Genomic DNA, 288,358 nt, shown 5'->3' with positions numbered 1-288,358 from the left:
GAGCCTGGTGGGCTACCGTCTATGGGGTCTCACAGAGTCAGAGACAACTGAAGTGACTTAGCAGCAGCAGCAGCCACTTTCTTATATAGCCGGGAGCCTGGGGCTGTAGTGATGGGCCGAGGCAGCCACTCAAGGAAGCCACCCAGGGTCCAGGCTTCCTGTGGCTTCCTGTTCTGCCAGCCTGCACCTGTGGCTTTGTTCACATGGTAACCAGATCCACCCGCCTACCGGCAGAGTCCAAGTCCCAAGCAGGAAGAAAGGCAAGGTTCAATGACAGAAGGCAAATTCTGGCTGACAGTTTTCCTTTTAATCTGGAATTCCCTTTCCTGGAACCCTACCTTTTAGATTTCTGCTTACATTTTATTGGCCAGAACTGGGCCACTTGGGTTTACCCCAGGAAGCAAGAGTTCTGGGAGAGGTAATTGTTCTAACATTTACATTGCTGCCTCAAGTAACATTGAGATTCTAATGGTAATGACGAATCCATATATGAATGAATTCTATTTAGCAGTGTCCGACAGACAGGGAAAAAGGAAATATGGGGTTTTCTCCTTCAACTAGATGAGACAAATCATACAAAGGATTTTAGCACAATGCTTAGCTCAGAGTGTGCGTTCAAAAATAAAGTTTGCTTCTGTTGCTACTCCTGTTACTAACATTAATAAAATGTACTACTTCATCAAAAAATAAAATAAAAGTAAGTTTCTCAAGCAGCAAGCCCTTTCAGGACCAGGACCATGTTTTAAATAATTCTGCTATTACCTACAGTAACCTGTTTGCAGCTGGCATGTCGACTGCACCTCTGAGGGGATGGTGAGGAAGCTCTTGCGGGCCTGACACAATCAGACCTCTACGCTACCTGCACATTTGGTTGAAACAGCCACAGGTTTAATCCTGTCTGCGCGTGACTGATGGGGTGGCGTGAATCCTCCGGCGCTTCTGGGGGCGTCACACCATCGCTGGGCTAGGGAGGCTTGCTGAGCAAACAAGGGCTATGTTACTCCTCCGGGTAAATGCCTGGGCTACAGAGGGTTAGGGCAGCCAAAGCTGATTTCCTCGGAGGTGGGGTTTATCCAGCGTCTTGGCAAGGCGGAGGGTAGAAATGTGCTTCTAAATGCTGCAGTGTTTTTCAGGAAGGATGTGTCACTTCTGGCTGTGAGAATAAGTTCTTTCCAACTGTATTTGTCTAGGGCTTTCAGACTAGGAGATAGAAAGGACTCCTGAACAGGAAGACTGTTGTTAGTCTCCCCAGTATGGAAGCAAACACACTTACGGGAGGTGATGAGTGACGGGCACTTTCTTGCTAACAGATGGCCTCCAGTGCGGTCGCGTCGTGTGCTTTTACCTGATGGTGTGCTCAGAGGGGGACACGCACACGTGCACACACACAAGCGCACACACACACTCACGCACACACACAGCACACGCGCACACACGCACCCACGCACACGTGCGCACACACCCACGCATGCGCGCGCACACGCACCCACGCACACGTGCACACACACACCCAGGCACGCGCGCACACACGCGCGCACACTCACGCACACACACACACAAAATGGGCCTGATTCTTCAGGTTGTCTAATTTATTTTTATGTTAAGATTTGGCTGCTGGACTTGGTTAAACCATCTGTCACCTTTACGACTGGTAAGTGGTGGGCTGAAGTCTCGAAAGTATGTCAAGAGTAGGGGGCTAACAGGACTGTGATCCTTCATTCTTACCACATTCCTATACAAATACCCAGCTTCTCCTCAACCCCCAGATTCACAAATCACAGAACATGAAGGTCGTTCAATTCAATCCCCTTGCTTTCCAGTTAACAGAAGTGTGATCCAGAGAAGGAAAGCGTCTTGCTCTCAGTTTCAACGCAGCGGGTGACAAGGCCGCGAGCAGATCCCCCGGTCCCCTGCCTTCAAATCCGTCTACTTCCTGATATGCCCCCGCTGTCTCCCCGTGTGCATCTGCTCCTTGGCAGCCCGAGTGAACAGAGTGCTTATGGCAGCTTAATTAGCCATAAATACTCTCTTAATAAACCCACCCTGTTATGGGTTGTTTCTGTTAGAAGGAATTATTATTGCCACAACATAAATTTCCTGAAAAAGATATGGTCGGGTCACACAATGTAGCCTATTATGAGAACCAGGGTAATAAAACAGGGGATTATTTATGTGTCTCTCTGGGTTCCTGAGGCTTATCTCAAAGAAAAAGAGCCGAGATGTTGAGACAAGTGGAGAAGTACATGCGGGTGGCTGTGAACAGTATGGGCAATTTGCTCGGCACCATTTCTGCAAAGGCACTTTTAAGATTAAGACCTGCCATGGCTAGTGACGAGCACGATTTCTCAGGGAGGCGGGCAGCCATTCTTGTCCTCGCTGAGGACAAAGGAACTGGGATTAAACCACAACAGAAGTCATGCTCACTTCATAACAAAGCAGGATCACGAGTCTGTGAAGGGTTTGGGGTCCAAAGGTGTTTGGGGTCAGTGATGAGTTGTGTGACCTGCCCTCTGTGCTTAGTTGAATCATGAGCCCCTGTGGACTCAGAGTGCTAGGGAATGCCACATGAACCTCCACCCTGAGATGATTCCCCCAAGGGCATCTACCCTGGCAGATGTGATGATCCACATCTCCCCCTCCCCACACCAGACACCCAACTGACGAGAGAGGCTGAGGAGCATGAAGGCAGCTTCCCAGCCCCAGCTTGGTCCCTCTGGCTCCTGTCGTACCAGCCAGGTCACTTGCTGAAGCTAAGCATCCTGGGCCTGACCTCCAGCCGGCCTGCTGCTGCCCACATGCTTCTTCCTAGACCAGGAGTTGCTTTCAGGTCCAGGACTCTCCAAATGCTTTTATGATACCCGCTGCCAGTCAGTGAAAAGTGGAAATGAAAGTCTCAGTCGTGTCTGACTTTTTGCAACCCCATGGACTATACAATCCATGGAATTCTCCAGGCAAGAATACTGGAGTGGGTAGCCGTTCCCTTCTCCAGGGGATCTTCCCAACCCAGAGATTGAACCCAGCTCTCCCACATTGCAGGCAGATTCTTCACTAGCTGAGCCACCAGGGAAGCCTGGCAGGGGTGGGTACAAGTAGCTGGTCTCTCATCTGGCACTATAGTGACTTGGAAAAAAAGAGAAAAATACTCTTTTCCTAAAGGAAGTACCACCAGAGTGCTATGTTTACCATAATTCAACCAGAATCTTTTAAATAAACCAGGCTTAAATTTATTTCAGTTCACATCTTGACAAAGCGAATTTCTGATCATACATGGAGTTGGGAAGTGGGCAGAACAGTGCAGGGGGAAGCACAGCCCTTCGTCCCATGCCTAGCTTCCTGTACCCAGTAACACCCACACCCCACCCTGCTCCTCAGCAGCGCCGGTACAGGCAGGACATGGATGTGTAAGGCTGTGCTGGCTCCTGCCATGAGGTGACACTCATGTTTATTTGCCTTTTAATTTACATCTTAAGTTTGTGATTCCCTACAATGGCAGGGAAAATAGATAATTTGCTTTCACTACGAATGGAGCCAGTCAAGGTCTCTCCTAGTACAACGAGAGAGCAGCCACTCCCTTCCCACACCCTTCCACAGCGGCACTGGGGCATGGGAGGAGCAACCGGGGGAACACCACCCTCTAAACATCACATCTGTTGGTTAGCACTTCAGCTGACTAATATTCTCGTTGGGTGAAGCTCGATTTCAGTTGCCAGCTAGACTTCAACAAGCTGGATACACATTTTCAAAGACCTAGAACAACCTAAACAGCGGCCACTGACACTGCATTACCCAGAGTTAGCCTCTGATGTGCTGTGGGGTTGTCTGCTGTCTGAGGATCAACGGTAGGCCACCAGTGTTTATGTTTTCTTCTGGCACTTTGTTCAGAAGTCCCATATGTGGAAGACAGTAGGATGTTTCAGTCTGAAGGGATCCCTGGAAGAAATATTCACCACTTGACAGGAACGGGTCATGACCCCGCTTTGTATTGATTATGCAAACCCTGGGCCATTGAACCAAGAGACATTACTTTGCTGCTGATGATTTAAGTTGGATCTAAGAGTCTGAAGCAAACAGTGCAAGAAAACCTGGTGAAATCAGCGTTTCAAAGTAACTTTGGAATCAGCTCCTGTCTTCAAGCAACAGCCTTATTTCTTTCCTTGAGAAGGAAAATGTTTCTCCTTAAACCCCATGCCCGCCTGGAGGTGCTAAGAAGGCATGGCCCAACTCCCTGGCCCTCGGGTTTCGCACCCGTCCTGTGTCCAGTCCAGGGCACTGCCTACAAAGAGGCACCGCTCCCACCTTTGTGCCAAGAGGCACAGCATCCCTGAGCTGCAGGATATCTACACCTCTGCTGAGTCCACCGAGTCCTTCCCAGATACCGAGATCCCTCCCAAAAAAGATCTGGACTGGAAGAGCCTTTAGAAACACTGGGCCTTGTGGGAGGTGGGCAAGGACTCCATGGTGACCATGGTCCCCTGACAGGTGAGCCAGGAACACAGCAGCTGTACTTTGCTTTCTGTGGTTTTACCCTCCCCAATTCTGTATTCACATCTTCCATCCATCAGTCGCCTGCTCTGAATCCTTCACTGGCTCCCAGTGATGGGTGTGAGCTCCAGACTGGGCAGTGAGCACTCCCTGCAGTTCATTCCCATGGGTTTTGCGCTCCCCATCCATCCATTTGCCCTGTCACATGGGATGCTACTCTTCTCCACATTTTCAGAGCATAGTCCTGCCTCTGGATCTTTGCCCAATTCATCCCTCTGCCTGGAATGTACTTTCCTTTCTTCTCCTACCTGATGAACTCCTAATCATCCTTCTAGACCCAGACAGCCTTCCCCAACTGCCGTTTCATTCTACTGTTCCATCTTATTGGTTCCAGAATTGACTGCTCTTTCCTTTACGTTCCCACGGCACTGTGCACCACGCCTCTCTTAGGTCACTCATTGCAGTGCCTTGGGAACCATCGCCTCCACTGAACTAAGGACATCTACTCCATTTTCGTGCCCCAGCTTCTAGGAAAGTCCCTGGCACTTTCTAAGAGCTCAGTTAATTATATGGATTGTGTGCTTCAATTAGCATTGCCAGATTCCCCCAAACATTTCCAGGGGAATACAAAACACAAGGCTTGGCTAAACACTCAGACTGAAGGAAGACAGCATCGTGGGCCGCTGTTGAACAAGTGGGGAAACACATCAGGAAGAGCATTCAATAAGTGAGCGGCCAACATCTTGAGGCCTGGAGGGGCAGGCAGAGGGCTGTCGGCTCCTAATGGCAGTCTGCTTTTGGTCTGCTCTGGAAATAAAACGTAAGGAAGATTTCTGCAATGGTGGAGCAGGCTGACCAATTGCAGGGCAATCTTATTCAGACACCTGAAAGCTCCGTGGTGTGGTTTGCCTCACAGAAAGACCAGTCCTTGGCAACCTGCCCCACTTGGGCCCACACACATCTTGTACAGAACAAAATGCACTGGACAAGCCCCACGTCGGCCCTGACAGCAATTTTTGTACATTGTAATGCAAAATACCAGCTTTGGTTGAAGTCCCTAATAATGCTTCTGATTGTGCAGCATCGTTGAAGGGAGGTGTGGAGAGCACTTTGTAAGTGGAATATCATCACACTTCCTTTACTGCCTCCCCTTGAGAGATTTCTGCAGGGAGGGAAGCCACTGCCCAGGAGCCCCGCACTACAGGGAGGTGTGGAGCACTGATGCAGAGAAGTACCACAACCCTCCAACTGTTTCAGCAGCCATGGGACACCCCCCTACACCTCCCTATCTGAGACAGAATTAGGCTTGGTCACAACAGAGAGTGATGGAGAAGGAAACCAGTAACAGGTGGAAAAAGTGGAAGATGAGCTGACAAAACCAGAAATGCAAAACAAATATACCCACTAGTTAAAGAGAATTGGGAGCATAAGGAAGCTGTTTTCAAAAGAGTGGCATTCTGGAGACCTGAGAGTGAGGATTCTGTATTTTATATATGAACATATCAATGATCCGGAGAAGGCAATGGCAACCCGCTCCAGTGTTCTTGCCTGGAGAACCCCAGAGACGGGGGAGCCTGGTGGGCTGCCGTCTCTGGGGTCGCACAGAGTCGGACACGACTGAAGCGACTTAGCAGCAGCAGCATATCAATGACCAGTGCTAAAATTCACTGTGACCTGTTGAAAGCTGATTTGGGAAATCACCACAGATGGAAATAAAAAATAACAAAATCAGGCTGTTACTTAATGATACCTCTCACTGCTGACAAGCCAGAACTGAAGGTCATATGTAAGCCTTTCACTCTCTGAGTCCCATCACCTTACCTTTGGAAATGACTTCACTTTGAAACTTTAGCTCTGACAGCCCTTACACACACACATGCACACACCATGCACTATTACCCTGCTCAACAGCAGAGTTATCTTCTATCATCCTTACTAAATCCATCTGAATCCCTCAGCTCATTCCTGGAAGACATCCAGATGACATTTATAGCCCTCCCAGCTGGTGAAAGAGCACAGTAAACCTTTCTTGACTGCCAGCGCTGGGACAGGTCACATTGTTGGTTCTTTCCCCTTAACTCACACACATAACAATAGGCAACTCCCTTGCCCCTTTCTTTGAAGTCTCCAAATAAAAACACTCCTTCTCGCTGATAAAAACCAAACTTTGCCTCAATATCACATCTCTCAAACTACTCTCATCCTTTTTCTATTCAAAGGAAAATTTGCATACATAGATTGTCAGATTGACCAGCCATTTCCTCAAACCCCTGCACTCCCTAACCCCCAGCTCCCTTCCTCCACCGCCACTTCCCTGGTCACTAGGCATCAAGGATCTGGGGGTTTCAAGTCAGTGGTTTTTCCAGCCTTTGTCTTATGAGACTCTGTTGCATCCTTCATCGAGCTTGCCCATCTCCTAGGACGTGGGAGGACTCTCGACTCTCGCTTTTCTTCTGACCACTGTGGCTGCGGTAGCTCAGTCTCTTCCTAATACTGTAGAAGTTGACATATTTAGACTTATTTTATCATTCTTGTTTTATGTTTCATTTACTGTATTTTTCTGTATTTATTTCTCCTTTCCTGCATTTCTGTTATACTTATCCAGATAAGTTATACTTATACAGTATACTTATACTTATCCAGTGTAACATTTCTGTTATACTTAACCCTATTCCTTTATTCTCTAACAGCTTAGAATTACATGTTCTATTTCAATTATTTTTATTAGCTACCGTTACATTTTAGTGTGCATACTAGACTTTACAAAGTATACAATTAGATTTTTAACTTCCTCCCAGACAGTACAAGAACTTTAGAATGATTTTGGCCAGCATATCTTCTCTTCCAATCTGCCAACTCATTGTATTGACTAGTGTCTTACTTCCCCTTTTTTTAAATCCCCAATTTTAGTCATTTTAAAAATTGTTGACAGGTGTACTTTTTTGTTCCTGAATGTTATTTTACTGAGAGTCCTCCTTTCTGATTTAAAACTTCCTTCTGGCTGAATTTTATTTTTTAAGTCTTTCCTTAAATCTTGTAGAGTCCATCAGATTTTCTACGTGGACCATCATGGCATCTGTGAATAAAGACAGTTTTAATTCTTCCTTTCCAATCTGGATAACTGTTATTTCCTTTTGTGCCTAATTGCCCTGGCAAGAACTTCCAGTAAAATATTGAACAGAAGTGGTAAAGGCAGACATCTTATTTTGTTTTGGATCATAAAAGAAAAGCATTCAGTTTTCAGCATTATGTACGAATGTTAACTGTAAGATATTTCCCCTCCATGCCCTTCATCAGATCATGAAAGTTCCTCTCTATTTCTAGTTTTCTGAGAGTTTTTATCAGGAATATATGTTGGATTTTTTTTTTCTTAAATGTATTGACATGATCACTTTTTTCTATCTCACTTTGTTGATATGATGAATTGCGTTGATTGGTTTTCAAATGTTAAGTTAACCTTGCATTCCTAGAGTAAACACATTTTGTCATGATCCATTTTATATATATATTGGATTAAACATGCTAACATTCTGTTAGAACTTCTGCCTCTCTGTTCATAAGGGAAATAAACCCTCACATATTTAGTCAAATGATTTTTGACAAAGATGCCACAATCATCCCATAGAGGAAAAGACGGTCTTTTCAACAAATAGCCCTGAGAAAACGAAGTATCCACACGCAAAAATAATAATAAAGTTGGACCCTTACTTAACACCATACACAAAAGTTAACTCAAAATAGACCATGATCTACACGTAACACCTACTGCTGTAAAGCTCTTAGAAGAACACCAAAGACAAAAGCTTCAAAATATTGGATTTGGCAATTATTTTTTGGATATAACACTAAAAGTACAGGCAACAAAAATTAGACTTCATAAAAATATTTGTGCATTAAAAAACACTTGAGTAAAAAGGCTACCCACAGAATGGGAGAAAACACTTGCAAATCATATATCTGACAAGGGATTAATATAGAGAATACATAAGGAACTCTTACAACTCAACAATAACAGTAACGAAAGCAATCTGATTTAAAAATGAGAAAAAGACTTCTTTAGACATTCTCCAAAGAAGATATACAACAGATGGCCAACAAGAAAATGAAAAGATGCTCAACTTTGCTAATCATCAGAGAAATGCAAATCTAACAACAAGATACCAGCGCACACCGTTAGGCTGACCCCTGCCAAAATATAGAGAACAGAAAGCGTCGCACTTGTTGCGCTGTGTATATGAAACAGATAACTAATAAGGATCTATTGCATAGCACAGGGGACTTTACTCAACACTCTGCAGTGACCTATATAGGAAAAGGACTTTACTCAACACTCTGCAGTGACCTATATAGGAAAAGAATCTAGAAGGAGTGGGAACGTATGTAACCGTTTCACTTTGCTGTACAGCAGAAACTCACACAACATTGTAAGTCAACCATACTCTCATGACTTTATTAATTGTTTTTAAAAAGAAAATGAGTGTTGGGGAGAATGAGCAGAAATTGGAACGCTGTGGTCTGTTGGTAGGAATATAAAATTTTATAGCCACTGTGGAAAATAGTATGGTGGTTCTTTTAAAAAAAGAATTAACATATGATCCAGAAATTCTACCACTTAGTATATACCCAGAAGAATTGAAGGCAGGGTCTTGAAGAAATGTTTGAACACTCATGTTCCTAAAAGCATTATTCACAATAACTAAAATATGGAAGCAACTCAAGAGTCTATTGATGGATAAATGGATAAACAAAATGTGAGATAGATTTAAGACATAAATAGCTGTCTATCCACAAATCTATATATGTAGATATATATGGCCTTGATATATATCAATATATATTGAATAATGGAATATTTTCAGATTCAGCCTTAAAAAGAAAAAAAATTCTGATACCTGCTATAATTTGAATGACCTTGAAAACATTATGCCAAGTGAAATAGCCAATTACAAAATGACAAATGCTGCATTATTCCACTCATCTTAGGCATGTATGAGGGAAAACAGAATGGAGGTTGCTATGTCTAGAGACAGGGAGAAATGGGAAGTTAGTGTTTAATGGGTACAGAGTTTCAGTTCCGGATGATGAAAAGGTTCTGGAGCTGGGTGGGCTGACGGTCGTACAGCACTGGCTGTACTCAGCGCCACTGAATTATACACTTAAAGATGGTGAGTGTAATGAACTTTGGGTTATGAGCATTTTACCACCATAAAGGTGAACTGGAAAAAAAGTAAGTGTCCTCTCCTTCAGATACGCTTGCCTGGGTCAGCTTGGGCTCTTGACTGCTCTGTGTGTACAGGAACTCGTAAGCGGCCCAGGCACCCACTGCACTCAGGAGTGCACGCAGAGTTTGTTCTCTTTCCTTTGCTGAGAGTAAATCTTGAGTGTGTTCTCACTACTGCCCCACCAAACAATGGTAGCTTAGTCGTGAATGTGTTCATTAACCTCGCTGTGGCAACCATTTCACGATGTGTGTGTGTGTGCGTGTGTGTGTGTATACATACATATATACATAAAACTTCATCTAGTTGTCCAGCTTAAAAAAAATCACATTCATAATCTAAATATATAAATTTTTCGGTCATAATTCAAAAGGCTGGAAAAATTATAAATTACATTAAATTTAATCAAATATTATTAAAAAGTATCCATGTCTACCCCTCAGTGCCCTAGTTATACCCAGAGGGAAATGGCAACCATACTGATTCTAAGAAACCAGAGCCCTCAACGGAAGAGGGGATGATCAAGACCACATCATCAGTTCTCCTCAGTCCCAAAGGAAGGAACTGATTAACCAGATCACAGTAGACGGTGAATCAGTTTTGCCCTGGAAATAGCTAAAATTGCTAAGCATGTAATCATTTATTCAACAAATATTTATTGAGTGACCATTGTGTTAGGCATTCTAACCATGAGTGCAGCGGCCTTGACTAAAACTTTACTCATGATAGCTGTCATACCCCATGACATTCTAGGGAAAACAATGTGTTAAGGGGACTTCTCCTGTGTCCAGGACCATTGAGTTACGCGGGCCCACTTTCTGGAAGACACTGGATCTTTTTAGACATGTAAGACAAGTGAGCCCAGCAAGAGAAAGCTAGGAGACCAAGGCATCCCCTGACATCTCAATCCCCAGGATGGCCCCAGCTTCAGAACCTTGATCTGTTCCAGGGAACTCAGCTCCTTCTCATCCCAAGGGGAGGCTAACCTTGAGAACAGTGCTGTGAAGTTGTTTCTGAGAAACTAGGAGCGTGAGAGTAAGATGTCCAAAGAAGCAAGAGGTCATCAATGACATTCTACCAGTTAATCACCAGGCAGAGTTGTTGCGGTTGTTTACTCGTTGTGTCCAACTCTTTGAAACCCCGTGACCTAGAGCATGCCAGGCTTCCTTGTCCTTCACTATCTCCTGGAGTTTGCTCAAACTCACATCCATTGAGTTGGTTTTTAAATACTTATTACGCAACAAGCATGGTTCTAGATGCTGAAAAGGTAGCAACACGGGTGACATTCTCTGCCCTCCTGGAACTCATCTTTAGTGGAAATACAGACAAGAAGCAGATGAGCGAGCACGCTGCATGATAGGGAGCGATAAAGGCTAGAAAGGGCACACGGGACAGGAAATGCTGGGCCAGCTGGGATGGCAGAGCAAGGTTAAGTCGGAGTCGGGAAAAGTCCTGAGAACTGCCATCTGGGCAAGCTGGGATGGCAGAGCAAGGTTAAGTCGGAGTCAGGAAGAGTCCTGAGAACTGCCATCTGAGCAGACGCCAGGAACCGGGAGCTCCCGTGGCCCCAGCAGTCGTCCAGACAGGGGTGCTGTGGGTGTGCCAGGAGCTGGAGCCACAGGTGGGTGGGCATCCCTAAGGCAAAAGTACAGACTGAGAGGAGAAGAGGACTGAGCATGAAACTCAGAAGCGCAGTGTTTCGGGCTAAAGGACACCAGGAGTTCACAGCAGGAAGAGATCAGGAGAGAAAACAGGCAATTGTGTCAATGCTTCTAGGATAATAAGATCAGGGATTAACAGGAGCTCTGCTTGACTGCATGGCTGGTTACTGGACTCCACGGATTCAATCCTCCTGGCACTAGACACCAGAAGGAAGGAATGTTATCGTGTGTAACTTTTTAAGTAAATTGAAGTGGGGAGCCTACTAGATTTGCTAAGAGAGCATGGGTGACCCCAAGAGGTGCAGGGGCTTCAGAGGAACGGCAGGCAGGGGGAGAGATGCCATTTTGGTGAGGCGAGTGTGGCTGTGGTGAAAATCCTGGCTTCCAGGCTCCCTGGCTAGAAGCTTCCCAAGGGCTTCTTATTACACTGAAAAGACCGAGGAAAGCCTTGGCATACCTTCTGCTCAGCTCTGTCTCCTGCCCGTTCTGCTCAAGCCCCTCTGACCTACATGACGGGTCCCACCTGCTCCTTACGCTCAGCACACACAGGGCCTCCTGCTCCTCTCTGCCAGCCCTTCGCATGTCTCCTCGGAGGCCTTCTCCAATCACTCCTAAAATGTACCCCTCCACCCATCACTTTCTATCATGTAAGGCTGCTTTATCTTCATCATACCACTCTGTTCCCTGAAAGTATTTAACATATGTGCTGCCATGTTTATTATCTACTCCCTCACTAAGAGAAAAGCGCCAGGATGTTGGAGCCATGTGAATCTTAGGGCTCACCGTAGCTCAGGCACCTAGGAGCTACCATGCATGTCTTAGGGGCACTTTTATTGTATTACTATCATGAAGTTGGAACTGCTAGATTTTGAAAATTGAACCACAGACTTCATCTGGAGCTTCCTGGTGGCCACGGTAAAACAGAAAAATAAAGTGACTGATATTAGCCATGAAGTAAAAACATAAAAACCCTTTAGAGCAAGGTGTGATTGTCAGAGAACTTGCTTTGTCCAAATTATCATTGTGACCTCATTGAGCAACACAAAAGAAAATATTTTAACACTATTTTTGCAGTGAATAAATAAATCCTATATAATTATTTCTTCTTTAATTCTTTCAAGTAAACCAAAATAAAAGGCCAAAGAACAGCCACGGCACAGGAATTATTTTTAATTCAGCCTGTTGCTGTTGTAGCTGTTCAGTCGCCCAGTCACGTCCAGCTCTTTGCGACCCCATGGGCTGCAGCGCGCCGGGCCTCTCTGTCCACTGGAGCAGGGAATAGCAGACCACCCAGTGCACTTGCCATGAGAAACTCATGAATATATAAAAGGACAAAAAGATTCGACACCAGCAGATGCGCTCCCGGGTCTGGAGGCGTCCGATGTGCCCCTGGGGAGGAGTGGAGAAGGACTACTAATAGCTCCAGGAAGAAAGAAGGGGCCCGGCCAAAGCAGAAACGATGCTCAGTCGTGGGCGTGTCTAGTGATAAAGGTGAAATCTGATGCTGCAAAGAGCAGTGTTGCGTAGGAACTTGGAATGTTAGGTCCATGAATCAAGGTAAATGGACGTGGTCAAAGAGGAGATGGTAAGAATAAACATCAACATCTTAGGAATCATTGAACTAAAATGGACTGGAATGGGTGAATTTAATTCAGATGACCATCATATCTACGATTGTGGGCAAGAATCCCGTAAAAGAAATGGAGTAGCCCTCATAATCAGCAGAAGAGTGTGAAATGCAGTACTTGGGTGCAGCCTCAAAAAGGACAGAATTCAGCCTCACATCCAACAAAAAAAATTCTTGCACTGACCTTATTGACAGTGTGGATCATCCTCACCTTTTTTATTTTAAAGGCACACATTTAACTAGTGCTTCAAAAGTGTTTACATTTCATCTATCCTCAGTAACTCTGAAATATGTGCTGCATACCCATTTTACAGATGCAGAAACTGAGGTTCATAGCCTACATTCACAGAGCTGATAGGCGATAGACATAAGGCTTGAACTGAGGTCTGTTTGTCTGGTATAAGCATTGGCAAACACTATGCTGGAAGAACTGATTTTCTTGCTGACTGTTTTTATAAATAAAGTTTTGTTGGGACCCAACGCACTTATTTAGATGTGTCATCCTTGGCTGCTCTCACACGGTAGTGGCAGCTCAAGTAGTTCCATATGGTCTGCAAAATCAAAAATGTTACAGCCTTTTATAAACAAGTTTACCTCCCCCCGCTCTAGACTTTGTGTTCATCCCTTTCATCAGTCTACTGCCTTAACAAATATGTCTCAGTTTATCTGTTGCTATGAAGGAAAGAAGAGGCTTTGTATAAAAATAGAAGAAAATGTAAATTGGGAGCTCTATGTGCAAAATTATTTTGTTACTAAAACATCAAAGAAGAATGTTTTGTAAACACATTTTCTAGTGGAGAAGTTTTCATCTTTTTTCTCTTTTCTTTCTGACCACTTAATTGAAAAGACACGCATGAAAAGGATATTTAAAACCTACAGGGAGGTCATGGCAGTGCAGTATATGAAACAAATTGCACAGACAGCTCTGATTTCATACTCCGTGGCTTCAAAGCAAGCAGAATTAAGTGAACCCATTGATATTTATCAGGAGAACACCAATCTTCAGTGGGTAACTTAAATGTAACTCTATATTTAATTGGTCAGGTTAACACAAGTCCAGCAAATTAACTGGTATTTAAGAGGTCTTCCCATTTAATATAATTTTCACTTTCTCTATGAATTTCTGGAGCGATTATAATAAATAAGTCACAGTACATGCATTGAAGTGACGCCCCAGAACCCTACACACAGTTTCACTTAGAAAGGGGTCCCTCATATTTACTTTCAGAATGATCTTGACAGCAAAGCAATGATGATGATGACGATGATGGTCAAGAGTCATGCAGCTGGGTCTGTCCCCATTTGTGCCTCTAAGAGGACAGGAAGCAGAGGAGCCCATCGGGGGTGGCCCGTCTGCAGAACAGATGCTCCCCATGCAGTCACACTCAGCAAGGATGTGTACAGAAAGTGTGAGGTTATTGATTAGAATCTGGGTTCAGGGACACGGCTTCTCCAGGGCTCCCTGTAAGGGCTAAATGTGCTGCTGCCACCAGATCAGGAAGGGACTTCGGGGGGAGGGGGAGTAGGCAGGGTCGTCCCACTGCATACAGTCACTGTGGATGAAAAGGGATCAGCTCCGACGTCTGGCTGCCTGGCGGTGGACAGCACAGGCTGTGCTGTTAGACACCCCTGGGAGCTCAGATCCAGGCTACAGCTTTCTAAGCACGTCATCTAAACTCTGAACCTCAGTATTTCAATCTATAAAATGGAGTTAGTAGTTTCTTCCTCTGAGAGTTATTCAGTGCTACATGCAAAGTATCCAGAGTAAAGGAAGAAATTAATAATTGTGCATTATTTTTGTTATTATCTCAAATTGCCTATTTCATGACATTGATGGTCTTTCTCTAATTAACAATATGTTATATTAAAATATGTGCTATTCATTCATGTAATAAACATTCCTTAGGCAACTATTATGTGCCAAATTGGAACTAGTTCTGGATTATAGAAAAATTTATAAGACTTAAGTCCTATCTTCAGAGAACTGACAACATAGAAAAGAAAATAGATGTATGTAATTACTGAAAATAATGAGAATTATTATTAATAATTATAGCTATAATTATTAGTAATAAATAGAAACAATTAATAATCTGGGGCCTCAAAATGTGCCAGTGGTATGTGAGCTGTAGACTGTTCTCTGGTATACAGAGTACACCCTTATATTTTTAAACCTCATGATAACCACCAAGTTAACCACCGTTTTTATAAATGAGGACACTGAGATCTGACGGGTCAGATAACTTGTCCAGGGCCACCCAGCAAGCACAGGCAGAGGTGGAGCCTGGATTGAGTTTTGTCATGAGACTGAGTAGAGCAGAGGCATCGGGAAACTCTTCTGCTACCAGTTTAGGAAGAAAATTACAGATTGGGGTTCTGTGATGGTCCTCGGATCGATGCAGCTTTATCAAGGCTTCCCCCAACCACAGCTCCGTCACCATCCTCCAGAATGGGAACAGGAAGAGCTTCAACCTGGCCATAGTCCAGTGATATGAACACACAACGAAGTTAATCTTTTGATGCGCGAGCCTCAGTCGATGAGCACCAACTCAGATGGTGAGTCCCCAGGGAGGTGAACCTCAGCCTGGAGGCCCAGGGAGGTCAGTCCAGGGGGTGAACATGCCATTGTTTTAGCTGGGCCCCCTCAGTCTGGAGGATTCCTCTGGGCTGAAAGAGTGAACTCCTTTTCCTCACTTAAGGAAGATGCAGCTCAGCCTCCCAAGAGTCACTTTGAGATGTCCCACTGATTAAAGATGTTCCATGTCATTATCTAGGGAAAGGAGTGGATTTCGTTTCTTAAAGAGGACTATCCCATATTCACATGGACTTCAGAGAATCATGGCTCCAGAGGTGTCTTAGCAATGGTCTGAGGTATCTCCCTAACACAGGCCTTCTTTCCTCTGCTCAGACACTCAATACTTCCTTTGCAAAGCAGGTACCCGCTTTTGGACACCTTGAGGCATTAAAATACCTTTGCATTTTAAGCTCAAGTCTTCCTTCCTTCCTGACTTCTGCCTTCCAGGTCTGTCTGAGCAGTCACTTCCAATCCTTCATGAGAGTCTTCAGAGATGGAGGCTATGTCTTAGTGAAATCTTTTCCAGGATCAATAATCCAATCTCCTTTACAAATTCTTCTCATGAGAAGGTGTCTTGTTATTTAGTCGCTCAGTCATACCTGACTCTTTGTAACCCCGGGGACTGCAGCATGCCAGGCTTCCCTGTCCTTCAGTATTCCCCAGAATCTGCTCAAAGTCATGTCCATTCAGTTGGTGATGCCATCCACCCATCTCATCCTCTGTCATCCCCTTCTCCTCCTGCCTTCTATCTTTTCCAGCATCAGGGTCTTTTCTAATAAGTTGGCTTTTCACATCAGGTGGCCAAAGTATTGGAGCTTCAGCTTCAGCATCAGTCCTTCCAGTGAATACTCAGGGTTGATCTCCTTGAAGTTCAAGGGACTCTCAAGAGTCTTCTCCAGCACCACAGTTTGAAGGCATCAATTCTTCATTGCTCAGGTGTCAGTCCCTGGCCTGTTCATGAGTCTTCAGGGGCCTTGGAGCTGAGCCAGACCAGAGTCAGCCGGTGCTGCCTGGACTGTTTCTTTCTTGCCACAGGACAGTCCTGGTTCCCCATGACTCACTTTGTGCTTAACTAAAGTCACAGAGTGTCTCCTGAAGATGTTGCATCTGCCCAGCTAGAGTTCTTCCATATTATGCTTATGAGATGAATTTCTGGAATCTAATTTTAGAACCTTCTGTTTACTTTTAGGAAGCTTCACAGAGCTTGTCTTTGCTCACTTTACAATTTTTCAAATTTATTCCAAATCATGATTCTGCTTTTCATTGTATATGCTTTCATATGTTACATTTTTAGAATATTAGATAAATGTCTTCCATGGTGTCATTCAATCCATTGATCAAATGCTAGAGAGAGGATAAATTCAATGACAGAGCAATGTGGCCATCGACTAGAGCCAATCTCAACTTGACAAAGAGCCCATATTTAACATTTTTAGATGTAATTGTTTCTGAAACAACAAAATTTAACTGGAAATCCAGTAGACCAGAAGTGATTTCAGAGAGCCAGACCTGCAGCACTTGCCTTCAGGTGAGGACAGCGTCTCCTGTCCCCAGAACTGAAACCTCTGGGTTCTCATCTTTGTTTTTTGGATCCACTGTCCTAGACCAGTCCTTACTCTGTTGATCCAGGGTCTAACTTAGATTCTCAGCCCACCTTTTAGGCCCAGAGTTCTGCAACCCTGAGCAGACTCTCCAGGCACAGCTTCCTAAAGCAGGTATTTTCACTGTTCTCGCTGTTGTTAATCTTGCTCTAAGGGGTACACAATTTCTCTCCAGTTCACCCAGCAGACTCTTGGGGAAAATCAGTGTATGTGTGTGAGAGTGTGTGTGTGTGTGAGTGTGTGTGTGTGTGTGTGTGTGTGTGTAAAGTGGTGAAGCCAAAAGGCCTGAATTCCCCCACTAAGCAGGCCTCCTCCCATCCTTCTTTTCATAGCTAATTTAGTTAAGTGTTTAAACAATGTAAATCTGGCAGCTCTCCTCCTTTCAAGCCGCAAGATTGAGGACAGCTGCCGCCTAGCTACCAGCCCTCTAGTCCACCCTCCACCAGCTTTCCTGAAACAGCAAGTCCCGCTTCCGTCCCTGCTTCCCTGGAATAACCCTGGGGGGAGGATACTCCACTTCCTACGCCCAGACTGCTCTATTTATTACCACCTTAGGAGTCCATATTTGGAGAAAAAAATATCACCACCATGTGGAATGAAATCATACACTTGCAAGTAACTGATGTAAGCATTTGAATTCAAAGGAGGTCTCAAGGAGATTGTGTATGTGTACAAATAGGCGTGCACTCCTCAGGTGGAGTCTGTGCCCTGACAGGCAGGGTGATTCAGGACAGGGCAAGTGGGGCTCCGGCAACCTCAGGGGCCCTGAGGAGCTTTTCTTCTTCACCTGGATGAGGACGTCCGGGGAGTTCATCTCCTTGAAAACACGAAGTCACTACTGAGTCGGTGGTTAGAATGCAGCCCACAGTACGTTGGAAGAACTACTTCCAAGCTTTTCCTTAACCATCTACTTACTACAAATCTTTTCACCTTGCACCAGCGGACTTAGTCTTTAGGCAAGGTCACTCCTGTCCGAAAACACAGGCGGTCTCCTCATCTCACGCCCTCGATGCCTGCAGGGCTTCAGTGCTCTTCCCTCCGAGGTGTGCACAGTGGCCGTAACTTCTGCAACAATGCGTTCCACAAGTCACAGGGAACCCTGATAGCGGTTTCAACAAACTAAGAGTATTCAGCATTTAAGGTCCCTTGAGTGAGTTTGTGTGGTGAAGAATCACTTTATAAATCACTTTATAATCACTCCATAAAAGATCACATGTGCTCCTGCAGTGGTTCTTAAAATGAGGCATGCCTTCCCGAGTTACACAGTTTATATCTCCACAGCACCATAGGTGCCATAATAAAAACTGCACTTTCTAAAACACAGCCCTTCTAGAGTGAGTCATTCCGGTTCCACAACAGCAGTCCTCTGAAGTGTGTAAATCGGAACTCCAAGGCAGGAGTGAAAACGAGCAAAAGTCACTGACCTCATGTTGGAAACAGAAAATATTTGCTTCATAGACACTAGATTTTAATTCCATCATTGACCAGAGGGTCAACAGTTGCCATGTAGATGAAGAAGCAGAGCTTGCAAGTCATTCACAATGGATCAAAGTCTAGTTTCTCTTCTTTTCCTTTCTAATGCTTGGCAATGGACTCTCCTGGGCTTCCCTGGTGGCTCAGTGGTAAAGATTCTGCCTGTCAATGTAGGAGACTCAAGTTCAATTCCTGATCTGGGAAGATTCCCTGCAGAAGGAAATGGCAACCCACTCCAGGATTCTTACCTGAGAAATCCCATGGACAGAAGAGCCTGGTAGGCTACAGCCCACAAGTTCACAAAAGAGCCAGACATGACTTAGAGACTAAAAAATCACAACAGCGGACTCTCCTTACCTCCTGTCTATGGCACATGAAGGGAGACATACTCATCGCAGGCTCTCAGTCAATGTTTTATAACGACAATAACCATCATCACAGGGATCGCTCCACAGCACTGAGTGTCTGCAACACACCCAAAACCTGGGTCCACGGATGGAACTGTAACTGCGGGAATCTGCTAAGATACTCTTTGTGATGGGATTGTAGAAATATTCTAAGGATACTTTGAAAAGATGTACCTTCTCCATTTTGGGGACACAAATAAGTTACAATGTTTGAGCCCTCTACATCCTTACTCGCTGTTGTCCACTAGATTTGTCCCGATACGAGTATGTCAACATCACCTACCACAGCAGCACGTCTCTTCTTCTTGTTTATTGCTGAAGACTTTTGTTTACCACCTTTAATGCTTTTACAGTCACCATAGAAGAGTACAACCTGTTACATCTCTATGGGATTTCTTTCTTTTAGTGAATAAATTAACACCACTTATCATATTGGCCATGTCAGCCGTGGGTTCCACCTTGTCTCCTATTCATATCCCATTCTTGCCCTGCTTTTGTTTGGATTCATCTACTATATTGTTGCTCATTGCCTTATTTTTATTATTTTTGGATTGACTGGGTACACTAATACAACATTTAATTTTAATGTAATGTAAAAGTCTACAATTCAAAATGAGAGTTTATCCTGATCATTGTATTAACAAGATCTATGTGCTTGGTTTTATTTCTTCTGTTTTGTCTTATGTTCTGTTTAAAATTTTTATTGGAGTGTAGTTGCTTTACTATGTGGTGTCAGTTTCTGCTAGACAGCAAAGGGAGTCAGCTGTACCTTGTTATATTGACTACAGTTATCTTTAACTTTTCTCCTGTGATTGTGGAAGCCCTATGTAATATTTTCATCCTATTCGTAGTGACATTTAATAAAAACACATTGAAATCTATTTTCTGTAATTTCCATTATCAAAAGTAGAACAATGCCAACTGGTTATTTCCTGGGAAATACGAAGAATTTGCTTTTACTTCTTTAACATGTCAACCCACATTTTAACTGACGATACCATTTGAATCACAATCCTTTTATCCTCATAATTCTGTAGACAATTCTGTCTTCATGTTGCAAAGGAGAAGTGGGAGGCAAGCTTTATCTGCATGGATATTCACTCAATCTGTTTTAATTCTTGAAATTAAAATAAATTATCAAGATAAATGTAAGCATCAAAAACTTTTCATTAGTTTTGACTGATTTTCAGGAAATGCAAGTCTCTCAGAAAAACTGCCCCCAAATAGTTCTTTAATAATGGCTCCACTTTTATCGGTTCTTTTCCTGAAATTCCTAATGCTTGCATGTTGAACATACCTCTTGTCCATGCTTTTTATACATTCTCTCATTCTATCTCTTTATCTTTTTTCTCTGAGTTTTGTGATATAAAAGTTGACATCTGTTCCATCAAACCTGTTTGTGGCAGGATCCATTTTGCTGTTCACTTCTTACAGTTCAATCTGAAATGAACATTTTAAAAGAAAATCTCCATGCTGGCTTTCATAACCTTTTGTTTTTCTCTTTATGGTTCTCTGCTCAAATTTCATAGAAGAAATGTCCTTTTGAAATTTTTTAGACACACAAATCAGGAATGTTCTCAAAATTTCCCCTGTCTCTTGTAGAATCCATATTTCATAGAAAAATATTTTCTCTGATTCCTCAGAGTGATCCCTTCTGTTGAACTCTGCTATCTTTTCAGTTGCCTGGCAATTTTTCTCTGTGTGCTCATCATTACAAAGAGAGCACAATATTTGTCCAGGACCAGGAACTGAGATCACAGTCTGAATTGTTTCGACCGACCCAAGGGAAGGGAAAGGAAGAAAAGATAGGTTTAGATTGACTCACGTTTTACTTTGACAGTTCAGCAGCCTGGGGAGCAGGGGAACCTAGGCGCGAGCCAGTGGAGACGGCTCTGCAGGAGCTCTGCATCTCTGCTCAGTGTCTGTCCTAAGTTTGGAAGGCATCGGGAGTTTTCTGGGACCTCTCCTTGTTCTTTGCTGAGCACTGACAAGGGTCACTCCTGTGCTTGGTGTGGGCTCACTGTCCACAACAGGCGTTATCTAGGGTCTGGAGCCACCATGGGTGTGTGAACGGAATGCATGATTTTCCATCTGCTGAAGCCCTTATTGTCCCGGCGTCTCTCCCCCCCAGCACAGTGCCAGGCAAAACCACCAGAGTGTCGAAGGGAGTCTTCCGGCCTTTCCTCCCAGTGCTTCCTGGGTAAATTTCTCCTTACATGTGAGGAACTGCACATCCTTATAGGCCTCATCTAAAAGAAACTCTGGCACATTTGGGATATGAAGCTGTCATGCTCCCCTACTTGCTATAGCTGATTCATTTTTTCCTGTTTTGCTAACAACTGAACATGTTAGCATGAAAGTTGCTGAAGATATTTTCTCATATTTCACAGTATACATGTTTTGCAGAATTTTCCTCCTGGAACTAAAAGAGTCCAATTTTCTTTCCTTTGAAACAAATGGCATGTAAAATGCCGTATAAACCCCATTTTAATTTGGAAGCTGCTCCATGGAATATATTGTCCAAATTAACAATGAGTCCCATTGTCAAATGTATTCTCAATACAAAAAGCAGTCGTAGATTATCAAAATTCGCAAGCTGGTCAGTGTTCTTTCTATACGTTTCTGGCGGGATGTTTTGCAGATAACATTTTGTGTAGGAAGCAATCATGGCTTCATTCCATGATAGGCAAGTTGCCAGGAAATACTAAATCAAGTGGCAATAGAGGCCCTAAAGAAAGTTGTTCCTGATTTATGATGATAGTTCCAACAATACTGCTGAACTTTTTACACATGGAAATGACCACTGAGTTATGTTTTACATTATATCAGACGACAGCCAGGCTGCCAGATCCAGCGATGCAGCTGGAATGCAGAAAAGCCCCAGTAGGTTACCTTCCTAATCCAGGGGAAATGATTTCTTATTCGCAACATGTAAGTACTTGTTTTCCTCCAGCATATCACACACCCTGAATCTGTGGTGGTATTTAAAAAGGTGGGAAGCAACCTAAGTTGGGTTTGAGGCAGGGAACGGTGGAGACAAAGATGGTAGATATGGAGAGGCCGACAACAAGGAGACTAGGGAAGACTGATCAATAGCGGGAGGTCGCCAATCGCCAAGAACTCGTCTGCAATATTTTTGAGAATTGTTAACAATTTCAGTAAAAAAAAGTTCAGCAGACTTATCTTCCAGCTGCTGGAGTTTTTGGAACCCTCAACAGAATGAATGTGTGTGTGTGTGTGTGTGTTCTTGTCCTGGAGCTTTAAGAAAATCCTAGACCAGCATTATCTAATAGAAATGCAACACAAGCCAGTTCAGTTCAATTCAGTTCAGTCACTCAGTCGTGTCCTACTCTTTGAGACCCCATGGACAGCAGCACGGCAGGCTTCCCCATCTATCACCAACTCCCAGAGTTTGCCCAAACTCATGTGCATCGAGTCTGTGATGCCATCCAAACAATTTATCCTCTGTCGTCCCCTTCTTCTCCTGCCTTCAATCTTTCCCAGCGTCAGGGTCTTTCCAATGAGTCAGTTCTTCGCATCAGGTGGCCAAAGGTTTGGAGCCTCAGCTTCAGCATCAGTCCTTCCAGTGAATATTCAGGACTGATTTCCTTTAGGATTGACTAATTTGATCTCCTCACCGTCCAAGGGACTCTCAAGAGTCTTCTCCAACACCACAGATCAAAGGCAGCAATTCTTCAGCGCTCAGCTTTCTTTATGGTCCAACTCTCACATCCACACATAACTACTGGAAAAACCATAATTTTGACTAGATGACTTTTGTCGGCAAAGTAATGTCTCTGCTTTTTAATATGCTGTCTAGGTTTGTTATAGCTTTTTTTCCAAGGAGCAAGCATCTTTTAATTTCATGGCTGCAGTCACTATGTACCTTGATTTTGGAGCCCAAGAAAATAAAGTCTGTCACTGTTTCCATTGTTAATACAAACATACCTAAAACTTACTAATGAGATAGGTTACTATGAGATAGTAGGTCTTCTCATAGTAGAAGGTAGATAGTAGGTCTTCTCAGAGACCTTCTCCTAGTAGGTCTCTGAAGTCTGATGTGTATTTTACACTCACAGCACATCTCCTTTCGGACCATCCACACTTCTCAATCCCAATAGCCACATGTGCTAGTTTGTGGGATAGTGTTGGACAATGAAGAACAATCAATCACCCTCTCAATTCTGATTCATTCAGCTCTGCTCAAGTTTTTTTTTTTTGTTTCCCTAAACCTGCAGCTCGCCCTCCTCTGGAAACCCCAGAACACAACTATCAAAATCACACCCACCACCAGCTCCTTGAAGAATAATGCATGAAGCATCGCAGTTTTGGTTATTCCATGAGCCTTCCTTATTCAACAAGTCAAGCAAAACTTCATGATTAAAAACCCAAGAACCTGGGAAATAGACGTGTAAAAGCACATCAGCATTGCATTTGGACTTCTAGGAGAAGCTATTCTTTTTCCCTTGGTCTTTGTTGCCCCTTTCTAAACTTTGGCTAGCATTTCTCGGTGAGTGTTCTTTCTTCCTCTCTGATCTCCTTCTCCAGATTGAGTAAGATGTGGGAGAGGGAGCCGCTGGAGGGCATTTCTCTGTCTGTCCCGGGGAAGATGCTTGCGGAGGAGAGATGGGGAAGGTGGAGCCAGCCCCCACTTCACTGTCAGTTCTGCAGCCGGGAGTCTGAAGCTGGACCAGTCATCTACACAAAACAAAAGTCAGGGATGGAAGGACCCCCTGCAATGGTTCTCAAAGATATGCAGAGGGGTGGACACATGAATGAAGTTGTCCAGATATCAAATAAGATTGGTGGGAACTGGAGAAAATTAGCCCCACCCAGGGCATTTCAATTCACTTTGTAACCCTGTTCAGATAAAAAAAAAAAAAAACTGGACAGAGCCCCAGAGTCGTTAGATTATGGTTCCTAATAAAGGGCCATGTCCTAGAGAGTCACATTACAGCTTGTCAGTGGGCATGTGGAGATCAGCTGCTGTGCCTCCAGGCTCTCCCTTCTAGGGATCGGCTGTCTATCAGCTGCCTGGATTGAAGTTTGGGGAGCCTGGCTCACCTTCATCTTCATACATGTTGACAACCAACCTCCTGACCTTGCAGATCCTCAGTCCTCATGTCCAATGGCCCTGAATTCCATTCAGAACTGGATCCTCAAGAGGGGTGAAATATAGCATGGAATTGGGACTCGTGGGTCTGTTATCTCTGAATCCACGTCAGTCACTGACTGTCTCCACGAGGTTGTAAGCACACCACAGTCTGAGCATTTGCAGGCTTAAACCCACCAGATCTGCCCAGAAGCCCAGGTGGAAGTACTGATGCCCTATCCAGTCCTGACCAGACTTCTTCTTGAGGTTAGACTCTGCCCTCTACTTCCAGAAATGTGTCAGACAGATTGGGTGGAACGAAAACATCGTGACCTTCCTATTCCACCTGCATTTACTGGAAACCTCTGCTATTGTCCAACTACTGGAAGAGATTCCCTCTGGAAATAACACTGGCTTGGATCTTGCCTGCCTCTGCCATTCCTAGTCCCAGCTTCCTCTTCCTCCTGGCTGTGGCCTCAACACTGCCCTGCCAAGTCACACAGGTAATGACCATTTTTTCCATATCTTTCTTCATCTTTGGAGGAAATAAGCTACGGTGAGGGGAGGAAGGGCTTTTGATTCTGAGACATCTGGTCTTGAATCTTGGCCCCAAGACTTAATAATTCTGTGATCTCAGGCAACTTACTTAACATCTTTGAGCCTCAATTATTTTCACTATTAAAATGTGATCAACTCCATCTCTTAAGCTTGTGAGGAAGATCAGAAAAGATAGAGCTCCTATGATACCACCTAACAGACATTTGGTTCACCCCGACTAGTGTTACCACTGAACAAGCACTTTGCGACTAGTCGCTTCTTCCTTCCTCCCTGTTCTCAATCACCATTCGGTGACTTTTGACTCCCTGGTAGCATCCACAGCCTGCATCCCAGGGACTGCTGTTTTCTACTGGTCGCCCATAGCCCAGGAGCTTCCCTGGTGGCTTCGTTGTAAAGAATCTGCCTGCAATGCAGGTGCCACAGGAGACTCAGGTTCGATCCCGGGTCATGAAGACTCCTTGAACGAGGGTGCAGCAGCCCACTCCAGTATTCTTGCTTAGAGAATTCCATGGACAGAGGAGCTTGGCGGGTTATAGTCACAAAGAGTGGGACACAACTGAAGTGACTTAGCAAGCACGCAAGCTCCCATAGACCATAGAGCAACACCCTAGTCATTCCCAACTCTCTTGGCATAGTCTCTGTGGCCAGAACCCATTTGGTTCTTCGTAAGTCCCTCCCTGTCTTCTTCTAAGAAGCTATATACCAAGCTGTGGATGTCTGGATTAAGAAGGGGTGTTAGCCTGAATCAGCAGGCTAACACTAGGAAGAGATGAGGAAATAGTCCAGTTCTTGGAGAATTCCAACACGGCACAAACCACATGAGGTGAAAACAGCTTCTCTAAATATAGATTGACTAGATATGTCACCAGATAGATGACACATTAGATCTGATACAGTGCCTGACGGAGAAGGCAATGTCACCCCATTCCAGTAATCTTGCCTGGAAAATCCCATGGACAGAGAAGCCTGCTAGGCTGCAGTCCATGGGGTCGCTAAGAGTCAGACATGACTGAGTGACTACACTTTGACTTTTCACTTTCATGAGTTGGAGAAGGAAATGGCAACCCACTCCAGTGTTCTTGCCTGGAGAATCCCAGGGACGGGGGAGCTTGGTGGGTTGCCGTCTATGGGGTCACACAGAGTCGGACAGGACTGAGGTGACTTAGCAGCAGCAGAGTGCCTGAAGAACTATGAAAGGAGGTTCATGACATTGTACAGGAGACAGGGATCAAGACCATCCCCAGGAAAAAGAAATGCAAAAAAACAAAATGGCTGTCTGAAGAGGCCTTACAAATAGCTGTGAAAAGAAGAGAAGTGAAAAGCAAAGGAGAAAAGGAAAGATATACCCATCTGAAGGCAGAGTTCCAAAGAATAGCAAGGAGAGATAACAAAGCCTTCCTCCGTGATCAGTGCAAAGAAATAGAGGAAACAACAGCATGGGAAAGACTAGAGATCCCTTCAAGAAAATTAGAGATACCAAGGGAACATTTCATGCAAAGATGGGCTCGATAAAGGACAGAAATGGTATGGACCTAACAGAAGCAGAAGATATTAAGAAGAGGTGGCAAGAATACACAGAGGAACTGTACAAAAAAGATCCTCATGATCAAGATAATCATGAAGATATGATCACTCACCTAGAGCCAGACATCCTGGAATGTGAAGTCAAGTGGGCCTTAGGAAGCATCAGTATGAACAAAGCTAGTGGAGGTTATGGAGTTCCAGTTGAGCTATTTCAAATCCTGAAAGCTGATGCTGTTAAAGTGCTGCACTCAACATGCCAGAAAATTTGGAAAACTCAGCAGTGGCCACAGGACTGGAAAAGGTCAGTTTTCATTCCAATCCCAAAGAAAGGCTATGCCCAAAAATGCTCAAAGTACCACACAATTGCACTCATCTCACATGCTAATAAAGTAATGGTCAAAATTCTCCAAGCCAGGCTTCAACAGTACGTGAATTGTGAACTTCCAAATGTTCGAGCTGGATTTAGAAAAGGCAGAAGAACCAGAGATCAAATTGCCAACATCCGCAGGATCATTGAAAAAGCAAGAGAGTTGCATAAAAACATCTATTTCTGCTTTATTGACTATGCCAAACCCTTTGACTGTGTGGATCACCACAAACTGTGGAAAATTTTTAAAGAGATGGGAATACTAGACCACCTGACTTGTCTCTTGAGAAATCTGTATGCAGGTCAGGAAATACAGTTAGAACTGAACATGGAACAACAGACTGGGTCCAAATAGGGAAAGGAGTACGTCAAGGCTGTATATTGTCACCCTGCTTATTTAACTTATATGCAGAGTACATCATGAGAAATGCTGGACTGGAAGAAACATAAGCTGGAATCAAGATTGCCAGGAGAAATATCAATAACCTCAGATATGCAGATGACACCACCCTTATGGCAGAAAGTGAAGAGGAACTAAAGAGCCTCTTGATGAAGGTGAAAGAGGAGAGTGAAAAAGTTGGCTTAAAGCTCAACATTCAGAAAACGAAGATCATGGCATCCGGTCCCATCACTTCATGGCAAATAGATGGGGAAACAGTGGAAACAGTGTCAGACTTTATTTTTCTGGGCTCCAAAATCACTGCAGATGGTGACTGCAACCATGAAATTAAAAGACACTTACTCCTTGAAAGAAAATCTATGACCAACCTACACAGCATATTAAAAAGCAGAGACATTATTTTACCAACAAAGGTTTGTCTAGTCAAGGCTATGGTTTTTACTGTGGTCATGTATGGATGTGAGAGTTGGACTGTGAAGGCTGAGTGCTAAAGAATTGATGCTTTTGAACTGTGATGTTGGAGAAGACTCTTGAGAGTCCCTTGGACTGCAAGGAGATCCAACCAGTCCATTCTGAAGGAGATCAGCCCTGAGTATTCATTGGAAGGACTGATGCTGAAGCTGAAACTCCAGTACTTCGGCCACCTCATGCGAAGAGTTGACTCATTGGAAAAGACCCTGATGCTGGGAGGGATTGGGGGCAGGAGGAGAAGGGGATGACAGAGGATGAGATGGCTGGATGGCATCACCAACTCAATGGACATGAGTTTGAGTAAACTCTGGGAGATGGTGATGGACAGGGAGCCCTGGCGTGCTGCAACTCATGGGGTCGCAAAGAGTTGGACACGACTGAGCAACTGAACTGAACTATGTAACAGTTCCCTGTTATGATCTTCTCAGGGTTGCATCTAATGGGTACAGTGTTTATTTAAAGTCAACCGTATCCGAACTGTCTAATAAGAGCAACCACTGAATCTTGCTCTTGTCTCTACCTAGAGTCTACTCTACAGCTCAGCCCTTTTAGGCTGCAGATTACTGTGTCAGAGTAAGTGTTGCTAGCTCCTATAACTAACCCTATATCTCAGGCAACTAATACACAAAGGTTTATTTCTCACAATGCTTGATGTGGGTCAGGCAGCCCACTCCATCTTGAGCTTTGCAGCCCAGGACAGTGGAGGTCCCAGGAGGAGGGGCGGAGGAGGCACCTGACCTGCTCATCCGAGAAGTGACCTTGTCATTTCTGCTCACAGTTCATTGTCGAAACATTTGACTCACTGGAGGGCAGCCTGGGAAAAGCACGTGGAACACTGGTGCCCCGGGCTCTGCGGTAGTGTCTGTGTGTGTTCACGTGTACGTACGGGGTTTGTGGACTGCTGGCGCAAGCAGCCGTGCACATGTGCATGCTGGTGCCATCTCCATTTCCAGCGTGGCCTCGCCTGCTCCTCTACGTCCTGTATTCCTCTGAGGGACTTGGGAGGGACCAACCTCTTGCAGTGTTTACAGAAAATAGATGCTTTATTGATTGAATTTAGTACAACTCACTCAGCTCTGATGAGTGTCTCTTCCAGTAATAATAAAAGTAGAAAAAAGTGTCATTTATCAACTCTCCGCCATGTTGTAGGTTCTATGCTAATGAACACTGCATATTAATGATATCATTTAATATTCACAAATGACCTGTGCAGTAGGTGCTGTTTTATCAGCACTTACAGATGAAGATGCAGGTTACAGATCATAGAACACCCCACGGCCAAAAACAAAGAAAGGGAGGTCCTGGGACTCTGCCAGCCCATCTGACTCAGAGCCTTTGGGATCGGCCTTTACATCACACGTGTCTCTGAGGAAATGCCAGCATGACAGAGTGAAGACAGAAGCTATCTGCAGGCTTACAAGTAAAATGATCCCTGGGGGTGTTCTTGTTTAGGTTGTAATCCCCCAAAATTCAGAAAAGTATTGGGAACATTCACAAACATTTGAAGTTCTCCTTTCACAGGTCATATTTTTTTTCTTACAATGCAATAATAATATTTCCCCTCCAACAAATAATTCCAATGAGACAGCAGCAAAAATCCTTAGCACAATAGAGCTTTGGAAACTAAGACTAGAGCGTGACACAAAGAAAACTGGTTTTCTTAAGATACTCACAGTGGTGTAGGGTTTATTTAAGCTGCATTTGTTATATCAGCTTTAGAAGTGTTGTCAAGTTTTTAAAAAGGTAATAAGAGTCCACTAAATTTGTTCCTAACTTTCTACAAATTTATCTTTCTTCATTATTTTAATGTACCATGATTTTCTCCAAAAGCCTGAAAGTTAATTTTGGGGATACAAATATTCTACACTAAAGTTGCAGACAGTTAAGTGCTCATGAACACTTATACTACTTTCCAAACAGAATTTTTTTAATTCAGGTCAGGCTGGATATCAGCATCCTAAATCCACCAAGCTCGGATGTTGAAAGAATATTTGACTTTTGTGGCCCCTGGTCTCTCTCTGGATATTCAGCTTCATGTACCTGTATATCTGTGTCCTTTCCTGTTCTGACATTACCCTATATTCTTCTTCAGTATCTGATTTTATCTAGTTTCTAATATTTCTTTTTAATAAATAACTCTGATCCTAGGACTGCTAAATTTTCACCCAGGGGCCAGGGGAAAATAAATATCAGCACTGACAACAAAAGTTGCTTTGAAAGTGCATCTCACAGTCACACTGGTTCAATTCCACAGTGAAGCTGTATGTCTAGTTATTTCCTTCACTGCACACAGGTGGAAGGCTTGTCATCCCAGCACCCTCTTGCCCCTAGAAAGTTGAACTGCAGGGGAGCAGCTCAGCCCCCTGCTCATCTTCAAGCTGGACGCAGCCCTGCAATAGAGCAAAAGAGGCCAGACGGTACTCATTCGGACAGCTAACTCCCTAAGGTTTGCTCACAGAGCCTGTTTCTGTGCCATGTCATCAACCTGTCATGAGGCTCAGCCATCATTCCCAGAGATCCATGCACCTGGCCATCTGCTCCCAGGTCAAATTGCTTATTTTAGGGCACACCTTCTACTCAAAGAGAAATGAAACAGGAAATTCTGACTGATCCCAAGCCAGGTTCCCAGGCTGAAATAGCGTGCTGGTGCTGAAAGCGTCTGGAATGTGCCTTCCTTCTCAAAAGCCTCCTCTTGCAGCCCTTAGAATGCCCAGCCATGCATACAGTATATAGAATTCACAGAGCACTTGGCCAGTTTTTTATTAAACATGAGTTTAATACAATTTGTGCGTGCAAGTCACTTCAGTCGTGTCTAACTCTTTGCAATCCCATGGACTGTAGCCCACCAGGCTCCCCTGTCCATGGGATTCTCCAGGCAGAATACTGGAATTGGTTGCCATACCCTTCTCCTGGGGATCCTCCCAACCCAGGGATTGAACCCACATCTCCTGCATTGGCAGATGGGTTCTTTACCACTAACGCCACCTGGGAAGCCCTTGGTATGACTTGATTACCAGTTAATTGTATCCCTCTATGAAAGAGATCAGAGAAGGCAATGGCACCCCACTCCAGTACTCTTGCCTGGAAAATCCCATGGACAGAGGAGTCTGGTAGGCTGCAGTCCATGGGGTCGCTAGGAGTCGGACACAACTGAGCGACTTCACTTTCATTTTCACTTTCATGCATTGGAGAAGGAAATGGCAACCCACTCCAGTGTTCTTGCCTGGAGAATCCCAGAGATGGGGGAGCCTGGTGGGCTGCCGTCTCTGGGGTCACACAGAGTCGGACACGACTGACGTGACATAGCAGCAGCAGTAGCATGAAAGAGATATAATTTTTAAAAATCAGACTTGGGATATACTCCATTTCACCCTTCAGTTATCAATCCCAGGTTGCCAGCTGGCACTTGGAAAAATCTTGAGGACAGATTTGCATAAACAAGAGCAGTCCCTTGTTTGCTTAATTCCCAAGATACTTCTGAATATAGCTGTCTTGAGCCCTATTGGTGGAAGTTCTAGTTCATCCCTCTCTCATCTCACAATCCTCAGCTATGAAAAGAAGGAAGACAAAAAGGCAATGTGACATCTAAACAGGATAATATCAAACACTTAACATTTGAACTATGTTTTACAGGTTTTTACCAACCTAGACAGCATATTAAAAAGCAGAGACATTACTTTGTCAACAAAGGTCCGTCTAGTCAAGGCTGTGGTTTTTCCAGTGGTCATGTATGGATGTGAGAGTTGGACTGTGAAGAAAGCTGAGCACCGAAGAATTGATGCTTTTGAATTGTGGTATTGGAGAAGACTCTTGAGAGTCCCTTGGACTGCAAGGAGATCCAACCAGTCCATCCTAAAGGAGATCAGTCCTGGGTGTTCATTGGTAGGACTGATTTTGAAGTTGCAACTCCAATACTTTGGCCACCTTATGCGAAGAGCTGACTCATCTGAAAAGACCCTGATGCTGGGAACATTAAGGGCAGGAGGAGAAGGGGATGACAGAGGATGAGATGGCTGGATGGCATCACCGACTCGATGGACATGGGTTTGGGTGCAGGGAGGCTTGGTGTGCTGCAGTTCATGGGGTTGCAAAGAGTTGGACACGACTGAGAGACTGAACTGAACTGAACTTACAGTTTAAAGTCTTTTGTGTGTATTCTCTCACATGACCCTTATTATTAAACTGTGAGGAATATAGGGTAAATATTAACTGTCTCATTTTTTTTCCAGGGGGAAATAAATGAATGGGCACTTGAGAAGCCTATTGCTGTAAATCACAGCTTGATTGACTTTTAGAGACATGAAGTGCAGAGTTCTGTGATCTGAAAGCATAAATGTACTCTATATACAATCATAGGAGGGTCAAAAGAAGGAAGATACACCCCACAAGATTTTGCCCCCTCCCCTGGCAAAGCTGTAGAATACAGTGGTCTGGGTCGTGCTGGGACATTTCCTTTCAGATGAAGGGCACACTGTTGCACCTTCTACCTCCCACCACGAAGACAGGACATGATGCTTACTAGGTCTTATGGATTTTGGACACAAAATAGATCACACTTAGAAATACTGATCTGACCCACTTATCAGATGACTCAGTAGCCTGCCAATTCTGAGCAGAGTTCAGAGTAAGAAAAGGCTAGTCACAGTCCAGCTGTATGCTAACTGACTGGCCCCTTAGGCAATCTAGCGCAAAGGGACTCTGTGGGATCTCTGGAAAGCCCGAGTAGCAGAGCTGGGTCACAGATCCCTAGGGGCCTGGAGGAGGGCCATGCCTTCTGTGGCAGAAAGCTACTCACATATAAAAAGCAGCTCCCAGCATGTCAGTGGACTCTGGTAAAAACGAACTGCCAGCCCAGGGAGAGCATGTTGCCATGCAGCTGGGGAATAAGGCTACGCTGCATCTCCCACTTCCAGCTGCCACTTCTGTCATCTGCCGGCCTCGTGATCACTCCATCACCTGCAATCCTATCACTACTCTGGTGACTTTACCATTCAGTCCTTACACCTTCAGTTCTCAGTCCTCTAATCAGCTCATTTCCAGTGACCTTCACCTCCATTCCGCGCTATCAACTTGCTTCCGTTGCCTCCCTGGAACGCTGTCATCACTGACCACTGCTGTATGTAAAAGCCCAAAATTTAGAAATCCCTCTCTCTTCCTCAACCCCCATCCTTCACTGTCTCTCATCCACTTGTTCTCATGGCGCCAACGTTGTAACGTCATGAAGACATTGTGGCCCAGGAATTTTCTGTGTTCCCATTACCTAGCAGCTTTCTCCTGTCTTCCTTTTTGCTTTTTTAATCCAGTTAAAATTCCACAGAACACTATTTTTATCATGCTTGCCAATTTCTACCACTCCCTTGCCCTTCCATCTCACTTGAAAAATCCCCCTCAGAATTAATGCATCCGTCCAACTCTTTTGTACTTATATTCCAGGTGCTAATCACTGTTAGAGAAAAACCACAAAGCTAAACGATTTGGTGCCATGATAATAGCTGCCAACATTTATTGAGAACTTAATCTTTGCCAGGCAGTATTCAAAACACATTACATAGATTATCTCATCCTGCTTCCTACATCAGGCTGGAAAGTTGCCCAGAAATTCTGTTCTCAAACCTCTGAAATTCACTCTCATCAGAACACTTTCTCTCCTGCTGCTCAGAGAAATCAGAAGTCATCAATTAAGAGCATGGTACACATCATGCTTCACATTTCAGTAGCATTCAGTAGAAATGAGTCCTCCCTTCTAATCCAGGCACTCCCTTTACCCGTCACACCACACTCGGCCAGGGTTTTTTCCTATCTCTGTGTCCCCTGTTTGCTTATTTCCCAGATTCCTTTTTCTCACAGAAACTTTCTTCTTTATCTCTATCTCCGTCACCATCTACCAACTCCTGCAGGAAGAGCAGTGTAGCTGCACTCACAACTCTCCGTGTCCCTCGCTACCCCAACAACTCCCATCACTAAGTCCATAGTTCCTCTTCCTTAAATGTCTCTGGGAGTCGTCAGCTTCTCTTTACATCTATTGCTGAGCAGTGTAGCTGCACTCACAACTCTCCGTGTCCCTCGCTACCCCAACAACTCCCATCACTAAGTCCATAGTTCCTCTTCCTTAAATGTCTCTGGGAGTCGTCAGCTTCTCTTTACATCTATTGCTGAGCAGTGTAGCTGCACTCACAACTCTCCGTGTCCCTCGCTACCCCCAACAACTCCCATCACTAAGTCCATAGTTCCTCTTCCTTAAATGTCTCTGGGAGTCGTCAGCTTCTCTTTACATCTATTGCTGAGCAGTGTAGCTGCACTCACAACTCTCCGTGTCCCTCGCTACCCCAACAACTCCCATCACTAAGTCCATAGTTCCTCTTCCTTAAATGTCTCTGGGAGTCGTCAGCTTCTCTTTACATCTATTGCTGAGCAGTGTAGCTGCACTCACAACTCTCCGTGTCCCTCGCTACCCCCAACAACTCCCATCACTAAGTCCATAGTTCCTCTTCCTTAAATGTCTCTGGGAGTCGTCAGCTTCTCTTTACATCTATTGCTGAGCAGTGTAGCTGCACTCACAACTCTCCGTGTCCCTCGCTACCCCAACAACTCCCATCACTAAGTCCATAGTTCCTCTTCCTTAAATGTCTCTGGGAGTCGTCAGCTTCTCTTTACATCTATTGCTGAGCAGTGTAGCTGCACTCACAACTCTCCGTGTCCCTCGCTACCCCAACAACTCCCATCACTAAGTCCATAGTTCCTCTTCCTTAAATGTCTCTGGGAGTCGTCAGCTTCTCTTTACATCTATTGCTGAGCAGTGTAGCTGCACTCACAACTCTCCGTGTCCCTCACTACCCCAACAACTCCCATCACTAAGTCCATAGTTCCTCTTCCTTAAATGTCTCTGGGAGTCGTCAGCTTCTCTTTACATCTATTGCTGAGCAGTGTAGCTGCACTCACAACTCTCCGTGTCCCTCGCTACCCCAACAACTCCCATCACTAAGTCCATAGTTCCTCTTCCTTAAATGTCTCTGGGAGTCGTCAGCTTCTCTTTACATCTATTGCTGTAAAGAGATCACCACCTCCCACCTGCAAAGTTGCCCTCAACCATGCAAATATGCTCATAGACCACTCCACTTGTCTTCAGCTATGCCTGTACCAAGTGCAGTTGACTTCTTCAGACTCATGCCCACAAGCCTTTTCTCACACCTGTCAGCCCATGTTGACATACGCTTTTAGGGCTGACTGCCCACCCCTGAGCTCCCTGGGAGCAGGCACTGTCTGGCTCCTATCTTGGGCTTCCCCAGCTCCTGCCCTGCCATGAGGTTGTTCTCTATAAAGTGTCATTGACTGAATGGGTGACCATTAAATAAATCAAATAATTAATCCATCAATTAACAAATAGATCAGTATTATCTATTTTAAACTCCCCATGACTGACTCAATTTCCATATTTTATTTACTTCCCATCATAACACAAAATACAAACTTGAAATTATAATAATTACTAAGTTTACTAAATGAGGGTATGCATCTCAGTTCCAGATAAAAATTCTAAAGCCTTTAGGCATGTTTTTGAACACACCGAATAATATTTTATTACTTCAATGGATCAAAAGAATCTATGAGCATATTTGCTGGACGTCAGAAAGATGGATACTCACACACCTCCATCTTCATTTTATTTCTATAATTGGGATTTTGTCACCTACAAAGAGGGTGAAGGTGGAGCCTGAGTACCCTGAAACAGTGAGTGTAGATGTCTGGATTCTGAGGATGGTTGGCTGAGCTGTGCCATGAATAAGATATGGGGATGTGTCTAATAAGCCTGGCCAATAACTGTGGGGAGCTGTGGCAATCTTCAGATTCTTGAGTTCAGAGGCCAAGAGTAAGAGTGAAGAGATGTGGCATAAATGAGAGGCCTTTGGAAGGGAGGTCAGATGCCTCAGAAACAAGGTGGACCTCAGGCCTAGGGTTCTGTGTTACAATAACTGTGCTCCGACCCCTTCTGGCTCTTTTTCCTCCATCCAAGCCTTCATAGTCTTAAAAGGGGGAATGTGAGTGGCTTGAATCAGACTCCTCTCCTTGCATCAAGCGGCCATAGCCTGGAAAAGAGTGGATGATCACCACTCATAACTTGCAGAAATTTCGAGCTAACTAACACCTACCTTCTATATTCTGCACACCCCAGGAGAAGATTTTTTTGAATTCTAATTAAAACTTGCTTAACCCATTCAGGCCTAATTCCAGTGCTGCAAATTTTACATGAAGTACACGCAAATAATTTAGGGGTCTTAATGTATTCAGTCTTCAAAAATATAGGCTCATGGCCCAGATCAAACAGTAGCAAGTAGATATTAAAATCTGAGGTTCAATCAATGAGAGGCAGTTAAGGAAAACAAGACAAAGGCAAAGACTTTGCTCTGACAGGAGCTGATGAAAGGAAGGGGCTTGCTGTCTGCCATCCAGTGGAGAGGGGCAGAGTGGGCGACTGGGAGTCTGAGCGTCCCCTCACATGTGCGTATCTACAGCAATAAAGAATCCAGGCATTAGCAAGTGACACCAGATCAGCTTGCACCATTTAGCTCTGACATGCCTGAGTGTGAACTCTCCGCAGTATGTTGGTGCAGAGAGAGAAAGAGTGATAGGGACCCGGTGACCTCCCCAAGTCACACACCTGCCCATCCCTGACGGCTGCTAGGAGCCGTGGGCCTCTCAGCAGAGCACGGACTTAATGCATCTTAGGAGACCTACTCCCACACAGAAGTGGAGGAAATGTTTGGAAAAGGAAAGCTTTGTGCCGAGGCCTTGCACAGATGTGTCGCATCAGCGGCATGCTGCCCGGGGACTTCCCTCCCCAGTCTGCACTCAGAAAGGCAGACACTGTCTGGGGCCTGGAGTCACCCATTCCCGGAATTTGGTCACAACCACAGACATCTAATTTGTAATATCTGCCCCTGTTCTGTGGTCGTGCAACAGAGCCCAAATTCACATGGTACATTTTTTTTTTTTTTTTTTTTGCAATAAAAGCTTGTGATGTCTTAGAGAAAGTACAATGTTTTCCCAAAATACATTGCCCTGTAACTGCTGCCTTGGCTACCTCTGAGAGTCTCAGCCCAGGATTTGTAGAGTGCTGAGTAATGATCAAGGTGGCTTTAATCCCTTGACCTAACTTTGCATTTTTCAGGTCAAATAAGCACTCAGTGATCCATACATTCAGCACTGGGAGGCTGCTGTCCACTGGGGTCTCAGAGTCAGACACAACTTAGCAACTGAACGACCATTCAGAAGGCAAACATTTAGTGAGCGTTTCTCAGTGGTCCTTGGGTGAGGTAGAATCATAACTACAGGATCCTTCCTAACTTAGCATGACTTAACACCCTAATACAGGATCTAACACATTATTTTAACTTGAGAGAAATGGAAATCTAACATAAAAAGTTAGGATACCTAAAGTAAATATTAAAAAAAAATTATAAGACATGTATTCAGACACAAATAGGATCTTTCGTGCAATAAAAGAAAATATAAATACAATGCAAAGCCTTAATATGTCCCAATAAAAAGAAATAGGATGAAAAACAGCAAGATTTTTCCAATAAAGAATCACAGATTCACTTAGAAAGTAAAAATTGGTACCCTAAGAAGAAAACAATCCGTTAACTGCAATCTTCTCCTCAGCACTTCTCCATAATAGAACACAATGAAACTATAAAGATTTGAAAGAAAAGTGTGTCTCAGGTGCCCTATTACTTCCAAAATTGTCATGTGGCAGTCATGTAAGTTTCTGAAAATTATTCTTTAAAGCATAATTTAGCAAAAATATATTAGTCAAAATTATTTAATTGAGAATATAACAAATGACTTGTGAACATTTAACCTACTTAAAATAAAATACGATAGAACATATATTTTAACTAATTTAGCTGAGTCCAAGGACACAACTCAGAACTATTTGTAAGAGAGCTCCCCTGGTGGCCCAGACAGTAAAAAATTAATCTGCAATGCAGAGATCTGGGTTCAAACCCTGGGTCAAGAAGATGCCCTGGAGAAGGGAATGGCAACAAGCTCCAGTATTCTTGCCTGGAGAATCCCATGGACAGAGGAGCCTGGAGGGCTACAGTCCATGGGGTCACAAAGAGTCAGACACGACTGAGTGACTAACACACACATTTGTAGAAAGACAAAAATACTGAACATTTAACAAGATAAAATTTAGAATATCTGGTATCCAATAGAAAGCATTATCAGACATGCAAAGAAGCAAGAAAATGTAGTTCACGATGGGGAGAAAAATCAGTGAACTGAAAGTGATCAAGAAATGAAATAGATAAGAGATTTAGTACAGTGGGACATTTTAATAACGTTATAACTAATTTCCACATGCCAAAGGAAGTAGAAGATTGAATATATTAAGTAGCAATCTGGAAGAGATAAAACTGACCAAAAAAATTTAACTTCTATAAATGAAAACTACAATGTGTAAAATAAAAAATACACCAGATGAAATTAATGGCAGGTTACACAATCTTGCAAAAGACTGCAAAGACTGGTGAACCTGAACACACAGAAGCATCTGTAGCATAGTTCCATGCGTTTTGGCATCTAGTATTACTGCTAAAAGTCTACAAGTTTATCATCTTAGCAATGTAAAAAAATTTTTGAATGAGGCTTGAAACTTCTAATTCTGAGAATATAAAGAAATACTATGTTGCAAAAACAAAAACAAAAAAAACACAAAAGATTAACATGCAAAACAGTATTGTTAACTAAAGTACAGATTTTGTTCAAATTTCACAAAATTATGTGTCCATTAGTTGTTTGCATACTTGATTCAAGATTCCATAGTGCATTTAATTGCATTGAGCAGCTTCAGCTGCATGCAACAAATCCTGGTAAATTCTCTTTTCATTTTTATTCTGTTACAAATATTTTTCTACTTTCTTGTTATGGCTCCTTATATACATCCATCATTTAAAAGTGGACACTTAATTTCCAAATACATGGGTTTTTTAAAGTATCTTTGGTATTAATTTCTCATTTAAATCCCTTCTTCTCTGCAATTTTCCTCTTTTTTTTCAGTCTTCTAACCTTATTAAAGCTTTCAATGGCTAGGCCGAAGATCTTTCTTGGTAACTGTCACATTGCACTTGAAAATATGTGAGTTATTTTCAAATACCTTTTGATATTGATCTCTAACATAATTCCATAGTGATAAGAGAACAGACTTTATGATTTTAATAGCGTTAGACCATCAGATTTTTGCACCTGGTCTTACGTTCCTGGGTATGTTCCAGTTTCTCTTAGCTTATAGTCTTAGGGAATTCAAATAGAATTTGCATTCTACTGTTGTCTGAAAATTGTATAAATCTTAAGTATGTTCAGTTGGTTCATAGTCTAATACACCCTTCTACTTCTCTGTATATTCATTCCATTAATTTTGAGAGTTTGACATTGAAACTCCAACTAAAAAGTTTAATTTATCTAATTAAAAAATAATTATAATATAGAGTGTAACTATAAAAAATACCTGAAAAAAAAATCTACAGAAACAATTGAAAGAGAAACACAGAAACAAATAAGAAATTTCAAGAATTAAGAACACATTAGTGAACTGTGGCAATACTTCAAGAAGCCAAGTATATGTACAAGTTGAGCTCCTGAAGAAGTCAGTAGGGGACTGAAAAAAGACTTGAAGAAATAACTGTCAGAAATGGTCTAAATGTGAGAAAAACTATAAACCCACAGATTCAAGAAACTCTATCAACTGTAAAGAAAAGATACATGAAGAAAAACTGCACTAAAGTCTATCATTAGCAAATTTTTAAGAAACAATATGAAGAGAAAGTTCTAAAAGAAACCAGAGATAAAAAAGACATATTAATGCAAAGAAATATAAGGATGATAGCATACTTCTCACCCAAAAATTACAGGCTAGAAGACAGTAGAGCAACATCTTTAAAGTATTGCAAGGAAAAAAAAATACTTTAAGGTTAAAATTTTTTAGCCAGTAAAAATATTTTTCAAAATTTGTTCCAAATAATGACTTATCCTGACATACAAGATCCAAAAGAATTCATCACTAGCAGGACTTAAGTACAAGAATGTGAAGTCTTACAAGAGAAAGGAAATAATATCAGCTAGAAATCTTGATCTACACAAAATAATAAAGGAATAAATCATTCAGTATAATCATCATGTTAATAGACACGAAGAAAATCACATATTCATTTCAATAGATGGAGAAAAATATATCAGGAAAAAAAATCTGTCATTGCTTTCCATTAAAAATTCTCAGAAAGAGAAAATACTTCTGTTTCCTGCCAAAATAAAATAGACCCTTTCATCCCGAGTCCTCCCTCTTCCAACTAAAAACTCTGAGCACAGCACAACAAACAGGCATTGGAAGGGACTGGAAAACAAGATGGTAGTGAGTTCTCTGGGGTCTTATTGCTTCCCATATATTCTGAACAGGGTCCTGCAGAAACCTCCAACTGTGAACAGGCACACAAAATTTCCAAGAAAAGCCTATTCCCTTAGCCAGACGACTGGGTAAAGGATGGTCTTTCAACAACAACAAGAACAAAATCTTTCTTGTATTTTCTGCCCTACTCTAGCAAACACCAGCAGAAAATCACCCACGAATTCCTCCACCATGCTTTCATTGGGCCAAGCAGGGGCCTTTCACCTCACCCTCCCCACAGACTCACAGCCTACCCAAGCAGCTGGTGGTGCGCTGAGTCCCTGAGCCAATGGCATCACGCGGGCTGGGTAAGGAGCGAATTTCCCAGAATTCACTCCGCAGAAGCAGGCGTCACTCTGATTCCCTGCTAAGATACGCTAGTGGACCTGAGTGGAGAGCCATCAGCCATCAGAAGCAAGCGGTGTCCCCACCTCACTTCCTGGGCTGAACTCAGTCTGTACTCCCACCAGCATCAAGGAGTCAGTGCACGTCAGGACTGGTCAGCACGCCCCTGCTTCCTCCCTCAGGTGTCCTCAGAGCCCAGTGGGGAGCAAAATGTCCAGACACACCCAGAATCAAGGAGAGTGGAGGAGGCCAGAAGAAGCAAGGCTGGAGGATACCCTGTTTCTCCCCACGAGCCCTTCACCAGCGTCAGTAGGGCCAATGGGAAGCTAAGACTCCACCCCGACTTAGTTGACACTGTGCTTCTGTTCCTCTCCTCCCCATAAGGGTCAGCACAGCCCAGGGGGCTGAGTCTCCACTCCCACACGGTATGAATGAGATGAAACCAGTTGGCTGGCTAAGGGGCCAGTTGGCAATTTTCTTCCCCAGCTCTTCTCCCTGATGACAGCAGGTTCCAGCAGAGAGCTTCTACTCCCAACCTCTGGCAACAAAGCAGCAGTCAGCCCTCCACTCCTTGCCCCAGGTATCAGGACACCCAGCAAGGAACTGAGCTTATACTTTCACTCAGAGGCAACAGGCTGGTGAGAGTTGGTGTCCCAACTGCACCAGGACCAAAGGGAAGCTGAACACCTACCCTAGTCACTTGTAGAGAGGCAGTGGGAGCCAGTGCTCCATGTGGGCTGAGGTGGGGTCAATGGAGCTCAGTGGGAAGTGTAATAAACTCACCTACCCAGGCCTCAGACTACACCTCAACAGGGCACTACCTGATAAGACTAGACAGAATCCAGAGTCTCATAATATAATATATGAAGTATCCAGAATGAAGTTGAAAATCAACTTATCCCAAAGGCAAGAAAAATCACAACTTAAACAAGAAAAGAAAACCTGCAATGTCACTCAGATAAATTCATATTAAAATTACCTGACTAGGATATTTAAGCAATTTTACAATAAACAGCAATAACAATTCTTTTCCCAAAAAATGAAAAATAGAAAATCTCAGCAGAGAAACAGAACTTACTAAAATAAAAAACCAAATGGAAATGATAGACCAAAGCATGCAATGCATTTGTCTTCTCAGGCTGCATAACAACATACCACAGAATGGGTAGCTTAAACAACAGAAACTTATTTTCTCAGAGTTTTGGAGGTTAGAAGTCAAGGTCAAGTGCTGGAACATTCAGTTTCTGGTGAAGGCTTTCTTCCTGGCTGTAGACAGCCAACTGTCTCACACGTGTGTTCACATGGCCTCTCCTCTGTGCAGGCTCAGAAAGAGACCGAGAGAGGATAATCTGGTATGCCTTACTCCTTTTGAAAGGACACCAGTTCTGTCAGATTAGACTCTACCCTTATGATCTCATTTAACTGCAATAACCTCTATGTATAACCTCTATATATACAGTCCCATTCAATTCAGTCTATGAATTTGGGGAATACATAATCCCTTCCTTAGCATGCAATAAGTGAAATTTTAAAATTGACTGGCTGCATCAATAGTACTGTTTAGAGAAAAAAAAGGCAAGTTACAGACTGGGAGAAAATATTTGCAAACTATACACCTGAGCAAGGACTATTATCTAGACTATATAAAGAATTCTAAAAACTCAATAGTGAAAGTCAATCACACTATTTAGAAAATAGGCAAAAAATACGAACAGATGTTTCACCGAAGAGGATTATCCCATGACCCAATGATTACACTCTCGGCCATTTATTTTAAAGAAATTTATGCAATTTATGTTCACATAGAAAAAAATCTGTGCATAAAGGTTTATAGCACCTTTATTTGTAACAGCCAAAAACTGATGTCCTTTACCGGATGGGTGGTTAGGTTCTAGCACACCCAGGTTACTGTTGTGAAGTCGCTCAGTCGTGTCTGACCATTTGTGACCCCATGGACTGCAGCACGCCAGATTCTCTGGCCTTCACCATCTCCCAGAACTCACTCGAACTCAAGTCTATTGTGTCAGTGATGCCATCCAACCATCTCATCCTCTGTCATCCTCTTCCCCTTCTGTCTTCAATCCTTCCCAGCATCAGGGGCTTTTCCAATGAGTCAGCTCTTTGCATCAGAAGGCCAAGGTTTTGGAGCTTCAGCTTCAGCATCAGCCCTTCCAATGAATGTTCGGGACTGATTTCCATTAAGATTGACTGGTTTGATCTCCTTGCAGCCAAGGGACTCTCAAGAGTCTTCAACACCACAGTTCAAAAGCATCAATTCTTCGGCGCTCAGCCTTTTTATGGTACAACTCTCACGTCCATATATGACTACTGGAAAAGCCATAGCTTTGACTAGACAGACCTTTGCTGGCAAAGTAATGTCTCTGCTTTTTAATATGCTATCTAGGTTTGTCATAGCTTTTCTTCCAAGGAGCAAACATCTTTTAATTTCATGGCTTCAGTCACCATCTGCAGTGATTTTGGAGCCCCAAAAAGTAAAGTCTGTCACTGTTTCCATTGTTTCCCCATCTATTTGCCATGAAGTGATGGGACTGGATGCTATGATCTTAGTTTATTGAATGTTGAGCTTGAAGCCAACTTTTCACTCTCCTCTTTCACTTTCATCAAGAGGCTCTTTAGTTCTTCTTCACTTTCTGCCGTAAGGGTGATGTTATCTGCATATCTGAGGTTACCGATATTTCTCTCGGTGATCTTGATTCCAGCTTGTGCTTCATCCAGCCCAGCATTTCACATGATGTACTCTGCATATAAGTTAAATAAGCAGAGTGACAATATATAGTTTTGATATACTCCTTTCCCAATTTGGAACCAGTCTGTTGTTCCACATCTGGTTCTAACTGTTGCTTCCTGACCTGACAGATTTCTCAGGAGACAGATAAAGTGGTCTGGTATTCCCATCTCTTTCAGAATTTTCCAGTTTGTTGTGAACCACACAAAGGTTTTAGCATAGAAAATGAAGCAGAAATAGATGTTTTTCTGGAATTCCCTTGATTTTTTGTATGATCCAACAGATGTTGGCAATTTGACTTCTGGTTCCTCTGCCTTTTCTAAAACCAGCTTGAACATCTGGAAGTTGTTCACATACTATTGAAGCCTGGCTTGGAGAATTTTGAGCATTACTTTACTAGCATGTGAGATGAGTGCAATTGTGCAGTAGTTTGAGCATTCTTTGGTATTGCCTTTCTTTGGGATTGGAATGAAAACTGATCTTTTCCAGTCCTGTTGCCACTGCTGAGATTTCCCCAATTTGCTGGCATATTGAGTGCAACATTTTCACAGCATCATCTTTTAGGATTTGAAATAGCTTAGTGGAATTCCATCACCTCCACTAGCTTTGTTTGTAGTGATTCTTCCTAAGGCCCACTTGACTTTGCACTCCAAGATGTCTGGCTCTAGGTGAGTTATCACACCATCTTGGTTATCTGGGACATTAAGATCTTTTTTGCATAGTTCTTCTGTGTATTCTTGCCACCTCTTCTTAGTATCTTCTGCTTCTGTTAGGTCCATACCATTTCTGTCCTTTAGTGTGCCCATCTTTACTTGAAATGTTCCTTTGGTGTCTCTAATTTTCTTGAAGAGATCTCTAGTCTTTCCCATTCTATTGTTTTCCTCTATGTCTTTGCATTGTTCATTGAGGAAGGCTTTCTTATCTCTCCTTGCTATTCTTAGGAACTCTGCATTCAGATATGTGTGTCTTTACTTTTCTCCTTTGCCTTTTGCTTCTCTTTTCTCAGGTATTTGTAAGGCCTCCTCAGACAGCCATTTTGCCTTTCTGCATTTCTTTTTCTTGGGAATGGTCTTGATCACTACCTCCTGTACAATGTCACGAACCTCCTTTCATAGTTCTTCAGGCACCTTGTCTATCAAATCTAATCCCTTGAATCTGCAGAACGTGGTCAAACAGGAGATGACAAGAGTGAGCACTGAGACTACATCCATACCATGGAATCAAACTCACCAAAGAAGAGAAATGAACTACTGATATAGGCAGGAATTGGATGGGTCTCCAGGTCATTATGCTTAGTGAAAAGGTCAATCTCAAAGGGTTACACAACTGTAAGATTTATATCACATTTTTGAAATGACAAAATCACAGAGATAAAGGGCAGATTAGTAGTTTTCGGGCCTTGGGAGGAGGAAAGGAAGGGAGGTGGCGTGGAAATAAAAGACCAGCCTGAGGGAGCTTAGTGATGGAATTATTTACATCTTACCAGAGGTGACGTCACACAGCTACACACGTGCTGAAGCTGTGTACAAGCACACACACACAAGCACACACACACGAGCAGAACCACGGAACTTGTGACATCTGAACAGGTCAATGGTTCCATCAGTGTCATTTTCTGGTTGTGAAATTGTGCTATAATTATGCAATATTTTATCAGTTGGGAAACTGGGAGAAGACTCCATTATTTATTAAATCTGCACACAAATTATCTAAAAAATAATATTTAGGAAAAAAATAATTCAGCAAACTAGTAATTGAAGAGACTTCCTCAATCTGATAAAGATCTTCTACAAAAATCTCAGCTAATCACATACCTTATGATAAGAACTGAATATTTTTCCCCAGAGCTCAGGAACAAGGCAATGCCTCCTCTCACTATTCTCTTTTTCTTCCTTTTTGACAAATAAAAGTTGTGTACCTTTAAGGTGTATCTGTAAGGTTTTTATGTATGTATATATTGTGAAATGATTAGTACAAACTAGTTAGCATGTCCAACACCTCTCATGGTTACCTTTTTTTTAAAATTCTACACTGAAATCAAAGTTCTCTAAGAGGCAAAAAAAAAAAAAAAAACCTAAGGCATCCAGATTGGAAGAAAAGACGTAAAGTCATACCTATGTGCTGGTGGCATTTATAAAATCCTACAGCATCTATAAAGAAACTACTAGAACTAATACATGAAAATACCATGGTTGCAGGATGTGAGACTAATAACAAAAATCAAATATTTCTATATAGCAACAATTAAAATTCCAAAATAAAGTATTTTAATTAGTATTACAAGAACAGCATGAAATATGAACTACATAAGGGAATTGTCTTATCAAAATGTGTAAGACCTATATGCTAAAATCTACAAAATGATCTTGAGAGTATTTTTAAAGATCTAAATAAACAGAGAGAAATATTGTGTGCCTGGCTCTGAGGGCTCCATATTATTAAGACAATTTTTCCCAAATTTATCTACAGATCCAATGCAATCCTAATCAAAATCCAAGGAGAATTTTTTTGTAGCAATTAACACTCAATTCTAAAGTTCATGTAGAAATGCAAAGGCCCAAACAACTTGCAGAAATGACAATAAGATTGCATTTACCTGATTTCAGGTGTGATATTACCTGATTTCAGGACCTATCGAGATATAGTAATCAAGGTAGTGTGTTATCGACATAAAGACAAATTGATCAATGGATCAAAATCTAGGGCCCAAAAATAGCCCCATGCATTTATGAACAGGTTCAACAAAGGTGCAAAGAAATTTAGCAGACAATGGATAATCTTTGCAACAAATGATGTTGAAGTGATCGTCCATATTTTAAAACGACCTTAAACCCATACCTTGTATCATATACAAAACATATCTTAAATGAATCATAGACATAAATATAAACATTAAACTATGGTATTTCTGGGCTTCCCTGATAGCTCAGCTGGTAAAGAATCTGCCCACAATGCAGGAAACCTGGGTTTGATCCCTGGATTGGGAATATCGCCTGGAGGAGGGCAGGCACCCCACTCCAGTATTCTTGCCTGACAAATCCCCGTGGACAGAGGAGCCTGGTGCGCTGCAGTCCATGGGGTCGCAAAGAATCAGACACGACTGAGTGACTAAGCACAGCACACTGTAGAGAAACAGGAGAAAAACCTCAGTGACTGTTTGGCAAAGGCTGCTTGATATGACAGCAAAAAGTGGTCCATAAAAAATATTGATCAACTGGATTTTATCAAAACTAAGAACTTCTGTCCTTCCAAAAGCACCATTAAGAGAATTAAAAGACAAATCACTGGAGAAAATGTTTGCATATTAAAAAAGTACTTGTACCTAAAATACACAAAGAACCCTCAAAACTCATTAATAACAACCAAACCAATTAAAATGAGCAAAATATTTCAACAGATATCTTACCAAAGAAGACACATGGATGGCAAACAAGCATATGAAAAATACTCAACATCATTAGACATTCGTGAAATGTGAAGCAAAATCACAAGGAGGCCACTGAACATCTGTTAGAATCTCTGAAATTAAAAGATGCCAAGTGTTCCCAGACACTGTTGTCCGTACTGCAAAATGGTACAACCACTCTGCGGAATACTCTGGGGCGTTCTTAAAAAGGTAAACACATCTACTACACGATGTGCCCATCCTACTTCTAGGTATTTAGTCAAGAAAATGAAAGCATGTGTCTATACAAAGACTTGTCCAGAAACGCTCCTAGAGGCTTCATTTGTAATAACCTAATACTGAGAAAGACCCAAATGTCCATCAACAAGAGAATGAGTACATAAATTGTGTTACATCTATATAATGGAATATACCCAGAAATAAGTAGAAGTTAACTACTGACATACATGGAAATGTAAACAAATCTCAAAAATAATTATGCTGTGAAAGAAGCCAGAAAGCATGCATACTAAATGGCTCATTTATATAAAATCTGGAAATTGCAAACTAATCTAGACTGAAGGAAAGAGATCAGTAGCTATAGGAGGAATGGGATCAGAGAAGGGTAAGAAGGAGGGATTACTAAGCTTTTCAAGGAAACTTTTCTGGGTGACAGATATGCTCATTGTCTTGATTGTCGGGATGGTTTCACAGACATATCATACTGTATGTTTAAATATGTGTGGTTTATTAAATAAATCCTATTTCCTTAATAAGGAAAAATAAACAAATAGAACTAAATATAAATAACTTAGGTAACTATAACCCCAAAGCAGAATAGGGAATTTATCATTCTTAAAAAGAATACCCCAAATGTAAAAATATTAATAATTTACAATAGTACAACAGCCAAACTTCCAGAATATGGAATTAAACAATTGGGGAGTGAGAAGCAGTGAGTAAAAAATTAACTTATTTTCTCATCTTGAGTGGTGAGTAATAAAATATGTAGTAATTTATTTCTATTATTGATAGAGTGAACAAAATGTTTAAGAATTTTACTAAAAAATTTAATGGTTAATTAAAGGTTAACATTATAAATGCAGAACTATAAAGATGCTCTTTTAAAAAATAAATAATAAGACACAGGCCATACTACAAAAATAGAAACCAAAAGAAAACCAACAAAGCATAACATAACCAACATTAAAAAAAAAAAAGAAAACAATTCCGAAACCCAAACATTGGCAGTGAACAATAAGTTCACATTTATAAACAAAAGTAAATCCTTTTAGATATTTTCAAATTAAATTATTTTTAAAGTGTTAAAAAAACAAATCCAAAATATAGAACCTCCAATAGGTGGAAGTGAGGATAGGTAAAAACACATGTCCCCCGGACAGTGAGGATGGGAAATAACGCATGCACGCAGAAGTGAGGCTGGGAAGAACACACGCATCCCCAGAAGATGACGGCACACCTCTCCATTTGTTGGCCCGGAAAGCAGCTCCCCGCAGACCCCTGAGCTGACAAAGCAGGTCAGACAACAACTGTGTACCGTGATTCCACTCGTGTGAACGTACTGGCAGTGTGTCAATAGTCACAAAGGAATACCTGAACAAATGCTGATCTGAGTGCTGACAATGGCCGTTCTTAAGCTACTGGGACTCCGGGGACTTTTAACAATGAAATTTTATCACTTTACAATGAAACAATAAAGCTATTTTTGAAGCATTTGTCTTCAAAATAGAAATTCATGTTATTAAGTATGTGCTACATGCATTATAGTACTACAACTTTCTTTGAACATAACTTGACAGAACTATTAAAATTTAAAGTCTACATATGCATTGGCCAGGGATCTGATCTTATGCCATAAAGATATAAATCTGTTGTGAGGGCGACAGCCACTGCACCGTTTCCCAGTCAACCACCATGAGTTTATATGCATTTTATGACAGTGTCCCAACTATAAAATGTCTTCGGAGATGCCTTTTCCTAATTGCACAAAGTCACCAATTGAGCTTGGAGACTACAAAGATTTTGCAAGATTGGAGGAGTGGGAGGAAGAGTAAAAATAACAAGAGACTCAAGACTTAATTATCGAATATTTGTATCTTGAAGTATGTGAACGAATTTTTGCAAAATAAGATCTATTTTGATTAATCTAGAGAGTTGCCCAGGATGTACTGTAGGTGACAGAAGTCCATTTATTAAATATTAAGTGACAGAAACAAATGAAAAGAATAAGGCCTCACTTTTGCTTTTGTTTTTTACTAAATAAAATATCCTGTACATTTTTGCGTGAGTTTTATGACCACTAAGAAAAATTTAGAGACATATTAACATCAGTTAATAAAATATTAACATCAGTTACCAGGTGGTATGAGTCTGGGGGGCAAGATAGGTATTATTAGCTATTAATTTACACATCTTTATTACATAAATTGTAACAAATATTATTCTTTATCATCTAAAATATACTATTTAAGAGCAAGTTGCAGCTCTGTGAGGCAATGATCTTTAAACTTCTCTTCAGAATGCTGCTGCTGCTGCCGACTCCTTTTTTTTCAGTTTCTCATTTTCCAGTTTTCAGTGCACCTTACAGTTAATTCCTTTGTCCATTCATCCATCCGTCCATCTGCCTTCTGTTTGTCCTTTCAGCCGTCAGACAAACACTCTGCCGGGAGCTGGGGGCGCAGAGCCTTCTGCAGAGTAGCTGGAGACCTCAAGCATAGCATGGTAGTCAGGAACAAACAGAAGTGCCCCCCGCACTGCAGTTAATCAGTGCTCATCAGCGCACACTAAAGGGCGCACCTTGCCCCTTGCTAGTCATTGAAATGCCAGTGGGAAAAATGAGTGGAGGTTTTAGACGGAGTAAACTTGAGGGCAGACTTGTCTTTTTGGAAATGTAAGAAATGTTTCTCAGGGAGAACTTGGATACCAGCTGCATTATAATTAACTATGGGGGTGGTTAAAAGCCATCTTTTACTGTCTTGGTCACTCAGAGCCTGCATTTTTAAGCACCTCAGACAGATGTTTCTCTAACACAGTGTTTAAGAGCCACTTTTCTATAGGCTCTGCGAAAGCCCAGGTAGAGTCAGATATTACAAAGCCCTGAGTGAAAGCTTCCAAAAACCCTGCAGGCACCCAATCCTTGGGGCAGAGGGAACCAGCACAGGAGACCTAAGACAGAGGGGAGTTACTGCCCCAAAGGTGAGCCACAAAACCTGCTCTTCCCAGGGGGCTTACACGTGCCAGGCTTACACATGCTTACAATTCCCAGGGGGCTTACACGTGCCAGGCTTACACATGCTTACACTTCCCAGGGGGCTTACTTTGGAGCCAGGCATTCTGTGCAACGCAGAGTGGCGGACCCTGGAGACCCTGAGGAGGAGAGAAACAGGCAGGGCAGGCAGCCCGAGCTTCAGTCTCCTGGAGAAGCTCTGCGTTTTGAGTTCTGAGAGGCCAGTATGACGGGCAGTGCGGAAACCAGCGCTGCAGGTTGTGAAGAAAGTTCTGTCACGATCAGCTCACTTGGGAAAGCATCAACAGGCTGCTCGAAGGAGCCCACGCTGCTCCCCTGAGACTTGAAGATCCAAGTCCCTAATTTCAAGAGGTAGGACGGCAGCCTTGAAGACCCAAGCTTTTGCATTGAAGAGCTGGGCCACCAGAAGAAATCTCGCTTTTCGTATAACAGTAAAAGAGGGAAGATGGGGTTCTCAAGGCAGGGAAGACACCCAGGCAGCAAGAACAGGTGAGCCCTGGGAACCTGTGGTCACCCCCACACACACATGGAGATCCGGGGGCAGCTCAGGCTCTAGGGCAGGGAGCCTTCACTGCTGCACAGAAGCTGCAAATTATAGCCTGCTGTTCCTGAGTCCAGCGAGTGGCGAACACTCTCTCTGGCAAAGGATGTGTTATAAGAGGCGATTCTGTGCTCCTCCCGTCCTCCCACCCCCACCAAGCCCCAGTGCTCGACAAGGGACAGGGGAATCACACAGCAAGGATGATGCAGCAGTAACCATGATGCCAAACACACAGGCTAAGAAGCAGCTTCTGCTCATCCCCCTAGACGCGTGAGCTGCAGGCTATTTGTGATCTAACGGAACAGGAGAGAGTCCCAAGAATGGCTAGTATTGGGTTTCTTGCTAACCCTGGTAGCGAGGAGAATAGATGCTCGAAGCCAGATGTAATTTGATTTAGAAAAATAAAGAAATACGATGCTTCTTGCACCTGAATGTGGAAGGGCAATTCATAACTTACACCATCCTCTTATTAATTCGTCTGTCCACGTGCAAACGATTTTAGATCACCTTGACTTTGCTGCTGAAAGCTGCGTTTGCTTATCGTTCAATATCCAGCATGTTTGAGGCACTTTTGCAGGAGCTAAAGTTTATATAAATATTATGTCTTAAGGTCTTATCAAAAATCAATTTTCCAGTATTTGTGTTTTAGATTTCTTACACCTTTTGCGGGTGGGGTGGGGAAAAGTGGGGTGAGTTCTCAGCCAGAAAATTTTAAAAGTGGCTCCCAAGAGAGTGAGGAGCTGAAAAGTAAAAAAAAAGCAAGCCTTGATTGTGTTTGCAGCAGCCTGAAGCAATTTAAGAAAGTAAGGTTAGAGGGCTTGCCAAAGATATAGGCATGGAAATTATTTCCTTTTCTAATGCAGATAGATGAAAATAAGAAAACTAATCCTAAGAGGGAATTCATACAAATAGACATGTCTCAGCACTCCCACCAATTGTACATTTAATTTTTCCCTGTAAACATAGATTTAATATGTATATAGAAATATGTATATACATTGATACATACATACATATATTTATATTTACTAAAACAAATTGTAAATGTATGGAAATGCTAAAACTATATATATTTTAATTGGTACAAAATCCAAAAGAGACTAGAGAAATACAAACATCTTTTCTCTCCTGCCTTTTGGTCTTCCAGTCATCATTCCCAAAGGAGTATATGTTACTGATTTCACCTCTCTCTTTGCAGAAATATCCTATGGACATCTACAAATCTAAATACATTTTAATATAACATTATTCTGCACTTTATTTTTTCTTATTAGAATTTTTTTATTGTTAGGATGAACCATATCTTATTGAACCAGGCCTTGCTGGACATCAAAATGCCTCCAACACAAGCTGTGCTGAAATAAATATTGATGATGTATTTCAAAGGCCCTTTCATATTAGAGAAGTCAGGTCCTGCCTAAGATATTTAAGAGTTTGTTTTATATATTTAAGGGTTAGTTTTCTGGGTTTAGTTGGCTCATGGTAAAATGTCTGAGAAGACTGCTCAGGACTTCCTTGACAGCAGAATCCTGGCCTCCCCATAGCTCATACTCTTTCTCCAGGCTCTCAGTGCACATTCACTACTCAAGACTTTCTGGGGAGGGGGTCCTATTAACGGAAGTAAGATGCTTCGTCCTCACTCCTTTTCTTTTTCACAAGTGGTTTATAAAAAAGAAAAGAAAATCAAAGAAGTGGAAAACGTACATCAAGATGAGGCTAAATTCAGAATAACTTCAGAACCTGAAGAGGGAATCAGTTCAGCAAGCTGAGAGCCCAGACCACCAAGGTGGTCCGAAACCTGAGTGAGTGTCAGAGAGGAGGAGTGAACTTGTAGAAAATTCTCAAGACATTTCCTTTCCCAGTAAAACTTCACATAACAAAGCTGTTTTGACAGGGTTGAAGTTTCTGTGGAAGTTATATGGAAGGCTTTGCTTTGTAGGTGCCAGAGGTCCCCAAGATAAGTCTGGTGAGCTTCTCAGGGCATTTCATTTGTGGCTCAAGGTTGACATAGTTGGAGGACAGGAGAGAAAACTGGAGAAGGCCTTGCCCTGGGAACACCTTCTGCAAACAAGTGAGTCCACCCAAGCCCCATTCTCTCTCTTTCAGAACAAGGTCGTAAAGATACAATGAGGTTATGGAGAGGGGAGAAGCAAAGGAAAAGCAGTTCGTAATCATTACCTCATTCAATTCCTGCAGAGGGGAGGGAGAGGGCATTGTTTCCATTATATGAACCACATTCCAGAAAAACTGGAGAATAGTGGGAGAGAGAGAGAAAAAAATCACCCCCTAATTCCACAATAAAAATAAAGTATTGTTACCATTTTGGCATTTTTTCCACCCTGACATTTTAACATATTTATTATTTTTTATATAATTATAGTCAATGTGGTACAACTTTATAACCTCCTTCTTAATTTTTCACTAACCATTATAGCCTATAAATTTTCCATGTTGTCAAATTCTACAAAATCACCACCTTCCGAAATATTAACCAATTATTTCAATACCGTCAGCTTTTTTGTTTTTTTTTTTTTTGTTTTTTGAACATTCTCTTCTTGTGGAACATTTGCATTGCTCACGGGATTTTATTTCTGCATTATTTTAAACAATACTACAATTTCAGATTGTTTTAGTAAGATAAATCCCCCTGATGGACAGGAGAGGGAAAGGGAAAGGAAAGAGAAATGGGTAGACAACCATTCTGAGATGCCCTCAGGAACTTGCAAATTAGATTTCCTTTGAGAGTTCTATTATAATAGCCAACCCATAGTTGGTGAGTACAGAAATTTGAGATGCAACCCTGAAGGGATAGAGGCAGAAAATAATGAACAGTATTAAAGGTATCAGCATAGCTAAAGAATATGACCATCAGAAGTAGAAGTACAGGTGTGTTGGCCAGAGAAGCCCAGAAAAAAGTGACCAGACAAGTAAGAGTGTTGGGATGCTCACGGTGAGTGTGATGCAAAGAGTTGGGGGGTCCTGGTTTACTCCTGTTTTCTCAACATTGTTATTAATACTTCCCACTTGCCTCCATTCCACTCTCAAAACTATCTTGTTTTGGAAAAGAAGTTACAATGTCACCACCTACAGAAGATTTAACAATGACAAGGCCTCTTGCTTCTAGTGGGACCAAAAGGATGAACTCTAATTTGAACAAAAAGGTTGGGATAGATTCTTTTCAATCTTTTAAGCTGGAAAAAGGAAAAGTGAGTCTAAGAGGCATGTTTGAAAAATCATTGCAAAGACTGGGTACTGGGCCACCCACAATAGCTGGAAGGAGAGATTTGGAAATGACAATGAGTTAGGGGAAGTGGGAGCATCCCAAAGCATCCTCTTGCTGGGCTGAGCCCAGAGCTGCGTTGTGGTTATGGCACCTGTGAACGGAAAGAGCAGCTCCTCTCCTCTGGAGAGATAGAGAAATCACCCAACTGTGTTCCAGGCTTCTCACATGATCCAAGGATCCAAAGGGTGAGCCAACATTGCAATGGGTTTCTGGCCAGTGCTGGGGAGGAGTGTTCAAGCAGGTTTAATGACTTCCTGGGAAAACAAAGAAACGTGATGCCATCTGTTGCAGTAATTCTTATTTCTGTGTGGTTCAGCCGCCTGAGTATTCAACACTGGACCTGGGTCCAGGCTCTCCTTCCTCTGATTGCACACTCACCATTTAGCACCCTGTGGGACAAAGACAGCCTTACCAGGTCCATGTCATACTACAAATTAAAAAATTGGTGCTAGATCTCGTACTTTGGTTTTATGGATTTGGACAACTCAAGCCAGCATTCAGAGGCTTGACAAGCTCTGAAACAATAAAAAACATTGAGTTTATGAGCCCACAGAATGAAGGGCCGACGCTTCCTCCAAATATCTGATGAAGCTTTTCTTTCCATCTGCTTTTGGTTGTTCTGTATTTACTTTTATATTAATATGAACTTTCCTTTGATATGGCTGTTTTCAGATTAATTACTCTTTCTCTCCAACTTCTAATAGTTTATTCTTAAGTGATTTGTAAAATAATACATATATCTGTGTTGCTTTGTACACATCACATAGTCATTCATGTATAGACGTGTATGTAAGAAATATATATGGCGATCTCTCTGTTTCTCTCTCTCTCTCTCTCTCTCTCTATATATATATATATATATATAATCTCAAGATTTTTTAATTATTTTTGTTTCATGGACTTGTTTGTTCATGAACAAAAGTCAAATTGTTTTAAGCATTGTAACTTTATACATAACCACAAGACTAACTATAGTAACTATAAGATTAATCATTTTATTTTTTAAATCAATGATTTATTTTAAACATATTTATAACTCCAGAATTTGTTTATTTTCCTAAAACAGCTATGAGGATATCAAAACAACTTATATTAAATTTGTTCATTAATTTGGGAACAATTAATATGTTTATATTTTCTTATCCAGGAGCACGATATTTGTTCAAATCTATATTATTATTTTATATGTCAATAAAGATAAACGTAGACAGTGTATTAAAAAGCAGAGACATCACTTTTCCAACAAAGGTCCATATAGTCAAAGCTATGGTTTTTCCTGTAGTCATGTATGGATGTGAGAGTTGGACCATAAAGAAAGCTGAATGCCGAAGAATTTATGCTTTTCAACTGTGGTGCTGGAAAAGACTCTTTAGAGTCCCCTGGACAGCAAGGAGATCAAACCAGTCAATCCCAAAGGAAATTAGTCCTGAATATTCATTGAAAGGATTGATGTTGAAGCTGAAGCTCCAATAATTTGGCCACCTGATGCAAAAAGCTGACTCATTGGAAAAGACCCTGATGCTGGGAAAGATTGAGGGCAAGAAGAGAAGGAGGCAACAGAGGATGAGATGGTTGGATAGCATCACTGACTCAATGGACATGAGTTTGAGCAAACGCCGGGAGATAGTGGAGGACAGGCAAGCCTGGCGTGCTGCAGTCCATGGGGTTGCAAAGAGTTGGACACAATTAGTGACTGAACAACAACAAAAGATGCTCTTTATTGCAATCACATCCATTTTCTTTAAAAATACGACTAGGTGCTTTATGGTATTTGTTATTATTCTTTATTTTTTCACTAAGTTTGCTTATTGCTGCAGAGAGATGTATTCTAACCACCATCTTATGTATGGCAAAATTAGGGCCAAGGGAGATTAAAAAATTGCTCAAGATGTAGTAAGCAATCAAGTGGGAGGGTAGAAGTGTAAAGCAGGTGAGAATGACTTCTGACTCCCTAATTAGCTGTTTTGATTACTTTGTGCTCCTTCCACAACTCCAGGCAATGGTTTCTGCAGCGCATGCAGGAGTGACGAGCCTGGGACCTGGTCCCTTCTGCTGATGCCCTCCACGCTAAACTTCAATCAGGACCTCCAGTCCTCCGGGTCTTTATCTAGACTGGCTTTGCCTCTCCCTCTGGTCACACTTCTATCTCCAGCCCTTTCCAAAATTCCCTTCTTTTCTGAGTAGATTTACCACTTCCTTCTTCAGTAGAAAATATTCACTCACTTTCTTCATGACCATTTCAGAAGCCAGGTCAATGAGTAGGTTGTTGGGCACATGAGGATCAGCATGGAAAGCAAGACCGGATCACAGGATAGCAGAGTGACTGAACTGCAGCCTCCTGACTACGCTCCCCACCTGCTGAAGGCCCACCACGTCTCTGGGGGTGCCAAGATGCCCAGGAGCTGGAACTCTGAGGCCGGCTGGCATGGGAATGGAATTGGATCACACCTTGTTTTATGTCCACCGGGCAGGTGTTTCTCATTAAAAAAGCCCGGGTGTGTGCAGTGCAGTGTGAACTGCCCCTGAGGAGGGTGGTGCTTTCCTCAGTCTCATGCTGCATGGCTGTGATTTGTGTTCTTAAATAAGTACTGGGTCTTCAGCAAATCCCAAATCGTTTCCGTTCAGCCACAGTTTTTTGGTCTGTTGCTCCACTGAAGAACACTGACACACCATAATTAAACCAAAGAGGATGAGAGATTAGATAGCAGAGTATGAGACAGTTAGCTAGCATCACCAACTCAATGGACATGAATCTGAGCAAACTCCAGGAGATAGTGGAGGACAGAGGAACCTGGTGTGCTGCAGCCCATCAGGTCACAGAGAGTCAGACATGACTTAGCGACTTAATAGTTATCCCACACTTACGAGGCTCTTCTTGTTTGGGGAGAGGGCTTCCTTGGAGTTCAAAAAGTGTTAGTCACTCAGTCATGTCCAACTCTTTGTGACCCCATGGACTGTAGCCTGCCAGGCTCCTCTGTCCATGGAATTCTCCAGGCAAGAATACTAAAGTGGGTTGCCATTTCCTTCTTCAGGGGATCCTCCCAACCCAGGGATTGAACCCGGGTGCCCTGCATTGCAGGCAGATTCTCTACCACTGAGCCACCATGGAAGCCCTTGGTAACTATTCACAATTCTCTGCAATGCCTCATTGTTAACGTGGATGAATTAATTGAAGCACAGCAAAATGATGAGATTATTCTTGGATCACATGGTAAGGCAGAGAACTGCCACACAGGTCTTATAAGCCACAGTCTTCAATCTGTCGGGGCCAGGGTTCAGCCGCCCCAGGGTTGTCTTCAGCTTAGATTTGTCGGCGATTGTGAACAGCCTACTGTTGTGTCAGGCACCATGAGCACTGGGAAAGATACACAGGCTTGATTCCTGCCCAAGGGGTCTAAGACTATGTTGGAAAGGCAGATGTGTGTGAAGTATGACTTGAAGAAAATGTTAGGTCACAGCCAAAAAGAGGACCCTCAGAAATCAGAGAAGGGAGAAGTCACTAGGAGCAAAGGCCAGTCAGGCTCAGCTCCTTGGAGGCCCTGTTTCAGGCAGGAGGTGGGGGTCAGGGGGAGGAACCCAGAAAGGGACTACTCCCCATTTTCTCTTGAGAAAATGCTATTCTTTCTTCAATGTTAAGTCGCTTCAGTCATGTCCAACTCTGTGCAACTCTGTGGACTGTAAATCGCCAGGCTCCTCTGTCCATGGGACTCTCTGGGCAAAAATACTGGGGTGGGTCGCCCTGCCCTCCAAGGCATCGTCTCCACCCAGGGGCAGAACCCGCATCTCTTATGTCTCCTGCATTGGCAGGTAGGCTCTTTACCACACCACCTGGGAAGCCCCTCTATTCTTTCTTAGGAAGGATCAGAGTGACTGAGCAAGCCAAACCCTGAATTATCAGAGACAGACATTCTCATCTAATTCCTCCACTGGCTCTCTTTATAGCCCATCTTAAGTCACCTTTCCACCAGGGAAGGCCTGCCACTTAGTTCTCAGAAAGGGAAGTAGGCCCTTTGTCATCTTCAGAATAAAGGACTCTATAAATACAAATGATAGGAAACTCTCATCTCTTACAGAGATGTTTTTCAAAAGACCAAAGCATAAAAAGGTAAATAACAAAAACACCAGTACTGTGAGGTCCAGGCATTATTTTTAGACTATTTCTCATGGTTCAAAACAGACGTGCGAGATTGGCGAGGTGATGCGGCTGCCGGTCATGTTCCACTTTGGTCCTCACCCCCCGGGAAGTGCTGAATCCTTAATTGTTTTGTTAAAAACATCCCTGAATGGATTTTGTTGTCAACTGCTCTTGATCTCTTAAAATTTCCTGCATTTGCTGCTGACCGGCATTCCTGGCCTTGATAGAAATCTAGACAAAATTATTAGCCTATGAGCTGTGGCTTTGTAATCGGCAACTTCAGCCACCCTGGCAACTGTTGCTGGCCAGAGCCCCAAGCAGCCTGGGTGGCAGGAAGTCAGGCTGCTAAGGCCAGCCTGGCTTGGGCCCGGCCAGTTGCCTGGGACCAGTCTCACCTCTTGGTCTCTCCATTGTATGCTCCAGCTCAGAACAACAATGATGTTCTAATGTCAGAAACTTATAGAAAAACCTTGCCATAAACACAAAGGAAAACCGCATAACAAGGTATTAGAAATGCTGCTAAATGTTTTGTGTAGTTCCGCACAGTGGGAGTGTAAAAATGGGTTAAAATGTAGTGCAAAGACTGCACCACACAGCCCCAGGTCTGAAATGAGGGACCTTTGAAAATACAAAAGGATCAACTCACTGTAATTGATTTTCTGAGTTTATTATAATTTCTGCAGTAGTCTAGTTGACTAACTTTTTAAAGAGTTAGAATGAGTGGTCCTTTTTGAGAGGAGAGCAGTTAATCTCAGGGCTTTTGTTGCTTAATTGCTAAGCCATGTCTGACTGTTTTGCAACCTCATGGACTGTAGCCTGTTATGCTCCTCTGTCCATGAGATTTTCCAGGGAAGAATATAAGAGTGGGTTGCCATTTACTTCTCCAGGGGGATCTTTCTGACCAAGGATCGAATCCACATCTCCCGCTTGGCAGGTGGATTCTTGTACCACTGAGCCACCCGGTAAGCCCCCCAATCTCAGGGTCCTCATTGAGGTCAGGACAAGATTGACACTCCCTGACTGGTGAAGGAGAAGGCATGGAAGGAAGGAATGGAGGAGGAAGGGGAGCAGACAGACAGGAGGGGAAACATGAAGACACAAAGGAGGAGACCATATTCACTCAGCTCCGACCTCTCTGTCCCCAGAACCAGAGCACACCAGTGTCCAGCAGCTTCCAGCTTATGGCAGAAAGGCTCGTGAGGCACTCGTGTCCATCAGAGAGGATGACAAGGTGGTCCATCAGCAGCAACACAGCCCAGCCTTCCAGTCGGTCGAAGAGGCCTTCTTGCTGCAGAGACTAAAACTGGAGAAGCCAGGACTTGGCAAAGACTCAGACACTGGCCTCCGTTAGCATTCAACACCCCGAAGGGTTTGTGCCAGTTACATTTTTTTCTTAATACATGGACTCCTTAGTTCCAATAACTAACATCTGGGACTAAATTGTGACAAGGAGTCCTATTGTTAACACTGAATGAAGTTAGGTAAACTTCAGAGTGAGAAGACTTGTATTTCTGTTTCCTTGGGTCCCCAAACATGTCTTCAACTGTCATACACTAAAACTATAAGATAAGGCTTTACAACAGTCAAGGACATGAAGGGAGAAAACAAGGCTCTGTTCTCTCACTTCTCTTTCAGTCTGTTAGCAGGTTACTAGTGCGGGGAGCAGAAGGGAGAAAATCAGAGTCGTGCCATGTGATGTGCAGGGAACTGTGTCACCTCAAGCTTCTTTGCAAGTTGCAAAGATATTGGATCTAAGAAAGCAAAATACACACATTTAGTTCATCAAGGTGTAGTTTGACTGTAATTGCTGAAACAAAAGACGAGAGGAATACCAATTTTCATGAAAGGCAGACATAAATACACCACATCAAAATTCGCAACTTTCATTAACCTAAATATGTGTAGTATGGTCTCCCATGAGAGGCCACACCACTACATTTCTAATAGCCAGTTGTAACATTTCTAACAGCTAGTTGTGCAATTATCCTGGACACAAGAGGAGTGTTAGATATGACCTCTAATAAGGACACAACAGAAGTTGCCTCCATCCTGTGGAAATCAGAGTTGATTTAGAGTTGACTAACTCTAAAGTCAGACAAGGAGCAGTCTAATTAGTATGCCCTTGAACAACAGTATTTTTTAAGTTCTTTTTTCTTTTTTCAGCTTCATCTCCCAGTAGCCATTACAGCTAAAAAAAATAACAGGTTAATTTTCATATCCATAGGTAGAAACACAGTTTTAGAAGCACATTTTACTTAAGGATATCAAATTATTGTACTCTGAAAACCTTCCCCAACCTTAAGAATTTTAAAGGTACAAAAAAATAAATAAATAAAATAAAGGTACAAGCTCTATTGTCCCTGCTTCACAGAGAGGGAAACTGAGTCACAAAGGAACTCTGGCTTAGACGAGGTTAGCCGGTATTCATCTTGAAGAGTCAAAGTTAAACTTCACAGTCCCCAAGAACTCAAGCTCAATAGTACTGTGACCTTAGGAATTTTGAGTTCTAAAAGTATGGCATTTACATGATTAAGATGAAAAAAAAAAAAAAGGCAAAGGGAAAAGTCCCAAGGTCGAGAATTGGAATTTCACTAGTTCAATATATGCTGGGCATGCATGTGTTCAAAGTCAGGAGTTTGGAAAAACCTTATTTCAGAAAGTATGATCTCCCTTGATGGTGTAGCACATATGAGAAGCGTAAAGTGCTTGTGAACGGACTTTAAAGAATTCTTCAATCTCTTGTCTATCTAGAGTTAAGTATTCTGAAATGCAGTGCAAATTTATCCATATTCTTATTGATAATATATGCTCATACTAATGCTAAATGTCTAACAACCAAGCCTATGTATAAATAGTGTCAGGATATGTATTCATGCCAAACTTCTGCTTAAATAGAAGCTAAACCTTTACTTCCTTTATCAGTGACTCTTGCTCAGTATGATGCTAGAATTAAGAGGTATTCAACATGAACAGGGTTGATCATTTTTACAGAATTTCAGCATTTGTTCCTTTTTTAACATAAATCCAAAATCTGAAAATTACCATTTCAATTAATTGGACTTGTTCTTGTCCATGCTGGCAATGTTTTAAGTTGAAGACACTTTTTTGATCACTCTGGGATGACATGTAGGTCAGCTGATGTGTTTTAATCAATCACTAGCTCACAGTTTTATTATCTGTGCCACAATAGCTTTCAGAAAAAAGTACATTTCAGCCAAAATTTAATACCCTTATCTCTAAAGGTCATTTTATCTTAAAAACAAAAAGCAGAAACATTTGTTACTGATTTTTTGAAAAAACATTTTAAAACTTCCCTATGCGGTATTATTTATAGTTTAATAAAATCCAGCGCCTAGGAAGAACTCTCTGTGACACATGATGACCCTTGAGAAGTGTGCAATTCACACGCAACACTCTACACATGCAATAGCATGGTGGCTGGTCAACCCCTGACCTTCCAGTGCCAACCGCACATCACCACAGGCTTCGTAAGAGGAGAATTTAAAGCTCTCTTCTTCATGAATTTAATAGATGTACAGAATCATGTAACCTTAAAATGGTGAAGGACCTTTAAAGTTCTAAGTCTAAATTCCCACCTAGAACAGAAACGTTCCCACCGCCCCCTGCCCCGACAGTGAAGCCCCCTGCCATGGAGCATCCCTAGAGGCCTGCTCCAAGGCTGAGCACTTCCTTGGGCAGCAACAGAAAGGGAAAAAGAAGTAACTGGTATTGAATTCCTTGGACAGTGTGTGCCCAGTGACTTGGCTACATGGCACAGTAACTCTGCAGGGAAATCTGATTCTCTCCATTTCACAGAGATTCATAAAGTCCAGGGATTAAGTGAGCTGCCCTGTATCACAGCTTTGAGTGAGAGGGCTGAAGTGAAACCCATGTTTGACAGACACCAAATTCCATGCTCTTTTTACAGTATTGCTTCTTGAATGAAGAAGTGCAAAATTAAAACATGCCTTCTATCAGTGTCCACCACTGGCTCCAACTTGCCTTATGAGTTTCATCTTCATTATATGCGGAGTGTATGTATAACCCATATTATATATTGAAATACACCCTTCTCTTCACCTACAATGCCTCCTGGATCAAACACAATGATTTCTGGTTCTACAATTGCCCTTTGGTCTTCCATGCCCAGCCTTTTCCTCTGTTCCCAGTAAGTCATTCTCCATCTAGCATCAGCGTGATTCATTATTTAATTATTATTAATTATTATGATTATTTATTTATAGTAACTACCTCAGATTGAAGAGTTTGTGGCACAGGGCAATTAATTCCTCACACAGATGAGAGTACTTCATGTGAGCAACTGCAGTCACCAAAACTTCCAGATGGAGCCCAAATCTGCTTTACTGTAGTTTCCAGCTCTTGGTCTCAGTTCTAACCCTCCTCTATTCTTATTAACAGTTGTTCAGAGCATGAAGTTTCATTAGAATCCTGCTTTAAAATCCTTCTGACTGGCAGCCTGGAAGATGAGGGAATGAGCAACACCTCGCAGTGACTGTCTAAACCGTAACCCTTCCCCGGGAGAGAAAACAGAATGTGCATGAAGATAGAGCTCTGTCTGCCAAGGTCCAAACGTACAAACACAGAACTGAGAAGGAAGCAGGCTGTCCTGGCTGCTGTTTCCATGCTCCAGCCACTGTCCTGAGAAAAGAAACTTTGAGATTAGGCACCAAGTGAAAGCTGGCAGAGCTTGGATTTCCCCCAGAGCGTCCCTTACCGCTGCATGGTGTATCACAGGGCAGCCTGAATAGACCAAGAACATCTCAGGAAGGACTGTCTGGGATGAGTACACATTTTTTGTGTATTGAAGAATTTGGTTTACATACTTCAGATAAGTTCAAGTCATACTCCACTCTCCTATCCTTCTAGCCTGTAATTTATAGAAACTTCAGTGCTCCCACAGGACCTATGTATGAAGGGGTGGGGCTGCATAGGCAGGATATTATTGCCTACCAGCAACCACAGGACCCAGTGTCCATCGTGCCCTGTGGAACAGCCCTCCATGAACCTGAGTGGCCATGGGGTGTTCTCCTCCTGCTGCTGGATCAACCTTGATCCTCCCCTCTCAACTCAGAGGCTGGTAAAGGAAGGGAGTCCACTGAAGTGGGAACACTGAGGGTGTGGCCCTTGGGGAAGTCAAGGAAGGTCAGCCGAGTGCACAGAACGGCAAGTCTCCAGGGGGGCCATCAGGCAATTGGCAGGCTCCAGGCAACATTGGCCGAGGCTTCATCCTCTGTGATCACAGAGCACGTTCGCCTCACATGGCAAGAACAGCTTCTTTTGTTCTCTTAGGTGGCTGAGCCTTTGGGAATGAAAAGGCACAATAATAGGCTGCAAAGTCCTGCAGATTGTTTCTGTCAACAGCAGCTCTCTGTGTGAGCCGTGGTCCCCAACTGCATCTTCACAAAGCCTTTTAGATACAGACATAGGTGAGTACTCACCCTGCAATAAAAGGGCCATGAAAACGGAATAAGCCAAGCTAAAGCCGTCACCATCAGCTACCGCCCTCTCCTGAAAGATGCTTTATGTTCTCAGTCCTTCAGCAAGTCTCCAGAGAAGTCTGTCTATTTGCATGAGTCAGGCTCCTCCTGTCAGTGGGTGGAGGGAAAGCACAGATGGCATTATTTGAAAGCAAAAGCCGACTTTAGCAAGTCCCTTGTTTCTTCCACAGTGGAGTCCTCCTCAGAATGTGAATGGGGGACCATGACTAGAAGCCCCAGTATCCAGTTCTCAACCTGAAAATGGGAGCTTAGTGACCAACGGAATAGCCTCTGCAAGTATCACCTGTAGGCTGCCCTGCAAGCAACACTCGCTTCTCTGGCTGCACACATTTAGAATGCCCTAGAACATTTCTCTCCTGGCAACACCAAGCCACCAAGTGGCTGCTGGCTGGGTCATTGTCACCCTCCAAGGGTTCCCTGAAGCCAGGAGCCCAGCACTATCTGGGCTAGGGGAGGGGGTTTACAGGACAAAGAAAGAAGAGCTACTTTCTGGCTGCCCTGAGGACTATTTTCCAGAGAGGTACTAGGTCAGCACCTACAGGGATGGAGTTTGAAATAAGAAGCAAGCTAAGGCCAAGCCTTTGGAAATGGATCTCAAAAACTTAACACACAGACAGATGTTTTCCAACCGTATTGTGTGGCGTGAAGATATGATAATGCAGATTTCAAGAGACTCTGCCTACCTCCAGAGACTCTGCTGTGGCACAGAAAACTGAGGAAACTGTATTTTAGCAAGCCTCGCTGGGCCCATTGACATATGCGGTCTGAGGAAAGATGCTGAGAGACACATTATAAAGCAAAAGCAGAATCCAAGGATGGCCTGAGACCAAATGGCCAGAGCCAGAGCACAGCATAAAGCTGAGGTCTGAGCTGACAGGAGGGAGAAGCAAGAGTATGTGGGTTCAGCTCCTGGAACATCACTTACTTTTATTCTGGAAGCCCCTGGTTTGTTAGTCCAATCCTGGTGCAACACTTGAAATATGAGTAGGTCGTAGGGAATGTCGGGGACTATCAAATCTTCCTTCTTAGATACAGACTCCTAATTTATAGAGAGTCTACTCGAGAGTAAAAGGCTGGATTTATTGTGGTAAAATATGAAGGATGTAACATGATAGCTCTTAAAAATCTCCTTACATATTTTCATGGCCCCGCTGGTAATTGCCTCCAGAGGTGAGGCCCCCTCCCCCATGGGTCAGGGAGGAATCCCCTCCTGGAGGGGCTTTGAGGCCAGGCAGGGCTGAAGAGGGTGGAAGGACAGAACAGAACACAGTAGCACAGACAGAAGACAGACGTGGGTGGGTCCACCTGCGGCTGGCTGAGGGGTCAGAAAACAAGGAAGCCACAGGGACAGCCAGAAGGTGGTGGGCTGGGTAGAAAGGAGTCAGGAACTTGCTCACTACAAACTCAGGAACCCCACTGCCCTTCCAGGCGACACTGAAATTGCTCAGAGGATAACTGTTCGTGCACAGCTTCCTCCCAGTGAAACAGGCACAATGAAGGGTCGCCAGATGAGTCAGCCTCACGCCCATCTCGCCTTTTGTCCTCCTGGACTTTGCTGAGACAGAAAGATGTAGCCAAATTAGGACACTGCAAGCACCTAAAGTCTTGGTAGCCCTGCTGGCTTGGAATCCAAAGCGTCCAGATTTTTTACCTAATTTGTGATGCTCCTTAAATCATTTTCTTCATCCACGAAGGATATTTATCAACACGGTGGTGGCTTGTGCGGGGCACCACTGGTGGCTATATGAAGCCAGAGCCGGGCGGTAAAAACAGTCATCCTCCCAACTGGTTGTTGAGGAGAGTGAGGCAAGGTTCCCACCGTACTGGGAAGACCTCCGTTCATCAGGCATCATGCAAGTGCGGCATGATGTAGGAGGTACGGAAAGGACAACTCAGCACCATGAGACTATAGGTTCTGCTGCCCAAGACTCACCGAAGCTTCTCTAAGGAGCCACACTCAGACTGAAATCTGGAAGACAGTTGTGTGTGAAAGGGCCAAAGAGCAGGGAAGCAAACAAAGTAACACAAGGAAGCCCAAAAACCAGAGTGGCTGGGCCAAGAGCACGGGGTCCTGGCGTGAGAGTGTCCTCAAGAGAGAAGCAGAGACCCGGCTAGAGAGAGCTTTGGGTCCAGTTAATGATTCTGCTCTTTTTTGTTGTTGTGGAAAAGAAAAGAGGGGGAAATGAATGCAAAACAGCTGAAGGGTTTAGACAGAGAAGTATCATGACGAGCTTTGAAAAAGATCACACTGTTCGGATGTAGTTGCAGGCAATGGACTGCAAGGAACAGGAGCAGATGCAGGAAAGGTTTAGAGGCCATTTTAGTGACGCAAGAAAGAGACACTGCAGCTTGGACTAAGGTGCTGGCTAGGGATAAAGGTGGGTGTATAAGAATACCTGCAGCAAAATCAGCAGGGGGCAGACCACATTTGGGTAGTTGAGAGGACAGTGTCAGCCCAGTGATTTCGTAGCATGAAGGACACAGGGACAAGGGGTAAGCTGGAACTCGAAATTCAGAGTTCTGTTTTTATTATGTCAGGACTGAGTTCCAGCTACACTGAAGCTTCCAGAAGGCAATTCGATATGTATTTGTGGAGCTGATAAGGAAGTTCTAGAAAATTCCCACGTCCGTGTCAGCTGCCCACAGGCGCTCACTGAAGCATGGTCCTGAGCATAGTGGAATGCCACTATTTTAAGCCTCAGACAGTGAACCTGCAAAACATGCCTGGAGAGACAGGAAGGAAACCAGAAGACGGTGGGTCTTGGTTACACTGGGTTGGCCAAAAAGCCCATTAGGATTTTTCCATAACATCTTATGGGAAAATTCCAACAAACTTTTTGGCCAACCCCATATTTAGGTAGCTTGAAATAGAGAGAAAAGATAGCTAGATATTCCAAGAGCTGGATAATGCTACAGTCTTGTAAGAACTAAGGAGGTCCAGAATGAGGAAGCAGGAGCCAAAGGGAATGGACAGCTGATCAACTTGTGGTCATTGAGTTCATGGTAACTGAATTAAGAGATGACCATACAGTGGAGAAGGCAATGGCACCCCACTCCAGTACTCTTGCCTGGAAAATCCCATGGACGGAGGAGCTTGGTGGGCTGCAGTCCATGGGTTCGCTAAGAGTCGGACACGACTGAGTGACTTCACTTTCGCTTTTCACTTTCATGCATTGGAGAGGTGCTGGGGTCCAGCCCCGGCTGATCCAGGGTATTCGAAGGAGAGACGGCTTCGGCGACTATTTATTTATTTATTCATCAAAGATATAAAGAGTAATAGAATGAGGATAGCTCAGTAGGAAAACTCAGTGGAGAAAAGAAGCTGAGTAACTTGGTTTACGCGGAAAATCAGTATAACCCATAACACCAGGTTAGCTCTGACCACGGAAGCCTCACGCGCCCTCTTGAATAGTGGAAAGTGCCCCACCTTAGACACCTTCTCGAGTGGGTCTTAGAAGCCCAGGCAAATAAATGGTCGCAGAGGATATCCGCGCTCCAGATGGAGACTCATCTGGAAGTTAAGGGGAAGAATGACATGGGGAGACCAAGCGTTGGTGAGCAAGGCCCGTAGCTTTATTTTTAACAGGGGTTTTCATACCCTAAGTTACACATAGAGGATAATAGGGGATGCAAAGTCAGCAGTCTTTGATCCTTATCAAAAACCAGGGTTTCTTTCCTGCAAATTTATCGTATACAAATGGTTTAGGTGATTTACATCATCTTCTGGCCAGAAGGCTTATTAACATTTTATGACTCTTGACAAAGACTTATCAACAAAGACTCATTTTCCCTAAGAGTAATTATTTTAAGGTTTGGCGCCATCTTCCGAAGATAAAATTGCATTCCTATAGGGCGGATGTGTAACGGGTTTACAACAAAGGAAAGAATTTATTACCTTAAGGGTCTAAAGTTACTAACACCAAGGCCACTACTTATTTTTTCTACATACCAACTATATTAATTAATACACATTCAAGGATACAATTCAGGGGATGTGGAAACTTGGAAACAAGCATTGGCTCATCAATGGAATCTTTTACTAGTTTTATTCTGACAGTTTCTAACTCTCTGAGAGGCTCTAAGCTATTTGAATATCTTAAGCTTCCCGTGCCTCTGGAGGTTGGGAGACTGTAAACAATCATATGCATAGCTGTAGGAGTCCGGGTAAATTTGTCAGGCGAGTTAGAGAGCCATCTGAGGGGTTTGGATTTAAACACTCCTAGTTGCCCAGGAACTTTATGAATTGGAGCTGTAAGTTAACTCTTTGACAGAGAGAGCGAGATAGTGGTGGGGGACAGCCCCCAGTAAAGTCAGAGGTGAGAGCACAAAGCAATAAAGTAGGCAGACTCTGGTTTTTTTGGGGGTAGATGCTCGAGAATATCCGGGCGGACTCCTGAGGCTCGATCCCGCCTTTGCGTATGCCGAGCCTCCTTCCTCATGACCTTTGTCACGAGTGGAATGTCTCTCACCGGCTCCCGGCAGACAGGGAAATGGCAACCCACTCCAGTGTTCTTGCCTGGAGAATCCCAGGGACGGGGGAGCCTGGTGGGCTGCCGTCTCGGGTCGCGTAAAGTCGGACATGACTGAAGTGACTTAGCAGCATACAGAGTTGGAAAAGAGAGGCTTGGTGGGACTCACTGGTTACTTGGGCTGCTACAAGGTGAAGGCACAAATACCTAGGAATTCAACAGGAAAGAGAAACACGTCCCCCACTTTCCACATCAGAGGCTAGGCTACCAGGGATTCAGTGCTGAGCACTGTGGTTGGTGGCTGTTTTCAATCCCCACCAGAATATCATATGGCGAGATTCACCAGTCATTGTGACTTGCAGAACTGGTACTTGGGAGGACTCGGGGCAAGTTCATGTGGGGTCAGCAGCATGTTAGGAAGACAGGGAAGTGGACAACAAGGAGTTGTCAGGAGAGAAGCACAGATGTGCCCCCAGAGTCTCCCTGCAGAAGGACAGAGAGCCTGGTCAGCACTTGGGACACAAGTGTTAGGGTGCAGGGTGAGGCTCCAAGATCCCCTGGGTGTGGAGGGCACAGTTTTCACACGTTGGCAGGAACAGAAGCCAGATGGAAGAGACAGGGGACAGAAAGGAGAGGGCAGAAGAAGCAGAAGCTGGCATGGGACCATCTGAAGGAGAAGGGTGCCAGGAAGGGGTGGGGCGATAAATAGTAGATAGTCTGAGTGTTCAGTAGAGTCTGAGGAAGGGCATTTTGCATTTGTCTTGGTTGTGGATTCCAAGGAAGGAAAAACTTGCAAATGTTTTGTACTGTTGTGTGTTTTTAATGAAGTGGAAAAAGGAAAAAATACTGGGGTATGAGGAAGGAGAAATAGCAATAAATATGTGGAAAAAAAAAAAGATCAAGCATACTAATTAGCCAAGATGCTAATTGAGACAATGAGACGTTTTCCATCTCTAAGCATAATGAATATAACCAGTTTCTCCAGGCACAGCCCTGGGGATTTAAAATAGGATCAGATATCACAGGACAGCAGTTCTCCTTCACACCATCAGGCCTCCTGGTTCCCATTCTCAGCACATCTGGATCCTTCTCTGGGCCCCAGTACAGCCTGGTCTTCTCGTTTCCCCTGTAGGGGTGGCTTTCCCCCAGCCTGGGCTGCAGTTGTATTTGTGCAGTAGTCTGCTATGGAGACCTCTGAAGGGCCCCCAGGGTTCCAAGAGGTTTGTCAGCTCCTGCTCTTGTTGCCAGGCAGGAGGACAAGCATCCCATGATATACTGGTGACTGCCTCTAGTGACTCAAGAAGAAAAGAGATCAATGGAGCCATATTCAAGGGGCAAAACCAAAGCAGAGTGAGTGGAGAGAGTTGGTGTTTGAGTAACTGACCTGACCTGTGTGTTTGTGCACACAGCTGGTAAGCGGCAGAACCAGGAGGTGACCCAGGCTGTCAGAATCCAAACCCAAGCCCATGACCATACTCTCTTCCCTCCCTGAGTTCATTCCAAAGTCAGGGAGCAGTGGGAGGAGGTCAGCTGAGGGAGGGAGGGGGGCTCCCTGGCACAGCTGTGGTGCAGTGCTGTCCAGTTTGATTCCATCAAGTGTAACACATTCTGAGCATCGTCTCCTGTGTCCGCAGTCAGCTGTCCAGAGCATGCCAGCACAGATGGTCATCAGAGCAGGAATGGATGGGCTAGATGAGTTGCAGGTGGAGTCTGCCCAGGTCACGTGCTTGCCACCAGGCAGACCTTACAGGGGAATCCTCCTCAACCTTCTTGGCCTCATTCTCCTCTTACATGCACTGGGGCAGGGGGAGAGCAGAAGGAATGAGATTTTTAGTCCCCTTTGGCTCCACAGGCTCTGAATCTAAGTTATTGGATGACAGTAAACTTCAAGAAGCATCATTTATGGGGCTTTCCTAGTGGCTCAGATGGTAAAAAATCTGCCCACAATGTGGAAGACCTGGGTTCAATCCCTGGGTCAGGAAGATCCCCTGGAGAAGGGAATGGCTACCCATTCCAGTATTCCTGCCTGGAGAATTCCATGGACAGAGGAAACTTGAGGGTTACGGTCCATGGGGTCACAGAAACTTGGGCACGACTAAGTGACTAACAGCATCATTTATGCTACATTACATGTGTCTTTAGGGGCTCTGTTGCTCAAGAGTAAAACGTGAAAATGAGTACAGGGCCTTCAAACCACAGAGCACAAGAGAAATGCAGAGAACAAGCGGAGCAACACCTGCCAGCTCAGAACAAGCCAGATTTTCAAGTGGGGAAATGAGGGGACAACTCTCGGGCCTTTGCCTTACTAACTTCAGGCTCTGAGTCTGAGGGTCACATCTATGCAGGGAGTAAGTGATGACAGTCACCTACTGAGGCTGTGACTGGGACCTCCCAGGTAAAGCAGGGGAAGGCTTTATCACCTGTGCCGAGGCACGTCACCACGACAATCCCAGCGTTGTTGTCCTGCATGGCACTGAATAGACCGGTAGATAGGAACTCCCTTCCGCCCAGAATTGGCTTATTTCCAGGTCTCTAGGTTTTTTTAAGCAAAAACAATGACAATTTTCTGTCAGCTGTCATTTCCTAAGAACACTTATGAGACAAAGTCTATGCTATAGTAAACAGGCTGGGAAGCCAAATGTCTCTGGCTCCAGCAAGCGTGTTAGGCATGATTCATCTGGTGAAAATTCTCTCTCTAAAGAGGGAAAACCAGGTTAAACAAGGGGCTGCACAAAGTTGTCTTCCTGTGAGAAACAAAAGCTTTGGCCAGCCCAGCCTGTCAAGCCAAGTTCAAGAGAGCACGTCAACCAAGCCCACATGTGGCTTACACATGACTCTCCCTGATCAAACTCTTGGGGACGATAAGATGGTGGTGGTGGTGATGGGGATAGTTATGGTGGTCATGTGGTGGTGTGGTGATGGTGGTGGTGGTGATAACACAATATTCCTTCAGAAATGCCCAAAACTTCCCAGTGCAGAGTATTCTTTGGGAGCAGCACTGTCCTGGCAAATCAATGGGACCAGAAGGCCTCTTAATCCCTCCAGGGCTGAGGGAGAAGGAGATGGCGCCTTTAAAGGGATGAATGAAGTACAGTGAGCTCCAGAGGTAGCTGAATTTGAAGTCATGGCCTGAGGAAGGGTCTGGGGGGGGTAGGAGGGTCTAGAACCATTGAGAGGACACAGAAAGCAGATACCAAAGGAGAGGGCAGTCCCGTAATTTGGACATCCAAATCCAGGGCAGCAATGTCAAGCAGTGTGCCTTGGATCTCCTGAGCATGGCAATTTCACTCGGGGCAAGATCAAATAGTTTACTGAGTGTTTGGGGTCTGAAGAAGCCATCATTATCCTGCCTGCTCTCATGAGCCGGGCCTACTGCCCTGACCATCCCACCCCAAAAGCATAATCACACCCTTCCCAGGCACTTAGCCTGGCACTTAGCCTGAAACCCCCTTAGCCCCCTTAACACTTTCTTTGCCACAGTCCATATCATTTTCTGACTTGCTTTATAATTTAAGGATTACATCAGTTATTTGTTGGCTACACTCCACACATCCCCCAATTACAATATGCATCAGCTCCCAGAGGACAGGGGACGGTCTTGCTCACTGAGCTGCCCCCAAGCAACTAGAATGCCCAGAACATGATAGGTGTTGACAATATTTGTGAACGAATGGCCACTGTAGAGTTACAGGGGCCTGGACTGGCCCATCTGGTGGTCCACACCACCAACCACACCAATGTTTGCTGGGTCATCATTCAGCTGCAGCTCTGCGTGCAGTTTTTCCTGCATAGACACAGACTCAGCCCTTCTATCCAGGCATGGTGCTCCCTCTGCTATTGATTGGAAACAGATGGAGTCTCGCCTGTAACATGACTGAGCATTGATTTCAGTGAAGTAAGTGAATTACCAAAACGTAGTCATTACAATCTGTCTTCATCTTGGTGACATATTTGGCGAACTGTTATAAACCAAGACTTGAAAAGTAAATGCAAATTTATAGACCTCTCAACTCTGCCCACAGGACCCAAATCTGGCAGAATCGTCATCTCTATTGAACTATTACAACTGGTTGAGAGCCTTCGGCCCACAGATTTTTCTCTGAATACACAAGTAACCCAGCTAATGCAAGCTGCCTGATCATTCATCCTAGGACCTCAGATTTGGAAAGACACTTAGCGTCACCTAAACAAATTCCATCAGGGTAAACAGATGGCCGTGAATCACCACCACCACTCTTCTGCGCCATGCCACGGTCCTGCACAAAGAACTCTCCCCATTCCAACCACAGTCCCACAAACAAAACAGACCATCATCTTCTCAAAGCTGAGTGAAACTTACAAAGTCTGAGAGGTTGGGCAACTTAGTGCCCAGGCAGGACAAGCAACTGGCAGAAATGATATTTGAACTCAAGCGTTTCTGACTCCAACCTATTGCCCCTGAATCCTGGAGCAAATCCTAGGTCCACAATACCTGAACTCATCAGTCAATTTTAATAACATAAAAGTGACATGAACAGACATTATTGCTTCCCAATATGATGCAATAGGAAGTGCATAGCATTCAGATAAAGTACTCTTGCAAAAAAAAAACAAAGAACAAAAGCTTAAATTTAATAGAGATTTAATGAGAGGGCAGTAGCTAAATCCAGAATATAATACACTCTATAAGACAATGACTCATGAGCCAGCTACTTCAACAAATAAATGCATGAAAAAGGGAGGGAGAACTATTATTACAAATTAAGTGAAATGTGGGGACTCTGTTTGGATCCTGAAGCCAGCAAAGCACCTGAAAAAGATATTTCAATGTAAATTTCATGTGATACCTATTAAAACATTAATGGCTGTTGTAGTAGGTGTGAAAATAATACGAGAATTGAGTCTAAAAATGATTCTGTTAGAGAGATATACTGAAGTATTCATGGATGAAATTAGAGAATATTTAGAATTTGCTTCAAAGGAAAAAAAGGAGTAAGGGGTAGATGGAGTAAAATAGCAAAGTTGATCACTATTGAAGCTGGGAGATAAATCAGGTTTCATTATACTATTTGTTCTGCTTCTGTGTATGTTTAATATTTTCCACAATATTTAATCGAATTTTATGGGGAATAAAAATTTTAATCCAAAAACAACATCATGTTCTGCCGGGGTCCAGCCCCGGCTGATCCAGGGTATTCGAAGTGGGGACGGCATCAGCGACCTATTTATTTAAATATTTTATCAAAGATATAAAGAGTAATAGGATGAGGATAGCTCAGCAGGAAAATTCAGTGGAGAAAAGGGGCTGAGTAGCTTGGTTTACACGGGAGACCAATAAAACTTCAAGACAAGAAGTTTGCACCACTTACGTAGGCCGCAGGCGTCCTTCCGTTCTCCCGAAGGAGAGGAGACACTGAGGCCTCCCCGGTCGGATCTTAGAAGCCCAGGCATAATTAGCAAGCATGGCAGGTTCCGCGCTCCAGATGGAGACTCAACCAGAGTGAGAGAGAGAGCGACATGGGGAGACCTGTATTTCGAGAAACTGATCCCCATTCTTTATTTTCCATGGTCTACTTTTATACACTGAGATGTTATGCAAAAGTCACGTGGGGTCAGCAGTCCTGACTTTTATCAAAGTCAGGTGCTTCACACAAATGTATACAGAGGTCTTAGGGGTGTTACATCATCTTCTGGCCAGGGGGGCCTGCTGACAATTTACGACCCTCTCCTTGTGACAGTGGTCAGTCAACCAGGACACTTATTTCTCCAGGGGTGATTATTCTTAAAACAGACACTACCCAAATAAAGTTACATTCCTATAGGGTGAGGATATAGTGGGTTTTAGTTAAGGAAAGAATTTACTTAGCCTAAGGTCTAACGTGATTTATATCAAAGGTTAATACTTATTTCTTCTATATATTCATTAATGTGTGTAAGGGCAGGGGATATGGAGACTTAGCAACAAACATTGGCTCAACAAATGAAAAACTCTTCACCAATACAATTTCTAATCAGCCCATTATACTTATACTAATAGTTTTCTAACTTTTCTAAGGAACCTGTTTTTAGAAGGTTTAAAGCATCTCGTGCCTCTCACGGTTGGGAGGCTGTGAGCAATCACATGTGGCCGGACAAGCCTGTCAGGCAGGCTAGAGAACCTTCAGAGGAGTTTGTAGGTTGAAACACTCCTATCACGCCCACTCCTATCACGCCCAGGAATTATTATTAACTGGAGCTCTAAGTTAACTCCTTCTCCGAAAGAAGTGGTGGGGGACAGCCCCCTGTAAAGTCAGAGGTATAGGTGAGAGCACAAAGTAGTAAAGTAGGCAGGCTCTGGTTATGGGGGTAGATGCTCGAGGATTTCCAGGGGGACTCCTGAGGCTCGATCCCGCCTTTGCGTATGTCGAGCCTCCTTCCTCATGACCTTTGCCACGGGCGGAGTACCTCACTCTGGCCCCCAGCAATGTTCCATGAGAAAATGGTCAAGATTTTCCTTTGAAAAACCTCCCCATTATAAGGGATAAAGTTATTGGCTTAGAAAAAAACATTAGAGTTTTCAACACAGTGAGGGACCCCCCAGGAATGTACCACAGAAACCAAAAGAAGATGATTAAGAGATAAAACCTCATGAACCTTAATAAAATATGTATGTTTAAAATTATTTAAAACATTTAAATGCATGTGATGGACTGGAAAATATTTCCAAAGTACCTATCAGGAAAAAACTTAGAATTATCATTAAATTAAGAATCTCTTATAAATCTACAAGGAATAATAAAATACTCCATCCAAATAGGTAAAGGATATGAGCAAAAAATTTGAGGGAAGAAAAGGAAAGAAAGATATAGAGATGGTCAATCTGTATAAGGGGAAAGCAAGAACAAAGGTTCACTTATGATAAAATCAGCACATATTTTAAAAGCACATCAAGGTCTACACATTACTGACAAAATGCTTGGGGCTGGTGCACTGGGACGACCCAGAGGGATGGTATGGGGAAGGAGGAGGGAGGAGGGTTCAGGATGGAGAACACATGTATACCTGTGGCAGATTCATTTTGATATATGGCAAAACCAATACAATATTGTAAAGTTAAATAAAATAAAATTAAAAAAAAAACTAACCTATTAAAACTAACCTACTAACTAACCTATTAAAGAACATCCTATAATCCCCTCGTGGACAGTGAGCTCAGGGAGACTGTCCTTCCTCTTCACGGCTGGCAGGCCTGGAAACTGGCTCACACTTCCTGTTTATCAATATATGTAGCAAAAGTTACATTAATGCCTTCTTCCCCACCAATTTCTCTCGCAGGTATTTATTCATCAGAACTAAAAATCAGAAAGAGGTGATGTTGTCTACAGAGCTAGTGACAGTTTTCTTGAGCACTGTATGAAAATTATTAGTGCGTGACTCAGAAACTCCGGTGATAGCCAGAAGCTTGAATCCCAGTGCTGACCCTATTCTTATAGTTTTATTTTCTTTTTATCCCATAGGCTAAAAGGCTGCACTGAAGCCCATTGCTACTGAGAATCTGGAATGAATTTAGGAGACAGAGTATTTATTTTTGCCTATATGTATGTCACCTGGGCTTCCCAAGTGGTGCTAGTGGTAAAGAACCCACCTGCCAACGCAGGAGACTTAAGAGACGTGGGTTCAGTCCCTGGGTTGGGCAGATCCCCTGGAGAAGAGCATGGCAACCCATTCCAGTATTCTTGCCTGGAGAATCCCATGGAACAACCCTGTGGTCCATAGGGTTGCAAAGAGTTGGACATGACTAAAGTGACTAAGCATGCATGCATAAGCCACCTATTATAAACCTACTGGATTTAGTCCACTTAGTCACTGGATATCATTTTGTGCATAACAAAAGTAAATAATTTTAAGAAGGAAATTTTAAAATGAAATAAATGTATTAAAATATATTAAAAATTTAAAAATAAAAATAGCTTTCTTTGGTCACATCACCTCTTGAATCTCAGAATCTTAGACTGTTCTGTTTGGTGAACACGCTTGGACAGTTATAGAGAATACACTCACCTACTCATCAGTATTCCAGTTCTAGATCAGAATGGAAAATGTTCCCTGGCCCAAAGATAGAGCTAAATTCCCTAGGAAGTATTCTTGGACTTCTCCAGAAAACTGATTTTCTTGAGCCCTTAGATTGCTTACTGAATTGACTTCATAGATTAACAATCGTAAGAGGGAAATTTACCAGTGACTGAGAACCTGTGAACTGAGGGGCCCAGCTGCGTTCATTTGCATTTCCCCTGGAAGAGTGTGTCTGTGTGGGGGCAGGTGCCCATGGCTGCAGTTCTAGAGTGCCAGTGCTCTTTTGAGTGCGGTTAGGGGCCAGCTACCGTGGAAAGAAGGTCAGTCCGACACCTCCATGGAAGCCACAGCTTGAAAACCTAAACCCTGGACAAGCAGATGCAGGGACAGGACGATAGACTGAGTGGCCCATCTGATAAACCAATGAGACATGTGTGAGATAGATTAAGGAAGAGTGGCGGTAAACAGAATGAGTGAGTCTGTGAGCCGATCCCCATGGTGAATTTGGAGGAAACGCTTTGATTTATCCAGGCTCAAATCTGAATGGAATGCTGCACTACTTCCAGAAACATGAGGCAGTGATTTGTCACCGGGAGAGGAAAGACTGGTGTTGACTTTTACGATGGAAACAGAGATTCCTGTCCCTGTCCCACCCTCCTTTATCAGAATGACAGTTAGAAAACTTGGCATTAAAATAAAAGGGAAACCAAAGAAGACATGGAGGTGACAGCTGGAGAAAATATCCTGTCAGTAAAATCTTGGGTGCAGTTCTGAGTCCTACGCCTCAGGATGCATTCCTGCTTTGGCACAGTCAGTAATACCAGAGATGTATTCACTAATCAATGAATATTTAGGGAAAGGAGATACTTGATCCAGAGAGCTGGTTCTCAATATGGACTACACAGTGGAGTCACTGAGGAGAGCTAACAAATACGGACCCTGGTGGAACCCTCCCATTCTGATTTACTTGGACCAGTGTGCAGCCCAGGCTTTGGGATTTTTTTAACTGCAGGTGGCTCTGAGAGGCATCCGGCACTGAGGCTCACTGAGCCAACGTGAGAGCCAGATGAGTGCAATCAGAGGGAGAGCTGCTGGCTGTGACAGTGCTCCCTCTCTCCGTCCCTCAGTCTCTCACTGGTGTCACTGAGGGTATTAACAAGTAGCAGCTCACATAATTGCCACTAAGGTGAAACAGGATTATCCATGTGAAAGCACTTTGAAGGTTTCAAAGCATTTCACAAATAGGATGCAGAAATAATTCCCAGTCCACATCTACTGAATAAGCTACTTAACCAGGCATCAGCCAGAATTTAAAAAAATTTTTATTTTGTATTGGAATATAGCCGATTAACAATGTTTTGATAGTTTCAGGGGACTCAGCCATATGTATACATGTATCCATTCTCCCCCAAACTCTTGTCCCATCCAGGCAGCCACATAACACTGGGCAGAGTTCCCTGGCACCAGCCAGGTTATACTAAGAGGAATTAGGGGGAAATCATGTAAAATACATGCCAAAAATCATATAAAATATCCTCAAAATTGTGTGGAGTTTTTTTCCAAAGCACGAAAGTGAGGTATATCTGATGGACTGTCCTGGGCGTGTGATGAGCATCTGTCAGGAAGCGTCTCTCAAGGGCAGAGGTGGATGCTGAGGGAAGGTAGAAGAAGGAGGCGGAGAAAAGGGTGGGAGAGAAGCAGGCAGCGGGAAGGGAGAGACAGGACTGGAACTGAAGTCTTGGTTACATTTGCTTACCTGACTTATCCTTCTCCAGGTTAATAAATGCCTAATGCAGTGCTGAAGGGTTTTTGTTTTTTTCTAATTTTCAATCACAAAGACCCATTTAAAAAAAATATATGTATATGCTCTGTTCTTTACTGGTTTATGCACACAATTGATTTTATTAATGTATGTTTGACTTTCTGCCTAAAAGAGCTAAAAGTTTATGCCTGGAGAATCCCGTGGACAGAGGACCCTGGTGGACCACAGTCCATGAGGTCGCAGAGTCAGACAGGACTGAAGCAACTCAGGACGCATGCAAAATGTTAACTACTAGGAGCTCCCTGGTGGCGCTGTGGCAGAGAGTCCGCCTGCCAACGCAGGAGACTCAAGAGATGCAGGCTCGACCCCTGGGTCAGGAAGATCCCCTGGGGGACGGCATGGCAACCCACTCCAATATTCTTGCCTGAAAAATTCCATGGACAGAGAAGCCTGGTGAGCTCAGTGACTGAAGTTATATGCCCACATGTGACTACTAAAGAACAGGCATATGCGTGGAATAAACCTTTTTCAAACATAAGAATATGTCATATTTAAAACCCTGTAAGTTCACAGAGCACAATTTTGCACAAAAAAAAGCTTTAAAAATAGCCATCAATTTATATTAAAAGATCAAACTTTAGTCAATGAATGGAGCAATATCAGGACCTATTCTCCATACAGAGTGAAGTAAGTCAGAAAGAGAAAAACAAGTTTCATATATTAATGCATATATATGGAATGTATAAAATGGTACTGATGAGCGAAGTAGAGAACAAAATTGTGGACTCAGCAGGGGAAGTGAGGGTGGAATGAACTGAGAAACAGTATTGACATATATTCCCCATCATGTGTAAGATAGATAGTGGAAAGTTGCTATATAACAGGGTGAGCCCAGCCGGGAACTCTGTGATGACCTAGAGGGGTAAGCTGGGGGGAGGGGAGAGAGGCTCAAGAGGGAGGGTACATGTGTATATATGGTGGTGGTGGTGTAGCTGCTAAGTCGTGTCCAACTCTTGTGACCCCATCAGCTGTAGCCTGCCCGGCTCCTCTGTCCTTGGGATTCTCCAGGCAAGAATACTGGAGTGGGTTGCCATTTCCTTCTTCAGTATACAGATGTATATAGTCATATATGCATATATATGATATATATATATGATTGAGTTGTTGCACAGCAGAAGCTAACCGAACGTTGTAAAGCACTTTTCCAGCAATTAAAATATAAACATTAAAAAAAAGAACCTATTTTCCAGAACTAACTAGACAGTCATTCGTAAGAAGATTCCGCCAGAGGGGAAAAATGTTATACCTATCTCTATATAAAGGTTCTTTCCAGAGAAATTTCTCACAAATGTGGTCCTCATCCCTGAACACAACGCTGTAAGTGCTGCCTGCTTTGACTCTGACTCTCCCCCACCACGTCGGGGCTTTGGGGTTTTGCTCTCATGATACAGAAAACTCCTTATTTATTAAATGTGTTCAAAATAAAATACAAAGAGCAAAATCTGATTCTTTCAAACTGATCGCCATGTCTCTCAGTTCCTATCCAAGCTATTTTAACAACCTCTTTCAAAATCATATGCAAAGAATGAAATGATGAGCCCTTCGAAGTTTGTTTTCCAAAATCCATGCTTTGTTTTCCCTCTGAAATTCAAAATTACCATTACCACACTACAGATATATAGTGCCTTTTTCTAGAAAGCTCTAATGGCCAGGTAGAAATGTTTCTCTTCAGATCCAGAAAACGGCGCTTTATAATTAAATTGTTTTGAGCAACACAGCCCCACGTGTTTTATATTGCAGAACAGTAATTTTCTAGTAGACGGCTTTGACAACACAGCTCTGTGTGTTTTATATTGCAGAACAGTGATCTTCTAGTACATGGCTTTCATATTCTTATTCTGAAACAAGTTTTAGTTTTCCAACTTCAGTTAAAATCTTTAAAATGTTTGCTTTGGAAGGAATTGCTATACATGGGAGAAAGACTCATGAGCAATACCTTATCATTTAGGGAAAATATTCCATAAAGAAACTGGATTTCATTATGGCCTGTTTTGTGTAACCAGGCTACAGGTTCAGTTGCTACACATGTCATTAGGGTATTGCAAGTATCTGCTTTTCGTTACCGGGGTGTACAGCCCAGCCGCCTGCATCTGTGTGCATTCATGCTGTGATTCATTACAATAACAGGAATTTGCCACTGTTACGATTGAGATAAATCAACTTTGTGGTCTGGGCAGGCTTTTTGATAACCATGGCTCCACCTTAAATTTGCTACATGGTCTTAAGTCATCTGCAATATAGTCGGACTGAAGAAGCAAACATATACTATATTATCTTAGAATTTTTTTCTAAGTAGTAACTGTGGGCCAGGAATTTAACTAATGCCTTTCCCTATATATTAATTCATCGAATCATCACAGTGGCCTTAGGGGATTTAGCCTTTTCTTATTTGCTTTAGATAGATCAAGGGATTGCTATCCTCAGTTCAATAACTTGCCCAAGGCACACCTGCTGGTATGAAGCTCAGGTGGGCCCTAGGGCCCTGTCTCTGAACAACTTTTCTGATACACTGGCCCTGCCCCCAACACTGCTGGATCCAAGGTGGGCTGGGATCCACCCCCGCTCTTCACTTCTGTGCTGAGGCCTAAAACAGTGGGGAGACTTGGCCTCCCCCACTTTCCCCCACTCAGCCAGCCATCTGCCCCTGGAGGGTTCATCACTGGCCACGGCATAGGCTGGTCTCTGCAAAGCTGCCGGGAGGCCAGCCAACCCAGAGGTTTCTACTTGGTCACTCCTTCTAACTAGGAATGTCATCTGTGACTTCTCTCTCTCCTCTCTTCTATCCATTTTTGTATTTACTTCCACAATAGAGAACTTTAATATTTCTGTGCTGTGTGCTTGGTTGCTCCGTTGTGTCCAATTCTTTGTGACCCCGTGGACTATAGCCTGCCAGGCTCCTCTGTCCATGGAATTCTCCAGGCTAGAATACTGGAGCGGGTTTCCATTACCATACTTATATTTTTAAAAAAATATTTTTTGTTTATCTGAAATTCAAATTTAACTGGGTGTCCTATATTTTTATTTGCTTAGTCTGGTCATCCTAACTAGATGCTAACCAATAAAGAACGCCACTAGACTCCTCAAAAAACCAGAAAAGGGCACAAACCTGGCGGAGGAGGGGGGCAGCGGTGTCCTGAGACTGTGCTCTTTGTCTCTCCCCTGGCGCACTTCTGCTTGAGGCCCAGCATCATGGCCAGCTCATCACTCCTTTCTATGACCCTGGACTGTGCCAGCCCTTACTGTCATTTGGTCTCAGCTTGGATGTTACCTCTTCATGAGCCTTTGCCCAAGTAGCTCCATCTTGCCTGCCCAATAATGCTACTTTATAGTCTCCAAGGCCTCACCATATTTATTTAATTTGTGTGTTTGGTCATGCTCAACACTACCCCATTAGAAAGAAGGGATCTAGCCTGTTGGGCATTGGGACAGCCCTCTAACCAGAAGAGTGCCCATAGTGGGTTCCTAATAAGAGTTCCTATTAGCAACTGAACGAGCAAATGAATAAATCCCCCAATGGGAGCTTGCACATTCATAATAATGAGTCTCTTACACACACTTCCAAGTACGGTTATGTATCAGTGGTCTTACCAACTACCTTTTCCGGTATGAAATGCCTCTAGCCATGTCAAGAACTCTTGGGCAGCACGCTAACAATGCACATCCTTCCACTCCAGGGCCGGTTTGCATCACTCCTCTGTCACCACAACTGTCTTAGAATTCCTTGCATATCTGTATTATCTTCCTAGCCAGACTGAGTTCACACAAAGAAGAGACCACTTCCCACTTGCCCCAGCAGCGTGGAGGGAGCAACCAAAAGTCACCAACTCCAGAGATTTGGGATGCGTTGTTCAGGCGCTCATGCATTCAGATGCTCCCTAGAGTCTCTGTCTAGACCAGGCTGACTGGGATCAAGTCACTGGGGACAGGGTCATGAGGCAGACACTACACAGACACATGTGTGGGCAGGGCCAATCAGGAAAGAGCACCAAGGCCTTGTAACTCCTGGATAGTGTAAGCCAGGTAGGGCAGCACGGAGCAGGAACTAGAGCTCCAGTTACCACCCGTGGTGACACAGAGAGTCCTAGAGTGTGACGTGGGACATAATCCGAGAAAAGCAAAGGAGTTAATGTGTTCATCAACTCTTTCAAGTATATCTAAGGAGTTCCAGCTGCTCTGCTGCTGCTGCTGCTGCTAAGTCGCTTCAGTCGTGTCCGATTCTGTGCAACCCCATAGACGGCAGCCCACCAGGCCCAGCCGTCCCTAGGATTCTCTAGGCAAGAACACTGGAATGGGTTGCCATTTCCTTCTCCAATGCATGAAAGTGAAAAGTGAAAGTGAAGTCACTCAGTCGTGTCCGACTCTTAGCGACCCCATGGACTGCAGCCCACCAGGCTCCTCCGTCCATGGGATTTTCCAGGCAAGAGTACTGGAGTGGGGTGCCATTGCCTTCTCCGGCCAACTGCTCTACCAGTCACTAAAAATACAAATGAATAAGACGTCCCCCTAACCTCGGTCAGTTTGTGGTTTTCTCCCTCTCTCCGCTCAGCTATGGGTTCTTGGCCACAAGGACATGTACTAATCACCTTGAATGCCTGGAACCTAAGAGGTAGTTGGCCTTAGTAAGGAAGATTCCACTTGTTTCTCAAGAGAACAAACTAGAACAAAAGGGAGAAAGACTCAGAGCAAAGGAATTTGTCCAATAAAATGAGCATGATATTTTTAACAGCTTCAATTCCCCAGAGACAGAATGGGCTTCCCTTAAAGAGGCTGCGTTTCCTTTTTCTGGACATGGTTAAGTATAGGTTGGGCTATCTCATAGCGAGAGACCTTTTGGGGAAGTTCAGCCCCACTGGACACGACCATCAGCTCTCTTTCATCCTAAGGTTTACAGTGTTCACTTGGTGATGCAGTGCTGTTTTCAGGTTCTCTTTTCAGGGACTGGTGTGGAGATACTAGGTGATTCTCTTAATGTTTATCAATTAATTGGCAAAAGAGGGCAGAAGCACAGAGCAGGTCTTTCCGGGTGATCGAAGTCTTTATTCATGGATGCTGCACTTAGCAAGAAAACAACTTCCATCCATTTTTCCCTTCAGTGACCAACTTCTCGTCCCTCCCTGTTCTCCCTTCACATCTGGCATCTATACAGTTGGACTCCATCACCTTACAAATCACAGCCACGCAACAAAAAACTGCACAAGTGCAGAAGACAGGACTAGAACTTCTCCCCCTAGGGTGCAGAGCCTTGTCACAGGCTGTGGTCACATTCCACACCAGTGACATATGTATTTGGAGGGACATGTTCTTTTAGGCGTAATAAAAGTGAATCTCATCTCCACATCTGGTGCTAAGGAGGAAAACTGCCTTAATTAAACACAGCAGAATCCAGATTTATTGCTCAACACATGGAGTGCTCTTAGTCTCTGAGGACCAAATCTGATATTCCAAAACGACATTTTCCACTGGCGCTTGTTCACTTGTCCATCTACAACCTTCAGATGCATGAAACCAAGGAGAACAAATGTGTTCCTCAATTGTCAATATGGTAAAAAGATTTACAATGTAATGAAAACCATAAGGCCAATACAACTAGTTGAAAAGTGAATGCAAAGTCAATTAGCTGCTTAAGCCATATTTCCTTCCAAGCAAGTAGGTGGACTATTTGTTCCCCCTCCTCCCATTGGGAGCATAGACGATTTTCTTTAACTTGTGCTTTGGTATCCTGAAGGGTGTTTTTAGTTCCAGGTAGTGAAAACTATTGGCTGTGGGAAAGAGATTAGAGAAATAAAGTAATAGATCAACAGTACATAAAACTGAAGCCCTGAGAAACGAATTGTTTTCCCAAGCAAATAGGTCTAATCCGGAAAGGAGGAAACACACAGAGTGCCCGGAACAGAGTGAATGGCCCAATTGTACCACAAGCAATTCAGAAAGGCAGGCAACAAGGCTTGCCCATCTAGCAGTTCTCCCCTCTGAGTCATTTCTTTTAAGCACCACTAATAATAAAATGCTGGAATTTTCATTGAACATGAAATAAAAGGCACTTTATAGATAAAGAAATAGTTTACAGTATATATTAGATCCTTACTGGACTGGCCTTGACTTTGATCTCCCTGAGTTTGTTTTCTTTGTCTCAACCTGAGATTCCACAACACCCAGTTGTGGATGTGACTGGTGATGGAAGTAAAGCCCGATGCAATATTGCATAGGAACCTGGAATGTTAGGTTCATGAATCAAGGTAAATTGAAAGTGGTCAAACAGGAGATGGCAAGAGTGAACACCGAAATTTTAGGAATCAGCTAACTAAAATGGACTGGAATGGGTGAATTTAACTTAGATGGCCATTATATCGACTACTGTGGACAAGAATCCCATAGAATAAATGGAGTAGCCATCAGAGTCAAAAAAAAGAGTGTGAAATGCAGTATTTGGATGCAATCTCAAAAACGACAGAATGATCTCTGTTCGTTTCCAAACCAACCATTCAATATCACAGTAATCCAAGTCTATTCCCTGACCGGTAATGCTGAAAAAGCTGAAGTTAAACAGTTCTATGAAGATGTAAAAGACCTTCTAGAAGTAACACCCAATAAGATGTCTTTTCATTATAGGGGACTGGAATGCAAAAGTAGGACATCAAGAAACACCTGGAGTAACAGGCAAATTTGGCCTTAGAGTACAGAATGAAGCAGGGCAAAGGCTAATAGAGTTTTGCCAAGAAAATGAATACACTGGTCATAGCAAACACTCTCTTCCAACAACACAAGAGAAGACTCTACACATGGACATCACCAGATGGTCAACACCGAAATCAGTTTGATTATATTCTTTGCAGCCAAAGATGGAGAAGCTCTATACAGTCAGCCAAAACAAGACTGGGAGCTGACTGTGGCTCAGATCATGAACTCCTAATTGCCAAATTCAGACTTAAATTGAACAAAATAGAAAAAACCACTAGACCATTCAGGTATGACCTAAATGAAACCCCTTATGATTATACAGTAGAAGTGAGAAATAGATTCAAGGGATTAGATCTGATAGACAGAGTGCCTGAAGAACTATGGACAGAGGTTCCTGACATTGTTCAGGAGGCAGTAATCAAGACCATCCCCAAGAAAAAGAAATGCAAAAATGCAAAATGGCTGTCTGAGGAGACCGTACAAATACCTGTGAAAAGAAGAGAAGCAAAAGGCAAAGGAGGAAAGGAAAGATATACCCATTTGAATGCAAAGTTCCAAAGAAAAGCAAGGAGAGATAAGAAAGCCTTCCTCAGCGATCAATGCAAAGAAATTGAGGAAAACAATAGAATGGGAAAGACTAGAGATCTCTTCAAGAAAATTAGAGAGCATTTCATGCAAAGATGGGCACAATAAAAGACAGAAATGGTATGGACCTAACAGAAGCAGAAGATATTAAGAAGAGATGGCAAGAATACACAGAAGAACTACACAAAAAAGATCTTCACGACCCAGATAATCACGATGGTGTGATAACTCACCTAGAGCCAGACATCCTGGAATGTGAAGTCAAGTGGGCCTTAGGAAGCATCACTACAAACAAAGCTAGTGGAGGTGATAGAATTCCAGTTGAGCTATTTCAAATCCTAAAAGATGATGCTGTGAAAGTGCTGCACTCAACATGCCAGCAAATATGGAAAACTCAGCAGTGGCCACAGGACTGGAAAAGGTCAGTTTTCATTCCAATCCCAAAGAAAGGCAATGCCAAAGAATGCTCAAACTACCGCACAATTGCACTCATCTCATATGCTAGCAAAGTAATGCTCAAAATTCTCCAACCCAGGCTTCAATAATATGTGAACCATGAACTTGCAGATTTCAAGCTGGATTTAGAAAAGGCAGAGGAACCAGAGGTCAAATTGCTATAATCTATTGGATCATTGAAAAAGCAAAAGAGTTCCAGAAAAACATCTATTTCTGCCTTATTGACTATGCCAAAGCCTTTGTCTGTGTGGATCACAACAAACTGTGGAAAATTCTTCAAGAGATCGGAATACCAAACCACGTGACCTGCCTCCTGAGGAATCTGTATGCAGGTCAAGAAGCAACAGTTAGAACTGGACATGAAACAACAGACTGGTTCCAAATAGGAAAAGGAGTACGTCAAGGCTGTATATTGTCACCCTGCTTATTTAACTTCTATGCAGAGTACATCATGAGAAACATGGGCTGGAGGAAGCATAAGCTGGAATCAAGATTGCCGGGAGAAATATCAATAACCTACAATATGCAGATGACACTACCCTTATGGCAGAAAGTGAAGAAGAACTAAAGAGCCTCTTGATGAAAGTGAAAGAGGAGAGTGAAAAAGTTGGCTTAAAGCTCAACATTCAGAAAACTAAGATCATGGCATCTGGTCCCATCACTTCATGGGAAATAGATTGGGAAACAGTGGAAACAGTGGCTGGCTTTATTTTGGGGGGCTCCAAAATCACTGCAGATGGTGACTGCAGCCACAAAATTAAAAGACACTTGCTCCTTGGAAGAAAAGTTATGACCAACATAGACATCATATTAAAAAGCAGAGATATTACATTGCCAACAAAGGCCCGTCTAGTCAAGGTTATGGTTTTTCCAGTGGTCATGTATGGACGTGAGAGTTGAACTGTAAAGAAAGCTGAGCACTGAAGAATTGATGCTTTTGAACTGTGGTGTTGGAGAAGACTCTTGAGAGTCCCTTGGATTGCAAGGAGATGCAACCAGTTCATCCTAAAGAGATCAGTCCTGAATGTTCATTGGAAGGACTGATGCTGAAGCTGAAACTCCAATACTTTGGCCACCTGATGCGAAGAACTGACTCATTGGAAAAGACCCTGATTCTGGGAAAGATTGAAGGTGGGAGGAGTAGGGGATGACCATGGATAAGATGGTTGGATGGCATCACTGACTTAATGGATATGAGTTTGAGTAAACCCCAGGAGCTGGTGATGGACAGGGAAGCCTGGCATGCTGCAGTCCATGGGGTCGCAAAGAGTCAGACACGACTGAACGACTGAACTGAACTGAAACTCCACATCACCATCACAACCATCTCTCAGGCAGACCCAACTCCTGACTCCTCTTCAAGTCTCCAGAGCGGCCATTTCTAGTGCTTAACCGGATATCCATGCTTATTTACTGGACCTCCCTAACGAGGGTCCCACCAGACCTCAAATTCCATATACCCCCAACTCAGCTCACTTTTTTCTCCTAAGTGTGCCCCTGCTCCTCTCTGCCCCATGCTGGTCAACTCTCCCCAGGACCTCAGACTGAGAACTCAGCCATCACCATCATTCTCGGCCTGAACCCATGATGCCAGAGCTGTGATGCTCCCTGTCTGCACTGACCAACCTCCTGGTGGTGTCCCTGGCTCCGCTATGCAGGACTGCACCTGGCTTCTCCCCTCATCCAGCCCACATCCTCATAAGCACAGGTGAACAGTGAACTCCTTTGACCAGGATTCTGACCAGGCTTATCCAGGTTGGAGCCCATCTTGCCCTGCAGTGCTCTGAGAAAGGGATCCAATATGCTCTGCTGTTGTGACAAGACCCACGACAACTCACAGGGTGCCTTCTGTCTTTCAGTTTGTTTGAGTGGTGCCACCTTGCCAGCACTATCTTTGCCCCTGAGGTATATTCCTATGTTTGTCCCAAATAACCGGGGTCTGTCCTCCACAGCACACTGGCACGTAATACACCTCTCCAATCACGCCGCTGCCTTTCTGAGAGCATTACATCATTCCCAATTGTCTGTTAAATACAATCTAACTATCTCAGCAAATAAGACTCTTAAATATCTGATCTACCCACTCAGCTTGCTCAACAGAATCCCCCAAGACAGGAGGCTCAAGTGGACTCTGCCCTTCCCTGCCTCTGTGCCATTTGTCACAAATACTCACACCTTCATGACTTCCAAATTCCCTTCTCCCTCTGCTGTGTTGCTGCAAAACCAGGAGTATGACTCTATTTGCTTTTACTCTCTGCCTATCCCACAGCTCCCCTGGAACTGTCCCCCACCAACCTCCACAATCCCAGGTTAAACACTAGGCCAGAGGAAATGTCACTGTGACTTGGTATCATTGACTTGGTGCCAAGCAGAAAATAGAGAATTTTCTCTATTTTATAATAGAGAATGAGTTTATTTCAGTAGAAATCCTGAAACACCCCATGTGACAGATGAATTAAAAACCAGAAAACTCTTAAATCTACATTCTTTAAGCCTCAATGATTTGTTTAATTCTGACTCTGGAATCTCTGCCAATAAATTGGAAAGGGAAGAGGTAGGAATCAGTATCTATTGCTACCTCATCTCCTAACAAAGTCTATATACAGGTTTCTGACCCCAATGGCAAAATAGGCCCCATGCTTACCTCTTCCCTCCCCTGATCCCATTGAAACACCTGAAAAAATAAATAAATAAAAATAATGGCAAATGCTTACAAGCATAAAACAGGAAAGGTTCTCATTAGAGGACCAGAAACTCCAGGGAATTTCTGACTCTTGAGTCAAGCGGAAAGTACAGAAGGGAGGTCTCGGAAGGCATTGGGCCAAACACAGGAACACAGCAGTACCCCAGGAACACCCCGTCCCCTCTGGATACAGGATGGAAGGGCAAGCAGCATCCACCTGGGACAGCATCAGTACCTGCCAAGGTTCTCTGCCCCCAGACCGATACCTTCGCTGGGGTCCCTGTGGGAAGGGGTCCCAGCCCACCTCTCCTCCAAAGCATCACCCTCTAGCCAGGGAAGAAGAAACTCAGATGAGGGCACGGTGGAGAGCTTGCCAGAGGAAATCGAACTCTGGCTTCACAACCTGTACACTAGAATACAACCACTACCCAATGTTCAATCTAGAACTTTCTTTACAAGTGTAAATGATAAAAGGTCACCTCAAATTTGAAGAAAATCAACTGCCTAAGGAATATACAACAGGCTGGACCAGTAGAATAACTCGCCTTTGAGTAAACAGAGCTATTGCAGGCTTTACAGAACTCAGAAATGTTGATCAAAGGATACAAGATTTCGTTATGAACAGGATGGACAAGTTCCAGAAATCTAATGTACAATGTGGTGACTACAGTTGGTAATACTGATTTATATTCTAGAAATCTGATGTGAATAGATCTTAATTGTTCTCACCAAAAAAAAAAAAAAGGTTAACTATTAATATGTGAAGCGAGAGGTGCTATTTTAACTTGATTGTGGTAATCACTTCACAGTGTATACATATATCAAAACATATTGTGCACGTTTAATATACACAGTTGCTCTTTGTTAATTATATCTGAATAAAGCTGGAGGAGGAATGATTTCAGTTGGCATCCTCAGAGAAATTCAAAAGTAATCATGTGGATTAACACAAAAACAAGGCTGTTCTCTAACACTCCTGTTCAAGGATGAGAAATAAATAACGCCCAACATGTTAACAAAACCCAGCAGAAAGGCCAAGCAATGGTGCAAACTAAAGGATATACATAAAACAGCTATTAAAATGTCAGCAGTGAGACAAAGTCCATCAGAGATTATTACACGTGGATTACATTCCTGTACAACAACAAAAATTTCCCGATGGGGTGAGGACAGTAGGGAGAATTCAAGATTAATGTTTTATTTATATGACCAACAACAAATGATACAAAAATACTGATACCTAATTGCATGGTTTGTATGACTGCATGAATAAATATGTGTATCATGTAAGTACCAACAAAAAGAAAACTGAAGCATCAATATTGCTAATATAGAACTCAAGCCAAAGATTAAATGAGAGAGAAGCAATTTCATACTAACAGAAGATACTGTTCTCTCTGCCTGGAGGACCGCCCCCATGCCCAGCTTTTCAAGGGGCTGGTTTCCTTTGTCTTTTGGCCTCCATTCAATATACCCATGGCAGGCTGGACTTTCTGACAGTTTCAGCTTGAAATCTTTAACAGTTGTCCACTGGTTTCCTTTATAGCACCAACCACAATGCTTTCAAACTAACGTTTACTTATTTACTTCATCATTATTTGTTTCCATAAATATACATGTATGAATCATGAAATGCAGGAAACAGGGTTTTTTTTTAAATTTGCCATTGTATTTCTAGTGCTTACTTAGCACAGTACCTAGAACATAAGAAGCATTCAGTATTTTAAAAATAAACCCCAATACATAACATCACAAACCTTCAAAAAAACTCAAAAACTTCAAGAATACCTTACTAAAATATATTTTAAATAAAGATAAATTTAACAAAACTGCATGATCAAAATAAAATAATTTAGTACAATTCTGAAAATAATGCTTCATATAGAAGTAAAACTAAGGATATAAAAATTTTAATTCATTCAACAAATATGCTTAATTCCTATGAGTCATATCCTGTTAAGTATTTGGGGCAGAGTTGAGAAGGCAATGGACATGTCTACCTCAATGAATGTGCACTGAAATGAATCCAGAACTCAGCTAATACAGCCCACCATCAGACCACATATATAAATATGACATGTATGTATGACAGTGTGTATATGTGTGTTACTATACCCTAGCACATAATATAATGGACTCAGTATGTATCCTGGGAACACTGACAGAAATTGAGCATGTTCTAGGTGACAAAAAATACATTTTTTCTAAATTGAAATCCTTCAGACTACTTTCTCTAAGCACAATGTAATAAAACCAGAAATTAATAAACAAAGTGAAGTCTTTCAGTTGTGTCCAAATCTTTGCGACCTCTTGCACTGTATTCCGGGCTCCTCAGTCCATGGAATTTTCCAGGCAAGAATACTGGAGTGAGTTGCCATTTCCTTCGCCAGCGGATCTTCCCGACCCAGGGATTGAACCTGGATCTCCCGCGTTGCAGGCAGACGCTTTACCATCTGAGCCACCAGGGAAGCTAAAAGCAAAGTCGCTCAGTCGTGTCTGACTCTTTGCGACCCCATGGACTGTAGTCCAGCAGGCTCCTCCACCCATGGAATTGTAGGCAAGAGTACTGGTGTGGGTTGCCATTTCCTTCTCCCGCGGATCTTCCCAGCCCAGGGTTCGAACCTGGGTCTCCTGCTTTGTGAACAGATGCTTTACCGTCTGAGCCACCAGGGAATCTGACGGAATCAGTAATAAACAAAGAGGAGCCAACAACTCTAAGTATCAGGACATCCAAATAAATCTGAAGCCAAACATGAAACCAAAATTGGAACTAAACCACAATTAGGATATTCTGTGCATAAACATATGGGATTTAGTCAAGGTAACAGAAGGAAAATTCACAGAATTAACTACTTTTTAGAAGAAAAAAAGTAAAATAAATGAATCAAGTATCCAACAAAAGGATATAGCAAAATGAAATAAACCAAATAAATACGAAAAAATATTAATAGTACACTCAGAAATTTAAAAAATAAAGGGGAAGATTACTTAATAGATAAGTAAATTGAAGAGCTGGTTATTCTTGACAATTAAACATGAAACAGACCTAAGTCAGGTCAAGAAGAAAAGAGATCACAGCCATACCTGAGGATGGATTCTTATTGCTCCAACAGAAGGAATTCCATAATAATAACCTGAAAAAGACATGTTCTGTCATATACACCATCTCATATGATAATAAAGGACCACAAAATTATTTTATGGCTTTGAAGGAGAAAAGAGTATTTTTTTCACTTCTAACTGAGCAATCACCCATAAACTATCAATAACACTGACAAATTTGGGAAATGTTTGATCAATGTTTACAACACATGCAAAAGCTTTCTTAGAAATTTTTCTTAGGTTATATAAAATAAACGTCATTTTTCTACAAAATAGTATGGAAGCTGGCATCTTTAAAGATCTTTTTTTCATTGGAGAAATTATTAAAGATGCCTGATGGGTATATGATACTTACTATATTTACATCAAATATTTGCCTAAATATAGTGTTCACAAGTTTAGGGTCTTTGTATTGCTATGTGATCACAGTTCATTTTTCAGATAGCACTTGGTTTTTTTCCTGCGTACAAAGGAAACATGGACTCACTACACAAAATGTGAATGTTCTAGGCATGTATAAAAAGATATTTTTAATTCAACCACTCAGAAAAATGTCACACACTCATATCTAAGTTTTACAAAATTTATATATTCTTTCATTCTTAATTTTTATATAAAATTATATTTGATATATACTGAATCATTATGTTGTACATCTGAAAGTAATATAATGTCATATGTCAACATTTCAATAAAAAAGGAAATGAAAAAAGATACACTTGATAGATATCATTAAGATTCATTTAATAAAATAATATCCCTTCATGAACGTGAAAAGAAAGAAAGGGTTTGTAAACACAGGCACAGTGGCGGCTACATAGTTACAAGGGAGCACTCTATGCGACCCCACACAGCAAGTGGGATTACCACCTAGGCAGTTCTTTAAGAAATCAAATATAAACAAAATTAAGCAAAAATTACAGAGCTTGAATGGACCACAGAGAAACTACTGGGTCAGCTGGGTAGCTCAGAACCCAGACCCTGGTTTTGGACTCTGCCTGGAACCTCTGTCCCTGCAGCCTTGGGTCACTACTTTCAGTCTCTCTAATGACACTTCCAAAATTGATGCTGTGTGGTCCAGCTTCTGTTTCAAAGCGCAAGCCGGTGTATCTGGCTGTCAAAGTCTGGGCTACATGGCCACAGCATAGCTCAAAGGAGCCTTATCACATCTTCTGTGGAAGGTGGGCTCTACGCATAAATGCACAAAAGCTCTGCCTAAATACAAGTATGGGATTCAGAGACTCAATAATGAGAACAGACACTCAGTCACCACGGTGGTTATACAAAATCTTTACTGGGGAGTAAAGCAGATTTTAATCAGCATTTCAGCAACCTCATCCCAGTGCCCAGGAAGTTGTAAAATAGACACTTATCTACCCTCTCAAGTTCAGTACTACTACTGATCTCACCCTGATTTCATCCAACACTTATTTAGAGTTCCTGATATGAGCAAGGTGTGATTCCAATTGTTCTCTATATCTCCACCTATACACCTCCTATGCTCTCAATGTCAACAGGTCTCTAACCTGACCATGACCTCCTTTACTCTCTGTAAAATAAGGAAAATCAAAGGACTCAATAAAGAGATTACAAGGCTTGAATGGGATCAGGCACGCAGCACTGTGCCTGAAACATAATCAGAGATGAATAAACATTAGTATTATACATTATCTTTATTATTATCCTTTCTTGCCTCCAACCTGATCCTCCCACATCACTATAAACCCGCTTGACTTTTATGTAGTTTTCGATCCCTCAAGACCTTCCCATGCCACCTGCTCTGTGAAGGGCCGTGGCACCTAGGTAGAGCCCTCTCTCTGGATGCAGCCCTGAGACAGGCTCTCTGGACACTCCTAACTCCCAGTCACAGAGCTCCAGCCATATTCCCCGCCTTTTGCTCCCTGAACTCTCCAAGATCTTTCATGCCTCAGGCCTTTATCTGTGCAGCCCTCTCTACCTAGAAGCTTTTGCCCAAGATCTTTACCTGACTGCCCCCTTATCTTCTTCAGTTATGAGTTTATCCCTCTTGTCCTTTGAGAGAATTTCCCTAATCACTCTACGTGAAATGCAACTCTCTTCTTGCCCCATCCCTCAATCCTCTGCCCACTTCTCCACCTATTTCTTCATTATAACTTTTTATTTTATACTGGAGCAGAGTTGATCACCAATGTTACACTAGTTTCGGGTGTAGAACAAAGTGATTCAGATGCACACATACATGTATCTACACCTTTTCAAATTCTTTTCCCAATTTGGTTGTTACATAATATTGAGCAGACTTCCCTATGCTACACAGTGGATCCTTGTTTGTTATCCATTTTAAATATAGCATATAGATTTAAATACAGCAGTGTGTTTGTATCATTGCCTGCGATGATTCTTCTCTGTTAACCCAGATACGGTCTATCTTTCCCCCATTAGAATATAAGCTCAGTGATATAAACAAGCTTAGTCCCAGGACTTCAATAAATGATACATGGATGGATGCATGCATTCATGAATCAATAGGCACTTCTGTTATTCTAACACTTGAAATCTAAATGACTCTCTGCTTAATGCATTAGAATGAGTGTTGAGAGACAGAGACTGGGTCCCTGTACACTTAGTGCCTAAAATCATGACACAAGCTTTCTGCCGACTTATTTTAACTCATTTTCTTTGTACCAACACAAAGAAACAAATGGGACACTAGAGTACCATTCTAGAAGGCATTGTTAATGCGTAAGAACTCAGGCCTGCTGTAAAGTCAGAATTGAGAAACCAAGGTGCCAATAATTAACACGTGTCTATTAGAAAGAGGACGGTGGCCCAGAGTCAAGTAACAGGAAGGATTTTGTGGTTGTATGGTTTCGCTTTGTTTTGGTTTGGTTTTTAAATAAAGGATATGATGATGTTGGCAAGTTGCTGATTACACAAGGAGAGGGCTACAATTCAATGCAGGCTGATACCTCTTCCAGCTCTGATATCATAATTCCAGAATTTTGAGCCCTTCCCTTTCTTTCTAAAGCAGAAACCTGATCGTGCAGCTCCCCTGCTGAAAAGCCATCAGGCTCGACTGTCACAGCAAAAAGCAATTGGACTCATGCGGCCCGTCTCCCTCGCCAGCACCGCCTCTCTCCCTCTAGAGCCCCCTCTGGTTTATGTGAACCAAGGGTCCTTGCTAAGGCGCTCTGCTCCTTCTCCCTCAGCGTGCTTGTCTCCCAAACAGCAGGGACCGAGTAAAGTTGTGATGTGCGGCTTGCCTTTGCTGGCTTCTCTGTTACTCCTGGTCCATTACCTGTTGACATTCCCTTAACTATACTGTCGTTGGACTTGGAAATGATTTAAAACCAGACTGCTTTAAGACTGCCGTCCCTTGGGGTAACAGCCTGGCTTTGCACTGACTGTTTGCTATGCAGATTGCTGCTGCTGCTGCTGCCAAGTCGCTTCAGTCGTGTCCAACTCTGTGCGACCCCATGGACGGCGGCCCACCAGTCTCCCCTGTCCCTGGGATTCTCCAGGCAAGAACACTGGAGTGGGTTGCCATTTCCTTCTCCAATGCATGAAAGTGAAAAGTGAAAGTGAAGTCGCTCAGTCGAGTCCGACTCTTAGTGACCCCACGGACTGCAGCCCACCAGGCTCCTCCATCCATGGGATTTTCCAGGCAAGAGTACTGGAGTGGGGTGCCATCGCCTTCTCCAGCCATGCAGATTAGTTTGGGATTTACCTCATTGTTTTTGTACCTTCCTCAGACTTGGTGAGCACCCCCATACTTCAGCTGAGGGTAAGACACTCCTCATCCCTTTCCCCCTCCACAGCCCTGTCAGATGCTTCTTCACTCAACCCTGCAGAGGAACACACCTAACTTTGTGCACTGTCCTGCACCTCTGCCAGAGTGCCCCAGCTCCTCCTCTGCTGTCAGTATCAGGAGCACTTCTACTGTCTGTCTTTTAATGCTTCCTGTTCTAGGAATGAGCACTTAGCACAGAGATCAGCTTTAAATAAGGAGAAGGAAATGGCAACCCACTCCAGTATTCTTGCCTGGAGAATCCAGGGACAGGGGAGCCTGGGGGGCTGCCATCTGTGGGGTCACACAGAGTTAGACACGACTGAAGCAACTTAGCAGTAGCAGCACCTATTTTTAACTTATGTGCAGAGTACATCATGTGAAATGTTGGACTGGATGAATCACAAGGTGGAATCAAGATTGCCGGGAGAAATATCAACAACCTCAGATATGCAGATGATACCACTGTAATGGCAGAAAGTGAGGAACTAAGAGAAACTAAAGAGCCTCCTGATGAAGGTGAAAGAGGAGAGTGAAAAAAGCTGACTTAAATTCAACATTCAAAAAACGAAGATCATGGCATCTGATCCTATCACTTCATGGCAAATATATGAGGAAAATGTGGAAACAGTGTCAGATTTCATTTACTTGGGCTCCAAAATCAATGCAGATGGTTAGTGCAGCCACAAAATTAAAAGATGCTTACTCTTTGGAAAAATAGCTATATCAAACCTAGACAGTGTTTTAAAAAGCAGAGACATCACTTTGCCAACAAAGGTCCCTATAATCAAAGCTATGGTTTTTCCAGTAGTCTTGTATGGATGTGAGAGGTGGACCATAAAGAAGGCTGAGCACTAAAGAGTTGATACTTTTGAACTGTGGTGTTGGAGAAGACTCTTGAAAGCCTCTTAGACTGCAAGGAGATCAAACCCATCAATCCTAAAGGAAATCAGTCCTGAATATTCATTGGAAGGATTGGTGCTGAAGCTGAAGCTCCAGTACTTTGGCCATCTGATACAAAGATCTGACTCATTGGAAAAGACCCTGATGCTGGGAAAAAATGAGGGCAAGAGGAGAAGGGGATGACAGAAGATGAGATGATTTGGATAGCATCACTGACACAGTGGACATGAATTTGAGGAGATTCAGAGAGATGGTGAAGGACAGGGAAGCCAGGCATGCTGCAGCTCATGGGCGTGCAAAGAGTTGGACACAACTTAGTGACTGAACAACAACAAAGCTATTTTTTTATCTTTTCCTTGTCTACTTTTCAAACTATATAAATAACTTTTGGATAAATAATAGATACACAATATAAAATAAAAAAAGTATTTTTGGTTCAGTTCAGTTCAGTCGCTCAGTCGTGTCTGACTGTTTGCGACCCCATGAACCGTAGCACGCCAGGCCTCCCTGTCCATCACCAACTCCTGGAGCTCACTCAGACTCACGTCCATAGAGTCATCCAGCCATCTCCTCCTCTGTCGTCCCCTTCTCCTCCTGCCCCCAATCCCTCCCAGCATCAGAGTCTTTTCCAATGAGTCAATTCTTCACATGAGGTGGCCAAACTTTTTGGTTAAGAGGCACAAAATTGGAAGCTTTTAACTGCATATTGATTTTATTCAGCTTCCTAGTATTTGTCATGCTCAGTACTCAAATCCAGGTAGTTTAAAATGTACCCCCAGGAAACTTCATTTTCTCTTTAATTTGCTCAATAAATTCGGGATATCTTTCTGTTGGCATCATAAATGTATTATTCCCCACATGTACGTGAATGCAATACAGTCAGCGTCGACGTGTCTAGTTAGTCTAGCGATTCAGTCTCCTTACCTGTAACATTAAGATGAGGAAAACTGAGTAAGCATAAGTGATCTGCCCTAAGTAACAAGCTAGGAGTCGGAGACAGGCCTCGGAGCAGGCGTCACAGCCGAAGCACTCTGCTCTTGGCCCTGGAGCACTCCCGCTCTGGGGCTGAGTTCTACCCTGCTGGGTGAAGCAGTCACACACACAGGCGAGGTGAAGGGTAGAAAGCAAACCCTGGCTTCAGAAATGGTGGTGTCTAATAACCAGTAACACACAGATCCTGCCTGAAGTCACCGTCAGCCCCCCTGCTTAGAGAGGCAAGTATGCCCAGGGCACCAGTCAAATGGGAAACCAGTGGTGCTTGGCGGGCAGCTATCCTTTGTGTGTCCTACACCCTGAAGCGGAACTCCGCCCGTGCCGGACAAGAAGGCCTGATCCTAGGTCTGAGGGGCTCCTGCTCTCCAACACCTATCACTTCTTCCTGCTCCAAGGAAACCTCCCCTCACTCCAGCCACACAGAGCAGAGGAAGTGACCAAAAAAGGCATTAGGCTGTGAGGCCCGATCAGGGGCTACGAGCCGCAGTTCTGGCTCTCACATCTGTGATGTGCGCAGATAATTTCAGAAAGGGAAAGAGAGACGGGGCCACTGCTGGCCTTCCTGTGCTGCCCCAGGAAGCAGGAAGCAGGAGGTTTCCACCACACAAAGGAGAGAATAAGTGAGTAAGCATATCCCAAGGACACTGCCCACAAGCATGGCTGGCTCCCCCGGCGCCCTGAAGGTGATGTCTGAGACTGTTTCCGCCTCCTGGCAGTGTTGTTAGGGAGACAGGGTGCCAAGGAGGAATCAGCCAGGGAACTTCTGGAAAGTTTCTAACAATTGGCATTTCAAGTTTGCCTTTTTCTGTTCCCCCAGAATGTTAAAGAATATGGACATAAATCGGTACTAAAAGCACAGAAGGGCCTGTAAGTGAAACCCCAATTCAATCAGGCAGAATATGTCTGATTTTTTCAGTCCAGAGAGTCAGCCTCCCTCTGGGAACAATGCACAGCCTTCTGAGGGTAACTGTTCAATCTGTCTCATTCCTACTGTTTTCCCTGGCTTCTCTCCTAGACCGTCTCTGGGTGTGTGTGGGGAGGAGTCACATGGTTTGACAGCAGTGGAGGGGAGGTAATGAGTTCCAGAGTCTATGCTAAGCTGCCAAGGAACTACTCTAGTGTCTGAAACTGTTGTCGGCCCCATGCTAGGAACCAGATGCCTGTGTAGCAGTTAGAGTGGAAGTGTGTCCTTCCTGAGCTCAGTGTCCTCCTGCATTCTCCGCTGATCCCACTAACCACAGAACATCCCACGATGCTGCCTTACTCACTGTCTCCCCTGGACAAGCCCCTGACATGCACTAACTGATTCCCTATCACGATGAACACACTGGCAGAGCCGCTGGCTCCCAATCCAGCATCCACTCCGAACAGGAGCCCCAGGTCGGATGAGGACTCTAGAGACCCTTCTCTGGCTGAGCCTGCCTTGCATGACAGTTGCCTACCAGAGCCCCAAACAGGGAGCTCCCCCACACACCCTAGGCGTCCCTACCTGCTGACCCAGTACACCTGCTTCCCTGGGTAAAGCCAGGGGAGCAAGTATCAGTGCACTCATCTGCCCCTCCTACTCCCACTCCTCCTCCAACCCTCTACCAACGGAGGATAAGAATCTCACTTGCTTACCCTGCCTTCATCAGTGTACACTCCAGACTCGTGGTTAATCCTTCATGGCAGGTTTCTTCTCAGCACTGTGGGAGGACGTCTGTCTAGGAGGATGGATACCCAGGAGAGAAAGTTATGTGTATGGAACACGTCAGAAAGAGAGCACATTTTTCTTAAAAAAAAAAAAAAAAAAGGATCCTCCCTTACACTGTCTGGGAGATTCTACAGAAAGAGCCCTTTCTTGAAGCTGGAGCCAGAATCCCACCCAGAGTGTCCTCTCCAAGGGATGCTCAGTTCAAGAGGACAAGGTTCCAAGAGGAAAAGAAGGCTTAGCTCACCTGGGGGACCCTGGTTCATGGGTAAGCCCTCAGCTGTCCCATCTCTCTCATGGGTGACATTTGGCCCTAAAAGAGCCAACTCAACCACTGTCCTGGGGTCTAGTCAGTATGTTAAATGGGTAATCAGAGAGTGGTGGGGACTCCAGTGAAGTGCAGGCCTGAGCACCTCACTTGCACACGATGTGGAAATAGGCTGTGCCTCCTCTGCAGGTACACTGTAGTACTGGGACACGAAGCGGACCTGCCACTGCTGGGGAAGACAGAGCCCTGGAAGCTTCCGTTTCCAAAGTGAAAGAACAAGAATATCTCCCGGGTTGTGAATATCTATCAGGAAATAACCACAGGGCCCTGCCTGCCAGTTCTCCTCTGAAAACAAATGACAAAAACAAACAAAATCCTAAAACAAAGACTATAAACCACTAAGAAAAATTACTTCAAGGAGGGGTTGTAAAGAGACTGCCAAGGAGAATAAAAAACAAAACCGAGGTGTGTTATAAATCAGCAGCTCTTTTATGGACCTGCCAGTGTTCCGGTTACAACAGGGAGGGTCACTGGGGGGTGCAATCATTCGAAGTGGAAATGCTGAGCCCCAACTTGGAGTTCAGGCAGGAGAAAATGCCAGTAGATTTTCCTGTGACAGTATCTCATTAGCTGAAATATTCAGAGGAGACCTTTGGGATCCAAGAACAAGAAAGGGTGGGCTGATGGTCCGTGTCGGTGAAGCCACAGTTTCTATCAACATTGGGGTGACTGTGGCTCCAATGCACCCTCAGTTGCTCTTTGCTTCAGAAAGGTGATGGGCCAAAGGAAAAAGCAGAGAGATCTGAGTCAACAGATGTTTGAATCTTGACTCAGCAGGCACTGAGAACTTGAGGGTGTGGCCTGGCAGACTGGAGAGAATCCAGCAGGGCATGTAGGATAACTGGGGGAAAAGCCAAGAGATTGAATGGATCTCATAGCTGAAGTGAGGAAGACAGGAAAAAAAAAATTTTTTTTATCTGGCTTTGTTGGATGGAGAAGTAGCTTCTGGCCAGGCAGAAGGCATGAGGATTAGAGGTGAGCATCATATCTCCCAACTCCATGCCAACTCCCAACCCCAAAAGCAGCCTTCAGCAATCCTAGATTCTGTGCCAGGCCCCATGCTAGCAGCTGGAGGAAGGGATGTGCCCTCTTAGTCGCTGTGGCCCATGGGGTGATCATCAGCTCCGGCCATGGCTGGTCTTGCCCCTTCTGTGCGCTGCCCTTTCCCAGCCACTCCCTCAGCTCCTGTTCCTGTAACGCCAGTTCATCTCAGTTCTGCGTGTCTCCCTTTGTCCACGTGGAAGAGGCTATGCTCTGCTGTAACTGAACGCTTCATCTTCTAAGGTTATGTTCAGGCCAGTTCTGCTGTCTCATCCTCCTCTTCTCTGTAGGCAAACCTGCCAGCCAAGTAGGTAGATCTGAGGCACGGAGGCTTTGCCCACCAGGACGACGTCCAGGACTGAAGCCACACTCTGAAGCTGTCAGTCACTGTGTTCTTAGCACCGAGGAGATAGCCCCCCTTCCTAGTCCAGGAACAACAGCCAGCTCCTTGTCTGGACAATTCTCACTGATAGGCTCACAATGCTCATTGTTTTCTTTTACTTCCGGACCAGCGACCTTGAGCAGCTATCACTCAGTGTGGTTATGCACATAATGTAATCATAACTTGTGACTACACGGGTCTCCCCTCCAGCTCCCCCACCTGTAGCCTTGGGCCTCATTATCTCTCACACTGACTTTCCTCCTTGAGCTGTCTTACCGTGTGTGTGTGTGTGTGTGTGTGCGTGCGCACGTGTGCAATGGGGTGTGTGTATGCTTGGTGTGGGGGGATTGTGGTGTTTGATGCAGTGTGTGTGTGGTTGTGTACGTGGTGTGTGTACGGGGAGGTGTGTATGTTGTATGTGTGTGTGTTTGTGTATGTGTGATGGGATGAGTGTGGCTGACCCTTTTGGGACCCCAAGGGCTGTAGCCCACCAGGATCCTCTGTCCATGGGGTTTCCCAGGCAAGAATACTGAAGTGGGTTGCCATTTCCTACTCCAGGGGATCTTCGCAACCCAGGGACCAAACCCATATCTCCTACGTCTCCTGGCAGGTGGCTATTTTACCACAAGCACCTCCTGTGACACCCTGCCCTGGAGGATGAGACTTTGGGGGAAAAACTGCCCCACACCTGTTCTACTCCAGAAAGCTGTGAGCAAACCTGCCACCCAGCGCTGGCAGCCGGCTCTCCAGGACCCCAGGCCACAAATGCAGGTCAGCATTTCCCTTTCCACAGCTATTTGACATGTGCGTGTGGGGGACGTTCTAGATCCACTGGATCTCTTCCTCTTCTGGCCACACAAACTACTTAGGAGACATCAATCTTGTCTTTGAAAATATCTATCATAGGGTAAGAGCTTTTTTGATCATTTTTACATCTATGTAGCTAATGGGAGTTCTGAAATTTGGAACAAATCATTAAGTATCAAATAAAAGAAACAATAAAATCATTTCTGGCATCTCACTTCATAATCATTATCGCGGCCTGTATATGAAGCCTCATGTAGCCTTCCAGTGACACTTGGTATAGTTATTACTATCCCTTGCTTACACATTGAGGACCTGAGGATCACCTCACCCAGGATCACAGGTCCTGGCAGCCAAGACTGCCAATTCTGTCTTTTTCTATGGAATGAATACATTTGTTAGGTGGTGGTTTAGTTGCTAAGTTGTGTCCGACTCTTGCGACCCCATGGACTGTAGCCTGCCAGGCTCCTCTGTGCATGGGATTCTCCAACCAAGAATACTGGAGTGGGTTGCCATTTCTTCCTCCAGGGATCTTCCCGACCCAGGAATTGAACCTGGGTCTTCTGCATTTGTTTAGTACACGTGAAATGAAAACTCCGTCACTGAACATGTTGGGTGGGGGTGATAACATATCAGGCATCAGGAATGAGAGCATTTTAAGTGCCCGTGAAACAGGGCGGGAAGCGGGTCAGGCCTGTCATCTGAGTCTCTTTGGAATAATCTCTTAATAAAGGGAATTTGATGGCAAAAGGGACATTAGATGTTCCCCAAAATTACCTACCAAGCAATGCTTCTGCCTCATCCTGAACAACCACCATGAATACATGACTTTACAAAGCAACTTAATCACATTATGTCTGGCCTAAGAAGTGGGTGGTTCTTTCCTCTATATGTTTGGATGAGATGCAATTAATCTCTTTCACATGCCAGAGTCACAGACATTCTTGTTCAGTCCTGGATTGTGACCAACATATTTTCTATTTTTGGCCATTTTATATCAATCCCACATTAAGTCAGGCAGCCATCAACTGTCTCACTGAAACACTTCTGGACAATTTCCAATTCCAAAAGATATCAGTCCTTTGAATACATTTGTTCATCCAGGTGTGTACAAACCTATCTTTCCGCTTACCATTAAGCAAGTGCTAGTCAGTGTCGAGTGTGTGTTAAATGATGGCTGTCGTGACAGTAGAATGAGACAGTTAACTGAAGCAGTGAACAGAAACGTGAAGGGTCCTTGTTGATGGCTTGAAACCCTAACATTCAAACAAAATCCAACTCTCCCAGGTCAGTAATCCTGTCAAATAAAGAAAATTATTCATTTAAAATAACTCAATATTAATGGTCATATGAAACCCACAAAAGCAATTGATGATTCCTGCTTTATCTGACTGCAGCTTACAAGCCATCATTTCTAAAGATCCATCCTGAAGCATTTCCTGAGACCACTGTTACTCATGGGTCTGCTGTTTGAATAAGTCATGCTGCTTTGTTTTATTTCGTTGTAGTTGTGTTTGGTTTAGGTGGCAATGGATTTATCTGTCTAATTTATACTAATACACATCACTTTCTTCAAGCCTCTGTGTAAATTCCCCAATGCTAATGAAAGTGACCATACGGGGCAGGCTGGGAAATACTTCTTACTTATTTTGCTAAGAGCAAAATAAATTCTGGGCCCAAGAGGCAGGGAAGGTAAGCGGCTTATGGGCCAGATGTGGTGACACAGGAGTGAGACTTACAGACAGAGGAGGCAGCAAGTGCAGTGAACCCACAGAAGACAAGACCGTGGCACAATGCGAAACAAAGTCCCACAGGAGGCCCACAAGAGGGAAGCTGTTATGTATAAGACCAACATGCAAAAAAACCTAAACTCACCATGGACAATTAACTACAAAATGTGTTTTAAGGAAGAGGGTTTCATTCATAGTAACAAGAGACCATATGACATCTGGTTTTAAAAAAGAAGCCAACAGAAGAGACACAAAACCAGTATGCAGAAAATTTTTAAACTTTTTTGAAAGATACATAAGAAGACTTGAAAAACCAGATTGGACATCAAAGTTATGTTTGTAAACACTTAGTATTGCATAGATGTCAATTTCTACTCAAATCACATATGCAATGAAACTCCCATCACAGTTCCAAACAGCGTTTTCATGGAACTTACTGGAGTGATCTTATAAAGGTCACTTGGAAGAGTAAAGGTACAAAATAGCCAAAACAATTTGAAGTCAGAATAAAAAGAATAAGGAAGAAATCTGACATACAATAGCAGCTATGACTTTTTTAAAACTCTAGTTTTAAAGTAGTGTGGCATTAACCTATGGACTAACTTAACAAAACAGAGAGCTCAGAAATAGACCTTCACATTTATGAGAACTTGAAATGTGACAGAGAAGGAATTATAAATCAATTGGGAAAGGATAGGCTATTTAATAAATGATGCTGTGATAACTAGTTACCATATGGATAAAGGCAAAACTATCCAATTTTATATCAATTCATTTCAGATTAACTAAAGATTCCACAACTTACTAGAATTGTGATCTTCAGCAAGTTGTTTAACTTCCTTACCCACCAGCTTCCTCATCTGTCAAATGTGAATAATACTACCTGACTCTTAAGGTTATAGATGGGCTTCCATGGTGGCTCAGGCAGCAAAGAATCTCCCTGCAATGCAGGAGACCTGGGTTCAATCCCTGGGTTGGGAAGATCCCTTGGAGAAGAGAATGGCTACCCACTCCAGTATTCTTGCCTGGAGAATTCCATGGACAGAGGATACTGGTGGGCCCTAGTCCATGGGGTCTCAAAGAGTCAGACACGACTGAGAAACTAACTCACTTTTCATTTTCATAAGGTTATCTTGAAGATTAAATGAGGTGATCTTTCAGAAAGGACTTAGAACAACATCATGCACAATAAAGTGTTTATTAAATAAATTAAAAGACAAAGCTAAAAACTTCTGGAAGAAAATATATGCACATATCTCTATGACATCAGGGAAAGTGAGAAGCTTTTCAGCTGGATGCAAAAATCATGAACCTAATGGCAAAGATAAAGGAATGTGACTACATTAAGTTCACAGATCTCCACAACCTAAGATATCATAACTAACATTTAAAATCAGCCCAAGATTGAGGGAATATATATGCAAGAGGTATAACAAGCAATATACTAAGTGCATAAATGAATTCCACAGTGAAAAAAGGGTAATCTAACAGAAACTTGAACAAACGATATGAATAGACAGTTCAAAGGACAGGAAACTCAAAAGGTCAATATAGTATGAATTGGGTTCAACTGTACTGGCAATCAGGGAAACACAGCTTGGAACAACTACACAATATCCCTTAACATCCATTAGCCTATCCATCCTGTGAAGAAAGTAGAGAAATAAGAATGCTCATACCTTGCTAGTGGAGCTGTAATTGAGACAATCATGTTGAGAGAAATGCGGCAATATCTGGTAAATTTAAGCCTTAGCATAGCATCAGTTCAGTTCAGTTCAGTCACTCAGTCATGTCCGACTCTTTGCGACCCCATGAATCGCAGCACGCCGGGCCTTCCTGTCCATCACCAACTCCCGGAGTTCACCCAAACTCACGTCCATCGAGTCAGTGATGCCATCCAGCCATCTCATCCTCTGTCGTCCCCTTCTCCTCCTGCCCCCAATCCCTCCCAGCATCAGAGTCTTTTCCAGTGAGTCAACTCTTCGCATGAGGTGGCCAAAGTACTAGAGTTTCAGCTTTAGCATCATTCCTTCCAAAGAAATCCCAAGGCTGATCTCCTTCAGAATGGACTGGTTGGATCTCCTTGCAGTCCAAGGGACTCTCAAGAGTCTTCTCCAACACCACAGTTCAAAAGCATCAATTCTTTGATGCTCAGCCTTCTTCACAGTCCAACTCTCACATCCATACATGACCACAGGAAAATCCATAGCCTTAACTAGACAGATCTTTGTTGGCAAAGTAATGTCTCTGCTTTTGAATATGCTATCTAGGTTGGTCATAACTTTCCTTCCAAGGAGTAAGCGTCTTTTAATTTCATGGCTGTAGTCACCATCTGCAGTGATTTTGGAGCCCAGAAAAATAAAGTCTGACACTGTTTGCACTGTTTCCCCATCTATTTACCATGAAGTGATGGGACTGGATGCCATGATCTTCATTTTCTGAATGTTGAGCTTTAAGCCAACTTTTTCACTCTCCACTTTCACTTTCATCAAGAGGCTTTTTAGTTCCTGTTCACTTTCTGCCGTAAGGGTGGTGTCATCTGCATATCTGAGGTTATTGATATTTCTCCCAACAATCTTGATTCCAGTTTGTGTTTCTTCCAGTCCAGCGTTTCTCATGATGTACTCTGCATATAAGTTAAATAAGCAGGGTGACAATATACAGGCTTGAAGAACTCCTTTTCCTATTTGGAACCAGTCTGCTGTTCCATGTCCAGTTCTAACTGTTGCTTCCTGACCTGCATACAGATTTCTCAAGAGGAAGGTCAGGTGGTCTGCTATTCCCATCTCTTGAAGAATTTTCCACAGTTGATTGTGATCCACACAGTCAAAGGCTTTGGCATAGTCCATAAAGCAGAAATAGATGTTTCTCTGGAACTCTCTTGCTTTTTTGATGATCCAGTGGATGCTGGCAATTTGATCTCTGGTTCCTCTGCCTTTTCTAAAACCAGCTTGACATCAGGAATAGCTAGAACCCAATATATCTCCCCTACTATCACAAAGGTTTCCCATTTCCATCTTTCCAGATGCTTAAATCAAAAGTCTTAGAGCCATCCTGATTTCTGTTTCTCTCATTCCACATCTGGTCACTCAGAAAACCTATTGGCTTTATGTCAAAATATATCCAGAATCCTACCATGTCTCAACCTTTGGGCCCAAGGTCCCACCTTCTACTTCGGGACCATCATAACAACCTCTGACTGGTCTATCTGCTTCCACACTTTCTGCTTTTTAATGAATTTTCAGCATATCAGCCGGAAGAGTCCTATAAAAACTCACGTCAGATCAAGTTACTCCTATGTTCCCATGGTTCCTCATTTTATTCAGAATAAAATGGTATCAGAAGGTCACCAGTCTATGACCTGATTTCTGCAAGATTCATGACCAACGTTTCTGACCCCATCTTCTACCACTCTCCCCCGCCCCTTGCTCCCTCTCCTCTTAGTACACGGACTTGTGCTCTGGCCTTTGAACTTGGGATGTGCCTCCATTGCATCCCCTTTGCACCTGTGATTTTCTGTGACTAGAGTGCTTTTCCCTCATAAATCTATGCCTCCCAGATAACCTGACACGAGTGACAGTCCTCAGTGAAGCCTTTCCTCCACTCTACAAATTCCACCAGTGCTTTTCCACATTCTTCCAAAACATATACATAATCCATAATATTCCCTGCCTCATCGGTTACTATTAGTCTTCCTCCCTTTTCTTCTAAGTCTGTCTCATCCCTATTAAATGTAAGCTTTGAGAGGACAGGAGTTTTTGTCACTTCATGGCAAATAGAAGGGGGAAAAGTGGAAGCAGTGACAGATTTTTATTTTCTTGGGCTCCAAAATCACTGCAGATGCTGACTGCAGCCTTGAAATTAAAAGATGCTTGTTCCTTGAAAAGAAAGCTATGACAAACCTAGAGAGCATATTAAAAAGCAGAGACATTACTGTGCCAACAAAGATCAGTCTAGTCAAAGCTATGGTTTTTCCAGTAGTCATGAATGGATATGAAAACTGGATCATAAAGATGGCTGAACACCGAAAAATTGGTGCTTTCTAATTCTGGTGCTGGAGAAGACTTTTGAGAGTCCCTTGGACTGCAAAGAGGTCAAACTAGTCAATCCTAAAGGAAATCAACCCTGATTCATCAGAAGGACTGATGCTGAAGCTGAAACTCCAATAATTTGACCACCTGATGTGAAGAGCTGACTCATTGGAAAAGCCCCTGATGCTGGGAAAGAAAGATTGAAGGCAGGAGGAAAAGGAGGTGGCAGAGGATGAGATGGTTGGATGGCATCACCGACTCAATGGACATGAATTTGAGCAAACTCCGGGAGATAGTGAAGGACAGGGGAGCCTGGCATGCTACAGTCCATGGGGTTGCAAAGAGTCAGATGTGACTTAGCAAATGAACAACAACAACATACTAACTATAAAACTACAATCTTCTGGGCACTGTATTAGGGCTGGGAAATAGAAATGGCGGGGATGGGGGTGGGGGGCGGGGGGGCGTGGTGCAGAAAAGGCCTCATTGTCAGGGAACTACAATTATCTGGAGGAAAAAAATCAGCTAATAGACACATATGTAAGTATGTAATTTAAAATAATTAAGGAATACAAAAGAAAATTCTGTTGTTTCCACCTCAACAAGCTGGAAATTTTTGTTGTGTTTTTAAGGTGCTATATTAATTGTGAAACTGTGTTGTCTATCTTATGAGAATAGGTCATTTCTTGGTATTCTTACTTGCTCCACTATAACTATCAGCCAAATGTCAAGAAGTCAGAATACATGTTTCTGTTCTTTTTTCTGGTGTCAAAGGGGATCTCACTCCAATTTTTCATTGATGACTACAAGCTTGAGTGACCAACTGGAGAACTGCCTCTTCTTTTCGCAGACACAATTCAGCCTTTCAAATCTCAAGAATGCAAACAGCCATCTACCTAGTGGGGCAGATATTGTAAGAGGTGGGGCTTCGTGTCATCTTTTGTTGGAATTTCACGAGTGTTCTAGAACTAAAAAGGAGCCCCAAATTGCTAATTTTCCATCGTTTCTTCCAGCCCAGCCCAAAATCCACACTTGGTTGCATTTTAGAAGTAGGTGAAAGATCTTGGGAAAGAATCCATAGAATACTTGAAGATTATGTTGGATGAAGTGAATTATCTTTATTGAACCCAGATACAAAGAAAGGCGCTTGCTCACGAGGAATCCCACCACCGGGCCAGGGCGCATTCTCTCTTGGCGTTGTACATCCTGAACTGAGCCACTTATATAACTCAAAGGGTGAGTCTTTCTATCTCCTTATTTGGCAGGCACGGGTCTGTTTTCCATTGTCCTCACCACATGTCCTTCCTCGGTGCCTGCAGTGACTGTCGACTCATACAGCATCAAAAAGAAACAAATCTCTAAACAGCAGAATTTGGCCAGAGCCAAAAGCAACTCACAGAGTTTGAACTGAACTTACTTAAAGCAAGGCAAGAAGACAGAGGCTTATAAAGATGCCAAAGACCAAATGAAGCCAAGCCATCGTGTCCAGAAGTTCTTGTGCATGGATGAAATTCCCATCCCAACCTGCCCAGGGCCAGCTGGACAAGGGAGACTGACTCTTGGCAGTTGTGTCCAAGAGAAATGAAGCAGCAACCTGCCTTGTCTTAGCATTCAAGTGTCTCCAGCCCCATGGAGCTTGGAAAGTTCAAACAGATTCCTTCAGTCATGGCAACAATTCTAAGCCTGAGTCTAAAATTACGCTCACATTTCAGACACACTGCATCTGTTAGCTCAGTGACGCATTCTGTTATTCTACTAATTCTATCAGTCATAATCCAAACTGCCCAAAGATGCCATGCCTGTTGGCAAGACTTCAAATTTAAATAATCTAGGCTTCCCTGTGCGTCAGGCCTGAGGAGTCAGCACTGAGCTCAAGAAATGGAATGACTGGCACCAAAGAAGCTCTGCCCAAATGCCCTCCCAGCCCCCACACTGCCAACAGTAGCCACTGTCTGACTTACAGCAGCATAGACGAATCCCCTGTAGACCATTCAGATTATAATTTCCTTATCACTAAATGTGTAGTCAGTAAGTTACTTACGCTGTACATCTTAATTCCATCCCCACCTTTCATTCAGTCATTCATCCATACCAGGCAATAGAATGAGAAGTCTGAATCCAATTGCCAGGATTTGACTTCTGGCTCCATCATGGCTTATCCTTGTGACACCTCTGTCTCCTCATCTTTAAGATGAGGTGACAAAGCAGGATTATCACAAGAAGACAGTATGTGCAGCAGGGTTAGAACTGTGCCTAGAACTGAAGAAACAACCCCTTCTTCCCTTCCTTCCCCTCCTCCTCCATTCATTCCTTCAGTTCTTTCTTTCTTTTTTTTTTTCTTTCACTCATTCATTCCTTTTTGTTTTCCTCAGCAGCATCTCCTGGAGGCAGCCTCTGGTGCCTCCTCCCCTCGGCAGCCATCAGCACAGCCAGTTCCCAGAAAGGCAGGTCCCTCACAGCTCTGGACCCCTTGCCCTGCTCTCACATCGTGTCCCACATCCGGCGGCAGAACTGCTCAGAGGGGAGAGAACCAGCACCAGGGGGGCAGCGTGCAGCTGCCTCACCCCCTCTTCCGTGCAATCACCCTCCCCCAACCTCTAGTTCCAGTGGGGCAGTCCCCAGAATCCAGGCTCTGCCGTTGCAGCCCCTCCTGCCCTGGTCCCCCTTGTGCTTCCTCCCTACTTAAAAGGCATTGCCATCACCCCAAACTTCATGGGCATTTCCTGGGCGTTTCCTCTCAGCCCACCCTCCAGTCAGCTCCTGGACCCTTCCTGGTTTGTCACTTTCAGATTTCTTCAGCCCCCCTTTCTCTTTATCCGCTTTTCCTGCCTCAATTCATTCAACACTTTTCCTCTCGGATTATAATGATGCCTTCATAACAGATCCCACCTCTAATCAGGGTCCTTACCAGCGCATTTCCAACCAGCAGAGCGCTCAAGGCCTTCTCAGGTAGCCCCTTGCCCAGCTCCACCTACCAGCCCTACTCCCTGAATTTCCCAGGTTCCTTCCTACTCAGGCACCTCAGCTCACACCCAAGATGTTCAGCCTGAAGCACCAGCTCTCCACCACTCTTGAGGCTTAGTCCACATGTCCCTGGCCCCCCAGCCTCTACCCAGGTGGGAAGCCCTCTTGCCATGGGCCCACGTGTCCAGATGGGAGAAGAGTCCTGCAGTCGGATTCACTGCCTTTGCTCCTGGAAGCGCTGTGGTCTGTACAGAGGAGAGCAGCACCCTAAGTCTTCTGCACCCATCGAGCTAGGACAGTGCTATGCCCGGCAGCGTGGGGACAGAGGGGCATGTGAAGTGTGAGGCACGGGCCTTAGCACGCAGAAGTCATGGTGCAGCATCATGGGCTCACCAGCCAAGGCTGGAGCGATGCTTTCAGAGAGCTCCGTGAGGACAGCTATCTCCTTAGTCCAAAACACCCCGCATCACGGGGCACCAGTCACCGTAGCCCTGATTAAGAGAGACTCCGTGCTCTGGAAATGTGGGAATCAAATGGAAACCTCTCTCCTGATTAGGAAGGCCACTTAGGCAATTACTGGGTTGGACGGGGTTGGCTGAAAGTTCATGGCAGGACAGTTAGGTGGCAGGTTCTTGGCGCCTCAGTGTCTCAGTGTGGGTCAGCAGCAGCCTGTTGCTGCCTCCTTGTCCACCAGCCTGTAAAAGGCGAGCTCCTTGTGGGAAACTGCACAGCCCCTCCCACATACACTGTAGCCCTCTAGTCCTAAATGTTGCCTCGCAAAGAAATAAAAAGAGATGGCACACCTTTTCAGTGACCAAGACAAAGAAAATTCAAAAATAGCATAGGCCATTTAGTGAATATAGGAAAAAAAAAAATAACCATTTGAAAAAACACAAAATAGAAAATGAGAAGATGGGAGTAAGAACAAGTATTGAGATATTAGAGTATGTAAATGAGAGACATTCAGTTGCGGTAAAAGTACTCTAGGCTGCAGAGATGAGGACTTCCTCAGCAAAGCAGCTCAGAGACAGGGAGGAGGTGGATCAGATATGTGTGAGCAGAAGACACAACAGGGGTCTTCAGTAACACAACAAAGCCAGTGGAGTTTAAAGCTTAAAAAGGCATGAAAATTACATGAAAACCACAGCACGATCATGAAATAGATAATCCAGAATAAACACGTGACTGTCATAATCCTTTATGTGTCAAATAATATATCATTAAATATCAGGCAAACCTTGCTATAAACAGAAGACACTTCTCAACGTCTGTAGTAATCCCATATGCAAATCATTCAAGGCACATTTTTTGAACAAATCAATTAATAACAAAATGAGAAAAGATTCCCCAAACTAAAAATGAAAAACAAGATTTTATGCCAAACACAGGGGATGCTAAAGCTGTGTAAGAGAATATTTTGCTCATCTATCTGGTAATAAATGAGAAAATTTGCATAAAACCAAAAAGTTTTCAAAGAAAAAGATAAGTTACAAGTATTAATGTTTCTTCAAACTTTTTAAGAACCTAAAATACAGGTTCCTAAAAAAGGGTATTAGTATCTGGCTAGTCAGAGAGATAAATAGGTAGGTAGATGACTGAGAGAGAGATACAGCAACATGAATATATGTATCATGAATATGTACATGAGACAAATACATGTGTACATAAACATATGAACATACATGTATACACACATGTATTTGTATACATATTCCAGTGGTCATGTGTGGATGTGAGAGTTGGACTGTGAAGAAGGCTGAGTGCCGAAGAATTGATGCTTTTGAACTGTGGTGTTGGAGAAGACTCTTGAGAGTCCCTTGGACTGCAAGGAGATCCAACCAGTCCATTCTGAAAGAGATCAGCACTGGGATTTCTTTGGAAGGAATGATGCTCAAGCTGAAACTCCAGTACTTTGGCCACCTCATGCGAAGAGTTGACTCATTGGAAAAGACTCTGATGCTGGGAGGGATTGGGGGCAGGAGGAGAAGGGGATGACAGAGGATGAGATGGTTGGATGGCATCGCTGACTCGATGGACGTGAGTCTGAGTGAACTCCGGGAGTTGGTGATGGACAGGGAGGCCTGGCGTGCTGTGATTCATGGGGTCGCAAAGAGTCGGACATGACTGAGCAACTGAATTGAACTGAACTGAACTGATGCACAAAGCTTTTGAATATTTTATTTTATTAATTAGAAAAATATGACTGGAAAATTAATATCAAGCAAGTCATAAGGTTTATACTCAGAAGACAAATTACCAGATGATAAGGTAATCACATATTCAGTTTTAATAGGTTATGCCATATTTGTTTTTTCCAAAATGATTATATTATACCTCCACCAGCAATGCATGGCTTCCTATTTTACCAACGGCTGGTATGTCATACTTTCAATTTTGCCAGTTGTGGGATTTAAAATTTTATGTTGCGGTTTTAATTTGCATTTCTCTGATAGTTAATGAGGTTTTAGCATTTTCCATATGCTGGATGACTTTTGATATTTCTTCTTCTACAAAGTATATCTTGAGATGTTCTATTGGGTTCTTTTGGTTTGCAGATTTATACATATGCACTAAATATAAATCCTTTGTGGTTATAGCTATTGAGATTATCATTGCTGTTCGTGGCTTGTCTATTCACTTTTTGCATGGTACTTTTGATGAACATAAGTTCTTGATTTTAATGTGGTTGGATTTATTACCCTTTCCAGTTCTGGTGTGTGTGTTTTGTATTTTGTTGAGAAATCTTTCCAAATCCTGGAAGTCATAAAGATATTCTTCTATATGTGTTCTTCTAAGAGTTTCTGGGTCTTACCTTTCACGTTAATGGTACATGCCAATTCTTACAAAGCCAAGTATTGGTCTCCACATTTTGTATTACTCTTTTAACAAACACATCAGGTAGGTATAATTATTAACCTGTTATCCTGTTTTACAGATAAAGAGACTAGGCCATGGAGAGGTTAAATAATGTGACAAAAGTCACATAACTAGAAATGATGGGGAATTTGAACCTGAGTTCATGTCATTAATGACTATGCTCATAAATTTCAAATTTATTATATTAATAATAATTACTAATGCTATTTTTAGTGTACAGAAATGCAAATGACTTTTGTATATGGATTTTATATCAATATATTTGCTGAGTTCTCATATTAATTCTAACAATTGTACCATGTACTCTGAAAGATTTAACACACAGACAACAGCATACATGCAAATAATCATATTTATATCACTCCATTCCAATCTGTATACCGCTTAATTAGTTTTCTAGTTTTATTGTGAACCTCTCAAAGTCTTTATGTAAGATTAAAATTTTCAATTCCCTGAGCATCCAGGCAAATTACTTATATAATTAACTGGGTCTGGTATTTTCCTAGGACAGAGTTTTGTTTTTTTAACTAAGAATTCGTGCTTTTCACAGACACAAGTTGATTGAGGTCTAGTATTTCTTTGAATGAGTCTCAGTAATTCATGTTTTCTGTAAATATCTCCCCTTTAGTAGTAGTAGTTGCTCAGTCGTGTCCGACTCTGCGACCCCACGGATCCTGCCAGCCTCCTCTGTCCATGGGATTTTCCAGGCAGAATACTGGAGTGCACTGGGATGACCCAGAGGGATGGTATGGGGAGGGAGGAGGGAGGAGGGTTCAGGATGGGGAACATATGTATGCCTGTGGCGGATTCACTTCGATATATGGCAGAACTAATACAATATTGTAAAGTTTAAAAATAAAATAAAATTTAAAAAAAAATCTCAGGAAGCCAAAAAAAAAAAAAAAAGGAATACTGGAGTGGATTGCCATTCCCTTCTCCAGAGGAGCTTCCTGACCCAGGCATCGAACCGTGGTCTCCTGCATTGTAGGAGAACCCTTAACCCTTTGAGCTACAGGGAAGACCTACTTTCCTGATTCAACTTTACCTGAATTTCCAATTTACCTGATTCAAATATATTACATATTATAAAGTTGTTCCTTATATTCTATTTCGGTATATTTTAAACCTCAGTTCTGTTTGTGACTGAGTCCTCTTTCATTCCTAGTATTGATTTGTTTTCAGTGCTTGTTTTTTCTTTTCTTATTCTGTCTTCCCAGAGCTTCAGTATTTTTCAGACTTTCCAAAAGAACACATTGGATGTTTCTTGTCTGATATATCATATCTTCGTTTTTTACTAAATTCTGTTCTACTTTGATGTTTAGTATTTATTTTCTTATATTGGCTAAAAAAGTCTATTTTTACCCTTTTCATTTTAATATAAGCATTTAAGGCTATAAATTTCCCTTAATATTAGTTTAACTGTAACATGCAATTCTGATACACAGAATCTTATTTAGTTTTTAGTCCTAAAGAATTTCCATTATGACTTCTTCTACATTTCATGAATTCTTTAGAAGTATGCTTTTAAAACTACCAAACAGATGATTACTGTATTAAATGTGTTTTGGATTTTGAGTTCTGACTTAACTGCAGACCATAGACTGTGGTCTGTGACGTGACTCACAAGGATGATTGCACCCCGGGGCCCACTGCAGCACTGTCTGCCCCAGCCAAGACAAGGAGCCACCGACATGCCCACCAACAGAGGAAGGGATAAAGAAGAGACGGTACATTTATACCATGGAGTGCTATTCGGCCACTAAAGAGAATCCAGTAATGCCATTTGCAGCAACATGGATGCACCTAGAAATTGCCGTGCTGAGTGAAGTAAGTTAGACAGAAAAGGAGAAATACTGTAATAACATCCCTTATCTATGGCATCTAAAAAGAAATGATCTAAATGAATTTATTTACGAAACAGAAACAGTTTCACAGACTTGGAGAATGAACCTACAGTTGCCAGTGAGGGAGCATGGGGGAAAGAGACAGGAAGTTTGGATGGACATGCACACACTGCTGTATTTAAAATGGATAACCAGCAAGGCCCTACTGTACAGCACGGGGGACTCTGCTCAGTGTTATGTGGCAGCCTGGGTGGGCGGGGGTTTGGGGGAGAGTGAATACATGTGTATGCATGGCTGAGTCACTTTGCTGTCCACCTGAAAATATCATAATATTGTTAATTGGTGATACTGAAACATATTTTTTAAAAAAAGCAGAATATGGTCTGTATAATAATGACTTATTAGGTAAACTCAGGTTTTTATCTTAAAATTATATCTTCCTAGAAATGGAATATTTTAGTAATAGTAATCCTCTTTTTTTCCAGTAATGCATTTTTCCTTAAAATCTTTCTTAAGTTACTACTGCAACTAGACCAACTCTCTTTTAGTTACTATATGTCTGGCACATTTTCCCAACCTTCTTATTTGAACCTTTAGTGTCCTTATGTTTTAGGTGGGTCTCTCAATAATCATTCTATGGCTACATTTTGTTTTATTTAATGTGAGTTTTGTTTTAAAATAAAGAAAAGATACCATTTACTTTTTTATGATTACAGATACATTTATTATTTCTGCTACATTATTTCTGTGGTTTTTGTTTTTTTATTTAATTTATTTTCCTCTTTTCAGACTAGTAGAGGCCTTTGTTTGTTTTTAACTTCTCATTTTACTTTTCCATGAAGTTTTACAGTTAATTTCTATACTTTTGAATTGGTATTCTTTAAATCATTATAGACATGTAACTGAAAACAGTTCAGAGTATATTAGCATGTTATCTTTCTTCCAAATCATTAAAGAGCTTTACAATGTTTTAAATTTGCTCATTCCGTTCCCAGCTTGCTTGGTCTTCCACAAAATGTAGGTTTCATTTGTTTTCTTTAAACACTAAAAACTGGACATGATCAATAGAGTCTATGGTGTTTACATTTTCAGTCATTTTAACTACTTTCTTTGTGCTGCATTTCTTCTTGCATGATTTCTTCTCACAGACATTTCTCATGAGATCATTTTCCTTCTTCCCGAAATGTATCTTACAGAAATGTACCATTGGTTTTGCCTTTTTTCTTGTTATTTTTCAAGAAAAGAACTTTATGTCACTTCTTTGATTTTTCCTGTCTCTTCTTTTTCGCGGAGGCATCAACATATACCTGTTACGACCACTGGTCTACGTGAATCTGAATCTTGATTCTGCTTTCGTTCTTCTTTTCTATAAAGCAATAAACATTTACAGTTTATAAACTTAGATTAATAAAAGCTTACCTCATAAGGTTTCGTGGAGATTAAATAAGCTGACAATTTTAAACTAATTAGAAACAAAAAAACAATTAGGACATCGCTTGGCTTCTAGAAAAGTCCCACCACCATTTTCTGCTCTTGCAGGTGAGACATCAGCTCTCAGTCTGGCTGTCATTCCATTACAGGTACCATATTTCATTAGCGCCAATATATAACCGATTGTTGAGTATACCACTTTTCTATTTATTATTGAGACAGAAAAATACTGTCAATTCAACTATGACACAACATTTTCCATCTACTGGTTACAAATGTGAACATGCTCAATTGTTAAAATGTTCCTTTTAGATTTGAAGAAATATGACGATATTTTTCTCTCTTGCTCACTTCTCTCCCACTCTCAGCATGTAAGATCTTTTCTTTGTCTTTGAGGTTCTGAACCTTTCCTATATTTCTTGATGAGAATTTTAGTAAATACTGCCTGTTTTTCTGACCTTTCTGAATCTAAGAATTGATTTTTTTCCCCCTTTATCCCTCCCTCCACTCAAAAGCAAGACCAGTCCTATCTCAGTTCTAATACTTGAGACCAGGAATCAGTAACCTTTTTCTTAGAGGATCAGACAGGAACCGTGTTCGTCTCTGTTGTCCATATGACCCTCATTTTGCAACTACTCAACCCTGCTCTTCCTTTGCAAAACAGTCATAGACAATCCACTGACAAATGGGTGTGCCTGTTGGAGGGGATGGCAAGACACCATCCAAACTCTGCCACGTTGGCATTTGGATTATTTTTAACTGAAAGGGATCGAGAAACAGCAAATGTAGGGGAACTCTCTGCACTTGCCCCTTCTGCCTGAGAGCAGGGCGCACATCTCCTTCTGTGAAGATTCACCCGTGCACTCTCCTGTCCCACGAAGAACTGATGACTCAGCACTGGGGTAGCACCAACTTGAGTCTGGAAAACCTTTAAAAACCTGATCTTCCTTTAGTTTCCCTGCATATTTACCTCTCCATAATTTGCCACTCCCAAAATGCAAAAAAGCAAAATAGCTGTGAGGAGGCCTCACAAATAGCTGTGAAAAGAAGAGAAGTGAAAAGCAAAGGAGAAAAGGAAAGATATTCCCAATGGAATGCAGGTTCCAAAGAATAGCAAGGAGAGATAAGAAAGCCTTCCTCAGTGATCAGTGCAAAGAAATAGAGGAAAACAACAGGATGGGAAAGACTAGAGATCTCTTCAAGAAAATTAGAGATACCAAAGGAACATTTCATGCAAAGATGGGCTCAATAAAGGACAGAAATGGTATGGACCTAACAGAAGAAGAAGATATTAAGAAGAGATGGCAAGAATACACAGAAGAACTGTACAAAAAAGATCTTCATGACCCAGATAATCACGATGGTGTGATCACTGACCTAGAGCCAGACATCCTGGAATGTGAAGTCAAGTGGGCCTTAGAAAGCATCACTATGAACAAAGCTAGTGGAGGTGATGGAATTCCAGTGGAGCTATTTCAAATCCTGAAAGATAATGCTGTGAAAGTGCTGCACTCAATATGCCAGCAAATTTGGAAAACTCAGCAGTGGCCACAGGACTGGAAAAGGTCAGTTTTCATTCCAATCCAAAGAAAGGCAATGCCAAAGAATGCTCAAACGACCACACAATTGCACTCATCTCACAGGCTAGTAAAGTAATGCTCAAAATTCTCCAAGCCAGGCTTCAGCAATATGTGAACCATGAACTTCCAGATGTTCAAGCTGGTTTTAGAAAAGGCAGAGGGACCAGAGATCAAATTGCCAACATCCGCTGGATCATTGAAAAAGCAAGAGAGTTCCAGAAAAACATCTATTTCTGCTTTATTAACTACGCCAAAGCCTTTGACTGTGTGGATCACAATAAACTGTGGAAAATTCTGAAAGAGATGGGAATATCAGACCACTTGACCTGCTTCTTGAGAAACCTATATGCAGGTCAGGAAGCAACAGTTAAAACTGGACATGGAACAACACACTGGTTCCAAATAGGAAAAGGAGTTCGTCAAGGCTGTATATTGTCACCCTGCTTATTTAACTTCTATGCAGAGTACATCATGAGAAATGCTGGGCTGGAAGAAGCACAAGCTGGAATCAAGATTGCCAGGAGAAATATCAATGACCTCAGATATGCAGATGACACCACCCTTATGGCAGAAAGTGAAGAGGAACTAAAAATCTTCTTGATGAAAGTGAAAGAGGGGAGTGAAAAAGTTGGCTTAAAGCTCAACATTCAGAAAACGAAGATCATGGCATCCAGTCCCATCACTTCATGGTAAATAGATGGGGAAACAGTGGAAACAGTGTCAGACTTTATTTTTCTGGGCTCCAAAATCACTGCAGATGGTGATTGCAGCCATGAAATTAAAAGACACTTACTCCTTGGAAGGAAAGTTATGACCAACCTAGATAGCATATTCAAAAGCAGAGACATTACTTTGCCAACAAAGGTCCAGTCAAGGCTATGGTTTTTCCAGTGGTCATGTATGGACGTGAGAGTTGGTTGTGAAGAAAGCTGAGTGCCAAAGAATTGATGCTTTTGAACTGTGGTGTTGGAGAGGACTCTTGAGAGTCCCTTGAACTGCAAGGAGATCCAACCAGTCCATTCTAAAGGAGATCAGTCCTGGGTGTTCATTGGAAGGACTGATGTTGCAGCTGAAACTCCAATACTTTGGCCACCATGCGGACAGCTGACTCACTGGAAAGACTCTGATGCTGGGAGGGATTGGGGGCAGGAGGAGAAGGGGACGACAGAGGATGAGATGGCTAGATGGCATCACCAACTCCATGGACATGAGTTTGGGTGAACTCCGGGAGTTGGTGATGGACAGAGAGGCCTGGTGTGCTGCAATTCATGGGGTCGCAAAGAGTCGGACACGACTGAGCGACTGAACTGAACTGGAATGTAAGCTCATTTTTCTGTCTTGTCAGTTCACAATTTGTTGCCCTTTGTTGAAATGGTAAATAAGTCCCAGGTCTATCATCTCTTTGGGTTTTTAACTTCTTTCCTGTGAAGGTCCTATGTGCATGCATAGTAAAGTCTTTTCTCTTGTTAATCTGTCTTTGATCAATTTAATTCACAAGACCCAGGCCCTGGATATAAGAAGGTAGAAGAAAGGGTTTTTTCTTCCCTTACTCTGTGCTCCAATAAAACGTTAGAAAATCAGGTGGTAAGGTCAATTTGGCACGATAGCTGTAGTTTGCACATCCTTGCTCTAGACTCCAGGGCTGGATTGTTCAGTGTGGCAATCATTATTAATATTTAATCTGTGACAATAAGCTAAGATTAATAAAACAAATAAAATTCCTAGCACAGCTCTTCAGTTACATGAGTAACATTCAAAAGTTCAATGCCCACACACAGCTACATATACAGAGCATTTCTATGATCCCAGAAAGTTCTCTTTAAGAGTGCTGCTATAGAGAATGGGTGTTAGCTAGGTTTATCCGTTGAAGCTGTCATCTTTCCAAATCCCAGCTTTATGGGAAACTCTCTAGTTGCCCTAGAACCTTGATAAGATCCCAGATTCTCTCTTTCATCCTACTGTAAAGCCTATTAAAAAAACCAAGCTCTAGGTTCTACCCTAGAGTCAAATGCCTGCCCTGACTCCACTCCCAGGAGAATTTCCAGCTTTGAACTTCCTTATTTCTGACCTCTGTGTGTATGTGTTAGTCATTCAGTCATGTCCAACTCTTTGCAACCCCATGGACTGTAGCCCTGCCAATCTCCTCTGTCCATGGAATTCTCCAGGGAAGAATACTGGAGTGGGTTGCCATTCCCTTCTCCAGGGGATCTTTCTGGCCCAGGGATCAAACCCAGGTCTCCCGCACTGCAGGCAGATTCTTTACCAGCTGAGCAACCAGGGAAGAAGGGTAGTTCTAATTTTCACATATGTTTAACATGCATTTAAATTTTGTGACATTTTATCCAGGATTTTTTTGTGTTCTATACTGGTGTGGTTTTTCCAGCTACCTAGTCAGTCAGATGCCAGAAATGGAAATCTCATTACAGGTTTTGCTATGTACTCAGTGGCTCAGTTGTGTCCAACTCTTTGCAACCCCATGGACTGTAGCTTGCCAGGCTCCTCTGCAATGAGATTATCCAGGCAAGGATACTGGAGTGGGGTACCATTTCCTTCTCTAGGGGAGCCCCCTGACCCAGGGATCAAACCCACATTGCCTGAATCTCCTGCATCGGCTGGCAGATTCTTTACCACGGAACCATCTGGGGTTTTGCTCTAGCGTTCCTTTCTTCCTCCCTTCATTGCTTCTTACTTCTTTCTGTTTGCGTCCTTTCCGCTTCTTCTTGCCAGCTTGCCTGCTTCTGCCCTTTCTTTCCTGCGTTGGAAAGTAGTAGAGTAAGTTTGACCCTAAATGGGAATTCTTCCATCCTTAGGCAAATATTAGGGAAAAATATTATCTCAGACAATAATATGAGGGATCTGACCTGGCTGCAATCATTTGACACCAGATTCCAAACACCGGCTTGCATTTGCAATAAGCATCATAAATGCCTATTTCCAGCAACTCTAATATGTTGATCCTTGGATGATTAAATTGGTCACTTCTAAGGATGAATTGGTCAGAGTTTAATTGAGCACAATGTGAAAGAACATTCTATTACTCAGTGAGTAAACAGTCCTTTGGGAACACTCAAAGGGAAAGAAAATAAGTAATTCAGGGGGAGGGGGTGCACAGTATTTTTCCCAGCAAGACCAAGGTTGGGATGGAGCTGATCTTTCAGAGCCTGAACAAGTAGTAAGAGTTCAGGGAAGATACTTGAGCAGTGAAATACCTAGAAGCTAAGGGGGCTGAGATGAGTTAGGAAATGATCTCACACTTGGGGAAAATCTTGTGGGCCCAAGTAAGGAGACTCCAGTTTTCCTTTTTTATTCAGAAACCTTGAGAAGGGTGATATTTATACTATCATGATCATGCGTGCACACTCAGTCGCATCTCTTTTTGACCCCATGGACTGTAGCCCACCAGGCTCCTCTGTCCTCGGTATATCCAGGCAAGAGTACTGGAGTGGGGTGCCATCTCCTCCCCCAGGGGACCTTCCCCACCCAGAGCCAGCTCACGGCTACTGTGTCTCCTGCACTGGCAGGCAGGTTCTTTACCACTGAGCCACCCAGGAAGCCCAGTATTTGTATGAAGACACATGAAAAAAATCAACCCTTGACTTAAAAACTCTGGAGTTTTAAGGTTTATTACGGTTTGCATTCATTAAAATTCTTTATAATCTATTTCAAGTAACAAATTCCCAACTGTCCAACCAAGTACTTACAATGGGGAGCAGGGTATATGCTAGATAAATTATGCACTTTTTTTATAATACCTATTACTTATTATTAAATATCTACTATCTGCCAGGTACATGTACTACAGTAATTCTAATCCTAAAAAAATAACAAAAGAAAGAATTTTCAAGGTGGGTAATATTCACCACATTTTACAGAATCAACTTATTGTCCCATGACAAGAGTATTTCTCGTAAGATGGAAAAGTCATATATTTGCAACTTTTAAAATCACTGTTGGGCAGTCATTTGTTTTATTAGAAAATGCAACCAAATTACAGCACTCATTTACAATGCCCCGCCCCGCAGTCCCTGGGCCTGCCTGCTGTTTGGTCCCAGAGTCCCAGCGGCCCCCGCAGTCCCTGGGCCTGCCTGCTGTTTGGCCCCAGAGTCCCAGCGGCAGCGCTGGCCTGGGAGACGCGCTACAGCTCTCAGGCCCTGCTCCAAGGCGAAAGCTGCTGTTTCTTCCATTCTTCCTCTCCTTGGAACAATCGAGAAATTCGGGATTTTTTCCTGAATTCAAACGGGCACAGAAAAGCAGTTAGCAAAACAGGTCTAAGAAGGTGCACTGATGCGCCACATTCAAGCAGCCTGTCGGAGACAATGCACGGTGGCTGTGGCGCTGGCCAGCCGTGGAGACTGACCAAGAGACTACAGGCTGCCGTGCTGCCTGCCTGCGGTTCAGCACGGGGGTGGGCGCCCGGGCTTGTTTTATCGTGATGCAGTGAGGAGTCAGGGGCCCAGACATTGGCGCCAGACTCCTGGATTTGCAGCCGAGGCCCAGTTGCCAATTGTGTCACCTTCCGCAAAGAATGTAAATCTCTGTGCCTCCATTTGCTGAACATGAGGGCTACTTAGCCATCGATCAGCACTACATTAAACGAAACGGAACCTGGAGAAGAACATCCGTGCTCAGCAGGTCAGCCAGGTTCTGGACAAGAAGGCGCTCACCAAAGGTAACCAGAGCCCCGGCCGCGGGCAAGTGCGCCCTGCACATCTCACACATGCGCGGTGAGAAGAGTGTGGATTAATTCGTGAAGCGCTCCTCCTCTCCACCCTGGTTTCCCAAGGGCTTTCTTCTATGTTCAGAATGGTCGCCTGGATGGTGAGTTCTGACACCTTGCCCTGACTCAGACACACCAACTCAGAGAAGGTGATGTGGTGAAAACCAGCAGTAAAGACCTCGACGGACACCAGGTTTATGATACAGGCTCTGTGCCTTTCTTCTCCCTTGAGGCTTTCTTGGCCACTAGAATTTCCTTCTTTGTTGACTAGTTGGTTTTACCAATATCACAGTTACTATATATTTTCTCTTCCTTCCTTTCTTCCTTGCAAAGTAGGTGAGCTCCCCCAGCATCTGTAAGCATCTGCAGCTATTCGGTTAGAAAGCAACAGGGAAATTCTTTTACATTGCCAGGAAGAATCATCTATAAATATTATTGAGGGGAAGCTTCTCAGTGGGGAAAAAAAAACCCGAGTGGTAGGAAGTGGGGAACGTTCCTGAAGAGTATTGCTGGGATGTGCTGGTTTCCAGTTACTAAGAAAGCATCCCAAGCAAACAGCCCAGGCCCCTTCTAACATGCAGAGAAAGGGCTCTCTGCAGTTATTAATAAGTATGGCATTATTAGAAAAAGAGAAAGGAAACTCTAGCGTTTCCAAGGTGTCTAGAATCTGCTCTCATATTAATGGCTGTCATCCCAGCCTTCCCTGTGTTTGCTCATCAAGAAGCCCTTTGCCTCTCCCACTCTGCTCTGGCATGCTCCCCCTCAGCTCCCTCCTCCAAGAAGCTTCTTTTCTGCCACTTAGATTCTTTGTAACTTTATTAACTCAGCACTTGGAATAATGAATAACACTCAAGGAAGAAAGGGACATTTTGGAGGGGGCTGGAGTTGGGTGGTGAGGTTAAAGGGGGTTTTCAAACAGCTAACCCGCCTGAGGCAATCTGAGAAACAAAAAGAGCTTCCAGCTCTGTGACTTCTTCCTCCCCTTCTCCTGCTTCTCCTCCTCCTCCCCCTTCCCCTTCCTCCAGCTCCCCCCTTTTCCTTCTTTTTGAGAAACATAAGTAAAGAATTATTTTGAAATAACTATTAGTAGCCGGACAGCGTTCATTTGGCCACAACTGCTCTGGGACTGAACCACATGGGTCTCAGCGCTTTATAAGTGTTACATAATAACAGGGACCCCATGAGATGTTCAATCAGCTTCAAAACAAGTTTCTTCCCATAACCTCCTGGACAACATCCAAAATAAGGTCTAGGGTGACTCAAAGCCCCACTATCCGCTGGAGCTGCCTCACTCCAAGCTGGCTCAATGAGATGAATGTGCCCAATAATTTGAGACTGTTCCTACTTAGGCAGAAAAGTGAACCACAGGAAAATGTACTAGAGGGTTGTATTTGGCAGGTAGAAAGTCATCAAAAGAAAATTGAAAGCAAAAGAACCTTTGAAGCAAAAGAACCAGAACATATTGGGGAAAAGAGATATATAATGGCATTTGGAACCAAACTTCCAGGATAGTCCTTGTTTGAGAAAAATTGTTTCTTCCATTGCCTTTAAAGTTTCTAATTGTTAGGATGTAGGTCAAGAACGTGTCCACACAGTTTTAAACATGTGAGTAAAACAAGTTAAATCAGTTACAGAATTCTCTTTGCACAATACTGTCAATTGTCTAGATACATGGAAATCATTTATCTGTTCAATTTGAGTTTTTTCATCGAAAGCAGGTAAACATAGACAAATAATGAAGTAAATTTTCAATCTCAAATGTTACTCTTATATCCAAAATGATATTATAGAAAGGCTTTTTAAATAAAAATCATAGAAATAATGCTCTGTGCTTTTAACCCAGTCATTCCTAGCAGTTCCAAATATATAAGATATTGTGTGCTAAAATTTCTTTGTCATGAAAGAGTTAGCAAGCAAAATTAGAAAAAGAAAATTCAAACTATAATATATTGTCAATATATTAATAACAAAATCCCAGGTTGGACCTGGGAGGGAGACTCAAGAAGGAGGAGATATACGTATAACTATGGCTGACTCATATTGATATATGGCAGAAACCAGTACAATATTGTAAAGCAATTATCCTCCAATTAAAAATATTTAATTTTTAAAAAATCCGAGTCTGTGATTCTTTCCTTGTAACATTATAAAGTATAATACATTTCTCAGAAAATGTCACATCTTATATGTGGCAAAAAGCACACTAGAAACAGCATTCTGATAACAGCAGTGACAGCCCTGTTAAAACACTCTAAGATTATACGTTTAATATTCTCTATTAAGACCTCTTAGCTCCCATAATTTCCCCCAAATAGCATTATGAAGTCATATAAGGGTAGTGAGAAGGAAACAAAACTATTGAAAATATCCTCCAAAAAAATGAAAACGTGCCAAAAATCACACAAGGACTTAATAACCGCAGTATTTACAATGGAAAATAACACTTCTGCCAGAAACAGTACTCTGTTTTTACTAGCCAGGCATTTTTTTCATGTTTAATTTTATACACAGGCTTTTTGCCTGGATTTATCATTAAATTACTTTCCTTTCAACCTCCCCTAAGTTTTGTTCCCCTACATTTACTAATATCAGATTGTTTGAATTCGGCATCAACAGCAAGCAATAAAAGTAAAAGGTGACTTCTATATAGTGCTGATTGGGTCCAGTTCTCATCACTGAAACAATGCTGGGAGCTAGATACTATTCAGCCACTTTTTTAATGCAAGAGCTGAAGTACAGGAGAGGTTAAGTAATTGCCGAAAGTCACACAGCTGCTAAGTGGCAAAGTTGGGATCAGAGCACTGGTGGGCTGGCTCCAGAGCCCATGCTTTTATCACTATTCTCAGTTGCCTTCTTACAGCGATTATAGAACTCACAGAGAGCTGAACTCAGTGAGTTTAGTCCAAATTCATCAATTTTGCAAGTCACAAAACCAGTTTTCCCTTTGAACAAGCCTTTCCTGAGCTCAGCTGGATTTACGTTTTAGCGTCTGTGCACAAGGCACAAAGGCCGACTGACACAGCGCAAAAATGCGGGTTCTAATCCCCAAAGATTCAGATTGAGTCAGATGAAGCTGCAGACTTTCCATCTGTCGTCTGATGAGGCGAGGGGCTGTACGATGGTCTCCCCTTGCGCGCCATGTCATTCATGCCTGGAGTCAGCTGTGAACTTTCTTCCTGCTCCATCATGCTCCAGAGCCCATCTCTGCTGCCTGGGGTCTTGTCCCAGGACCACCCGCACATGTTAATTTATCACCATGCCTCCTGTCTCTGATGCAGCAGCACTGAAGACCCTAAATCATCTGCCACAGCCCCCAGTCCACACCTATCAGCGCCCCAGGACCCTCTGCTCTCTGCACACAAGCATCCCTGGGTCATCTGCCTTTGCTCAGGTCATTGTCTCTCCTTCTCTCTCCCGCGTTCTCAACTCCTAGTCATTCGCATCTCTCAGATCCAACTCATGTGTCGTCTTCTCCATGTGGTCTCCCCCAGCTCTAACTCCCTGAATCCGAGGTAAGAGGTTCCTCCTTTCTGTGTTCCTGGGACTTTGAACCTGCCTCTAGCAGAGCAATCACAGCATTTTTGGCAGCCTTCTGGCGCACAAAGGGGTCTTCCACAAACAGCCCGCCTCTGTGCCTGTGTCCCTGGGACTCATCACAGAGTGCTGGTTGGACTGTGCAAGCCTCTGCTGTGGAGCCTCGCGTGCTGCCAGGGAAGCCGCTGCCCCCGCTGCCACCTGCTGCCTGCCTCTGTGCACATGGATGGGAGCCGCAGTGTGCCGGGACATGTGAACTGGTGGCGGTGGGCAGTGGGCTCCTCTGAAGGTGAGGGTTAGGGCTGTGCTGACAAGCCTACTTCCTGCCTTCCAGAGGGAGGGGGAAAAGGTCCCACAATCTCCCGTGAAACACGCCATCCCCACTGCTCATCTGGATGACTTTCCTTCACTGTCCCAGGTTTTATTAGTTTCTCTACATGCAACACCCAGAAGGGAAGGAGCCTGTCTCTGAAACCAGAGTTCAAACAAGCTTCCAAAGGTGGCCCAGGCCAGGACCAGGAGTTGCACAGGTGAGCAGCCTCTGGCCAGGTCAGTGGGGCCTGGTCTGGGCCACTGTGGTTTCCACCCATGGACGCATCTCCTTGCATATCCTTTTCTAATCCCATATCCCAATCACATTCATCCATCCCTCCAATCAATACCTCGTGCTGTTGTGAACAGAGTGGATGAATCTCAATTCTAATCCCTTAAAGTGCTCCCACCTTGGGTGAAATGACACACACGTTAACATTAAAATGCAACGTGGGCAGCAGTGTTATACTGTGGTCTTTCAAAAGGCCCCAAATGAGCAGGAAGGATCTGTCCTTGCTGGGGAAATTAGAGAAAATTTCCTGCAGATGGTGGCCCCCTAATTGAAGGACGAGGTCAAGATGTGACCTTCTGCTCATCCCCAAATGCCAGTCAGAGCTTACTTTGCGTCATTCCGTAGCATCAACTCACTCACCTCATGCAGAGCCTATAACATACAAAGAACTCACAAAGGCCAACGAGACGCAGCCCCATGGAGGCCTCACAGGGTAGTGGGGAAAAGGAAGCCTGGCACGCCACTTCAGCCGGAGCTGAAGCTCATTACTCTTCCTCCGACATCACTGACTGAACACACACTGCCCGCCTGGCATATTAAGGCTAAGATGGTGAGAGCACACCACCTTCCCTCACTCAGAGGCTAGGAGGGTGCGGCCGTGACCTCATATGCATGACCACCTGCCCCCAGTGCCACAGTCCAATTTATATGACACAGGACCTTGGCCATCCATATTTTTTGAAGCCCCACTGAGATCAAAAAGCCACAAAAAGGAATTAAACATTGCCATTTACAGAGACGTGGCTAGACCTAGAGACAGTCATGCAGAGTGAAGCAAGTCAGAAAGAGAAAAACAAATATTGTATAATATTGCTTATATGTGGAATCTAGAAAAATGGTACAGATGAACTTATTTTCAAAGCAGAAACAGAGGCACAGATGTAGAGAACAAACTTACGGATACCAAGCGGGGAGGGGGAGTGGGATGAATTGGGAGGTTGAGACTGACATATACACAGTGCTTTGTATAAAACAGATAACTAATGAGAACCTACTGTATAGCAAAGGGAGCTCTACTCTGCTCCGTGGTGACCTTCATGGAAAGGAAGTCTAAAAAGAGGGGTTATATGTACACATGTAGCTGATTCACTTTGCTGTACAGCAGAAACCAACACAACACTGTAGAGTAACTACACTCCAGTAAAATTTGTTTAAAAATCTTGCTTCTTGCTCATTCTGGGGCACCTTCCAGTCTGGGAAGAATTCCTCGCCTGGTTTTAGGAAGACTGAGAACACTAAAGTGTCCACTGACACTTTAGCTAGGCAATGTCACAGCCAATGGGGGAAAAACAGATGGTTGCTTCTGGAAGCTCTGTGATGAACCCCAGAGCCTCTCCATACGTCTTACAGGCTCACAGTGCACCAAGTCCAACTTCAGAGGGAAAGCCAGAGGCAGCGATGTTTATAGAAAAGGCCAGCTGTCATTTTTAAAGTGAAGAATACCAATTTCCAGAAAGCTAAACCCAAGATATTTGATAATGGAATCATTAATCTACTATTTGGTGACTTTTCCAACTCACTTTCCCTGCCTATAAATTATCTATCAGCTCTAAAATTTTTTTCAACTTCAAGGTGCCTTTCGCAAATGGCCTTACCTCGGCCTCCTCCACATCCTTTTGGACACCATCAGAGGGAGAGCTGTTCCCACGATGAGCCTCTCTGCCATGCTTCTGGCCACACCCGCTTTCTGGGCCCCTCAAATCACCCCTGCATCTGAATTCCTTCATTACTTTCATGAGGACTGTACTATTGGGTCAACAGTGACATCCAAGCACAATTGTAGCATCATTTCAGGCTGGTTCAGTAGACATACTCAATCAAAAAATTCTTATACAGAAAATAGGCTTTTCTTTCTATTCTTCCAAAAGTATTGCAAAGGAAAGCATAAATAATTTCTAGACAAAAAGGGACTTCTCCCAGGGCAGGTAGAAACATCACACATCCCTCTTCTCGCCTCTATTGAAATCTGCAAAGTCCATCTTCTACAAAGAGACACATACACACAACCCATCTCTCCCTTGCTTAAGGACATGGTCATTGCCTGTTACCCACATTTTCTTCCCATTCCAGAGCCTCCAAAGGGTCTCCTACAAAAAATGCCAGAATATTGACCATTTGCACACACATACACACTTCACACTGGAGTTAGAAAAATTCCTGGAATCTGAGCGTCTCAAGATGCATCCTGAAAATTCATTCATTTCGCCAGGCAGAAAGGAAGGACAAATGAGAAAGGGAGACTCATATGATTTTGACATTTAATGACCTTCCTGAGAGGTCTGTTACCAGCTTAGGCTGGAGCTCCAGAGGATGCTCATCAAGGCTTAGGTATGCCCATCATTCATTGTGACCTTAGCTGTCACTTAACACCTTAGCCTTCAATTCCACATTCGTCTAGTGGGCACCATATTAATCCTAGCCCAGTTACATCACAGGGTGCATATGGTAGAAAGATCTAGAAGCTTGTGTAGGGAATAATTTGATAGAGTAATGTCAGTTGTTTCTATCATTAAAGTCAGTCTAGGAATTCCCTGATGGTGCAATGGATAAGAATCCACCTACCAATGCAGGGAACACAGGTTCGATCCCTGGTCCAGGAAGATCCCACATGCAGCACAGCAAACAACCCAGGCGCCACAGTAGCTGCGGAGCCAAGCCTGGGAGCTCTAGAGCCTGGGAGTTCCAGCTTCTTAGCCCCCGTGCTGCAGCTACCGAAGCCTGTGTGCCCGACAGCCTGTGCTCTGCAACGAGAGAAGCCCCCGCAATGAGAAGCCCACCCACCACAAGGAAGCGGAGCCCCTGCTGGCTGCAGCTGGAGAAGAGCCCCTGGGCGACAACAAAGACTATCACAGCCCAAATAAATAAATAAATAAAAGTCAGTGTTCAGAGGTGTCAGTAGTTCACATTTGCTCAGTAAGCTGAGGGGTCAGATGTGGGAGACTTTGAATGCTGAGCTGACTCACAAATAGTTCTCGCTGTTGCTTTGTTTAGTTGCTAATTGTGTTCGACTCTGTGACTCTATGGACTGTAGCCGCCAGGCTCCGCTGTCCAGGGGACTTCCCAGGCAATAATACTGGAGTGAGTTGCCATTTTCTTCAGGGGATCTTCCTGACTCACAGACCAAACTCGAATCTCCTGCATTGGCAGGCAGATTCTTTACCATTGAGTCACCAGGGAAGCCTTTAAATAGTACTTAGACAAAAGGAATCCATGAAGGACAAAGAGAACTTCTATTTATTGAGCAACTGCTGGGTGTCAGGCACCGGATTTTGTGAAGCTGGTGCTAAATATTTGGATTTCACAAATGAGAAAATGGAGGCTCTCGGAGGATGAGTGATTTACACACTGACATACACCTGGCGAGCGGAGGCCCTTACCTGAGAGCCGGGTCCTGTTCTCCACAGGGGCTGTTTAGCGACGGAGGAGTGGATCACATCCCACGGCTCTGGCCCCGGAGTATCTCACTTGTGTGCTTTCTTACTTAGTCGAGCTGTTAAATTGAGTTGTTTTCCGTTCCCCAAACCTACCTGCCTTCTCTATTTCTGTCGTGTGGCCAGTTCCCGCTTTGAGGGTGTCTCCTCATCGTTCGAGTCCTGCCCCGTCTCCTTCCGCTCCATCCCTGTAAACCCCCGTGCACAGCACTCCTCCTGCTGTGGGGAAATGCATCTGTTTTGTGCATTCTTTGAGGGATAAAATTACTCTCCTCTTCCAAAAATATGGAACCAACAACTAATTATTCCACATCTGCTTTGTTTCAAAAAATGAGCATGGACAAGGCCAGGGTATTATCTCCAGACTATTCTAAAAAGCTCTCAGCACTTTCAGGACTCACAAAGGATATACGAGCAATCGTTCAGTTAATAGATTATGACCTATTTCTGTATGACTCCCACAGATAGCCTCACGGCCAGCAATCTGGAAAGATCCAGCAGGAAGAAATTCACTCTAATCTTGGTCAGACCAAAGACCAAGAAAGTAATTAAAATTCTTATGCCAGAGAGGATTGACACAAAAGTCATACTCAGGTACAGAAAAGGAACAGAGAATAGTTTGAAAATGCATTTCCTTAAGAGACTGAAATAAGAGAAAGCAAAGGCTGAGCAAGTTTCAGCCTTCTGTGTAATATTAGCAAAATCTACCCCCATTGCTCCTTGCTTCCTTCCCCTGCCACCATGTCAGTCTTACCTTCTCTGTAAAAGTTCATCTCACTCTAGATAATCAATCTAAACCTCTATTTTTTTAAATTGAAAGTGATTCCTGACATGCAGTTCCATGCGCATCTCGGTTTCAAGCCACTCGCTTTCAAAATTCAAAAGCATAATGGGATGGAATTCAAATTTTCACAAAACTTAGGAACTCATAACTTGGCCAATTTTGCAAATTACGATTGAGTTTGGAGAGATATTCTATACTATTTGTTTGCCAAACGTTGATGATTCATATCTCAGATTTAGTCTTAGGTTTTCAATCTAATTCTCTTTATTTATTGAAATGTAAGGCAAGTGTGTTAGAAAAAATCCAAACACTACATAAAAGGTTAAAAAATGAAAAGCAAACAACCTCACAAAGCAGACCCTCAAACTCCTTGCAAGATGCAGGCATCATTCACAGTTTCTATGTGCCTCCCCAGAGGCCCTGCGCGTGCAACCCGTCTGCCATCCGTGTGTGTTTATATATGCTCACGGCAAATGAGAGCATCAGAACCCACTCTGCACCTAGCTTTTCTTTACTCTAATAATACATTTCAACACATACAAACCAACTCGTTCTTCTTCAAGATTGCATTGTATTTTATTTAATGGAAGAATGAGAAAGCATTTTACCAAACCCCTATATAGCTTGGCATTTAAGCGGTTTCCTTCTTTGGTTTTTACAGATGGGTACGACACCCTTGTTTAAGTGCCTTTTTGGACATACAGGAATGTGCCTTGTGGAATAAATTCTTAGAGGGGCAATTGTAACATCCAAGAATCTGTCTTTTGTTCATTTGTTAGAAACTGCTAAATCGCTCTCCAAAGGCAACGCACAAATTCGCACTCCTGCCAAAACGTAAGAGCCCCTTCCCCTCTTGTTACCAAACAAACCACAGGCGTGCTGAGTCGCTCAGTCGTGTCTGACTCTTTGAGACCCCATGGACTGAGCCCACCAGGCTGCTCTGTCCATGGGGTTCTCCAGGCAACAACACTGGAGTGGGGTGCCAGGCCTTCCTTCAACGGATCTTCCCGACCCGGGGGTGCAGCCCGCATCTCTTGCGTCTCCTGCACTGGCAGTCGGGTTCTTACCGCCAGGGCCGCCTGCCAAACAGGCTGTTGCGAGGCAGTTTGCTCCTGGCCGGGCTGATTGGCGAACATCCGTGTTACAGGTTGTGTTGCTGTTGTTTTCCGTCTTTTCTTTGTGGGCTGCCTTGTGTGTTGTCAGTTTTTCTGTTGGGTTTGGTTTTTGGTGAAGGATGAGAAATTTCTAGGTTTACACTAGCATTATATTCTTTTCTGACATGTGTGGCAGATACCTTTCCAGCTTGACTTGTCTTTTAATTTCTGCCATTTTTTTCCTTTGGTAAATGTTTTTAATGTGTACTTATATCTGTTAGTCTTTTCCCTTATGTTTTCTGTGTCTGGCTTTGTTTTGCTTAGAAGGCCGCACCCACTCTCTTGAGAGACACAAAATAAGACTCAAGTAAACAAAGAGACATGCTTTTGTCTGGGAGAGAATATGTCATATAGTAATAATTAATCTAACACAATCATAAGAACCCGAACACTTTTATAAACTTTGTTTTTAAATGTTTTTTTCAATATCAAAACTAAATATGTGAGTAATCAAGAAAAATCAGAGAAATAAGTAGTTGGAGGGGAAAGGGTAATGAGGTTTGCACTACCAGATGTTAAAAGCTAGAAAATAACTAAAATCCAGTGGCTCCACAGATAAAAAGAAATGACAATTATGTAACATGACAGAAGTGTTCATTACGGCCATAATGGCAATCACATCACACTATATAAACTTACCAAATTAACATGCTGTACACCTTAAATTTACACAGTTATGTCAAATACATTTTGATTTAAAAAATCCAGTAGTTCAGATGCCAAAATAAGCAAACAGAAGGACAGAATCAAGAAATGCAAGCAAGATTTAAATGAAAGTATTGAATTTCACAAATGTGACATTTCAGTGAGAAAGCAGCTACCGAATAAGCAGCACATGGGCTTCCCTGGTGGCTCAGACTGTGAAGAATCCGCCTGCAATGCAGGAGACCTGCATTCGATCCCTGGGTCGGAAGATGCCCTGGAGAAGGGAAAGGCTACCCACTCCAGTATTCTTGCCTGAAGAATTCCATGGACAGAGAAGCCTGGCAAGCTATAGTTCATGGGGTCACAGAGTCAGACACGACTGAGCGACTAACACACACACACACCGTGAAAATCGGCTACATTTGGAGGAGAGGGCCGGCCATAGAAAATACAGTCTCCCACATAAATCCTCATCCCAAACTTATTTGCAATTGTGGTAAATGCTGCTAAGTCACTTCGGTTGTATCTGACTCTGTGTGACCCCATGGACTGTAGCCTGACAGCTGTCCATGGGATTCTGCAGGCAATTGAAGCAAATATTCAAACATAAATGAAATTATAACTACCAGAAAAGAATTTACTTTTATAATACTGGGATATATAAAATCTTTCTTGAAATGCACAGAATTAATTAATAATAAAGGAAAGATAGACAAATTTGACTATGTAAAATGTAAGTAGTTCTGCAAAACCATCATAACCAAAATCAAAAGTCACTATAAAAACTTGGGAAAGTCTAATGCACATGACAAAGTGACATACCCACAAGAGATAAAAAATTTTTCAAATTGTTAAGAAAGTAAGGAGATAAAGGTAATGATAGAAATTAATATATTAGAAAATAATAAGAAAATGGATGTATAAAACCAAGAGCTCAAATTTGGTATAAATACACTAAACATAACTATTGCTTTCTTACTAGTCTTTTTCCTTTTTAATTTTCTCTTCCTTTTCTCTTCTCTTTCCTGCTTGCGGCTACATCAGCCTCCAAGCTCACGTCCCCACACTCGAGCTGTCCAGGCTTACAACCAATTATGTCCACTTACAGATGTATACTCATCTTTGGTGTTTGAGAGTATAAAGCTACAATACTTAAACACTAGTGTGGACGGTAGATAAATAGATATGACTCTAACAATTGTTCGATTGCTCAAATGGAATCAGATGACATGTGATTTCTTCATTTTGCTCAGTGGTATCAGATGGAAATTCCTCTGGTTTAATTTCCCTCCTCCTTGCCCTCTTTCCCACTCTTTCTCTTCTTTCCCCTTCTCCGCACCCTCCCTTCTTCTTTCTCTCTTTCATTCTCCTTTTGTCAGCTTCATAATAGTTTATGATATAAACAGAATTATTGTTCCTTAATTGAAAAATGTTCAGTTTGTTTCCAATGTTTAGCCCCTATGAACAAAGCTGTAATAAACATCTTTGTTCAAAGATCCTTATATATGGTACTTTCATTTTATGAGACATGGAACTTACCCATATTTTAAAAGTCTTACCATATTATTAGTATAGAAAAGGTCATAGATTATGCTATAGGAATTAGCTTTTTCTCTGTTTATTTGAAATTTTCTTTTCATATCTTTTCTAGTGACTAACAACCTGAATATATGGAATGTATGGGTTACAATATTTCTCTCTCACTCTCTGTAGGATTTTCCTCCTTAAATATAGTTGGAACAGTTTGAGACAAGAATTATCTTTTCCCCTTATAAATGATTTTCTTCTTCCTGGATGCTTATAGGATTTATATTTATTTAAAAAATGTAGTCACTTTCAAAGAATATGTCTTAGCTAATGATTACTTTTTATGAAAGATGTGATAAACACTCAATCTAATAGTATAGTTCTTGTCTTTTCAACAAAGTTTTGTTAAACCCTTAAAAAAAGTCCTTCCTAGATAAAATTTTCCATGTTGATGTATTCTTTTTTGTATTTCAAGTACATCAACTAATTTGTATGAAGGAATGTATTTGCCTGTCATTTGTACTTAACAAAAATTTCCAAATTGCTCTTTATCCTCATATCCTGTGTAATTTCTAAAATATCATCCATATTTCAGTTCCAATTTTTTCTTCTTTAAAGACTTTTTAAGAGTAGTTTTAGATGTACAACAAAATTGAGAGAGAGGTACAGAGATTTCCCATATATCCCTGCCCAGATGCACACTTCCCCCATTATCAGCAGCCACCACCAGAGTGGTGCAATTATCTGTTACAATGGATGAACCTACACTGGCATCTCATAATCACACAGGGTCCATCGTTTGCCTTAGGACTCCTTTTCTGTATCGTGCAGTGTATGGGTTTAATGTGTTAGTAGCTCAGTTGTGTCCAACTCTTTATAACCGCATGGACTGTAGCCCACCAGGCTCCTCTGTCCATGAGATTCTCCAGGCAAGAATACTGGAGTGAGTTGCCATTACCTTCTCCAGGGGATTTTCCCGACAGGATCGAACACAGGTCTCCTGCACTGCAGGCAGGTTCTTTACCATCTGAGTGTGTATGGGTTTAACCAATGTACAATTGTATCACTATACTACCATACAAAATATTTCCAATGCCCTAAACATCCTGTGTTCCATCTATTCATCCCTCCCCCTTCCCTCTCCCTATCATTGATCTTTTTACTGTCTTCATAGTTTTGTCTTTTCCAATACGTCATGTAGTTGGAATATTATAGAATGTAGCCTTTTCAGATTGGCTTCTTGCACTTAGTAATATGCATTTAACATTTCTCCATGTCTTTTCATGGCTTGATAGCTCATTTCCTTTTAGTGCTTGATAATACTTAGCATGGTCTCGATGTACCAGTTTACTGGTCCATTCACCTACCGAAGGACATCGTCGTTTGCTTCCAAGTTTTGGCAATTATGAACAAAGCTGATATAAACATTCACGTACAGATTTTTGTGTTTCGTGTTGACATGTTTTCAGTTCCTTTGGGTAAATACCAAGAAGTACAATTGTTGGGTTATATGAGAAGATTAATGGTTTTACAAGAAACCACCACACTGTGTTCCAGCGCAGCTGTGCCATTTTGCTCACCACCAGCAGTGAACGAGAGCTGCAGCGGCTCCACACCCTCGCCACCATTTGCCGTCACCAGTGTTCTTAATTTTGACCATTTAAATAGATGTGCAGAGGTATCTCGGGCTTCCCAGGTGGCTCAGTGGTAAAGAATCCACCTGCCAACTCAGGAGACGCAAGAGAGCGGGGGTTCAATCCCTAGGTTGGGAAGGTCCCCAGAAACAGAAAATGGCAATCTACTCCAGTATTCTTGCCTGAAAAATCCCATGGACAGAGGAGCCTAGTGGGCTACATTAGATGGGATCAAGAGAAAAGAGTTGGACACGACTCAGCAACTGAGCACACGCGCACGCAGTGGTGTTTCATTGTTGTTTGATTTTAATTAACCTATGACATATGATGTGGAGCATCTTTTCACAGGGTTGTTTTCTATCTGTACATCCACTCTAGTGAGATATCTTTTAAGGTCTTTGACCCATTTTTTAAATCAGATTATTTTTTCTCACTGTTGAATTTTAAGAATTCTCTGTATATTTTGGATGACAATCCTTTCTCAGGTGTGTCTTCTGCAAATATTTTCCCCTGGTCTGTGGCTTCTCTTAATTTCCTTTTTTGTCTTTTGAAAAGTTTAAGTTTTTAATTTTGATGAAGTCTAGCTTATCAAATATATTTCATGGATCATGTCTTTAGTATTGCATCTTAAAAAGTGTCACCAGATCCAAAAAAAATCTAAGTTTTCTTCTATGTTATCGTCTATGAATTTTACATAGTTTTACATGTTGCATTTAGGTCTGTGATGCACTTCGCAGTGATCTGTGTGGGGGGACAAGGTCTGTGTCCAGGCTTTTTGTTTGGTTGCGTTTGTTTCTCTGTCTCTGGATGCCCGGTTTTTCCAGCATCATTTGCTGGAGAGGCCATCTTTGCTCCACGGTATTTTCTCTTGTCCTCTGACTATATTTACGTGGCTTTATTTCTGGCCTCTCTGTCTGCTTGTCTGTTTTCTCACTAGTACCACACACTCTTGATTACTGTAGATTCAGAGTAAGCAGGTCTGAAAGCCACGTCGAGTCAGCTCTCCTGCTTTGTTCTTCTTCAGTATTGTGTTGACTTTTCTGGGTCTTTTGGCTCTCTGTGTAACATCTTGCTGGGATTTTTGTTGATACTCCAATGAATCTATAGATCATGTTGGGAAGAACTGACTTCTTGACAATAGTGAATCCTCCTATCCATAAGCATCGCCTGTCTGTCCACTTATTTAGTTCTTTATTTCCTTCATCAGAGTTCTATGGTTTTCCTCATATAGATCTTATACATACTTTTTAGATTTATACCAAAGGTATTTCATTTGGAGGGTATTAATGCAAGTGGCATTTTTAATTTCAAATTCCACTTGTTCCTTGGTGGTATATAAGAAAACAACAGGCTTTTATATTATCTTCATATCCTGCAACCTTGCTATAATCTCTTATTAGTACCAGGAGCTTTTTCATGGATTCTTTCAAATGTTCTATGTAGACAATCAAGTTGTCAACAAAGACAGTTTTATATCTACCTTCTTAATCTGTATAGCTTTTCTTGTCTTTTGTTTTCTTCCTGTGATAGCAAGAACTTGCAGCACAATGTTGAAAAGGGATAAGAGGAGACACCCTTGCCTTCTGCTAGATCTTTTTTTTTTTTAATTTTTTTTCTTTTTACTTGCAGTGCTAGTGATAGAACCAAAGGCTGATATCTATATCAAACAGGAGAAACGTAAAGGAAACTAAACAATTTTATGTAATCACATTGCTGTGATCCTATACAGTAAAATGGAAATCTTAATGTGAAAGCTTCAAGTTTCTCACTTAAGTATGATATTAGCTATAGCGTTTTCATAGATAATCTTTACCAAGTTGAGAAAGTTGCCCTCTAATCCATGTTGACTGAGAATTTTTATCACAAATGGGTGTTGGATTTTGTCAAACACTTTTCTGCATGTATTGACATGATCATGTGATTTTTCTTTCTATTGATGCAATGGTTACATTAACTGATTTTCAGACGTTGAACCAGCCTTGCATACCTGGAATAAGTCCCACTTAGTTGTGGGGTATAATTCTTTCTATATTTTTTTGGATTTGACTTGCTAATATTTTGTTGAGACTATCTGCATATATGTTCATGAGAGATATTGGTCTGTAGTTTTCTGCTCTTATAATGTCTTTGTCTGGCATTGGTATTAGGGTAATTCTAGACTTAAAGAATGAGTTAGGAAGTGTGCCCTCTGTTTTAATCATCTGAAAGAGGTTGTAAACAATGATATCACTTCTTCCTCAGATGTGAATTCACCAATGAATCCAGTTGGGTCTGGTACTTTCTGTTTTAGAAGGTTATTAACTTTTTGTTCAACTTTAATAGGTACAGGCCTAACTCAAATCATCCATTTCTTCTTCTGTGAGTTTTGGCAGGTTGTATTTTTTAAAGAATTTATCCATTTCATTCAGGTTATCAAATTTGTGGATACAGAGTTCTTCACAGTACTCTTTTATTATCTTGTTTGATGTACAGTTTCATTTTTTACAATGTCAATCTTAATAAATTCGATAGTCCTAAAATGTTATAATTGTTCTTCTTCACTTATTAATTCTCTTTCCATTTCATTCTTTAATCTCTAGGTTACAGAGCTCAAGGTTGTATTTCCTTGAAGGTATAAGTATTTATCTTTTTAATTATCCTATTAACCAAGATATTTAGATATCTTAAGCAAGTGTTTTTTCAGATGGATTTTAATCAGTATTCTACAAACTGCATTCTTTAATATTTTAGGAAAGGAGGTATAGAAGTTTTCCATTTTCTTTTTGTTTTTCTTTGATCTTCTGCTTAATCTTCTTTTGACATTCATCTCAGGTCTGTTATTTGCCCCCAGAGGGTTTAAATAAATTATCCTCAACTCTATTCTCTGTTTATTTGAATTATATGGAATTCCATTTTAATTCACCTATTGGCTTTTTAGCCATACCTCATTGCATTACATTTTTAGTGATTACTTAGAAATTATTATACATTTCCTTAACTTTTACAGCCTAGAGTTAATACCATCTTACGTAAAATGTAAAAACCTTTAGGCCACATGGGATTTAGACAATATTTGAACCTCTCCTTAACACAGGAAAATGAGTGCTTGAGGTTTATGGAATTTTTGCTTTTTCTGTTTCTTTCTTTTCTTTTTTTTCATTTTTGAGCCATCTGAGGAAGAAACTAGAAGGAAATGATTTACCTTGAGTATTTTTCTTAAATTCCAAAAAGAAACAAACAATTCCCTCCCATTTCTTGTTGTTCCTCTCCATGAGTGAACACATGTAAGCAAGAGTATTCACACATTCACACATACATGTGCACATGCGTGCACACACACTTGTTTACTATATACTTGTATAAATGAAGTTTCTTTTGTTGCATTTTTTGTTTTCAAATATCATTGTCATATGGAAATCAATGAGAAAATATTTTAACCTTAATAGACATAGTCATTGTGATAAAGAGCCAAATGAAGTGGAAAATGCACTAGTCTGATGCATCATGGGCCCCCATTGTGTGACTACTGAGTTCCCTCAAAGGCAAAGAGGTTCTGGCTCTAGAAGATGCTGTGTTCAAATATGTGAAACACCCATCAGATGTTTAATTTGGTCTCATGTGCTCACAATGACCAGTAGTCTGACTTCTGTTTCATAACATCAACCAGTGGCTTTGCTTGGCAGAGCAAATCTGATTGGGGGTCATCTCACGCTGAAGCAGAGGCATCAGGGAGAGAGACAGGACATCAGTACTGCTCCGAGCTCCTCTGAAAGGGCAGAAGTGGCTCCTGTGATAGGTGATCGGGCAACGCCATGTTCCACCTAAAATTCTCAGGATCTTTGACAGCCAAAGTTTTCCAACTATAGCCAGTAAGCCATCTAGACAGGTAACAGGGATGTTAATGCTTCCAAGCTTTTCCGTGGACAGAAATTATCAGTCAACTTTTTTAAAGAAAAAATAAATTTCAAACTGATGTTGGGTTGAGGCATATGAGATGCTATTGGCTATCAGAACCTTCAATAGGTGCTGAACCGATGCAACAACATTGTTAGGCAATTACTCATTCACTGGAGAAAGCATAATGAGTAAAACTATTTCTCTTGCGGTGACTGTTTAACTCCTAACATTTTCAGAGGCTGCCAATATTTTCACAGCTGTACTATTTCCTCTTAAGAACGCACTAGATCATCAATGTTCCATTAGTTAGCTTTCCACTTCAATAGATCTCTCATTCTTTCTTTCCCTCTCCTGCTGCTCTTAACTAACCTTTTAAAATTTTTTCTAAAAGCAATACATGCCCGCAGTAAAATATTAAACATTATAGAAAAAATATAATACAAAAATGAAAAGAACTTCTGCTCTCAGCCCCTGCATTTCCAGAGGTAGTCATTACAAACACTACTTTCTTTTTTTTTTTTAATTTAATTTAATTTTATTTAACTTTACAATATTGTATTGGTCTCGCCATATATCAAATCTAGAACTTTCCCTGCATACAATGTAAGAACACGAATCAGTAGATGATTAATTAGAAACGGCTGAGTGGCGCTCTGGTACCTGCTCTCTCATACTTCACATCTGTTAGATGCATTTCCCTAGCAATTCGCAAACAGGTTGATTGCCCTTTTCAAAATTTGCATTTTGTTATACTATGCAGTGATGCCATCATTTATTAACCAATATTCCCTAGATCACTATTTAGATGACTACAGAGGGTTTAATATTAAATGTTCCAATGAATATCCTTACACACTGTTTTTGGAAAAATAGGGCTAGTGTATCAATAGGAAATTTTTCCATAGATCTTCATAAACGTTTTTACTGATATAAAATTTTAATAATTTTCATATAGGGGAAGTTGGGTTTATTTTTTTTTCATTTGTTCTTTCTAAGTTTCTGCTCATTCTCAAATGACACTCTTTCTTATTCTGGTCTTCTATAAGCCTACTCTAAGCTGTGACAAAATTAATCTTTTTAAAAAGTTATGTTGATCAGCAGGATCCATAATTTCTTCTTCATAGATCACTTAAATAATTATGTTTCACAGACAAAGCTCAAGGCTGGGGCATAACAGCAGCCTCCCCTGCCCCTTTGAACTGGGTGTTCTGGAGATTTCACCCCTCAGCCTGACTGGCTGACCTTTGTTGATTTTACTTGAAGCTATTATTCTAATTGACTCAGTCCTGGCTGACATCTGGATGTGTTTTATAACAGACTGTTTTCATAATTCCACAGAAAAGTTCTCAGGATTAATACTTGTTTATTTTCATCTTCCACTGGACCTTAAATAAACTTGCAGACAATTGTAGCAGAACTCCTTACCGGAAGCCATTTTACATAAATAAAGGGGATGGTAAATCCATCAAACCTTGGGTTTTCTGTTGCTTTAAAACTTCTTGCCAATAGAGCATTATTCAGGGAGAACCATAAAGTCAACCAATAGCAAAACATGCAGGAATGGTTGCAGGTTAGCTGGAGTAGGGCAGTCAGATGCATGAGCGGTGCACGCAGTTGCCGTCCCAGCTGACTGGAAGGGCAGTGGCGGGAGGCGGGTGCACCGCGCACATTTGGGCAGATGACCCGGCACACGGTGGCGAGATGGCTTAACAGTGCTTTGTTCTCTCTGTTGCAGGCACTTTTTTTTTCCTGTCTTATCTGAAGATTTTTCCGTTTTCCCTTTAAGTTTTCTGACTCTAAGATCCTCAAGAAGCTTCCCCAATCCCCAAATTACAAAATTGTTCTCTTGGATTTCCTTCTGATAATTTTTGGCTTTAATTGTTTCATATTTAATTAACCTGATAAGGATCTAAATGTATTACCACTGTTTTCATTTTTGCTGCTAGTATTTTGCCAGATACAGCCAGTTGAGCTAATGTATCTTTTACTGAGCAATAAACCTGTGCGGCACGGATTTCCATACCACTTTTACTATTTCAGAAAGCTTCTTGCCTGTGTACATCTGTTTCTGGATGCATGTTTCTGCTCCATCTCTCCCCATTGATCCGTCTCCTCTGAGGTTAGTTCAAGGCTATCTGGATCACTGAAACACTGTGATGTGCTTTAATAGCTATAAAGCAATTACCACACAATTACCTTCACCTTTTCCAGAATTTTCTTGGCTTTCCTTGCATGTTTCACTTCCAGATACACTTTAGAATTTTTTGGTATTGAAATAAAATCACATTGGGATACTGACTAGAGTTATATAATAGCACATTTGCATATTAATGAAAAGAATTGACATCTATCTATATCTGAATAATTCATCCTGCGGACTGTTCTGCAGGTTAATTTTGAAGGGTTATTTGTACTATGTTATCAGACTTATAAATCCCATTAAAAGGATTTGGCAATTATTTCTTTTTGCAGCAGCGTTTGGAACAGTTTCAGCAAAATAATTATCTGTTCCTTAAGTTTCAACTACATATTATTTTCTACATAGTCTGTGATGGCAGTTTTGATTTTCCCTATGGCATAAGGAGTTGTTTTTTAAAATATTTTTGAGCTTTCAACGTGTCCACTTACCCTTCTGTCATTTAATTCTAGTTTTGCTCTACTTTCAACACTTCTGAACTTTCCACGTGACCGTGTCTATAACTCTAACTGTTCTGTAACAATTCTGCGACTTTGTGTGTGTTGCTGTTGCCGTTCAGTCACTAAGTCATGTCCTACTCTTTGCGACCCCATGGACTGCAGCACACCAGGCTTCCCTGTCCTTCACTGTCTCCCAGAGTTTGCTCAAAATCATGTGCATTGAGTCAATGATGCCATCCAACCATCTCATCCTCTGTCGCCCCCTTCTCCTCCAGCCCTCAGTCTTTCCCAGCATCAGGGTCTTTTCCAATGAGTCGACTCTTCACATCAGGTGGCCAAAGTATTGGCACTTCAGCTTCAGCATCAGTCCTTCCAATAAATATTCAGGTTGATTTCCTTTAGGATTGATTGTTTTGATTTCCTTGCTGCACAAAGAGTTTTCACAAGCACCACAATTGGAAAACATCAACCTCTGACTTTCCTGCTGTAACCCTTAGTACATGGACTTCTGTGAATCTGACCTTAGCTTCTCATCTTTGTCTTCATCATCCTTATCTCTCTACAAATTTTCTTTTCCTAAGGGAGGACTTTTATGTTCTGCTTTAATAGCCAAATAGCAATTACCAACCAATTACTTGCTCATGAAAGTTTCTGCAGTACCTAATCGGTTCATCATTGCTTCTGTGCCATTTTCATTTGGGGTAATTATTTTTTCACTTTAAATTCATCCATTTCTTGTCAGTTTTTCCTCCTTCATAAATTCACAGTTCAGTTTAGTTCAGTTCAGTCGCTCAGTCATGTCTGACTCGAGACCCCATGAATTGCAGCACGCCAGGCCTCCCTGTCCATCACCAACTCCTGGAGTTCACTCAGACTCATGTCCATCGAGTTGGTGATGCCATCCAGCCATCTCATCCTCTGTCATCCCCTTCTCCTCCTGCCCCCAATCCCTCCCAGCATCAGAGTCTTTTCCAATCAGTCAACTCTTCGCATGAGGTGGCCAAAGTACTGGAGTTTCAGCTTCAGCATCATTCTTTCCAAAGAACACCCAGGGCTGATCTCCTTCAGAATGGACTGGTTGGATCTCCTTGCAGTCCAAGGGACTCTCAAGAGTCTTCTCCAACACCACAGTTCAAAAGCATCAATTCTTTGGCGCTCAGCCTTCTTCACAGTCCAACTCTCACATCCATACATGACCACAAGAAAAACCATAGCCTGGACTAGACAGACCTTTATTGGCAAAGCAATGTCTCTGCTTTTGAATATGCTATCCAGGTTGGTCATAACTTTCCTTCCAAGGAGTAAGTGTCTTTTAATTTCATGGCTGCAATCACCATCTGCAGTGATTTTGGAGCCCAGAAAAATAAAGTCTGACACTGTTTCCCCATCTATTTCCCATGAAGTGATGGGACCAGAAGCCATGATCTTCGTTTTCTGAATGTTGAGCTTGAAGCCAACTTTTTCACTCTCCTCTTTCACTTTCATCAAGAGGCTTTTTAGTTCCTCTTCACTTTCTGCCATAAGGGTGGTGTCATCTGCATATCTGAGGTTATTGATATTTCTCCCGGCAATCTTGATTCCAGCTTGTGCTTCTTCCAGCCCAGCATTTCTCATGATGTACTCTGCATAGAAGTTAAATAAGCAGGGTGACAATATACAGCCTTGATGTACTCTTACACTTTACTGAGAGTTCAAATCTAGATTTTTAGGTGATTTCTACTTTTTGTTGAAGCCAGTCTGTTGTTCTGATTCCAAATGAAACCAAGTGTATGGTGTGTTTTTTCTATTTGTTTATCTCTACAAAGGGAAGTCCACACAGCATTGTGAGGGATCTGTCGGAGACCACTGGCTTCCTATTAGAATCTCTCAGGCTACAATCAAAGAATGGAAAAGCTGGAATTTCTAGGCATTCCCTTTTTCCAGGTGAGTTTCCATAGGGTTTAGGAGGTAGGCATGGATTAAGAATGGAGATGGAGATAACAAGAGATTTAAGCACAGTGCTAAGTAGTTTATATTCAGTATTCTTGGGGCACTGTCAAGGCCTCTCTTGATATGAAGGGAACCACTCCTGCCACTGCATTTGATTTCACTCTCCACCACTTGGGCCTCCCTGGCGGCTCTAGTAAAGAATCTGCCTGAAAAGTGGGAGACCTGGTTTGGATCCCTGGGTAGGGAAGATCCCCTGGAGGAGGGAATCTTCTACCCACTCTAGTATTCTTGTCTCCACTTTCACTTTCTCTCTGCACCAAGGCAAATACAAGTAGGCACTTCGTTTAGGGCCCCTGAAGTGTGATTCTACCCTCCCCACAACCCATATGCTCTCCCTGAAGCTTTCTACTCTCATTCCATAAACATCAAGTCTTCTTGTTTCCTTTGTAAGGATACCAAACAGATGTTTTCTGAAACATTTTTCTCTTTCTTATATGTGATTTTAGAGATCTGCTCTTTCTCTAAGTCCTTTAGATAACATGCTATTCTCCTTGAGCTTCAGGATCATGCCATGGAAACTTCTTTTTAATGTTCACTCATACAAGGAAAAACTGTATCTAGGCTTGGCCTCCCCACAGACCCAGGACGTGAACTCCTCTGGGTCACTGTCCATTTTCCTCTTGAGGAGTTCAATGACGCTCTCTCCAATGACTGTCTGGACAGGTGGCAAATAGAGCCCATAGCTCAATTTTCACTTCAGCATAGTCGTTCAGATAGAGCTGGATCACAGATCTTACTTAGTATGGCTATGACATCCCCCGCCGTGAACTGCCAGGGTCTATGGTGAGAGAGTCAGATGCAGTCTATGGACCTTTTCAGTGTTCACCATTTCCTGAACGTACAGAACAGTGGATTTCCCCGGTGGCTCCGTGGTAAAGAATCCACCCGCCAATGCAGGAGAGGCAGGTTCAATCCCTGGGTCAGGAAGATCCCTGGAGAAGGAAATGGCAACCCACTCCAGTATTCTTGCCTGAAGAATCCCATGGACAGAGGAGCCTGGCAGGCTACAGTCCATGGGTTGCAAAGAGTTGGATACAACTTAGTGACAAAACAACATTTCCTGAACACACTATGCACTTTGTGAAAGCTGTCACCTCAGTCAGGAATGTCCTTCCCCCAGCTGCATCTACTAATCAACATTCAGAGCCCAGACAGATGAAACGCCCCTTCTTCAGTGGGACTCCTGGGCATCCCTTTCCTTCTTATCACCGGTGACCTATTACCTGTAAATTGTGGCCTCGGTGATCCATGTTTGAAATACGGAGCTCCACTTAGCTGTCTACCTGCTCTGCTCTGCAGGTTGGTCATAATTCATGCTTGTATTACAGAGCTAGGACAAGCCACAAAGCACAAGGCTTGTGCAGCACTTGGAGCAGACACATTCACAAGGACCCCGTAGCCAATCCCAGGAATGTCTGTGCCCTACAGATTCCTCCAGGAACAATTTCAGTAGTAGGAGCCACATATTAAACTGACTGGCCATGAGAAGAACTTCAAATCCTGCAGAGCATAAGGACATAATTATAATATATAAATAGTAATCATACATAACAACCAGTAACAATAATGGTAACTAATTATAATGGGAAAAATTGACTTATGATTATTAATAGCTATCATCATGAGAAATGTTACTCTGGAAGGGGTTGGGTTATCTCCAGAGCTGAGTGTGCCAGAGTAGAGACAGAGGACAGAACAAAGAAAATCTGCAATAGAAAGACATGATTCTCTGTGGGAAAAGGTAAGAGGGGAGCCCATAAGAGAGCAGCAGGGTGTGATCCGCCGCCTCTCCACTCACTCAGCTGTTCCCCGCCGTCCTCCCATCTACACCACGACCAGCCGCAGCAGCAGGGCTGCCTGACACGGGCCACAGGTGACTCAGGAATATGGTTTCCTCACAGCCAGTGCTTCTCTCCCTCTCACCGCAACCCAGTGCTGCATGTAGAAAAGGAAAACAGAATCTCAGAGATCTGGAGCCAGGAACTGAAACCCATTCCTATCTGACCCAAAATGTCGTACTAATTTTCTGTCACTGGCCACTTAAAAGGGAGCCCCCCTGGTACCTAATGGGAACAAGGCAGCAAGGATGCCCTGGAAACCATAAGAGGAGGTAGGGCAATGACAGTACAGTTCTATTCGTCTGCTGCGATGCCTCTAGCAGAGCAGCAAACCCATCTGGGGAATGCTGTCTGTGTTTCCTTGAAGAACTAAATATACAAGTTGCCCATTAAGCCTCTGAAAAGAGACGAGAATAGCCAGGTATCAGTCAGCATAAGACAAAGTTATGCTACAATATCACACAATCTCCAAATCTCAGTGGATTAAAATAACAAAGATCTATGTCTTCTTATGCCACATGCCCATTTTAGATTAGCAAGGGGGCTCTGCTCCTCAGAGTCACTCAGCAATCCAGCGTGATAAAGCAGCCAGTATTTCCAGAATCCCAGTCATTGTAGCAGAGGGCAAGAACACGACAGAGACCTCACATCAGCAATCAAAAGCTCTGGTCTGGAGATGACGCATTATTCCCACTTATAACTCATTCCGCAGAAGGAATCATATGGCCTCGCCTAACCACAAGGGAACCAAGAAGTGCAGCCCTACCATATGCCTTGTCGGTGTTGTGTAGTCGCCAAGTCCTGTCCATCTCTCCGTGACCCGATAGACTGTAGCTTGCTCCTGTCCATGGAACTTTCCAGGCAAGAATACTGGGGTGGGTTGCCATCTCCTTCTCTAGGGAATCTTCCTGACCCAGGGATTGAACCCATGTCTCACACATTGGCAGGCAGATTCTTTATCGCTGAGCCACCAAGGAAGTCCACCATAAGCCTAGGGGGAGGGAAAGAAGAAAATGAGGAAACAGCATTAATGATGGCCATGTCCAGCTGCATCTGCCTCCTGTGATCACTAGCATCAGTTCTCAGACCCTAAAGACCTGCAAGTTGCTCCACAGAAGATTGTGGTGATGTTCAAAGGAAGCCACAGTGCTTCTAGCAGAACACAGAAGAGAGAACCATCTTGCACCTCAGAGAAGGACTTCTAAGAACAACTGTATAATTTTAACTCTGCATCTTTTCTGCATCTGCAAGCTAATTTTTCTACCTAAGGACAAGCACTAATTTTGGAGGTGGAAAAAAATTAAGTGTGAATTATGTCTTGATAGAATCAGTTACAAATTATGGGCAGAACTAAACTGATCACTTTCTCCTTTGGTGTGATCAGTGTTACTCCAGAAGTCACTATTTTTACAGGGCTAGAAGGCAGTAGTCTATCATCTCCGAATTCTACAACTTCTTTTCTTTTCTATTAAATGGGGGAGGCAGGCTACATATCTCTAGGATCTCTTTTGTTCTGGAATGTTATGAATATAAATCAAGAAAAATTAATTTTCACTCTTGCTATTGCTAAAAATAATCCCATCTTCTTGGCCAGCACTTTATTCCTCCTGAGCGGATGATGCTGGAGTCCCTCAAATTAAGTCCTAGAACCTCTTTACTCACTTGGTTCCCTTCCTCTGGGTAAGTTTCTCCTGTCCTGTTTGTGTCTACAACCTCTATATTGATACCTCCAGAGGTTCAAGGGCATGCACTCAAATACATTTCCCAATATCTCCATCTTTGGCTTCCCAGACGGCTCAGTGGTAAAGAAACATCTGCCAATACAGGAGATACAGGACACGCAGGTTTGATCCCTGAGTCAGGAAGATCCACTGGAGGAAGAAATGGCAACCCACTCCTCTTGCCTAGAGAATTGCATGGATGGAGGAGACTGGCAGGCTACAATCCATGGGGTCATAAAGAGTCAGGCATGACTGAGCAGGAGCATGCATGCATTCCATCTCTCACAGTCATATCAAAATGCCCCAAAGTGATGGTCTCCCCCATCTTCAATCTAATGCTCTTCAGTGTCACCATTAGTAAGCTAGTTGCTTATGCTTAAGGCCTAGGAGTTATCCTGGAGACCTCCCTCTTCTTTCTCATCTAGTCTAATCCTTCCATCCAATCATTCTGATCCATTCTGCCTCTCAGTGGACTCAACCTTCTTCTCCCCCACCTCCACCGCACCACCTCAGGTTGAGCCACTGTCAGGAATTTCCTGAGAACAGGCAATCAGTCATCTCTGCTGCTGCTCTTAGTACTTCTGCTCTTACACGCCCCAATTCACACCGGACACAGAAGCTGAAATGCTATATTAAAGAATAAACAGGATCACACCACTTGCTTAAACTCTTGGTGGCATCCTCTTTAATTTAGGGTTGAGTCCCCAGTCCCACCAGACAGCTGCCAGCTGCCCCTTACACACACCTCCCTTTATATCTCCTGCCACCCTCCATTTTGCTCACAAGATCTAGCCTCACAATCCTCTCACAACTTGAAAAGTTATCCCTTCTTCTGCCTCATCACTTTTTCCATCGTTTTCACCCTGCCTTCCATGTTTTTCCTCCACATCTTTGCCTGGCCCATCCCCAGCTCCTCCTTCAGTCACCAACCTGATGATCATTTCCTCAGAAAGGCTTTCTCTGCCCTCATTCTGATCTATTAAAAATCCCTTTCAGGCTGCTCCTTCTTTTCCTTACACTATTTATCATTAATTTTAATTATGTTTATTTCCACTATTAGTCATTTGCTTTATAACAAACCCACATCTAGCATCACATTCAATGATGAAAGGCTGAAGGCATTTCCTCTAAAATCAAGAACAAGTATGTTCACTCTACTTCTATTTAACATAGTATTAGAAGTCCTAGTCTCAACAATCAGACAAGAAAAAGAAATAAAAAGCATCCAAATTGGAAGGGAAAAGGTAAATGGTCATTATTCACAGATGGCATGATAGTACATTTAAAAAACTCTAAAATCTTCAGAAAAAAACTATTAGAAATAATTAATTCATAGAATTGCAGGTTACAAAATTAATATGCAGGAATCTCTTGCTTTTCTATACATTAATAATGAAATACCGGAAAAAAGCAAGAAAACAATTGCTCAAGTGGGAGGGAACATGAATAAACCTGTGGTTGATTCAAGCTGTAGTTTGGTAGAAACCAACATAATACTCTGAAGCAATTATCCTTCAAGTAAACATAAGTAAATTTTAAAAAATTAAAAAATTTAAATAAAAAGACATTTAAAAATAATAAATAAATAAAATTGCATCAAAAAGAATAAAATATCTAAAGATAAACTAGCCAAGAAGGTGAAAGACCTATACCCTGAAAACTCTAAGACACTAATGAAGGAAAGTGAAGGTGATACAAAGAAATGGGACAATATCTCAAGTTCATTGACCGGAAGAATAAGTATTATTAAAATGCCCATACTACCCAAAGCAATCTACAGATTTAATTCAATCTTTATGAAAATACCCATGACATTTTTCATAGAACTAGAACAAATAATCCTAAAATTTATATGGAACCACAAAAGACCTTGAATAATCAAAGTCATCTCGAGAAAAACGAACACAGCTGTAGGTACCCCGCTCCCTGACTTCAGACTACGCTCCATAGCTCTAGTACCCAAACAGGATGGTATTAGCATAAAACAAACACATCCATAGCTCTAGTAACCAAACAGGATGGTGTTAGCATAAAACAAACACATAGACCAGCGAGCAGAATACAAAGGCCAGAAATAAGCCTGTGCACATTATGGTCAGAGCGTATTTTTCTTACTCAAATAAAAAGAGGTGTGTGCTTTTTAACTCAGCAAAAAAATATATTTCCACTGAAACTACCTAAAGCAGTGAAAACCAAGTAGTAATAATCACTCCAAGCATGTAGACCTTAGTATTCAGGTCCCTGCAGAAATATTTGAGATGATTCTAGACTGTCATACCAGAAAGCAAAGAAGTTAACCACGTGAAGTGAGGTGAAGTCACTCAGTCGTGTCCGACTCTTTGCGACTCCATGGACTGTAGCCTACCAGGCTTCTCAGTCCATGGGATTTTCCAGGCAAGAGTACTGGAGAGGGGTGCCATTTCCTTCTCCAGGGGATCTTCCCCACCCAGGGATCGAACCCAGGTCTCCCACATTGTAGGCAGACGCTTTACCCTCTGAGCCACCAGGGAAGCCCAAAGAAAGCAAAGAAGTTAACCAAAACTACAAAAAAAAAAAAAAAAAAGTCAAAGGACCCAGCAGCCAATTTGAAAGAATTGCCAAGGATGGGACAATTTAAGCATCAAAAAGTACAATGCCTTCAGTGAATTGAACTATATCAAAGAATTTAAAATCTGTGAGTCAATAGTGATTTAAAAACAACAAAAAAAAGGCCACAATGTTCACATTGGAGATTGCTAGAAAACCAAAGAATTTTCTGGAAAACTAGTAAATAACTGGAAAGAATCAATCATTTATTTGGACATTCCTGGATAAACTATATTTTAGGAAATCCAACTGATGATTAAAAGTTCTTATTTATAAAATAATTACAGCTGATAAATGCAGAGAGAATTACTGTTACAGAGAATCCCCACTTTGCAACCCTAATAAAATAATGAGTCTGGAAAGTCATCAATAGCTGCCAAATCCATTGGGTGCAAGGTTGGTGAGAAACTTCTTAGTGGGTGGATCAGGCTGATATCACCTGAATTCACTGATGAATCTTCACATCCTGTAAGGGAAAAAAAAGATGCCAGCTTTCCAGTGCTCCTGATGAAATGCAATAGGAAAGACACAAACTGGGAAATAGTTTTAGAAAAAATCCAAATCTGATAAGCCTCTAGATCTAATTACTAATTTAAACAAGACAAGACAAAGGAGCAGCACCACAGAGTAAAGTCAACTAATGCAGAATGTGGAAAATTCTACAGGACAAATGACCCAAGTCTTCAACAAATAAGTAACAAGGGAAAAAAGGAGAGGGAACTTTTGGTTGGGAGAGAAGTATATATATATATATATGGTCCACTTTAATTCATTTTTTAACTGAAAAAGAATCAGGGAAATTTAACCATAGACTGGCTACAAGATGATATTAGTGGATTATTTTTTGTATTTTTAGTGTGATAAAGGTAAAATTGGCATGTTTTTATTAATAACCCATTTCTCTTAGAACTATACAGTTAAGCATTTATTAATGAAATAATGTAATATCTGGGTTTTCTTTTAAATGATTCATTGGAAGGGGACAGTTAAAGCAAGGATGGAATGGATGGGGTATAAGTGAAACAAGAAAAATTATAGCTTAGTACTTAACCTTAGTTTCTCTAATCTGAATAGCTACTCTCTACAGATACCAATAACTTGGTTCTTAATTCTATCAGAGAATACGACTTACAAATGATTCTGTGACAATAATTTTAGTTATAAGTCTAAGACTACTTAAGATACTTCCTAAATATTGTTCATGAGACCCTCACCCTAAGCACAATGGATTGGCAAAAATAATAGCCACCTCCAATCCTAAGTCTCTCGTTGGGGAAGCAACTCAACTGTAGCCTCAATCACTATGTTGCCCTCCCCCCATCCTCGACCAGGCGCTTCAGTTTGCACAGGCTTGGTCGTACAGAAGCCCAATCACCTGACCACCCAGCTACAGGCTGTAGAGGCTTCTCTTCTGCTAAGACCTAAGGACTCAAAACAATGTTTTCTGTTCATTTCCTTAGTATCTCATGGTCTTTACCTATCAACTTATATTGGAGATTCCACATTGACTCCTTCCCCTGCTTCTTTCTGCTAAACCTCCTCCCCTTTGCTTTTAGAACTTTCGGCCATTTGCTTCTCCTGAAAGTCTCCTGTGGTGATGAAAAGGTTGAGACAGTCTCTCTGTCTCATCAGTACAGGGGAAAATGCGGACTTCCCTCTCACTTCCAACAATGAATGTGTCATTGCCTCTAAACCTTAGCCAATCTGAAATCATTTCAAGAAGAGACAATGGGCCTCTAAGATTAGATATACGTAACAAGGCCAAAGATGCATCATGCATTATCTATTCAGCCCAAAGAAGCTGTGGGTGTTTAAAGGCAGTGGGCAATCAGTGGTTAAGACGCTACTGGCCAGCATCTGTCTTTTTCATGGTGACCTGTCAGCCTGCTGAGGAACACAAGATGGTGTCACAGAGCACGCCTGAGTTTTGGAATCAGACAGATGTTGGTTTGAAATGTAAATCAGCCTCTGCCTAAATATTTTTATCTGGACACTAACTATTGCCTTCTGGGCCTCTGGCTCCTCCTTTGCTCCAGGAGTTCAGTAACCCTGCACCCCTTGATTGCTGTGAAGCCTCATACGCCAGCCCTGAGCACAAGCTCACATGTGGGAGCCCTGATGCGGTTCCTTGTGAACTCTAAAAGGGTTACTTTGGCAGCTAAAGTTGATTTCTCTGGAACGTCATGTCCATTCTCAAAGCAAATAGTTTACTCATCGTCTCATCTCATTCCAGAAGCCTTCATTTATCTTTTGGGGTTTCTGGCATAGTTCTCCAGCCCTGGAAGTCTTTGGCCCCGGGCCCCTTCCGAGTTCAGGCTCTTGCATCCAGCAGACCACAGGGCAGCGTCATCCCACTCACTTATCTGGATAAGGCGCCGTGGGAGGGAAAACTCTGGCGAGGACGATCACATCTGTCACACTGGTTCAGAACGACGGAGGACGGATAGAAGGTTCTGCAGTTCTCTACTCATCGGAAAATGATGAATGATTTCCTGCCAAGGCCAAACAAGTTGGTAATTAATGACCCAGTAATGGCACCCACCGTCCGCTGGCTGCCTCATTTGTCTTCCCTGTGTGGACAGATGAAGGGCTGTAAAAGCGTCTGGTACTCTTGTTCATTGCATGGGTTTCTCATTCTCTGTTGCTTTAAGGCTGGTATCTTGGAGTAGGTGCCAGTGGCGAAGGGCTGATGTGCTTCACAGGAGTTCCCAGGGAGTCTGAGGCAGAAGGAGGAAGGAGGTAGACAAGGAAAGTACAAGGTCCTTCACATTCCTTATCCCATTAAATCCTCAGGAGGGAGATGAGGTGGGAAGAATTACTCCCATTTGTAGATGCTCAAAGACGGTAAATAATGCATTCAAGACCACATAGCTAGGAAATGGTTCATCTGAGATCACAACCCAGTCAGCTTGATTTTAAAATCATTTCTAATCACTGTACCACATTCTCCCAAACAAAGCCAGTATCTTCTGAATCCAAACATTATATTGTTTGGAGATTCAGACATGTATGAGACAATTATGGATATATGCATGCGTGCTCAGTCACTTCAGTCATGTCTGACTCTGTAACCCCATGGACTGTAGCCCACCAGACTCCTCTATGCATGGAATTCTCTAGGCAAGAAGGCTGGAGTGGGTTGCCATTCCCTCTGCCAGAGGTTCTACCCAACCCAGGGATCGAACCTAAGTCTCCTGCAATCCCTACAGTGCAGGCAGATTCTTTGCCACTGAGCCACGAGGGAAGCCTTTATGGGTATACACTAAGAATAAAATTCAGGATTTGAAAGAAAGGAGGGATTAAGAGCTGGGAAGAATACAAAGGCAGCCTTTCAGGTTATGTGGTAAGTTCACAGGTGTTCATTTTTGTATTAGGCTTCTTTACTGATATATGGTATATAAAATATGTATCAAATAATATGTAGAAGAAAAAACTCTAATGTCTTTTTCAAAACCTAAGTAGATACTCTCATGGGCAACAGTTTTCATCAAAAATAAGGTAAAAATAAATTCATTAGTCAGAATTAATGCACAGAATATTATACTGTTCTATCAGAGATTAGAAATAACAATCAATACAGGCATACATCAGAGATTTTGCAGGTTCCATTCCAGACCACAGAATAAAGCAAATATCACAATAAAGTCACACAAACTTTTTAGTTTCTCGGTGCATATAAAAGTTATATTTACCCTATACTGTAGTCTATTAAGTAGACAATAACATGCCTAAAACTGTACATACCTTAATTTAAGATAGTTTATTGCTAAAAAAACGTTGACCATCTGAACCTTCAGCAAATTGTAGTCTTTTTGCTGGTGGAGGGTCTTGCCTAGATGTTGATAGATGCTGACTCATCAGAGTGGTGGGTGCTAAAGGTTAGAGTGACTTTCAAAATTTATTAGAATAAGACAAAAATGAAATTTCCACATTAATTGACTCTTCCTTTCATGAACAATTTCTCTGTGGCATGCAATGGTTTGGCAACATTTACCCACAATAGAAATTCTTTCCAAGTTGAAGTCAGTCCTCTCAAACTCTGCTATTATTTTACCAAGTTTATGTAATATTCTAAGTCTTTTGTTATCATTTCAACAATCTTCACAGCTTCTTCACCAGGAGTACATTCCATCTCCGGAAGCCACTTTCTTTCCTCATCCATAAGAAGCAACTCCTCATTTGTTATAGTTGTATCATGAGATTGCACAATTTCAATCACATCTTCAGGTTCCACTGTTAATTCTAGATCTCTTGCTGTTTCCACCACTTCTGTAGCTACTTCCTCCCCTGAAGTCTTGAACCCCTCGTAGTCATTCATGAAGGTTGGAATCAACTTCTTTCAAACTCTTGTTCATGTTGACATTTTTTACCTCTTCCCATAAATCACAAATTTTTTTCTGCACTGTGGCATGGGGAAATCTTAGTTCCCTGACTGGGGATAGAACTCGGGAACCCCTGCATTGGGAACACAGAGTCTTAACCACTGCAACACCAGGGAAGTCCAAAAATGTTCTTAAAGACATGCACTTTGATGTGACTTCCTTCTTTAAACCTCATGAACCAGCCGCTGCTAGCTTCAAACTTCTCTTCTTCAGCTTATTCACCTCTCTCAGCCTTCACAGAATTAAAGAGAATTATGACTCATGGAGATGAAAATGAAAGTGACTAAGAAAACCAAAGAAAGAAATAAAGTGAAGTCGCTCAGTCGTGTCCGACTCTTTGCGACCCCATGGGCTGTAGCCCACCAGGCTCCTCCGTCCACGGGATTCTCCAGGCAAGAATACTGGAGTGGGTTGCCATTTCCTTCTCCAGGGGATCTTCCCGACTCAGGGATCGAACCCAGGTCTTCCGCATTGCAGGCAGATGCTTTAACCTCTGAGCCACCAAGAAAACCAAAGCATCCATCAATTACAATGAAGCCCTTTGGGAGTGTGCAGGATAGTAGACAAGTCGGTTGCGTAGGAAAGGCAGGCTGGAACCATGCTGCCCTTCTCTGCCTTGGTGTGGTGGCCTCCCCAGGTTCCCTGAGGGGTGAGCCAGGGTGTGGTCAGCAAGGCTGGTGCTGCAGGAGCACAGGCCAGCAGGGGACTGAGCAGGCTCTGTGCATACTCCCTCCCTCCCACTGATTCCTCAAGAAAGCACACATGTGTAGAAAAGAGAGCACGAGGTCCTTGCTCTGAATTAAGCTTTTACTTAAGGCAATGTTGTGGCTGGTTTGATCTTCTATCCAGAACACTAAAACTTTCTTCAGATCAGTAATAAGGCTGTTTCACTTTCTTATCATTCATGTGTTCATTGGAGTTCATTTCCTTCACGAACTTTTCCTTTGCATTTACAACTTGGCTGACTGTCACAGGAGGCCTAGTTTTGGGTCTGTCTTGGCTTTGGACATGCTTTCCTCACTAAGCTGAATCATTTCTAGCTTTTTATTTAAAATGAGAGACATGTGACTCTTCCTTTCACTCAAACACAGAGTCATTGTAGTGTTGTTAACTGGCCTAAATTCAAGGTCCATGTGTCTCCGGGAATAGGAAGGCCAGAGGCAAGGAAGAGAGACAGGGAGACACGTGTCAGTAGAGCAGTCAGAACACGCACAACATGTATCAAGTAAGTGGACTGTCTTACATGGGTGTGGTCCTGGAGTTCCAAAACAATTGCAATGATGACATCAAAGATCACTGATCACCAAAACAAATACAATAATAATGAAAACATTTGAAATATTGCAAGAATTACCAAAACGTGACACAGAGACACAAAGTGAGAAAATGCTGTTCAAATCTGCTCAACACAGGGTTGCCACAAAATTTCAATTTGTTTTAAAAAAAAATCTGTAAAGCCCAATAAAGTGAAGTGTAATAAAAGAGGTATGTCTGTCTAAAATTCCTGTTTGCATAATACAAAATGATAAGGAGGCCAGGCTAAGGCATATAGAAATGACTTATCATGCTAGAGACTTTATTAGAATCATCTGCCTATGGTTTATTTTGCAAGGATTTTCTCTAGTCCAGGGAGAGGATGCTCAGAAGACCAGAATCCCAAGCCCACTGCCAGGGCTGCACTTTTCAGTCCTGCCTGTAGTTCAGGGCCTGACTGCCACCAGCCTCGTCAGTGCTGCTGCCTGCCCACCTGTAAGCTCCAGAGGAAATCCACCCTTGTCACCCAGGGGTCAACAGCCACGGGACCTGAGGAGGACACTCGGGTGAGGAGGAGTCTTATTCCTTCTGCTTCTGGACTCCTTTCACAAAGGAAAGGTAAGTCCCCTCAGGATAGACCCTTTCCAAAGGTAAATGCAGCCAACACTATTCACAGGCACAGGGAACACTCCTCTTTTGCAAATACAAACGAGCCGTAAGTCCACTCCAGTGGCCCTGCAGGAAAGGTAAGTCCTTGAAGGCAGGCCCTGCTCACGGAGCCCAGCCTGGAGCAGTGCTCACAGGACAGGTACAAAGAGACACCAGGAAGTGAGGTTTGCCTTCACCACCTCTGCGTCTTCTGCCTTGAGGATTCCAGGGCCCACTCTCCAAGGTCTGGGTCCTATAGACCATGCCCACCTTCTGGATTCCTACCACACCCTTCCCCATCCTCTACCACCAGTGTCTCCCACGTCAGATCATTTCTTCCTCTAATAGAATAAGCACTATCTCAGGAGTTAGGTGGGAAAGTGTCCATAGCTAATAGGTAACTGGTGGCAACGAATGCACAGGACTGGGCATCCACTGTAAAGAAAACAAACTTGTAGGCACATTTTAATCGAGCAAACTTTCACTGATACTTACATTGTTGTAGAGAAATGCATTTCAACTGGTTTAAATCCAACACCATGAAGGCAGAAATTATGGCACCAAATGTTCTCTCTTCGATTATACTAAGATTAACTTATATCCCTACGTAATCTACAGTTACCACTTTTCCAGGCTTTGCTGCAGTGTGTCAGATTGTACAGTTTTCAACATTGGATATAATTCTTAAATTGATGAGAAGGAAAAAACAGACTTTGAGCCAACAAATGTTATCATATCCACTAAATACTGTATAAAAACAAAATCTACTCTGAACACTGATCCTCAAAACCAGGACACCAAAACATTAGGTGCTGTGCTAATTACAGAATCAAGTACTGATCACATTGATTGAAAGCTTCTTAAATGAAGGTTTCAATCAACAATATGCTTTAAGTCAAAACAATATTCCAACCACTTGATTTCAAGCAAAGTAGATTTTATGTTTAGAGACACCAATGAAATGTGGTTCATTTATAAATACAGAAGAAACCAGACATCACTGCATCAACACAAAAATAAAAAAATACAAGAAGAAATACAAAATTTGGTCAACTTTGCTGTTCTCTTGGCTGCTTAAATCCCACAGTATTTGCCAATATAGCTAAAAGATGCTAACTCTTGAAAGCCTGTGTTTCCAGGCATTTCCTGTCGACTATACAGGAACACTGTACACTGTGCTTTATGAACAGCGCTCTCCCTTCCTGTGCAGCTATTCACTCGATCCTGTGAAGCCACAGTGAAGGGAGCACACAATGAGGGGAACAGGTGAATGTGGATGTCACCACACGCACCACAAAATTATAGGATTTTAAGTCGCAAGATGAAAAAGACACTGATTCTGCTTTAAAACAAGGTTTACAGGAAATTACCACTGGAATTTCATGGAAATGGCTACTAATGTAAAAGTCAAAGTGAATGACCCAAGCCAGCTTGATGTACTGAATCCAGTACAACCTTCACACTCAATCTCCCTGATAATAAGCTCAGTGATAATAAATCCTTGCACACCACTATTTTATACATTAGTAAAGGCCTAGTCCAGGAAAAGGAAGTGAACTGAACTGAACCTCATTTACCGGAAACACAAGACATCATATGATCTCTGCACAGTCCTGTCTGTTCACCCACTTCTCAATCTATAATACTCAGTGGGCCATCCTGAAAATCAACAAAGTAAGTTGATTTTGTCACTATCTTTCAAAGGAGCCCATGCCAATTAAAAGGAAGCCAAATTCTCTAAACCTTAAATGAATATTAAGTCCAAGATCTACCCCAGGCTCCCCTATGGGGGATAAGATTAGTATAAACCCACAGTGTGACAGTGTATTGCTCTATTTGATGGGGGGAGGGGAGACACACAGGTAAGAAAAGTCAATTAAAGGACTAGGAATGCAGGGGGCAATAATGTTAAAATAGTAATACAAAAAAGGAATAACCACAATCATTTTCTTAGGAGAACTTGATTCATGGAAGGAAAGCTAACTGCTATAGCAAAAAAAAAAAAAAAAAGTATGAAGTAGAAATTGGTTTCAATAATATTAGTAAAGAATATATTCCAGAAAGTAGCAGTAAGCAGAATGTAAAATTCTGACAGCAATTGAATAGACCAGTCCCAGATGGTTAGGTTGAGGCCAATACCTAATGTGGGCAAAGCTTGGTCTATGGGGATGACTCCTGGAGAAATATTACACTGTGCATAAGCCAAACTGAACTGTTTTCATATCTATTATAAAGTTTCATAAAGTGCTGTTTCTACAAGCACTTCAGTTTCACAGCAAGAGTGGTATAGGATATCTAAACACACAAGAGGACATTCATGCTAGATATCTAACTCCCAGTATAATGATACATACAACCTAAAATGATTAGACTGTCATCACATCTAGGGCTTTCTGCATCTTGAGGTGGTGGTTGTGGAAAGCATGGACCTCAGTATCAATATATAGAAAGGAGCCATCATTTCCTTCTATATGTGTTTTGTATTTTTTCTTCATTTTTCTAAATCAGTTCTTCTGTTACTATCATTTCTTAGCCAAATTGGTAAAAATAAAATTGTAATCACTAAATATAGAACCCCTCTGTCAATCAAGGCATTTAAACTTCAACCTTCTGGGGCAAGGAAAGCAGTGTGGGACATTTAAAACTCTGATTTACAAACAAGGTGGTCAAAAATGTTCCTGGCTTAAACACTCACAACTTTCCTAAACAGGTCATTATAACAGTTCTAGCTAAAGTTTGTGTCAAAGCTACTATGAGAAAATTCTGGTTATGGGAATGGCGTGAACAGTCCAATAAGTTCCCTATGACTTCATGCCACTCACTGAATCCCCACAAGGACTGAACAGTGTGATACCAGTGACAGGACCTAGCACAAACTCCGCTTCCATGAATGGTATCTTTGCACCATCTTTTGCATGAAATTGGTCCCTAACTTCTGCATCAAGCTCACTCATCAGTATTTCCTGGATTTGATCCAGCTGACTGATTACCCAAGTCTCTGGGAAATCCAGAGTATACCAGTATGAACTCTCAGAATTCATCCATCCTATACAATACACTGCTGCATTTGGGGAAATTACATTAAGAAACTATTTCTTCCTGTAAATTCCAGGGTGGGTTCCTTTGATGAGATGGCTTCATTAAATTCTTTGGAGAATAAAAGAAATTTGAACTGAGTCAAAATCACTATAATTCTGTGCAAGGTTCAACAGGGAAACCAATGCTTTCAGCAGAAGGTGGTACCACACATCTTTGTCTCTTGGAGACAAACATGCCGTTCTTACTGAATATGTAACTTTCAGTTTTTGCCACACTCATGACTAACCACAAACATCTTTCAAAAATATATCCCACTGGAATCATGGGGTGATTTGAAGATTCATCAGATCCTTGGTTTGTGACAGGTTGTTGCTGGGAGAACCAAAAGTCCAGCAGCTTCTTGGATCCTTTAAAAAAAAATGTGCAACTTCCATCACCATAAGACTAGCAAACAACCGAAAGCAACAGAAAATCAACTAAATCCTTTCTCTCCTTGCTGTGAGTGCCACTAATTACTTCAACTGTGTTACCAAAATTCAGTCTCCTTTTATTGCTTTAATTTTATATTGACTCTTTTTTAAGGAAAGAATTAATAATATTTACCTGGACTTTCTTTTTTTCTTTTGAGGGCAGAGAGAGACGAAAGATCACGAGTTTGTTGGAAAGAGAGGCAGACACAGTTCCGTGTCTCAGCGTCCCCTGATTGCCATCTGAGGGGGAGAGCTGGCAGCTAGCAAGTGACCCGCGTGTGATGGGGGTGGGGCGGGTGCAGCCCTAAGTGATGACCCTGAGTGCCAGACACTTATCGCGAGACACTTAGCACAGCAGCTAGGGGTTCTGCTCTGCCAGTAGTCAGGCTCGCAGTGGTTCCCCCAGCAGAGGGTGTGGTGAGAGGTGGATTGCAATTTCTCCCAGGGCCCTTCAGGCCCTGGGGCCGTGGGGCTGCCAGATGACCTGGGGGCTGGGTCAGGCCAAGGGCTGTGTCCTGCAGAGCTGAACACAGAGATGGCTGTGTCTCTGCCACATCTGCCCACTGGCCAGGCCCAGGACTTGATGCAGCAGGGAGCATCCCCCCACCATCCCCACTTCTGTGACCTAACGGCAAGGGCAGTCTCCATGGGTTGCCATCCATGAAGGTCTCAGCAACTGGACTATATGGATACTGCCATTAAAATAACAGCTTCAAACAGTGTCAGTCTCTCTGTTCAAGTTTCAAAAACTGGTCCAGCTTAGGTCAGCAGGCTACCCCTAGGAGGTGACCAGAGGTCAGGGTTAAGTTGCAAGGACACTGCACCTCATTCCTTCAGGTCGTCCTCTGTGGCCGGGGCCATTCTCCAAAAAAGGCAATTGTTGTGAGCTAGGAATTCACTTGATTGGTATTTGCTACAACATGTGCTTCTATTGGTACAAGTGATTATCTCCAGTTGAAATGAAAAACCTAAGGGCCGCTGGGTCCTGGGTGCCTGGCTCCCTCAGTTATGACAGCTGGGTAGGGTCTGTGGGATCTAGCCCTGCTGCTGCTGCTGCTAAGTCGCTTCAGTCGTGTCCGACTCTGTGCGACCCCATAGACGGCAGCCCACCAGGCTCTGCTGTCCCTGGGATTCTCCAGGCAAGAACACTGGAGTGGGTTGCCATTTCCTTCTCCAATGCATGAAAGTGAAAACTGAAAGTGAAGTCGCTCAGTCGTGTCTGACTCTTCACGACCCCATGGACTGCAGCCTACCAGGCTCCTCCATCCATGGGATTTTCTAGGCAAGAGTACTGGAGTGGGGTGCCATTGCCTTCTCTGCTAGCCCTGCAGGCACCCCATCTAAGATCTGACTCTTCGGCCGGACTTAGCACTGGTGGGAGGACCCAGACTGGGTGGTGGACCAATCCTCTCAGGCAGGCTAACTGTTCTGCACGGGCACCTCCCTCCCTTAGTCAAGGCCTGGACCTCAGAGGGTGAAAGCCAAGCCTTGGGACTTGGCCTTTCTTACCAGAACTGAGAATAATATTTGTTTTGGTGAGGTTTACAGGAATATCATGACCTGACCTCAAAAAACAGAGGGTCTGACACCAAGAAGTTTGCAACAGCTAACCACATCTCTTCCTCGCCTTCTTATAAAAGGGCTTTGCTGCATGAGCCACCCATTTCCTTGCGTGGCCCTGCAGTAAAATTTTCTCTGCTCCAAACTCTGACATTTTGGTATTATTTGGTCTCGCTGGGTGTTGGGCACACAGACTCGAGTTCAATAACACATCTAAGGTCACACAAAGATTTTGCACTGGACCTCATTCCCAGTTCAGCCTCCCTCACCACCAGAGCATAAAGAGTCCTATTCCTAAACACAATACCCTTTCAAATACCAACATTATACAGCTGAACGTGACCTTGCTATACCTTGTTCAAACTCGCCCCTGCACAGCAGTGGAAAGCAGCACAGTCCCTGCTCCTGTCTGACCGTGGCGCTGCACAGTCAGCTGGTCGGGAGTCCTTACCTGTGCGGAGTAGACCTCCTTTGACTTTCTACCCCATGTCTCATCCATAGTCATTCCCTCTCCTTTTTATTCCCCAAATGAGCACCTCCAAAATAAAGGAGGGGGTCGGGGCACAGTGCTGTATGTGTCGAGAGGGATGAGGGAATGATGGAGAGTAAGTGGTGTGAGGAGGGAAAATCAGGCAGACAGCAGAGGTTGCCTGTCCTTCCCCTGGGTGAAGGACAGGCTGTGGTGGCACACTCTGGGGGCTGGGCTGTGCCCTGAAGCAGAAGGAAACGGCGCAGGAATCTCCCTATGCCTTCGTTTTGCTCCCTGTGTCCTAAGCTCCTCTGTGTCTGCATCCCCAAACTCAACAGTCCCTAGCACATAGGCTCTCCATGACAGGCTGTGTTTGGCCTTTCATGGGAACTATAGGATGTGCCGCGATGCCTCCCCAGTCAGAGCAATGACAAGGCCTGTCTCAGGAGCATGAGGTGCTGCTGTGAAACACGCAGTCCTCTTGACACGACGTTACAGAAGGATCTGAGGGCTGAGTAGGTCTGTGACTCCTTTACAAGTCCTCAACCTAGTTTACAACTTCATTCTCTCCAATATTTCCATCAAGTAATCAAGTAATAACAGATGAATCCAAAGAGACGGTGAGTCACTGTGTCCACTGAATGCTAGGCTGTCTGGAGCGCCAGAGGCCCCCGGGCACACTCCGGGCTCCAGTAGTGCCAGAGGGAAATCTTGATCCACTGTTTTTAAATCAATAACCTAGATTTTTTAAAAATAGTTCAAAATAGACAGAAAAAAGCCTTGCATAATCATTTTGTAGCAGTATCTCTGTCAAACCAGTGAGCAATGATAGCTTCCCAGAGCTCTTATCTTATCTGCCCAAAATTACTCTTATCTATTCCAAATTAAAGGAAGTTTCCACTTCAGCAAGTTGGAGCAATTCAGAGAAGTAATAATCTGACCTTAGGCAAAGAAAATTAGAAGTTGACCTTTCTCCATTTCTTCTTTTAACCAAGGCTCTCTCCCCTTTGGATTTTATAAGGGCCACGGACCACTGCAGAGGTCCCAAGCCAATTTCCACTTGTTTATGGGACAGAGAAAACATCAAGCACATGATGGAGAAAATCTCAAATGTCCTTTACTTCTGTTCAAGCACAATGAAGCCCCTTCAAGGTCCACACACTGAGCCAAAACTAGAGGCTGGGGATGGGGAGGAGGGAGTCAGAGACGGATAAGAACGAGGCCTTCCTTCTAAGAGCTCACAGTCCAGTGAGAAAGCAAGCCCAAGACACAAGGCCCACCAGGATGTGAACAAAACTTATGGGGAGGGGTTGGTGACTGACAAGATCTGGAAAAGCTCCTGGGGGAGGTGGGATTAGAGCTATTTCTCAGCAGTGAGACGGTGGACTGTAGGAAAACATTTGCATGGAAGTAACATAGGCAATGCTCAAAAAATAGACCAATGTAGTAGAAATGTGGAGTGCAGAAAGATTGAAATGTCCACAGTCAGGAAGAAATGGTTTCCAATCAGCATCCCTGACCATGACCCCATCCCTAGGTCTCGGGCATCTAGAGTGAAGAGAGAGAGAGTGAAGTCGTTCAGTTGTGTCTGACTCTTTGCAACTCCATGGACTGTAGCCTACCAGGATCCTCCATCCATGGAATTTTCTAAGCAAGAGTACTGGAGGGAGTTGCCATTTCCTTCTCCAGGGGCATCTAGAAAGAACACCAAATTTGCCAGCAGCACAGAGTCGGACACGACTGAAGCGACTTAGCAGCAGCAGAAGCAGCATGATCCTTCTAGGCTCCTTGTACTGCACTGGTGATCTGAAAGTACCTGCCAGCCTCACCTGACCACTTAAAAAGCAATTTTCTGGCCCATGTCAGTGGCTCAATGGAGATACTGCAGCATAGTATGCTTCTTCCGGAAATCAGAGCAAGTTTTCAAAGAGATCTGGTGCCGAGTCATGAACTGCAAAGGGAAGGTGCCCTGATGCGACAGAGCTGCCTCAATGAAGGTGCCTGCCAGCAGCTCTCCAGGTCCTCTGCGGCGTCTCTGAAAGGCTGTAGGCCTGCACGTCTGCCTCTGGAACTGCTCCTAACGACAGTTTTCCACCGAGAAGGCAAACAGGATCGAAAGATCGCTGTCACTCCCTTCTCAACTAAAGCAAAACACATCAAAATAGGTTCTCACATAATTTATGATAAAGCAGAGTTGGTGAAACAGAAATGTACATGCCACTTGAGTAAGAAAATTTACTGAGTGTAATTTTGTCCCAAAGTTCTGTCTTATTTTCAAATAGTGGGCAAAATTTCTCTAGTGATTTGCAAAATGCTCTCCCAGTTACCTAAGTTTTGTTCAGTATAGTAACATTTTAATGTATTGTTTTTCTATTCTTAATTTTAAGGTGTATTTTTTAAATTTTATTTGTATTGCTAAGTAAACCGTATAGTTAATAATTCATATCAATATCTAAGGTGACTTGACTAGTTGGAAGAGGAACATTTTCTACTGTTGTGTTCGTGACTGTCAGTGTTTGAACAACTAATCTGGGATGGAAGGGAGGCTGGGAAAACACCCATCTTGCCCCTTGCACGTATGTTTGGTGGTATCCCCTGGCAAGAATACTGGAATGGGTTACCACTTTCTCCTCCAGGGGATTTACCTGACCCAGGAATCGAACCTGTGTCTCCTGAGTCTCATTGCAGGTGGATTCTTTACCACTGAGCCACCAGGGAAGCCCATCTTGCCCCTTGCTGACTGGTAATATATGTCAGTCACGTACGTCCCAAGGGGCTCGATGTCCCACTCTGTAAAATAGGGCCAGTTACGCTGCCAACCCTCATGCTGTTGGAAGTACCAAGTGTAATACCTTACAGAAATATTGTCTATAGTATCCAGTTTTTTTGTTTCTTTATGGAAAAGGAGGTAAGGCTGTATCTAGAACTCTTACCAGGTACCATTTTCTGCAGAAACATAAATATATGTTTAAATCATGCATACCTAGTCCCTTCTATTTTTCTCTTTCAGAGTTACTAGTTGCTTTTATACGTAGGTTTTGTCAGATTAACTTGAAAAGTATCTTGAGAAGTCAAGGTGGTCCTGAGTTGAGAGTTTGATGCTTCTCCTGGAGAAGTATGCAGGTATGCACCTCTGGGTGAGAAGTGACTGGTTTTGGAAAGAGCAGTCAGCATGCCCTTTCTGTAACTGCACCCGCTCAGGATGGGCTGGACCGCACCATCACGATAAGCAGAATATTCGGTGAATCGGACACTTAGCCTTTGGTTTCAGGCCTGCTGTACTTTCAGGAAACGCAGACTACGTATGTCTATGAAAGGATTTGCCCCACTCTGGTTACACATCGGGTGGAGTGCAGGCAGGTTGGGTCCCAGGAGAAAAAATAAAGGTGGAGCAGACCTCGGTGCCCTTATGAGCCCCAGTGTCCATGGTGAGAGACCAGCGCCATGAGGCACAGACTCAGTCTGTTTTGTTCCCACTAGATCTGTAGCCCAGCCCAGTGCTGGCGTGCCTGGGTCTGAATAAAAGCCAGTCGGTGATATTGCTGAATATCAAGCAGTCGAAGTGGTCTCTACACCAACTGGCATGACAGATTTTGGGTCTGAGTCAACACTTATTGATCCCAAAGTCTATTAATGCTTGGTGGGAGGATGAGGCATTAAACTCTTGACTTGTTGCACAGGTCCTGGGGGAAATGATCTCTGCTCCGCAACCCCTTACCTGGACCCCAGCACGGGAGGATGTGACTAACTAGTGCCTGGTAGGTGTCTGGGAAGAGCTGAGGGCAGCCGCGAGGTTATGGCCGGGCACATGCCCCACCCGCATTCCACCGCTGAGAAATCCTCTATTTATTAGGCTGCCACAAGCATTACTTTGGTATTTTTTTACTTCTCTTGTAGGGTCTAACTTTAGTTAGGCTAGTGGAAAGTTTTATGGGCTCCTTCCCACTCCTGCCTCCTCAACAGTGCTTCAGTAAGCTACTGCTCCCTGAAGAGCCAGTCCTGTGCCCTCCAGGCCAAACTGACCAGGGCAGGACTCAGGCTCTTCCCCAGCCCACAGCTCCGCCCACACTGTGGGCGAAGATGACGTGCACTAAGGTTGCTTTTATGCCCCAAGTCCCACAGATGGAAGCCTGGTGGACTCCAGTTTCCATGGGTCGGAAAGAGTCAGACACGCCTGAGCACAAGCCCACTGCACTCAGTGATGTGTAGTAGGGTCTTCTGTTTCCTCAACTTTATAATTTTCAGTTGGTTCCAAGGACTTTTTCATCACTTCACTGGTTCCTGGACTAAATAATTAGAAGGCAGTTTAGAAACTTCAAATAGATTTGGCCCAGACGTTCATGGTCTTGGGAATAACTGACTCTATAAATTGTAGAATAAGAAGTTATGCTCATAGAACTGTACAAAACAGAGTGAACCCTAATACAAGCTATAGACTTCAGTTAGTAACTTCTCAGTACTGTTTCATCAATTGTAACAAATGTACCAACCACACTAACGCAAGATGTTAATAATGGGAGACACTGGGTAGGAAGGAGATGTGGGAACTCTACATAATTCTCTGCTTAACTTTTTATGAACCTAAAGCAACTCTAAAAAAATTAGAAGTCTATTAATTAAAAAATAATAAAGTGGGCAAGTTGAGTAGATAAGAGTATCAATGAAACAAAAGTAGCCAATCATTGGTAATTTTTGAAGCTGAACGATGGTCCATGAATGGGGGTTCATTATATCATTCTATGTCTATTTTTTATTTTAAAAAATAGAGATTTTTAAAATCTTATGCTATTTCAATAGCATGTCTTTTCTTATTGTAAAAATAATTCATACACATTGTACGCATATGAAAAATATTAGAAAGTACCTATAATGGATTCACTCAAAGATATCACCTATAGCATTTTAGCAGGGACATATATACAAATAACAAAACTGATATCATACAAAATAAGAAGTTTTAATACTACCATTTTTTAAAACTTAGTATCACCATAAACATCTTCTCATGTCTTAAAATAGCTCCAAAAGCATGCTTTTAAATAGGCTCAGTAAGGTTTCAAATCCTGAAAGATGATGCTGCAAAAGTTCTGCACTCAATATGCCAGCAAATTTGGAAAACTCAGCAGTGGCCACAGGACTGGAAAAGGTCAGTTTTCATTCCAATCCCAAAGAAAGGCAATGCCAAAGAATGCTCAAACTACCACACAATTCGCTCATCTCACATGCTAGTAAAGTAATGCTCAAAATTCTCCAAGCCAGGCTTCAGCAATATGTGAACCATGAACTTCCTGATGTTCAAGCTGGTTTTAGAAAAGGCAGAGGAACCAGAGATCAAATTGCCAACATCTGCTGGATCATGGAAAAAGCAAGAGAGTTCCAGAAAAACATCTATTTCTGCTTTATTGACTATGCCAAAGCCTTTGACTGTGTGGATCACAGTAAACTGTGGAAAATTCTGAAAGAGATGGGAATACCAGACCACCTGACCTGCCTCTTGAGAAATCTGTATGCAGGTCAGGAAGCAACAGTTAGAACTGGACATGGAATAACAGACTGGTTCCAAACAGAAATAGGAGTACATCGAGGCTGTATATTATCACCCTGCTTATTTAAATTATATGCAGAGCACATCATGAGAAACGCTGGACTGGAAGAAACACAAGCTGGAATCTAGATTGCTGGGAGAAATATCAATCACCTCAGATATGCAGATGACACCATCCTTATCGCAGAAAGTGAAGAGGAACTAAAGAGCCTCTTGATGAAGGTGAAAGAGGAGAGTGAAAAAGTTGGCTTCAAGCTCAACATTCAGAAAACTAAGATCATGGCATCTGGTCCCCTCACTTCATGGGAAATAGATGGGGAAACAGTGGAAACAGTGTCAGACTTTATGTTTTGGGGCTCCAAAATCACTGCAGATGATGACTGCAGCCATGAAATTAAAAGACGCTTACTCCTTGGAAGGAAAGTTATGACCAACCTAGATAGCATATTCAAAAGCAGAGACATTACTTTGCCAATAAAGGTCCATCTAGTCAAGGCTATGGTTTTTCTTGTGGTCATGTATGGACGTGAGAGTTGGACTGTGAAGAAGGCTGAGCGCTGAAGAACTGATGCTTTTGAACTGTGGTGTTGGAGAAGACTCTTGAGAGTCCCTTGGACTGCAAGGAGACCCAACCAGTCCATTCTGAAGGAGATCTGCCCTGGGATTTCTTTGGAAGGACTGATGCTGAAGCTGAAACTCCAGTACTTTGGCCACCTCATGCGAAGAGTTGACTGATTGGAAAAGACTCTGATGCTGGGAGGGATTGGGGGCAGGAGGAGAAGGGGGCGACAGAGGATGAGATGGCTGGATGGCATCACTGACTCGAAGGACGTGAGTCTGAGTGAACTCCGGGAGTTGGTGATGGACAGGGAGGCCTGGTGTGCTGCGATTCATGGGGTCACGAAGAGTCAGACACGACTGAGCGGCTGAACTGAAGTGAACTGAACTGAAGGTTTCGTATTACGGCCATACTATATACAGACTAGAAATTAAATAGCTACCTGTGTAGCCCTCATCCCACATGGCTGGGACTGTCAGAGGTGTGAGATTTGCAATGACACCTAATCCTGCCACCGAGAAAACTGTTTGGCCTTGGCCCCCAGCTGCTGAATCTCTCACGCTTCAAGTTGCAAATGCACTTCAGGGCTATTTAACAACATGGAAGAAGCACTTTGCTTTTTCATCACACAACCTCATGTGGATTTGCTATTTACAAAATGGAAGACAGACAGGATTTGCGTGTTTAGAGCCCTGGCATGTGTGCAGTGCTCTCTGAGGGTGCCCAAGGATAAAGGCAGTTTTCCTGGCACACACTGAAGCAGTCTGACCCTTCCCTCCCACTCAAGAAAGCACATCAGAGGTCAAATTAACGAGAGTGATGTTATGGCAATAAATTTCACTTAGAAACTGTAGCAAGTCTTTGAAATCAACCTCAAGCCCCTACAGCACCTAGAGGGGTGACCCACGGGCTCCAGGAAGACCCTGCCAGTCCACACAAGATAGATCTTCTCAGGTAACCAGCCAGCTCACGGCATAGAGATTCACAATTAAAGTAGGATTGCAAGGGGACCAAACAGCCAAGTAGTTAGAATGCACGCTGGCCAGAGGGTGTTACGTTTGACTGTAGATCATATAATCAGTGCGACTTCTAATCAGATCTGGAAGAAGCTGGTTCTTACTGCATGAGCCAGTTCTCCCCGAGGCTGAGCAGACACAGGTGCCAGCCCACCCGACCTTTGCCAAAGGTATTTCCTTCCACAAAGCTGGAGAGAAAAGAAGGCTTAAAACTTTAAATTCGAGGAAAAGTGTTTTCCAAAATTCATGTCTCTTGCCAAGATATCGGACGCTTTATCTTGGAGAGTTTATCTAATCAGACAAGTAGAATATGCTCTGTGATGTGAACACGAGAAGCAGAATTAGGCGTTGGCTCTGTCCCACTGGATCTGTGGGACCTGGGAGGCCCCAGCCCCACTTGGGCTCCGTGTGTCCAGATGACGGGAAGTCTTTCAGATCAACTTTTCTGGGAAAGAGGAATCTATCGAGCAAATTTCTGAGGATCATTGTACAGCAGGCTTTCCCGGGCACCTAGAGGGAGGTGCCTATCACGTGAACTGGCAGCACAGGAAGAGTCGCATGGACAGCCCAGAAGGCCATGAGGTTGAGCAGTGGAGGCATCAGAGATCCAAGCTGTCGGCTCAGAGAGAAGAGAAAATGTTCACACAAGAGCAGCCACACCTCCTGGCCTGGAGAGGGCAGAGAGAGGAGCCAATGGGAAGGGCACTCGTGCGATGCAGGAGCTACAACTGTGGCCACCCCACAGGCACACTCATCTGTTACCCCTTGAGATGCAAGAAACAGCATCCCATCGACAGCCGTGTCACACTTCTCATTAAATTTTATTGATTTGTCTACTTGTTTATTTTCGGCTATGCTGGTCTTTACTGCCACGTGCCTTTCCTCTAGCTGTAGTGGGGAGTTCCTGTTGCAGTGGCTTCTCTTGTGGAGCACAAGCTCTAGGGCACGTGGCCTTCAGCAGTTGTGGCGCAAGGGCTCGATAGCTGTGGCTCCCGGGCTCAAAACACAGGCTCAGTAATGGTGGCACACAGGCTTAGAGGCTCTGAGGCAAGTGGGATCTTCCCAGATCAGGGATGCAATCTGTGCCTCCTGCATCAGCCACTGAGCCACCAGGGAAGCCCCCTCTCCACACTGTTAAGAAACAGTCCTCTTCTTTAATGAAGATCTGTTTCATGCAAAAGGATCTCAGATCTCTGGCACTGAGGTCTGTGGGAATAACCCCAGGTTCAGTCAGCACTTCCTTGGATCTGATCCAGGGACAGAGGGGACTTAAAATTATTACCCTGCCTCAAAAAGAAGTCAGTAGCAAGCTTGAAAGTATAGAGACAGAGGTTGAGGGAGAAAGGTTGCCAGCACTCTGGCTACAAATGGTCCGCAGAGCAGCTTCCCCAGGACAGCGTGCTTTCACTCTCTTGGCCCCTCACACTGAAGTGGGTGAGAAGGTGACACTCTTGCATCCCCCATGGCAGAGGCTGGGCACGTAGAAGACTCCAGAATTCAGAATATTCCTCTCCTCAGGAACAGGTGGCCAGAAGGAGATTGCAGAGGGCATTGAGACTCAGCCAGTCACCAGAGAAAGTCACCAGTGTCCTGAGGACTTTCTTTAAAAGAAGGGGTTTCCCAGAAAGCCAGGATGGAGCTGCGAGGGGTGAGGAGAGGAAGCGACTGCAGATGACTCATACTGCGGTTGCCCAAATGACCACAGTAAAGATCTTATAAAATGCATCGTGTAAAAAGGAAATAATTTAGGAAATACAAAAAGGCAAGACGTAGATACAGTTACGGAATTAAAGGCAAACACGCCATGACACTGAGCCACTTAGAGAAAATGGCCTTCAGAAATCACAAGGACAGAAGGCTAAACGGTGGAGAAGACTGCAGATAAACCAGACGAGCAAAACAAGCCAGAACAACTGGAAGAGAGAAAAGAGGTGTTAGAAATCAGCAAACCAAGTAGATGACAGGAATGAAATTTTCACTCGAATAGAAATGAAAAAATATTTCTTAATGTCCACAGTCGCAGACAAATTAAACAAACTCATACAACAGCACGCATGAGACAATATTAAGATGTTGCTGTCGTCATTCAGTCACTCAGTCGCGTCCTACTTTTGTGACCACACGGACTGCAGCACGCCAGGCTTCCCTGTCCTTCACCATCTCCAGGAGCTTGCTCAAACTCATGTCCACTGAGTCAGTGATGCCACCCAAACAGCTCGTCCTCTGTCATCCCCTTCTCCTCCTGCCTTCAATCTTTCCCAGCATCAGGATCTTTTCTAATGAGTCGGCTCTTCGCAGCAGGTGGCCAGTATTAAGATACCTCTAAACATAAATGTTTTATACATCATGTGCTCCTGGCACAGTATATGATAAAACTAAACAGTATAATCTCAACTACACATATACGCAAATACACAAAAGTATGTATTCTTTTACAAAGTGTGCGAGCACAGCTATGTGCTTATATAAAAGTCTGGAAAGAAATACATCAAAATGCTCAGTGGTTAACTTTGCGGGATTATTTGTCATTTAAATTGGTTGTACCTTTTTAAATTTCTCACAATGTTTTAGTTTTACTGCAGAAAAACATGTTTTTCAAAAAACAAAAGCAGAAAACAGTTTGAAAATATATCTGTAGAAAATGGAATTTTTGTGTTGTATTCTGTTAGAGCTATTTATTTTTACTTGAAGAGATGTTATGAAAGGAAGAATGCCTTCAAATGAAATTCTTAATTGAGCAAGAGGGTATAATGTCCATCCATTCACTAAAAGGTAGTTCACACCACATCCGTTCACACCAAGTACTCACTCAGGAGCCAGAGATACAACAAGCTAGATAAAAATCTTGTCCTCTAAAGGACATTCTGGTGGGGCGGAATATACAATAAGCAATTAGAGAGTATGTCCAATGGGGTAACGATTATGGAGAAAAGCTAGAGCAGCAGAAGGAATCACCTTCTTTCATGTTGGGAAGTTGTTGCGTTTTTACATCGTGATGAAAGACAAAGCCTTGAAAAGGTGGCTTCTGGACAAAGACCCGAGGTGGTGAGTGCGCCACCCCGTGGACACCCGAGGTAAAGCAGTCAGGCCGAAGGAACACTGTTGGGAAGGTGTGCGAGAAGGGCCTGGAAGGAGGAACAGGCGCGGGGCCTGTCTGCTAGACAGAGTAACGGAGAGGAGAGCAGGAGATGAGGGCAACGTGCAGTGTGGGCTGTGAATGTCAAGGGGGTCGCCGGAGGGCCGTAAGCTGAGAAGAATATAAGCAAAGTGTAACTGAGACCGATCTACCGTGGAGTGCTCTCGTACGTGTCAGTACCTGTCTGTCCTCTCGAGACACCTTGGTATGTACGATTGAAATGGTAGCTTTGGCCTTCAACTATGCCTTCTATTAAGGCAGATGCAAAGAATTGAGGGCTTATAATCATTTATGTCCATTAAATGAATTAGTCATTCTGTGTAAAACCAATTTCAAAATACATAATTTGGAACGATACGCTAAAATAACTTGGACAGAGACATAGAAATTCTAAGTGGGTAGCTTTAAAGTAACCATAGGGTCAATTAAGTGGAAATTTCTAGAAAGCAAGTGAGGAACTCAGACCCTCAAGATCTGAGATATGTTATAAAGCTGTAACAAGCCTTAAAGCTTTTGTCACATGAAACCTAGGGCTACCAGAGTTAAAGGCAGTAGGTGTTTTAAGCCGATCATCATGGTGAAGCTTCCTGAGAGGGAGTGTGTACATCTACAGTAGCTTCAGAGCTGCCAGAGAAGGACACACAAAAATCTGCGGGGAAAATTCTTTCACTAGAAGCTTCAGAAGGAAGCAGACTGTGTTGTCTCCAGACCTAAGTATCCACTGTGTGGTCATGCGGGGACAACCCAGACAGCAGTGGCCTGCTAAGCTTGGGAGCCATGGTGGGTCATGAAGGTCACCATTAACTTGATGGAACATCATTATTCAAAGAGGTGTCGTTGCTGAGCCTTCTCAGTGTATATCACTGCCACATCTTCCACTTGAGCCCTTCCAGTGAATAGTCAGGGTTGATTTCCTTTAGAATTGACTAGTTTGATCTTCTTGCAGTTCAAGGGACTCTCAAGAGTCTTCTCCAGCACCACAGTTCGAAATCATCAATTCTTTGCCACTCAGCCTTCTTTATGGTTCAACTCTCACATCTGTACATGAATACTGGAAAACCATAGCTTTTACTATACATACCTTTGTCAGCAAAGTGATGTCTCTGCTTTTTAATATCCCGTCTAGGTTTGTCTTGCTTTACTTTCAGGGAGCAAGGGTTTTTAATTTCATGGCTGAAGTCACCCTCCCCAGTGATTTTGGAGCCCAAGAAAATAAAATCTGTCACTGCTTCCACTTCTAAGGAACACAATGGCACCCCACTCCAGTACTCTTGCCTGGAAAATCCCATGGACGGAAGAGCCTGGTGGGCTGCAGTCCATGGGGTCGCAAGGAGTCGGACATGACTGAGCGACTTCACTTTCACTTTTCACTTTCATGCACTGGAGAAGGAAATGGCGACCCACTCCAGTGTTCTTGCCTGGAGAATCCCAGGGACAGGGGAGCCTGGTGGGCTGCCGTCTATGGGGTTGCACAGAGTCGGACACAACTGAAGCGACTTAGCAGCAGCAGCAGCAAAGCCCTTTACAGTTGCCTAGCACTTAGCCATTTACAAAGAGCTTCTGATTAATCATTCCCTTTGAGACTAAAACCAACTATGTGAAGTTGTTAAGTGACAACCACATCAGGAGAGTTAGTGACTTGCCAAAAGCCACTGAGACCCAGAAGAGGGCCTGAACTTCTGAAGTTCTGACCCCCAGTGGATTCACTTCAGGGAGCAGCCTTGTCCACTGGACCACCCCGTCATTCAGGACCCCGCACTGTGTGCCTGAATGTGTGCAAATGGCCTTCTCGAAGAATCAGTTCAGGCTGTGTATCCTTCAAGACAGTAAATCTCCTTTGATAGACTTCCTCCAACTTCCTAAAGCTTAGCCAGTCCCCTCTCCTCTGCCACATCTGTACTTTAAATGTTCTTCTATTGCTTCTTACTACTTTTTACTATAATTTATTTATTTACATGTCAAGCTGCTAGCCTGTGAATCCTTAGGACAGTGAATACTTCTGAGGCAGGTTCTTGGTCTTTGGAGCCAGACCGCCTAGGGTGGGATCCCAGGTTTGCAACTTACTAGCACTACAGAGAAAATCAGTTGAACTCCCTGTGCTCATCTCCTCATCTGTAAAACCAGGATAATAACAAAACTGCCAATCTCATAGGGCTATTGTGAAGACGAAAGCAGTCGATATATGAAAGTCACTAGAATAATTAATAAACATTGGGAAAGAATCTAAATGTGAGTGAACAGGGAAATCGATAAATTAAACACAATGCTTTCGTACAATGGAAAGTACCCTCCAGCCATTAAGAAAACACAGCTATACACACCACCGTAATCGGTATCACCGTCACCACTGCATCCTTAGCTCCCGTCAGCCTGTCACCCAGAAGGTGCCCCACAAAGTTCTGTCAGACATGCGAACAAATAAATGTACTTGTCAAACACTGACTTGGGTAAAAATAGAAATTTTACCTGCTCTATTTTGGGGTAGTCCCAGCTGCCTGGACTATATCTAAGAATACTAGGATCACCGCTTTCCTCCACAAAAGAATACACAGGAAATTCAAGGAATTGAGCTCAAGTTTCCTAAATTAATCCACCCAAATGAAAAGCACAGGCCTCCAGGCCAAAGAATCAGACTCACTTGTTTGTTAATAAAATATTATGCAACTAAGAACCTTTATTTCAGTTCAGGCTAAGTGGCTTGGATGGAATTGCTTGGATCAGTTAAACCTCCAGGACATGGAAACCCCTGTAAAGGAATGCAGTATACACCTTCTCTTTCTTTTTAGATTATTTGATTTAGAACAAACTACAGGGGTAATCACCATAGAAACCTACTAACAGGGATTTTCACACAAGGTTCTCTGTTGTGTGTGTTTCTTTATGGTCTGTTGAGCCATGAAGGGAAAAGGCAGCAGATTCAAGGAAGCTGCAAAGGGAAAGGAGATGTTTACTTTAATAAGCTTTAATTTTTAAAAAATAAAACGGGTCTTTCCTATCCAAAAGAGTGAATATCAAAACATAAGACAGCTTTTGAAAAGATAGGAAAAGGACAGAATCTAACATGATTAAAGTATCTAACATTTGTATACCATATTTCATTTATAAAACTTTTTCATATTATTAAATTTTAAAAGATTGATGATAATCTTTTATAAATTCTATAGCAACTCTCAGACATGATTTCAAAGAGAAATATATCAGAATTTTTGTTTCAGTCTTTTTTGTTATAGTGAAATACTTGGAAGAGCTGAAATGCAAATGAACAAGAAAGCTGGTAAATTAAGTGTGCTGTATTAATACAACAGAAAAATATCACACAGCATTTAAAGAAGTTTATATATACAGATCTGCATGTTTGTCTTATCATGGATAGGTTTCAAAAAAAATTTAAGTATAAAAGAGGAAGTTGCATAACAACATAGTAATGTGTATGGAATAACATTTTGGCAAAATTTTGTTTAAAGCCATGAACTTCTTTTGATATGACTAACCACAGAGGCCAATAGGTTTTTTTTTAATCTTCCAACTTCCTTAAAATTAAACAGACCAAACATAAGAGTGAGGAAATAAGACCATGAATAATACCATCAGTAACACCGAGTGATAAGGAATTCTCTGTGAACGTGAATGAGGAAGACGGATGAACGGGACCATTAGGGGCTCAGCAGCTACGGGGCTCAAACTAGGAAAAAGGGAAGCGGAACCCAGTGCTCCGTAACTGTTGACAACCAAAGACCAAAACCAAAACAAGCAAACAAAAATGCAAGCAAACATATCCAAGATTTCAATACATACCAGGAGGATCCTGGGAAAACAGCAGTGACGACAACTGCATGGCTTGAACCCTCCTAAGAGCCCCCGTCTCATACACAGAGCAACTGGGACAGCAGAACCAGAGCCCACAGGCAGCGTCTACCAAAGTAAGTGGTCCTAAATCAGATGTAGGCACGAATAAGCCACTTACCCATGACCTGCATGAGATAATGAGACTTCTGATAACACTGATAATCAATAAACAAAGAATGCCCAACATATACTAACTTAGAAAGCAAGAGAGGTCAGTCTGAACACAGTAGTTAAAACTGAAAAAGGAGCATAAAATTTAGAAGAATCATTTTGTTATCCAGACAAAACTATCAAGCTACTGAAAAGGGAAAAGAAATCAAGGTGAAATAAGTCAGATGGAGAAAGACAAGTATCACATGATAAATCTTATATGTGAATCTAAAATTGACATTACTAACCCACCCAAAAACAGCAGAACACACATTCTTTTCAAGTTCACATGAAATAATCATCATGAAAGAGCAGATTCTGGACCAAAAAATAAATTAATAAATTTAAATTAATTTAATTGATTAAATATTTTAATAAATTTTAAAAGATTTAATTACATCAAATATGTTCTCTAACCATAATGGAATTAAACTAGAAGTCAAGAACAGAAAGATCTCTGGAAATTTCTCAAATATTTAGAAATTAAGTTACTTTCTAAACAACCAATCAGATAAAAAAAAACAAAGGAAAATTAGAAAACATTTTAAGCTGAATGAAAATGAAAACATAATATATCACAACTTCTGGATGCCACTAAAGCAGCATATAATTTATAGCAATAAATGCCTGTATTTGAAAAAAAGAAAAGTTTCTAATCAATTATCTGAGGCTTCATCTTTAGAAATTAGAAAAAGAAGAACAAATTAAACACAAAGTAAGCAAAAGAAAAGAAATAATAAAGATAGCAAAAGACAATAAAATAGAAAACATAAAAATGGTGAAGAAAATGTAATGAAACAAAAATTTTTGAAAGAAGCAATGAAATTTATAAACTTGTAGACAGACTACTAAAAAAAAGAAATAGAAAAAAATTCTCAAATGTTTGTAATGATAGGGCTGGAATCATTACAGAGTCTACAGATATTAAAGAAATAATAGGGGATATTATGGGCAATTTTATGCCAATAAATTTGATAACTTCAATGAAATGGATGATATATACGAACACAATTAACTCAAGAGAAAAAACAGATAACCTGAAAAAAAAAGCCTATATTTATAAAGAAATTGAACTTGTAGTTTAAAACTTTCCCACAAATAAAACTTCAAATCCAGAAGGTTGGTGAAATCTATTACTGGTATAACCAACATCATACTTATTAGTGAAAGACTAAATACTTTCCCCCAACTTTGGAAACATGCCAAGGACGTCCAGTCAGTGCAGTAAGTCATGGAAGAGGAAAAAAAAAAAGGCATCCAGATTGCAAATAAAGAATAAAACTGACCTGATTCGTGGAAAACATTCATATGCTCATACACCCCCAGGAATTACTATGGATCTACAAAACAAACTTCCTAGAACTAGGATTTTAGAATTTAAGGTCAGTATAGAACACCAATTACAGTTCTATATACTAGCAATGGAAAAGCAGAACTTGAATTAAAAAACAAAAACATTTACACTAGTATAAAGTTATGAAATATTTAGGAATAGATGAGAAAGATGTGAAACTTATAGATGTAAATAAATGGAGAAATATAACAGGCACATGAAGATTCAATATTAAGATACTAGTTGTTCCCAAATTGATCTATAGATATAGCACATCATTCCAGTCAAAGCCCTTGTTAACTTTTTTTGAAGACATTGGCAAGGTCACTGTAAAATTCATATGGAAATTAAAAGGACATATAGTATTCAAAACAACTTTGAAGACAAGGGGCCTGATTCATCTCATTGTAGTTAAAATAGTCAAGACAGTGCTATATTGATACAAAGATACAAAAAGGGGACCAAAAGTTGACCAAGGTATATAAATACATTAAAAGACACTTGTCTTTGCTTTTAAAAGAAAAGCAAAGACCAACCTAGACAGTGTATTAAAAGCAGAGACATTACTTTGCTGATAAAGGTCCTTATAGTCAAAGCTATGGTTTTTCCAGTTGCTGCTGCTGCTGCTGCTAAGTCGCTTCAGTCGTGTCCGACTCTGTGCGACCCCATAGACGGCAGCCCACGAGGCTCCCCCATCCCTGGGATTCTCCAGACAAGAACACTGGAGTGGGTTGCCATTTCCTTCTCCAATGCAGGAAAGTGGAAAGTCAAAGTGAAGTCGCTGAGTCGTGTCCAACTCTTAGCGATCCCATGGACTGCAGCCCACCAGGCTCCTCCATCCATGGGATTTTCCAGGCAAGAGTACTGGAGTGGGGTGCCACTGCCTTCCCCAATGGTTTTTCCAGTAGTCATAAACAAATGTGAGAGCTGGACAATAAAAAAGACTGCACAACAAAGAACTGATGCCTTCAAACTGGGGTGCTGGAGAAGGTTCTTAAAAGTCCCTTGGACAGCAAGGAGATCAAACCAATCAATCATAAAGGAAATCCACCCTAAATATTCATTAGAAGAACTGATGCTGAAGCTGAAGCTCCAATATTTGGGCCACCTGATTCGAAGAGCCAACTCATTGGAAAAGATCCCAATGCTGAGAAAGATTGAAGGCAGGAGGAGAAGGGGACAACAGAGGATGAAATGGTTGGATGGCATCACTGACTCAATAGACAAGAGTTTGATCAAACTCTGGGAGATGGTGAAGGACAGGAAAGCCTGGTGTGCTGCAGTTCATGGGGTCGCAAATAGTCAGACACAACTGAGCGACTGAACGAGTGCACAGACGATACAACAGATAAAAGACAGCTAACTTAGCAAATAAGATGGAAGCAATTAGATAGCCAGATGTAAAAAATAACTTTGACCCATTCTTTGCACTCAAAATGGCTCATAAAACTTCTAGAAGAAAATATAAGAGAAAATCTTTGTGATTCTGGCTTAAACAAAGATTTCTTACCATGATCTCTAGAAAGGAAAAAAACTGATTAATTTGACCTCATCAGAATTAAGAAGGCGAAGGTGAAGGTGAAGTCGCTCAGCCATGTCCGACTCTTTGCAACTCCGTGGACTATAGCCTACCAGGCTTCTCCGTCCATGGGATTCTCCAGGCAAGAATACTGGAGTGAATTACCATTTCCTTCTCCAGGGGATCTTCCCGACCCAGGGATCGAACCTGGGTCTCCCACATTGGAGGCAAACGCTTTAACCTCTCAGCCACCAGGGAAGCCCATTAAGAACTGCCCTTCAAAAGACACTGTTCAGAGGACGAAAAGATTAAATATTTGCAAATCCCAGTTTTTTTAATGAACTTATATTAAGAACTCTGCAAACTGAAAAATAAGGAAACAAAAACTCAGTTTTAGAAGAAAAGGAGCAAAGTACTTGAACACAGTCTTCATCAAAGAATAGATGAGGAGATAACAGTAATTGTAAAGTAAAAGGCCGCTGATCGTCTGTTACCCGAGAGTAAAAAGATATCACTTGAGGCTGGCCAGTCAAGTAAAAGAAGTATAAGTTAATTGCAGAGTAAAAAGATTAGCAATAAGATAAAACTTGTGCCTAAAATTCAAAACTTAGAAAAAGGGAGGGAGGAGAAATGGCTTCTATAATTTCCGTATTGTTCAAAGTAGAACACCAACAGATAGTATCTAAAGAAAAAGAGGACTAGGAATTTTATATAAAGCATTAATTAGCATAGAGGTAATTATTAGAACACACACAAATCTTCCTGAATAGTAAAGCCAAAACAAGATAAAAGAGTAAGTAAAAGAGAAATTTGACCACGGCATGGTAAAACTGAAATTGAACATGTCATTTGTATCAAGAAAAAAGAAAGAGCTAAATCCATCTGCAAAAAACAAAGCTTTATCAAGTTGACTTACAAAGCAGTATCCAACTCTCTGCTCTTAGACAAGAAAGACAAGTAAGCAAAGAGGTTCAGAAAGGATAAAAGTTAAAGCATGAGAAAATTCATACTAGGCATATCTTGATACCAGACAAAGTAGAATTCTCTCCAAAAAGCAATAAATGGAACAAAGAAAAACAGTTTTTAATGCTAAAGGCTATAACTCATAATGAAGACACGCTATGAATATTTACGCACCTGATGACACAGCGAGTCTGCCAAGCAGGAGTCACGAAGATGAAAGGAGAGAGAGGCGCCACATGCTGCGGACTGTGGAACATGGCTAAGCTGCGCGCAGGGAGAAAAACATCACAGTATTAAATATCTATACCAATAAAAAATAGAAAACTAACGCAATACAGCAGAAGACATAAATTAATAAGGGTAAAGAGCATTGAGTTAGAAATGTGAAAAGCAATAAAGCTAACAAATGTATCAAAAAGCTATTGCTTTGGTGGGGTGGGGGAGGAATCCACAAAATAGAGACACACTGCAAGAAAAAAAAAAGACAGCACAGACACAAACAAAATGAGCTAAGGGAGCAGTTCTCACTGAAATGGATAATTTTAATATCTTAACATCGCTAACTTTACACAAATAAATTTGACAACCTAACTAAAATGCATAACTTTTAGGAAAATAAAATTGACCAAATCTGAACCTTTAGAAATAAAAAAAAAATTTGAAAAGATAAATTACTATAGAAGTTAAAGAAAAAATTGCAAAAATGTTCTCACCAAATAATTTACCAGACCCTGATGGTGTCACAGGGGAATTCTGCAATTGGTTCAAGTCAGGCAACCTCATAGCTACTTAGACTGTCACAGAACATGGGAAAAGAATTGCAATTTCTAAATTCTTTTTATGTGGAAAATGTCATTCAGATATCAATATCTGATAAACAGTGCCCCAAAAAGAAAATTGTAAGCCAATTTCACATACGAATACTGATATTAAAATATTCACTAAAATATGAGCACACAGTACAATATTAAAAAGTAATTCATCGTGACCAAGTGAGAACAGGGAAGCCCGGCATGCTGCGGTTCATGGGGTCATAGTCAGACACTACAGCTTCTGAACAACTATTCACTGTGTTGGAGGTAGTAGCCAGGGCAACTGGACAAGAGAATGAAAAACCTCCATATCCTGATTCAAAAATAATCTAAAGAACGTGTTACAGGAAAAAGGAGTAGGGAAAATTCTGAAATCATGAAGCACAAAATAAGGTCTTCTGGAGCATTTAAGTTCCAAAATGATCAATGCAAAAATAAAATGTCTGAAGCTACATATCTTTAAAAACAAAAATTTGCAGAAGCAGAGTTCTCCCAGGGGACTGGTAGAAATTGAGATGCAGGATCTAGCAGCTCTCAGTTACCTCCGAGGGAGTTGGGTGTGTCATTGTCGATAGGATCCACTTCAGGCCTTGACTGGTCAGCAGGAGGGAACATCAGAGACCAGGCTGAATGAGGAATTGCATGCTAAGTCAGTCATGTCCGACTCTGTGCAACCCCATAGACGGCAGCCCACCAGGCTCCCCCATCCCTGGGATTCTCCAGGCAAGAACACTGGAGTGGGTTGCCATTTCCTTCTCCAATGCATGAAAGTGAAAAGTGAAAGTGAAGTCGCTCAGTCATGTTCGACTCTTCTCGACCCCATGGACTGCAGCCTATCAGGCTCCTCCATCCATGGGATTTTCCAGGCGAGAGTACTGGAGTGGGGTGCCATTACCTTCTCTGAGGAATTGCATAGATAAGCCATATTTTTAGGAAACAGACAGCCTGTGAGGCAGGGAATTAAAAAAGAAGGAAAAGAAACTGTATTGTGAGCAGCTCTTAGCTTCCATTCTTGTTGAGCTAAGAAGTAAAGGAGTAAGTGGCCTGAAAATAAAAACCTTATTTTCACAAAAGAAGAATACAAAGAGAGAGACCATGAGCCCAGTAGAAAAGCAGGCAAGTCACACGGGTGTTCTACTGAAACAAAGTGCAAATTCTCTTAAATATGGGAGAGTATTTTTAATCTCATTCTTGAAAAGAATGCAAAGTAAAGCTATAAGTGATATATTTTTCACTTCTGAGATTGGTAAAATTTTTTAAATTGTAATAGCAATCTGTGTGAGTAATGGGTGCATGCTACATGCTGAGTCACTCAGTCGTGTCCAACTCTTTGCAACCCAGTAGACTGTAGCCCAGCAGGCTCCTCTGTCCACGGGACTCTCTAGGCAGGAATACTGGAGTAGGCTGCCATGTCTTCCCCCAGGGGATCTTCTCAACCCAGGGATCAAGCCTGCATTTCTTACCTCTTGTGCACTGGCAAGCAAGCGGGTTCTTGACCCATGTGTGAGGAAATCAATACCTTGGTATATCTGATAAATGGGAGTGCAGACTGAGGCTAGTGGAGAGCAGTCCGGCAACAGGCTCTCAACATGTGAATCCTCTGACCCAATTATGCCACTCTTAGGAAGACATGGTATTTTTAACATCAAAAGTCTATAAACAATCTAAATGCTCACATAGGGGATTGGGTAAATCATGGTGCGATCATACGGTGGAATGTTATGAAACTTTTTAAATGAACTAAATAGACCTGTATGTTCTGATATGGAAAACTTCCCAAGATACATTGTCAAGTTAAAAAAAGGAAGGAGGCCCACAAAAGCACTGCGCTATGCCACACTTGCACATGAAAACGTAAACACATAAACACATCAGTAAACGCCTGCACGTGCGGAGAGTGTGTCTGGACGCTGGCAGCACTGACTGCATGTAGGGAGGGGGAAATAGGTGGCCAAGAGACTAAAAAAGGGCACACAAACCATTAAAATGTGTGCATGGGTGTGCATGTGTGCACACATGTATAAACAAAAGAAACATTAAAGTTCCCAGAAAACTTTTGCTGCGGTTCTTTCCATTTTGTAAGATCACAGGTGATTTTCCTTTTCTCCTGTGGTGTTCTGAGTTCACAAATATTTCACAATGAAAACAAAAGTGCCTTTTAAAAAGCAGGATTTGTGTTTTTTTCCTTCTAAAATCTTCAGCCATCTCCACCAAACAGAAATACTTGGCCAGTTCCCTCAGTGAAAAGGCACCTTCTGCTTGCATGGCTCTCGGGGAATGCCCCGATCTCCGTGCTCCCCTGTGCGTTGAGGGTCCCACCTCCCCGATGCTCTCTGCAGTCCTGCAGCCCTAGGCTCCCCGGTTCGTAATGCCCTGCAGGCCAGAATATTTGGGGGCAAGAGTTCCACTTATTGTTTCTCTCAGGTAAAGGCCTTCCCCAAATGGTGCTATCAGAATTAAAGACTTGGAGCTATTTTGGTTGCATTCTTGGCCTTAAGAGACAGGTTTCCTGTTAATACTGCTTTGACTCAGATTGTTTGGGTCTTTGCAGCAGGAGACCAGATTTAGATCAAACGCACAGGATCCTCCTGCTGAAACAAGAAGGGCCTGGAACACCCAGGGAAGTCAAAGTCCCCGTGTGTTAGAGGGTGGGAAACGGGATCGGGGCACTTTCTCTGCTGCCTTGGGGGGCCCCAGTGAAGAAAGGCCCGCCTGCTCGGAGCCATTCAAAGCCAAGGCTGCAGGGACAGCAGCCTACAGGTCAAAGCATCCTGGGCCCCCCGCAGAAGGCAGGTCCAATGTCTCTAGCCCTGGGCCAGGATAAGGACACCCGCTCGGCTATCTTTGGAGTCTTAGCAGGAGCCTCCTTCAGGGCTATTTAGGGCCATTGGTTGGGATTACTTGAGTTGATAGCCAGGAAGCCTGGGAATATGGGACCAAAGAAGACAAGAGGGAGGGTCTGTCCTGGCCCCTCTCAAACTGAGTCAGTCTGGCAGATGCTCCCATACAGGCAGGAAGGATGCTGGTGAAAAGCCTGGGCATTGGAGGGGGAGTGGGCACCAGAGGCAATGAGCAGACTTGGCTGCTGCAGCCCAGGTGGGAGACAGGGATCCTCACGGGTATGTTTGTGAGGTAGCTCTCGGGACACCCCACCTTGGACGAGCCCCAGACTCTGAAGCAGGTGAAAGTTACCAAGCTGGTAACCAGAGCCCCCAGGGAGACTGAGTGCTCTAAGTGGGACCCACTCCTCATTCCATGTGTGGGCTCCATATGCCCCTTCACCAGGGCTGAGGGAGTAGCTGTAGCATCTGACTTTTCACAAGAAAATTCATTTTCACAGAGTTGGTCCTGATTAACAATGAAACCTTTAAAATGGTCTCAGAACTTGGCTGCAACCAGCTGACATTTTGCTTCTGACAGAGCCAAGCGTATTTGTTTCCAAGGCCTTTGCCTTTGAATCTTTGTTTGAATGTAGACCTGGCATCTGCACTTTCTGTTCTGATGGGATCTTAAATCATCCAGTGACCGCGGGGAGGTGGCCAGTGCCGCCCAGCCTGAGCCTCTCGTAAAAGGGGCGACTCTGGCCCACAGGCAGGAAGCTGGTGTTCACCAGCAGTAAACAAACAGGATTCCAAGGACTGAGTGCAGATCTTTCTTCTGAGACTAAGGGGGCCTGGCCAAACTGTCTTCTCCCATTGTAGATGACAAGCTGTGAAGAAAAGTCTTGACGCTTGGCAAAAGTTCCCCTTCCCTTGTAAAGCTAATAAAATAAAACTGTGTGTTAAAACAAGCTAGCCTTTTTCCTAACAGTCCTGCTTCATGAAGCCACTGCTCCAAATGTCAAAGAAATGTCTGTGCCTCAGTGAAGCAAGGAGACAAAAGTAATACAGCAGGGTAGAAAGAATTCAGATTTCAGGAGCATGGCCCTTCACACATAGATATGTGAAAATGCCTTTCTCTAAGGCCTGAGTTCTTTGTATCAGAGGTCCTCACTTTAAGCTCCATGGAGCATACGTACTTATGGGGACAATGACCCTTCCTCCAATGCAGGGTGTGCCAGGTTGTCTGAAGCTCACCAATTCACCCCGTTCCCTTCACCCGTCATTGGCTCAGGGTTAGTCATGTGACAAGCACCCAAGCAGGGTATGTCTCACAGCTACTGTTTAGAATGCTGGAGTTTCCCACCTTTCCTCTGACGTTGTAGCATGGAGAAGTAAGCTGGGGTTTTTTTTGCATCAGGAGGAAAGTCACTCAAGCCAGACTTAAGCCCAGAGTTGGTGGGAAAGTAAAAAGGCACAGCAGCTTTGAAAAAGTCTTGCAATTCCTCGAAAACTTAAACATGCGATTACCATCTGACCCAGCAACTCCACCTCTAGATATACATCAAAAGGAATGAAAGCAAGGAATCGAAAAAATACATGTACACCCATGTAGAGAGCTGCTTTATTCACAAAATACAAATCACAAAAACCAAAAGGTTGAAGCAACCTAAGTGTCCATCAGGGGATGAATAAATAATACGTGGCCTATAAACACAGCAAAATATTATTCAGCATTCAGAAGGAAGGAAATCCTGACGCATGCTACAACATGGGCGAACCTTGAGGACATTACGGTAAGTGAAATAAGTCAGTCACAGTAAGACTAATACTGTATAACTGCACTTATAAATTTCCCAGAGTAGTCAAATTCAGAGAGACAGAAAAGCAGAATGGTGGTTGCCAGGGGCTGTGGGGAAGGAGGAGCGGGAAGTTACTTAGTGGGCAAAGAGCGTCAGCTGTACAGATGAGAAGCATTCTGGAGAAGGGAGCAGTGGCTGCACAGCAAAGTGAAGGCATTTAATGCCACTGAACTGCACACTTGAAAATGGCTAAGATGTTCACTTTTATGTTTTGTGTATTTTACCACAACTTTTAATTTAAAACAAATTTAAAGAGAATTAATCCCACACACACACATGGGATGACCAAGCTGAGAGAGCAGAGAAATAGACCTGGCGTCTCCAAAGCTGACCCCAAAGGTGATCATCTCATGTATTCCCATGGTGTTTAAACCTGTCGGTTTTAGTCCTTCTGATGGTTACGCATTAAGCCAACCTCACTGCCTTATTATACGTGAAAGAAGACACTACCATTAGCTTCTAGAAAACCAAGCCACCCTCTTCTCCATCAGGTAAGGCAGAGGATTTGTCTAAATGAGAGAGCAGCCTATGGATGACACACTGCAGCGCCTAATACTCTGTTAATCTGTGGATGTCACTGAACTTCACCCTCTGGTCTCACGGGGTTAAACAGAATGGGTGCCAAGGCAGCAGTGGCACAGAGCAGCCCAGTTAGACTCCCACCAACTCTTCTACCATCATCTGCCATCTTTATACTCTTCTCTCTTCCTCATTCCCACATAGCTACTCTACGGCACTAACTCTGGACTCCACTCTCCAGCCTAAACTTTACAATGCCATAGATCAGTCGATAACTTCCTAAGTGCCTCAGCTGGGTCTGGCAACCAGCTCCCTCTCCCTTCCCCTAAAGCGGACCCCCCTTAGCACTCTCCTAATACCCCGAGTACACCCCTTCCACATGCCATGCCTTCTTTCACCTATGTTTCTGAGTCATCTCTCTCCGTCTTTCTCTCATACTCACTCTTACATTCAGCTTCTTTCCCACCATCTATAAACATGCTCAAGTCTTCCCGTTTCCCATGATTAGATCAATTCATTTCTTGACTTGTTATTCCCTTCTAGCTGCCACCTTATCACTCTCCTTCCCTTCCTAATCAAGCAACTAAACATATTTGTCTGTGTTCCTTATCTTCGTTTCCTAACATTTCCAGCTGATGACAGTCAGACTTCCAGTGCCAACCACTCCCATGGAAACAGTTTGTTAAAAATGGCACCAACATCTCAATTGCTAAATTCAGAGGACGCACTTTCTAGTCATCCTCCTGCCTGAGTTCCCTGTCACGTGTGTTATGGTTGCCTTGGTAACTCCTGCTCCAGTAGCTTCTGGCACAATACTGCTTAGAGGCTGTCCGCCTACCTCTCTGACACTCTTCCCAGGGCCCCTTGGTGAGGTCCTCCCTGGGAGGCTGCACACCTAGGCAGTCATGCCCACTTCAGTCTTCTGTCTCCACACTCCACAGCCATCCCAGTGACTCCATCCAAGCCCCCGTGCACAGGAAAGTGCTGACTCAGCAGGTCTGGTATCTTCAAACTGTGCACCTTCCAAGGAAAGCTCTGACCTTTGCCTGCCTCCTAGAAGATAACTTCTGAGCCCTTGGAATATCCCGTCTGATGACAGCGTCTGTTTTTCTGGACCATGCCAGATAGTTTATGCTCACAATGTGATGTGTGGTAGGTTTTTTGGGCTACACAGTATCAATATGAACTCTGAAGGGGCTGGAGACTAAGTAGCTGAGGTAAGTCATGTGGCCATCCCATATTTATCTGACCAATACCCCCAAATCCCTGAACATTACGGCTCTGGTGAGACTCCCTGGTTGGCAACCATCCACAGGTGTTGTCACACATCACTGCTGGGATAAGTAAGTCCCACCTGCACAGATGCACTGGAAGGACAACTCAAAGCTCGTGCCTGGACTCTGCCCTCACAAGTTCTGAGCTTTGCTGATGCTGTCTCCTCCTTTCATTGTCATAAACCCTAAGCATGAGTATGACCTGGAATCTTCTGATCCGTAGTCAGATGCATTATCCATTGTGCCACTAGCCCTGATAGCTCAGTTGGTAAAGAACGGCAATGCAGGAGACCCTTGTTTGATTCCTGGGTCAGGAAGATCCCCTGGAGAAGGGATGGGCTACCCACTTCAATATTCTTGGGCTTCCCTTGTGGCTCAGCTGGTGAAGAATCTGCCTGCAATACAGGAGACCTGGGTTCGATCCCTGGATTGGGAAGTTCCCCTGGAGAAGGGAAAGGCTCCCACTCCAGTATTCTGGCCTGGAGAATTCCATGGACTGTATAGTCCATGGGGTTGCAAAGAGTTGAACACAGCTGAGCAACTATCACTTTCATATGAGCATAACAGCTGTTCTGAGTTCTGTGAGTCCTTCTAGTGAGCTTTCTGTTGAGCCTGAGGGTGGTCTTGGGAATGCCTACGACACACTACATCATCAAAAGTCATATGCTGATGACTCATGAGGCTATGTTTTTTTCCTGTCCACCCTTCCTGAGCACCAGTTCTATAGAGACACTACAACTGGGATGTCTTAGTCGTGCTACAAAGTCAAACTGTCCACACTGTACCTCCTAATATTCTGCTCCAAATTCAGTTCTTCTTGTGTTTCGCCACAAATTTGTGGCAAAGTCTGTGCTGTGTTTAGTCATTCAATTGTGTCTGACTCTGCAACCCCATAGATTGTAGCCCACCAGGTTACTCTGATCTGTAGTCAGATGCATTATCCATCGCACCGCTGGCCCTGATAGCTCAATTGGTAAAGAACGGCAATGCAGGAGATGCTGATTTGATTTCTGGGTCAGGAACATCCACTGGAGAAGGGATAGGCTACCTACTCCATTATTCTTGGGCTTCTCCGGGCAAGAAAACTCAAATGGGTTGCCATGCCCTCCTCCAGGGGATCTTCCCAACCCAGGTCTCCTGCATTGCAGGCGGATTCTTTACTGGCTGAGCCACCAGGGAAGCCAAAGAATGCTGGAGTGAGTAGCCTTTCCCTTCTCCAGGGGATCTTCCCAACCCAGAAATCAAACCAGGGTCTCCTGAATTGCAGGTAGATTCTTTACCAGCTGAGCCACCAGGGAAGCCCCAGCCATGTCTAAAATCTGGCGGTTAACTTACACTCCTACTTTTCCCTTGTTTCCCATGCCTCACCTGTCAGACCTACTCAGCAACATCCCCAGATTCTTCCCTTCTTTCCACACCCACTGCCCCCCTTGATGCAGGCCCCTACCACCTCACATGGGCCAAGAGAAGAGTGCTCTCTGGATAGGTCTCCCTACAATCAGGCCACAGTCTTCCAATTACCCCCACCTAATGACAAAATGAACTTTAAAAAGAAAAACTAGGATTCTAGTTCAAGAGGGTAAAATAAATATTAATGTATAATCAGTATAAAAACAGTATGAGCTTAAAATAGTGAGGAGAGGGCTTCCCTGATGGCTCAGTAGTAGTGAATCTGCCTGCCAATGCAGGAGACATGGCTTTGATCCCTGGTCCAGGAGATCCCACTTGACCCCATATGCCATGGAACAACTAAGCCTGTGCCCCACAGTTACTGAGCCTGTGCTCTAGAGCGCAGGAGCCTCGACTACTCAAGCCTGTGTACCTAGAGCCCATGCTCTGGAACAAGAGAAGACCCCACAGTGAGGAGCCCACGCACTGGAATGAAGAGTAGCCCCTGCTTGCTGCAACTAGAGAAAAACCTTCAAAGCAACGAAGACACGTAAAGCCAAAAGTAAATAAATAAATAAAATTATTAAAAATATTAATAAAATAGTGAAGAGAAAGGCCATTAGTGAAAAGGACATTTCAACAATTTTTTGACTTAAAAAGTGAGTAAGAGAAGGTTAACAGATAAATCATGATAAAGAAAGATTCACCCCATTGCACAGCCCTCAGAGAATTCTTATTTCGGGTTTCAATGTCTCAGGAGTTGATTGAGGGTGTGTTTTTAAAGAAAGTGAGCTTGAGGCCACTGCAGTGAGGATGAAGATTGAGCTTCTCTTCATTCAGGATCTGGAAAATCTACGCCCAGCTTCCACTCTCACGCTATGAACCTACACATGTTGTTCAGTCACTCAGTCAGTCCAACTGTTTGTGACCCCATGGACTGCAGGATGCCAGGCTTCCCTGTCCCTCACCATCTCCTGGAGTTTGCTCAAACTCATATCCGTTGATTTGGTGATGCCATCCAATAATCTCATCACCTATTGCCCCCTTCTCCTCCTGTCCTTAATCTTTTCCAGCATCAGGGTCTTTTCCAATGAGTTGACGCTTCACATCAGTTGGCCAAAGTATTGGAGTTTCAGCTTCAGCATCAGTCCTTCCAATGAATATTCAGGGTTGATTTCCTTTAGGATTGGCTGGTTTGATCTCCTTGCTGTCCAGGGGACCCTCAAGAGTCTTCTCTAGCACCACAGTTCAAAAGTGTCAATTCTTCAGTGACATCTGCTCACTGCCAGTTCCCTGTCACAAACTGAGAGTATCCAGCCACACTGGCCTCATCAGGAGAGAATCCCACTTGTAGAAAAGACAGCATGAAACCTCTATCAACTACCTGCACCATGGAATTGAGTCCTTTATTCCTAAGTATGTGCTATTTGACTTGTTACCATGGGAACATGTTAATTTATACTATTTTGGCTTAAAATATTGCTGCATAACTGGTTTAGGTACTTTCCAATTTGAAATCCTTCAGTGGCTTTGCATGGCCTACAAGTTAAAATTCCAGCTGCTTTCTTGGCATCATGAGCCTCCTACTCCAGACCTTGTTCTCATCAAGCCCCAGGGCATCTTATGTTCCGTACATACTGACGAGCTAACAGTCTTGTGCTTCTTGCCTTTATTCATGCTACTCTCTCTGCTCAGAATACACTTCTCCCTATCCTTTCCCTTGGGCAAATGCTAGCATATCTCAAGATTTAGTCCAAGTGAAGTGTTTAGTGGCAGCCCCCTCTTTTCTAAAACTATGTAAAATCATTCCTTTCCATACATGTTCTTGTCAGTGTCCCTGTGACACTTTACTGCACTTATAAATTTACTTGTCTGTACTTAGTACTACTTTGTACCTGAGAGCACTACCCATATCCTGTATGCCTAGAATACAGGAGGACTTCAATACATCCCTAATGGATGAACAGGTAAATGGCATTGCAGGCTGAGCTTGACATTTACTGTGGGTCTCTACTGGCTCCATCAGTTGTCTTATGTAAGCAGCATTTTATTCATCAGTGAAAAGAAAACAGTGATACTAGCTACATTGTAGGACTTCTTTGAACATAATAACAGCAGAGAAAATTTACCTATAGATGATATCAAATACCAAGACACTTTACCTATTTCTTTTTTTTAATTTCTTATATGATATTATACATGTTTTAATGCCATTCTCCCAAATCATCCCCCCCCCCACCTCTCCCACAGAGTCCAAAAGACTGTTCTATACATCTGTGTCTCTTTTGCTGTCTCGTATACAGGGTTATCATTACCATCTTTCTAAATTCCATATATATGCATTAGTATACTGTATTGGTGTTTTTCTTTCTGGCTTACTTCAGTCTGTATAATAGGCTCCAGTTTCATCCACCTCATTAGAACTGATTCAAATGTATTCTTTTTAATGGCTGAGTAATACTCCATTGTGTATATGTACCACAGTTTTCTTATCCATTCATCTGCTGATGGACATCTAGGTTATTATAAACAGTGCTGTGATGAACATTGGGGGTACATGTGTCTCTTTCAATTCTGGTTTCCTCAGTGTGTATGCCCAGCAGTGGGATTGCTGGGTCATATGGCAGTTCTATTTCCAGTTTTTTAAGGAATTTCCACACTGTTCTCCATAGCGGCTGTACTAGTTTGCATTCCCACCAACAGTGTAAGAGGGTTCCCTTTTCTCCACACCCTCTCCAGCATTTACTATTTGTAGACTTTTGGATCACAGCCATTCTGACTGGCGTGAAATTGTACCTCATTATGATTTTGATTTGCATTTCTCTGATAATGAGTGATGTTGAGCATCTTTTTGTGTGTTTGTTAGCCATCTATATGTCTTCTTTGGAGAAATGTCTATTTAGTTCTTTGGCCCATTTTTTGATTGGGTCGTTTATTTTTCTGGAATTGAGCTGCAGGAGTTGCTTGTATATTTTTGAGATTAGTTGTTTGTCAGTTGCTTCATTTGCTATTATTTTCTCCCATTCATACACCATGACCAAGTGGGCTTTTTCCCAGGGATGCAAGGATTCTTCAATATCCGCAAATCAATCAATGTAATACACCACATTAACAAATTGAAAAATAAAAGCCATATGATTATCTCAATAGATGCAGAGAAAGCCTTTGATAAAATTCAACATCCATTTATGATAAAAACTCTCCAGAAAGCAGGAATAGAAGGAACATACCTCAACATAATAAAAGCTATATATGACAAACCCACAGCAAACATTATCCTCAATGGTGAAAAATTCAAAGCATTTCCCCTAAAGTCAGGAACAAGACAAGGGTGCCCACTTTCACCACTACTATTCAACATAGTTTTGGAAGTTTTGGCCACAGCAATCAGAGCAGAAAAAGAAATAAAAGGAATCCAAATTGAAAAAGAAGAAGTAAAACTCTCACTGTTTGCAGATGACATGATCCTCTACATAGAAAACCCTAAAGACTCCACCAGAAAATTACTAGAGTTAATCAATGAATATAGTAAAGTTGCAGGATATAAAATCAACACACAGAAATCCCTTGCATTCCTATACACTAACAATAAAAAAATAGAAAGAGAAATTAAGGAAACAATTCCATTCACCATTGCAATGAAAAGAATAAAATACTTAGGAAAATATCTACCTAAAGAAACTAAAGACCTATATATAGAAAACTATAAAACACTGATGAAAGAAATCAAAGAGGACACTAAGAGATGGAGAAATATACCATGTTCATGGATCAGAAGAATCAATATAGTCAAAATGAGTATACTACCCAAAGCAATCTATAGAGTCAATGCAATCCCTATCAAGCTACCAACAGTATTTTTCACAGAGCTAGAACAAATAATTTCACAATTTGTATGGAAATACAAAAAACCTCAAATAGCCAAAGCAATCTTGAGAAAGAAGAATGGAACTGGAGGAATCAACCTGCCTGATTTCAGGCTCTACTACAAAGCCACAGTCATCAAGACAGTATGGTACTGGCACAAAGACAGAAATATAGATCAATGGAACAAAATAGAAAGCCCAGAGATAAATCCACGCACATATGGACACCTTATCTTTGACAAAGGAGGCAAAAATATAGAATGGAGAAAAGACAATCTCTTTAACAAGTAGTGCTGGGAAAACTGGTCAACCACTTGTAAAAGAATGAAACTAGAACACTTTCTAACACCATACACAAAAATAAACCCAAAATGGATTAAAGATCTAAATATAAGACCAGAAACTATAAAACTCTTAGAGGAGAACATAGGCAAAACACTCTCTGATATACATATTTCTAAAATTCATTTTTATAAGCACTCTGCAAGATGGGTTTTATTATCTCCATTTTATAGTTGATAAAATTATTGTTCAAAAGTTGAGTGAAACAGTCATTTTAACATCTAAAAGCAGAATCCCTTGGACAAGCAGGAAATCAAACCAGTCAGTCCTAAAGGAAATCAACTCTGAATATTCATTGGAAGGACTGAAACTGAAGCTCCAAAACTTCGGCCACGTGATACAAAGAACTGACTCATTGGAAAAGACCCTGAAAGATTGAGGGCAAGAGGAGAAGGGGACAACAGAGGATGAGATGGTTGGATGGCATCACCAACTCAATGGACATGAGTTTGAGCAAAGTCCAGGAGATAGTGAAGGACAGGGAAGTCTGGTGTGCTGCCATCCATGGGACCCCAAAGAGTCAGAGGCAACTGAGTGAGTGAACAACAGCAACAAAGCATTTCTGTTATCCCTGGGCAGTAGATGGTGCCAGCTCTCTTCCCTATCCCACTCTTTTCTAAGACACTCATGAAGTAATGGAAGAGAGAGGGAAGGCATAAACTTGGTTCAGGAGACTACACAGCAAAGAAGTTGAATTTGTTAACAGTTTTATAACTTTCAGGAAAAGATATCTCCCAGACCAATGTAAAAATCATGACCATACAATACAGGGATTTTCCCTAGGTGAGTGAATCTAGGCTCAGATTAGAGGGTTCATGCTCCCCCCACTTCTCAGGTAAGCTCTTAATTACAATCTCTAGAAACTGGTCAGGTTCTTTTCATGCCAGCAAGATTTTTTTCTCCTAAGGCAATTTTGTTAGATTGTAGTAATGATGAGTTACAGTAGTAACGACATAGCAGCCAGAGCAATAGTACAGCAGAAAGAGGAGGAGAAATGATATTAACTGCTGCTGCTGCTGCTGCTAAGTCGCTTCAGTCATGTCCGACTCTGTGTGACCCCAGAGATGGCAGCCCACCAGCCTCCCCCGTCCCTGGGATTCTCCAGGTAAGAGCACTGGAGTGGGTTGCCATGGCCTTCTCCAGATATTAATTGAGTATATACTAACTGCCAGATCCTGTCTAAGAACCTAATATTACTAACAGTAATAGTATCAGCAGTAGTATTAGCAGTGATCTCATACTAATTACCGTGTGTCAGGCTCTACTCTAAGCCCTTTACAATTATTAGCACCTTCTACTCCTATGAAAAAATCACCATTATTATCTACATGTTACAAGTAGACTTCCACTTATGACAAACAGGGAGTAACAAGACTTTGACTTGACCTCGTGTCTGAACCAACAACAACAAAAAATGGAACAATAACTTCCAAGACACTATATAACAGGTGGTGGAGGGCTGTGGTCCCTGAGAGACAGGGAAGAAATGAGGTGCTTCCTATGACTGTCCCAGCTTACTAGTGGCCTCTCCAGCCACGGCAGGGAGATGGAGATCAGATGGACTCCCTAAGCTGAGGAGACAAAGCACTCAACAGGCACCAGCTACACTTCCTCTTGAAATATCTATGCAACAGCACTAAAAGTGGGGTTTCTTTTAATGTCATAAACCCATGAATACAAAGAGAATAGGGAAAAAAGGCAAAAACAATGATATTTTACCAACTAGAGGGTGATACTAACTGGTAACTAACTTTTGAATCTGAGAAAAGTGACTTTTAAGCCAGCCATGGGATTGGAAATATGCCACCTGATTTACACCATTGAACTCCAAACAGGCTCAGGAATTAAAGCACCAGAGAAGACAGTGAAGTGGGGTGATGATAGGCTAACAAGAGAACTGATCGAAAGTCTATTTAAAGAAAGTTAGTCCCCATCTCCCCATAGATCTCATCTCTCATTAAAAGTGACAGTAGCTGTCCTCCCCAACCCAGCAGGCATTAAGACATATATGCCCTAGAGAGGATAACACAAGATGTGTAGGCCAGGAGACAGTATGTAGAGCTAGAGGTGAGTTTCTCATACTGAAAACAAGGAGATTAAGTAAACTTTAAATACCAAATGCTGAGACCCAGGCTTGACCCAGGCTTCTTCTCTCTCTTGCCTTTTTCTGGCAGCCAGGGCTTTCTGCCCGCAGACAGAAAGTCACAGAGCCTTCTCTGGCTAGTCTACCAGCCCCAAAGGAAAGACTATCAAAATGGACCAGCCAAATCACCCTGCAATTAAGCCAGCTTGTTAATAAGCATATTTGTGTCCCATTCTTATGTATGTGCACACAGCCAAGGTTGAGAATAACAGCCAATATTTATATTGCATTTATTAAGTGCCAGGAGCTATGAGGTAGGTAGCATTACAATTCCCACTTTATAGATAATGAAAGAGAGACAGAGAGATCAAGGAACACGTCCCAGCCACCACCATTGGAAAGGGTGGAATTGCAGAGCCCACACTCCTCTTCTTGGTCATATACTGCTGTTGGTGTTTTCAGTGGATCCTTTCCCCGCCCTGCACAATCCCTCTTGGCCTACAACCATGCTGCCAGGCCTCCTGCATCTCCAGGTGTCTCCCACACAGCCGCCTTCAGGAAGCTCCTAGGATGAGCCACCTCAAATGAAGCAATAAGCCGAAAGAGAGGAAGAGGCGAAATATGGATCACAGGAGACGCAAAGCAAGAGGAAGGCGAGAGGAATTTCAAGATGGCGATGCCAGCACACCGAAAAGGCCGTCTTTCTAGACCAGAGCAGCTCCTACTGCTTCAGGAACAGCACTCTCTAGAAAACTTCATGGAGAAATCCCTAATTTGTAAGAGCATATTCAGAGGAGACATACACATCTAAGGAAGAGTGTGGGGTGGTATTAGTGATACCAGAGAAAACTAATCAAACAAACAAAATAGTTTTTAACTACAGGGAAAAACAGTGCAAGAGGGAAAATAAATTCATCTTAATTTATAAAATGGCTCAATTGTGAGTAATGTTTACATAGCCCAAACAATATAGACACTGGGTATTAATCCAAAGATAACATACTGTAAGTACATTTGGAAGAGACATGAAGGGAAGTATGAGTTCATCCAAGAGGAGGAGTAAAGAAATGGCTAGCATCTCAGCCTCCACATCAAAAAGTCAACGGATAATACTTACACGCAAAAAGTCAGGGGCTAATAGGCAGTGTGTTTGGTAGAAATACAAAACAAGCAGCTAAAAGAAAGGCAAGACCTTTGAACTATCTCACTCTTTTTTAAAAAGTATTTAAACAATTTTTAAATAAACAAAACACAGTAGGGAAAAAATCCATTTAAAATAGCAACAATAGCGCATGCCAAAAAGGAGAAGGCCTAGAAATCAGTTAGCACAAATATGCACATCTTTGATACATAAAACTTTAACGAATAACATGAAAGAAAATCTGATTAAATAGAAAACCATGTCTTTTTCTAGGAAAACTAAACATTTAAGGTCTAAATTCTCCCTAAATTGATCTAGACATTAACATGATACCAATAAAAATGACAAAAATACTTGGAAGAGGGGCAGCTTAGTCTGCTTGGACTGCCGTAATAAGTACCATAGACTTTGTTAAGGTAGTTTAAACATCAAACATCCGTTTCTCACAGTTCTGAGGAGCTGGAGGTCCAAAATCAAGGCACTGGCAGGGCTGGTTTCTTGTGAAACGTCCCTCCTTGACCTGCTGATGGCCACCTGATTGTGTCCTTCACTTGACCTTCCTCCTGAATACATGTCCTCCCAGTGTCTCTCTCTTCTTATAAAGGACAAAGGCCTCTTATGACCTCATTTAACCTAAAGTGCCTCCTTACATGCCCTATCTCCAAATACAGTCATACAGAGTCAGAGCTCAACAAGTGGACCTTGGGGCGACACAATTAGACCCGTAACAGCACGAATCTGACAAAGAGTAAATCTGTCAGTGAAAAACAATTGAGAATAACCAGGAAAAAATACTGTTTAAAAAAGAGTGATGGAGTAGCAAAAGAGAAATGTACAGAACTCAACCTACCTGATATTAAGTTGGACCACATAAAACTGCCATTTTACATCAAGAAATGTTTGAATATTGATGATTTCATACATTTCAATTAATAAAATTTATTCTAAAGCTATAATAGTTACAAGTTTGCGAAGCCAGAAATAGATCCAAATACACATATGAATTTAATAAATGACAAAGTACCACTGAAAACAATGAAAGAAAATATGGTGTATTCAATAAATGGCATTTTGACAGGTGACTAGTAATGTGAAAGTGGATTCTTACTTCATTCCTTAAAACAAAATACTTTAAGAGTCCTGAAAATGGATAGTGGTGATGGTTATACAACTTTGTAAATGTTGTATGCCACTTAATGCCACTGAATTGTGCACTTAAAATGGTTTAAAATGATCGATTTTATGTTATGTATCTGTCACCACAGTAAAAAAAAAAAAAAAAAAAGGATGGGTGTGGACAGAGAAGAGAGCATGCACACAGGAAACTCGGAGGGAGGTAAGCCATCCACAGAGAAAAATGTGACTGCCAACACCTGTCAGTCCCACAGCACAACCGTAAAAGCCAAGTAAATTCTCCTAAATGTCAAAGTTCTGCTATCATCTAATTCCTGTGGTCTGTGGATCACAATGCAGATTCTGATGCAGTATGCCTACGTGTGGCAACCCACTCCAGTACTCTTGCCTGGAAAATCCCACGGACGGAGGGGCCTGGTGGGCTGCAGTCCATGGGGTCCCTAAGAGTCGGACACGACTGAGCAACTTCACTTTCACTTTTCACTTTCATGCACTGGAGAAGGAAATGGCAACCCACTCCAGTGTTCTTGCCTGGAGAATCCCAGGGATGGGATCCTGGTGGGCTGCCGTCTATGGGGTCGCACAGAGTCGGACACGACTGAAGCGACTTAGCAGCAGCAGCAGGCCTACGTGAGACCAGAGATTCATTTCTAACAAGCTATTAATACCAGGTGATGCCTGGACTTGCAAAGTTACAGAGTTACGAGTCTCAACTTTGACTGAACACTGCAATCCAGGGAGATTTTTAAAATATTACTGGGTAGGGCCTCTCCAGACCAGGAATTAGAACCTCTAGGGGTGAGGGCCAGATATGTTATTTTTGGAGTTTCCCAAGCTGGTTCCAATGTGCAGCCAGAATACAGAACTGCTAATGTTGAGACACAGATATGTTTGAAAAGTAGAATATCTGTGTTAGTAAACTTTCTTCCTGATTCCCAAAGTTTCCTTTTTCTGTGGGAGAACTGGGTCTCTCTCCATCTTTACTCACACCATATGGGAGATGGAAACTTGGGAAGAAGTTTCCCAAACTGTTCAGCTCTGCGTTTTCTATCTTGGGAGCAAGGCTCCCCACAGAAAGCACACCTTTCCATGTTCCTCTATTACATGACCCAGCGGTTTTCCAAATGGGATCTCCAAACCAGCAGCGTCTGCGACACTTGAGAATGCAAATTTGAGGTCATCATCTCACACCTACTCAATCCGAAATTCTCAGGCTGAGGCCCAACAGTCCATGTTTTCACAAGCCCTCCTGGTGATTCTGATGCTCACTCGAGGTTAGGGAAGCACATTCGAGGGCAGTTCTGTCTGGGACTGGGGGGAAAATGTTAGATTCCGAACTTCAGAATTAGAAGCTCCCTTGGCTAACAGACCTAAAGCTACATCCTCCAACCAGATTTTAATCAGTAATAAAGGTGATGATGTCCTCTTCAGAATAATAGTAATAATAATATTTAAGAGAAGCAAATAGTTTAAAGGAAAAAATGAAAGCATAAATGCAGTTTTGATGGTTTTAGAGTATGAAAGCAAACCGAGAAGCTAAAAGGAAGACTAAATTTGTCTACATACAAATTAAAATCATTCACCAGTCAATCCACCGGTATTTCAGTGGATTGTAAACAAGATCAAAAGTGAAAGTCGGGAACTTCCTGGTGGCTCAATGGTAAAGAGTCTGCCTGCCAATGCAGGAGACATGATCCAGAAATCTTCCCTGATCCAAAGATCCCACAGACTGCAGAGAAACTAAGCCTGTGCACCACAGCTACAGAGTCTGTGCTCTCAAGCCTGAGAGTAGCAACCACTGATCTCACAAGAGAAACCACTGCAGCGAGAAGCCTGAGCGCCGCATCTAGAGAGGAGCCCCAGCTCACCATAACTAAAGAAAAGCCCGCACAGTAATGAAGACCCAGTACAGCTGAAAATAAGTAAATAATTTAAAAAAAAAAGGAATGTGTGCAAAAAGAAAGTGAAAGCCAATTTGTGTAAAAAAGTGTAATTGCTTAGAAATCAACAAGCAAAGAAAACCAGCCCAATGAAAAAGCAGGCAAATGACTCAAAGACAGTTTAGAGCTTTGCTGTTCACTGTGGTGTCTTGCAGCATGTAATTGACCCAAATTGAGGTCTGTGCTAAGTGTAAAAAACACACTGAATTTAAAATACTTAGTGGCAAAAATGTAAAGTATATCTTTAATCATTTTTATATTGGTTATATGTTAAAATGATAGTATTTTAGATATATTAGGTTAAATAATAGCTATTATTAAAATGGATTTCACCCATTTCCTTTTACTATTTTCAGTGTGGCTTCTAAAAAACTTTAAATTATATATGTGGCTTGCCTTATATTTCTTCTGACAGTACTGACTTGGAAAATAAGAGATACTGATTGTCATAGATTTATTAACAGGAAAAAATATGATTCAGCACTGGTTAGAGTCCAAATATGTGTGGCATTTTGAAGAATAATGTTAAATATCTATTCATATTATAAAAACACATACTATTCAACCCAGAAAATTTCCTTCTAGGATTTTTTTCTACAGAACCACTAGCCTAAGTGCGTAAAGACATGTAAAAGAATGCTCATCGTAACACTGTTTAAACTAAGGAAGAAGGGCCCCAGGCAAGGGAATGCTCTAAGTGCCTGAATAGAAGAAGCTTCAGAGAAAGATTGGCCAAAGAGGCCTTCTGATCGTCAGCCTCAAGAGGCTTGAAAAAAGACTCCGATAGGGCATAAGTCCTGCTGCAGAGGCAGTCCCTGTCCCTGCACACTTGGCACCGCCAGGGTCCCTGCAAGCCAAGAAGCTGTGCCGCCTTCATGCTCGACTCTCACTGGGGCAGAGATGACGCAGGCAAAAACGTCTTGCATCTGTGTGCGCAGGGTCGCTTCACTCGTGTCCGACTCTTTGCAATCCTATAGACTGTGGCCTGCCAGGCTTCTCTGTCAGGGAGAGGGCTTCTCCAGGCAAGAATACTGGAGCGTACCGGCCAATACTGGTTGTCATACCCTTCTGGAGCACTATATTTCCTGCTGCCCTAGCCACCAATCCCCCTGAGTACCTGGTGCTGCCAGAACCCCTGCGACCCAGGCAGCTGCACCACCTCCACACCTGGCCCTCACAGGGGCAAACCAAGCCTTCCAGGGCAGCCTCAGGAGCAAACCCCAGTGGACGACCCACAAGCAGAGGTGGAAATAAAACCACAATTGAAACCCAGGGGCAGTGTGACTAAGGAAGAAGACCCAAAACTTTCCTACCAGCTGTACAAGCTGCAGATTAAATCCACACGATCAACTAAGCAGATTCTATGTCTATGGAATGTATAAAAGGTCATTGAGAGCTCCCACAAAGAAATAAAACAGGATAGCTCTGATAACTGTGGGCATTGGCAGCAAGAACACACAGGAGTAGGACCAAGTTGGAATCTGAGCTGCCCCCATGGCAGGTCCAGAGATCAGCACAGTGTTGACGGGCATGCAAGGGAGGTGAGGGGGACTGTGACTCCCAGTGAGGGAAAGGACTCTGACAGCACTGACTCAAGAAAAATATTTATTATTCTTATGTTTTGATTTGTTTGGTAGATTCTTTTGGATTTTTTCTCTTTTTTCCCCCCCTTCCCCTCCCCGCTCTGCTGTAGTTATCAATTTTATTGGCACTAAGAAATCCAATTAAGCTTTTGGTTTTTTTGTCCTCAGTCACATTTTTTATTGTCGTCATTAACCTCTGCCTCTACATTGGGCTTTTGCAGTTCTGTGGAGTTTTCCTCTCTTTTTTTCTCTTTTCTTCTTCTTCTTTTTTTTTTCTTTTTTGTTTTCTCTTTTTTTTAATTTAAATTTTAATTTTTTAAACCTATTTTTTTCCCTACATTTATTACTTTGTTTGCTTTTCCTACTGTTCTTTTCCCCTTGAAGTTTTTCTTTGATGTATATAAATCTTCTTTATCTACCTCTATTTAACTTTGCACATCTATTCTTATTTTCTTTTCTTTCTCTCCTTTCCTCTCAACATACTTGTTAGTTTTATTTTCATTGCTTTATTCCCCAATTGGCACCTTCTTTTAGTTTTGTTTTCCAGTTTGTGCTTTAATTAGTTTTGTTCTGGTAAATATAACTTTTGGTTTCTTTCATTCACCAGGTCAATCTATTTTACTTCACTTTTGTTAGACTGTTTTGATTTTGCTTATGGGTGTATGTGTATATGTGTATATTCAGACACACTTTTTTTTTCCTATAAATCTTTTTTTTTAATTTTATTTTTAAACTTTACAATGGTGTATTAGTTTTGCCAAATATCGAAATGAATCCGCCACAGGTATACCTGTGTTCCCCATCCTGAACCCTCCTCCCTCCTCCCTCCCCATACCCTCCCTCTGGGTCGTCCCAGTGCACCAGCCCCAAGCATCCAGTATGGTGCATCCCTCTGCCTCTACATGGAGCTTTTGCAGTTCTGTGGAGTTTTCCTTTTGTTTTCCCTTTTTTCTTTCTTCTTCCAATTTTTTTCTCTTTTATAATTTTAATTGCCTTTCCTACTGTTCTTTTCCCCTTGCAGTTAACCTTTCAGTTCAGTTCAGTTCAGTCGCTCAGTCGTGTCTGACTCTTTGCGACCCCATGAATCGCAGCACACCAGGCCTCCCTGTCCATCACCAACTCCCGAAGTTCACTCAGACTCATGTCCATTGAGTCGGTGATGCCATCCCTTCATCTCATCCTCTGTCATCCCCTTCTCCTCCTGCCCCCAATCCCTCCCAGCATCAGAGTCTTTTCCAATGAGTCAGCTCTTCACATGAGGTGGCCAAAGTACTGGAGTTTCAGCTTTACCATCATTCCTTCCAAAGAACACCCAGGGCTGATCTCCTTCAGAATGGACTGGTTGGATCTCCTTGCAGTCCAAGGGACTCTCAAGAGTCTTCTCCAACACCACAGTTCAAAAGCATCAATTCTTCAGCGCTCAGCCTTCTTCACAGTCCAACTCTCACATCCATACATGACCACACTTTGCATATCTATTCTTTCCTTATTTTCTTTCTTTCCTTTCCTCTCAACATATTTGTTAGTTTTGTTTTCATTGCTTTATTCCCCACTTGGCACCTTCTTTTAGTTTTGTTTTCCAGTTTGTGCTTAAGTTAGTTTTGTTCTTAACTGGTAAATAGTATTTTTCCCCTTTGTTTATTGGGTCAATCTACTGTACTTTGTTTTTGTTGGACCATTATCACTTTGCTCATGGGTGTATATGTGTATGCATATATTCCATTATTTTAATTATTTGCCTGATTTTTGTAACTGCAATTTGTCTGGGGTTCATCTTTGGTGTCTCTTTTTTGGATATTTGTTTTAATCTCACTTAATGCCATAACAAACCACTTGTGAAATCTTTGTTCCTGACCATAGATCAAGCCCTGAGCCTTTGGAGAGGGAGTACTGACTCCAAGACCCTAGACTGTCAGAGAACTAACCCTAGGGAGTGGCAAACAGTGAGAACTCACACAGAGGAAACGACTGGAATACAAGACCCAGCATCACCCAACCACCAGGATCACCCTGTGCAGGATGCCTCATCTAAACAACAAACAAAACAAAAATATAAACCCAGTCATCAAGAGACAGGCTTTCCACCTCACTCAGCCTTGCCCATCAGAGGAAAAACAAACAGAAACTCATCACAAATCTCACCCGATACAAAGCTCAAACAAACCACTGGAGCAACCTTAGGAGGGCAAAGACCAAAAGGAAGAAAGAAGTCAACCTTCTTCAGGGAAAGAATTCAATTTTCCTTGAAGCCTGGGAAAAGAAGACCTCAAACGCAATTACTAAAAAAAAAAAAAAGAAAAGGCAGAGAAATTCTGCACAAGCGAAGGAGCAAACTGGAAACACAGAAGTCCAAATAAATTAAGAGGATACAGGCAAACTACCTGAAAAAGAGTTCAGCATGATAGTAAAGACGATCAAAAACCTTGAAAACAAAATGGAAAAAAACGCAAGAATCAATTAACAAAGATGTAGAAGGATTAAAGAATAAGCATACAAAGACAAACAACACAATTATTGAAATTAAAAATACTCTAGAAGGAAGCAATAGCAGAATATCTGAAGCAGAAGAATGAATTAGTGAGCTGGAAGACAAACTAGTGGAAATATCTTCTGAAGAGCAGAATAAAGTAAAAAGAATGAAAAGAGCTGAGGATAGTCTCAGAGACCTCTGGGACCATATCAAATGCACCAACATTTGAATTATAGGGGTCCCAGAAGAAGAAGAAAAAAAGAAAGGGTATGAGAAATCTTTTGAAGAGATTATAGTTGAAAATTTCTGCAACATGGAAAAGGAAATAGTCAAGTCCAAGAGGCACAAAGAGTCCCATACAGGATAAACCCAAGAAGAAACATGCCAAGACACATACTAATCAAACTGCTGCTGCTAAGTCACTTCAATCGTGTCCGACTCTGTGCAACCCCATGGACTGCAGCCCACCAGGCTCCTCTGTCCATGGGATTTTCCAGGCAAGAGTACTGGAGTGGGGTGCCATTGCCTTCTCCAACTAATCAAACTAACAAAGCCTAAACACAAAGAAAGAATATTAAAAGCAGAAAGGGAGAATCAACAAGTAACATACAAGGGAAACCCCATACACTTAACAGCTGATCTTTCAGCAGAAAATCTGCAGGCCAGAAGGCAATGGCAGGATGTATTTAAGGTACTGAAAGGAGGAAACCTATGACCAAGATTACTGTATCTGGCAAGGATCTCATTCAAAATTGATGGATAAATAAAAAGCTTTTCAGACAAGTAAAAGTTAACAGAATTCAATATCACCAAACCAGCTTTACAACAAATGTTAAAGGGGCTTATATAGTCAAGAAATACAAGAGAAGAAAAAAGATCTACAAAATCAACCCCACACAATTAAGAAAATGGCAATAGGAACATACATATCAATAATTATTTTAAAGGTAAATGGATTAAATGCTCCAACCAAAGACACAGACTGGCTGAATGGGTACAAAAACAAGACCCATATATATGCTGTCTACAAGAAACCCACTTCAGACTTCAAAACACATACAGACTGAAAGTGAGAGCATGGAAAAACATATTCCATGCAAATGGGAAACAAGAGAAAGCTGGAGTACCAATCCTCATATCAGACAAAATGGATGCTAAAATAAAGATGATTCCAAGAGATGAGGAAGGACAGTGCATAATGATCAAGGGATCAATCCAAGAGGAAGACATAACAATTGTAAATATCTATGCACCCAACACAGAAGCACCTCATTACATAAGACAAACACTAACAGACATAAAAGGAGAAACTGACAGTAACACAATAGTAGGAGACTTTAATACCCCACTCACACCAATGGACAGATCATCAAAACAGAAACTTAATAAGGAAACACAAGACTTAAATGATACATTAGATGAGATGTGTCTCATTGATATCTTCAGGGAATTCCATCCAAATGCATAAGAATACACGTTCATAAGTGCACATGGAACATTCTTCAGGATAGACCACATTTTGGGTTACAAATCAAACCTCAGTAAATTTAAGAAAATTGAAGCTGTGTCAAGTATCTCTAGCCACAATGCTATAACACTAGATATCAATTACAAGAAAAAAAGTGTAAGAAGCACAAACACATGAAAGCTAAACAACACATTTCTAAATAGCCAACAGGTTACTGAAGAAATAGAAAGGGAAATCGGAAAATATCTAGAAACAAATGGCAATGAAAACACAACTCAAAACCTATGGGATGCAGCAAAAGCAGTTCTAAGAGGGAAGTTTATAGCAATACAATCCTACCTCAAGAAACAATAAAAACGTCTAATACACAACTAACTTTACACCTAAAACAACTGGGAAAAAAGAACAATAAAACCCCAAAATTAGTGGAAGGAAAGAAATCATAAAGATCTGAGAAGAAAAAAATTAAAAAGAAATGAAAGAAACAACAGTAAAGATTAATAAAACTAAAAGCTGGTTCCTTGAGAAGATAAACAAAATTGACAAACCTTTATTCAGACTCTTCAAGAAAAAAAGAGATAAGAATAAAATCAACAAAATTAGAAATGAAAAAGGAGAGGTTACATCAGACAATGCAGAAAAACAAAGGGTTATAAGAGACTATTATGAACAACTATATGGCAATAAAATGGATAACCTGGAAAAAATGAACAGATTCGTAGAAAAGTTCAATCTTCTATGACTGAACCAGGAAGAAATAGAAATTATGAACACCCCATTTATAAGCACTGAAATTGAAGCTGTGATCAAAAATCTCCCCAAGAACAAAAGCCCAGGACCAGATGGCTTCACAGGAGAATTCTATCAAACATTAGAGAAGAGACATTGCCTATCCTTCTAAAACTCTTTCAAAAAATTGCAGAGGGAAGAACACTTCCAAATTCATTCTATGAAGCCACCATCACTCTGATACCAAAACCAGACAGAGACAACACACACACACACACACACACACACTACAGGCCAGCATCACTGGTGAACATAGATGAAAAATCCTCAACAAAATTTTAGCAAACAGAATTCAGCAAAACATCAAAAAGCTCATACACCATGATCAAGTTAGGTTTATTTCAGGGATGCAAGGATTCTTCAATATATGCAAATCAATCAATGTGATACACCATTTTAACAAATTAAAAGATAAAAACCATATGATCATCTCAATAGATGCAGAAATAGCCTCTGACAAAATTTAACACCCATTTATGACTAAAACTCTTCAAAAAATGGGTGTAGAAGGAACCTACCTCAACATAGTAAAGGCCATATACGATAAGCCTACAGCAAACATTATTCACAATGGTGAAAAATTGAAAGCATTCCCTGTAAGATCAGGAACAAGACAAGGGTGTCCACTTTCACCACTGTTATTCAACATAGTTTGGGAAGTCCTAGCTACAGCAATCAGAGAAGAAAAAGAAATAAAAGGAATCCAGATAAGAAAAGAAGACGTTAAGCTCTCACTGTTTGCAGATGACATGATACTGTACATAGAAAACCCTAAAGACAGTATCAGAAAATTACTAGAGCTAATCAGTGAATTTAGCAAAGTTGCAGGATACAAAATCAATGCACAGAAATCACTTGCATCTCTATATACTAATGATGAAAAATCAGAAAGAGAAATTAAGGAATCAATCCCATTCACCGTTGCAACAAAAAGAATTAAATATTTAGGAACAAACTTACCTAGGGAGACAAAAGAAGTGTACACAGAAAATTATAAGGCACTAATGAAAGAAATCAAGGATGACATAAACAGATGGAGCGAGATTCCATGTTCCTGGGTAGGAAGAACCAATATTGTGAAAATGACTATACTACCAAATGCAATCTACAGATTTAATGCAGTCCCTACCAAATTACCAATGGCATTTTTCACAGAACTAGAACAAAAACTTTCAAATTAATATGGAAACACAAAAGACTCTGAATAGCCAAAGCAGTCTTGAGAAGGAAGAATGGAGCTAGAGGAATCAACCTTTCTGACTTCAGATTATACTACAAAGCTACAGCCATCAAGACAGTTTGGTACTGGCACAAAATCAGAAATATAGACCAATGGAACAAGATAGAAGGCCAAGAAATAAACCCATGTATTTATGGGTACCTTATTCTTGACAAAGGAGGCAAGAATACACAATGAGGCAAAGACAGCCTCTTCAATAAATGGTGCTGGGAAAACTGGACAGCTACATGTAAAAGAATGAAATTAGAACACTTCCTAACACCATACACAAAGAGAAAATCAAAATGGATTAAAGACCTAAATGTAAGACCAGAAACTATAAACCTCTTAGAGGAAAAAATAGGCAGAACACTCGATGACATAAATCAAAGCAAGATCCTCTGTGACCCACCTTCTAGAGTCATGGAAATAAAAACAAAAGTAAACAAGTGGGACCTGATTAAACTTAAAAGCTTTTGCACAGCAAAGGAAACTGTAAGCAAGGTGAAAAGACAACCCTCAGAATGGGAGAAAATAATGGCAAAAGAAAACAACTGACAAAAGATTAATTTCCAAAATATACAAGCAGCTCATACAACTCAATACCAGAAAAACAAACAACCCAATCAAAAAGTGTGCAAAAGACCTAAACAGACATTTCTTCAAATGGGACATACATATGGTTAACAAACACATGAAAAGATGCTCAACATCACTCATTATTAGAGAAATGAAAATCAAAACAACAATGAGATACCACCTCACACTGATCAGAATGGCCCTCATCAAAAAGTCTACAAACAATAAATGCTGGAGAGGGTGTAGAGTAAAGGGAACCCTCTTACACTGTTGGTGGGAATATAAATTGATACAGCAACTATGGAGGATGGTATGGAGATTCCTTTAAAAACTAGGAATAAAACCACAATATGACCCAGAAATCCCACTCCTAGGCATAAACCCTGAGGAAACCCAAATTGAAAAAGACACACATGTCCCATTGTTCACTGCAGCACTGTTCACAATAGCCAGAGCATGGGAGCAAGCCAGATGCCCATCGACAGATAAATGGATAAAGAAGCTATGGTACATATACACAATACAATAGCTAGAGCATGGAAGCAAGCCAGATGTCCATCAACAGATGAATGGATAAAGAAGCTATGGTACATATACACAATGGAATATTACTCAGCCATAAAAAGGAATGCAGCTGAGTCAGTTCTAATGAGATGGATGAACCTAGAACCTATTATACAAAGTGAAGTGAGTCAGAAAGAGAAACATAGGTACCGTATTCTAACGCATATATACAGAATCTAGAAAAATGGTACTGAAGAATTTACTCACAGGGCAACCGTGGAGAAACAGACATAGAGAACAGACCTATGGACATGGAGAAAGGGGAGGAGAGGGTGAGATGTGTGGAAGGAGTAACATGGAAACTTACATTACCATATGTAAAATAGATAGCCAAAAGGAATTTGCTGTATGGCTCGGGAAACTCAAACAGGGGCTCTGTATCAACCTAGAGGGGTGGGGTGGGGAGGGAGGTTCAAAAGGGAGGGGATATATGTATACCTATGGCCGATTCATGTTGAGATTTGACAGAAAACAGCAAAATTCTGTAAAGCAACTGTCCTTCAATAAAAATAAATTAATTTTTTAAAAACCTAGGGGGAAAAAAGGAAAAAACCTAAATGCCTGTTGAAAAGATGACTAAATACATTATAAAAAGCCCACACAGTGGAATATTACACAACTATTATGTAGAATGAGGGAGATCTACATGCACTTACACAGGCGTGTACCTGTGATATAAGTGAAACAAAAAAAGAAGATTTCAGGCAATTTGCATAACATGCCTTCCATTTCAGTTTCTAAAATGTCATAAATATCATATGTGTTGGGGAGCCTTTAGCTTTTATGTTACTCCTGTGTTTTATTGTTACAATAAGCACATACCACTTTTATGATTTTATAAAAGCGCTGTGAATAAACATAACAGTCCATGGGAACCATCAGCCAACCCCAGGTCCTGCATTTGGTACATTACAGGGGACACAGGAGTGAGTGAGAACATTCTCTTGCTTGATTCACTACCTTCTCAGTGCAGGCTACTATCCAAGGTCTCCCTGTGCCCACTTAGAAGGGACAGGATACATGCCCACCAAGTTTGCCACTCTCCTAGCAGAGAGCTTTATTATCTTCCCTCCCTTCATTTAGGCTTTCCCACCCAGTCCACTATGAAAGAGCAATGAACCCCAGGATGGGGCTCACGTTTCTGCTTGGGGAGATTGCACCTGTGGAACTGCAGGTCTCTAATTATGCTTCCACTACTTCTTAGCCTCTAGTATTTTCACGTCCAGAAATACTTGTTTTTGTTTTGTTCACAAGGGAAAGATCAGAAGAGAATTTTCTAATTCTCTCCTGTGCTTTCAAAAGCGAGAGTGAAACTCATACCTTTTTAAGAGTTGGGGACTTATCTAAGAATGCTGTGGGATGAGAACCCAGAATAAATCCCTGATGCGTCCAGATAGAGAAACCTTGAGGGTCGTTGTTCTCAAAATGCCAGAGTAACTGAACCTCTACCACCCCTCTGTCTATCGCTGACCTGGTCAAGAAGGGAAATGTCAGGCTTTGTTTTGGTGGATGCGATAGGCAAGACGAGAGGTTATAGGCCAGGACACAGAGAGCCAGCAGAAGGAGGAGAGAGATTTGGTAAAAGGGAAAAAATAGGAGAAGTGAGTCAGCCGCTCCAGGGAGAAGAATCTGAAAGAACTGAAGTATTAAAAGAGGATATTAAGGAAATGTTACGGCTTAACATCGTCTGTAACTTCCTCCTCCATCTCCCCCAAGAACTTCCATCTCAAGTAAATATCTGCATTGCTTCTACCAACTGGGGATTAGTGGTTTTAAAAAAAGAAAAAGGTAAGACTAGCCCAAAGAGAGGTGCTTGGTGCCAGTTACAAATTATACAGATAAATATGTTTTATAATCATTTATTCATTTATAATCATTTATTTCATTAGCTTATTTGCTCCTTTAATAAGTATTTAATAAGAATCTTCTATGTGCCAGACACTGTTCTAGTTGCTTAAATGTAATCAGTGAGCAGAACAAATATCCCTAAACTCCTTAAATCTTCATAGTTGCTGGAGAGTGGGTGGGCCACAGGTGCACTATATTGTAAAAACTGTAGCACAGTATGTTAGAAAGTGAGGAGTACAATGGGAAAAAAAACTGCTTAATGGGAGAAGTTACAAGTTTGACTAGGGTGTTACGGTCTACTCCCTTGTAAAGTGACATTTGAGCAAAGATTTGAAGGGGGTGAAGGAGTGGAGGACAAGACTATCTGGAGGGAAGGCAGAGGGAAAAGCCAATGCAAAAGTCTTGAGACAACAGGTACAGGCGTCTTTGGCACATTGAAAATGTTCTGGAATTAGGTAGTGGAGCTGACTAAATGACCTTGTTCATTTACTAAAAACCAAAGAATTGTACACTTTAAAAGTGTGAATTTTACAATGTATGAATAATATCTCAATTTTTTTAATTTCTCAAAATAGGAATGTGCCCAGAACATTCAACAAACAGCATCTGGAGGCCAGTAGGGCTGGGTGGAGTCAAGCAAAGAAATGAGGCCGGAGACAGGGTGGGACTCAGTAGAGCATCTTACGGACCCTTATATAAGAACCACGAATTTTACTCCCATGAAATGGGGAACCCCTACAGGGTTTTGATGTGTGTACTGACATGATATGACTCTGTTTCAAGGGTCACTTTGGCTGCTATGTTGACAACAGCTACAGAGGGACAAGAGTGGAGGCAGGAAGATCACTAGGAGGTTTCCCCAGTGATTCAGAGAAAGATGATATGGACTCAAGCGAGGGGAAATGGTGAGAAGGGGATTTTCTGGCTGAATGGATAAAGGATGGGAGAGAAATAAGTCAAGTTTGGCCCCAAGATTTGTGACTTGACCACAGGAAAGGCAGACAAATAGGAGAACCAAGGACTGAGCTTTGGGGCTCTGTAATGTTAAGGAAGCAAAGAGAAAAGGGGAGATCTATAGCAAATGCTGAGAAGTAGACAAGGAAGTAGAAGGAAGAATTATGAGAATGTGGGGTCTGGAGAGCCAGGAGGTGATGGCATGTCAGGAAGATGTGTCAGATGCTGCTGGCGGGCCAAAGTAACAACAGAACTAAGAACTGGTTGCTGCTGCTGGTGAACTTGATGAGAGAGTTTACAGTAGCATGGTGACAGCAAAAATAAGAGTAGTGAAGATATAATAAAGAATGGGAAAATGTCTCTGACCCAAGAGTAGGCAAGGTTTCTGTAGATGGCAAAAAGCATTAACCACAAAAGGAAAAAAAAAAAGATAAATTAGATTTCATCAAAATTAAAACCTTCTGTTCCTCAAAAGACTCTGCTAAGAAAATGGAAAGTTAAGCTGCAGACTGAGAAAAAATATTCTCAAATCATACATCTGACAAAGAGTTTGATTCTATAACATGGAAAGAAAACTTCCAACTCAATAAGATGACAAACAATCCAATTTTTAAATGGGCAAAATATTCGAGTCAATGTGTCATGAAAGAAGACATACAAATGTTAACAAGCAAATGAAAAGGTACTCAATATGTTTAGTCCTCAGAGAAACGCAAATCAAAACCACAATGAGATACTACTACAGAGCAGTCAAAATGGCTAAAATTTAAAATTTTTTAATTGGAAAGATACCAAACAGATGCTAAGTTTTGGCAAGAATGTGCAACAACTGGAACCCTCATACATTATTGGTAAGAATGTGAAAGAGCACAACCACTTTAGAAAACAATTTGACAATTTCAAAGTTAAACATATAACTACCATGCTACCCAGAAAGTCCACTCCTACATATTTAATTAAGAAAAATGAAAACATACATTCACCCAAAGACTTGTCCATGAAAGTTTATAGCCACTTTATTCACAACTGCTAGAAATTGGAAATAATTCAAATATCCATTAATTGGTGAATGGACCTACAAACTGTGAAATCCGTATAATAGAATGCTATTTCGCAATTTTGTTTAAAGAACAAACTATTGATGCAACAACAATATTTTGGATGACTCTCCAAAATATTATTCTGAGAAGAAGCAAGACAGAAGAGTTCATAGCATGATTCCATTTATATAAAGTTCTCAAACAGGCAAAAATAATTTATCCTTGGGTGATGAAAACATTCTACATCTTGACTTAAGCAGTGGTTAGTTTATCCATTTGTAAAAACCCATAGAACTGTACACTTGGTACGAGAATTTTAACGCATGAAAATATACCCCAGTAAAGTTTACTTTTTAAAAAGAAAGAGTGGAAGGACAAAATGGGCAATTTTTTTAGTTTGCTGTGTAGGAGAACAGAAGAATTGGGCAGCAAGAACATGAAATACGGGATCAAATATGGATTTTTCAAAGGAAATAGCAGAATTCTGTATGGTAAGAGAATGATCCAGTAAAGATAAGAAATTTGTGAAGTATTAATAGAAAAGCTTCTTTCAAGCTTCAAAGAGCCAAGTTAGAAGTATATTAGTACCATCTCCTGGGGTCCTTCCCACAATGTTAAATCCTCTGTCATGAAAGAGCACTATCATATCAAAACACTCTCATTTTTCCAACTTTATATCCCATCGTGATCCAGCCCCACATACATTCTACTGCTGCCTGCCGGTACAAGTTGGCCATGTGCAATGGATCTTGCAGTTTGCAATCACCTTCCTTCCTTGTAGGCTTAGCCTGTCCCTGGCCAGTTTATATTGTGATTTAACTCTAGTTATTGGTCTGGTGACTAGGAAGGGAAGTGGAAGTAGGTACCCACCCCCACCAAGGGGATGCACATTTCTTTTAAGCATTAATCTCGACATTACATTCAAGCAAGGGGAGCTCTAGCTATTAACTGAGAAAAGTAGTTATTAATGAAGGTCTGGAGGCAGAGCATTCAAGATTTTTGAATGTGTCAATACAGGTAACCTTATTATAGACTCAAGGTCTCATTACTTCCCAATCAAAGCTCTTCTCTTAATGAAGCAGACCTATTAAAGTTGAAAACTGAACTTTCTCTGGAGCTCTGTTTCACCTTGGGTTTTCTACACTTTAGCTTAAAGAGAGGAGAGACCTGTGTATGCTTTCGAAAAGATCATCGGACTTACACTCTGTATTGCATGTGTGCTCAGTCGTGTCCGGCTCCTTGCAACCCCACGGACTGACTGTAGCCCCATGCACCATAGCCCACCAGGCTCCTCTGTCCACAGAATTCTCTAGGCAGGAATACTGGAGTGGGTTGCCATTTCCTTCTCCAGGGGAATCTTCCCAACCCTGGGATCGAATTCACGTCTCCTTTGTCTCCTGCATTGTCAAGCAGATTCTTTACCACTCAGCCACCTGGGAACCCCACTCTCCACACTGGTGATTAATTATTCTCAAGCTTTCATGGTTTTTCTGCAAGGCCTCCATGGCTCCCACAGCAGCCATCTGATTATAGTTCTTATAATGACTACACACCCATCCCCAAACTCTTAACTACCCGAGAGACTGCATCTGCCCACGTGCTGGCTGCCTCCCACCAGCGCCCCATCTCAGCCCCTTCTCAGCTGACCACTGTTGCAAATGTGAACAGCTGTATCACATCTTCAGTATCAGTTCTCTACCTACCCCCAGTGATGTGGTCTTCACTGCCAGAAAGCCAATGGGTGCTCCGTCTGCAAAATCCAGTTTTAGATGGTACTTTCCTAGGGTCATTTCTGATACCAAATGTCAAGTGTCATCAGGAAAAATTAGCCTCTAAAGCTCTGAGATTTTCATGTAAATGTTTCTTAGGATTACTCTGGGAAATCACAACTGTAAGGGTAAGGGAAGCATGACCAGGCATAAGTTGAACTGCAATGTGAATGACAAGTTGATGTCAGCTGATCCTGTGAGAATCTTTGATGCTGGAATGGCCTTCGTTATCCTTCAGTCTTGACACTTGAGGTCTGGACCTTGATACCTCTCCTCACCCAACCAGTCACTGGATGCCGGCTGTCCACAGGAGATAGGCAGCCTTGGGCAAGGCAAAAGGCAATTCCCAGAGAGGGATTTGGCTAAGAATTTTCAGTTGCCAAGATGGAGTGCCTCAGTCCTGAAGGGGGATCTGGGTGGCACACAACAGTACCCCCTACCCTCGGATAACATGGTGAGTAAGGGAAAGCAGTCATTTTGCTACCATTTTAAGATTGGAAGTAAATACTTTAACGGTATTTTCTTTTTCCAACCCAGGACTCTTTCCAGGGAGAGGCTGAAGAGTTTATATTGCTCTAGACTTAATAAAAACAAATGAAGACCAGATGGCAGGAGGCTCCAATTATAATCTAGTAGGAGTATCTTTTAGCCTGTCTCCCTGTCTCCATTCTGGCCTAAACAGTTCACAAAAAAGTTCACAAGCTTGCTGAAAGGAAACTGAATAGCTATGTACTATTTAATACAATTCAACTAATGACAGCTAATATTTATAGAGTGCTAGTATGTGTCAGGCCCTTTTCTAATGTTGTATGTGTAAATATATGTGTGTATATGTATATACACATATAGGTACATACATACGAACATATGCATGATACATGTATATATGCATGTACATATATATTCACTTAACTCTCGGAAGAACCCTCTGAGGAAGGCACAATGATTATCCTATTACAGATAAGGAAACAATACAGAGATGTGATTGGCCCAGATTTCCGACAATTTGAAAGAACACTGCCTTTAGCTTCCAGTTCATTCATCCTTCCCATACGTCTTTTTTGAGCTCTTGATCTTTGCCAGCTCTAGAGCTAGAGACTAGTCCTTGGGTACCCCGTGATCATTTTTCCATGTATATAAATAACAAAGATTCAACTATGGAAGATTCTACTTATAGGCCCTACTAACTGTATGAGAGATCAAGGCATGAATGGCATTTCATATATAAATAGCTCTCATGGATTACAGATAGCATCTCACCAGCATCATAACCATCCCCACGTAAAGGCGTAGGAGTACAGAGTGTGGGCGGGAACAGGGACATGCTCTCCTGTAGGAGGCCTGGGTGGAACTCTGTGCATAGGACAGAGTTACTTAGGTAGAGTGTGCTCAGGAGGAAAAAGGATCAGTCACGTGGCTGGCTGCTCACTTATTCTGGATGCCCTACGCTTACCACCTTTGGGTGACTGCACTCACAGCCCCAGTCTCCTCTATGACCTACACATGGATGACTCCCTAAAACTCCCAAACCATTCTCCCAAATGCCAGGCCCAAACACTGAACTGCCAGGTAAACTTCTCCACCTAAACATACCAAAGAAACATGACTATCTCCAAAAATTATCTCACTGTGTTCTTCTTCCCTCAAACTTGCTTCCATACTTCCTCAGTCCTGGCTATTGGTATGTTTAGAATCTCTCACTCGTGCCAAGGAAAGGAGTACCCTGATTTCTCAGCAGCTTGCTCAGATGTGGGGCAGAAGGGTGAGGAGAGGCAAGGTTTAAAAGCTGCCAGCAGCCAAACAGAAAAACAGAAGATAGACTCTCTTATAAAATCATTTCTTCTACATACATGCAAAGTTTGTCTCTCGCCTATTCTTTGTAAATATACATTTTCCGGAGTACCATTTTAACTCCCTTGTTGTTTCCCTAATATATATTTTGAGTTATTTCACTAGTGGCTGCCAACAGGATTACAATTAACATCCTTAATAACATCCTTACTAGTTCAGATTAATACCAATTTAGTGTCTATACTACATGAAAACTATGTTTCTATAGAGAAATTAAGAAAACAACCCCATTATCAATAGCATAGGAAAGAATAAAATACATAGGAATAAACTTAACCAAGGAGGTGAAAGACCTATACACTGAAGTCTATAAGATAGTAATGAAATAAATTGAGAAAACACAAATAAATGAAAAGATGTTCCATGCACATAGATTTGAATAACAAATACTACTAAAATGTTCATAATAAAAAAAAGTCCATAATACCCAAAGAAATTCAATGTAATCCCTATCAAAATTCCAAAACATTTTCAAAGAAAATGCCATTTTTCAAAGAAATAGAATGAACAATTCTAAAAGTCATATGATTTATAAAGACACTGAAGAGCCAAAACAGTCTCTAGAAAGAAAAATGCGGGAGGCATCACACTCCCTGATTTTAAACTACATTGCAAAGCTACAGTAATCAAAACAGTATGTTACTGTCATAAAAACAGACACATAGGTCAGTGTAACAGAGCAGAGAGCCCAGAAATAAACCCATGTCTATATGATTAGCTAATAAAAAAAGAAGCCAAGAGTATACAACATGGAAAGAACAGTCTCTTCAATAGATGGTGCTAGGAAAACTGGACAACCATATGCAAAAGAATAAAATGGACACCTATCTTACATCCTTCATTTTTGAAAGATAGTTTCACTATATATAAAATCCTTGGTTGACAAACATTTTCTTTCAGCATTTTTAATATTCCCTCCCACTGCCTTCTGTCTCCCACTTCTTTTTTCAGCTTTATTGTGATATAATTGACAAATATGTTCCCATTTCTGATTAAAAAATTATCTGCTAATTTTATCAAGGATCCTTTATGTGTGATAAGTCACTTCTCTTGCTTGCTTTCAAGACTCCCTTTTTGCATTGGAAAAGACTCTGATGCTGGGAGGGATTAGGGGCAGGAGGAGAAGGGGCCGACAGAGGATGAGATGGCTGGATGGCATCACCGACTCGATGGACATGAGTTTGAGTGAACTCCAGGAGTTGGTGATGGACAGGGAGGCCTGGCATGCTGCAATTCATGGGGTCGCAAAGAGTCAGACACGACTGAGCGACTGAACTGAACTGAACTTTGATAGTTCGATTATTATTTGTCTAAGTATGGATCGCTTTGAGTTTATCATATTTGGAGTTCATTGAGCTTCTTGTATAGGTCAATATTTATCATCAGATTTGGAAAGTTTTCAGCAATTACTTCTTCAAATGTTTCTTCTGTCCCTTCCTCTATCCTCTCCTTCTGAGACTTGAATTATGCATATTTGTTTGCTTGACGTATCTTTAAATTCACTGATTTTTATTCAGCCAACTCAAATCTGCTGTTGAACCTTTCCAGTAATTTTTTCATTTCAGTTATTGTAATATTCAACTCTAAAATTTGTTTTGGTTCTTTTCTATAATTCTATCTCCTTGATATTCTTTATTTGGTCAAATACTACTCTCATACTTTAGTTTTTTAGATGAGGTTTCCTTTAGTTCTTCATATTTAAAAAACTGATTTAAATGCTATTTAGTAAATATAGTATGTTAACTTCTTGAAGGATACTGTCTTACTGATTTCTTTTCCCCTCTATATGGATCATATATTTTTTGTTTCTTTGCATGTTGAAAAGGACATTTTAAATAATGTAATGTGGCTACTCTGGAACTCAGATTCTCTCCACTTCTCAGGATTTATTTTTGTTGCTATTTGTTGCTGCTTGTTTGTTAGCAACTTTCCTGAGCTAATAATAATGTTAAAGTCTGTATTCATTATCATATGTGAAGTCTCTGTTTAGTTGACTTAGTGAAGTGAAGTTGCTCAGTCGTGTCCGACTCTTAGCGACCCCGTGGACTGCAGCCTACCAGGCTCCTCTGTCCATGGGATTTTCCAGGCAAGAGTACTGGAGTGGGGTGCCACTGCCTTCTCCAAAAGTTAACTTAAGGGTTTGGTTAATGGTTGTACATAGATTTCTTCAAATGGCTGGAACCAATAATTCTCCCCATCTTTGTCAAGAGTCCCTGTGTCCATTTGGGGGCATGACTCAACACTCAGAAATTCGACAGCTCTGCCTTAGCCCAAAGCCAGAAGCTTAAAGTTTCCTCAGATCTATGCACAGCTTTGTGTATGCGCATAAGCCTAGGCATGAATGTGGCCTCTAGATTCACAGGAATATAGCAGAGCTTTTCAAAGCCTCCAATGGAAAATCATTCTCCAACTTTCCCTTCTGGGTTTTTGTTTGTTTGTTTGTTTTTGATCAGCTGGCTGTTTGCTCCACTGCTGTCGTTACCTCAGGGAGCTGGTAAACGAAACCATCAGCACTGTTTGTCTTTTATAAATGCCTGTTTGTTGCCCTGGAAAAGCGTTAAGTCACGTCAGATAAAGAAAGCTCTTGCGAATGGGGAGCCATTAGGTGAAAAAGAAGCAATGACAATTCTCTGGGAATGGGTCTTTGGAAGTGTTCCAACCCCATTCTGCCCCTCCAAAGGCTATTAGTCTGCTGGCTTTCACCTTTGTTAGGGGCTGTTGCTTTCCAAGGCTACTGCACAGCTGGGAGGGGGGATGGAAATACAGCAAGTTAAAATGCCACAAAGCTTGCTGCTAGCAAGATTCCAATGTTTTTCCTTCAAAATATTTTTAAATGTTTTAGATTTCAAACCAAGCACATCTGCAAGACAGATATGGCCCAGGAGCTATTGATTTTCCACTTCTGTCCTATGCCATCTAAATGCAGAAATCTTTATTAGAAAGAGTAAACTCCCAATATTTCCAATAGCTCTGTCTCAACTAATGACTCCCGTAAAAGTTCACCTAGCCCAGCAACAAGCTGCAAGAGGGCTGACACCCAGCAGAGATTCTGAAGGGACCACATGACCAGATGTGTCTGTAGGGAGGCCCCTTTGGCAGCAAAGTCAGTTCTGCCCACACAGGGAGAGACCCTGGGGGGTTCAGGCTCTTGTCCAGGTAAAAGGTGCCAAGGATTTGATCCAGAGAAGTAGCCAGGGAGATGAATAGCACAGACCCAAGGCATCCTCCAAAGCTGTAGCTTTCAATTATTGTAGGGTTTTGTTGTTGTTGTTTGTTTTTGCTTATCCCCCAGGAATTTTGAAAATGATATACATTTCAAAGACACTTGAATTATTTTGTCTTATATTTCTATAACTGTAAGGGATACAATTTGCATATTATAAACACTGACAGTTTGAAACAAACATATCACAATACTCCTTTTAAACACATCTGATAGAATTTAAATACCTTACAATTTGATGCTATTATCTATTTCAAAATACATTTGAAAAAATAAGGAAAATACATTTAAACCTAGGATTCCCTCATAGCTCAATCAGTAAAGAATCTGCCTGCAATTCAGGGGACCTGGGTTTGCTTCCTGGGTCAGGAAGATCCCCTGGAGAAGAAAATGGCAACCCACTCCAGTATTCTTGCCTGGAAAATCCCATGGACAGAGGAGCCCAGTGGGCTACAATCCATGGGGTTACAAGAGTCGGACATGACTCAGTGACTAAACCACCACCAGCACTTTAATAGCTGGAAATTTATGTGTTCCTTTTGTTCCTTGAATTGCATTTCCATTTCCCATTTCCACCACTGAATTTTCTTCTAATGTATTTTCATGGCTGAACGTCTATTACTGATTACTTTATCACACTCCCATTTATATGTATATAAATGAAGTATAGATTTTTTAAATATTTCCTGTGATTACAAGGCCCTAATAGTTGTTAATAATGCTTATCTTTAGGTAATTATTATAACTATTAATAACATGTAATTGATGTCAATAATACAAATATTATAAATTTGGATAATTAAAGCATGTGAAAAGCAAAATGTCACGGTAAACTTGTTGCCTAATGAGATGGATGAGATGTTTGTATAAATCAGTTCATGCGTACAAAGATGAACATTACTTATTTTTCAGCTTTTATAAATCTAAGTCTTGAGAAACTACACTCTGAAATAAGAGGAAAAGAAGAGAGTTGAGCTATGGAGATGTCTCTCTGTTCTCTGAACTCCTTCCCAGTTATTTGTCCAAAAGCTGCATATACAGGCATTCTCTGTACATTTTTCCCTGTTTTTCTGTAAGTCTAAAGTTATTTGTAATTTGAAAAAAAAATTTTTATTCCTACCCAAGCCTAGCCTCAGAGAACTGTCACCAGACCAAAGCCTGAAGTGCAGGGCCACGGTGCCCTGAACAGCATGAGGCACTGTGGAGACGCGAGGCTAAAAGCCTCAGCACAGCCCAGGTCACTGGTAAAGGCATGTGTGGCTTTACAGCAGCTGATACCCATTTGAATCGCTCCAGTTCTCTGCTCTCCTCCCGCAACTGCAGTCAAAACGCATGACCACCTTTCCTGCCTACTTCATTGGCACCTTCATCGGCACCTCCAGACAATGCCCACCCTCTTCCTGGGCATAAGTAAGGGTGGTCTATCTGCTGACCCAGGCTCTTGGGAGGAGAGAGGAGTCAATACTGCTACACTGATTATAATGGTCAATTTTTTGTATCAACTAGACTAGGCTATGGGATACCCAGATAGCTTATAAAATATTATTTCTTGGACTGTCTGATACTGTTTCAAGAAGACATTAGCATTTGAATCAGGCAACTGAGCAAAGCAAATCACCCTGCCCATGATAGATGGGCAGCGTCCAATTCACTGAAGGTGCACAGTGTAGAGGGACGCTCTGCTGGAGCCGAGGTGCCCGGCTCTGCCCCTGGGCTCCAGTGCTCCTGGTTCTCAGACTTGCAGACTCAGATTGGAGTTCACATCGTCGGCTCCACACTGCTCCCCAGTTCTCAGGTTCAGCCTTGGACTGAGACCTCCAGCTTGCAGACAGCAGACTGTGGGTGGCCCTGCTGGACCTGCATACCCACATGAGCCAACAACTCTCCACATATATACACTGTTGGTTCTGTTTCCCTGAAGAACCTTGATCATGAAAGCACACAGCGATCTTTTAAAGGTAACCCTGATTGAGAATTATTCAGCAACAATACCTCTAACGATTCTTACCTCTTGGTGTAATACTCAAAGGCCGATCTGATGTTTATGTCTCTGCATAAGCTGCCCCCAGGGTAGGCATCTCAGAGCAGATGACTTCCCATGCCAAGTAACAGTCATGCTGACACCTTTCAGCCCCATGGCTAAGGATTCTCACACTCAGGTCTCAGGCCCTCTTCCCCAACTTTTTGCCTCCTCAGTCAGGTATTACCTTTATCATCCACTCCATCTTTCCACATGGAGCTGTGCCTCTAAAGAGCTAGTCAAATTGCTGGGAATCCAGCTCACTGGAAGTTCGTACCTATTTTCCTCATTCATTTCTTCTCTCTTTTAGCTACAGCTTGGAGCGACTAGTGAAAGGTTCTCCCTAATCACTTCCAGCCTTCCCTCCTGGGGGATACATGGCATCTTTAAATTCTATTCTCCTTGTAAACCCCCGGAGTGGTAAACAGTATCAATAGAGATGCTATACATCCTGTCGGCAAAGGCTGAACATAACTTAATTTTACATATAAAATTTTAATTCAAAACTGATGAATCAGAAACTGTTTCAGACATTCCCAACTTCTCTTAAGATTCTGTTTTCTTTCTAAAATCCATCCCATCGACCCTCAATTCAGTTACATACTTTCTTCCCAGAACTCGTTAACTCATCTTCCACTTTCATTTCTTTTTTCATTTTCCCCTCTCAGTCTCCTCTCCAATTTTGAGATTTTTGTTTTCCTTTCACCACCCACTGAAATAACTTCTCAGTTCTGTGCAGCATTGTTCTTTCCAGAATTACTAAATCATGCTTGCACTTTTGCTTCTTTCCTCCATTTCCCCCTCCTGCTCCCACTCTGATGGCATTGGTTTATTGACCTTGGATCTGCTTGTGCTTTAAATCTTCAAGAGACTGGAGAGGAGCCTTGCCTACTCCTCCCCAACTCGTCTCTACCACGTGTTTAGTGGTCAGACTGCATTTGGTGACAGCTCAGACACTGCTGTGTGGCCTTTCTTGATGCTGTTTATATGTCTGTTTGTTCTTAGTTTGCTTAATAGGGGCCCCTTGCCAACACAGTTTAGAAGGGGGCTGCTTGGATATCTGATCTTTGGGTCATCCTGCCCCTAGTCCACTCTTCTCTCACTGGAAAGCAACTCACAGTTTTTATCCCAGTTCCCACAAGCTCTATCCCTTCCACACCACCCTCCGTCTTATCACCATATGTCTCACTCCTTTAAGCCCTGTTCAAGATCCAGCTCCATCTGGCTTGACTCTGTTTGACAACAACCATTTCCCCAAATGAACCAGTCAGGGCTTTTGTGTACGCCAGGCACTCTCAAGCTTCCATGGCAACTTGAACATGTGGATTTTTAGCTTCAAAAATGGTCTTAAGCACCTTCTGCCATATTTGCTGTCTCTCCCCTAATACAGAGTTACAGAGCCTACGAATATGTCGGTCATAAACAACTGAGTCTCTGGCAGTGGAGAATGATAACTCAGTGTCCTGTGACATGTGAATGGATACAGCCTGAGCACTGGACCAGGACTCAGAGGAAAGATCCAGTGCAAGTCCCAGATCCTACTTCCCAGGCAGGTAAAATCATGCTCCAAATATCACTGTCTTAATTTTTTCAAATAGGATGACAATAAATCCTATGCTTAATTCACAAGGCTCAAGTGAGAAGTAAATGCAATAATATATGTTGGGAACACATTGCTGAAAATGCTCTATAATGACGAGATACAACTGCCATTATCATATTCTTGTGAATAAGTACCTGTGCTGTCGTCTATCCAATTCTAGTTCTTGATCTCAGGCTTAATCAATGACAGAAGGGACATTTAGAGACATGGGGACACTTTAGCCAGGAGAAGGCATGGTTGAGGCAGAGAAAGAAGCCGTCGTCACTGCCGAACATCTCAAGTATTTCATGCAGCAGGAGTCGGATGTGTTCTTGTCCCATGTCCTGTGCACAGGAGAACTGATTTCAGCTTAGCTACCAGGAGACTGGGATTTCTTTGGAAGGAATGATGCTAAAGCTGAAAGTCCAGTACTCTGGCCACCTCATGCGAAGAGTTGACTCATTGGAAAAGACCCTGATGCTGGGAGGGATTGGGGGCAGGAGGAAAAGGGGACGACAGAGGATGAGATGGCTGGATGGCATCACCGACTCGATGGATGTGAGTCTGAGTGAACTCCGGGAGTTGGTGATGGACAGGGAGGCCTGGCATGCTGCGATTCATGGGGTCACAAAGAGTCGGACACAACTGAGCGACTGAACTGAACTGAACCAGGAGACTGGCTTCCCCGGTGGCTCCGAGGGTAAAGCGTCTGCCTGCAATGTGGGAGAACTGGGTTTGATCCCTGAGTTGGGAAGATCCCCTAGAGAAGGAAATGGCAACCCACTCTAGTATTCTTGCCTGGAGAAGCCCATGGACATAGGAGCCTGGTAGGCTACAGTCCATGGGGTCACAAAGAGTTGAACACGACTGAACAACTTCATTTTCACTTTCACCAGGAGACTGATTTCAGCTTAGGTCAAGGACATGTTAACTGGAGAAGGGGATGACAGAGGATGAGATGGCTGGATGGCATCACTGACTCAATGGACATGAGTTTGAGCAAGCTCCAGGAGTTGGCAATGGACAGGGAGGCCTGGTGTGCTGCAGTCCATAGGGCTACAAAGAGTCGGACAAGACTGAGTGACTGAACTGAACTGAACTGAGGACATATTTATAACAGTGGGACTGGTTTGCCTAAAACAGTGCTTCCACAAAACAAGCAATGCCCAGGCCAATTCTGCTTTCCAGATGGCCTGCTATAAAAACAACTATCTGGGCTTCCCTGGTGGCTCAGTGGTAAACAGTCTGCCTGCCAAGGCAGGAGACACAGGTTCGACCCCTGATCCAGGAAGATACCACATGCCGTGGAACAACTAAGCCCGTGCAGCACAACTACTGAGCCTGTGCTCTAGAGCCAGGAGCCAGCACTACTGATCCCACGTGCCACAGCCACTGAAGCCCGCGTGCTCTACAGCCTGCGCTCTGCAACAGGAGAAGCCTGTGCACCCCAAGTAAAGGGTGGCCCCCACGTGCCTCAACCGGAGAAAAGCCCATGTGCACAATGAAGACCCACACAGTCAAAACCCAATGAATTAAATGTTTTAAAAACTACCTAAACAAGAATAAACAAATAAACTATCTACTACCACAAGTGCGCATTCCCCAAATATTTCATAAATATTGTTCATTTGGCCCCCACCACGACTCCACACATAGGGATTATAACGCTATCTCTGAGCTGAGAATCAAACAGGTTATATGTCTTTCCCAGAGCCACAAAGCAGAGCTGGGACTGGAACTCATCCCTATGTAGCCACCTAGGGAGCCCAGGCCCTCCCTCCCACACTGCACTCCTCACAGATGTGCAGGGGCAGAGGTCTATACTGCAGAAGGGTGTCAGCTGTCCAGGCCACTTTAAGGCCGCCCCAGCCCTAAGCTTCAGAGGTCTTACATCCCTTTTCCATGAGCTGAAGTTTCTTTTGACTGTCGTTTTTTCCATGATTGTAGTTTATAGGACTTGTGCTTCAGACTTCTGAGAGTCATGAGGGTACACAGGGATCCCAGGAATAGATAACCTCCTTGTCCATGATTTACAACTATTCATGGCCTGTTACCCTTCCTTCCATACCCCCATAATCCTCAACATATTGTTCAGTTCTGAGAAGCATTCTCTTTCCCTGAGTAACACAGTTATTTTTTGTTCTTTTCCTTTGGAAAGTCTCTTTACTTCAAACTCCATCCCTCTCCCTTCCCAGTAAATGAAACCTACAGCCCATCTACAGTGAAATGTCTTCACCAGGTTGTCATTAGTACAGGACAGGGAGAGATAAGAGTAGTGATCGGGAACAGGGACTTGAAGCATGAGTGGTACCCAGCATTGTGTTAGGGGCTGTCTGTGTCTTATCCAGCTTAATGTTTCCCAAATCCCTGTGTTGCTGCTAGTGAAGAAAGGGACACTTGAAAATCTGCACAGAAATGTTTACAGCAGCTTTGTAACTACCAAAACCTGGAAGCAACGCAGGTGCCCTTTGGTGAGGGCACAGGTAAACTATGGCACATCCAGATGCTGGACTATTATTCAGTGTTAAAAAATAATAATAAGTTATCCAGACATGGGGAACCTAAAGTGACTATTACTAAATGAAAGAAAACAATATATAAAGTCTACATACTATAGGATACCAACTATATAACATTCTGGAATGGGCAAAACTACAGAGATAGTAGCAACAGTTAGAACCAGACGTGGAACAACTGGTTCAAAATTGGGAAAGGAGCATGTCAAGGCTGTATATTGTCACCCTGCTTATTTAATTCCTATGCAGAGGACATCAAGCAAATGCCGGGCTGGATGAATTACAAGCTGGGATCAAGATTTCCAGGAGAAATATCAATAAACTCACATATGCAGATGATATCACTCTAATGGCAAAAAGTGAAGAGGAACTAAAGGACCTTTTGATGAGGGTGAAAGAGAAGAGTGAATACGCTGGCTTAAAACTCAACATTCAGAAACGAAGATCATGGCATTCCGCCCCATCACTTCATGGCAAATAGACGGGGAAAAAGTGGAAACAGCAGACATTTTATTTTCTTGGGCCCCAAAGTCAATGAAACAGGAGCAGATTTTATTTTCTTGGGTTCCAAAATCACTGTGGATGGTGACAGCAACCATGAAATTAAAAGACACTTGCTCCTTGGAAGAAAAGCTATGACCAACCTACACAGCATATTAAAAAGCAGGGACATCACTTTGCCAACAAAGATCCGTCTAGTCAAAGCTGTAGCTTTTCCAGTAGTCATGTATGGATGTGAGAGTTGGACCGTAAAGAAGGCTGAGCACCAAAGAATTGATGCTTTCAAACTGTGGAGCTGGAGAAGACTCTTAAGAGTCTCTTGGACTGCAAGATTAAACTAGTAGATCCGAAAGGAAATCAACCCTGAATATTCATTGAAGGACTGATGCTGAAGCTGAAGCTCCAATACTTTGGCCAACTGATGCAAAGAATCAACTCACTGGAAAAGACCCTGATGCTGAGAAATATTGAGGGCAGAAGGAGAAGGGGGCGACAGAGGATGAGATGGTTGGGTAGCATCACTGACTCAATGGACATGAGTTTGAGCAAACTCCAGGAGACAGTGAAGGACAGGGAAGCCTGGCACACTGCAGTCAGTGGGGTTGCAAAGAGTCAGAAATGACTTAGCGACTGAAAAACAACAGAGATAGTAAATAGATCAGTAGTTGCCAGGTGAGGGAAAGAGAGCGAGCGAGCACAGAGGATTTTTAGGGCAATGAAATTAACCAGTATGATACTACAATGATGGGTACATATCATTATACATTTGTCCAAACCTATTAAACGTACAGCGCCGAGTGAACCATATGTAAACTACGGACCTTGGGTGATAAAGATGTATCAGTGTTCAGTTCAGTTCAGTCGCTCAGTCGTGTCCGACTCTTTGCGACCCCATGAATCGCAGCACGCCAGGCCTCCCTGTCAATCACCAACTCCTGGAGCTTTATCAGTGTTGGTTCATCAATTATAACAAATGGACTAGCTGGGGAATGTTGATAGTAGGGGAGGCTGTGCCTGTATGGGAGTAGATGGGGGAAAAGGGAAATCTCTGAACCTACTTCTCAATTGTGCTGTGAACCTAAAACTACCCTTAAAATGAAAACTTATTTTTAAAAAGTTAGAAAGATACACTTGAAGAAGTTAAGTGACCCAGCCAGGATCACAGGCCAGTGATTGGCAGGTTAGAATCTGCAGTTCAGCCTTGTTTGGCTCCATTGCCTATGCTTGCTAACGAGTCCATGAAAACAAAGTGGGCGCTTACTTAGCTTTGCCTTTGAGTGTTGTCATTGCATGGCCACCCACACCACAAGCAGTTTTCTCTTTTCCAGTCTCGAGACTGATTCTGTACAGAGAACAAGGGGATCTTTCCATGGAGTGTCTCTCAGAGTGCCCGTGTGACAGGCAAGAAGGGTCTAGCCTGACCCCACATGCAGAATGGAGCTGGCATTGAGGCTGCCACCTTTCTGTCTGCTGACAACGTAAAAACTGAGGACATTTGGGACTTAAAGGGAATGCCAGCTAATGAGAAACAGAAATTTAAACACTATAAATCAGGTGCCCACTGTATGTTGAGAAGAGTTAGGATGATTAAGGTCAAGGCCACAGCCAGATTAAGCCTGATTTGGGTGGGGGGCAGCATGGGGAGGGGGATCCTCAGATTGGTCATATCAGGGGGCATCCCAGGGCAGGTATGCCTGTGATCCTTGCTGTCAGAGCTGAATGAGGTCAGACTCAGAAAAATCTGCACATCTCTACAATAGAGTCCACAGGCTCTCTCTACTGAACAAATACTTTCTTTGTAATCAGGATAATTTTATCCATCACCTCTTAAGGGTAAGACAGGAATGGTTTTCTTATACCACTAGAGGAAATTCTTCTCAGAAACTAGTTGCTTACCAGGGAAATTATTTTATTATGTGTTCTGGGTGAATATAATACTGATTTCAAACAACTATAGCTGAAGTCATCAACAAGTACAATGGTTATTGTATGCACAAGAATCAGAGCCATATTTTATCACTAGGTAAAAACTATTTTTAAGGTATTTCATAAATCACTGGCAAGGTCAACCATACTAAACATTCCAGAACACACAGGGGAAATGTCTAGGGGCGTGCCCAGACCTCCAGGCTGCAGCGGTTCATTGTTCTGGCACTTCCTGCACCCTGCGTGGAGCTGTCCCCGTCGTCAACAGGTCTGCAGAGTCTGCTCGCTGCCCAGGCCCCACAGGTAGGGATGGTGCGGAGCCGCACGCCGCCTGCCACTGCACAGTGACATCACCCCTGGACTCACCCCCGCAGGCGTGCTGCTGTCTTCACACAACAAATGGGGATACAAGCAACCCATGGAGTAATGCTGAGGATAACTCTACCCGGAGCATTTGGCACCCAGCCTGTCATATGGTCAGTGCTCAGCGATCAGGAACAGGGATACAGTCCCAGCCACCAGGCCCAGATGCATTAACCCATCTGTTCACTCTTAATGCTTGATTTGGTTCATGAATAAATAAATGCACCCATGAAGGTTGTTGTTGTTTAGTAGCTAAGTCGTGTTCAACTTTTTTGCGACCCCATGGACTGCAGCCCACCAGGCTCCTCTGTCCAAGGGATTTCCCAGGCAAGAATATTGGAGTGGATTGCCATTTCCTTCTCCAGGGGCTCTTCCCAACCCAGGGTGGAACCCACGTCTCCCATATTGGCCAGTGGACTCTTTACCACTGAGCCACTAGGGAAGCCCATAAATAATGAAACACACGGTAGTAAAGTAACACTCAAAATTCTCCAAGCCAGGCTTCAAGAGCACATGAACCGTGAGCTTCTAGATGTTCAAGCTGGATTTAGAAAAGGCAGAGGAACCAGAGATCAAATTGCCAACATCCATTGGATCATCGAGAAAGAACAAGAGTTCAAGAAAAACATCTACTTCTGCTTTATTGACTATGCCAAAGCCTTTGACTGTGTGGATCACAACAAACTGTGGAAAATTCTTAAAGAGATGGGAATACCAGACCACCAGCCCAGGCTCTTAAGAAATCTATATATAGGTCAGGAAGCAACAGTTAGAACTACACATGGACCAACAGACTGGTTCCCAATAGGAAAAGGAGTACATCAAGGCTGTATATTGTCACCCTGCTTATTTAACTTATATGCAGAGTACAGCATGAGAAATGCTGTGCTGGAAGAAGTACAAGCTGGAATCAAGATTGCCGGGAGAAATATCAATAACCTCATGTGCAGATGACACCACCCTTATGGCAGAAAGTGAAGAGGAACTAAAAAGCCTCTTGATGAAAGTGAAAGAAAAGAATGAAAAAGTTGGCTTAAAGCTCAACACAGAAAACTAATCATGGCATTTGGTCTCATCACTTCATGGGAAATAGATGGGGAAACAGTGGAAACAGTGTCAGACTTTTCTTTCTTTTTTTTTTTTTGGCTCCAAAATCACTGCAGATGGTGACTGCAGCCATGAACTTAAAAGACGCTTGCTCCTTGGAAGGAAAGCTATGACCAACCTAGACAGCATATTCAAAAGCAGAGACATTACTTTGCCAACAAAGGTCCATCTAGTCAAAGCTATGGTTTTTCCAATAGTCATGTATGGATGTGAGAGTTGGACTATGAAGAAAGCTGAGCACTGAAGAATTGATGCTTTTGAACTGTGGTGTTGAAGAAGACTCGAGAGTTCCTTGGAGTGCAAGGAAATCCAACCAGTCCATCCTAAAGGAAATCAGTGCTGAATATTCATTGGAAGGACTGATGCTGAAGCTGAAACTCCAATACTTTGGCCACCTGATGTGAAGAAGTGACTCACTGGAAAAGACCCTGATGCTGGGAAAGATTGAAGACAGGAGGAGAAGGGGACGACAGAGGATGAGATGGTTGGATGGCATCACTGACTCTATGAACATGAGTAAGCTCTAGGAGTTGGTGATGGACAGGGAGGCCTGGCATGCTGCAGTCCATGGGGTCGCAAAGAGTCAGACATTACTGAGTGACTGAACTGAGAATATAAGGAGAAATTCCTATTTTTTGCAGATGAGGATATTGAGTCAGAAAAACTGCAGTGTATCTGAAGTGTATTCAGAAAAACTGAATGCCTCTCTTGACACAGAGGTGGCCAAGGAGATGTAAGTGGAAGTCAAGAACAGAAATTCTAAGCAAGTGGGTTAGAAGAGACTGACAAGTGGCCTGAGCCTCTCTTGTTCTCCTCTTTCTAGGTGTGAGGACACAGATGTGATTGCTGGAGTTCCAGCAGCCACCACAGACTCTCAAAGATGAAGCTGTGGGCTCAAGCTGACACAAGTTAGACAGAGGACGCCTGTGTCCCTGGTCTGTGGAGCGATCCACCATGTTTCCCTTGGGCACAGTCTAACTTTTCCCACAGCAGTGGGGAAACACCTTCTATGTGACTCCAGCCATTGTTAAGGTTGGCCTCTGCTACTAGATGCCAAGCATTGAATACATTTCCAACTGAAAAAATTCTGTTGGTTTCTCTCCTCCCAAACTGCTTGTGCCTCCTAAGCCTCCTTTGCCAGGCCCTCCTCTCCCTTCTCTAAAGGGTAGATTGCTGTAGGTAACAAATCCCACAGCTTAAAATATCATCCACAAGCACTCAGAGTGATTTTAATAGCTTAGACTTCCCCCCAAGCTCCAGACTCATACCCAGCTGCCTGGCTGGGTTTTCCAAACTGGCACATCCAAAAGAGAACCTGAATATTCCTCACCAAGTAGGCTTCCAATTCACTCCATTCCTCCTCATCAGTGACCTTGTGTTATTTTCTTTGTGACTTCATCACAATCTGAAAAATCAGCTTATCAATTTCTAGTGTGTTCTTTAGAATATGTGTCTCATATGCTCTGGACGACATACAGGGATGGGCTGAGGTACGGGTAGGGGAGAAAGTCAAGAGGGAGGAGACATCTGTGTCCCTATGGCTGATTCATGTTGATGTGTGGCAGAAATCAACACAATATTGTAAAGCAATTATCCTCCAATTTTAAAACATTAATTAATTTTTAAAAAAAAGAGTATGTACCTCATAAAAACAGAAATTCTGTCTTCACCCCTGGCTTCTAAATCATGCCAGCTCAGATGTCCTGCTCAATTTGCTTGCACCCATCACTCAGTGATGGAAACATCACACAGTTTGCATGCACGTATCAGGCCTACCAGGTGGCTGAGTGGTAAACAATCCATCTGCCAGTGCAGGAGACACAGCTTCAATCCCTGGGTCAGGACGATCCCCTGGAGTAGGAATGGCAAGCGAGTCTAGTATTCTTGCCTGGAAAATTCCATGGACAGAGGAGCCTGGAGGAGCCTGGAGGCCATGGGGCCACAGAGAGTTGGACACGACTGTGCAACTGAGAACATCAGGAATTCCAGCGTCAGGCCACTGTGACCACGCGACAGCTTGTGTTTATCACGTGTCTTCAGCCTCCATTTTGGTCTCTGGCTTTTTCATCCAGACTGACATGCAGACACGTGTCAGCTGACCTCCCCACCCCAGGTTCTCCCATTTGATTCTTCTTACAGTTATAACAGTACTGTATAAGCTTCAGTGTATTTTCAGAGCCCCTACATATAAAAATGTTTTTATTTCCTTAACATATAAAGTTCAAATTGGTGGTAACAAAACATGATTTCTCTGAAAACTCAGAAGACATTCCATTGTTTTCTATTTCCTGCTGTTAATGAATAATCTAATATTATCCTGACTGGTGTTTTGTTCCTTTGTGAATAGCAGAAATGCCTTTAGATATCATTATTGATTATTATCTATGAAGTACATCTTTCCCAGATCAGAAAATTTTTCAAACGTTGTACCTTTGATCATTGCTTCTTCTGACTGCTTGTATTTCTTCCTCACAATAAGCCATCTTATTCAAAGGTTGATGTACTTTTGTCGGACTCTGTAACTCTTGTATTTCTTCTTATTTCCATCCCTTTGTCCTTTTTCAATGGATTCTAGAAAAGGAACTGAAGTCTGCCCTAACAGTAGAGCACTTTTTCTGACAGTTCAGTTCTTCTCTTTGTTGCCACTGACGGAGACTCAGGCTGTCCTGCTGTGTGCTTCCTGGAAGGCTTTCCTAACATCACTGTTGTCCTTTTTATCTGAGCTCGCGTCTCAGCCTGCTCTGTTTATCATCAGCCTGACCTCTTCTAACAATTTCATACATCCTAACAACTCACTGAGAACATGAAATATAGATCTTTAAATCACTTTTTATTTCCTCCTAAAAAATATTTTTTCAAAAGTTGTGTTTTCAAATGGAGTCAGTATATTTAGTTTAGAACTTTTTTCTTGGTTCCCTAGTGGTTTGGTTTTCGGTTTGGTTGGGTTGTTTTTTTTTTGTTTTGTTTTGTTTTTGTTGTATATTCATCTTGCACAAGATCTTGTTGACAGAAGAGATGTAGCAAAATTTTACCATTTTTGCCTATCCTCTGATCCCCCAGTTCCCTGGAGAATGCCCCCTGGAGAGCTAAACTTGGAAGGCAAAATTGGCTCATATCCCATGGCAGTGCTTGGGGTCAGGTACTCACGTGGTGGGCTGAGAATGGTCAGGCTGTCCCGCATAATGCCCCAGTAAACATGGGGAGGGGCTTAATTTTCTTCAACCCTGTATAAGGCACAGAAGATGAAACGGCTCTCTTTCTTCCTCAGCCCGCCAGCGGCACTGAACCTGTGAAAACCACAACTTTCAGGACTGTTGCAACATGCCTTCCCCCGTAAACTCCCCCAGATGGCAATGGGCAGGGAGGGCAGATGGGGCAGGGTACTGTTCAGTACCCTGCTGGGTTCAAGGGCTTCTTCAGATCTTAGTGGGGAGGGGATCGCCAAGGCCTCTTCTCACTCACCTCTAGCCAACTGAGCCACTAACAATGAAAATGTCATCAATTGTGCTTCTGAAGCTGTCTCATTGTTGCTGAAGATAATGGAAATCCCTCCCAAGGCTAGTGATTGTTGACGGTGTTCCTGTGAGGTTTTTTGTGTTGTTTTTGGTCATTTTTTTGTACTTTCATGTATATTTTAAGGACAAGGTGGAAGAGAGATTACTCAGGGTTGAAATAGCCTCAGGTCACAGCTAGTCTCATTCTCCTTGATGCTCTCAAAACACAGAGCCTAGAAGTTGGCTCCCGGTAGGTTCTCAGGAAGGAAAATACAAACAAAAGAAGAGCTTGGACTGAAATGTTTGGGACCAGAAGCTACTCGGGAACCAGGCTGAGATCTAGGTCAGGCCTTGGGATGTAAAAAATCCCAAGAGAGAAGGAGCAGTCAAAAGCCATGTGAAAGCACAGGCATGGCCTGTATGGAGGGCAGGAGATGAGCCCAGCACGCGAGGCACGTTGCCGAGGCTGAGTCAGCTGTGGGAGTCATTGGTCCAGGGCTCCATGAAGCACTGATCCTGGGCCATCTGGGACTCTGAGCTCTCGCACCTTCCTTCAGGGAGAAGGTAGATAAAAGCTGAGCTCAGATGTGCCACCAATAAGCTGGGTAGACCTTAGGACCGCAGGATGCAAGACTCAAACACCCTAGCCAAGCCCCAAGAATCCTCCACAACCTCTCCACGCATGAGGCTCTGGCCCCACGAGCTCCCGAGGCTCTCACTCTTAGCAGGACCAAAAGCCTTGCCCCCGGGACGCCTGTTGTTTCAGGCCCAGTTCTTCAGTTCAGAAGGGCTGAGGGTATCAGGCCAGAGAAGGTCTAGAAGTCTCTCCATTCCCTCGCCCAGGTCATTAGGGAAAAGAAGCTAGGAGAACGGACGAAGCGCAGCAAAGCGAGGGACGCTCTGGGACCACCTACCACGCCACGAACTGGGCCGGCCTGGCTGTCTCAGCACGCATGCGCGGTCACCCCCACACCGCCCTCCCTTTCCTGCCCTAAAGGGTAAGGCCTTCTACTCCAGAAAACTGGGAACAAGCCTGCCACGAGTGCAGCCAGCCCTCCAGCTCCCGGCGCGCGGGTGACAGCGTCTGTCAGAGCTCAAACACTGCCCTCGTCCCACCTTCTATAGCAGCCGGGACAGAGGGATTCTGCATGTGTTTTCACGAAAGAATAATTCTTTCCTATAGAAATTATTCTTTCCTAAAGAATTGTTTCCAACTGCAACGAGTTATTCTGTAGCATATTCTACACACACCTTAGAGGGATGAGAAAGCAGCGAAAGAGACTTCGCGGAGTGCCCTACGTCCCCAGCTCAAGACGTCAGATGAAAGGTGGAGATGCGGGCGGGTGGGGAGGTACGTGGAATCACCTGCAAACACACACTTTCTGTGTTTCTCCCTTCCCTCCTTCAAGCTGCCCGCCGCATGCCAAGAATGCACATCTACATTGGATAAATGTTGTGACTTCCTACCTTGTCAGATGTTGCAGAAGCTCCAAGACAGAAGATCAAATCCATATTATTTTCAAGAGTCCCTCAGCACCCCGCACTGATCCTGGAGCCCAGACACTCAGCAATTTTAAGGGTTACTGAGCCTGGGTGATTTGTAAGTGCTCCAAATGTGTGATCTGGCCTCAGGAATTTGTCCTGGCACAAGGAAAGTGCTGTAACAATTTTATGATAGGAGAGAAAAGAGAAGAAAGAAAGAAGAGGAGGGAAGAGGAAGGGGAAGGATGCAAAGAGAGGCTTTGGAGAAACAGGTGTATTAACTCCTCACCAGTGGTTCCTAGAATCCTGGAAACTTTGAGGGAAGAGTTTCCTGAAAGGATCAACACAAGCTCTTCCCCTTCAGACTAACACCTTCCACATAAACAGTTTGAAAACAGACTCCTACCTGACTGTCAGCTTTACATATGTATTCAGGCAGATCAAGGCACTACTCAAAATTCCTCTGTATTCAGAAAAAAAAAAAAAAACTTCTTACTAAGCTCATGAAGGGTAAAAAGCTGAGTGTCTTGGGGAGTCTGAAGTTGGGGGGACAATCCTGTGTGGATAAGAAGGCCAGCTGTGCAGGGATATGAGAAGGAGAGCAGAAGTGGGAGCAGCTGTGGGATGCAGGCCGCCAGGCTGGGATGCAGGCCGCCAGGCTGGGATGCAGGCCTCCGGGCCGGTGGTGCCACAACCTCGCTGCAGGCAGCAGAAATCAAAGCGTGCTTGCTGCGTGTGGACCTGCAGACACCAGTGGAGAGGATTTCCCTGTCCACGTCCATGGCAGAGCAGAAAAGCTCTCACTAAACACAGAGCCGTGGCTCCGGAGGGCAGTGGGACTCACAGATGTGGCCGGGTCAATACTGCAGCCTAGAGAGTTGGGCTTTGGGTCAGTTGCATCAACATATCGACATTTTCAAGGAGCAGTAGAAGTGTCCACTTTCCTTCATTTACACACACGTGCACACTTAGCAGAATGCCAGGTAGTGAGCAGGTGTTCTCTGTGCTTATTTGGATCAAACCGAGTTGAGCTGAAATGACTAGCAGCTGGTGCTGCCACCAGAGCCTAGCAGAATCTTCTCTAGATCACAGGGTGCCTGCACCCATCATATTCTGATTCCTCCCAAGCTTTACACATCACCAGGGTCCAGGGCTGGCCACCCTAAGCAGGAGGAGGCCACCTGTGACCCAGGGAGGGCCCGACTCCAGCAGACTGGACCTGTGCCCACTGGATGCACCCCCTCCCGAGCAGGGCCCCATACAGGCGTGACCTGTGCCCACTGGATGCACCCTCTCCCAAGCAGGGCCCCATACAGGCGTGACCTGTGCCCACTGGATGCACCCCCTCCCGAGCAGGGCCCCATACAGGCGTGCTCACAGGGAGGGCTCTGCGCCTGTCGGTTTGGACCTCATGAGTCCATTTGGAGGATGATTAAAAGGGGGAGGGAAGGATGACACATTAAATAATGTAGAAAATGGAGTCTTATTTACTTTAGAGATGGAGAAGACAGCTTGCCAATAAAACGCAGCTTTCCATTTCCCTCTAGGATTCTGTTATTAAAAATAATCTGCGATGAACTCCCAGCACCTCTCTCACAAGGCCTTCCAAGAGCTTTAAAAATAATAATAATAAAGCATGCTCAAGAAGAGCAGAATGCATTCCAGCATGACAGCTGGAACAAACTGCCTCCTGCTTGGCGGGGGGAGAGGGAAGGACGGCAGCTGGCGACTTCATAAATTAAGCACGTCAAGGAAGAAATTAGTAAATGTGACTCAAGGAATGTTGTTCCTCCAACTCTTCAGATACACCCACAAACACAGTCTAAACATAAGCATCAACTCAGCTCACATATCCTCCCTCAAATACACACAAGCACCAGAGACGCACATACCCAAATGCAGACCCACGAAGACACACACAGAGCACACCCTGACGTGTAAAGACATGCAAGGCACACAGTTTTCACACATGGACACAGCACAAAAGCAGGATGTGTACACACTCGGAAGTAAACACTCGGGCGCTTTTTGACCGACTTCGACCGTCGGTCTGGGGTGTGAGAGCCTGCAGGCCTCTGCATGGCAGTGGGTGGGGGAGGCCAGATCCCCCACGGGACTTCATGGGGTGGGGCAGCGCGGAACGAGGCTTTTATGGACTCATCTGGCCCGAAATGATGAAACAAAAGTACCTCACTGGTTGAGCACCGCAGAAAACCAAGCCCTGTGGTGTCCCCCGTCCTTTCCAACTCTGCTCTGGAGGATGCTTGGGTTCAACCTGTGCACGACAGCACCTCAGGTCCCTGTGGAGGGGCACACAGAGGTGCCCCTGAAAAGGTGCGCCCTTTCAGAGGAGCTTCCCTGAAAAGCACTCATCATTCAGGTGCCCGGAGCGAGCCTGTGGTGGCCCAACCCCATTCAGGTGGACAAATGAGACGTTTTGTAGCCTCTAGTGCCCCCGTTTTAAAGTCGATAATTTCACAAAACGTCCTTTGAAAAAACTGAAGAGATACAGCCACTATGGAGAACAATATGGAGATTCCTTTAAAAACCAGAATAAAACTACCATATGACCCAATAATCCCACTACCGGGCATATACCCTGCGGAAACCAGAATTGAAAAAGACACATGTATCCCGATGTTCTACAATAACTAGGACATGGAAGCAACCTAGATGTCCATCAACAGATGGATGGATAAAGAAGCGGTGGTACATATATACGATGGAATATTACTCAGCTATAAAAAGGAATGCATTTGAGTCAGTCCTAATGAGGTGGATGAACCTAGAACCTATTATACAGAGTGAAGTGAGTCAGAAAAAGAAAAACAAATATTCTATATCAACACATATATAGGGAATCTAGAAAGATGGTACTGATGAACGCATCTGCAGGGCAGCAAAGGAGACCAGACATGAATAACAGACACACTGGAGGAAGGAGGCGGTGGGACAAATTGAGAGAGCAGCACTGATAGATACACATTACCATACGTAAAATAGTCGGTGGGAATTTGCTGTGTGATGCAGACCTCAAATCTGATGCTCTGTGACAAGTTAGAGGGGGTAGGGTGGGAGGTGGGAGACAGGTTCAAGAGGGAGGGGCATATGGATATCTGTGGCTGACTCATGTTGATGTATGGCAGAACCAACACAATATTGTAAATTACCCTCCAATTAAATATAAATAATTTGTTAAAAGAGATTACAGAAAACATTCATTAACAAATAAAAGAAAAAGTTGAATACCATGACTCTGAGAAATAGACTTTGTAGGACGTAGCTGGCATGGCATACATTTGTCCTTCTCTGCCCCACAGCCCTACTCTCTTCCTGGTAAGGATACCTGTATTCCTTGAGGGTGGACCATTGAGGGCACACGACCAGTTTCTGCCAGGTCAGTGCCCTGGTGGGCTCAGGCCCCAGCCCAGTCAGCCAGAGTCCCGCCCTACAGGGGACAGTTTCTCTCTTTCGTCTAGATTTGCTAACATGGATGACAGGAGCCTGGTCTTCTGTGGCCAGCTCTCCCTTCCCCACTTCAGGGAGGAGAAGGCAGCATGGAGAAGGAGCAGAGAGGTGGCCACGTTGGAGGAAGCAGGGCCGCAGCTCTGCTGAGGGCAGATAGCTTGAGCCAAGTGCTGATATCACAGATAAAGTCACGTCAAGAAAACCGACTCCGTTAAACTCAAATCTTATCCTCGCATTTCACATGGACATTAAAATCTCTCAGAGAGCAGCAGCTAGGTGCGCTGGAGGTGAAATTGAGATTTTCAGGCATTAGAGAAATTCTTTTGACAGGAGAAACCAACGTGAGTAAGGCACAAGAGCAGAGGCTCAGGGTGGGGCCGGCCCCTGGGAGGTCTGAGATAGAATGCAACTCGCTTTTCCGAAAGAGTAACAGCCAGTCCCCTCCGAGGCTGGACAGGCACAGCAGTGAGGGCCTCCCGGCCACCAGCAGCCAGGTCACACTGCGGCCATGGGGCCCGCAGAGGTGGGTGGGGTGCCCATGTGCGGGAGCACGGGCGCTCCACAGGCAGGCAAGGCAGAGCCTCCGGCTTGGCCTGTTGGGGGATTCCTTTGTGTGGGGACAGTTCCCTCTTTCTATTTCAGAATACAACCCATACTAAGATACACATTCTAAAAGATGTGTGTCGTTTTTAACTAAACCATAATAGATCGATGACATCACAGGATATGTCCACCCCGCAGTGTAGAACAAACATGCAACTTTTATGCTTCTTTATTTCTAGATGTTTAATTCAAAATAAATTGAAACAAAATTTTCTCAGCTTAATGTAATTTTACCAATACAATAGGTTCCTTTCCTGAAATCAGTTACCTTTAAACTTCACAGGAAACCCTCCTCCTATTATAAATGGAAAGAGTAAGTGTGAATGATACTATTTTTCTTTTGGAAATAATTGCTGCATCGTAGAAAAATGTGTTGAGAGCCTTCCAATTTATCTGGAATAACACAGTGAGTTAGAATTGATTTTCTTCAACGGTTTAAAGACTGAGCCTAGAGAATCAATGCCTACACACACATATACACGCACACACACATATGCACACACACACTCAGCCTGTACTAGGTGCCATGGGGACATTAAAAATTAATAAGATGCAGCAGCTGCTTTGAGGCTTCCCACTGCTGGAGGAGCTAAAGCACACCCATAAATAATTCTAAAACAGGCCTTTCTGAGGAGGGCAGAGCTGTTTCATAGAGGAACTGAGTTCTGAGGTAGGACTTGAAGATGAGAGGCCCCTATACAGTGGGGTGGGAAAGCAAGAGCCTCCTCGGGGACAGGGACTGAAGTGGTTTGTAACCAGATGGTGGTGGGTCCTGCAACTCCACACCTGGAAGTATGAATGCTACTTCATATGCAAAAGAAAGTCAGTAAAGACTTCCAAATGACGTTCTTGTGGCAATGTGCAAAGCAGACTGAACTGAGTGAGACGGGGCACATCCGAGTTACGGTTAAAGCCATTGGCCTGCAAAGGTGAGGCCAATGAACAGGATGGAGGTTTCTCCTGGACTGACTGAGTGAGTGCGAGGAGAGGTCAATGCTCTCCCAAGACAATGCCACTTACAGAAATGAAAAACAGAGAAAGAGCCTAGGTAGCCCCAAGAAATCATTCTAAAGAGAAAAAGAGCAGTTCCCTTATCCTGGTGGGAAAGTTCTACCAGCAGAGAAAATGAGGGCCTGCAATTCTCCCTATTGCCTTTATATTCTCAGCTAAAGAAGAGAAGGAAATGGCAACCCACTCCAGTGTTCTTGCCTGGAGAATCCCAGGGATGGGGAAGCCTGGTGGGCTGCCGTCTATGGGGTCGCACAGAGTCGGACACGACTGAAGCGACTTAGCAGCAGCAAAGAACCACTAAACCCAGAAAAGAAAAAGCATTAAATACAAAGTGAGTGAGAAAGGACCTGCTTCCCCAGCACAGAATAGTGCCCAGATCCCAGCTTCGCCATTCACTGTGCACCATTCACACCACCACATGGGGCCTTTGGTGCACAGAATTCTCCCCCAGCAGGAAGACTTGGACTTCAGGACATGAGCATCATTTATTCAGCCTTCTGGTGATTCCAGAAGCTCATCAAAAACAGTGCTTCCATTTCATCCTCAACCAATAAGGTTATCATAGAGGTTAACATCACAGGTTAAAATCCATAAAGAATGCCTTTATCTTATCGATAATGCTTATTCTACTGAATGTTGCTCGAGGTAAATGCACTACTCTCAGAGGCACATTTTCCTAGAGATGAATCCATGTCATGAACCCCTATGAATGCCACACATGTGCTAGGAACCACAGCCACTGGAGAGCTGCCAGGTCTGGCTCCCATTACTCGGGTCCTGACTCATGAAAGACGTGTGATGTGTAGGTGACAAGGGAGGCAACAAGCATGGGGGTGACCAGCAAGTCAGGAAGGGACGTGAGCAGGGGTTGGGAGGTAGGTGGGGGTTTGCTGGATGGGTGAAAGGAGAAAGGCGGTTCAGAGGGAGGAAATGCCTCATGCAAAGGCCAAGATCTGGAAGAATTAAACTAAGGAAGAAGCAATATTAATAGAGAAAGGGGAAAACTACAGGACCTACCAAAGGAGAGTGGATTCCAAAGAACTTCCATAACAAGGGTTAAGCAGCTGAGGCATGAAGCATGGCCCCAGCATGAAGGTTGAGGACCCAGAACCAAAAGTTATGCCTCTGGGTGAGACTTGCCTGAGAAATCCCATGGACAGAGAAGCCTCGTGGACTAGAGTCCGTGGAGGCTCAAAGAGTCAGACACAATGGAGCGACCGAGCGTGCACGCACAGGCATCAGTAGTAGGGAGCTTTAGGTCTTCCTCATCATCCACCCTGGTGCTGATGCTGCCTTCCCCATTCTGCAGATGGGAAGACTGAGTCTCAGCCCCAAGTGACTATAGCCACACTATAGTCCATAGTCACACAGCTATTACATGGACGAGCTGTGATTCCAATTTATCGCAAAGCACATGCCCTTTCTGCTTTGCCTGGCAGCACCAGGATTGTTAAACAGTGGGAGCATCACACCTTCAGATTCTGGAAAGAGAAGAGGCAAAGAATGGATTGAAAATCTCCCACTCACTGTGATAACTGGGGCCTGGCTGCTGTCCTGGTTCCTGTGGAGCTTGGGAAGTCAGAGCAAGACTGAATCACGACAGGAGAGATGGGGAGGGAGTGACATATGCAGGGTTTTCTTGCCAGGAGCTCGACTGAGAAGATAAGACCAATTTCACACAGGCTTCGGAGCAAGAGCGTTTGTGTTTTCTCCCCTTTGGGCTGCTATGGGTATTTTGAGCTTGTGCATGTTCATAATCTGTGGGGAAGGATGCAAGAAGGAAAAGCTGAGGACTCAGGAAAGCAAGGGGATGAATACAAAAGAAACGAAGTATCTAAAGGAAAGTGGTGAGGCCTCAAGATTCAGGATGGAGGAGTTATCCCTGGAGGAGAGGACGATGCCTTTGCTTCCAAGACCCAAGAACCATGGGGAAGGTTGTTTGTGGGTTTGGGGGTGAGAAGCTGAAGGAACCCTCACTAACATAAGGTGAGAGATGTGGAAAGAGGAGATGGACGAGACTGAGAATGGGTAGAACAGTCATTCTGAAAGACAGAAAAGGTTGCCAGACAGAACCCTGTGTGCAGTGGAGCAAAAAGACCACACACCAGTCATTGAACAAATAGTACAGCTCTCCTGTATCCCTGATCAGCCCTTGGCTTCAGGTGAGCAAGAAGAGGAAAGCAAATTCATAGTTGTCTATTGGAAAAAGGTCAAGGGAGAGGGGGATCTGGTAGAGCTGGAGTGACCTCAAAAACACATTTACGAGAAGAGAGGCATGTTGCAATCTGTGTTGTAATGGGAATTGGCAAGACTTATATTACCAGGCGTCCAAGTGTTCAGTTTCGAGTTATGGTGAGATAACTCTCCTTAAAGTTTTGTTTAAAGGTTTCTTAATCTTGTACCCCCACCTCTGTTTCAACACAGCAGACAAATACTAAATAGACAAACTTCCCAGTTAGCCTCAGTAGACTGAAGAAAACAAAGCTGTCGGGTCGTCTAAGATGTGGGGAGGACACGAGACATATCTGCGTGCACAGGCAGTGGTCTCAGGGGACCCCAGGCTCCAGGGAACACAAGAATTCTGATGGCATTCTCCTCCAGAATTGGTAGACACAATCTTCAGGAAGAAGAAATCTCTTCTTCCACGTTCTCCTTGCAGCAATATTTGTTCCTTCACCTGGAAAACAGAGTCCAGGACCTTTGGGAGCTCATGCCCCCAAAATTCTAGCTGAACATGATCCCTTCCTTCTTATTGAGCTGTTAGTCTAAAGTCATTTTTTCAGTGTCCTCCTAAGAATTCCTCCCCACCCCAGTGCAAACAAAAAACATTCCACTTCGTGTGAGAGCTATTTAGAGAATGAGGGAGCCCAGTGTGGGAAAAAAGTAAGTGGACACTATCAGGAAGGGTATGCCGGGCTCCCAGGACTGGGTCCGGGCCCCTTCCTGGCTTCCAGATGGGTGCCAAGCTGGCCCCAGGAGCACGGGCCTGGAGCAGACAAAAGGAAGGACAGAGGAGAATGCCACTGTCTGACCATCTTCCCAGGATCTACATCTCTTCACCCACTTTTAGTAATCATCTGGTCCAAAATCTTACCTTCAAAATGTGTTGAATATATGCCACTTTCAAAAACTCATGCAACTTCCACTGTGGAAAATATATGCTGGTTCCTCAAAATATTAAACGTAAAATCACCCTTGGATCCAGCAATTCCACTTGTGCATATACACCCAGAAGAACTGAAAGAGGGACTTGAACAGGTATTTTTACATGCATGTGCATAGCAGCTCTATTCAAAATACCCAAAAGACAGAAATAATCCAAATGTCCATCAACAGATGAATGAATAACAAATGAATGGAAAAATGAAATGTGGCATATACGTATGATGGAGTGTTATTCAGCCTTAAAAAGGAAGGAATTTCTAACATATAACATGGGTGAATCTTGAAGACACTATGTTAAGGGAAATAAGCCAGACAGAAAGGACAAATATGGTATGATTCCACTGATGTGAGGTACCTAAATGTCTCAGTCCATTTAGGCTGCTATAACAAAAATACCACAGACTAGGTGACTTATAAAGAACAGAAACTTATTTCTCACAGTTCTAGAAGCTGGAAGTCCAAGATGCTGGCTCATTTGGGGTCAGGCCAATTCCTAGTTCACAGAATTCCTTCTTCCCACTGTGTTCCCACATAGCAGAAGGGGCAAGGGAGCTCTCTAGTTTCTTTTTTAGAAATCTCAGTCATGAGAGCTGCACCCTCATGACCTAATCACCTCCCAAAAGTTCCACCTCCAGATACCACCACATTAGGAATTAGGTTTCAATTATGAGTTTTTGTCAGGACACAAGCATTCAGTCTACAGCACTAGAGCTGTCAAATTCATAGAGATGGGAAGTAGAATGGTGGTTGCCAGGGGCTGAGGGGTGGGGATGAGGAGCCAATGGGAAGTTATTGCTTAATGGGCATTGAGTTTCAGTTTTGAAGGATGAAAAGAGTTGTGAAGATGGATGATGGGGATGATTGCACAACCATGAAAATGCATTTACTGCTGTGGAACTGTGGTTTATAATGGTACATTTTGAAATTTAAAACAGTTTTTTAAAAGGTACATTTTGTGTCATGTACATTTTACCACAATTTGGAAAAAAAATTAAAAAAATTTTTAATCATACAAATGATTCCTTTCCCTACTCCAAGACTACCAGCCATGCTTTTGCCTGAAGGACTGCGGGTTAGTAGAGAGCACAGGGTGTTAAGATGTTACTCTGTCTGCACTTCCCTACCTGGGACGTGATGACAGACCCCAGCAGACAGAGGGGTCACAGCAGCACGGCCTGCTGCGGAGGCGTCTCCTGCTCAGGACTCAGTTAGAGAACCGGGAACCTCAACTCCTCTGGGGCCATCCCCACCTAGCACCTGGCAGCCACCCCGCGCTGTGCAGCGGGAGCAAGCCAGTCCGCCTCTACTAGTTTCCCACCTGGGCGTCAGGCACGGCCTTGCTTGTGATCACTGCGCAGCAATCCTGCCCTCCATCAACCATACACATTCACCAAATTCTGTCACTAGCTCCTGGCAGAAATGAGCACGAGGGGCCCAACTGCTGCTCTTGGAAAGAGCCTGCGGTGTCAAGTTGAACTGAGAAGCAAGGCAGGTGGATGAAGCGTGCGCAGACCCGGGCAAGGTCAAGGCAACGGGGGCCTTGTCACACTGCTCTCCCACAGCGTCCCCTGCCGGACAGAGCTGAGAGCGCAGCTCCTTCCCACAGCGCCGCCCAGCCAGCCGCGTGTGCAACCAGGAGCGCAAAAAGCCCTTCCGGTTGACTTTCACAGGTAAATACATATCCCAGTTCTCCAGTGGCTCTTGGCTTCCTGGTGGATATTGACTTATCTCTTCTTCAAAAGGCCAGAAGTTGTAAGGTATCTGGACACCGCATTTCTAATGTCCCTCAATCCACAGGATGAAACTGTTTACCCTGAAAAGAGTCCTGAACAATGAGAAAGAGTTAACTGGGCAGTTGCAGTGGAGAAGGGCAAGTGGGTGAGAGCCCAGTCAGGTGGGTGTGTCAGGAGCCACACGGGACAGCAAAGGCCTTGGGTCCAGGCCTTGGTTCTCTCTTCTCTGAAAAGGCTTTCTAGAAAGGAGTCAATAATTGCACATTATGCACACTCTCTGCAGAGACTGAAAGGAAGATGGGCCACTCAAGGGCAGGCCCACCCTTCGCAGCCTGTGTGCACGCTAAGTCGCTTCAGTCATGTCCGATTATTTGCAACCTGTGGACTGTAGCCCAGCAAGCTCCTCTGTCCATGGGATTCTCCATGCAAGAATTCTGGAGTGAGTTGCCATGCCCTCCTCCAGGGAATCTTCCCAAAGATTGAATACACGGCCCCTGAGGTTTCTGAATTGCAGGCAGATTCTTTACCACTGAGCTACTGGGTAAGCCCCTTCGCAACTTGCAAGCCAACATTAACTAGAGGGAAGCGTGGGCTCCAAACCTCTGTGCTTCTTCTTCCCCCGAGCTCACAGCTCGGTGACCAGGGCTGGACTGGGGCTGCAGGAGTGACTTGGGACTTCTTTCTCCTTATAGGAGTCAGCCAAGAAAATCAAGTTGGCCAGGTCATGCTCACCTCCCAGATTTTCATCCCCTTTCATCCCTGGGTCTCAGACCCCTGTTGCCCCCAACTCCCCACAGTGCCCCTGATTCCAGTAGTCCTATACTCACACTCTCTTGCCCTCACCTCAGCTTGAAACTGGACTTGCTATTGAAGCACTTCCTTAATTTGCCCTGAAGGACCTCACACTCCTTCCCTCCATCAGTTCTTCACTTTCACCCACTAATCCCACTCTCTGTATACTCACTGCCTGTCCCTGAGCAGCTGAATGGCACTGGAAGAGATGGGTGGCATTCCAAATTAGTGACCACAGACTTCTTGAGGTGGGTCCTCAGGGCTGTTTAAAAATAAACCTTCCTGAGGTCTCTGGACCTTTCACGCTTTGGATCTCCTGAGGGATTGGGGGCAGGAGGAGAAGGGGACGACAGAGGATGAGATGGCTGGATGGCATCACTGACTCAATGGACGTGAGTCTCAGTGAACTCCAGGAGTTGGTGATGGACAGGGAGGCCTGGCGTGCTGCGATTCATGGGGTCGCAAAGAGTTGGACATGACTGAGCGACTGAACTGAACTGAACTGAATGGCTACTCATTCCCTCTCCTTTCTCATCCAACTTCCAGCACTTTTCTCAAATGCTCACTCTGTAGTAGCAACTTTGTTTCTGATTTCCCTGAGAAGACAGAAGCAATGAGATGAGGTTTCCCACCCATCTGCATATGTGTCCATCGATTCGGCCACAAATCCTGCCTCTGAGTTCTTATGGACCATTCTCCATCTGGTGAATGTACTCTTGTCTATTCAGTCACCCTCGAAAACCTCCTCAGCCTCCTCTAATTCCCCCCTCTATTAAATTATTACAGTAAAATCAAATATGGTAGAATTTATCTGTCTTAAGAAGAAACCCCCTACCACATCACACCTATTAGAATGGCTATCTCAAAAAATTAAATTAAATTAAAAACAGAAAATAAGCGTTGGGAAGGAAGTAGATAAATTGGAATTTTTATGCAACTGCTGGTGGGAATTTTAATGATGTAGCTGTTGTAGAAAACAGTGGTGATTCAAAAAATTAAAAATAGAATTATCTTGTAATCCAGTAGTTCTGCTTCAAAAAGAACTGAAAGCAAGGTTTCCAAGACATATTTGGAAATATGACATGTGTGTTCATAGCAACATTATCCACAATAAACAAAAAGTGCAAGCAAACCAAGTGTTTATCTATAGACGAATGGGAAATAAATATGGTATAGTTTACAACAGAATTCTATTCATACAATAGAATATTATTCAGCCTGAAAAAGGAAGAAAATTCTGACATACGCTGCAAGGTGGATGAACCTTGAGAACATTATGCTGAGTGAGATGATCTGCTTACAGAAGGACAAACGCTGTACAGTTCCCCTTATCTGAGGTACCAGGCGAGTCAAAGAGACAGAAAGGAGACTGCTGGTTGCCTGGGGCCGTGGGGACGCTGGAATCGGGGCTTACTGTGTAGTGGGGACAGAGTTTCAGTTTGGGAAGGTGAGTTTGGAGAAGGATGGTGGTGATGGGTGCACAACCGTGCGAATGTATTCAGCATCAGTGAACTGCACACTCAAAATGGTAAACTTCATGTTCTGTGTATTTTATGACAATAAAAATAAAACAGAACCCCCATCTTCCTCCAGCTACTGCCCCACTCCCCAACTCTGCACAATCCAATTTCTCTCTTTTGACATTGTGTCACAGTTAACTTTTGCCCCACAATTTGACCAAAACCACCTTGACAAGGTCAGTAATGGTCACTTTTCCAGCCTCATCTTACTAGAGTTCGCAGTATTTGATACAGGTGATTGCCCCACCCCCTTGCACACTTTTTTTCAGGCCCCCTAAGTGTCTCCCTGCCCCACTGGGAACTCCCTCTAAGCCTCCCAAGCTGTGTGCCTCCGGCCCAGACGTCCACTTGAGTCCTTCATCTCTGCCTGTGTGCTGTCTCTGCCAGCACTCGCTTCTGAAGGATCTCATCCACTCTCCCAGGTTACATACCACCTATATACTAATGACTCATAAAGTACACTCCTCTCCCATTGAACTTCTCACCTCAGCTCCGTTCTTACATTTCCAATAGTGTACCAGACAGCTTCTCTCAAATGTTGAAAAAGTGTTTGGAACATCCAAAAGCAAACTCCTGGAATATTATTCAGCCGTAAAAAAGAATGAAATCTTACCATTTGTGACAACATGAATGGACCTGGCAGATATTACACTAAGTGAAATAAATCAGAGAAAGACAGATTTCACTTGTATGTGGAATCTAAAAACAAAACAAATGAACAAACAGGACAAAACAGAAATAGACCCACAGATACAGAGAACGAACAGGTGGTTGTAAGAGGGGAAGGGGGGAGAGTGCAAAATAGGTAAAGGGGAACGAGAGGCACAAACTTCCAGCTGCGAACTAAATAAGTCTCAGGGTGTAATGTATAGCAGAGGGAATACAGTGAATAATACTGTAAAACTCTGTATGGGGACAGATGGTAACTAAACTTCTCATGGCGATCATTTCATAAGGTGTAAAACTATCAAACACTGTTGCACACCTGAAACTAACACCATATTGTATCTCAGTTATAATTCAATTTTTTAAAAAGCAAACTCCTGATTATCTTCCCCACACCCTCCACAAAAAAACCCAGCATCCACTAGACCTTCTTTTCCTCAGTAAAAAGCAACTTCTTTCAGTTGCTTAGCCCAAATCTCATTCATCTTTGAAGGCCCTCTTCACCTCCTTCCCAGTTCTATCTGTTGGACCTGCCTTTAAAGTAAACCCAGAATGTGGCCACTTTTCACCACTTCCGTCACTCTCAGGCCCGTGCAAACCACCAGAGAGTGCCACCCTCCCTCCCCTGAATCGTTATGCCTGCCTTTTCCCTCTTCTCCTGCTTCTGCCCTCACATTAGCCGCCCTTCCCCAAATTTCATTACAACACAACAGCCAGAACAATCTTTCTAAAGCTTAAATGAAATCATGCCACTCCTTTGTTAGAATACTTCAATACCTTTCTCTCTCAAACTCCTTAAAAATGACCCAAATACTTAACCGTGGCCTGAAGTCTCTCATCACTGACACCTCCACCCCACCCCACTCCTCCTACATCCTCTGCCGGGATTCATCCCAGTTCCACCACACAAGGTCTCGGGCTCCAGTCTCAGGGGACCTTCACAGGCTGCCCCCTTTGCTTGGAGCGAGCTCCCCCATGTCTGCTCCTGGCTGGATACCTTACCCTTCAGACCTCTGCTCAGGCTGCCTTCGCAGTCGGCCTTTCCTGACCTCTTGATTTAAGATCGCCAGCTCCCTCCCTCCTCATTGCCCCACTACTTTCCCGCTTCTCTGCTCCATGTTTCCAGGGCATTGATCACTTTCTCTCATTTGATAAGTTTTTACTTGTTTATACATTTGTTTTCTTTCCCCCACCCACTCTGTCCCTCACTGAACACAAGCTCCAAGCAAGCCAGGAATTTTTTCCCCTGTTTTTATTCCTTGTTTGTTGCCCCAAATCTGAGAGCAAAAGGAGGGCCTCAACAGATCTTTGTTCAACAAATGCATGAATAAAGCATGACTCTTTTTACTTTCTCTCTTTTACATCTTCTTTCCTACAATTTCCATCACCTTTTTTTTTTTTGCTCTGATCTATAAGGATCCCTCAAGTTCTACTCTTTGCCTCAGATTTCAGAGTCCGTTTGTCACTCATTACTTCTAGTGAGTTTTGCTTTAATTTCGCCCATTTGGGACTTTTTTTTTTTTTTAATTTTCCAAGACCACTTCTTTATTCTCTTGCTGCTCTTTGCTTTGCCTACACTTGTGTTTAATCAAAGCAATGGCTCCTACACACCTTCTGAGACCACAGACCTGAAATGAATAGAGATGCTTCTGTTTTCTGCATTAACTGTTTGGGTTGGGGTCCTTTGATTGCCTGGCCAGACCCCTCCTCAAGCACTGTTGGCTTACAGAGCCACCCGGTGGTTCTATGTGACCTAATCACATTTGTGAACAGAGGCCTTGATTGATCACTTGGAGCCAGAAATCAGACGCCCCAGCGTCTCCAAGTCCTTGCTCCCACTGGGAGCGTCCCCACTGGTGACTCACTGCCCACTCGCCTGATGTGGAGGTAAAATGGATGGTCCTTTACCTCCCTTTCCAGATTCTGCAGTTGGTGAGTCCATGAGCAACACATTTAATAGCATTTGACAGCTGCTGGATAATTTTCTTGGGCTTCCCAGGTGCTTACTGGTAAAGAATCTGCCTGCCAATGCAAGAGACACAGGAGACCCTGGGTCAGGAAGATCCCCGAGAGAAGGAAATGGCAACCTACTCCAGTATCCTTGCCTGGGAAATCCCACGGACAGAGAGGAGCCTGGTGGGCTACAGTCCATAGGGTCACAGAGAGTCAGACACAACTGAGGACCCACACAGATACTTTTCTTACCACCAAGATAATTGCCAATGTAATTCAATTCCTCATCATCACCATCACACAACGTTTATAAGGGACTTTGCCAAGCACGGTGTGGAAATCAGAGTTTCAAAATATAAAAATGAGCACTGTGTCCAGAGGTTTAGGTTTGTCAAGAGATACGAGCCTTGTTTCTGTGAAGCGTGAATATTCATTATACAGCATTCCAGTTATTCACATCTGCGGGTCAAACAAACCTAAAGTTAGTGGGTACAAACAAAAACCACTTTATCGTCCCCTTGATCTCCTGGCTCAGAAGTGTGGCAGTGTTCCTGGGGACTGCTGCTCCAGTGGCATAGCAGCAGTCACTCGATGGTGTTCAGGTGGCAGGTGACTCTTGACAGGACCAAGCCGGCTTTACCCACACATCTATCGACTTGGAATAGATGGAGGAAAGCTCAGCTGGGATGGTCAGCCAAAGCTCCCACACCTGCCCTCTCCAACAGAGCTATCTCAGAGTATCTGGACTTCCCAAATGGTGACAGAGAATTCCAGAGTGGCTGTTCTTGTTAAACAAGGCAGAATGCATGGCTTTTTATGACCAGCCCTAGTCTCAGACCTAGACCTCAGTCATAGCCTGACTTCTCCTATGTATTACTGTTCATAGCAGCCCACTCAGATTCAAGAAAAAGGGACATAGACACCACCTCTCAGTGAGAAGAATGTCAAAGAATTTACAGCTATCTTTTAAAATCTCAACAGGAAGCAATAATACACAGGAAGGAAGCTCTTTAAAAGAACGATCTTAAAACAGAACTTCTTAAGCATAACTAGACCTATACATGAATGTTTATAGCCGCTCCATTCAGAGTCACTAACAACTGGAAATAATCCAATGCCCTTCAATGGTTGAATGGATAACTAAACTCTAGTACACCCACAGAATGGAATACTACTTAGCAATAAAAGACACACATTACTGATACACACAACAACCTGGATGAATCTCAAAGGTATTATGTTGAGTAAACAAAACTAGTCTCAAAGGTTACATACTCTGTGATTCCATTCATATGACATTCTCAAAATTACAGTGACAGAGGACAGTTCGTGGGTGCCAGGAGCAAGGATGAAGGAATGGTATGCCTGTAAAAGACCAGCACCAAGGAGTTTCTTCAGAAATGGAGATCTGAAGGAGATCAGCCCTGGGATTTCTTTGGAAGGAATGATGCTAAAGTTGAAACTCCAGTACTTTGGCCACCTCATGCAAAGAATTGACTCATTGGAAAAGACTCTGATGCTGGGAGGGATTGGGGGCAGGAGGAGAAGGGGACAACAGAGGATGAGATGGCTGGATGGCATCACCGACTCAATGGACTTGAGTCTGAGTGAACTCCGGGAGTTGGTGATGGACAGGGAGGCCTGGCGTGCTGAGATTCATGGGGTCACAAAGAGTCGGACATGACTGAGCAACTGAACTGAACTGAAGGAGTTTCTGGAGTGATGAACAGTTCTGCATCCTGACTGCGTTGAATATATACATGTGTTAAAATGCACACAATTGTACACTCCCTCAAAAGTCACACTTTCTGTATGTTAATTTTTTAAATAAAATAACTTTGAGTCCAGTAACAACTACCTTGTTACGGACTTAAAGCATGAGCACCGAAGGAATTCTGAATAGGAGACTGATTAGTTGTGCAGGGGACTTGTGTGCTGGGGAAGGGTCTCAAGCTCTCTGCCCTCTCAGCAAGGGCTCACTCAAGTCATGCTGCCCTGAGTAGCCATTTCCTGCCCTGTCCAACAGGCATGAGAGGCAGAGGCACAGAAAGATTCAGGAAACTGCAGAAGTCACAGGCCAAATTGGCAGCTCTGGTTGCCAGTAACCTCCTGCCGACCAGAGCTCCTTATGGCCATGAGAGCACCCAACAGCAGGCACAGGGCCACCAGGAGAAACTCCTCCACATTGCTCCTAAAGTTTCATTTTTCATCAATTAAAACATTTGTCAAACAGGATTTAATCCTAGTATTGTAAAATGTTATGTCAAACAGATTTGGCTCAATATTTTTAAACGTTCTGTGAAATGGCTACTCCCAACAGTAATTCAACTATGTTACCATGGCTTTAAACAAAAACAGCAACTAAAAAGATCATATTTTGATGTACCAGGAAAAATCATTTTGAACCACAGTCATGAATTCCCTTGCAAAAAAAAAAAAATTAAATCCAACTGTAAAAGAGCTCCTTAAAATGAAGCATCAGAAAATCTGTAAGTCCGAAGAGGAACAAATGCAAAGGAAAGTAAATATACGGTATTAGTAGAAAACTGTGGATGAAAGTGGTTTTTTGGGAAATCCTCAACTCCTTTCACCTCCATTTCTATTCACCACGTTTTCTTGGGTTTCCCCTTTGGATCAGTAGTCTGAAAAAATAGTGCTTATGATGGATTCAAATTGTAGACAGGCATTTCCACAAGGCAAAATATATGCGTAAACAGGATAACTTCACTGATGTGAAAAAGCATTTGCTAAATATTAGAAAAACTTGAGGGCTGAGAAGGTGTGGGGAAGAGATGGGGAAGCAATGCCTAACGTTAGCGAGAGGCCAGGAGGAGAAAGGGCGCCGGGGAAACACGGTGCCAGAGAGAACGTGTCGGCGCGCGACGCGGCGGGAAGCCGCGCAAACACGCCGAGAGTGGCGTGCCCTGCCCCTGCCCCCTCGGTCTGGTGGCCCAGGTCTTGGACATCATGCCCGGACTACACCCAGCTGAGAAAGTGAACATTTCCCACCAGCCACCAAAACTGGACCACTTCATCTCAGGCTTCGCCTGAGGCCGCCCCCGATACCTTCCCTCCCGGGGAGCCCCCGAAGCACTCACATCACCGGGACATCTGTGAGGTAGCTCAGGCTGGGCCTGCTCCTTGGCCTCAGGTTTTCATTTTGTGTATTTGTTTGTTTGTTTATTGCTGAAAAATAAAGAATAAATGAAGAATAAACAGTCTTTTAAAGAAACCAAGTTGTGCCCTTTGTTCTTCGTCGCCAGCTCATCTTAGAAGAGATCTGCTTGCTACCAAAGGCATAATTAAGACTTCTATAAATATCTTTGTTTATCCAACACAATGTAACATTTAAGGAGGTGGGGCTGGGGGCTAGGGGAAGACAGGAAAAGGCACAAGGAGGGCCTTATTGTGTGGCTGCTGCTGCTGCTAAGTCACTTCAGTCGTGTCGGACTCTGTGCGACCCCATAGACGGCAGCCCACCAGGTTCCCCTGTCCCTGGGATTCTCCAGGCAAGAACACTGGAGTGGGTTGCCATTTCCTTCTCCAATGCATGAAAGTGAAAAGTGAAAGGGAAGTCGCTCAGCTGTGTCTGACTCTTTGTGACCCCATGGACTGCAGCCTACCAGGCTCCTCCGCCCATGGGATTTTCCAGGCAAGAGTACTGGAGTGGGGTGCCATTGCCTTCTCCAATATTGTGTTGACGGGAGGCTAAATCAAGAAGAACATTTAACCTTCACTGTGGTTCCAGCCCAAATAACATCACTAGCCAACAGGTAAAATAACTCCTATAGGAATTACAAGGATAAAGTAGAACAAACTAGTGTCCTGGGTGGTTCTTTCTTTCTTTCTTTCTTTCTTTTCTTTCTTTCTTTCTTCCTTCCTTCCTTCCTTCTTTCTTTCTTTCTTTCTTTCTTTTCTTTCTTTTTTGCAGCACAGCAGCATATGGGATCTTAGTTGCCTGATCAGAAATCAAATCCTCACCCTCTGCATTGGAAGCAGAAGGGTCTTAACCACTAAACTGCCAGGGAAGTCCCAGCTTGCCCTTTTTTTTTTTTTTCCCTAGAAGATTTTAATGTATTTCTTCCAACATATGTTTTTAACAGATCAAATAACATAAAAATTAAGATGAAAAGGATTAAAATAACATATAATCAGTGATTCAGAAACACTTTGCCATATATTTCAGAATACTCCTTTAGAGGTGCTAACAGTTAGTCATGTTTTCAATTCCAAATCTTCATAATAACACTCATCTCTCTGCTCAGCTTGCCTGTGCCATCTCCTGGAGAGACACACAGCGATAGCCCAGTAGTATCCAGGAAGATCTACACAGGGAGGCAGTGTAGTGCACAGTCCTTGGGATGGAATTGATTGCACCCGAGTCCAGACTGTCATTAACAATGTGATCTTGGGCATCTCTCCCTACTTTGCTCAGTCACTCAGTTGGGTCTGACTCTTTGTGTCCCTATAGACCACAGCCTGCCAGGCTCCTCTGTCCATGGGATGTTTCAGGCAGGAATACTGGAACAGGTTGCCATTTACTCCTCCGGGGGATCTTCCCAACCCAGGGATGGAACCCAAGTCTCCTGTGTCTCCTGCTTTGCAGGTGGATTCTTTACCACTGAGTCATTAGAGAAGCCCCCTCCCTACTTTAGTCCTATTTAAAATATGGAAATGACAGCCTTGACCTAAAAGCATTATAGAGTCAATCGAATGAAAGCTTATAGTAAGTGCTGTTTTTAAATACATACGTAGAGTTTAAGCCTATCCACACTGGGAATAATAGAAATATTTATTGCCAACAAAGGTCCATTTGTCTAGTCAAAGCTATGGTTTTTTCAGTAGTCATGTATGGATGTGAGAGTTGGACCATAAAGAAGGCTGAGCACCAAAGAATTGATGCTTTCAAACTGTGGTGCTGGAGAAGACTCTTGAGAGTCCCTTGGACTGCAAGGAGAGCAAACTAGTCAGTCCTAAAGGAAATAAGTCCTGAATATTCATTGGAAGGACTGATGCTGAAGCTGAAACTCCAATACTTTGGCCACCTGATGTGAAGAACTGACTCACTGGAAAAGACCCTGATGCTGATGGAAGGAAGGAGGGGAAGGGAACCAGAGAGGATGAGATGGTTGGATGGAATCACCAACTCGATGGACATGAATTTGAGCAAGCTCCCAGAGTTGGTGATGGACAGAGAAGCCTAGCATTCTGTAGTCCACGGGGTTGCAAAGAGTTGGACACAACTGAGTGACTAAACTGAACTGATTCCTTTTGGAGAATATGTTATAGGTAAAAGCCAAACTTTTAATAGACAAACTCGTTCTAAATTCATAAATATGAAATGCTGTACAAATAAAATGCTTATGAGTGTCCAACAAAGAGTAAATGCACAGTGTATATTAGTGACTATAACATGATCGGGGGCTTAAAAACACTATTAAAAAAGAAGAAATGGTTAGTTTGAGAGATTTGTAATATTAAGGTTATAAGTAAGGAGGCATCGAAAGGGAAGTAGAAAAAGTCCTACACTCAGAAAATTACAAAGGGACTTCCCTGGTTAAGAATCTGCCTTGCAAAGCAGGGGACAAAGGTTCAGTTCCTGGTCCGGGAACTAAGGTCCCACATGCTTCAGGGCAACCAAGTCCAACCCGCAACAACGACTAAGCCCTCACGCCACAACAAAAGGTCCCGAGGCCGCAACTAAGAGCAGGTGCAGTCAAACAAATGCATTTTTAAAAAAAGAAAATTACAGAGAATAATTCTCACTCTGTGTAAGAGAAAGCTCCCCTCAACCTGGCTCAAAAACAATTAAAACACAGAACTGGAGGGCCGAGAGTTAAGACAGCTCCGGAAGTGGTTGACCCAGGGACTCTCTGATGTCATGAAGATGAAGTGTGTATCTTTCTGCCACAGTGTGAGCTCCATCTCCTCCCTATGCCTGCAATCCGGTTGCTACACGCTTCTTCATTCTCAACTAACGGAGGCCCCACTATTTCAAGTATTTTATTCTAGTTTCCTGCCCCAGAGAGCATGGTCAGGGCAAGAGCTAGTGCAAGTCCACAGCAAGAACTGGGTTGGGTCCTCAGCTTCATCCCAAATGGTAGAAAACAGAAAGGGGGAAAGTTTAAGCGATAATGTGGGCAATCGTAAATGCTGAATAGTTAACCATTGGGTTTGCTGTCTACCTGAGTGGGTTTTTCAAGAGGCAAACACTGAATAGCTATCAATGTTCATGACACACAATTGCTGGTCCTCTGAGAAATTCACCACATCCAAGGGAATGAATTTTGCCCAAGGGATGGTCACCAAGCTCTTCTGTCGGAAACCATTTGCTGATCCACAGAGATTAACTGGTTTCTCCTGTTATCCCTTTCAGCCCAGTGTTTCTGTGCTGAGTACCATGAAAATCCAGGTTGATTACTCCACTGGGCTCAAAATGGAGATGTGGCTCAGAAGGCTGTGGACTTGCTGTGCCCTGAGACCGACACGGGGCCAGAAGGCCCAGTGCTGACCCAGGCCTGGGCTGCGCCGTGCTTTGTACTTCCTCAAATTAGCAGCCCTGATTTCATAAATTACACGGTTTTCTCAACCCATCCAAAATTCTGACAAAACTTCTTTTTTTTAAAGAAGCCTGGTTTATTTCCAAAGGTGAAAAAGCCTAAATTATAAAACACTGCCAATGTCTCAACAAAAGTAAACAAGGGAGAATTAGGTGAAAAATCATGGAACTTTATAAAAACTCCTACACAGAATGAAGACTCCCCAAGGGCACTTTTGTCTGGTTTAAATTGATAACTTATGCTATGATTAAAACACCATTTGTAGGAATGCTTCAGCAATTCCACATAATGAGAAAGGTCAAAGCTTGACCGCATGCATTGTATGGTTTGGGGCTCTGCTCACATTCTTCCATGCAGAAGGAGAGCTCTCCTAACTTTACCTGGAGGCTGTGTGCTATCAGCACAGAAGCCTGTACCCCTGGATTCTCAGGAACTTCTATTCCACTTCTAGCCTGGGGTTAGCTATGGCCCCTGAACCTTTTTATTTAAAATTCACAAAAACAATATGAATATTCCCAAAATATAAATAAAGAGCTGAAGATAGAATAAGACATTTTTTAAATGACAGGCAGAATCACTCAGAGAATCAGGTCTTATGGAAAACATTAATTTAACCCCAAGGCATTTATTACCCTCTTGGGAACAATGATGGGTCATTGTCACATCTGTTTAGTGGCATCAATTTACTTTTTCAAGCAATTGTGCTCAGTGGTGGCTCTCAGAGAAGAGTTTTACAGCTTCTCAAAAATGTTTTTTTTGGCCTCTATCTGGGACACCACAAAGTTACTTTTTTCCCACTTTAGTTGCAGGGTCAATAATGTTAAAACAGATTTCTTTTTGTTGAACTATCCTTGCATGCCTTGAACAAACCAGTCTTCATCAGAACGCACTATTCTTTCTTTATTTAAATCTCTGTGGCCCCATGGACTGTACCCCACCAGGCTATTCTTCATTGTTTGATCGGTTAACATTTCAAATGTGATTTTGCATCCTTGTTTATGAGTGAGATTAACTATACGTTGCCCTTTTAATGCTGTTCTTTAATCTAATGTAGGATGAGAGTTATGTTCACTGTTTAGAAAAAGATGAGGACTGTTTCATCTTTGGGTTCTGGAACAGATTAAATAATAGAAATTATCAGTCTATTCACTATCTTTGAAAGATAGTGACTACTTTAGTAGTATATATTTTGGATCACTTTTTACATTTCTCCCCTAGTTTGGGGAAATTTCTGTACCCTTCTTGAATCAAATTTAGAAATTTAATTTCCCAGAATTTGTTCTTTCCATCTAGATTGTCTAAAAGCTTTTATAAAGGATTTCTTCCTCTTTCTTTTATTTTAAATTTTGGCCATGCTTCCCAACTTATGGGATCTTAGTTCCCTGACCAGGGACCAAACCCATGCCCCCTGAAGTGGAAGCATGGAGTCCTAACCACTGGCCCACCAAGGAATTCCCATGGATTTCTTCTTTTGAAAATTTCTTAACTTTCACGAAGCACACTGAGTTTCTCAGTCTTCACTGCTAATATTTGTCTTCTCTTCTTCTCTTGACTACTGTCAAGAGGTTGGCCTGTTTTGATATTTTCAAAGAATCATCTTTTTTCTTTCGTTTCTCTTCATTAATTTGTACTTTCTGTGTTTAATTAGTCCTTCCCACTACTTTTATTTATTTTGTTAAATTTGGCTTTTTGTTTTTGTTTTTTACCTTCTTGACTTTTTGCCTTATTTTTTCTTATCTAATAAATACATTTTAAGGGAGGGTGAATTTCCTGGTGAATCCAGTGCTTAAGACTCCACACTTCCACTGCAAGGGACATGGGTTCAATTCCTCATCAGGGAATTAAGATCTCATATTCTTTGTGTTCAGAGAAAAAAATTTTAATAAAAGTAAAAGCAAGAACACTCTTCTTGAGTTACATTTAGACACATCATCTCATGCTATTGGTAGTTTTCACTTTTAAATACACTCTGCTTTCTAATAGATATTTTCTATAGTCAAAAGTCATTTAGAGGTATGGCCAAAATGCCTGTAGGCGTCCTACATGCACACCAAATCACAACTACCTATAAAACAACTATTTATGAAGACAAACTGGACTACAAAAAAGGTGTTTCAGAATTAAAAATATAAAAAAGGAACTAGAACCAGAATTAAAAATATAAAAAAGGAACTAGAACTAGATGAGGAAGGGGGTGGAGACATAGTGCAGTCAGGAATCATTCCCCTGGGTGAGTGATCCACATATGGGAGATAATCACAACTGCACAGGTTCTCTCCAAGTAGTGAGGAGGCTAAGCCTCACATCAGGGTCCCCAGGCTTTGGGCCTCCTGCAGCAGGAAGACAAGCCCCAGAATGTCCAGCGTTGAAGGCCAGTAGGGCTTGTAGACATGAGCCAGAGGACCAGAGGAGATAGACTCTGCTCCCAAAGGAACAAAAAACACTCACTCACCAAATCCCAGTGCAGAGGCAGTAATTTAAAAGGTGCTCAGGTCAGATGCACTTGCTGATCTTGGAAAGCCTCACAAAGGCAGGCGGCAACTGGGACACCCCTGTGGATAGATGATGGCAGCCATTTGGGGGACTCATTTTACCATGAAGACACTGGTGTTGACAAGGAAATTTCTGGAGTCTCCCCACTAGCCTATAGCCTCAGAGGGCCAGCACCACTCCCGAAATCTCCAGGCCAAGCAGCTAGCCTTTCAGAGACCTGACACCCTCTACCACTGGGCCAGCACCAGCCCAGGGTCCCCCACAACCCCCACAGCCAGCCACCCAAGAACTGGTCCCACTCACCAGCAAGTTGGCACTAGCCTGGGGCCCCCCAAAACCCACAGCCAACCCTGGGACAAGGAGCCTCCCACCAGTGGACCAGCACCAGACCCAGGATACCCCTGGCCCTGCAGCAAGCCCACACAGGGGAAACTGCTAGAGAATATAGTTCTGGTGACCAGAATATAGAATGCTGCTGGGTCCCCTAAGAAGTCTCCTAGGGTGTGGGGGAAGATCCAACAGGAAGGAGATATATGTAAACAGATAGCTGATTCACTTTGTTGTACAGCAGAGACTAACACAACATTGTAAAGCAATTATACTCCAATTTAAAAAAATAAAGAGGGATTCCCAGGTGGAAGTAGTGGTAAAGAACCTGCCGGCTAATGCAGGAGATGCAAGAGCCATGGGTTCAATCCCTGGGTCAGGAAGATCCCCTGCAGTAGGAAATGGCAACTTACTCCAGTGTTCTTGCCTGGAAAATTCCATGGACAGAGGAGCCTGGTGGGCTACAGTCCATGAAGCCACAAAGATCTGAACAAGGCCACTTCTGCAAGATCAAGAAACATAACCAACCCACCTACCGTACAGTAATAAACCCAGAGAATTAGGCAAAATGAGGCTACAGAAGAATATGTTCCAAAGGAAGGAACAAGATAAAACCTCAGAGGAAGAACTAAGAGAAGTGGAGATAAGAAATCTACCCATAAAAAGTTCAAAGTAATGATCATAAAGATGCTCAGCAAGCTTGGGAGAAAAATGGATGAACAGAGAGAAGCTTAACAAAGAGTTAGAAAATAGAAGAACCAAAAAACAGCTGATGAATACAATACTGAAATAAAAAATACACAAGAAGTTTCACTAAGATGATATGGAGAAATAAATCATCAAACTGGAAGACAGAGGGATGGAAATCACTAAAGCAGAACAGAAAGAAGAAAAAAAATAATTTTAGAAAATGAAGAGCATTTAAGAGACCTCTGGGACAACATCAAGCATACTAATATTTACATTATAAGGTCCCAGAAGGAGAAGGGAGAGAGAGGCAGAGAACTTATCTGAAGAAATAATAACTAAAAAAAAAAAATCCCATAATCTGGAAACGAGAACAGACATCCAGGTCCGGTAAGTATAGAGAGTTACAAACAAGATGAACCCAAAGAGATCTTCACACAGACACATAATAATTAAAATTGCAAAAATTAAAGATAAAGAGAGTCCCTTAAATGGAGTAAGAGAAAAGCAACTAGTTACATACGAAGGAATTCACATAAAACTGTTCTCTAACTTTACAGCAAAAACACTGCAGGACAGAAAGGAGTGGACCAATACAGCCAAATTGATGAAAGGAAAAACCTACAACCAAGGATGCTCTACCCAGGAAGGCTCTCATTCAGATTTGAAGGGGAGAGAAAGCGTTTAACAGGCAAGAAAAAGACCAAAACTGCTCAGCACCGCTAACTCAACTCAACAAAAACTGTTAAAGGGACTTCTCTAAGTGGAAAAAATAGACCACAACTAATAATATAACAATTACAAAAGAAAACACTTTATTGGTAAAGGCAAACATAGGGTAAAGGTACTAGAACAACCACTTAAACGTTAGGCTAAGACAAAAGACAAAAGTAGTAAGATCATCTGTGTAGTAATTAAGGGACACACGAAACCCAGAAATGAACACACACTTACACGGTCAATTAATTCATAGCAAAAGAGCAAGAATATACAATGGGGAAAATACAGCCTCTTCAAGAAGTGGTATTGGGAAAACTGGACAGCCACATGCAAAAGAACCAAAGTGGACTACTTTCTCAGACCATCTGTAAAGATAAACTCAAAATGAATTAAAGACTTATTAAATGTAAGATCTGAAACCATAAAACTTCTAGAAGAAAACATAGGTAGTACACTCTTTGGCACATCTTAGCTATATATATATATATTTTTTTTTTTTTTTGACGTGTCTCCTCAGGCAAGGGAAACACAAGGAAAAATAAACAAATGGACCATATCAAACATTTGTACAGTAACATCTTACCAACAACAAAATGTGTTGATAAATAAAGAACATGGTATTGAAAAAGAATTTGTATCTTGTTTCTTTTTTTTTAATTTTATTTTATTTTATTTTATTTTTTCTCTAATTTTATTTTATTTTTAAACTTTACATAATTGTATTAGTTTTGCCAAATATCAAAATGAATCCGCCACAGGTATACATGTGTTCCCCATCCCGAACCCTCCTCCCTCCTCCCTCCCCATACCATCCCTCTGGGCCGTCCCAGTGCACCAGCCCCAAGCATCCAGCATCATGCATCGAACCTGGACTGGCAACTCGTTTCCTACATGATATTTTACATGTTTCATTGCCATTCTCCCAAATCTTCCCACCCTCTCCCTCTCCCACAGAGTCCATAAGACTGTTCTATACATCAGTGTCTCTTTTGCTGTCTCGTACACCGGGTTATTGTTACCATCTTTCTAAATTCCATATATATGCGTTAGTATACTGTATTTATGTTTTTCCTTCTGGCTTACTTCACTCTGTATAATAGGCTCCAGTTTCATCCACCTCATTAGAACTGATTCAAATGTATTCTTTTTAATGGCTGAGTAATACTCCATTGTGTATATGTACCACAGCTTTCTTATCCATTCATCTGCTGATGGACATCTAGGTTGCTTCCATGTCTTGGCTATTATAAACAGTTCTGCGATGAACATTGGGGTACACGTGTCTCTTTCCCTTCTGGTTTCCTCAGTGTGTATGCCCAGCAGTGGGGTTGCTGGATCATAAGGCAGTTCTATTTCCAGTTTTTTAAGGAATCTCCACACTGTTCTCCATAGTGGCTGTACTAGTTTGCATTCCCACCAACAGTGTAAAAGGGTTCCCTTTTCTCCACACCCTCTCCAGCATTTATTATTTGTAGACTTTTGGATCGCAGCCATTCTGACTGGTGTGAAATGGTACCTCATAGTGGTTTTGATTTGCATTTCTCTGATAATGAGTGATGTTGAGCATCTTTTCATGTGTTTGTTAGCCATCTGTATGTCTTTTTTGGAGAAATGTCTATTTAGTTCTTTGGCCCATTTTTTGATTGGGTCGTTTATTTTTCTGGAGTTGAGCTGTAGGAGTTGCTTGTATATTTTTGAGATTAGTTGTTTGTCGGTTGCTTCATTTGCTATTATTTTCTCCCATTCTGAAGGCTGTCTTTTCACCTTGCTAATAGTTTCCTTTGATGTGCAGAAGCTTTTAAGGTTAATTAGGTCCCATTTGTTTATTTTTGCTTTTATTTCCAATATTCTGGGAGGTGGGTCATAGAGGATCCTGCTGTGATGTATGTCGGAGAGTGTTTTGCCTATGTTCTCCTCTAGGAGTTTTATAGTTTCTGGTCTTACGTTTAGATCTTTAATCCATTTTGAGTTTATTTTTGTGTATGGTGTTAGAAAGTGGTCCAGTTTCATTCTTTTACAAGTGGTTGACCAGATTTCCCAGCACCACTTGTTAAAGAGATTGTCTTTAATCCATTGTATATTCTTGCCTCCTTTGTCGAAGATAAGGTGTCCATATGTGCGTGGATTTATCTCTGGGCTTTCTATTTTATTCCATTGATCAATATTTCTGTCTTTGTGCCAGTACCATACTGTCTTGATAACTGTGGCTTTGTAGTAGAGCCTGAAGTCAGGTAGGTTGATTCCTCCAGTTCCATTCTTCTTTCTCAAGATCGCTTTGGCTATTCGAGGTTTTTTGTATTTCCATACAAATTGTGAAATTATTTGTTCTAGCTCTGTGAAGAATACTGTTGGTAGCTTGATAGGGATTGCGTTGAATCTATAAATTGCTTTGGGTAGTATACTCATTTTCACTATATTGATTCTTCCAATCCATGAACATGGTATATTTCTCCATCTATTAGTGTCCTCTTTGATTTCTTTCACCAGTGTTTTATAGTTTTCTATATATAGGTCTTTAGTTTCTTTAGGTAGATATATTCCTAAGTATTTTATTCTTTCCGTTGCAATGGTGAATGGAATTGTTTCCTTAATTTCTCTTTCTGTTTTCTCATTATTAGTGTATAGGAATGCAAGGGATTTCTGTGTGTTGATTTTATATCCTGCAACTTTACTGTAGTCATTGATTATTTCTAGTAATTTTCTGGTGGATTCTTTAGGGTTTTCTATGTAGAGGATCATGTCATCTGCAAATAGTGAGAGTTTTACTTCTTCTTTTCCAATTTGGATTCCTTTTATTTCTTTTTCTGCTCTGATTGCTGTGGCCAAAACTTCCAAAACTATGTTGAATAGTAATGGTGAAAGTGGGCACCCTTGTCTTGTTCCTGACTTTAGAGGAAATGCTTTCAATTTTTCACCATTGAGGATAATGTTTGCTGTGGGTTTGTCATATATAGCTTTTATTATGTTGAGGTATGTTCCTTCTATTCCTGCTTTCTGGAGAGTTTTTACCATAAATGGATGTTGAATTTTGTCAAAGGCTTTCTCTGCATCTATTGAGATAATCATATGGTTTTTATTTTTCAATTTGTTAATGTGGTGTATTACATTGATTGATTTGCGGATATTGAAGAATCCTTGCATCCCTGGGATAAAGCCCACTTGATCATGGTGTATGATCTTTTTAATGTGTTGTTGGATTCTGATTGCTAGAATTTTGTTAAGGATTTTTGCATCTATATTCATCAGTGATATTGGCCTGTAGTTTTCTTTTTTTGTGGGATCTTTGTCAGGTTTTGGTATTAGGGTGATGGTGGCCTCATAGAATGAGTTTGGAAGTTTACCTTCCTCTGCAATTTTCTGGAAGAGTTTGAGCAGGATAGGTGTCAGCTCTTCTCTAAATTTTTGGTAGAATTCAGCTGTGAAGCCGTCTGGACCAGGGCTTTTGTTTGCTGGAAGATTTTTGATTACAGTTTCAATTTCCATGCTTGTGATGGGTCTGTTAAGATTTTCTATTTCTTCCTGGTCCAGTTTTGGAAAGTTGTACTTTTCTAAGAATTTGTCCATTTCTTCCACGTTGTCCATTTTATTGGCATATAATTGTTGATAGTAGTCTCTTATGATCCTTTGTATTCCTGTGTTGTCTGTTGTGATCTCTCCATTTTCGTTTCTAATTTTGTTGATTTGATTTTTCTCCCTTTGTTTCTTGATGAGTCTGGCTAATGGTTTGTCAATTTTATTTATCCTTTCAAAGAACCAGCTTTTGGTTTTGTTGATTTTTGCTATGGTCTCTTTTGTTTCTTTTGCATTTATTTCTGCTCTAATTTTTAAGATTTCTTTCCTTCTACTAACCCTGGGGTTCTTCATTTCTTCCTTTTCTAGTTGCTTTAGGTGTAGAGTTAGGTTATTTATTTGACTTTTTTCTTGTTTCTTGAGGTGTGCCTGTATTGCTATGAACTTTCCCCTTAGGACTGCTTTTACCGTGTCCCACAGGTTTTGGGTTGTTGTGTTTTCATTTTCATTCGTTTCTATGCAAATTTTGATTTCTTTTTTGATTTCTTCTGTGATTTGTTGGTTATTCAGCAGCGTGTTGTTCAGCCTCCATATGTTGGAATTTTTAATAGTTTTTCTCCTGTAATTGAGATCTAATCTTACTGCATTGTGGTCAGAAAAAATGCTTGGAATGATTTCTATTTTTTTGAATTTACCAAGGCTAGCTTTATGGCCCAGCATGTGATCTATCCTGGAGAAGGTTCCATGTGCGCTTGAGAAAAAGGTGAAATTCATTGTTTTGGGATGAAATGACCTATAGATATCAATTAGGTCTAACTGGTCTATTGTATCGTTTAAAGTTTGTGTTTCCTTGTTAATTTTCTGTTTAGTTGATCTATCCATAGGTGTAAGTGGGGTATTAAAGTCTCCCACTATTATTGTGTTATTGTTAATTTCTCCTTTCATACTTGTTAGCATTTGTCTTACGTACTGTGGTGCTCCCGTGTTGGGTGCATATATATTTATAATTGTTATATCTTCTTCTTGGATTGATCCTTTGATCATTATGTAGTGACCTTCTTTGTCTCTTTTCACAGCCTTTGTTTTAAAGTCTATTTTATCTGATATGAGTATTGCTACTCCTGCTTTCTTTTGGTCCCTATTTGCATGGAAAATCTTTTTCCAGCCCTTCACTTTCAGTCTGTATGTGTCCCCTGTTTTGAGGTGGGTCTCTTGTAGACAACATATGTAGGGGTCTTGTTTTTGTATCCATTCAGCCAGTCTTTGTCTTTTGGTTGGGGCATTCAACCCATTTACATTTAAGGTAATTACTGATAAGTATGTTCCCGTTGCCATTTACTTTATTGTTTTGGGTTCGAGTTTATACACCGTTTTTGTGTTTCCTGTCTAGAGAATATCCTTTAGTATTTGTTGGAGAGCTGGTTTGGTGGTGCAGAATTCTCTCAGCTTTTGCTTGTCTGAAAAGCTTTTGATTTCTCCTTCATACTTGAATGAGATCCTTGCTGGGTACAATAATCTGGGCTGTAGGTTATTTTCTTTCATCATTTTAAGTATGTCTTGCCATTCCCTCCTGGCTTGAAGAGTTTCTATTGAAAGATCAGCTGTTATCCTTATGGGAATTCCCTTGTGTGTTATTTTTGTTTTTCCCTTGCTGCTTTTAATATTTGTTCTTTGTATTTGATCTTTGTTAATTTGATTAATATGTGTCTTGGGGTGTTTCTCCTTGGGTTTATCCTGTTTGGGACTCTCTGGGTTTCTTGGACTTGGGTGATTATTTCCTTCCCCAGTTTAGGGAAGTTTTCCACTATTATCTCCTCAAGTATTTTCTCATGGTCTTTCTTTTTGTCTTCTTCTTCTGGAACCCCTATGATTCGAATGTTGTAGCGTTTAATATTGTCCTGGAGGTCTCTGAGATTGTCCTCATTTCTTTTAATTCGTTTTTCTTTTATCCTCTCTGATTCATTTATTTCTACCATTCTATCTTCTAATTCACTAATCCTGTCTTCTGCCTCTGTTATTCTACTATTTGTTGCCTCCAGAGTGTTTTTAATTTCACTTATTGCATTATTCATTATATATTGACTCTTTTTTATTTCTTCTAGGTCCTTGTTAAACCTTTCTTGCATCTTCTCAATCCTTGTCTCCAGGCTATTTATCTGTGATTCCATTTTAGTTTCAAGATTTTGGATCAATTTCACTATCATTATTCAGAATTCTTTATCAGGTAGATTCCCTATCTCTTCCTCTTTTGTTTGGTTTGGTGGGCATTTATCCTGTTCCTTTATCTGCTGAGTATTCCTCTGTCTCTTCATCTTGTTTAAATTGCTGAGTTTGGGGTGTCCTTTCTGTATTCTGGCAGTTTGTGGAGTTCTCTTTATTGTGGCGTTTCCTCACTGTGTGTGGGTTTGTACAGGTGGCTTGTCAAGGTTTCCTGGTTAGGGAAGCTTGTGTCGGTGTTCTGGTGGGTGGAACTGTATTTCTTCTCTCTGGAGTGCAATGAAATGTCCAGTAATGAGTTATGAGATGTCTATAGTTTTGGGGTGACTTTGGGCAGCCTGTATCTTGAAGCTCAGGGCTGTGTTCCTTTGTTGCTGGAGAATTTGCTTGGTATGTCTTGCCTTGGAACTTATTGGCCCTTGTGTGGTGCTTGGTTTCAGTGTTGGTATGGAGGCATTTGATGAGCTCCTGTCAATGAATGTTCCTTGGAGTCAGGAGTTCCCTGGAGTCAGGGTTTGGACTTAAGTCTCCTGCTTCCGATTATCGGTCTTATTTTTACAGTAGTTTCAAAACTTCTCCTTCTATACAACACCATTGATAAAACATCTACATTAAAGATGATAAGTTTCTCTACAGTGAGGGTCACTCAGAGAGGTTCACAGGGTTACATGGAGAAGAGAAGAGGGAGGAGGGAGTTAGAGGTGACCCAGATGAGATGAGGTGAATCAATAGTGGAGAGAGTGGGCTAGCCAGTTGTCACTTCCTTATGTGCACTCCACAACTGGACCACTCAGAGATGTTCACGGGGTTATACAGAGAAGAGAAGAAGGAGGAAGGTAACAGAGGTGGCCAGAAGGATAAAAGGGGAGAATGAAAAGGAGGGAGACAGATCCAGCCAGTAATCAGTTCCCTAAGTGTTCTCCACCGTCTGGAACACACAGAAATTCACAGAGTTGGGTAGAGTAGAGAGGGGTTAGGGAGGAGACACAGGCGACCTGGTGGAGAAAAAGGAGGGTCCAAAGGGAGAGAGAGCAGTCAAGCCAGTAATCTCACTCCCTAGTGAAAAATGGGTCCTGAAGATTGGGTCCTTAAAGGTACAAAATTGGTAACAAATACATAAAAGCAAAAATTAAAAATCTAGAGTAGAGTTTGGAATTTCAAAAATACGACGTTAAAGAAAAGAAGAAGGAAAAGAAAGAGAGAAAGAACGAACAAACAAAAACAAACAAGGTCGCAAAAATTATAAAGAAAGTACAGGTACAAAATTGATAACTAATACCAGAAAGCGAAAATTAAAAATCTAGAGTAGAGTTTGGAATTTCAAAAATACAATGTTAAAGAAAAGAAGAAGGAAAAGAAAGAGAGAAAAAACGAACAAACAAAAACAAACAAGGTTGCGAAAATTATAAAGAAAGTACAGGTACAAAATTGATAATTAATACCAGAAAGCAAAAATTAAAAATCTAGAGTAGAGTTTGGAATTTCAAAAATACAATGTTAAAAAAAAAAAAAAAAGAAAAGAAGAAAAATAAAGAGAGAAAACAAACAAACAGATACGAACAATGTCACAAAAATTATAAAGAAAATACAGGTACAAAATTGATATCAAATACCAAAAAGCATAAATTAAAAATCTAGAGTAAAGTTTGGAATTTCATATATACAATGTTATATAAAAGAAGAAGAGAAAGAAACAGAGAAGAAGAAAAAAAAAAAAGTCACAGAAATTATATAAAAAAAAACTATAGGTACAAAATTGATAACATATACCAAAAAGCGAAAATTAAAAATCTAGAGTAGAGTTTGGAATTTCAAAAATACAATGTTAAAGAAAAGAAGAAAAAAACAAAAACAACAACAACAAAAAAAAACAAGGTCAAAAAATTATAAAATATATATATATGAAGTTTGCTGAAGAAGAAAAAAATAGGGTATTTTTTTTTTCCTTTTTTTATTTGCAAAGTAATAGGTTATAAAAGTGAAAATTAAAGGAACAATAGAGGACTTAAAATTTTTTTTTTAATTAAAAAAAAAAGAAAGAATGATCGTAAAAATAATAAAAATATATCTAGGACTTTTTTTTTTTTTTTTTTTGTGGGTGTTGTGGGTTCAGTTCGTTTTTGGCTAGTTCCTTGGTCAGATTTATATTTCTCAAGATCTATAGGCCCCTTCCTATGTAGTCCGTAGTAACCACAGGGTTTTGATCTATTGCCTGTAGCTTCCAAGGCGTTTCCCTCTGTTATATCTTCTTCTGTTTGCTAGTCTCTTCAGTATCTGGTTTCTGCCCTGACTCAAAGGGCACGGTGGAGGACACTTTTTTTTTTTTTTTTAGGCTTACTTGTTCAGTCGCGCTGTGGGGAGGGAGGGAGGGATGCTGCAAACAAATAACACTGGCGTGGGCTCGCAGTGCCTCAGCCACCCTGGGTCTGCCCCCGCTCACGGCGCGTGTAGCCTCCCTGTCCACACTGCTCGGACTCTAGGTTGTTCCGCCGGGAACAATCCGAGGCTGGCCCTGGGCTGCATGCACCTCCCAGGTCCAAGCCGCTCAGGTTCAGGCACTCGGGTAGTCCTCAGAGGCGCAGACTCAGTTGGGCCTGCGTTTTGTGCTCTTCCCAGGTCCGAGCGCCAATTTGCTCTTCCCAGGCGAGCGCCAATGCTGCGACTTATCGCCTCCCCGCCACTCGGTTATCTGGATGTAAAACCGGCGCACCTTCTCAGGCAGATGTTGACCGTCCAGACCCCCAAGAAGTTTTAGTTAGCAAAGAAGCCTGCTTGCAGTTTTATAGATAATGTCTCTCTGGGGCTGCGATTGCCCCCTTCCGGCTCTGGCTGCCTGTCACCGGAGGGGGAAGGTCTGCAGCCGGCTATCTCTGCTCAGTCCTTTGTTTCGTGCGCGGGCCCGGCGGTCTTAGGTTAGGGCTGGCTTTTCGCGTGGTAGGTATCCCACAGTCTGTTTTGCTAGCCCAAATTATTTCGCTCAGACAGCGCTCAGGGTATTCAGGCCAAATTCTTACTCTCAGCGATGCAGCCCGCGCCGCGCCTCCCTGCCCAGCCCCGTCTTGCTAATGGCGGATGCAGGCATCTGCGCTGCTTCTCTGCTGGGGGAGTTACTGTAGGGCTCGCAATCTGCGAGTTTTAAATTGTTCATTTATTTTTTCTCCCTGTTATGTTGCCCTCTGTGCTTCCAAAGCTTGGCACAGATTCGGCAGTGAGAAGGTTTCCTGATGTTTGGAAACTTCTCTCTTTTTAAGATTCCCTTCCCGGGACGGAACTCCGTCCCTCCCTCTTTTGTCTCCCTTTTTTTGTTTTTAATATTTTTTCCTACCTCCCCTCGAAGAGTTGGGTTGCTTCTCTGGGTGCCCGATGTCCTCTGCCGGCACTCAGAAGCTGTCCTGTGGAATTTACTCGACGTTTAAATGCTCTTTTGATGAATTTGTGCGGGAGAAAGTGTTCTCCCCGTCCTACTCCTCCGCCATCTTGGCTCCTCCCCCTGTATCTTGTTTCTTAACTATTAGAGCACATCAATTATATTAATTGTATTATTCAAATTATTTGACTTCTTACATATTTGTTTTCACTATCCTGGCAATTTCCTGAAAGACATGCAAAAACACTCATAATTAATGCATCTTAGTAGGTTTTTTAACTTTTATAATATGAACAACAGCTCCAATAACTATAAAAATGCAAAAGAGGTAAATAAGATGGATTTATAGATGGATAGCAGAAAGATGGATAGGTATTTAATAAAGCAAGTAAAACAAAATGTTGACTGTAGACTCTTGATAGTTGCATATTCAGGTGTTCACTGTATAATTCTTTCAACTTTTCTGTTTGAATATTTTCATAATAAACTGTTCAAGAGAAACAAAATTTTAAAACCAACTTCACAGATGTGTACTTTAAGAATGCCCACCAACTAAAGAGCTCAAAGCAAGTTAACTTGCCTTCATCACCCACAGGTATTATGGAATGAAGTTGATACAAGAAAATGTAACACCGCTGTCTTACATATAAACACTCAAAATCTAGCTAGACCTTTTCAGGGGTGGCAGCGAGCACGGACAGAGCGCCATGAAGGCCTCAGGCACAATTCAAGAGTACAAGACGGCAGGGCCGTGCCTGCCTGACTCCCAGGCTCCGCAGGTCGCTTCTCTGTTGCAGGCGCGTGAAAATATATGTGCCTGAGCACGATGTTGCCAAGTCCCCCTTCTGGTACTTTGTGTCTCCGCTGAGGAAGATGAGGTCCTCAGGGGAAAAGGTCTACTGTGGACAGGGAAATCACCGCCGCCGGTGAAGAACTTTCGCATCTGGCTGCGCTATGACTTAATCACAGCTGGAACCGGCCCCCCTGCACGTGGCACCATGCCCAGGCCCACTCAATCCAGGTCATGAAGGTGGAGGAGGTCGCAGCCAGCAAGTGCTCAGATCAGCAGTTCCACGACTGCCAGACCAAGTTCCTGCTGCCCCACCCCGTCCTCCATCACCAGCACAAGCCAGGCTTCACCACCAAGAGGCTAACCTTCTCTTAGGTGCAGGCCTTCTCTGTTGCTGCTGCTGCTGCTGCTAAGTCGCTTCAGTCGTGTCCGACTCTGTGCGACCCCAGAGACGGCAGCCCACCAGGCTCCCCCGTCCCTGGGATTCTCCAGGCAAGAACACTGGAGTGGGTTGCCATTGCCTTCTCCAATGCATGAAAGTGAAAAGTGAAAGTGAAGTCGCTCAGCTGTGTCAGACTCTTAGCGACCCCATGGACTGCAGCCCACCAGGCTCCTCCATCCATGGGATTTTCCAGGCAAGAGTACTCTGTCCCTAGGTCGGTCCAAATAAAACTCACTGGGAAATCCGAAAAATAAAATAAAATCCAGCTGGAATGGTATCAGCAATTAACACTTATTTAACCTTTACTCTGTGCCAGAACATGTATTGTCTCATTTTTATCTTCAGGACAGCCCTATGAGGCAATAACTAATATGACCATTTTATAGTGAGAAAACTGAGGCTCCTAAAAGTGAAGGAGGCTTTCTAAGTCTGGACAGCCTCTCGTGGGCAAAGTCAGAGTTCACACTCAGATCCACGTGACTCTAGGACTAACACTGGTCAGCCATAAGACTCTGCAGACCTGCTGTGTCAACACTGGCCGCTATTACAAGCAGCTGCTGAGCACCAAAAGTGAAGGAAGTCTGAATTGAGATGTGCTCAGAGTATGAAAGACACACCAAATTTCTAAAATTCGAAACGGAAAAAAAGGAAAGAAAATATTTCTGATCATTTTTAATGTTGTGTGTTGAATCAGTATTTTGTATATATTGAGTTAAATAAAACATATTTTTAATTAATTTTAACAATTACTATTGTGAAATAGAAAATCTCCTACCATATCAATAAACAAGGATATAACAGTCATCAGTGATTCCAGGCCTCCAAACGTGAATGAGGACTCCCAAAAGAGAACACAATGCCTGCGATCCAGCAGATGCCACCAACCCTCACAGTGATTGCTGAGGAGCTGGGGGTGGGGGGATGTGATAAATCAAAAAGACAGGACACTGGCCCCAGATAGCTGAGATGTATGTGAAAGAAATGACTTCGATAATCCCAGACTCTTGCATTTTCCCAGACATAGAAGAGTGCTAAACTCCTTAACTTGATATCTGATTTTCCTTACAAAAACCTATGATGTTCAAACTGCCTGCCTCTTTTGTTGCAAACCTGTATATAGCCTGACACTGTCTTCTGCCTTCTCAAAGCAGTCTCCCACGGCCACTTGAAATGCTATTTCTAGAGCTTGGAGTCCTAACATTCCCACCAAATAAAATAATTCTCTACTTTCAGATTGTGACTACCTTTTTAGTTGACACTAGAAATGTTTTAATTGTGTTTGTAGCTCACATTAAATTTCTACTGAATGTGAAATTCCAGTCTACACCTATCTGACTACACCTATCTGACTACACCTATCTGACTCTGAAATGAATTGTTTTGCATTTCTTTCCTCTGTTTGACTCAAACCTCCTTGTGACAAAAATAATACAAAAGGGGTTGGTGAAAAGAATCACCTTAGGCACACATATTGCCAGCCTGAACTCAAAGGAAGGAGGACAGTATTGTCATAGGAGGGGCAGTAGGGGCAGGCATGCTTGGACTGGCAGGCAGGTGACATGGAAGTACTTGTTTTAGCTACAGGAGGGGTTCTCATGTGAAGATCAAATAGACGAGCACATACTAGGCCTCTCCTACATTACAAAAGACCATCCATTGTGGGGTTTGCTATTTAGTGAATGCCTGCTACATACACACTTCTCTAATCTTGCCCGGATTCACAGAGATTCATGGTGGTTTAAAAACATTGATTTTCCCTCCACTGCACTGAAGTGTGAAAAGAGGTAAGAGTAGAACCCCAGAGCAAGTAAGATAAGACAATGCCTCTGCTGATACACCTGGCCCCTTGTCTCAAGCCCCAGAGCCCTGCGGCCCCATCACAGAAATCTGAGCTCACACTCAGGCCAAGACTGGACACGTTAGGGGAAGTAACAGTGTTAGGTATATTAGTGCCAGATTGTGAATTCCTTTGGAGTCCATCCTGAAGGAAATGGGAAACCACTGAAGATACAGTAATGGGAGGCAAATTAACATCGGGTTGGCAAAAGGGACAGGATCATGGAATTTAATAGAAAAAGACTGAAACCTTTGCTACTTTTCCAGGAGTGCTTGCCAAATGTGACACTTCAGCAGGATGGGAGATGGCTACACACCACCAGAAAGGGCCTCTGGTGGGACTTCTGACTCCTTCATCTAGACATTGAATTTCACCCTAACCCTATTTCTAATGTCCTTTCCATTCCTAAAATTCCCTGACCCTGTCACGCTGTAATGCCATGGTTGTTTTCTGTTCATTTTTCCACGTTTTTGGAAAGGAACAAGCGATAGAATATTTAGTGTTATATGTAACCATCCAAATGCACAACAAATATTTCTGTTCCAATCATCCTAGCTACATCTTCTGTCATACAGAAATAATATTACATCCATTCTATGTTTCAAGATGAATGAAATTGTCCAAAATTTCACAGACGTTGTGGTTGGCAACCCAAACTAAACTGCCTTTTTAATCCCTTTTTGTAATTGAAGTGTAACAGATTTACAACGTCGTATTAGTTGCGGGTGTACAGCACGGTGATTCAGTAAGTAGATATTCTTTTTCATATTCTTTTGTTATTCATTATTACAAAATATTGGGGTTTCCCTAGTAGCTCGGTCAGTAAAGCATTCACCTGAAATGCAGGAGACCTAGGTTTGATCCCTGGGTCAGGAAGATCCCTTGGAGTAGGAAATGACAATCAACTCCTGTCTTCTTGCCTGAACAATTCCACAGACCTGTGGAGCCTGGGGGACTACAGACATGACTGAGTACACATACATAGACACACACAAAAATATGGAATATAGTTCCCTGGTCTCTACAAAAACTAAATTGGTTTTAATGAAATTAAACAGCCAAGAGCAGAATGACAGAACACATCATGTCCTCTAACCTAATCCTTGAAACCATTCCCACTAAGTTGCCAAAGTGGTTTTCCAGATTTGTAGATTATTATCTTTATCACAATTGCCTCACAACCACACTCATGATAGAAGGCTTTCACGGGGTGTGAGGAGTTCTGCTGGCTACCTTTCATAATGACTTTCTAACACAACTCTGCAAATTGGGCCTTAGTGGGCCTTCATTACACAGATAGGAAAACTCAAGTTCAGAGACTTTTGTCCCTCACCCTAAAATGGCATCTCTCCAGAACCTCCTGCCATCTAAGACCTCCACACAGACACCCAAATATTGAAAGATGGTTTTCATATGCCCCACCCTCCCCCTGAATTCTCTCAAAGCTGAAAACACTCTGCTCCTTCCACTATCCCCCATGATTCTGTATCCTTTCTTGATCCCAGCCACCTTCCAGGGAGCTCTCCCCACTCACGTCCCACCCTCCACCCAGTTATTACTGTTGTTGATCTAATTGGCATCCACTCCATACCTTTATCCAATTTATTGGCAAGAAGGAAGAGCAGCACACAAGGCAGCACAGCACGTGTACTCAGCTGTGGAAGCTCCTAAGTTCTGGGGCCAGTTCTGTCACCTGCTAACACTGTGCTGTGGAAGTTCCTAGGTTCTGGGGTCAGTTCTGTCACCTGCTAACACTGTGCTGTGGAAGTTCCTCAGTTCTGGGGTCAGTTCTGTCACCTGCTAACACTGTGATTAGAATCACAGTACTGAAAACTCAGTTTCCGTACCTGTGAAGTAGAAAATTATCAGTACTCCATCCCAGAAAAGTGGGGATACAGGAAGGATTCAACAAAGGAAAAAGTCAAATAGGGCAGAGGCAAGAAGTGACCTTGACTGGAGAGAAGACAAGTTCAAATTCCAGCACGCTGCAGGAAAAGCTGTACAGTGTAGCATTAAAAAACAGAGTGTCCAGCCAACACCCTAGGTTCAAGTCTTAGGGCTTCCTTGGTTTCCTCTTCTGTTTAACAAGGAGAATAAGTGCATCTACCTCACTTAAAGAAGCTGCCTCATGGATCCTGACTAGGAGCCCCATTAAGACAAAACCCAAACTTTTTCAGCTAATTTGTTAGTGGGTGAGGTACCTATAATTCAAATACAAGCTTCAGTACTTGAGAAGGCTTGCTTCTTAGAATTCATTTAGTTTATCAGTCAAAAAATATGTGTTTTCACTGCTATATCTAAAATGGATAACCAACAAAGATCTACTATATAGTACATGGAACTCTGTTCAGTGTGACGTGGCAGCCTGGGTGGGAGGGGGGTTTGGGACAGAACAGATACTTGTATATGTGTGGCTGAGTCCCTTTGCTGTCCACCTGAAACCATCACAACACTGGTAATCAGCTATAGCCCAATACAAAATACACAGTTTAAAAAAAAAAAACTTTTATCATTGCAATGAAAAGAATAAAATACTTAGGAATATATCTACCTAAAGAAACAAAAGACCTATATATAGAAAACTATAAAACACTGGTAAAAGAAATTAAAGAGGACACTAATAGATGGAGAAATATACCATGTTCATGGATCAGAAGAATCAATATAGTGAAAATGAGTATACTACCCAAAGCAATCTATAGATTCAATGCAATCCCTATCAAGCTACCAACGGTATTTTTCACAGAGCTAGAACAAATAATTTCACAATTTGTATGGAAATACAAAAAACCTCAAATAGCCAAAGCTATTTTGAGAAAGAAGAATGGAACTGGAGGAATCAGCCTGCCTGACTTCAGGCTCTACTACAAAGCCACAGTCATCAAGACAGTATGGTACTGGCACAAAGACAGAAATATAGATCAATGGAACAAAATAGAAAGCCCAGAGATAAATCCACGCACCTACGCACACCTTATCTTTGACAGAGGAGGCAAAAATATAGAATGGAGAAAAGACAATCTCTTTAACAAGTGGTGCTGGGAAAACTGGTCAACCACTTGTAAAAGAATGAAACTAGAATGCCTTCTAACACCATACACAAAAATAAACTCAAAATGGATTAAAGATCTAAACATAAGACCAGAAACTATAAAACTCCTAGAGGAGAACATAGGCAAAACACTCTCCGACATAAATCACAGCAGGATCCTCTATGACCCACGTCCCAGAATATTGGAAATAAAAGCAAAAATAAACAAATGGGGCCTAACTAAACTTAAAAGCTTCTGCACAACAAAGGAAACTATAAGCAAGGTGAAAAGACAGCCTTCAGAATGGGAGAAAATAATAGCAAATGAAGCAACTGACAAACAACTAATCTCAAAAATATACAAGTAACTCCTGCAGCTCAATTCCAGAAAAATAAACGACCCAATCAAAAAATGGGCCAAAGAACTAAACAGACATTTCTCCAAAGAAGACATACAGATGGCTAACAAACACATGAAAAGATGCTCAACATCACTCATTATCAGAGAAATGCAAATCAAAAACCACAATGAGGTACCATTTCATGCCAGTCAGAATGGCTGCTATCCAAAAGTCTACAAGCAATAAATACTGGAGAGGGTGTGTAGAAAGGGAACCCTCTTACACTGTTGGTGGGAATGCAAACTAGTACAGCCACTATGGAGAACAGTGTGGAGATTCCTTAAAAAACTGGAAATAGAATTGCCATATGACCCAGCAATCCCACTGCTGGGCATACACACTGAGGAAACCAAAATTGAAGGAGACATGTGTACCCCAATGTTCATCACAGCACTGTTTACAATAGCCAGGACATGGAAGCAACCTAGATGTCCATCAGCAGATGAATGGATAAGAAAGCTGTGTGGTACATATACACAATGGAGTATTACTCAGCCATTAAAAAGAATACATTTGAATCAGTTCTAATGAGGTGGATGAAACTGGAGCCTATTATACAGCGTGAAGTAAGCCAGAAAGAAAAACACCAATCCAGTATACTAATACATATATATGGAATTTAGAAAAGAGACACAGATGTATAGAACAGTCTATGGACTCTGTGGGAGAGGGCAAGGGTGGGATGATTTGGGAGAAACATGTATAATTCAATGTTTGGCATTGAAACATGTATAATATCATATGTGAAATCAATCACCAGTCCAGGTTCGATGCCTGATACAGGATGCTCGGAGCTGGTGCACTGGGATGACCCAAAGGGATGGTATGGGGAGGGAGGTGGGAAGGGGGTTCAGGATGGGGAACACGTGTACACCCGTGGCAGATTCATGTTGATGTATGGCAAAACCACTACAATATTGTAAAGTAATTAGCCTCCAATTAAAATAAATAAATTTATATAAAAAAAAACTATGTGTTTAGCACCTTCAGTGTTCCAGATATTATTCTAAGCCAATGCAAAAATAAACAAATAAATAAACATGCCTAACCTCATGCAGTTTACATTCTAACAAGAATAAGCAGTGGATAACAAATAGACAAACCATATATGATGCCAGAAGGGATAAGTAAGCACTATAGTATAAGAAACAAAGCAGCACAAAGGAGTGGGGAGAAAGGCTGAGTATTAAGGAGAGTCAAATTGGACCTTACAGAGAAAACAATATCTAGGCAAAAGCTCGAAGGAATACATCTGGGGAGGAATATTCCAGCAAGAGTTACCCTAAAGCATGAACCTTCTTGATGGATACGTGCCTGGTGTCCCAGAGGAATAGCAAGGAGTCCATGGGGGAGAGACTGGAATGAGGGAGGGACAGAAGGTCACAGAGATGCAGGAGCCAGACTGTGGAAGGAGGTCAGGACAGCAGGATGGATTTTAGCCTCTGTTCTCAGGGAGCTGAGAGGCATTGCAGATTTTGAACGTAAGAGGTCCTTGAGTGCTCTGACATTTTAAAAGGATCATTCCAGTTGCTCCATTGAGAGGAGTCTATAATACAGCAAGGGTGAAGGAGGGGAATCTGTTTAGAAGCTCTTAGAATAATCCTTAGGAATGAAGTAGCAGTGTCTCGTACTAAGTGGCAGCAGAGGAGGAGGTAAGTGGTTGGATTCTGGACTTCCGTTTTACTTTTTTTTTATTGTGGTAAAATACATATAATATAAAATTTACCATTTTAACCTTTTAAGTGTACAGTTCAGTGGTATTAAAAACATTCATATTATTGTGCAACCATCACCATCATCTATTCCCAAACTCTTTTTATCTTGCAAAACTGAAATTTGGATATCTTTTGAAAGTGAAGACAACCAGGCTTCCTGACAGATGGTGCATCTTTGATCCTATAAGCATATCTATTTCAAACAGTACGTGGCCCAGGAAGTCAACTGCTGGGTTGCGGAAATTACTTTCACTGAATTGATCTGTTGAAGATGTTTCTATAGAGAACCCAAGGGCTTCAAGTTTAGGTTTTCAGAGTATGGCTACCTCTTGTGTACATCCAACTCCACCTTATTATCCAGAAGGTCACGGAGGCTCTCCATCACACTTTGTTAGAAATCACCTGACAGTTTACGCAGGGTTAAGACACGATGGCACTAGAGGTAAAGAACCCACCTGCCAATGCAGGAGACATCCCTGGGTCAAGAAGATCCCCTGGAGATGGGAATGGCAATCTGCTCCGGTATTCTTGCCTGGAAAATTCCATGGTCAGAGGAGCCTGGCAGGCTACTGTCCATGGGGTCACAAATAGTCGAACATGACTGAAGCCACTTAGCATGCACAAGACATAACTAGATGCTCAAATCTGTCACCAAAGGAGCTTGAAAGGCTGGGTGTCTTCTGCTGGGTCCAGGAGTCATGGCTGGAGTATGGGCAGACAGGGATACTGAAACAAAACCCATCTTTGAAAACTAGGGCTGTAGCAACTGCAGGCAAGCCTTGGGCTGAGGAGAAATCACTTTCCTCCAAAGCATTGCTCCCTCTGGGTAGGGTAATATGGCCTGGAATAGGACCCATAATCTCCAACTCCCAAGGTTCTCCAGAACCCACCATGCATCAGCAGCCCCTGGGTCTCCTGCCCCATTCTGGCCCTGGCTCACCGTCTGCTTAGGTATGCACACCCAAAAATACAGTGATAGCTTGGAGCCAATGCAAGTCCCAAAGGACTAATTGAGGGGTTGGCAACATTGTTCTGTAAAGGGCCAGAGAAAAATATTTGAGGTTTTGTGGCATCTGTCATGACTTCTCAGCTCTGCTATTGTAGGTCAGAAGCAGCTAGAGTCAATATGTAAACAAATGAGCATGGCTGTGTGCCAAAAGCTTCATTTGTGGATACTGAAATTTGAATTTATATAGCTTTCTCATGTCTCAAAATATCATTTTCTTTTGATTTTTCTTCCAACCATTTAAAAATATAAAAACCATCCTTGTGTTTCTGGCCAAACAAAAACAGACAGTTGCTGGACTGGCTCATCAGCCACAGTTTGAGAAACTCTGGACTAAATCATGTGTCTTGAAGAGCCTTTGTAGCCACCAAGACAATCCTGAGGACCAGACCTCACTGCCCTGGCCCCATCTGGCTGCAGTGGAAGGGAGGCCCTGGCACCCCGCTCCCTCAGCTGGGCACCAAGGTGCAGGACTTGCTCATGGTGGCCATCTTTCTGCTATGGCACCAGCTCAGATGTAACAAGGGCACATCCACTGCTAATTCAGAGATGCCGCACAAATGAGAACAAGGCGCCTGCTCTTCATGACACTTTCCTGCCATCTGCTGGAAAATCATTATAGTAATAAACATCCACCCCGATGGTGAATTAGAACAGCACTCACTTCAAGTTTTGCAATGATCATTTGTTCAATTTAAGCAGTGGCCCCGGGATTGGGAAATATAGAAGGGAAAGCAACTAACTCACAGCAGTCCCAGAAAATGTCACACAAATGACAAAAAGATCTCTGTTCCACAGCTTCCTTTCCTTTCTAGAAAGGAAGGAAGGAAAAAAGAGATCTCATTGCTGTTCTTGTTCAGTGTCTGAAGGATTCACCTATGATGAAGGTGTTCTACAGAAGGCCCTTCTCAGGTAAATGGGAGTCCCACCAACTTGCCTCCAGAGACCCTGGAGAGACAGAGAGGGGAAGAGGCCATCAGCACCTGCCAACTCGAGCATATTGCATGACAGTCCTTCTAAGCCACAGCCAGTCCACATAGCACTGAGGTTCTATTAATTTTGAAAAGACTTGGTGCAGAGAGCCAGAAGAACTTGAGTTAGGCTCACCTTTTTCACTGACCTTGGCCAACACCCGGCCTCCTCCTGCCTTGGTTTTTCTGTTCCTTAGAGGACAACACAACAAAATGTTGCTGTGTCATAGAAGTTATGTGACAGTGAAATGAACACTTTTTGCACAAAATTACTATCAGAATGTGCGATCCCCTGACCCAAAGGCTGGAGTGAGAACAGGAGGTGAAAGCAAAAGAGCTGGTTTTGCTCATGTGAAGTGTAAGAGGAAAAGCATGCAACCCTAGAAGATAGCCCATGACATGGCTCCAGGCTTTCAGGACTTAGCAACAAATCCCCAGGTGTCAGAATGAAAAAGGAAAAGGGTCAGAGAATGAGATCATGGGATATTTTCAAAGACTATAGGGTCCACCATTCCAAATTTAAAACCAAAACCTTTGCCATTTACTCTAGGGAAGCAGGGAAAGAAGAAACAGGGGGTGATTTATTTCTCCGTGCCCCCAAGTCTCTGGACATTTGCAGTGCTCCCAGGCAGGTTGTGAATCCAGGTCAAGAGTTCCCACAGCAAAACAGGTGTGGGCACAGTGAAGGCTTGGGAAGCCTAAGGTGCATGTCAGCTGGAATTCACGGGACCTGGGATGCAGAGAGCCCCTTGTCAGGCCAGGGGTAGGGGTCAAGCAGAAAGTGCAAACATCAGACCCAGATCTGGTTACTCAATTGTCCAAGGAAGAGCCAGCAGATTCCAGTGTTATGACAGCTGCACAGGGCAGTTCAGCACCAGCACTCTGGTGCAGAGACAATGGGTCCTTTGTGGGCAAAGGCCGGTGTGGGGGATGTAGGGTGAGTGTTCTCCAGGACCTCAGGAGGGGAATGCTGAGCGGGGAGGGCTGAGTATTGTGGCTCACCCAATCCCATGTCCACCATGAGTGTCAAGGCCCTTGATCAGCTTTAAAAACTAGTTTCCATCTCCTCGTCTCCAGACTAAACTTCCATGTTGAAGCTTCTATCTAGGAATATGAGGTTTCTCTGGGAAGACATGTTGTGAAGACTGCCTTCTTTGCACACAGGGCATTCAGCGTAACACCTCTGGCACAGAAAGCACAGGCCAGTGGTCAATCCATTCTGATCCATACAGGAAGGAAGGAGCCCCCACCTGCTCACCCATCAGCACTTTCTAGGCAGCCGCCCCCATGGTACCACGTGTGCAGTGGTAGCCAGGCCTGTTCCTCCCAGCTATAGTCAACCTAAGGGTGAGGTGAGGGTGTGCCAGCCAGTTTTAAATCTAAAATGGCTGAACCATCACTAACTAGGCAGAATTAACCAAGTGGTTGAGTTAGGCATAAAATGGAAAGAAATTAGATTGGAATTATGGAAAATACTTACATTTCTTTCATGCCCAAGTCTAACTGGGAGCTGTGGACCACTACAAACGCATTTCCCCCTAATCTGCGAGTCCGTTTAATCAGCACCCTCAAGCGCCGGCATCAGGAGGAATCCACCTCCCCTGCCGTTTCTCACAGGCCGGACCCCACCCACGCTCTGGATGTCACATCCGTGTGATAAAGTCCAAAGAAAGGGGAGCAAGCAAGTTCCACCGGATCCACTTGATCGTAACACATGCTGTTGTTTTTCTTAAAGAATTCCTTCGGGATGGAATGATTCTGTTTGGAAAGTCAATAAACTTAAGTTCATAAATAAAGATAGTGCGTTCCAAACCTTTTCAGTGATTCTGCAATGTAAAGCCCGGTGCAGTCAGGAAAGAGGTTCCTAAACGTGCCTGCCCTGCCCCCTGCTGGAAGCTTCCAGGAAAGACGCGTCTCGGTCCACGGCTGGCCCTTTTGCAGTCGTCAGCGCGCCCGGCGAGCGGAGTGCTCAGAGGCCGCCAGGCGTCCCCGCTTCCACTGCTAACGCATCTGTCTTTATAAAGCACTTGCTAAGCGGTCTTCTAAGTAACATCGTTCTTAATTCTTGGAAATCACTTGGGCTCAGCGAGCTCCTCTGGGACCCTCCACAGGGCCTACGGACCACAAGATGTCCAGAGGGCACACCAACTCGCCAACTGTGGGTACCAAATCTGATCCAAGAGGCTGCTCAAGGAGGTGACTTGTGTCTGTGTGGCAACACGTGCTCCGCTGCTTCTGGGGTCCTCTGTGGCTGCCCTTTTTCCATCCACTGACATATAAGCCAAAGAGACTTTCAGGCAGGGAAGGGCTCCAAGGTGACTTCTGGCCACAGGGAGTCTCCGAGACCAACTTACTGGGGGGATCCAAAATCTCTAAGTGGGCAGGAGTACCTCTGAGGGACCTCCAGAAGGGAGGGGCAGCAACCGAAGCTGCTGCAACAAGAGAGGAGTGTAAAATTACCCTAATTGGGGGAGGAGGGGGTGTAGGCTTTAGAATGCCACCCAACATTAAATTGCAAATATGAAGCATCTTAAATGTTCAACAGTGTGGGAATGATTATGTTATCATTAATAATATCCATTTGATTGAATGGGCAATTTTTATTTACCACTATGACCACATTGTGCCTTTAACAGAAATGTTTATGATACTTTTCTCTGTTTGACAGTTGCTAAGTCGCGCCAGTCGTGTCCGACTCTGTGCGACCCCATAGACGGCAGCCCACCAGGCTCCCCCGTCCCTGGGATTCTCCAGGCAAGAACACTGCAGTGGGTTGCCATTTCCTTCTCCAATTCTGTTTGACAGAATTAGTAACAAATTTTTCTTCTTTGTTTCAGTATTCTTCTATTGTTGTATTGTTCTTATCCCCAAAACATCTTTTTCTGAAAAAAGAAAGAACATTTGGGAACAAGAGAGGATATATGAAAGAACAAGTCTCCCAAGAAGACAAGCAGGTTAGAGTGCTTGACCTGCTGCCTGCTTCCAAAAGCAGTGTCAGGTGGCCCCACAAGGGCTCCTGTGGCAGCAGTGGCACAGAAGAGCTGGGGCGCAGACCCGCTGCGTTCACTTCCTCAAAACAGAACGGGATTCTGTACATGAAAAGAGGACAGCAAGTGCCTGAGGACTGGCAGAGGGAGCTGGAAGGGGATATGCGGGAAACAGGGTCTCCAGTGGTCAGAGGTATGAGCCTGGGGCTGGACCACAGAGGCTTTGCGGCTCCGCTTCTTGCCTTGGGGGTTGTGGCATGCTCATCACCATGGCTCCCCTGATTTAACCCCCTTCCTCAGGAGGGTAATTACCTGCCTCTTAAAGCTGTGAAGAGGAAACACAAATCACCACCCATAGAGGGACTTCTCTGATGGTTAGGTAGTTAAGAGTTCCGGCTCCCAGCGCAGGGTGCCAAGGTTCAATCCCAGATCAGGGAACCAGATCCCACAGGCCACCGCTAAAAGATCGTGCATGCCGCAACAAAGACCCAGCACAACCAAATAAATAAATAAAAATTACTCCACCCTTCGAGCACTTGGAAGAGGGTCCACACACAGAGCAAGCTCCTAGGAAGCGTTAGCTGACTGTGTTTAGCGCAGGCGCCTCCGAGGAACTTTGGAACAAGCTGGGCGTGCCGTTAAAGACAGGCATTAGCCTCTGCTGCATCCTTTAGACGCATCACAGAAGTTGTGGCTTGCCTTTGCCTTCACGAATTCCGTGATGACAAATATGTACACAGTGTTAATGAAATTTTTCTTACTCTCTGTATTATTGCAACTAAATATACATGCCAAAATTAACCATTTTTAAATATACAGCTCAGTGGCATGGAATAAACATTCACATTGTTGTAAAACCATCAGCACTATCCATCTCCAGAATTTTTGCATCATCCCAAACTAAACTCTGTACCCATTAAACTGTAACTTCCCATTTTTCCCTCCCTGAAGCTGCTGGCAGCCACCATTCACATTCCTCTCTATGAATTGGACTGCTCCAGGCACCTCACATAAATGGAACCACGTAATATTTGTCCTTTTGTGACTGGCTTCAAGGTTATCAAGGTTTACCGATGCTGTAGCATGTATTAGAGTTGCTTCCTATTTCAGGCTGAATAATATTCCATTTCAGGTACACACACGTTTTGCTCATCCATTCATCCATGGATGGGCATGTGGGTTGTTTCCACGTTTGGCTATTGTGGATAATGCTGCCATAAACATTGGTATTCAGATGTCTGTTCGAGTCTGTGCTTTGATTCTCTAGGTATTTACCCAGAGGTGGAATTGCTATGTTGACTTTTTTGAGAAGTGCCGTATTGTTTCCACGACGGCAGTGCCAGCTTACATTTCCACCAACAGTGCACAAGGGTCCGATTCTGCCGCATCCTCACCAAAATCCTGACACAAATGTGTGTGTAATGGCCTCCTATTGCCTGCGACGAGTATCTCAACATGGTTTTGATTTAATTCCCCTAGTGATTAGTGATGTGTGCATTTTGTGTGTGTTTAGTGGCCATCTGTAGATGATCTTTGGAGAAATGTCTATTCACGTCCTTTTCAGTCCTTTTCCCATTTTAATAGAAATATTTTACAAAGGCTAATTTATTATTTTTCAATGATTGGTGCTTTTCTGTCCTATCTGACAAAACTTTGCCTACTCCAAAGTCATAAAAACAATCTCCTATGTAATTTTGTAGATACTTTATGGTCCTAGTTTTTATTTTTAGGGCTATAGTTCAACTTAATTTTTGTGTATGTAGTGAGATAGGGATTGGGTTTCTTTTTTTTTTTAAGTACAATTATTCAGTGTTAAACACTGTATTTATTAGAACTTCTTCCCAATTGGGTTGATTTGGTGCCGCTGTAGAAAATTCATTGACTGTTTGTGTGAGTCTGTTTCTTGACTCTCTATTCTGTCCCATTGGTTTGTCAATTCTTGTGCCAATAAACACTCTCCTTATTACTTAGTTTATAATAACTCTTGAAATCAGGTTAGATAAGTTCTCCAACTTTGTTCCTCTTTTAAGATTGTTGTAGTTATTCTAGATTCTTTGCCGTTCTCTGTAAATTTTAGAATCAGCTCTCTACATCTTAAAAAGTCTTGCTGGGGACTTCCCTGGTGGCACAATGGATAAGAATCTCCCTGCCAATGCAGGAGACATGGATTTGATGCCTGGTCTGGGAAGATTCCAAATGCCTCGGAGCAACAGCAGCAGTTGTGAAGCCCATGCGCCACAGCTACTGAGCCTGCACAACTAGCTCTCCTGCTGCAGCTACTGAAGTCCTCAAGCCTAGAGCCTGTGTCTGCAACAGAGGCACCACCACGATGAGAAGCCTGCTCTCCAAAACTGGAGAAAACCCAGGTGCAGCAATGGAGACCCAGCGCAACCAAAAATAAAATAATTTTTTTAAATAAATTAAAAAGTCTTGCTGGGACTTCCACTGAGCCTATAAATCCATTTCAAGAGAAATGCCATCTTAACTGAATCAATAAACATAATATACCTCTCCACTTACTTAGGTCTGCCTTAATTTTTCTCAGCAGTGTTTTGCAGCTTTTAGTATAGAGATTTTGTATGTATTTTGTTAATTTCTTCATAGATAGTTGATGTTTTGACACTATTATAAAAAGTGCTTTTGTTTCATTTTCTAATTCTGTGTTGTCATTATGTATGAATATAATTGTTAACTGACTGTGTCCTGTGACCATACAAAATTCAAAGTATTTTCTACTGATTTTATTTTTATTTTCTACAGGATTTTCTACATATATCACCATGACAGTGACTGATGACATGTTTTTCCCAATCTGTATGCTTTGCTACTCTAGGGTTAGAATAAGAGAAGAGTCATTGGTATTACTGAGCAAAGTTTCATGTACTCCCTTACTAAATATCTGCTGCATGTATGCCACTGGAGGTGGAGGTGATGGAATTCCAGTTGAGCTATTTCAAATCCTAAAAGATGATGCTGTGAAAGTGCTGCACTCAGTATGCCAACAAATTTGGAAAACTCAATAGTGGCCACAGGACTGGAAAAGGTCAGTTTTCATTCCAGTCCCAAAGAAAGGCAATACCAAAGAATGCTCAAACTACTGCACAATTGCACTTAATTCACACCCTAGCAAAGTAATGCTCAAAATTCTCCAAGCCAGGCTTCAACAGTACATGAACCGTGAATTTCCAGATGTTCAACCTGGATTAAGAAAAGCCAGAGGAACCAGAGATCAAATTGCCAACATCCGCTGGATCATTGAAAAAGCAAGAGAGTTTCAGAAGAACATCCACTTCTGCCTTATTGACTATGCCAAAGCCCTTGTGTGGATCACAACAAACTTTGGAAACTTTTAAAGAGATGGGAATACCAGATCACCTGACCTGTCTCCTGAGAAATCTGTATGCAGGTCAAGAAGCAACAGTTAGAACTGGACATGGAACAACAGACTGGTTTCAAATCGGGAAAGGAATACGTCATGGCTGTATATTGTCACCCTGCTTATTTGACTTATATGCAGTGTACATTGTGAGAAATGCTGGGCTGTGTGAAGCACAAGCTGGAATCAAGATTTCCAGGAGAAATATCAATAACCTCAGACATGGAGATTACACCACCCTAATGGCAGAAAGCAAAGAAGAACTAAAGAGCCTCTTGATGAAAGTGAAAGAGAAGAGTGAAAAAGTTGGCTTAAAACAACATTCAGGAAACTAAGATCATAGCATCCAATCCCATCACTTCATGGCAAATAGATGGGGAAGGAATGGAAACAGTGAGAGACTTTATTTTGGGGGGCTCCAAAATCACTGCAGATGGTGACTGCAACCATGACATTAAAAGATGGTTACTCTTTGGAAGAAAAGTTATGACCAACCTAGACAGCATATTGAAAAGCAGAGACATTACTTTGCCAACAAAGGTCTGTCTAGTCAAAGCTGTGGTTTTACTAGTAGTCATGTATGGATGTGAGAGCTGGACTATAAAGAAAGCTGAGCACCGAAGAATTGATGCTTTTGAACTGTGGTGTTGGAGAAGACTCTTGAGAGTCCCTTGGACTGCAAGGAGATCCAACCAGTTCATCCTAAAGGAAATCAGTCCTGAATATTCATTGGAAGTACTGAGGCTGAAGCTGAAGCTCCAATACTATGGCCACCTGATGTGAAGAACTGGCTCATTTGAAAAGACCTTGATGCTGGGAAAGGCAGGAGGAGAAGGGGATGACAGAGGATGAGATGGTCGGATGGCATCGTTGACTTGATGGACATGAGTTTGAGTAAGCTCCGGGAGTTGGTGATGGACAGGGAAGCCTGGTGTAATGCAGTCCATAGAATCGGACACAACTGAACAACTGAACTGAACTGAACATGTATGACACTGCTCAGGAATGAAGAGGTTCACAAATGTCCCGGGTCAAGATCTTGCTCTCATAGTCAAGAGAAGACATGTATATAACTTGCTGATGTAGCAGAGAAGGGTGTAAGGATCATAAACTGCATACTGACAGCGCTGTGGGAGGTCTAAGGGAGAGAGACTAGTTCTAGGCCCCCTGGGCAACATGAAACCCTTACATACGCTGTCTTATGTTTTCAAAAAGCGAAACGTTACTACCAGAATTAACCTTCACCACTCCGTGACACAAGCAAGATCGTTGTCATTTGAGTCATTTGAAGTGATCTGCCCAAAGTCACAAAAGGATGGGTTTATGACAGGTGTGTGACTTTTATATTGGTATACTTTCTACCATAGGGCTGAAGATGGTCCTTGGAAGTTAATGATTTCAAAAAAAATCTTTGGGCCGGAAAGGAACTTTGATAAATTTCTTTTCTAATTTAGCACTGTTATTCTGGAAGGATTGTTTGCCCTCTTGGGGCATGGATGAGTTAGAATTGGTTAATTCTGCCCTTCTGAGTTTCTGAAGCACTTTCAACACAAAGAAGAGAAGCAAAATCCCCCCCTCTCTGGTGCTCCAGGAGTGAACTTCAACTGCAATCTGAGCTAGCAGATTTTCCTGTTCAGAAATCCATTATTTTTTTTCCTGGAAATTATATCCATGTACTAATTCCTGCTATAAATCACGTCTTTTTCTTTTCTTTTCCCGCCAGGGTTTAGGGCCCTCATTTTGATGTTCCCTGCGACAGAAGGTGGGCTTCACTGGTCGCTCAGACTGTAAAAAATCTGCAGGTGGCACAGTTGGTCAAGAATCCACCTGCCAATGCAGGAGTCACAAGAGATATGGGTTTGATCCCTGGGTCCGGAAGATACCCTGGAGAAGGAGATGGCAACCAACTCCATTATTCTTGCCTGGAAAATTCCATGGACAGAGAAGCCTCTTGGGCTACAGTCCATGAGGTCACAGAGTCAAACACCACCAAGCACTCACGCACTAGGTCCAGTGGAAGGTGGGCAAACCCAAATTTCCTCGATCCCTTCTGAAACTAACATTTAAGCAGCCTAGCTCTTCCTCCACCCCACTGCCGCCACCACCACAAACCCCATCAGTTCAGCTCAGTTCACTCGCTCAGTCGTGTCCGACTCTTTGCGACCCCGTGAATCGCCTGTCAAATAAACAGCCCAGAACTCATCCAGGACTTCTCAGCAAAGAAAAGGCAAGGGAAAAAAAAATTTATTTTATTGTGCCCTCTGGTGGTCATAAGTGAAACCAAAGAAAGACCCCAAAATATCTGTTCAGTTCAGTTCAGTCACTTAGTCGTGTCCAACTCTTTGCGACCCCATGGATTGCAGCACGCCAGGCCTCCGTGTCCATCACCAACTCCCGGAGCTTACTCAAACTCATGTCCATCGAGTCAATTATTCCATCCAACCATCTCATCCTCTGTCGTCCCCTTCTACTCCTGCCTTCAATCTTTCCCAGCATCAGGGTCTTTTCCGATGAGTCAGTTCTTCGCATCAGGTGGCCATGGTATTGGAGCTTCAGCTTCAGCATCAGTACTTTCAATGAATATTCAGGACTGATTTCCTTTAGGATGGACTGGTTGAATCTCCTTGCAGTAAGGGACTCTCAAGAGTCTTCTCCAACACCACAGTTCAAAAGCATCAATTCTTCGGCACTTAGCTTTCTTTATAGTCCAACTTTCACATCCATACACGACTACTGGTAAAACCATAGCTTTGACTAGACAGACCTTTGTTGCCAAAGTAATGTCTCTGCTTTTTAATATGGTGTCTAGATTGGTCATAGCTTTTCTTCCAAGGAGCAAGCGTCTTTTAATGTCACGGCTGCTTCCCCATCTATTTGCCATGAAGTGATGGGACTGGATTCCATGATTTAAGTTTTCTGAATGTTTAGTTTTAAGCCAACTTTTTTCACTCTCCTCTTTCACTTTTACCAAGAGGTTCTTTAGTGTCTCTTCGCTTTCTGCCATAAGGGTGGTGTTATCTGCATATCTGAGGTTACTGATATTTCTCCCAGCAATCTTGATTCCAGCTTGTATTATCTTTGCCAAGCTGCTGCTGCTAAGTCCCTTCTGTCGTGTCCGACTCTTTGCAACCCCATAGACGGCAGTCCACCAGGCTCCCCCATCCCTGGGATTCTCCAGGCAAGAACACTGGAGTGGGTTGCCATTTCCTTCTCCAATGCATGAAAGTGAGAAGTCAAAGTGAAGTCGCTCAGTCCTGTCCGACTCTTAGCAACCCCATGGACTGCAGCCTACCAGGCTCCTCCGTCCATGGGCCTTTCCAGGCAAGAGTATTGGAGTAGGGTGCCATTGCCTTCTCCGACACTACGTCTTGGAATTCTCCAGTGGTGTTTCAAATTCTCTTCTCCCACAGACTTCGTTTGAAATATTTGCTCCTTGCTTCAGAACTCTAATTTCAGAACACTTAGTCTTGGCTCAGGAAACTGCTCGACACAAAACCCTAAGCACCCCGGGCTTGATCAACTCATTTCTTCCCAACGCTTCCCTTCCACAATGCCATGCAAGAACCCTGGCTCGGAGGATGGCTTCACCAAGCTGCCATCCCAT

General features: G+C 42.8%; 2 long non-coding RNA genes and 2 pseudogenes across 4 annotated transcripts; 1 reads left to right on the top strand and 3 right to left on the bottom strand.

Annotated features, from left to right (window-relative positions):
• Positions 1-89,022: 89,022 nt before the first annotated feature.
• On the bottom strand, positions 89,023-98,857 carry LOC147342700 (uncharacterized). Its single transcript, XR_015157087.1, has 4 exons — positions 98,547-98,857; positions 98,230-98,312; positions 90,930-90,979; positions 89,023-90,520 (listed from the first exon to the last, which is right to left on the bottom strand). It is a non-coding gene; the product is annotated as an uncharacterized LOC147342700 (long non-coding RNA).
• A 16,143-nt stretch (positions 98,858-115,000) lies between these two features.
• On the bottom strand, positions 115,001-268,335 carry LOC147342698 (uncharacterized). 3 transcript variants are annotated; one of them, XR_015157084.1, is made up of 10 exons: positions 268,157-268,322; positions 257,330-257,429; positions 251,416-251,503; positions 231,578-231,717; positions 181,232-181,315; positions 180,052-180,141; positions 146,448-146,672; positions 145,642-145,778; positions 119,901-120,063; positions 115,001-115,666 (listed from the first exon to the last, which is right to left on the bottom strand). It is a non-coding gene; the product is annotated as an uncharacterized LOC147342698 (long non-coding RNA). The 3 variants fall into 3 exon arrangements; XR_015157085.1 differs by lacking the exon at positions 119,901-120,063; XR_015157086.1 differs by lacking the exons at positions 115,001-115,666; positions 119,901-120,063; positions 145,642-145,778; ... (2 more) ...; positions 181,232-181,315; positions 231,578-231,717 and adding an exon at positions 248,312-248,776 and having other exon boundaries at positions 268,157-268,335.
• Positions 158,738-159,560, bottom strand: LOC147342699 (S-adenosylmethionine decarboxylase proenzyme 2 pseudogene; annotated as a pseudogene).
• Positions 268,336-268,905: 570 nt separating the features above from the next.
• LOC147342697 (large ribosomal subunit protein eL20 pseudogene) lies at positions 268,906-269,363 on the top strand (annotated as a pseudogene).
• The last annotated feature ends 18,995 nt before the right edge of the window (positions 269,364-288,358 follow it).

The sequence above is a fragment of the Bos grunniens genome, chromosome 28 (assembly GCF_055505025.1).
Source record: "Bos grunniens cultivar Pamir isolate PY7600 chromosome 28, Bosgru_T2T1.0, whole genome shotgun sequence".
Taxonomy (NCBI): domain Eukaryota; kingdom Metazoa; phylum Chordata; class Mammalia; order Artiodactyla; family Bovidae; genus Bos; species Bos grunniens.
Note: the sequence above shows the minus strand (reverse complement) of the source record. Positions and strands in the feature narration are given on the sequence as shown.